The sequence below is a fragment of the Lycorma delicatula genome, chromosome 5 (assembly GCF_047948215.1).
Source record: "Lycorma delicatula isolate Av1 chromosome 5, ASM4794821v1, whole genome shotgun sequence".
NCBI lineage: Eukaryota > Metazoa > Arthropoda > Insecta > Hemiptera > Fulgoridae > Lycorma > Lycorma delicatula.
This window is the reverse complement of record NC_134459.1, coordinates 82,413,566-82,672,174: the sequence shown is the minus strand read 5'-3', so window position 1 is coordinate 82,672,174 and position 258,609 is coordinate 82,413,566. Positions and strand designations below refer to the sequence as shown.

The following is a 258,609-nucleotide window of genomic DNA, read 5'->3' as shown; positions in this document are numbered from 1 at the left end:
AATCTTTAGCGTCAAAATACATTGTTATTGAAGGTGTGTGGGGGGGGGGTGCGATTACAATTACGATTGAAAATTGGATTGCAAATACTGAAACGTTGAGAAGTGCTGATATACTCGTACATAGTTAAAACCAGTACCTCAATTATAAATAAATAATTACATACAAATCAACATATATCATATGTTTTTTTTTTGTTTTTTTTTTATAATTGATAAGCTATCTTTTATTTTTACTTCCTTGTATTATCGCGAAAAATTTCGGTTTTCAGATTTCAATGGAAATATCCATTTTGATCATCCCTGAATCCATTTTTACTAATTTCCGCGTGACGTCTATACGTACGTATGTATCTCGCACAACTCAAAAACGATTAGCCGTAGAATGTTGAAATTATAGATTTAGAGCTTTTGCAACATCTAGTTCTGCACCTCCCCTATTGCAATCGACTGAAGCAAAAGTGTTCAAAAAACCCAAAAATCCCCCAAAAATGTGGGTTTTGGACTTTTTCTTAACTGCAGTAATAAGCCCTCATTGAGATTTTTTCAACATATACCATAAGTGGTACTTATTTTCATTGATTTCAGAGTTATAGCCAAATAACATTTTAATTAATGAAATATTTGGATGTTACAAGGGGAAGGACATAGGTTCAAATCAGACTTATTTCCTTTTTTTTTAATTTAAATATACTGATTTATTAATAATTATTAATCTCTGATTTTAAAAAAAATTTACAATAAATAATAATTCAAATAAAAAAATATGAAAAAAATTTCAGTTATTAAAATTATTTCAGTTAAATAAAATTTTGTGTACTTTTAAAAATATGTATATGTAATTAAATAGGTGTAAAAGGAAGTTATGTGGGATCCACATCAGATTTTTTATTACTATCTGAATGGAAGCTCATTAAATTTATTTATTTAATGGATTTGGCATTGTGGAAAATGATTTTATTTAATACTTGCTCCTTCACTATCATTAAGTGCTTAATGATTATACTGCTTAGCAGGAACTGAGTATTTTTTAGGTACCTGGCCTGTGTACATATAATGAAAGTAGTGATATTAGTGCAAAAATATTTGAAGTTCTGAATTTGTATGCACACCCTTAAATTTTACAGAACAGAAACTGTATAAGTGAATTGTAGATGATTAGAAAGGCTGAAATTTTTGTGTGCAATAAAAGGGTACACAAGCCAACAAAATGATTTCCATCAAGAGTTGAGGATTTTCCCTTACCAAGTAAAATTAAAGAAACTAAGGCTAACTGGCGAGAAAATTTTGTTAGAATGCAAGATCTTCTATCACAATTTAATCCTAATTATAATTTGTTCATGAAAGCATGCAGTAAACAAAAACATAACAGTATGATGATTCTAATTTAATTTAGCACAATCCATCTGAGAAAAAACACTTCTCTTTACTTTTAACTTAAAAATGAAGTAAAAATAACTTGTAATATAAAAATTAGAAAATTGTGATAAAATCATATATTTATCCTAAAAATAAAAATTTTAAAAAGTATGTAACCGTTAAATTAAAATATCTGTTCAAGTAAAACAGAAAAAAATATTTGTTACCTCAATGAATATCCTCAGTATCCAATAAGTTGCTGCCTGTTGAACTATTATCATTGTTTCCCAAATTTATCACAATATCTTCAGGAATATTTTCACACAAACTATCCACTTCCCATGCTTTTTCTTCCTCTTTAATTACATGCTGAATACAATTTTTCCAACTATTTGCATCTACTCTATTAACACCGTCTATTAATCAATTTTTTTTACATCACTTAACTTAAATGTTCTGTTACTACTCCAAATTTAGCCTTCGACTTGTACCCATATCAGTTCTATCAGGTTAAAATTGCAATAGTATGCAGGAAGACACAAAATGACATAATTGTTTGATTTTGCAATATCATCTACTTTATAATGAATATATTCTTAACTGATTTAATTAATCTTATAATTTCTCCTTTAACATGTATTTGGTGTATGCAATTTTAATCATTCAGCAATTTCTGATTTTGGATCAAAGCGTTTGGACATTTTTCAGTTTTCAGGCAATTGTACAGTGCATTATTCATTACTGTGGCGGAACCTTCCACAACAATTTCTACAATTTTTTTCAACCACTGCATAAAATTTTCACCATTCATTTCATTTATGAAATGAATGGTGAAAATTCCATTTCAATGGTGAATGGGAAGATCTGGATTCCCATCATTCTTGGGAAGATCTGGATTCAAATACCCCTAAATCCATGTTCAAAAAACCATTTTCACTTCCTATGTACGTTATTGTTAATCGTTTATCTTTGCCAGCCAAGGTTTTCACTCCAGTTGAAAAATCTTTCAAAAAAGCATCTTTTGCACTCATTATTTCTTTATCCAGCTATACCTTTTCCCATATATGTCCCGCATTAACCAAAGTTTCACCTAGATAATAAATTGTCTTACCCTCTTCACTAATTCTTCTTTAAATTATTATAAACAATAATTTTTCTTAAATATTCAATATACCATGAAATAATACTTTCACCTTCAATCAATTCAGAATTACTTTTTCTGGACATGAAAGAAAATTCATTGATTTTAAAAGTCATAATGTACTTCCAAAAAAATTCAGCAGTTCAGAATCATATTCATGGCATTTAATATTTTATTCAAGTTAGGAAGCTCGTTATTAAAATAAAAAGATATAGCTTTTTTTCAGATAGCGGTATTAGTAAAATCATCCAACTTTCAATCATTTTCACATGCTTTCGAGTCTTTTAGGGCTGATATTTTACCATCAGTTTTGTGTTTTTTTATTATATTAAAAACAATTATTTTTTACTATATAAACAAGAAGTGCAAATTAGCGAAATAATAGTGGATTAAAGAAAAGTGATCAGAAGTGGAAAGAGAAATGATTATTGATAAAATAGAAGCATACAGGAAAGTTAAGGAGAATTTCGTAGTACATAAATTAAAATCTAATAATATGTTAAACAAAGAAGGTACACTGATTTATAATACAAAAGAAAAGGTCAATAGGTGGGTGGAATATATTGAAGAGTTATACGAAGGAAATGAATTAGAAACTGGTGTTATAGAGGAAGAAGAGGATGTCAAAGAGGATAAAAAGGGAAATACAACACTGAGATCTGAATTTAAGAGAGCATTAAAAGATTTGAATGTCAGAAAGGCTTCTGGGATAGAAAGAATATCTGCAGAATTACTGCGCAGTGCAGCTGAGGAAGCGTCAGTCTTCAAAATGAGTGTTATTGTCTTCATACCTAGAAAAGCAGGAGCAGATAAATGTGAAGAATACAGAACAATTAGCTTAAATACTCGTGCGTCAAAAATCTTAACTAGAATTCTGTACAGAAGAATTGAGAGGAGAATGGAAGAAGTGTTAGGAGAAGACTAATTTGGTTTCAGGAAAAGTATAGGGACAAGGGAAGAAATTTTAGCACTCAGATTAATAGTAGAAGGAAGAATAAAGAAAAAATCTCTTTCGGCATGCCAGAAGGCAGAGATAGATTTCACCAATGCTAAGTAGGGGATAAAAAAGGTATCCATCTTAAAGTTAAGAAAAACTTCAAATTTACTCAATATGACAATGGTAGAATGTGAAAAAAGTTTCACATGTTTAGCATATGAAAAGAACAATTTGAAAGCGTTTGGCACAAAATTATGACAGTTATCATTTCCACAAGAAAGTGAAATATATATATAAATGTATATATAAACTTTTGAGCTGACGGTGGTTTTGGGGTCTAGGGGATGTGAAATGCGAAAATATGTTGACATTTTCTGGAAATCGAATCATGGTACCCAATATAATAGGTAGCTTTCTTATGAAATCTACCTAACAAACTGACATACTTGGCATTTATAGACTTAGAAAAGGCATTTGTTAACGTAGACGAATAAAATGTTCAGCATTTTAAAAAAAATTAGGGTTCAAGTATAGAGGTAGAAGAAAAACTGCTAACAGTTACAGAAACCAAACTGCAACAGTAATAATCAAAGAACGTAAGAAAGAAGCCCTAATAAAAAAGGGAGTCTGACAGTGATGTTCCCTATCTCGGTTACTTTTTAATCTTTACATAGAAAGGAGTAAATGATGTCAAAGAACAATTTAGATCCAGAGTAACAGTACAAGGTGAAAATATAAAGATGTTACGATTTCCCAATGTTATAGTAATTTTTGCTGAGAGTAAAAAAGATTTAGAAGAAACAGTGAACGGCATGGATGAAGTCCAACACAAGAACTACCGCATGAAAATAAACAAGAACAAAACGAAAGTAATGAAATGTAGTAGAAATAATGTAGATGGGCCACTGAATATAAAAATAGGAAGAGAAACGTTTGCAGAGGTAAAAGAATTTTTGTTATTTGGGAAGTAGAATTACTAAAAAAGAATGAAGCAGGAGCGATACAAAATGCCGAATAGCACAGGTGAAATGAGCTTTCAGTCAAAAATACAATTTGCTTACATCAAAAATTAATTTAAACATCAGGAAAACATTTTTGAAAGTATATGTTTGGAGTGTAGCTTTATACGGAAGTGAAACGGACGATCGAAGTACCTGAGAAGAAAAGATTAGAAACTTTTGAAATGTGGTACTATAGGAGAATGTTAAAAATTAGATGGGTGGATAAAGTGACAAATGAAGAGGTATTACGGGAAATTGATGAAGAGAGATGCATTTGGAAAAATATAGTTTAAAGAAGAGACAGACTTATAAGCCATATATTAAGGCATCCTGGAATAGTCGCTTAAATATAGCAGGGGCATGTAGATGGGAAAAATTGTGCAGGTAGGCAACGTTTGGAAACCCACCGTCTGGTTAGTCTGTGGTGAACGCGTCTTCCCAAATCAGCTGATTTGGAAGTCGAGAGTTCCAGCGTTCAAGTCCTAGTAAAGCCAGTTATTTTTACATGGATTTGAATACTAGATTTTGGATACCGGTGTTCTTTGGTGGTTGGGTTTCAATTAACCACTTATCTCAGGAATGATAAGTGGTTAATTCTACAAGAGGCTCAGTACAGCCTCTTGTACTGAGGCTGTACAAGACTTATTTTTTATTTACTTTTATTTACTTATCATTTACACTGATACATTTCATCCTCATTCATCCTCTAAAGTATTATCTGAAAGGTAATTACCGGAGGCCAAACAGAAAAAGAAAGAAAGGCAAAATTTGGAATATGTAAAATAAATTGTTAGGGATGTAGGATGTAAGGGTATACCGAAATGAAATGACTGGCACTAGATAGGGAATTTTGAAGAGCTGCATCAAACCGGACAAGTGACTGAAGACAAAAAAAAATTATATTAAAAATTGTGTTCTTTCGCTAATACGCGTTACGTTATTTACTTTCCGAGCAATGTCTCTGACAGAAGTTTCAGGGTTATCTTGTTTTACCATTATATATACGTTGCTGATTTTTTTTTGGAGCTACTTAAGGTGTTTCCCGGTTTATGTTCCACTACAGAATCGCTCATTGTTAAAACGCTATTGGCACAAAAACACAGTAAATTAAAATTAAAGAAATTAACACTTATAAAGATGATTAACACTGTTATAAAGATGAACTATAAAACTGTATCGTACCGTGTGGAGTAACACGACCAAAGTGAAATACTTTCTTTTATTGAACTAAATAATGCAGTAAAGCATAAAAAATGATGTTATCGTTATTAAAATCAATAACAAAATTTTTAATTGTTTATCATCGGCATGCCACGTCCCAAGACAAATTATAGCTTACAGTACAGTGTTATATACATAAAACAATAATTGTACTTGCACGTGGGAGTGACAGAAGTCTAAACTTTAGCCTAAATTATTGTGATGTACTCGAAACTTATACATACTGAATTCATATTTACATCTGCTGCACAGTTTTGTTACACAAGGATTAGTTAGTTAATGCTGGCAATTTTTATCGACAAGGAAAAAGTTATTTTTATCATCAGAAAAAGTTATGATCGGAACAGTTAGATACTTTGTCTTTGAGACAAAATTGGAAGTGATAATCATTTTTCGTTATTCAAGTTTGATTTGCTCTTTTTTCCCTTGCTCATCCAAGGTCAGGCAAACTAAGTAACTACTTCTGAGGGTAACCCGCAGCAGTATCTCTTCGATTCATCCTAACATCTTATGCTGTAAATTAACATTGCATACATGATATAATATACCTTTAGGAAGATTTGGCGTATTTAACATAAAATGTCAGAAATCTATTCAGGACGAATGGAAGGAACCCTTTAGTTTCGTTCATTCTACTTGACGGTGCATTTGAACTTTCCGTTTAGTGCGTGAGCTCTTTTAACAATTGATCAACAACCAACCGGTGATCGAGCACAAGCCGTGCGCAAAACTTGGTTGGGATTTGTTATTCCAACTAGATGTTATGTACAAACATAATGGTTGTGACATTTCGTTTTTTGAAAATAAATAGTAATATTTTAAGTTATTTCCTCGGGTTCCATCTTATCATTTAGTTATCTGTAAACGGTATTGCTGCTATTTTTTTATTAATATGCAATCTTATCCTTTCATTGCAAAAATTCTTATCCTGAATCTGTAGACAGGCAAGTTATATAATGCTACCCCGGCTTATTTGTTTACTTTTTCATTAGAACTTGGATTTGTGTATTTTTTGTGACTATATTAATTCAACTTCCAGAGATACCGCATTTCCAATTAAAATATATAGAATCTAAAGTAAAATTGAGGTTTGATTGTTTTTAAGTAGAAATGTTTTGTATACTGTATTTAAATTTTTATTGACGTTCTCGGTTTTATTAACCTGTCTGATATTTAGTTTTCAAGTGTTTTAGATTTCTTGTTTCAGTCGAGACATGACGGAACATGAACGTAATTCAGCTTGTAGTGAAGACAATAGTTCTGTTTGTGAGGATGAAAGAATACGTAAATTATTTCAGGCCTGTGGTGGTGATGGAGATGGTAACATAGACAGGTATCAGTAATTTTAATTGGCCTTAAAAATGATGCCACTGTACTTGATTACATTAACAAAACACTGACTGCTTAACAAACCATAGTTTTGTGGTCTTGGTATATTATTATTTGAATTGTACAACTTCCACCACCTTAATTTTATAATTTCATTGTAAAAGTTGTATGTAGCCCCTTTCCCTTTTAGTAATTTAGCTCTATTCCTTCTTTTATATCTTACAACCTTTGTTTCGTTACCTTGAAGAATATGGCCATTTTACTTTTTTTCTATCATTGTACATTACTATAACTGTTGAAATCTTAATAATTATTAATAATCTTTATAAATTCACTTTCAGATAATCTCAGTGTAATTAATATTTTCTTCTCTCTCAAAAATAAATAATAAATTATGTTTTTACTTTCCCCACTCCCATACTATTTCTTCATGTAATGTTGAACATCCTTAATAGCTGCCCTCTGTAATCTGCCTTAATAGTTTAATTACATTTCAGATATGAATGATGCATTATTCAGACACTCATTTATGATATATGTACGTTGATGTATATATAAAAATATCTTCACCAGTCTCTCAGTACTGGATTTCTCAAGCCAGATAATAGATTTTAATTTTTTTTAATGGATCATACCTCTTTCTCTTTTTAAAACTGTCATCAAATATGACCTTTCACTTTCGACTTTCTAATATCAACCATACTTAATATTAACTTGTTTTTTAATTTATAATGTATATTATGCTAAGTGCAAAATTAATGATCTGTGTTTTTCCTTCAACCTTTTTTGATTCTGTTCTAGCTTTCTTTTATCACATTTTTCTTCATATATTAAACATTCTGTAGATCCAAAATAAATTGTTTATGGTCTTTTTATCTGATTGTTTATTGATTTATGATATTTGGTATCATCTGTAAAAATTACTCAAAGTGGTTAATTCTATCAATAAATTTTTATTTTTGTAATGATGATTACTTCCTGATTCCTTCTCAGTACATTTCTGTTACTTATATTCATTAACCAAAGGTACATATAAATTCCAGTTTAACTGATTTTTAATCGGAATATCTATTCTTTTGCCATTACTACTCAACTAATTTATGTTAGTGTATCTACATGAAATTTCTTTTCTTTTATACAATTTTTGCTTTATTGTGAGTGTGTCAATGTGCTTCATTTCTATAATATTGATCACTACTTTACATGTAAACTCTTTACTTTACTTTACATGTAAATTCTTTACATGTAAAGAATTAATTTTCCTATTTTGAGTAACTCAACTGAGTACATCCTAATATTTTAACTGGTAATTCAATTAGTTTTGAATGAGAAATAGTTTAATGAGGAATGTACATGCTATGATGGAGTAGATTTTTAACCCTTAATTAAATAATATATTTTCCCACCAAAGAGTAACTCTAGGTTTTGATAGTAAGTTAACGGTTGTTTTTTGTGAATGTACAAAACATTACATGATTTAGGTACTAAATTCTATTTACTTCTGTCTAGATTAAATGTTATCTCTTTAAAAAGATAAATATAACAAAAAAATAAAATGTATAAATTTATCTTTTTATACTACATAAATATATCTGTAATAATTTTTTTTAGTACAATTGAGTGATTAATTGTTAACTAAAACAGTTTTTTTTTTTTAATAATTTTGTGATCTTTTTGTGGTATTGAATTTTTCTTTCATTTCTAATGACATGTATAATTATTTAAAGTAATAAATTAATCATTACATACTCTCTGTATTTATGGAAATATGCTACCCGAAGATCTGTTTAAGACTTTATTGTTGAAACTCTGGAGAGATTACACGTATATCTTAATGAAACAGCTGAAAAGGTAGAAGAAAGTATGACAAATCTATAATATGAATCTAACTTAGAATCAGTTGATTTAGAACCCAGCATTTTAAACACTGTTTCAACTTGTCATCCAGAGTAATCCAATCTTCTCTTTTTATTACTGCACCAATTCTTTCCTCAGTAGTATATGTATAATTAGAAAAACTCATTAGAATTTTATACCCTTCAAATTGATATGTATTTGAAAATTCATCATAAATAAGGTCACTGACAAACATATGTATTGTTATGAATGATGTCACTAATATTAGTGACATTGTTTAATAATATTACTCTACTGTTAACAATATATACTGGCTGGTATTTATGTGTTTATTCCAAAATGAATAATTATGTTAAAAAACTGCAGCTACTACTTGACAAGCTAACACAATTATTGATCTCAACAGCAGAATATGTAGCATAGTGTATGTTATTGAGGTAACAAAGAAATGTGAGTGGTATTACTGAGTAAGTGAATGGACTACTTAAAATATTATAATATAATATTCTATTGTCTATATTATAATAAAATTAAAAAATATTATTTGTTATGATTATTAATAAGCATTTTCTACAATTATTTGGGTTGTTTTGTTATAGTCAAGATTTGATATCAATATGTCGTGAATTGAATTTAGAAGGATCTGTGGAAGAATTATTGCATGAACTTTGTGGTGATTCTGATGGGCGTGTACCATTTAATGAATTTTTACGTCGACGTGCCATATTAAGACATGATATTGATACTTTGAACAGTTCACAGTCAAGAGACTATCCAACTAGTAGTAATAATAGTCAGGGTAATTAGATTTTTTATATATTTTATTTTGCCATTTCATCTTCTGCAGGTTTTTGTTGCCTTATAAACCATTTTTAAAAAAGATTGAAAATTTCTAATTACATAATACAATAAATTAAACAGATAATAATTTTAAATGTAAATAATTTTTCAGTGACATCTGTCTAAATTGTAATTTTCAACTATCTTGAAAATTTGTGTAACTTTATGTAGACTTTTTGAAAATGTGGATGATGACTTTTTTATTACTTTTTTATCATATTTGATTGTGTGAATTACTGTTGAATACATTCTCTTTCAGATCGGTACCGTTTTTTGAGAATCTATTGGGAAAATTTGGGTACTGTAGAAGGCCAAAGACCATGAGAAATTATGTAGTTATTAAAACATTTATTCAACTGCTTTGTTGAATCAGCAGAGCACATATTGCTCCATTTTTTAGCCAGATTCCTTGGTTCTTCTAAAAAAAAAAGTAATGAGGACTTTTGGAACTAGAGGTGCTGAAACTGGAAAGATGATTGAAAACATTGTATACAACTTGAACAAACATCCAAATAATCTATATTACTGAAGGTGTCTGTTAATGTTAGGTTGTGATGAATTTGTGAACTCAATATTAATGTGGGCTAGGTTTGTAAATAGCTGAGAAATAATGCCCCATTCCTGAATATTTTTTGCTAAAAATGTAACAGTAACAGTATTTGTAAAGTATAATTATTTAAAACTAGTAGACCAGCATAATTTGTCAGTTTCATAACTTGTGTTAAATGAATTTCTGATATTAAATGCAAATTAGTAGCAGATTTACATAATCAGGGATAACTGCCATAACTTCTAAGTCATTGGCTATTGTTTATAAATAAGACAATGTTTTTGTAAATATGACTTACTTTTCTAGTACTAAAAGCAGTCAACTAATTCAAAGGAATGATGCTTCACATGATCTCTGTGGTTTAAGAGATTTTTGTGTTTCTAACTCACAGAAATATTAAAATATATTCCCCTTGATAAAATTCCTGAAATAAAGTAACTGAAATCCAATTTTAATTTAATCTCAGGTTACGACTACTCAACATAATAAAGCTAGTTAAGATTCAGCTTATGTGCTGTTTGATTTGTTTTAGCTAATTTTAAGCTTGTTCTAAACTTTCTCAGCATTTCAGTTGGTCAGAAATTCAGAAAATGCTCAGTATTAAAAATTTTCAGTTTCATATAAAAACAGTTATATCTGTTTTCAAATTGTCTAAAATTGTCTAAATTGTCTTTTTTTTATTATTAGGTGCACCTTCTGGAAGTAAAAATGAGAGGTGGGAATTTGATAGTGGTGCAAGAGATCTTAGTCCAGAACCTCATACTTTGCAGAAGCTGATGGAGGTTGCAGCAGTTAATACCTCTTCAAATACTGCTAATCTTTTACATCTTGCAAATAAGGTAGCTAACTTCTACAGATTTTAATTGACTGCATGTCCATAGATTGTTATAAAACTTTTGCTTCATCACATATATCCATGTCACATCTAATATTTATTTATAAAAATTGATTTAATCTAAAGTTTTAATAATGTAAACTGTGACCTTAGTTCAAGTTTTTCTATTTTATTTTTGTTGTAGAGGTAATTTCAGTGAATTATTTAATAATTTAGACTTTAATACAAAGTAATAATAAATTTTTTCCTAATGTTTTTAAATAACATATTTAAGTTTAGATAATGAGAACAGCTGACAACTAGTAAATTGACAGCTACATGATGTGTTTTAGGCAAAGGAGAGAGACTCATATATGAAGGTGACTCATTCTGTAATGGAATGATGCTATGATTGGAAGTGGTTTAATGGGAAGGAATAGCCAGTCACATTTATTCTTTTGTAACATACAGTATGTATGTTGTGATATGGCTAAATAAGTCTGTAAGTTGCTATGATTATACTTTACTGATCACTTACTAAATTGCTTAAAACTTCATAAATGTACATTATATTACATGTAGAACAATTTCCCTAAAAGTCTAAGGTTACTTGTCATCAGTGATGAAAGTAAAAAAAAAATCTCTCAAACAATCTGATGATCTTAACTCCACCACCTTACTTTTCTTTCATTCTTTCCTATTGGTTTATAAATGTTATATACTTCTTAGTCAATTTTAACGTTATTTACATCGTTTTTGCTTTTAGAAACTGGAAACTGAATCTCAGAACAGATTTCTCAATTGATGGGATTGTTTTTTTATATTCACTGACACTGGAAAGCAAGTAACAGTAGTCTGCTGAAAAATTGGCCGATAGTTACTTGATGCACTGATTGAAGCTATAACACATGCTTCATCTGTTTTACTATTCTCAATTACTTTTTATCAGTAACAAGGCCTTACTTTTAATAAATATATATATATATATATATATATATATATATCATATAGATTTTACAAATAACTTCTACAAAAATAATATTATTATAATAATATCTTATGTATTTTGTTCAGCTTCATTTGGCAGCACTTGCTTCATTACGTGGAGAGATTTTAGATCTGTCTTCAAGGTTGCAGGCTGTTACAGAAGAAAGAGATTTACTTGAAAAATCTTTAGCACAAGCTCAGGTAATAATATTATCTTTTTGCTTATCATATATATTTATATAGGTTATTACATACATTATACTTTTTACATGTATTGTAAGCAGAATTTTATTAATTTACTTGTTTATAATAAACAAATTGGATTTCCCTCATAATTTAAATATAATACTTTTTTACATTTTCTGATTTGTTTGTATTAGGTCTGATTTTTTTTTATATTTACAACATTTCAGTATCCTGTGTATATATATATATATATATATATATATATATATATATGCTGTTTGTATTAATTTTCTTATAGTGGAAACAGAACGACAGAGTACTGACTGTTGTAAAAGTTACCCAGAGATTTTTTCTTTAGTTACAAAAATACTGGTGTACATTCTATAGTATTACAATATTGGGGTGACCAATAAATAATTAACATCTCATTATTGTTTAATAGTTGTCTGGTAGATTTGTTTAATCGAATGTTATGTTTTGGCATTTTGTCCTTTCCCCAGTTCATTTTTTCTTCCTAAGATTTTTCAGATGTAGTATCCATCAATTTAAGGAGATTTAGTTTCCTGCTGTGCTCAGGACTTGTGTTAAAAAAAATTAATTCTAATATAGACCATGTTTATTGCTTTAAAATGTTTATAAATGTGTGTACCATCGTAAAGTATATAAACCAGTTTAATATAAATTAATAAATGTTTACAGTCAACAATTGAATCATCTGTTGCTCAACAATATGAGGATAGACTAACAAAACTTCAGTGTATTGTTCATGATCTTAGTTGTAAACTTGATGATCAACCGAGAACTCTAGTCATGCCTGAAGAGGAACACAATATTGAGGATGTTGATGATGATGATGATGAAGATGCACCCTCAGGTTAGTTAATATTTTTTTTATTGTCATCTATAATGCATTTTCTGACATAATATATGTAAAGGCAGTTATTATTGTCTGAACAGAGCAAAGAATATGTCATAAAAAACCTCTATTTCAATAATAAATAGTAAACTACTAATCTATTTGATACCAAATTGGGATCAATTGTTATAACTGTCTGAACAATTAATTAATTGTCTGAACTGTAATAATTTTATAGATCGATTTTAGAAACTATGATTAAAAATTTAGAGAATAGGAAATTTTATATCAAAAATCTATTTGGTTGTGCTGTCAGTGAGCATGTATATTGTCCACCAGAAATCACCTTTATTCTGTGATTATTCTACACAAAGATGAGGAAAATTAGTATTGATGAAAGGAAGACTTCTTTAGATAGTAGTTTAGAAAACTATCTGTTGTAAATTTTTTTATACTTGCCGTGGGTTCACATATTTCATGTAGGAGTTACCTCGAAGTCAGATAAAATGAGCAATGTACTCCTTAGTAGTTGTTTGTCATCTATCCTTAGAAATTTCATTGTAGATTTTTTGCTTAGTTCACCAGTTACTAGAGAAGGCTGAACTGTTAACACATATATTTACCTTTCCTTAACTAAAATGATACAGTATTTTCTCATGCTTGATTTTCACTACCATTCCCTTTCCTTATTATCCATAAAATGTATATAAAATAAACTTTTGCAATTAAAAAGTTTTAAGATATTACATTTGGTATGTTTTTCTATTTACTGATTTTTTTTATTAATTTAAACTGCAAGGATAACAGTAATAATGTATTTATTGCCATTAAATTTGACATGGAGTGAGCTAGGACAACAAGAAGTTATACCTAAAAACTTTGTAAGAAATCCTTGTACATATTAGTCATTTATAAGATATTCCTGTGCTTATTCCTGCAACTACTACATTTCTTCTATTCACTCAACGGAAATTTTGCATCACTTGCACTCATTCAAACTATAGATTCCTTATTGAGGGGTACTGCATATCATTATTTCAAAGATAAAATTTACAGATTGTTAAACAGTTCACTGGAATCATCATTTGCAATATATAGAGTAATAAAATTGATCAGAACACTATTAAAAATATAAATAAATACTCTGTAACAAGAGGCAAGCAGTGTGTTAATATTTACATCAACAGAGTTCTAAAATCTGTTTTTCTAAACATTAATTGTGATATGTGTATTGATCAAAACTTTCTCATAAGAAATGAGACCCAAAAACAAGTATAGCCTATTGAGAAATTCATTCTATTGAGAAATGCATTTGACTTATTTTTATTGAGAAAGTATAAATAATATTAATTACTTCTAAATATTAAGCTTGTTTAATTCCTCTGAAAATCAGTAGGTTTTTATTTCATGAGAAATGTATAATTGGAATAAAATATACTTATTTTATCAACTGAAAATAGATATTTTCAAGTCTGTTTTCTGTAAAAGATGTAATTAATTATGACATGGTATGCAGTCTTAACAATACAACTCCTTAATCATAAAAACCCAAAATACTGCAACTAGTAATCCATTTATGTACTCGTTCACAATATGGCATGATAATATGGTTCATTCATGTATGACATGAGTAAACTATTATATATCTGAACTACAAAGAAAAAAATTAATAAACATGTAAAAGGCATTAATTCATTCAAAATAAAAATTACTCCTGGATCTGTTTTATTTTTATGCTATATGCATTTGGTTGGAATAATTTTCTTTATTTATTAAGCGAAAAATGTTTATCTTTTTATTATTCTGATGACAAATGATATGTAGACATTTGTTGAGAAATGTTATAACTTTTAATTGAGTGAAAAGAGTTCATTTGATTTGTGTATTATTTTATTTATTTCTTCTAAAAATGTTTATTTTCTTCCTTAATTGGTGTTTTAAAACCTGCAGCACGGTCCTCTAATCCATGGTATGACATTAATACAGGAAGAAAGGGGCAAGACAGAAATTTTAGTTATAAAAGATAATAACTGAAAAAGTAAAGACTAATATTAATCAAAGTTTGCATTTATTTATTGTAATACTTTGTTACTCAATCCAGATGAATGGTAATGTGATAAAATGTTAAATGATCTTATCCATTATTTTTCTACACATGACATAATCTCTATATGATATTAATCTAGAGTACAGCATCACATTGTTATCAAAATACAGCTTCAACACAGAAAATCTTTGCAGGATACTCTCTATAACTGATTACATCATTAGATCACCTGTTCAATTGTTGTGTGCAAAAATGCTTTTCTTTCTGGATTTCCCTCATAATTAAAATATAATACTTTTTTACATTTTCTGATTTGTTTGTATTAGGTCTGATTTTTTTTTTTATTTACAACATTTCAGTATCCTGTATATATATATATATTTATATGCTGTTTGTATTAATTTTCTTATAGTGGAAACAGAACGACAGAGTACTGACTGTTGTAAAAGTTACCCAGAGATTCAAGCTGATGAACTACCAGAAAGTAATTCCAATGATGCTGCATGCAGTACAACTTGTAATACTCTCTTATCATGTAAAAGTGAGGTAATGCAAGTTATGATCGTTTGTGTAGTTTTTAAATTTCTAAACTATTTGAAGTAGAAAAAATCTTCTATTAATGGATGTTGGAAGAACATCAGCCATTACATAAATGTGAGTAATGAGATTTAACTGCAGCTTATAATACAGAGTGAGCAACATAAAACCAAACCCATAATGTAACCGCTGCAGATTCAGATTCATGCATAATGTAACCGCTGCATCTCTCCTTTAAGTAGCCTCAAAAGAAAAAATCGCAAGTAGACAACTCTGGGGAACATTGATGCCACTGTCCTCTTCTGACAGCTCTTCCATTTGTGAAAGCTGCATGAATGCGATTCAGTGAAACGATTGATATGTGACACATTTCTCCATCTTGTTGGAAGAAACTGTATTTTTTCATTATCAGTTAATTACAATAGAATTCTCTGATAATTGTGAGGTAAACTTGTGTATTGACAGTCCAGTCAAAAAATATTGGTCCTCCTATATGATTACCAGAAATGGCACACTAAACACCCAATTTTCTTGTCATGAAGTGGATGCTCGAATATGTCATGAGGATTCCTTGCCATCCAATACCTGGTGTTCTGCAAATTAACATGGCTGAATAAATGAAACCATGCCTCATCTGACATGAAATGCGACATTGATTCTTTCTGTCCACCAACAATGTTTTCGAGAAGCCAGTTGCAATTATGAAGTTGTTTTGGTTTGTCTGTCTCCTTCAGTTCTTGCACAGTTGTAATGCGGTATGGTTTTAATTTTAATTCATGAAGAATTTTAAGACAAGATGTGCATTTAACACCAGATTGTTGGGATAACTTGCATAGTGATTTTTTTGGACTGGCAGTAATTCTCCTTTCAATATTGGCAATGGCCTATGGAGTCCTAATGGAAGATTGCCTATTTCATTTTGCATTTGAAACCAAACCTGCTGTACGCCATTTTTTAACTAAATGTGTATGCTACTCTTTGCTGGGATACAGGTATTCAGAAATTTTTCTACGATTACTTGACGTGATTCTTCAAACAATCCAGAACGAATATAGGCCTAAACTACAGCTATCCTCTCCTGGATTGAATAAGGCATTTTATACAAATCACAACTGAACTTACTATACTGAACTGCAACAAAACATATACTACACTGCAACAAAACATATACTGCACTGACACGCAACCACCTGACAAATGGCAGCAGCAATCAGTAGTAACATATACATCCATTATTCACGCTATTTGTGTGAGAGTCTTTCGTAAATAGTGTTGGGTAGCGGTTTGCATTATTCTGTTGCTCACCCTGTTTAATTCAGAGTTTAAGCTGCTGATCAATATGAGGCTTTCATTAAACCATGTGGTTGCTCTGTCACCTGAGCTGCTAAACCAACTAATTTAATTGCTTAATTCTCATTGTGTGGAGTCGCAGTATTTTGTTTGTAAAAATTTGTCAATATAAATGATATAGTAAAACTGCATATTTATTTATACTTTTATTTATTTATTTTAGGAATTAAAGAAGTTAAGCAATGCTAATTACTGTGATCATAAGTTAGAAGAGCTAAAACAAAATGTTATAGATCTCCAGACAGAAAATTCTAAGCTTCAAGTGAAATTAAATTCTAAAGATATTGAGATAAAGAAGTTACGTACATATTTAAATTCAAATTTTAAGGAAAAACATTGTAAGGTCAGTTTCACTTTTCTTTAAAATTGTAATGTAAATTGTTTATTATATATTAATTAGTTGCAGTTGATATCGCATATTACAATAATTTATACTGATATCAAATTGACTTCATCTTTATTACTTATATATTGTTGAAGGTAAAGGAAAATCACTATCGTAAAGGAGAAAAGGAAGGTGTCACAGTGACACCTTCGCATCAAAATCCACCAGTGCCAAAAGTAGCAGAAAGAGTACGTCTTCGACGGACAGAAAGACATATTACTGGATCTGATATTACATCACTTGGTGTAAGTATTTGTTGTATCTTAATAAAATCTCTGATATAGTATTTCCGTAGGTTATATTAATGGTTTATTGAAATCTTTTGTGGATGTATATTGTAAAATTCTTTTAAATTTATGTAGCATTCATATGCAGCATGGTGTTCAATATTTGTGTTCTTTTTGCCTTTTTATTCCAGTTCATTAAAATACATTATAATGTACACATGTTTGCTAAAGTTTTATCATATATATTATTTACACATATAATTTGTAACTTTGGAATGTAACTAAAATATATAAGCAATCCATGTTTATATCCAGTAAGTAAGGTAACATAGTTTTATCTCATGTGAGATAAATCTGTGATATAAATCTACTAATAGTAATTATCATATACAATAGTATAATTAATGAAGGTCCTAAATTGGTCAATATATATAAAATAATTTACTCATGTTTGTTCTTGAGCCTTGTTGTCTAACGAAGTGGGGAAAGTGCTTATACACTTAGTAATGGTTTAGCTATCTCATATTTTCTGAAAACATTAGTCATCAGCAATATAACAGTGTATACTATTTGTGGTGATGCATTGATTCAAGTGTTAATTTTCCATGTTATTACTTTATTCCATTAAATCATTACTTTATATTATTCATTTTAGATGAATATATATTTTTTTAAATTTAAATTGCTTGTTAGTATATTAATTTTTATTTCATTCTGTGTAGTATATAATTTTGTTTTAAACTTTACTTAATTTTTATTTTAATTTTAATGTAAAATCTCTTCTTATACAGAAGAAATAATTCACATCTGAAGGATGTGACATTATTGTTTTTGGTATTAAAAAGTGTGTTGAAAAATCCAGAAAAATAGCATATTTTATATCCGTCAAAATAGCTACAGAAATGGTATAACATTCTAGCATTTTTGTATTGACTGTTAGGAGGATTCTTATAGAAAATAAAAATATAACAAAAATTGAATTACAATAAAAAATAGTTTTAGAAGTAAACAATTTTTACTTCACAGTAATCTGAAATACTGTAAGAAATAAATGAAATACATTAAGACAATATACATTATTTTTATTAGAAATAATATGATTACATTTAATACCAAACATTTTTTTTTAAAGAAATAGTATAACTGGCGTGTTTTGATCTCCCATAGAAATGCATGATTTATGGTTCCTCACAGGACTGAAGAACTGGCATGGGGATAAGTTTTGTTTTTTTATAAGCATGTTGATTTTTTGAGAATTTGGATAAAATGTTTTTATCAGAATTTACTTTTAATTTTATATTTTAAAGGTATCACATACAGAGGTTGCTGAACATCTAGTCTCTAGTGTATTAGAACAATGTGATTTATTAGAATTAGGAAATGATCAGCGTAAATTTGAGATTGAAACAGAACGACTTATTAGTAAATTAGAACATACTCGTGCCTTTAATACTTTATTGCAGAGTTCACTAGAAGAAATGAAATCACATTCTGAAAGGCAAGTTATCTTTTTTTAATGTATGAAATAACTAGCAGTTCATAATTTAATGACAATATTTTATTTTGTTGTATATGTCCAAAATTATTTTAAATAGAGGTTATTATTATAGTTGTACTCATCCTCAATTTACTCATAAGAATATAAATTTGGATTTCAATAATTACCTAGCTGATTTACTGAAGACATGCATTTACTCAGACAAAGGAGTCAAGACAAATAAAATTGAAAAGATATGACATATCTGTTCATAGAAATATAAAAAGAGAGGCTTTCTAAGAAAGTATTTTGGTCATGTTCTCTAGGGTGAGGTAGAATAATTAGAGAATGTATTTTTATCTGTTATATAATTTTAGAGAAAGCAAATTTCAGTAATATAAAAATTGGATAAAATATAGTTTTGCAACAAGGAGACCCAAGTATTATAATTTTTATTCAGTCTGTCAATAGTATTATAATTATATAATACTATAGTATAATATATACTATAGTATAATTATAATGTTATTCTGCATTTAATTTAATAATTAATAGTATTTATAATTAATTTAATAATTAATTGCATTTAATAGTATTATAATTATATAATACTATAGTATAATATATACTATAGTATAATTATAATGTTATTCTGCATTTAATTATAAATGAAATTAAACTGGAAGTTGTAGCTGGAGGTATTCTATCTCTTTTTAATGATCAGACTAGAAGGGATATAGTTTTGTCTTTGTTGAATAGTTTATACCAGTTGAACAATTACACTATTTGCAGTGAGTAAGCAATGATACACCCACAATTCCTTTTCCTGTTACATTAGACCCAAGTCACCAAAACATTGCATTGTTATTATGGATCATTATTCTAGGCTTACTTGAGAAAAGAGAAGTTAAGTAGTTTTTGACTACATTTTTCATTGAGATGAGTATACTCTTCCATATCAACATGCTAAGTCTACGTAAATGCAGGTTCTATTCATTTCTGTAATTGATAACACACTTCACTCTATTTATTGCAAAGACTTTGTATAATGAGCATTATTATTCTTCTTAGAAAAGCCAATTCTGAATGATACTTCTTGTACCTCTGATGCTTTAGAGTGTTTAGAATGTAATGTAAAGCAATATCTTCCCTATGTCAAGAAAAAGTGCAAAATGTTTATATATATACATATATATGTATTTAATTTTGTATATTTTCCTTAAATCATCATTTTTATTATTATTACTCCTTAAATATTTTATAATATGTTTATTTGATTTGTAGCTTTTTTCACATTTATTATTATCATAAATATTAGTAATTTTTTATATTATTTTATTTGTATAATTCTATTCTAAGAAAAAATTATTAATAATCTCTGTGTTACTTACTTTCTTGTTGCAACTTTGTAAAACTATAATGGTACTTTTTCTGCTTTTTATGTAACTTTTCTATAATTTCATTATTGAAACCATTAAATACTACTATTTGTTTTACTACATCTATTTCTTTCTTGAGTTTGTTTTCATTGTTCCTTGTATAATGTATGGTTCTAAAAATCAGGTTTTTATATATACCAATACTTTGTGTCCGTGAGTGATTAAAATTTACATGTATTGTAATACACTGTATTGTATTCATTGTGGGTTTTCCATAAACTGATGTTTCTATAGCATTGTGTTTATTTCAGTCTCAATATCTAAAAAATGTATTTTCTTATCTAAACAAAAAGGATTTAGATTTTTCTCTTACTGTATTTGGTAGTTAAGTTGTTTTTTGAGTTTAATGCGTAATTTAATACATAATTTTTTTTTTTTTTAGTTTACTTAATTTACTGTATTTCCATTTCTAATTTGTCATCAATAGTATATGTTTCTTAAGGTGTATGTGAAATGGATATAATCTGCATTTTGAAAAAAAAAAAAAAGTATAATAATTATTCATATTATAAAAGTTTTTTGTATTAATAATAAATATATTTTTACAGGTTAACACTTCTTGTTGGGAAATATGAAAATAATGCTATTGCATTACAATTAGCTCTTAGTTGTTGTGATCGTATAATAAGAGTTTATGAAGAATTGATAACAATACTTTTTAGGGAGCATAATGAAAAGTAAGATTTTTTAATTTTGTGGTTTCTATGTTACATTTATAATAATATTAAGGTAGGTATTTATAATTTATATGATTCCCTCTTTATTATTGGCTTATAAATGATTTATCAGTTTTGCAAATGACTGATGAATTGTTGATTACTATAAGAATTCTAAAAATTCATCTTTCTAAACTGAAACTCATAAAATTTTATTTAAGTCAAATTTAAATGATAATCTTTGATGGTTCTACCCGTGAATGACCCATAAAAATAATACTATTGAAACTGGTATTTTAATAGCATATACAGTCTTAATTAGTACATTTTTTAAACAAAATTATTTACAAAAAAATATAAATAGTTAGGTTCATTGAAGTCTAAAAAATGACAATCGCCGAATGATTGTAACAGTTGAATTAAATGAGTTTACAATTCTACTCCGTAAGCTTCTTTGAAGCTCGCGCAATTGGTTGTTTTAATTTAAGAGCAGAGAAAAATTTTCTTTCTTTAACTTCATACTAAGGCTGTTTAAAAATTTAGGTCTTAATCAATAAAAAATATAAATTATAATTCAGTGTGAACTGTTTTAAATGTGTATTTAAAGGGTATTTTTTTAATGTGTATTTGTAAGGGTATTTAAGATAATTTTGGAAAAAGTGTAGCAAAATTAGTTTCATTAGTCGTCATGTTGAACAAGTTTCATTGTGTTATGTATGAAATTAATTCTCTTCTTTTTATATAAACAATATGACATTAACTCTCAATAATAACTGGCGTCTTTAATCTTTTCAAGTATAACATGAAAGAGTAGATGGATTTAAGTATTTTCTCTATAAATCACTGATTTGCATTAAATGGTGTTATCGATTGAGAACTAAGGAATTTATAGAAGTCATTGTTATATGATGGAAAAAACTAAGAAAGATACTAAAATTCTCAATTATACTAAGAGTATAGTAATATATTATGTTCAGACTATTCTATCTGTTGTTGAAATTTTATAAAAAATTTACAAATTTATATTGTTTTTATTGAATGGTTTATGAATATTATTGAATGCTAATGGTTTTATATAGTTTTTATGTTATGTAGTTTTAAAGCAGAGGAGAAACATTTGCTTCACTTGATAGATGATCTCAAACAAGAACGCACAACTATAGAAGGCACTGTGGTTCAGTTAGAAAGTTATGTAGAATCTCCTGCACCTCAACCACAAATACCAACTCTTGCTAGAAAATTAGATTTAGAAACAGCTGTTTTAATTCAGGTAGATATTAATTTTTTTTTATGTTCTCAGAGTTAACACGTCCGCTGCTTCTCGCAATCACTAGTGTGAACTAAACAACTGGTTATACGTAATTATTTCCAGAATTCAATTCGAATCTTTCTTTTGATAAATTAGTGGTTCTTGGTGAATTAAAAAAATAAGTTGAAAGTTAAAATATTTTATTATAATTTGCGTATATTTTTTTTATAATTTGTATTTACATAAAATTAATTTCAAACATCTTACAACTAAAATTCATTTATAATGCTCTAAAAGATAATTACATTTGTACATACATAAAAAAAAAATCGTAAACTACTTATACTTATGGTATAACCTAAAACATGGGTCCAAACAAAGACCAGGAAAACCAGGGCATGACGGGCAACCGAAAACTGTCTCTTTTCTTATTTTCAACGTTGCACTGCACTCCTTGCAACGTTTTCTCATCGTCTCATTGTTCGCATTTTTAGGGAGGTTTTGTGGGAGGTGTATATGGTCTTTTGGTAATGCCGCCGGCGGCTTATTTGTTGGATTCGGGAGCAATTTTGTAACAACCTCGAGGTGAAAATCATGTAAGTCATATTTTTTTTCTTCGCTGTACATGTTGTATAAGAAGTACGCGTTATTCAACATTAAATGAAAAATATGTATACCGAGTTTTTTTATACCACCTCAACGTTTTATGAGTTAGTGGGTAATACGACAACATTTGGTCTTGCCGATCCACACCTTTCATATTCTTATTGTATTCAACAATTAACTTCGGCTTATTCTTTTCTTGACCACGTTTGTTTGTTGTTGTTACCAAATTCCCACCAAATTCGCTTGAAATGGAAAGAACTTCCCTTTTATCTTTCCATTTGCAGCAGCACACTCCTTCTTTCGTATACATACAAAAAGATTCTCCCTTGGCGATTTTTTTTGAAAGAACTTCTTTGGGATTACCTCTTCTTTTTGACTGTAATGTTCCCGTAGTGTACATTTTATTAGCAAGAAGCTCTTCGGTAAGGGGCACGGAATTATAGAAATTGTCCATATAGAGAGCGTGTCCTTCCTCTTCTACTAAATCCTCCATCAACTTCCTCACAACTTTCGCGGCATGTCCCACTCCACTTACATCTAGATCCCGGGTGCCTCCATAAATATGGATTTTATGGACCAGCCCATTTGGTTGCGATAAAACATACAGTTTGAAACCAAATTTATGGCGTTTCCCCTGAACATACTGTCGCCAAAGGAGCTTCCCCCTCCACAATACCATGCTCTCGTCAGTTGAGAGCTCCCTTGATGGAATGCATAGTTCTTTCATTTTGTTATTGAAATAATCCATCAAGGGTCTAATTTTGAAGATGGGATCGCTCCCAGTCCTTTCACTTTGAAAATGGAGGCAGCGCAAAATTACTAAAAATCTGTCCCGGCCCATAAATTGGGAAAACGGTAGATTGAATAGATAATGCCTCTTCCAACAATCGTTCATCCTATTCACCCGAATCAATCCCATGAGCATTAGTTCACCGACGAATGTTCTTATTTCGTCAGTTGTAACGTTTTTCCAATTGGAAATTCTTGCTCGAGCCGCATCACTATCGAATAAAACAATTATCGCGTAATTGTTTATCTCTTTAGCCAGATAAGAACAAAAATCCTCATTGAAAAACAGGTTGAAATAACCGAACGGGGATTGATCGTTGGGCTTTCCCCTCATACCTGGTCTACCTGTAAAATTTATTTTTGTCACATCTGGGGGATTAGGAAGCCACTTGTCCGTTGTGTTGCTAGGGCCAGGTAAAGAAATAGGATGTTGAACCGCAATATCGGAGTCAGAAGCTTCACCTTCCTCGACAACGTCGGGAATTTCCTCGCAGATTGATGCAGGTGATTGTGGTTGTTCTGGAGCAACTAGCTCTTCTTCCGGATCAGAAAAATCTGATTCCTCCAGATCGTCGATTAATTCCAAATCATCATCAGAATCCTCCAAATCCTCGATAATTTTCTGAATTTCTTCTTCTGTGTACACCCTTTTCGGTTCAGCCGATCGGCGTTTTTTTGGTTCAGGACCCCTAGAAGTTGATGGTTCATTATCAGCCATGTCTGAAAGGAAAGTAAAAGTAAAAAAAAATAAGCAAAAATCTGGCTGTGCAATTTATTATTATAACTATACTGTGTTGCAAATACGTAAAAAAATGCCAGCCTGAAATTTCAAGATTTTTGAAAGTTAAGACTAGACGATCTAAGTATTTTTTGGGTCCCAAATAGTTTTTTTCATCTTCCTTTTCATTTTTACAGTATTTATAAATTATGGGTAAATTAGTGTATATACATAATGTAAAACTATTTTTGTAATGTGCTTGATAAATATATTATTAAATAGTATTCTTTGCACCTGTCAATATTATTTTATATAAATTCTATTTGAGCTAATATAAAAATGAAAAATTTATGCTGTTATAAAAATGTTCTCTAATGCACAGTTTTGAATTTATTTATATTTTTGTGTGTAAATAAATATTCTATTCTACTCTAGTTTGTTTCTTCTTCTGAAGTGATAACGAAACAAAAAATGATTTTGAACAGTAAAACATTGAAAAAAGAACTTGCATATTACAGAAAAAAGTCTGAACCTTATCGTCAAGAATGTTTCCTAAAAATGGAATTTTATTTGCGATAGGTTCAGTTTATTGCGATTTATTTTTAAATAAAAATAAATTGTTTTTCACCCATTCTCCGTATTTGTATTGTTCGGAATAAATATCTCATTTGTAATCACTTGAGAAAAAGAAACAAACTATTTTGAAAAGAAAAAAAAATATGTAGTTCATCTTGTGCTAAAATTAAAAATCTTGACGTGTGAAAGGATGCTATTTTTTTTTTTGCCACATAGTGTATTTTTATGATAAAAACTACAATTAGATAAGTGTTATGAGAAGAAATTACCTTTATGTTGTTGAAGAAAGAAGAGCTGGAGCAGAAAACACAAAGCCAACTTTGATCACAAAAAAAATGCAAAAAAATTAACACAAACTCGCTACGACTTTCACAGTGCAAAGGTAGGACACTAACTAAGTGCGTCGTAAGGTTGGGATGTTATACCTGCAGCCGGCAAGGGAGGGGAGACCAAGGAATGGAATAGTCCCTCTCACGCGGGAGCCGTGTGGCCCGGCTGCAGGGGACAACCACACTCACGCGGGAGCCGCGTGATACGCAGCGGACGTGTTAACTGCATATTACTTGCTAGCCTTTTATTAATAATTTTAAGTCAAGCTGTAATTAAAAAGATCTTTGATGGTTCTACCAGTGAATGACCCATAAAAATAATACTATTGAAACTGGTATTTTTATAGAATATACAGTCTTAATGAATACATTTTTTAAACAGAATTATTTACAAAAAAACTGTTGTACATTATGGTATATTTAAATTTATTTTCTTTCTTTACATCTATCTTACAACTTTTTTAATTAATTTGTATGATATTCCTTGGAGTTATCCACACTAGTTTTGTTGATTTGATACTTGTAGGAAGATAGGAAGTTATACTTATATAATGAGTGTACCTGTGGCTTCGTATATCCATGTTTTGCCAGGCCAGGATGTTCTACAAGATTCCTCAGGCCACAATTTTTTTATTTATCATTACAAACACTGTTATATTTAGATAAGAACTTGCATAAAGGAATGAAAATTGATTTTACTGTTAATCACTAAATTGTTTTCAGTACAAAAGCAGTTGTTTCCTCTTTATTTATTATTTGTTTTTATTTCAATCCAAATAATTAGAAAAATTGATATATTTTAGAAATATTTCAAATTGTCAAAAGTAAACCATTTATGTTTTTATCAGAAATTCATGATAATTATAACAAGTACGACGCTTCATTAATACTTTTGGTATTTGTGTTTATTCAGTTATTAACATTTATCATCAAATTATCAATTATTTTTTATCATTTAATATTTCATTTAAGATATTGATTTAAATTTTTCATTACAGGAAGTGATGTCAATGAGAGAAGAGAAGGCTGATTTAAATGCTACTATTTATCGTTTAGAAAAGGAAAAAGAAAGTTTGGAACTTAAGTTAGCTACAATGGAAACACAGCAACAAACCCAGTTAGCAACAGTTCAACATTTAAAAATGTTAAATGAATCTATTCCAGAGGTAAATTTTCTGCTTTTAATAATTTAATATTTATTTTTAATCATTACATTATTCTTTTATTCTTTAAGACCGATACATTTTAAATGACAAAAAATTTAAGGTATCGTATTGTCCTTTTAAATTTTTTTTTTACTTTTGTAAAATGTTTTAAAATTCAAGGACAGTTTGGAAACTTTGTGGCCTAAGAAAGAAAAATTTCTTACCAAATTTTTTTTTTATTTTTCAACATAGATCTTTTAAAGTAATACACTTAGTCCATTGCTTTTCCAGTGTATTTATTACTTCAGTAAAGTATGATTTCTCAAGCTCTGTAAAATAGGTGTCTGTCTCAGCTATGACTGTCATTTGAGACAAGTCTTTGCCCACCAAGCCATTTCTTCAAATTCGAGAATAGGAAATAATCACTCAAAAGCTCAATCTGGTAAATATAGTGTATGTGGAAACAATTCGAAGCACAGTTCGTGAATTTTAGCAGCAACAACAGAAGACGTGTGTTCCAGTGCATTGTTATGGTAAAGCACTTCTTTGTTATCCAAATGTGTTTGTTTGGTCTTAATGATCTCCTTCAATTGCTCCAACAAGCTGTGTAATGTTCTCTGGGGATTGTTTTTCCTTTTTCCTGATAGTCTATGAGCATTACACCATGAGCATCCCAAAAAACAGTGGCCACAACTTTTTCTGCTGATTGAAACTTTTTACCTTCTTTGGAGCACTTCCACTGCTTTTGACCCACTGTTTGGACTGTTGCTTAATTTCAGGGCTGTAATAATGAACCCTTGCAGCAGTAATGAAATTTTGCAGAAATTCTATTGAATTACTGTTGAACATGTCCAAGCACTACTGAAAAATGTTCATTCGACTATGTTTCTGGTCAACCGTTAACAAATGCAGCACCCATCGCGCTAATAGCTTTCTCATACCGAAATGCTCATGTAAGATGTTTTGAATACAATCTAATGATATATTTTCTAGCTCGTGTATTTTCAATCATTGATCTTTTAAATACCACATATTGAATTTTTGCGATATTTTCATCAGTTGTGGCAGTTGCAGGGTATCATAAACGCTACTATTTTAATATATTTAATGATTTAGTACATAATAAAGATGATTTATCTAATAACCAAAAATTACATTATTTACATTCATCTCTGAAGGATGAAGTCTTAGCAATCATTAAAAATTTACCAATAACTAATGAAAATTATATTATTGCTCTAGAATTATTAAAAACACGATTTGATAACAAATTATAATTACATTTCATAATGCTGAACACATTTTAAGGTCAGATTCTGTAAAAAGAGAATCAGTAGATAGTTTATCAAAATTTATTAATGAGGTTTCCTCATATGTGATTTCACTTGAAGCAATGCAACTTCCTGTAAACAAGTATGAATTTATTGTCATCCAATTTCTAACATCAAAATTGGATTACAATACTTCAAGATTATGGAAGGAAAAGTTGTCAAATGAAAGATTTCCCACCTTCAAAGATTTTATTGAATTTCTTAATCCAAGATGTCAACTTCTCAAAAATATTAATGCATTCACTTTTAAAATGTAAGTGAAAACAGAAAATGAAACCAAAGGATAGTCTTAAAACAATCCAGCCAAATTTTTTAACAAATGCTTTACCTTAAATTCTAATAAAAAATATAAAGGAAATAATGTTAGTTATTATTCAAAAGCTAATTCTAATCAGTGTTTGTCGTGTAAGTCAAACCATCATTTTACAACAATGTAAAATTCTTAAATTTGTCCATCAGTGAACGCAGAGACTTTTTGGGGCATAATAATTGTTGTTTTTTTTGTTTAAATAAAGGCCGTTCTATTAATGAATCTTACTCAAAAAAGTTATATACTATTTGTACTAAAAAATATAATACACTCGTTCACATGGACAAAATTAATCATTCTAAATTAGATAGCAATAAGCCTGAAAATAATACCTATTTATTTATATAATAGTTTCCATTTACCAACAATCCTTAATAGTATGTTTTTGCGTTTTTGGATTAATAATCCATCCTCAGGAGCATTTATGTGTTATAATTATAATTATTTACTTCACATATCATTAATTACACTAACTTGAATTTTAAAATCAAAAATTATAAATATAACAATTGATCATCAAAAGGTAAAATAATGTCAACATTAAAATAATGTCGGTATGAAGGTCTCAATTGTTATCCCCTAATAATATCTATTTTTCATTTAATCAGTCAAACCAAAAGTATACTTTTATCAACAGTCACAATCTTGTTAGATCCTGGTAGCAAGCAAATTTTTGCACATATAAATTTGCCTGTTAGGACTTAAACTCATTAAAAATGATCTCCCCATTTCAGGCATAAAGAACTCATCTCAATCTAAATACAGTGTTAACACTTACAACACTCTCGATTTAAGAACTTTTCAAACTGCAATGTACTGTCTTATCTGATATTTCAGACAGCCTTCCATCAGCCACATTTGACATTTCTAATCTTAAACTTCCTCATAATATATTTCTAGCAGATCCCAAGTTCAACATAGCAAATAACATTGGCATTCTGATTGGAGCTCAGTTCTATTTAAGTCTTATTTTATCTGGGAAATTCATTCAAAATTCCAAATTTCCTATATTAATCAGAAACTAAATTAGGATATATATATATACTTATATATATATATACACCTTCCTAATAACATTGCAATACTGTTACAGCTTTTCTTGCTTGTAACACTCATGAAAATCTCCCAACTATACTCGAGAATTTCTGAAAAATTGAAATTAATACTGATGCTTCAGTTAATGAAACCTCTACATGTCAAAAACATTTTCAATTCAACACTACTCTAAATAATCAAGGTAAATTTGTCGTGTTGTTACCATGCAAAGATAATAACATTCAACTAGGTGATTCTTTTGTTAATGCAAAAAAAGATTCTTATCTTCAGAAAGAAAACTAATCAACAATGCCAACCTTAAAAGGGACTAAATCTGCTTTCATTCTTGAATATTTAGAATTAGGTCACATGTCTTTACTCAATTCCAATGATTTGTTAACAAATCGAATGTGTGCTATTTACCCCACCATCCAGTATTTAAGTCTAACTACTAGAATTCAAGTTGTCTTTGACGGTTCAGCTAAAACCACTAATGGCCTATCCCTTAATGATACTTTATTAATAGGACCTCTAATCCAACAAGATTTTCCATATTACTTACAAGAGGTTATCTTTAAAGCCAAGACAGATTCATTGTAGAAAAATTTATTCTGACAAATTTATAAATATTTTTTATTTCTCTTAAACTACATACCTTATACTACTTCTCTATATAATCGCCACATGATTTAAGACATTTATTGTAGGTATACACCAGCTTCAATATACCCTCGTCATATTCTTCTGCCGCCAGTCCATTTAGCCACTGATTAACAGCATTTTTAAGTTCATCATCACCTGTGAATTGCTTACCACTCAAAAATTCTTTCAATTTCCCAAACAAATGGTAATCAGAAGGAGCTAACTTCGGACTATATGGTGGGTGATCGTAAATTTCCCATCCAAGCATTCCCAGTAAATCACAAATCTGACCAATATATGCATGTCCATAATCATGCAGCAGGACGACACCATCGATCAGCCACCCAAGTCACCGATTTTAAATAGCGTGCTGTAACTTAGAGTTTGTAGAGTTTTGCAGTAGGCTTCTGCATTTATAGTTGTTCCACGTGGCGTGAAATTAATCAGCAGTATGCCAAACTGATTCCAAAAGATTGTGGCCATCAGTTTGCATCCAAATGGCTGTAGCTTGACCTTTAGTCTGGTTGGTTATTGAGGATGACATCATTCATTTGACTGCCATTTTCTTTCTGGTGTGTAGTATGAAATCCATGTTTCATCGCCAGTAACAATTGAATTAAGGAACTCATTCATACCTTTTTCTGTGTAGCGCATCAAAAATTTTTAATGCAGATCCCATTAGAATTTTTTGTGACATTCTGTTAAGACGTGCATCACCCATCGTGCACAAACCTTTCTGAAGCCTAAATGTTCATGAACAACGTGACCAATAACAGCTATTGAAACATCAGGAAAAAGAATTGCCAGGTCGGAAATCATTGAGCGATGATCTTTTCAGATTTCTTCATCGACAAGTCTTGATAATTAGTTTCAACAAGTCCTTGGTAATTATCAAAGCCCCTGAATGTTCTTCATCATTGCACATTAATTCTATTATTTTTACACCTTTCACACCATTTTTGGATGTTTCTTTCACTAATTACATTATCACCAACTGCCTATAAATTTCCTACTGTCTATAGGCAGTAACTAGCTGCCTATGAATTAAGTTTTGATGGTCTAAAAAACATATGACTCCACGTATTTCACAGTCAACAGAATATCATTTTCCTAATTATTTTATAATGTAATAACTCACACGTAATCAAAGATACTACAACAACATGATAACTTACAGACAACTATGCAGTGTGTACATTACTAGCGTAGCCATGAACAACAGGTTTGCCAACCATAAGGAGAGAAATTTTGCAGTGGTCTTTACTTTAGAAATATTCCTCGTAATGTTCTTCTTACACATCCTTATCATTCAGCTAAATCATTTTAACTAAGTTTTATTAGTTTGTAGTTGGGTGATCGCGAAATATTCATTATATATTTTTTTCAATTTTTGGGATCAAGAAGCTAAAAAGGTTAGAATCATTGAATTAGATTATAAAACTATGCACAAATACATGTAGATCAATTCTGTTAATATTAAAAAATAGCATCTTCATATAAACACTAAGAAATAATTTTTATATTGATAGATAGTAAAAAAAACATTCATTTTTCTATAAATTTTGCTTTTCTGCTGTTGCTTTTCTATAAATTTTAAATCTTTCATTATCTTGCTTAGATCTAAATTTTTCTTAAGATTAAATATCTAGTTAGAACTGTAGTCTGGATTAGTTATGGATTCAAGAGCTGTCGGCAACTTTGGATTGTTATTTAAAACTGGTTATCAGGTGAGAGATCCATTAGTATTTTTTGCTGGAGCAAGCAAAACAAGCAACTCATACATTAAAAGCAAACTTATATACGTAAGATTATTAAAGTTAATTAATATGTTGTTTAATTTATCAAAATATAAATATTGATGTCAGGACAACTTAATTAGATATCTGATTTTCATTATAAAATTAATAATCATTTGACATGCATTGTATACAAAAATGTTATAGAATATCTTCATTTTATTTAGACAAACAATTAAAAAAGTGAATTTGGAAGTTTTTAAGTTTCAATTCCTGTTACTTGCAAATTATTGTATTCGATATTACTGATATTTTTTGATACTAGTGTTCAATTTATAATTTTGTTTACTTTAGAATCAAGAACAATTTAGTGAAGGACAAAAGGAAAAAATTCTTCGAGATCAGTTACGAGAAATGGCAGCAACGTTGGAGCGTGTAAGCCGAAATGCAGAAGTGCGACAGAAGCAGCATGCTGAGATGATGGTTGAGCTTCGAACTACTAACTGGTTTGTTAATTATGAAAATCTCTTTCTTGAAATTAGAGAATGCTATAATTTATTTTAAACGTTCATCCAAAAATATTTTAATCTTTTATGATAAAGTCCTTTAAATGACAATTTCTTATACTGGGATAAATATTCTGCATTTATTTGGTACTAGCTGACCTGGCAATGCTTTGCTATTGCTAGCTTTGAGTGTATATATATATATATATATATATATATATATGTAGATTAAATGAACACAAGTGAAAATTTGATAAAACACTAAAAACTGAACATTATGGAACATCACAAAATTTAACCTTTCCTTTTTCCCCCTCCCAATCTTCACCATTGCCACTCTACCCTTCTTTCCCTTTTTTTTGAAAAATATTTATTTTCATATAATATATTATAAATATGAGCCAAATTGAACCATAAATACAATTTTTTGATACATCTCGATCCCAGCGCCACATAGCAAGTCCATTTTTTGCAAGTATTTTTTTCTTGTAAATAGTATATAAATATATATTTATAAATTTATAAATATTTTTTATTTCTCTTAAACTGCATACATATACTACTCTATATAATCACCACACGAATTAAAACATTTATCATAGTAATATACCAGCTTCAATATACCCTTGTCATATTCTTCTGCTGTCAGTCCATTTTGCCACCGATAACAACATTTTTAAGTTCATTGTCACCGTGAATTGGTTACTACACAAAAATTCTTACAATTTCCCAAACAAATTGTTATCAGAAAGAGCTAAATCCAGACTATATAGTGGGTGATCATAAATTTCCCATCCAAATTTCTCAGTAAATCACATGTTGGACCCACAATATGTGTACATGCATTATCGTGCAGCAGGACAACGCCATCAGTCAGCTGCCCAAGTCGCCAATTTTAAATGGCATACCGTAACTTACATAGAGTTTTGCAGTAAGCTTCTGCATCTATAGTCATTCCATGTGGCATGAAATCAATCAGCAGTATGCCAAACTGATCCAAAAAGACTGTGACCATCAGTTTGCATCCAAATGGCAGTGGTTTGACCTTTGTTAGTCTGGTTGGTGATTGAGGATGACATCATTCACTTGACTGGTGTGTAATACGAAATTCGTGTTTCCTCGCCAGTAACAATTGAATTAAGGAACTCATAACTTTTTTCTGTATAGTGCTTCAAAAACTCCAAAGCAGATCCCATTCAGATTTTTTTGCGATGTTCCGTTAAGACATGCATCACCCAACATGCACAAACTTTCTGAAGCCTAAATGTTCATGAACAACATGACAGTTATTGAAACATCAGGAAAAAGAATTGCCAGGTCAGAAATCGTTGAGCGATGATCCTTTCAGATTTCATCATCGACTCGTTTCAACAAGTCCTCGATAATTATCGAGGGCCTCCCTGAATCTTCTTCATCATTCACATTAATTCTATTATTTCTAAACCTTTCACATCATTTTTGGATGTGTTTTCATTCATTACATTATCACCATACACTAACCAACTGCCTATGTATTTCAGCCGGCTTAAGTTTTGGTGGTTTAAAAAACATATGATTCCATGTATTTCACAGTCGGCAGCAACATAAATTTTCCTATTTACTTTATAACATAATCAAAGATTTACAACGCAACAACTTACAGACAACAATGTAGTGTGTACATTACTAGCGTGGCCATGAACAACACAGGTTCGCCAACATTAAGGAGAAAGATTTTCCAGGGGCCTTTACTTTAGAGATATCCCTGGTATATTCTGAATATGCCTCAAGTCGGACCATAAATACAATTTTTCTAAATATCTCAACTTCAGCCTCCATCTTGTTGCTCTACTTTTTGCAAAAATATTTCTTTTCATGTAACTAATATATATATTCTGAATTTGAGCCAAATCAGATAATAAATACAATTTTTCTAAATATCTCAACCCCCAGCGCCAACTAGCAGGTCCAAACTAATTCAGAAACTCACAAAAGTTTCATTGCCGTTGGATGAATGGTATAAGAACACATACAGCACAAACAAACAAACATTAATTTTTCTAGATAATCTAGTCATTAATATTTATTGAAGAGTAAAGGATTTCAAAGAATTTAATCTTAAATTCATACATAAAATTAATTTATTGTAATTAGTTGAAAATGACTTTGTCTGACTGCTGAAATGAAATTTTCAGATCTGTAATATAATGTTCATAAATTTCTTACAATAATCTAGTCAGAACAATGTACTTGCAGTATCAGACTAAAGAGGCTGTTTTATCCTGACAATCGGCTACAGTTATATAAGAGAAATTTAATGTAAAATAGAGCGGGTTTGTTTTAATTTTAAATTATTACTGTGATAATTTGTGTAAGTAGACTGGCTAAATTAATTATCATTCATACTGTACTTGATTCTTAGAATCTGTATAATACAAAAGAATTATTGATTTAATTAAAAATTACTTGTAGACATTGTATAGATTATGTTTCATTGTTCTATTTTTGTTTAATTTCAGCACCCTTTTGAAAAACTTAGAGAAAAATAAACATAAATATGAAGCAAGATTGCACAAATTAGAAGCTCAGATGTTAACTATGGTTAGTCGCCATGCAGGACAGGTAATTAAGTTATTTTATACTAAAATTGTATGAAAATTGTAGGCAGTATTTATAATGATTGAAATAATAGAATTTCATCAGTGGACTGAGATTATAACATTTTTGAGTAAAATACTAACTTTTTGTAATACTTTCACAATTAATTTATTGTGACTAAAAATTACATTATATGTTCCAGTGTTCTTTATGGTAACCATAGTTGGCCTTTTGTTTTCTCCTACTCCAGAAGTTTTACTTTTTAATAAATATGTTCTTAAATGTAATATTATATTACATATAATATATTTGTTATTAAAAAGTGAAAATCCACATTATCAGCAAATTAAATGTGACTCTAGATCTTTCAGTCTTAAACCATTGTCAGGAGACTAAAATAATATAAAATAAAGTCAAAAAATTAAAATGATTAAGCAGTCATGACTGCTAGTTATAAGTATACATGATATATAGTATACTGATAACTAGCAAACAGTTATGACTGCTTGATAATTTTAATTTTTTGACTTTATTTTATAATATTTTAGTCTCCTGATGATGGTCTAAGGGCTGAAAGATCTAGACAGTCACATTTAATTTGCTGGTAAGGTGGATTTTCACTTTAATAATTTATTAATATATCAGCAGTAACCATGTTTATGCAATATATTTGTTCTTTAATATTTATAAATTGTAATTATAGTTTATATTTACATAAATTCTGACTACCAGCCAGCATGGTGATACATTTTCTTCTATAGTGTAAAAAAGTATAAAAAGCTTGCATCCCATAAGTAAAGTATATACATGTCATGTTATCTTTTAAAGAAATATCTGAAAACAAAAGGTTGCTGTATTTTTAATAAGAGTATATTTGAATTGTTGCAATTATGCTTAAAAACAACTTAAACTTTTCACCCACAGAATTTTATAAAATTATATATATTTCCTTAAAGTAATAGAAAAAATTTAAAATACAAAACTGTGGTTAAACCAGTAATTACTTACACAAGCGAGACTTTATTTAGATTAAATCAGAAAAATAGGACTGAACCTTTGCTTAAAGTTGAACGTAGGATTCTTAGAACCTGCATAAACAAAAAATATAAACACGAAAATCAATACAGATTATTGCCTAATAAATTTCTGTATGAAAACTTGGAATCCTTAATTGATACTATGAAAAAGAAGCGAATTTCTTTCTATGCACACTTGTTAAGATTACCGCAGGATAGGATTACTAAGAGAATTATCGATCAGCTTTGGTCTTTAAAAAATCCGCCATTATGGATCAAAGAAATTAAAGTATACATGCAAGAATTAAATTTGACTTAGGAAGATTTACTTAATAAATCCGAAAAATTAAAATTTGTTATTAAAGATCCGAATACCAACTTTAAAGTAAGAACTTTTAATTATACAAAAAGGGTTTATTCAGAAGAGGATCGATCATAAAGCAAGATCATTAAGAATGACTAAATATTGGGAGAAAGTAAAAGCTAAGAAATTAAAGGGCAGCAAAAAATGAAAACCAATAAATTGGGGTAAAAATCTTGGATGTACAATAACTTTGTTAAATGGGTAATAAGCACATAAAAGTTTTTAACAAAACTGGTGGAGAATTTAATTCTGAACAAAATGTTGTTTTAAGTAAATAAGTTGATTAAAACAAAGACTTATATGTACTCTTGTCATATTGGCCAAAGGAATCTTATCTGATCCAGTCCACTTTCTGAACTACCCATCTGCGTGGCTGACTGAGACAAATCACTATTATCAACTGAGATAATAGTCGGGCTATGATTGCTTAATGGTTTCAGGTTGGATTAAACGTAAACAAAAAAATAAATAGTATAGTTCCAAAATATTTATCTGAAAAACAACAAAACTATCCAAATATAAAAACTGATGAGGATTTTTTTTGTGATTTATGCTATGACGGGGAAACTAGACTTCCATGATCTGGCATTCTTATTTAATTGAAAGGTAAACTGCTTGCAGAAATTTTAGGTAATAAATGTAAATCTACAGCCAGTTAAGGGAAATAGTGGATGATGAAAATGCAGTTAAACTTTTCAAAATTGAGTTTAAAGAAATTATAAACATAAAAGAGCAATTTTTATCACCGATGAAAGGGCTAAATTTTAAAATGCTAAGCAAAATATCACTGGAGGTGAAAAATCCTTTAACAGGTCATAAAATAAGTGAGGACAAAATAGTGGTATTAGCATAAAATTCTGAATGCTTTGGGAATATTTTGTTTTCCATTAATGTATGTTGGTAAATCCAATACTTTTTGAGCATAAAAAAATATTGAAAATAATGAATTACCATAAATCTAGTGCATAGATATTTCATTATCACTAGTGGTCCAGAATTTTTTTCTGTTTTAAATGGCATTGATTGAGTTTTTCCTGCCAGGGTCAGTTGAAACAGAAGTTTGCTATATAATCATTTCAAGATATATAGATATAGCACTGCATAGTTCCTTCTTGCTTGTAAATATAAACGTGTTGCAATAAACATGTTATTGCGTGTTGCAATAAACATGTTAATATCAATGAGAATTTATTTATCAGTAAAAGCTCTAAACCATTCGTTTTCAAAGTAGGTGATAATGCCTCCTTGTGGGTGCTAGAGGTCTTAAGGAGAGGGGGGAGCAATAGAAGGTCCACAAAAAATTGGAGGCATTCAGGTGGTCTAGCAAGGCAATGATCAATTAAAAAAAAGGGGGAAAATTATGTTTTGCTGATATTTCAAAGTAAAATGTAAATTTCAACTCAGAAACAGGATATGCCATGTTTAAAAACAAATTGCAATTGCTGTTTTTAAGAGTGCATCTTAAACAGCAATTGCAATTATTATTCTTAACAGATGGTAAGATTAAAAATTTTGGGGGGCGCTAGAAAATTTTTGATTCTCAATGTGGATGGTGGGCAAAAAGGTTTGAGAACCAATGCTCTAAACTTTAGAATTGTGATCCAACTTTCTAGCATTGCAACATGTGAATGCATTTGTACATGCTGTTAATAAAGCTATGGTTGTGGCAGTGTTTGAGATTGGAGACTTGTACATAAAATGTATTTCCATCAAAACATGTATCACAATTTACATAATTAAAGTTGCATACATAATTTTAAAAGTTTTATTTAATACATGTAGTGTAAGCATCTTTTAGCTAAAGTTAAGTAGTACTAAAACACATTGTTTATATTTTGTGTTGTCAGCCATTGTATTTTTTTTAACATTTTTTCATAGAAATTAAGTTATAAACATGATTTACTTTTTCTTTAAATTAGCATGATTTAAAGAATCTTTTTTTGATCAGCATGATGAAATGTAATATAATTAATATATTTCAAAATTATTACGCAGTACCCTTATTAAAGGTGTTGCAGTTAGTGCTCATCTTGAAATAGTGTAACTAAGTTGCTATCTGCAAAATCACTGATAAACTACATCGCAGGTTTACAAAAATCTTCAGTAATTCCAAGTGTTTAGAAAGCGAGTATTTTAATTTGTTTTTGTTTACCTCATTTTGTTATTTTTTTAGTATTTTTGTATACAGCAGTGGTGCACAACAGTAGACCTTCCTACAGATGTGAATTTTCCAGCATTTCTCAGATGAAAGGTCATTGTCAGGCAACAACCACTTGCGGTAGTACAACTTTTGGTTATTTCATTTTTACTTTGTGTGATTATGGAATATGTATTGCTGCTTCATGCTTTCTGGATAATTCTTGTTCTCAACACTCGCCCATCACCAGTCTCAAAGTTAGGATCACTTTTGCGTTAAATTAAGAGTTCTTTTGTTCACAAAACTCTGAAATCAACTCTGTATAGACTTTATAGTCAATCTCTTCATCATCTTTACAATCACATGTGCAGAACCCAGTGCCTGGTCTATTAGAATTGCTAATCTAAATGTCATTTGCAGTCTTGGACAGTCTTATCGAGATCAAATGGTACATCTTTTTAATATCTGGATTTCATCTTGGTGTACCAACACATTGATCTTTACTAAAATGTTTTCCCATCTTATTATGGTTAATGCCACTATCTAAAATAACAGTTTCCACCTTAAATTAAATCCAGGAATTTTAATAAAATTTACATGGCTTTGATACAACTCTTCAATCAATTTAAAGTTTAATCTACCTCTTTGTCTTCATTGGAAGGTCGATTATCTATGAAACTAAATTTTCATTCATGTAATATTTAAAATCACCCCTATTAGTTTGTTGTACATAATCAGTTGTTTCACTTAGATAGCCATCAAACCTTTTAGCAAAATGTGTTGTTATATCCTTTTTTCCCCAAGATGTGAGTAATTTCATATTCACACAAAATAAAAATACGGTAAGAATATTTCACACAGCCGCATTGCTGCCAGGCAGCAACTGATGTGTGTAATGTAGACATGAAAAATAACGTTTATGGTACAAGTTCCATTAATAAACAATTCTGAGACTTGCCTCTTGGCTTCAAATGAATTTTGAACAAAAAGCTTGGTCGAATGACTTCTTAACAGTTTTTCTAGCAAGTTGTGTGCTTTAATTTCAAGTCTGCAAAGATTGTAAATTACATGTTTTTCTTGTTATTTCTATCTTAATAAGCACACATTTTCAGTAGATTGATGTGCATAGAGTTTGCCAACATTTTGAAACTTTTTAATATAACAAACAGTTACAAATGTACTCAACTTATCTCTTCCTACTGACTATGTCGAAAAAATAGTGTTGATTGATCATTAATTGAACGGTACTGTTAATGTTGATAAATGTACTTCTTTCATAAAATATGTAATCACAGGCCAAGTTCCTGATATCAATAACATACATTTTATTTTAAAACCTATAATTCTAATATCTTCAGCAATGCTTAATTTAAAAAAGATTATTGGTGCAATAAATAGAAAGGGGAAAATAATTATTTAAAAATTTGTCAACACAAGGATATTATTTTGTGCAACATTATTATTTTATATTTATCATATATACCCAGTTTTATTGGTGTACCAGTATGTTGTACAAGGAGTGGTTCAGAAGTAAGGAATAGGAAGTAAGGATAGGTTACAAAGTAAGAACAATTGAAAAAATGAATAATTTATAAAGTGTTACAAATACTTACATATTTATTTTTTTACATAATCACAATTTCATTCAAAACAATTTTGTATCACAAAATAAGCTTCTTCAAATCCACTGCATAAAATAATGCTGCCTGGGATTGTAGCCACTTTTGGACTTAGATTTTTAGCTCTTAATGTAACTTGAATTGTTGAAATACAGCTAGTTTTTGAGATGTAGGAAAAGGTGCTAGGGCACCTTTTAGGTGCCCTAATAGATATCAGGGCTGTATAAGAGGATGATCAAAAATCTCCCATCGGAAGTTTTAAATTGTAAGAGATGATAGTCACTAGGCACAAGATCAGTTTAGAAAGTGTTTCACAGTAGATATGATGTTCCAAGTTCCATGAAATCAATCAAAAGCACACTCTTTTGGTCCCAGAATACAGTTGCCTTGATTTTCCTTCGAGATTGGGCTTGTTTGAATTTTTTCGGTTTAGGTGAACTGGAATGACACCACTGCATGGATTGTTGTTCATCTCGTCGAGTTTGATGTACAAAATCGATGTTTTATCACCAGTGACAATATGGGAAAAAAAAATGTCTCCCATAGTTAAAGCAATTGAGAAAAGCATGTGTGCAGATGTCATTCTATGATCTTTGTAAGCACTTTTCAACATTTTTGGCACCCATCATGCACAGAGTTTCCGATAGCCTAGTGTCAGTCAAGATTCTCAACAATTTTGTCTTTGAAACTTTTGGAAATCCTAGAGAAAGATTATTGATCATAAAGTGAGGATTTTCTGTCACTTTTACATCTACATGTACAAGATCTGGACACTCGGCCTGCCACTTCTCTGTTCGTTGTGAACATCTGAACAGCTTTTCTTAAATTCATGACACCATTGCGTCACTTTTCTTTCATTCAGTAGACCCATATGTTTCACACAGTTGACGGTGGATTTCAGCAGCATTATGTCCTCTTGAATTTAGAAATCTAATCACTGATGATGCAATTGGTGCAATTTTTTATTACCAAACTGTCTCACAAAGGTAAACAACAATGAACTGACAGCAATCTGGCAATTAAATCCCAAAAGACCACTTAAAGCTACTGCACATGCACAAATCAATCAGTATTGCCACTCACTATTTATAACTCATTGGCCCTTACTCAGGAACCACACCTTGTATTTTATTAAGAACATAATAAGCCATGTCTAGCTAAATTTCTGAATTATATTTTGATTGTTGCCAGGTACAAACATTAAAACAAAGGATATTGCAGCTTTTGGATAACAAGAATAATGATCAACAGTGGTAGTCAGATAACAGTTTCTTTTCAATATTACATTAGGCAAAATATTATGGTGCCTTTCTGACAATCTTTACCATGCTAATCAGAAAGAAAAAGAATAAAAGAAACATAATATAAATGTTTACTTTTACATTATGAGTTTTATGTAACTTCATACATCTTCTAAACCATTAAGACCACATAATATATCCCTACATAAATGTACTTAATTTCATGTTATATACTTAGTAAACTTCTTATAAAATAATTCTAAAGATAATTCTGTCCTAAGGAGGATAAAAATTACATTTTAACATATTTTATTAAACAGTTAAAAATCAAAATATAACAAATTTATTCTAGTTAAAAAATTGTAAAACCCAAAAACTTTTGAGAGCATAAGTGTGAGATTGTAGAAATGAATTGAGTACATTCTAACCAAAAACAGTAATGAAAAGTAAAAATTATTTTCCAACGGTGACAAGATGAAAAGAGACTTAAACAAAGAAAATTGCACAACCAAATGAACTAAATGAATTACTGTGAATTAAGAGTTGAATAAATTTAAATTACTTTTGAAATAAGGAAAAATGAAATCAACCATTTAAGAAGAGTTAAATAATTCTTTTTCAATGAAACTTTCCCTAGCAATGTAAAAAAAGTCTGAAGTATAATTAAAAAAAAAGAGAGAGAAGCAGTTAAAAGTAAAAACAGACTTAAACAGACTTTGATTTATTGAATAATTTATTTATAAATTAAATACTGAAAATAATCAGTTTATTGAAACAAATTTTTGTCTATTGGCTTGTGAAATTTCTAAATATTTTATATAAATAATATAAATAATATATATATATATATATAATATATATATATATATAATATATATATGTGTGTGTGTGTGTGTGTGTGTGTGTGTGTGTGTGTGTGTGTGTGTGTGTGTGTGTGTGTGTGTGTGTTTATAATAATATTGGTAATTTCTAATATTTAATTGTCAATTAGTGTGGCTTAAATTAAAATACATGTTAATTATAAAGCAGGTAAACAATATATATATTTTTAGTAAGTTTTTTGAATATAACTTATGTATGATTATTATTTTTATCCTTTTAATTATACATGGTAGGGCAGTGGGTTTAGTTATATTTGTTCTTTTCACCATCTGGGAAAGGAGAAATAGTCAATATATGTTGATGAGAAAGGTACATATACTACAGTATGCTTACACGGCTGTTAGTGCATTGTTTGCAATTGTACCTTACAGCCATTCCAAGTCAGCATTTTGTGTGATTTCACCACCAGTTTTATAAAACCAAGTAGTAAAATTCCTTGATACAACAGTTTTCAAAAAACAGTTTTGTCAAGTTTCAACACTATCTTGAAATACTACAAAATTTTGCCCCAGGCAAACTATAATGACTATGCAGGTGATTTGTGCATAATGAAGACAAAACTAAAAAAATTAATTAAAAAAGATTACTATTAATTCCAAATATTAATCAAAATAAATAAAAAAATTAATGTAACCTGTAATAACCATGAAGAATATTTCTGTTGAGTTACTTTATTTATAAATTAAATATACTGAAAATAACCATTCTATTGAAAAAAAGGTTGTCTATTGGTTTGTGAAATAAACCAAGCATTATATATATATATTTTTTATTTTTTGTCTTCAGTCATTTGACTGGTTTGATGCAGCTCTCCAAGATTCCCTATCTAGTGCTAGTCGTTTCATTTCAGTATACCCTCTACATCCTACATCCCTAACAATTTGTTTTACATATTCCAAACGTAGCCTGCCTACACAATTTTTTCCTTCTACCTGTCCTTCCAATATTAAAGCGACTATTCCAGGATGCCTTAGTATGTGGCCTATAAGTCTGTCTCTTCTTTTAACTATATTTTTCCAAATGCTTCTTTCTTCATCTATTTGCCGCAATACCTCTTCATTTGTCACTTTATCCACCCATCTGATTTTTAACATTCTCCTATAGCACCACATTTCAAAAGCTTCTAATCTTTTCTTCTCAGATACTCCGATTGTCCAAGTTTCACTTCCATATAAAGCGACACTCCAAACATACACTTTCAAAAATCTTTTCCTGACATTTAAATTAATTTTTGATGTAAACAAATTATATTTCTTACTGAAGGCTCGTTTAGCTTGTGCTATTCGGCATTTTATATCGCTCCTGCTTCGTCCATCTTTAGTAATTCTACTTCCCAAATAACAAAATTTTTCTACCTCCATAATCTTTTCTCCTCCTATTTTCACATTCAGTGGTCCATCTTTGTTATTTCTACTACATTTCATTACTTTTGTTTTGTTCTTGTTTATTTTCATGCGATAGTTCTTGCGTAGGACTTCATCTATGCCGTTCATTGTTTCTTCTAAATTCTTTTTACTCTCGGCTAGAATTACTATATCATCAGCAAATCGTAGCATCTTTATCTTTTCACCTTGTACTGTTACTCCGAATCTAAATTGTTCTTTAACATCATTAACTGCTAGTTCCATGTAAAGATTATAAAGTAACGGAGATAGGGAACATCCTTGTCGGACTCCCTTTCTTATTACGGCTTCTTTCTTATGTTCTTCAATTGTTACTGTTTGGTTCCTGTACATGTTAGCAATTGTTCTTCTATCTCTGTATTTGAACCCTAATTTTTTTAAAATGCTGAACATTTTATTCCAGTCTACGTCATCGAATGCCTTTTCTAGGTCTATAAACGCCAAGTATGTTGGTTTGTTTTTCTTTAATCTTCCTTCTACTATTGATCTGAGGCCTAAAATTGCTTCCCTTGTCCCTATACTTATCCTGATACCAAATTTGTCCTTCCTAACACTTCTTCCACTCTCCTCTCAATTCTTCTGTATAGAATTCTAGTTAAGATTTTTGATGCATGACTAGTTAAACTAATTGTTCTGTATTCTTCACATTTATCTGCCCCTGCTTTCTTGGGTATCATGACTATAACACTTTTTTTGAAGTCTAATGGAAATTCCCCTTTTTCATAAATATTACACACCAGTTTGTATAATCTATCAATCGCTTCCTCACCTGCACTGCGCAGTAATTCTACAGGTATTCCGTCTATTCCAGGAGCCTTTCTGCCATTGAAATCTTTTAATGCTCTCTTAAATTCAGATCTCAGTATTGTTCCTCCCATTTCATCCTCCTCAACTTCCTCTTCTTCCTCTATAACACCATTTTCTAATTCATTTCCTCCGTATAACTCTTCAATATATTCCACCCATCTATCGACTTTACCTTTCGTATTATATATTGGTGTACCATCTTTGTTTAACACATTATTAGATTTTAATTTTATGTACCCCAAAATTTTCCTTAACTTTCCTGTATGCTCCGTCTATTTTACCAATGTTCATTTCTCTTTCCACTTCTGAACACTTTTCTTTAATCCACTCTTCTTTCGTCAGTTTGCACTTCCTGTTTATAGCATTTCTTAATTGCCGATAGTTCCTTTTACTTTCTTCATCACTAGCATTCTTATATTTTCTACGTTCATCCATCAGCTGCAATATATCGTCTGAAACCCAAGGTTTTCTACCAGTTCTCTTTATTCCGCCTAAGTTTACTTCTGCTGATTTAAGAATTTCCTTTTTAACATTCTCCCATTCTTCTTCTACATTTTCTACCTTATCTTTTTTACTCAGACCTCTTGCGATGTCCTCCTCAAAAATCTTCTTTACCTCCTCTTCCTCAAGCTTCTCTAAATTCCTCCGATTCATCCGACACCTTTTCTTCAGGTTTTTAAACCCCAATCTACATTTCATTATCACCAAATTATGGTCGCTATCAATGTCTGCTCCAGGGTAAGTTTTGCAGTCAACGAATTGATTTCTAAATCTTTGCTTAACCATGATATAATCTATCTCATACCTTGCAGTATCGCCTGGCTTTTTCCAAGTGTATATTCTTCTATTATGATTTTTAAATTGGGTGTTGGCAATTACTAAATTATACTTCGTGCAAAACTCTATAAGTCGGTCCCCTCTTTCATTCCTTTTGCCCAGCCCGTATTCACCCACTATATTTCCTTCCTTGCCTTTTCCAATGCTTGCATTCCAATCTCCAACTACTATTAAATTTTCATCTCCTTTTACGTGTTTAATTGCTTCATCAATCTCTTCATATACACACTCTACCTCATCATCATCATGGGCGCTTGTAGGCATATAGACGTTAACAATCATCGGTTTAGGTTTTGATTTTATCCTTATTACAATGATTCCATCGCTATGAGTCTTGAAATAGTCCACTCTCCTCCCTATCGTCTTGTTCATCACGAAACCTACTCCTGCCTGCCCATTATTTGACGCTGAATTAATTACTCTAAAATCACCTGACCAAAAGTCGCCTTCCTCTTCCCACCGAACCTCACTAATTCCTACTATATCCACATTCCTCCCATCCATTTCCCTTTTTAAATTTTCTAGCCTACCACCTTTTTTAAGCTTCTAACATTCCACGCTCAGACTCTCAGAATGTTATTTTTCAATCTTCTGGTGACCCCTTCCTTAGTAGTCCCCACCCGGAGATCCGAACGGGGGATTAGTTTACCTCCGGAATATTTTACCAAGGAAGGCGCCTCCATTATTGCTATGTGAAAATGCAGAGAGCCACATTTTCTTGGAAAAAAACAGCTGTAGTTTTCCATTGCTTTCAGCTGCGCAGTACTCAGAGGACTGAGCGATGTTGATATGGCCGTTTAAGTCATTGTGACTCACGCCCCTAACAACTACTGAAAGAGCTGCTGCCCTCTTTCAGGAAGCATTCCTTAGTCTGGCTGTCAACAAATACCTCTCCGATATGGTTGCACCTTCGGTTCAGCTACTCTGTATCCCTGAGCACTCAGCCCCCTCACCAACGGCAAGGTCTCATGATTCATAGAGGATTATTATATATACATGTGTGTATGTGTATGTGTCTATTATAATAATATTAGTAATTTCTAATATCTAATTGTAAATTAGTGTGGTGAGAGATGAGATGTGTGGTATGAATGAGAGAGATAAGACGTTTGATTCCAGCAAGATGGTGCTATGAACTGTACTACAAGGATTCCAAACAAATTATGAAAAATATACCCATCTGTATCACCTCAAAGTATGGGTCATTGATTGATCCCTATTGAGTAATATTAATTTGTTTATTTACATCCTTGTTCTGAAAGAACAAGTACTACTCAAAATGTCTATTGAAAAAGTTGGTAATTTTTTTGTTAAAGAAGAGAAGAAAAGCAAACCATGATTTTTTAATGGTGGGATTCTCTTACCCAGAAATGTTTGTTATAGGTGGTTGCAAACATTAAATATTGCATAGTTTGCAGAAAAGTTTTCATGAAACCATTTAAAATCTCTTCCTTTTTTTGATTAATGATCAATTCCCCATATAATTTTTAACCTTGTGAGTGGGAGTATGGAACAGAAATTTTGTAACATATGAAAAATGTCAAGCTTAACCAGAATTCAATCTCAGGATTTTCCAGATGAAAGGCAAAGATGTTACCATTCTTATCACAGAGAGTAGCATTTTAATTTTCCTATATTTTAATTTTATTAAATGCTATTAAAATTTATTTTTATTGTATTTTTATAACTATAAAACTTTTTTTAATAATTAATATTTCAGTTCAGAATATTATTTAAGTTTATTAAAAAATACATTAAGTATTTTCAACAAACAGTTCATTACTGAATTTAATATGTTATGAACACTTTTTGTCTTTGATTTTGGATTCGAGTTAAGTATTGTTAGACAATTATAAAAATACACAGATGGCTACAATCAACACTGTTGAGTTCATCTTTAAATGGTCACCCCCAAAATTAAAATTTTGTAATCATTGTGCAGTAATGGTGTAAGCTATTAAGTTAGTTCAAATGCATTCATAAAAGGTTTGCTAAAATGCCTAAAATATATAAATATAAATTTTATAATTAAAGTGTAACATCCTAAAATGGTAGAAAAACTATTTAATAATTGAAAAAGTAAAATATGCCATAAAATCACTAAAATACAAGATAAAGAAATTATATTAACTTAGCATATCTAGCTAAGTAGAAGTTAGAGATAATAACTTTGTTAGAAATGAATTAATAATTGAGAGAACTCAAAATAATAAGAAGACTGTTTATTCAAGAAAGTCCTAGACTTTTCATTGATAACTGGTTTTAAAAGAATATCCTACTTTTTGTGAATTGTTCTGATTACCATTTCATTAAAAATGATGTAGATATTTTTTAAGTTGCAGGGACATTCTTTTCTCATTTCTTTATCAAAATTTTTGTGTTTTCCTTAAAGGACAAAATGTTTATTGCATTTAATACTAACTGTTCTTTATCTTTGCTTTTATCTATTTAAATGGCTCATTATTTATTTTAGTTGATCTTATATCAGCCTAATGTTATATCAATCATTATTTAGGACTTCATGATATCTGTACTGGAGAAAGTATAATAATTTAAAATAAACCATTATTTTAATTATTTATATATTCACTTGTTCTATATACAAAGTCCAAATATAGAGGTTTTTTTTTCAATGATGATGGGAATAAAATGATAAAAAATATCCAGACCATTGCTGGGAATCAAACCTAAGGTCACTTGAACAAGAACTACAATCACTGTAATCATACACTACAATCCCCTGACAAATGCTTCTGAGATACATATTAATTGACCACATTTTATTCATAACTCAAGACATTATAATAGTTTACCAGAACTTCTCAGCTCTGTAACAACAAACAGCTGATGGTAGCACTAAGAAGGTGGTTTTCAAGCCAAAAATTTACACCTGTGTAATTTATTCTTATTATAAATTATACATTTTACACACATAATACACAATTAGTAAAAATGTGTATTACAATTATTTCAGAGGTTAAGATAATATTTTAATTAGCTTTTATGTGCCATAATTTATAATAAGTGCCACATGTTACTATTCTAAATAATATATAAGTCGTAAGTATACTATTATATTTATTTGAAATTAAATGGATGTATCTTATTCTGATAAAATATCATTTCAATAATAATTAGATAATATCTGTAATATGTTACAAGTTGGCAAGGTGAAGTTCATATTTGTGGATGGCAGCAGCACTGTTGTTTTGTTTGCTATAGACAGAGAGAAGATATAATGTAGCAGTACAATCTGGGCTTAGTCCTACTAAACAAAGTGATATGCTTGTCAATCTATTCTAAACAAGAAATGTTTCGATTTAAAATAGGTTAATGTATTTTTTGGAACCTGTAATTTCTTTCCGATTATGGTAATAACACAGTTAAAAATATTAATTTACATTACTGTATTCATAATTTAAGTAAATTTAACTTGCAATTAATTAACAATAATTTGATTAAGTAAACATTTTCATTAAAATGGTATCATAGATCATAGCATTATATTCAAAGCTGATAATAGTAATTTGGACATATGGAATTGCAACAAGTTGGATATAGGCGCGGAATAAAAAATAAAATAACATTTTTATATTAATTTACTAAATAATTAAACCATCAATACTTCCTTAATACAGTACTTAACCAATTTTGTTTGCATTTTCCATAGAACTATCTTTTGTGATAGGCCAACAACTCTCAATACAATTTGTTGGTAGTCCTCCGGCATTTGAATTAAAAAACCACTAGTCTGTCATATCCAATTTTCCTAATGCCAATTATTGTAGACCAGCTTAAATTTAGCATTCTGCAGACAAGTTCCATCACTTTCACAAGAGGCACCAATAATACACTTTTTTCCTTGTCTATGAACTTAATAACATTAAACGTGAGATGACACACTTGACTGCGAAGAGGTTTTCCATGTTCACTTGACATATAAATACAACTAATTATTAACAACTGTTGCAATTTCTAGTGCAAAGAACAGAGAATATTTGTTTTTATTAATAATAACAAGACTACAAATTATGTAATGCTTATAAGTACATGCCTATTTTAAGCTTTTAACCCATAATTCTTGACTCTGTTCATCATAATATCCTTACTTAAACCAAAATAATTGATATAAGAAATTTATACTATATACTTTTTTTAGTGCAATATATTTTCGTCATGCTTGTTTTTTAATGTACATTTATGAAGAAATTACTTTTTTATGAAATAACAGGGCAAAAGATAGAATTCATTATTTGTACAAAAATAGCCTATTAAGGAGAAGAAAAACTGATGTTTTATTATAAAACATTAAAATTAAAATGATGTCAATTAATTCATTAATATGAAGTTAATATAAATAAAGCATATTATATTATTTATTACGCTTATTTATATGTTACGTAGCATTATCATGATATGCGTCTGCATCCATTAATGTTTAAAACAGCAATCTATTCTCACAGCAGAAGTCACAATTACTTTACTAGTACTGCTGGGACAAGACCATATACAGCAGTAGTTTGTAAACTCTCCAAATATGCATCTCGCCTTGTCTACTAGTATATGTACGTAGTTGGTAAATAACTAGAATTTAAGAATTCCTTATAAGTGAGATGCACAAGATATTTACATTTATTGTGCAAAATACCAGTCAGCTGCACTGTTTCAGATACTTATAAGATTTAGTTCATGTATATATATATATATATATATATATATATATATATACACACATCTGATTAAACCCTTTAATCTATCTAACTGCTAAGTGAAAATAAAATAAATAGAAATTATAATTTAAAAAATTTTGAACACATGAAAGCATTACATCTGGTAGGTTCTGCTTAATTGATTTGCTTAAAAACTTAATTAGAAGTTGAATCACCTTCAAAAATCATAACTGATTAAGAAAAATAGAAACTAGTTATTTATTTTTAAATTGAGGTATTCAGTGATTTTTATTCTACAACTAAGGTCATTTAAAACTAGGTACCCAACTATCATATTATTATTTTTTATGACTTCGTTTCTTAATGTACACCGTACCATATTTTTAAGTTTATTATCATTCTTGCTATGTACTTATTTCTTTTATTATTCAGTTATGTGCATGGTTTATATTGTATTATATTAATTATTATTTGTATTGTTTATAATGTGAAATTGCTATAAATTTAGTGCAATATACATTTAATGCTCTATTTAATTTACTGTTGTTTTATTTATACTTTTGAAGTATTAAACATTTGACTATATTAGTCAGAACCATAGACAATTTTAAGAACTAAATTTTCTTCTATTTAGATTTTAATGCAGAATGTTTGGAATTCTGTTTTGCTTATTAAAGTTAACAACTTATTTATGTTCTTAAATCTTTGCTATTTTTTACACCAGTTTAAGGGAATTGGAAGCAAATGTATATTAATGCTATCTCCATATAACACAATTGAGCTACAATCAGCACAATCAATTTTTGTTTTTTCTCGTAGCTCCTAAGCAATGATTTTTATTTTTTTTTATTATGGCACACAATCTTTAAAGAAACCTCTACAAGTAACAAGTTATGAGTGAACAGGCAATTCAGTGGTTTAATTGTCTAATTAAGAACTTTTTTTTTTTTTGAAGTCACCATAAACTTTTTATAACTTTATTAAATGAATAACATTCAATTTTAAAATAATAAAATAACTAATTATTTTCAGTGTGTATGTTTTGAAACGTTATGTACTTAAATTATGAGTATATAAATATAGATAATTGAAAATAAAACCATTAAAATAACAGGGACTATCAGAGAAACCTTTCAGTTTTATCATATGCTAACCTAAGCCTTTATAAGTTTAATTAACATTTTTATTAATCTGTAAACTTTACACACAAATTCTATTCAATTAAATTTTTATAGAATAACAAACATGTATCTAAACTCTGTTTAATTGTGGGTGATGTAAAATGATATAATTAATGATAATTTGATATGCTTCTAAAAGTAAATCATTTTATAAATTACTTTTTTAGGATTGTAAAATTCCTTGTTTAAGATTTTTGTTACTTTGCAAATCTACCTGCTAAATTAACTCCTAATCTTCCCCTAGTTTTAAATACAAGGTAACCTGTATAATCTAAAGACAATAAAATAACACTTCATCATCTTTAAGGACAACCTGAATGTCACTTATCAATATCACTATTATAATACTGAGTAAAACAAATCAGCCAATTTCGATGGAATAGTCATAAAGAATTTAATTGGTTCGAAAAAACTATTAGAATTGGGCTTTAGACACAAAGATTATTATTGCAACTACAAATAATAGTCGATTGAAAGGACTACAATTTACAATAACTCCCCATCAGATCGACATTAGAAATCTTACTTTAAATGATATGCATTTTTTATAAGGTACTGGAATTATTGCAAGGAAACAATAAAAAAAGAATCCAAGAAAAAGTTAAAACTGCAAAAGAGCAACAGCAATAAACAAAAATCAGGGGTTAGCAACCTTTTAAAGGTATCAAGTTAATGATTGAAACAGAAAATCTATATTGTGAGCTGGTCTAAATATTAAATTCGGAAAGCTCAAACTTTCATAAGTGAAAGGTAGTTTTATTTTTCTTAAGTGCATTGGTAAGGTATTTCCTAAACTGTAAATATACTTTTCTATTAATAATTTTGTAAGATACAATAAGAAACAAATTAAAAAGTTATGTTTAAAATACACAAAATAGTATCCATCAATTAAAAAAAAAAAAATCAGCTTATGTTTATATTTCTCAATTTTTTTGTGAAGATTTATGTACAATTTAACTTTGCAAACTTAACAGACAATATTTTATAAATAACAAAAATTTCTACATTAATGGACACAAAAATTAGAGGGAGGAAAAGATACAACAGGCATTGAACTTTATTAGACTATTGTTTGTTCATTACTTATTTCTATAAATAAGTAATCAATTCTCAGCAGGAAAAAATGAATTCCTAGCTACTGAAATAAATTTAGCATAAAATCAATATGATAAAGCAAACACAGATATGAAATATTTAAAAAATAGAAAAGAGAGCTTCTTTCACTTCCTTTAAAAAAATTGCATCCAGTTTACAAAATAATAGGTCCAGTTTCTTGTGAGTAAACTTTACAATTTATATAATTTATTTAATTATCGTTGTGTATTAATGGTAAATGGGATTTGTGTATATGCAGCTGATAAACTACCCAACAACTAGGTTAAAATAGACTCTAAAATCGTACATAACAAAATATCTTTTTATCATTTAAGTTTTAATGCATTTTTAACATTTTTATCACAATTTCATATAAAGCGTTTTGATGTTTTATGTATAGAGCGAAACAAAAGTACGGAAACTCAACAACTTTAAAACCATCCAGATATATTACCGTAAATTTCAGGATAAGGTATCGGTCCACTACTTATCATTTGACTAGTAACAGATTTTCAACCCTGCCTTGAAGGTTGTCCCAGGGATTGTAACTCAAATATTTTAAACGGTAACACCCTGTGTGATAAATCATTTTAAAGATTTCCTTAAGATAAGAAAAATGGTATAAAGAACAAGTTGATACGATGTTTGTACCCAATATGCAAAACCAGAAACATCCGGTCCAAAATTCCGTTATTATTGCACAAGATATCACGGATGTTTCTAGGTAGATTAAACTGACGATGCAAAGCCGCATAACATATGCAGTCCACGAAAATGTGGTGCACAGTCATGCAGCAGTTGCATCGTGTGCATAGGCTTCTATGTCAGGCTTCTCCTGACGTTAGGTATTCGTGTGTGATCCTTATGTCGTAACCGGCAGAGGACTACTTCCTCACAACAAGATTTTCTGCAAGAGGAGCCCCATGGCAATACTGAATCTTTAATCCGTCGGAGTTTATTATCGACAGTAGTTGCCCAGTCACTTTGCCACCTTGTTCTCAGTGATTGTTTTATACGATTGATAAAATCAAAGTTAAAACTTGGGTGGTGAAAGGAGGTTAAATACATGCTTCTTTGGCAGCATAATCTGCTCTTTAGTAAAGACATGTTATGAATTTGTGAGAGGAGTCAAACTCTGTGGTAGGGGCAAGAATAATGTTCTGCTTTTTGTAGAACTTTCTCTAGAATCCCTTCTACAACTGTTTTTATTCCTTCAGTGATATACATGTGGTTTACACAATTACTTTATTTTTTCATGATTCTTCAAAATATAAAATTGATTTGACAATTTTTTAAACATCAGCTAAACAATGTTTAAAAAATCCCAACTTTCCCACCTTAACTCTGAGAATAAAAACCAATCAAAATATTTTATTGAATAAAACTAAGAATTCTCTCGAAATTTTTGAAATAGCTTAGTGAATTTCACCTATGCAATTAATTAGTGTTCTTACCTTTTATATTGATATTTTTTATCAACATTAATTATTTAAATCCTTGACATACCCGAGCATTATTTTAATCTTTGTTGGTCCAAAATTTCTGTTTTTAGTAGAGAAGTACGGTGCAAAATAGTGTTTCATTATTCACAAAAACCAATCAGTAGACCTATCAAATTATTTCTCTTAGTAACCAATCAAGTAAGATTATTTGGTTTACGGTACCATTGGAAAGGACGCTGACAGTGCACAACCTGGCCATCTTTAACTGTTGTCAGGCATAATGAATGGATCTCTGTTAGGTAATTAACTCCATTGTGTGGAGTATTATTATAGGTTGCTGCCTGCCAAACAGCTAACCACATGATACAGCCAACAGCAAATCACATGATAGACTCAGCTCTTTTTCTAACAACATTTTTGCATGTACAGCTGCTCAGTAAGCCATCAGAAGAGAGGTACATAGTTTGTTGTCCTGGTCGTGCTGATAACACTGAGATGACCTTTCGAAGGTGTTCCTCTGTGGTTTGACATAGCATTCTACTATGTCATCTGACAGCGGATGAAGTGACAGTTATTGGTTTTATACAACATAAACCTCTATAGCAACAAAACCTATAGCACTTAACTGGAATTTTAATTATAATTAAAGATTAGATTTTAAAAAAATAAATAAATAAAAAACCAGGAGGTAAATTAGTAGTATGAAAATTTTACATTCAAACGGCATGTTGACCTTTGACCACCTGACAAAAATTTGACACTTGATGTGTGGTCATGTTTTCTAGTATGAACATGTGTTTCCAGTTAAATTTCCACAGTTAAAGAGTGGATTTATTGCAAAATACATAGTAAAAGACAAGTTGAGATACCTCCAAAATTACCATAAAGAACCAACAATCAAAATGACCTTTGAATGTAAGGGGCTCTTTTCACGGCCTTATTCAAATACATTAAGCAAACATTTTTATATGTAACATGTGTAACTGAAAACACAAAAAAAAAATTATTCATCAGAAAAAATATCTTGATTATATTAATGAAACAATAGTTATATTATCTAATAATAATCATAAAAAAATTATTATTACCCGTTAGAAAATATGGTGATGATAGTGAATAATTATCACAAACATTTTCTTGAATTTCAGGATCTGCATTAGAATCAGGATGTACTTTGGAAGAGCTGATCGTATATTTGTATCCTAGCAACATTCTTTTTACAAACGCTCACTTTTCTAGGAACTTCAACTAAACACACACACAACATGCGCGATACATATGTAAAAACCAAACAATGCTACAACTCACTCTACTAAAGCTAACCGAACAACAAAACAAAGCCAATACAGTAAGATAAACATTTATTAATGAATAGAGTTCTACAAACACTTAAAAATAGCAATAATGATATTACAAAAATATCAGAATTAAAGAAAATCCTCCAACAAATTATTTAATTCTAGAAGTAAATTGTATGATCCGGAATTGGCTATTTTTCTGTAAACATGCATGACAAATTTTTTTTCCACTTCTTTTCAAGATATAGTCATGTTTTACATACCTTTTTTACAGCTAATCCTACAATATATTAATCAATAAAAAATTAAAATCCAGTTTCTAATAACTTTTACCTAAGTGTACTGGGTGTGATATGAACACGACTTAAAACTAAAACATACCCGAATGAATTAAATGCATACAAAACCTGAAAAAACACACTTGTATAAAAATATATAAATAAAAAATAAACACAACCTACAGAGGGACTTACCTGGGCGAATGCGATATTTTTCTTAAAATACCATGCATATATAATTATTATTCGAATATTCACATATTTATAAAACAAATATAAACAAGTTTGTTGATGAAACAGTAAAACAATTAGTTTAACATACTGGAAAAAGGACCACCTGCTACAAAATAAATATTCCTCCTTCCAGTCGTTAGTATTACATTAACAGAGTTTAATATTTAAGTAAAGTTTACTCTGTTCAAATAATCCACAGTCTTTAACCTCTGAAGTAAATTATCTGTATTGTACCTGTAACAAAAGAATTATGTTTAAAAAAATATTTTTGTAATTTTTTTAATAGTTTAATAGAAACAACACATCTGCAGCACCATTTAAACATAATGGTATAATCAATCACTACAAATCTTAATGATGAGAAAAAATACAAAAACCTATTTATTAATCAAATTATAAAAAATTATTATTTATCAAAAATAAAAATTTCATAACTATTAAATATATAAGCAACAATTACACCGTATTGTTCAAAATCTACAAATGCAGAATTCAATTAAAAATATACTACCTAATATAACTGCAGATTTATATCGTGCACTGATAAAATGAGCTACTTATGACAGTATTTATACCACCATAAGGGTAGTATTTACTATAGGTTTTTTTTTTGTTATTTAATTGGTTTGACGCTATTCTACATTCCTTTATGTGTTTTCAATTTTTTTCAAATTAATTTAACATAGGTCACTATTATCCAATAAAATCTATCTAGTAATCATGCAACTATAAACTGTTAGAATACCAGTCGATGGTGAAAAAACTGTACGTTACGTCTATGTAATTAATAATATACATATGATACATTACCGAGAGTCCAGACATTTTGAAAGCGAGATACATATATACAAAAGTAAGCAGTATAAATGATAACTCATACAAATTTTTAATTGTCTAAAACAAAAATTAATAAATTACATCAATTAAACAATATGGGTATCATCCAATAGAATCTAATAATCGTATAATAAGTATAATATATTAGAACATATAATGATCCTGAAAAACCTGTACGTTACCACGTTGTAATCCCTACTGTACATGATTCACCAAGTGCATCAAAAAATGAGTTACACCTTTGCCGTCTTTGAAACTGAACGGAATACATTAATGTGTTCTGATGCAGCACTGGCTTTGATTTTGTTTTCACCGTCCCCCAGCAGCAGTTCTGTACATCATTCAGTATATATGCATTATCGTGTTCAACACGCAGTTTCCTCTAGAGGGTTCGTCGATTACAGAACTGCGTTCGGTAGTCCGATTTTTGTAAGCAAATAATTACACTTTTCGTAAAATTCCTCAGCAGATTGTTGAGATATACGATGAGAATGAATATCATACCCCACGATCATAAAAACCTGTGTTTGACCAAATGTTTGGAAACGGGAGAACAAATGTGAGTGACGAGCTGTGGTTGATAGGTGTACATAAATTATTTTTTAATGATGGCTTCCTCTCACCCCTCATAGCCATTCCCAACCTCCATGAATATTTTTAGCATTCACAAGGAGAGTGTTCTTCATGTTTTAGGATAACACTATCACCTTGAAGTGCTATGAATAAAGTCTTTGCCCACCCTTTCTTGCTCCTATCTAAGGAGCTTATCCGTCCGGATCCCTCCCGCTACATTGAAACACACCAACCTCCTTTTCCACATTACTGGCATGTTATACTCTTGAAGGGTTAACCTTCCCGGGGACAGCCTATCAGATCCAGACTCGCTTAGCACATGTCCTTCCCGCAACCCTCACAGGTTCATCATATGTCAAGGGTCACCATTGCCACAATCAGTAAGCTCTGATTCCCCACTGATGCGTGCGAGTGGAGAGAACAAAACAGCCATAGGGTGAACCCCCACGACTTACACGGTGCCAACTTTCATCCCAAGCTCACTTTTTTTGGGATCACTTAACTGAAAACACGATGGGTTAATCGGAACCGTGAATGAAATGATAATGAGTAACCGGCGCAGTAAAATTGGAGAAATTGCAAGTGAAGATAACAACTGTGAAAGTATTGTGTATGCGATTTCATTCACGATCAGCTTGGTTACCCCAACATGTGTGCACAAAATGTGCATCTGTTGACCGACAACCACAAACATCAACTTTTTGCATCACCTCTTTTATTTAAATCAACATTATTCCATGACTGGTCCAAATGTTTTGAAAGAAATCCGCATAGGGGATGAGAGCTGGGTGCTACATTACACTATTTAAACTGAATGAGAAACACATAAATGGAGACACAAAAATACAGGCAGTCAAAAAATATATATATAAACATGTAGGTTTGTCTTATAAATATATGGTTGTTTCATAGACCGGGTGTAACTTACTTTCTGATCGTCCCTCGTATTTTACTCACTGTCAAGCAGTCCTGAAAGCATCCATATTTAATATGTGTAGGGTGTTAAATGATAACAATTACATCTGAAACGACAAAAAAAATTATAATTTTAAAACTATTTTAATAGTCTTAAACAAAAATTTATGATTTCATTATTAATCTATGTGCCTATTATCCAATAAAATCTAATAATCGTATAATAAGTAAAAACGGTTAGTTAATATGACAATGCTAACAAAACTCTACATAACCGCTATTTAAATTATACTTAACAGATATATTTATCAGGTAGAAAGTCTTGAAAGCGGCATAATTTTAAAATAAGTACAGTACATAAATGACAACTCATCCATTTGAAACACAAATAAACATAGTTTTTAAATCTCAAACAATAATCAATTATAATATTTTTTAACTACATGGATGATTTCCAATAAAATCAACATGTATAAACCAACAAACAATATAGCACCAAGTTACTAAGAAAAATGTTTATTACCATTATGGAATTAATACTGATCATCATGTATTAGTGACGCCCAAAAGCTCTTTGAAATAGGATGATTTTTATATTAAGCAAACATTTTTATATGTAACATGTGTACCTGAAAACACAAAAAAAAAATTATTCATCAGAAAAAATATATTGATGATATAAATGAAACAATATTTATATTATCTAATAATAATCATAAAAAAATTATTACCTGTTAGAATATATGGTGACGATAGTGAATAATTATCACAAACATTTCTTGAATATTAGGATCTGCATTAGAATCAGGGTGTACTTTTGAAGAGCTGTTCGTATATTTGTATCCTAGCAACATTCTTTTTACAAACGCTTACTTTTCTAGGCACTTCAACTAAACACACACAGAACATGCGCAATACATATGTAAAAACCAAACAATGCTACAACTCACTCTACTAAAGCTAACCGAACAAAAAAACAAACGCGATACAGTAAGATAAACATTTAAAAAATGAATAGAGTTCTACAAACACTTAAAAATAGCCAACATGATATTACAAAAATATCAGAATTAAAGAAAATCCTTCAACAAATTATTTAATTCGAGATGTAAATTGTATGATCCAGAATTGGAATTTTTCAAAAAAACATGCATGACAAATTTTTTTTTCCACTTCTTTTCAAGATATGGTCATATTTTACATACCTTTTGTACAGCTAATCCTACAATAAAAAAATAAAAATCCAGTTTCTAATAAATTTTACCTAAGTGTACTGGGTGTGATACGAACACGACTTAAAACTAAAACATACCCGAATGAATTAAATGCATACAAAACCTGAAAAAACACACTTGTATAAAAATATATTTTAAAAAAATAAACACAACCTACAGAGGGACTTACCTGGGCGAATGCGATATTTTTCTTAAAATACCATGCATATATAATTATTATTCGAATATTCACATATTTATAAAACAAATATAAACAAGTTTGTTGATGAAACAGTAAAACAATTAGTTTAACATACTGGAAAAAGGACCACCTGCTACAAAATAAATATTCCTCCTTCCAGTCGTTAGTATTACATTAACAGAGTTTAATATTTAAGTAAAGTTTACTCTGTTCAAATAATCCACAGTCTTTAACCTCTGAAGTAAATTATCTGTATTGTACCTGTAACAAAAGAATTATGTTTAAAAAAATATTTTTGTAATTTTTTTAATAGTTTAATAGAAACAACACATCTGCAGCACCATTTAAACATAATGGTATAATCAATCACTACAAATCTTAATGATGAGAAAAAATACGAAAACCTATTTATTAATCAAATTATAAAAAATTATTATTTATCAAAAATAAAAATTTCATAACTATTAAATATATAAGCAACAATTACACCGTATTGTTCAAAATCTACAAATGCAGAATTCAATTAACTACCTAATATAACTGCAGATTTATGTCGTGCACTGATAAAATGAGCTACTTATGACAGTATTTATACCACCATAAGGGTAGTATTTACTATAGGTTTTTTTTTGTTATTTAATTGGTTTGACGCTATTCTACATTCCTTTATGTGTTTTCAATTTTTTTCAAATTAATTTAACATAGGTCACTATTATCCAATAAAATCTATCTAGTAATCATGCAACTATAAACTGTTAGAATACCAGACGATGGTGAAAAAACTGTACGTTACGATTATGTAATTAATAATATACATGATACATTACCGAGAGTCCAGACATTTTCAAAGCGAGATATATATATATACAAAAGTAAGCAGTATAAATGATAACTCATACATCTGAAAAAAAAAATTTTTAATTGTCTAAAACAAAAATTAATAAATTACATCAATTAAACAATGTGGGTATCATCCAATAGAATCTAATAATCGTATAATAAGTATAATATATTAGAACATATAATGATCCTGAAAAACCTGTACGTTACCACGTTGTAATCCCTACTGTACATGATTCACCAAGTGCATCAAAAAATGAGTTACACCTTTGCCGTCTTTGAAACTGAACGGAATACATTAATGTGTTCTGATGCAGCACTGGCTTTGATTTTGTTTTCACCGTCCCCCAGCAGCAGTTCTGTACATCATTCAGTATATATGCATTATCGTGTTCAACACGCAGTTTCCTCTAGAGGGTTCGTCGATTACAGAACTGCGTTCGGTAGTTCGATTTTTGTAAGCAAATAATTACACTTTTCGTAAAACTCCTCAGCAGATTGTTGAGATATACGATGAGAATGAATATCATACCCCACGATCATAAAAACCTGTGTTTGACCAAATGTTTGGAAACGGGAGAACAAATGTGAGTGACGAGCTGTGGTTGATAGGTGTACATAAATTATTTTTTAATGATGGCTTCCTCTCACCCCTCATAGCCATTCCCAACCTCCATGAATATTTTTAGCATTCACAAGGAGAGTGTTCTTCATGTTTTAGGATAACACTATCACCTTGAAGTGCTATGAATAAAGTCTTTGCCCACCCTTTCTTGCTCCTATCTAAGGAGCTTATCCGTCCGGATCCCTCCCGCTACATTGAAACACACCAACCTCCTTTTCCACATTACTGGCATGTTATACTCTTGAAGGGTTAACCTTCCCGGGGACAGCCTATCAGATCCAGACTCGCTTAGCACATGTCCTTCCCGCAACCCTCACAGGTTCATCATATGTCAAGGGTCACCATTGCCACCATCAGTAAGCCCTGATTCCCCACTGATGCGTGCGAGTGGAGAGAACAAAACAGCCATAGGGTGAACCTCCACGACTTACATGGTGCCAACTTTCATCCCAAGCTCACTTTTTTTGGGATCACTTAACTGAAAACACGATGGGTTAATCGGAACCGTGAATGAAATGATAATGAGTAACCGGCGCAGTAAAATTGGAGAAATTGCAAGTGAAGATAACAACTGTGAAAGTATTGTGTATGCGATTTCATTCACGATCAGCTTGGTTACCCCAACATGTGTGCACAAAATGTGCCACATCTGTTGACCGACAACCACAAACATCAACTTTTTGCATCACCTCTTTTATTTAAATCAACATTATTCCATGACTGGTCCAAATGTTTTGAAAGAAATCCGCATAGGGGATGAGAGCTGGGTGCTACATTACACTATTTAAACTGAATGAGAAACACATAAATGGAGACACAAAAATACAGGCAGTCAAAAAATATATATATAAACATGTAGGTTTGTCTTATAAATATATGGTTGTTTCATAGACCGGGTGTAACTTACTTTCTGATCGTCCCTCGTATTTTACTCACTGTCAAGCAGTCCTGAAAGCATCCATATTTAATATGTGTAGGGTGTTAAATGATAACAATTACATCTGAAACGACAAAAAAAATTATAATTTTAAAACTATTTTAATAGTCTTAAACAAAAATTTATGATTTCATTATTAATCTATGTGCCTATTATCCAATAAAATCTAATAATCGTATAATAAGTAAAAACGGTTAGTTAATATGACAATGCTAACAAAACTCTACATAACCGCTATTTAAATTATACTTAACAGATATATTTATCAGGTAGAAAGTCTTGAAAGCGGCATAATTTTAAAATAAGTACAGTACATAAATGACAACTCATCCATTTGAAACACAAATAAACATAGTTTTTAAATCTCAAACAATAATCAATTATAATATTTTTTAACTACATGGATGATTTCCAATAAAATCAACATGTATAAACCAACAAACAATATAGCACCAAGTTACTAAGAAAAATGTTTATTACCATTATGGAATTAATACTGATCATCATGTATTAGTGACGCCCAAAAGCTCTTTGAAATAGGATGATTTTTATATTAAGCAAACATTTTTATATGTAACATGTGTACCTGAAAACACAAAAAAAAAATTATTCATCAGAAAAAATATATTGATGATATAAATGAAACAATATTTATATTATCTAATAATAATCATAAAAAAATTATTACCTGTTAGAATATATGGTGACGATAGTGAATAATTATCACAAACATTTCTTGAATATTAGGATCTGCATTAGAATCAGGGTGTACTTTTGAAGAGCTGTTCGTATATTTGTATCCTAGCAACATTCTTTTTACAAACGCTTACTTTTCTAGGCACTTCAACTAAACACACACAGAACATGCGCAATACATATGTAAAAACCAAACAATGCTACAACTCACTCTACTAAAGCTAACCGAACAAAAAAACAAACGCGATACAGTAAGATAAACATTTAAAAAATGAATAGAGTTCTACAAACACTTAAAAATAGCCAACATGATATTACAAAAATATCAGAATTAAAGAAAATCCTTCAACAAATTATTTAATTCGAGATGTAAATTGTATGATCCAGAATTGGAATTTTTCAAAAAAACATGCATGACAAATTTTTTTTTCCACTTCTTTTCAAGATATGGTCATATTTTACATACCTTTTGTACAGCTAATCCTACAATAAAAAAATAAAAATCCAGTTTCTAATAAATTTTACCTAAGTGTACTGGGTGTGATACGAACACGACTTAAAACTAAAACATACCCGAATGAATTAAATGCATACAAAACCTGAAAAAACACACTTGTATAAAAATATATTTTAAAAAAATAAACACAACCTACAGAGGGACTTACCTGGGCGAATGCGATATTTTTCTTAAAATACCATGCATATATAATTATTATTCGAATATTCACATATTTATAAAACAAATATAAACAAGTTTGTTGATGAAACAGTAAAACAATTAGTTTAACATACTGGAAAAAGGACCACCTGCTACAAAATAAATATTCCTCCTTCCAGTCGTTAGTATTACATTAACAGAGTTTAATATTTAAGTAAAGTTTACTCTGTTCAAATAATCCACAGTCTTTAACCTCTGAAGTAAATTATCTGTATTGTACCTGTAACAAAAGAATTATGTTTAAAAAAATATTTTTGTAATTTTTTTAATAGTTTAATAGAAACAACACATCTGCAGCACCATTTAAACATAATGGTATAATCAATCACTACAAATCTTAATGATGAGAAAAAATACGAAAACCTATTTATTAATCAAATTATAAAAAATTATTATTTATCAAAAATAAAAATTTCATAACTATTAAATATATAAGCAACAATTACACCGTATTGTTCAAAATCTACAAATGCAGAATTCAATTAACTACCTAATATAACTGCAGATTTATGTCGTGCACTGATAAAATGAGCTACTTATGACAGTATTTATACCACCATAAGGGTAGTATTTACTATAGGTTTTTTTTTGTTATTTAATTGGTTTGACGCTATTCTACATTCCTTTATGTGTTTTCAATTTTTTTCAAATTAATTTAACATAGGTCACTATTATCCAATAAAATCTATCTAGTAATCATGCAACTATAAACTGTTAGAATACCAGACGATGGTGAAAAAACTGTACGTTACGATTATGTAATTAATAATATACATGATACATTACCGAGAGTCCAGACATTTTCAAAGCGAGATATATATATATACAAAAGTAAGCAGTATAAATGATAACTCATACATCTGAAAAAAAAAATTTTTAATTGTCTAAAACAAAAATTAATAAATTACATCAATTAAACAATGTGGGTATCATCCAATAGAATCTAATAATCGTATAATAAGTATAATATATTAGAACATATAATGATCCTGAAAAACCTGTACGTTACCACGTTGTAATCCCTACTGTACATGATTCACCAAGTGCATCAAAAAATGAGTTACACCTTTGCCGTCTTTGAAACTGAACGGAATACATTAATGTGTTCTGATGCAACACTGGCTTTGATTTTGTTTTCACCGTCCCCCAGCAGCAGTTCTGTACATCATTCAGTATATATGCATTATCGTGTTCAACACGCAGTTTCCTCTAGAGGGTTCGTCGATTACAGAACTGCGTTCGGTAGTTCGATTTTTGTAAGCAAATAATTACACTTTTCGTAAAATTCCTCAGCAGATTGTTGAGATATACGATGAGAATGAATATCATACCCCACGATCATAAAAACCTGTGTTTGACCAAATGTTTGGAAACGGGAGAACAAATGTGAGTGACGAGCTGTGGTTGATAGGTGTACATAAATTATTTTTTAATGATGGCTTCCTCTCACCCCTCATAGCCATTCCCAACCTCCATGAATATTTTTAGCATTCACAAGGAGAGTGTTCTTCATGTTTTAGGATAACACTATCACCTTGAAGTGCTATGAATAAAGTCTTTGCCCACCCTTTCTTGCTCCTATCTAAGGAGCTTATCCGTCCGGATCCCTCCCGCTACATTGAAACACACCGACCTCCTTTTCCACATTACTGGCATGTTATACTCTTGAAGGGTTAACCTTCCCGGGGACAGCCTATCAGATCCAGACTCGCTTAGCACATGTCCTTCCCGCAACCCTCACAGGTTCATCATATGTCAAGGGTCACCATTGCCACCATCAGTAAGCCCTGATTCCCCACTGATGCGTGCGAGTGGAGAGAACAAAACAGCCATAGGGTGAACCCCCACGACTTACATGGTGCCAACTTTCATCCCAAGCTCACTTTTTTTGGGATCACTTAACTGAAAACACGATGGGTTAATCGGAACCGTGAATGAAATGATAATGAGTAACCGGCGCAGTAAAATTGGAGAAATTGCAAGTGAAGATAACAACTGTGAAAGTATTGTGTATGCGATTTCATTCACGATCAGCTTGGTTACCCCAACATGTGTGCACAAAATGTGCCACATCTGTTGACCGACAACCACAAACATCAACTTTTTGCATCACCTCTTTTATTTAAATCAACATTATTCCATGACTGGTCCAAATGTTTTGAAAGAAATCCGCATAGGGGATGAGAGCTGGGTGCTACATTACACTATTTAAACTGAATGAGAAACACATAAATGGAGACACAAAAATACAGGCAGTCAAAAAATATATATATAAACATGTAGGTTTGTCTTATAAATATATGGTTGTTTCATAGACCGGGTGTAACTTACTTTCTGATCGTCCCTCGTATTTTACTCACTGTCAAGCAGTCCTGAAAGCATCCATATTTAATATGTGTAGGGTGTTAAATGATAACAATTACATCTGAAACGACAAAAAAAATTATAATTTTAAAACTATTTTAATAGTCTTAAACAAAAATTTATGATTTCATTATTAATCTATGTGCCTATTATCCAATAAAATCTAATAATCGTATAATAAGTAAAAACGGTTAGTTAATATGACAATGCTAACAAAACTCTACATAACCGCTATTTAAATTATACTTAACAGATATATTTATCAGGTAGAAAGTCTTGAAAGCGGCATAATTTTAAAATAAGTACAGTACATAAATGACAACTCATCCATTTGAAACACAAATAAACATAGTTTTTAAATCTCAAACAATAATCAATTATAATATTTTTTAACTACATGGATGATTTCCAATAAAATCAACATGTATAAACCAACAAACAATATAGCACCAAGTTACTAAGAAAAATGTTTATTACCATTATGGAATTAATACTGATCATCATGTATTAGTGACGCCCAAAAGCTCTTTGAAATAGGATGATTTTTATATTAAGCAAACATTTTTATATGTAACATGTGTACCTGAAAACACAAAAAAAAAATTATTCATCAGAAAAAATATATTGATGATATAAATGAAACAATATTTATATTATCTAATAATAATCATAAAAAAATTATTACCTGTTAGAATATATGGTGACGATAGTGAATAATTATCACAAACATTTCTTGAATATTAGGATCTGCATTAGAATCAGGGTGTACTTTTGAAGAGCTGTTCGTATATTTGTATCCTAGCAACATTCTTTTTACAAACGCTTACTTTTCTAGGCACTTCAACTAAACACACACAGAACATGCGCAATACATATGTAAAAACCAAACAATGCTACAACTCACTCTACTAAAGCTAACCGAACAAAAAAACAAACGCGATACAGTAAGATAAACATTTAAAAAATGAATAGAGTTCTACAAACACTTAAAAATAGCCAACATGATATTACAAAAATATCAGAATTAAAGAAAATCCTTCAACAAATTATTTAATTCGAGATGTAAATTGTATGATCCAGAATTGGAATTTTTCAAAAAAACATGCATGACAAATTTTTTTTTCCACTTCTTTTCAAGATATGGTCATATTTTACATACCTTTTGTACAGCTAATCCTACAATAAAAAAATAAAAATCCAGTTTCTAATAAATTTTACCTAAGTGTACTGGGTGTGATACGAACACGACTTAAAACTAAAACATACCCGAATGAATTAAATGCATACAAAACCTGAAAAAACACACTTGTATAAAAATATATTTTAAAAAAATAAACACAACCTACAGAGGGACTTACCTGGGCGAATGCGATATTTTTCTTAAAATACCATGCATATATAATTATTATTCGAATATTCACATATTTATAAAACAAATATAAACAAGTTTGTTGATGAAACAGTAAAACAATTAGTTTAACATACTGGAAAAAGGACCACCTGCTACAAAATAAATATTCCTCCTTCCAGTCGTTAGTATTACATTAACAGAGTTTAATATTTAAGTAAAGTTTACTCTGTTCAAATAATCCACAGTCTTTAACCTCTGAAGTAAATTACCTGTATTGTACCTGTAACAAAAGAACAAAAGAATTATGTTTAAAAAAATATTTTTGTAATTTTTTTAATAGTTTAATAGAAACAACACATCTGCAGCACCATTTAAACATAATGGTATAATCAATCACTACAAATCTTAATGATGAGAAAAAATACGAAAACCTATTTATTAATCAAATTATAAAAAATTATTATTTATCAAAAATAAAAATTTCATAACTATTAAATATATAAGCAACAATTACACCGTATTGTTCAAAATCTACAAATGCAGAATTCAATTAACTACCTAATATAACTGCAGATTTATGTCGTGCACTGATAAAATGAGCTACTTATGACAGTATTTATACCACCATAAGGGTAGTATTTACTATAGGTTTTTTTTTGTTATTTAATTGGTTTGACGCTATTCTACATTCCTTTATGTGTTTTCAATTTTTTTCAAATTAATTTAACATAGGTCACTATTATCCAATAAAATCTATCTAGTAATCATGCAACTATAAACTGTTAGAATACCAGACGATGGTGAAAAAACTGTACGTTACGATTATGTAATTAATAATATACATGATACATTACCGAGAGTCCAGACATTTTCAAAGCGAGATATATATATATACAAAAGTAACCAGTATAAATGATAACTCATACATCTGAAAAAAAAAATTTTTAATTGTCTAAAACAAAAATTAATAAATTACATCAATTAAACAATGTGGGTATCATCCAATAGAATCTAATAATCGTATAATAAGTATAATATATTAGAACATATAATGATCCTGATAAAACTGTACGATACCACGTTGTAATCGCTACTGTACATGATTCAACAAGTGCATCCAAAAATGAGTTACACCTTTGCCGTCTTTGAAACTGAACGGAATACATTAATGTGTTTTGATGCAGCACTAGCTTTGATTTTGTTTTCACCGTCCCCCAGCAGCAGTTCTGTACATCATTCAGTATATATGCATTATCGTGTTCAACATGCCGTTTCCTCTAGAGGGTTCGTCGATTACAGAACTGCGTTCGGTAGTCCGATTTTTGTAAGCAAATAATTACACTTTTCGTAAAATTCCTCAGCAGATTGTTGAGATATACGATGAGAATGAATATCATACCCCACGATCATAAAAACCTGTGTTTGACCAAATGTTTGGAAACGGGAGAACAAATGTGAGTGACGAGCTGTGGTTGATAGGTGTACATAAATTATTTTTTAATGATGGCTTCCTCTCACCCCTCATAGCCATTCCCAACCTCCATGAATATTTTTAGCATTCACAAGGAGAGTGTTCTTCATGTTTTAGGATAACACTATCACCTTGAAGTGCTATGAATAAAGTCTTTGCCCACCCTTTCTTGCTCCTATCTAAGGAGCTTATCCGTCCGGATCCCTCCCGCTACATTGAAACACACCGACCTCCTTTTCCACATTACTGGCATGTTATACTCTTGAAGGGTTAACCTTCCCGGGGACAGCCTATCAGATCCAGACTCGCTTAGCACATGTCCTTCCCGCAACCCTCACAGGTTCATCATATGTCAAGGGTCACCATTGCCACCATCAGTAAGCTCTGATTCCCCACTGATGCGTGCGAGTGGAGAGAACAAAACAGCCATAGGGTGAACCCCCACGACTTACATGGTGCCAACTTTCATCCCAAGCTCACTTTTTTTGGGATCACTTAACTGAAAACACGATGGGTTAATCGGAACCGTGAATGAAATGATAATGAGTAACCGGCGCAGTAAAATTGGAGAAATTGCAAGTGAAGATAACAACTGTGAAAGTATTGTGTATGCGATTTCATTCACGATCAGCTTGGTTACCCCAACATGTGTGCACAAAATGTGCCACATCTGTTGACCGACAACCACAAACATCAACTTTTTGCATCACCTCTTTTATTTAAATCAACATTATTCCATGACTGGTCCAAATGTTTTGAAAGAAATCCGCATAGGGGATGAGAGCTGGGTGCTACATTACACTATTTAAACTGAATGAGAAACACATAAATGGAGACACAAAAATACAGGCAGTCAAAAAATATATATATAAACATGTAGGTTTGTCTTATAAATATATGGTTGTTTCATAGACCGGGTGTAACTTACTTTCTGATCGTCCCTCGTATTTTACTCACTGTCAAGCAGTCCTGAAAGCATCCATATTTAATATGTGTAGGGTGTTAAATGATAACAATTACATCTGAAACGACAAAAAAAATTATAATTTTAAAACTATTTTAATAGTCTTAAACAAAAATTTATGATTTCATTATTAATCTATGTGCCTATTATCCAATAAAATCTAATAATCGTATAATAAGTAAAAACGGTTAGTTAATATGACAATGCTAACAAAACTCTACATAACCGCTATTTAAATTATACTTAACAGATATATTTATCAGGTAGAAAGTCTTGAAAGCGGCATAATTTTAAAATAAGTACAGTACATAAATGACAACTCATCCATTTGAAACACAAATAAACATAGTTTTTAAATCTCAAACAATAATCAATTATAATATTTTTTAACTACATGGATGATTTCCAATAAAATCAACATGTATAAACCAACAAACAATATAGCACCAAGTTACTAAGAAAAATGTTTATTACCATTATGGAATTAATACTGATCATCATGTATTAGTGACGCCCAAAAGCTCTTTGAAATAGGATGATTTTTATATTAAGCAAACATTTTTATATGTAACATGTGTACCTGAAAACACAAAAAAAAAATTATTCATCAGAAAAAATATATTGATGATATAAATGAAACAATATTTATATTATCTAATAATAATCATAAAAAAATTATTACCTGTTAGAATATATGGTGACGATAGTGAATAATTATCACAAACATTTCTTGAATATTAGGATCTGCATTAGAATCAGGGTGTACTTTTGAAGAGCTGTTCGTATATTTGTATCCTAGCAACATTCTTTTTACAAACGCTTACTTTTCTAGGCACTTCAACTAAACACACACAGAACATGCGCAATACATATGTAAAAACCAAACAATGCTACAACTCACTCTACTAAAGCTAACCGAACAAAAAAACAAACGCGATACAGTAAGATAAACATTTAAAAAATGAATAGAGTTCTACAAACACTTAAAAATAGCCAACATGATATTACAAAAATATCAGAATTAAAGAAAATCCTTCAACAAATTATTTAATTCGAGATGTAAATTGTATGATCCAGAATTGGAATTTTTCAAAAAAACATGCATGACAAATTTTTTTTTCCACTTCTTTTCAAGATATGGTCATATTTTACATACCTTTTGTACAGCTAATCCTACAATAAAAAAATAAAAATCCAGTTTCTAATAAATTTTACCTAAGTGTACTGGGTGTGATACGAACACGACTTAAAACTAAAACATACCCGAATGAATTAAATGCATACAAAACCTGAAAAAACACACTTGTATAAAAATATATTTAAAAAAAATAAACACAACCTACAGAGGGACTTACCTGGGCGAATGCGATATTTTTCTTAAAATACCATGCATATATAATTATTATTCGAATATTCACATATTTATAAAACAAATATAAACAAGTTTGTTGATGAAACAGTAAAACAATTAGTTTAACATACTGGAAAAAGGACCACCTGCTACAAAATAAATATTCCTCCTTCCAGTCGTTAGTATTACATTAACAGAGTTTAATATTTAAGTAAAGTTTACTCTGTTCAAATAATCCACAGTCTTTAACCTCTGAAGTAAATTATCTGTATTGTACCTGTAACAAAAGAACAAAAGAATTATGTTTAAAAAAATATTTTTGTAATTTTTTTAATAGTTTAATAGAAACAACACATCTGCAGCACCATTTAAACATAATGGTATAATCAATCACTACAAATCTTAATGATGAGAAAAAATACGAAAACCTATTTATTAATCAAATTATAAAAAATTATTATTTATCAAAAATAAAAATTTCATAACTATTAAATATATAAGCAACAATTACACCGTATTGTTCAAAATCTACAAATGCAGAATTCAATTAACTACCTAATATAACTGCAGATTTATGTCGTGCACTGATAAAATGAGCTACTTATGACAGTATTTATACCACCATAAGGGTAGTATTTACTATAGGTTTTTTTTTGTTATTTAATTGGTTTGACGCTATTCTACATTCCTTTATGTGTTTTCAATTTTTTTCAAATTAATTTAACATAGGTCACTATTATCCAATAAAATCTATCTAGTAATCATGCAACTATAAACTGTTAGAATACCAGACGATGGTGAAAAAACTGTACGTTACGATTATGTAATTAATAATATACATGATACATTACCGAGAGTCCAGACATTTTCAAAGCGAGATATATATATATACAAAAGTAAGCAGTATAAATGATAACTCATACATCTGAAAAAAAAAATTTTTAATTGTCTAAAACAAAAATTAATAAATTACATCAATTAAACAATGTGGGTATCATCCAATAGAATCTAATAATCGTATAATAAGTATAATATATTAGAACATATAATGATCCTGAAAAACCTGTACGTTACCACGTTGTAATCCCTACTGTACATGATTCACCAAGTGCATCAAAAAATGAGTTACACCTTTGCCGTCTTTGAAACTGAACGGAATACATTAATGTGTTCTGATGCAGCACTGGCTTTGATTTTGTTTTCACCGTCCCCCAGCAGCAGTTCTGTACATCATTCAGTATATATGCATTATCGTGTTCAACACGCAGTTTCCTCTAGAGGGTTCGTCGATTACAGAACTGCGTTCGGTAGTTCGATTTTTGTAAGCAAATAATTACACTTTTCGTAAAATTCCTCAGCAGATTGTTGAGATATACGATGAGAATGAATATCATACCCCACGATCATAAAAACCTGTGTTTGACCAAATGTTTGGAAACGGGAGAACAAATGTGAGTGACGAGCTGTGGTTGATAGGTGTACATAAATTATTTTTTAATGATGGCTTCCTCTCACCCCTCATAGCCATTCCCAACCTCCATGAATATTTTTAGCATTCACAAGGAGAGTGTTCTTCATGTTTTAGGATAACACTATCACCTTGAAGTGCTATGAATAAAGTCTTTGCCCACCCTTTCTTGCTCCTATCTAAGGAGCTTATCCGTCCGGATCCCTCCCGCTACATTGAAACACACCAACCTCCTTTTCCACATTACTGGCATGTTATACTCTTGAAGGGTTAACCTTCCCGGGGACAGCCTATCAGATCCAGACTCGCTTAGCACATGTCCTTCCCGCAACCCTCACAGGTTCATCATATGTCAAGGGTCACCATTGCCACCATCAGTAAGCCCTGATTCCCCACTGATGCGTGCGAGTGGAGAGAACAAAACAGCCATAGGGTGAACCCCCACGACTTACATGGTGCCAACTTTCATCCCAAGCTCACTTTTTTTGGGATCACTTAACTGAAAACACGATGGGTTAATCGGAACCGTGAATGAAATGATAATGAGTAACCGGCGCAGTAAAATTGGAGAAATTGCAAGTGAAGATAACAACTGTGAAAGTATTGTGTATGCGATTTCATTCACGATCAGCTTGGTTACCCCAACATGTGTGCACAAAATGTGCCACATCTGTTGACCGACAACCACAAACATCAACTTTTTGCATCACCTCTTTTATTTAAATCAACATTATTCCATGACTGGTCCAAATGTTTTGAAAGAAATCCGCATAGGGGATGAGAGCTGGGTGCTACATTACACTATTTAAACTGAATGAGAAACACATAAATGGAGACACAAAAATACAGGCAGTCAAAAAATATATATATAAACATGTAGGTTTGTCTTATAAATATATGGTTGTTTCATAGACCGGGTGTAACTTACTTTCTGATCGTCCCTCGTATTTTACTCACTGTCAAGCAGTCCTGAAAGCATCCATATTTAATATGTGTAGGGTGTTAAATGATAACAATTACATCTGAAACGACAAAAAAAATTATAATTTTAAAACTATTTTAATAGTCTTAAACAAAAATTTATGATTTCATTATTAATCTATGTGCCTATTATCCAATAAAATCTAATAATCGTATAATAAGTAAAAACGGTTAGTTAATATGACAATGCTAACAAAACTCTACATAACCGCTATTTAAATTATACTTAACAGATATATTTATCAGGTAGAAAGTCTTGAAAGCGGCATAATTTTAAAATAAGTACAGTACATAAATGACAACTCATCCATTTGAAACACAAATAAACATAGTTTTTAAATCTCAAACAATAATCAATTATAATATTTTTTAACTACATGGATGATTTCCAATAAAATCAACATGTATAAACCAACAAACAATATAGCACCAAGTTACTAAGAAAAATGTTTATTACCATTATGGAATTAATACTGATCATCATGTATTAGTGACGCCCAAAAGCTCTTTGAAATAGGATGATTTTTATATTAAGCAAACATTTTTATATGTAACATGTGTACCTGAAAACACAAAAAAAAAATTATTCATCAGAAAAAATATATTGATGATATAAATGAAACAATATTTATATTATCTAATAATAATCATAAAAAAATTATTACCTGTTAGAATATATGGTGACGATAGTGAATAATTATCACAAACATTTCTTGAATATTAGGATCTGCATTAGAATCAGGGTGTACTTTTGAAGAGCTGTTCGTATATTTGTATCCTAGCAACATTCTTTTTACAAACGCTTACTTTTCTAGGCACTTCAACTAAACACACACAGAACATGCGCAATACATATGTAAAAACCAAACAATGCTACAACTCACTCTACTAAAGCTAACCGAACAAAAAAACAAACGCGATACAGTAAGATAAACATTTAAAAAATGAATAGAGTTCTACAAACACTTAAAAATAGCCAACATGATATTACAAAAATATCAGAATTAAAGAAAATCCTTCAACAAATTATTTAATTCGAGATGTAAATTGTATGATCCAGAATTGGAATTTTTCAAAAAAACATGCATGACAAATTTTTTTTTCCACTTCTTTTCAAGATATGGTCATATTTTACATACCTTTTGTACAGCTAATCCTACAATAAAAAAATAAAAATCCAGTTTCTAATAAATTTTACCTAAGTGTACTGGGTGTGATACGAACACGACTTAAAACTAAAACATACCCGAATGAATTAAATGCATACAAAACCTGAAAAAACACACTTGTATAAAAATATATTTTAAAAAAATAAACACAACCTACAGAGGGACTTACCTGGGCGAATGCGATATTTTTCTTAAAATACCATGCATATATAATTATTATTCGAATATTCACATATTTATAAAACAAATATAAACAAGTTTGTTGATGAAACAGTAAAACAATTAGTTTAACATACTGGAAAAAGGACCACCTGCTACAAAATAAATATTCCTCCTTCCAGTCGTTAGTATTACATTAACAGAGTTTAATATTTAAGTAAAGTTTACTCTGTTCAAATAATCCACAGTCTTTAACCTCTGAAGTAAATTACCTGTATTGTACCTGTAACAAAAGAACAAAAGAATTATGTTTAAAAAAATATTTTTGTAATTTTTTTAATAGTTTAATAGAAACAACACATCTGCAGCACCATTTAAACATAATGGTATAATCAATCACTACAAATCTTAATGATGAGAAAAAATACGAAAACCTATTTATTAATCAAATTATAAAAAATTATTATTTATCAAAAATAAAAATTTCATAACTATTAAATATATAAGCAACAATTACACCGTATTGTTCAAAATCTACAAATGCAGAATTCAATTAACTACCTAATATAACTGCAGATTTATGTCGTGCACTGATAAAATGAGCTACTTATGACAGTATTTATACCACCATAAGGGTAGTATTTACTATAGGTTTTTTTTTGTTATTTAATTGGTTTGACGCTATTCTACATTCCTTTATGTGTTTTCAATTTTTTTCAAATTAATTTAACATAGGTCACTATTATCCAATAAAATCTATCTAGTAATCATGCAACTATAAACTGTTAGAATACCAGACGATGGTGAAAAAACTGTACGTTACGATTATGTAATTAATAATATACATGATACATTACCGAGAGTCCAGACATTTTCAAAGCGAGATATATATATATACAAAAGTAACCAGTATAAATGATAACTCATACATCTGAAAAAAAAAATTTTTAATTGTCTAAAACAAAAATTAATAAATTACATCAATTAAACAATGTGGGTATCATCCAATAGAATCTAATAATCGTATAATAAGTATAATATATTAGAACATATAATGATCCTGATAAAACTGTACGATACCACGTTGTAATCGCTACTGTACATGATTCAACAAGTGCATCCAAAAATGAGTTACACCTTTGCCGTCTTTGAAACTGAACGGAATACATTAATGTGTTTTGATGCAGCACTAGCTTTGATTTTGTTTTCACCGTCCCCCAGCAGCAGTTCTGTACATCATTCAGTATATATGCATTATCGTGTTCAACATGCCGTTTCCTCTAGAGGGTTCGTCGATTACAGAACTGCGTTCGGTAGTCCGATTTTTGTAAGCAAATAATTACACTTTTCGTAAAATTCCTCAGCAGATTGTTGAGATATACGATGAGAATGAATATCATACCCCACGATCATAAAAACCTGTGTTTGACCAAATGTTTGGAAACGGGAGAACAAATGTGAGTGACGAGCTGTGGTTGATAGGTGTACATAAATTATTTTTTAATGATGGCTTCCTCTCACCCCTCATAGCCATTCCCAACCTCCATGAATATTTTTAGCATTCACAAGGAGAGTGTTCTTCATGTTTTAGGATAACACTATCACCTTGAAGTGCTATGAATAAAGTCTTTGCCCACCCTTTCTTGCTCCTATCTAAGGAGCTTATCCGTCCGGATCCCTCCCGCTACATTGAAACACACCGACCTCCTTTTCCACATTACTGGCATGTTATACTCTTGAAGGGTTAACCTTCCCGGGGACAGCCTATCAGATCCAGACTCGCTTAGCACATGTCCTTCCCGCAACCCTCACAGGTTCATCATATGTCAAGGGTCACCATTGCCACCATCAGTAAGCTCTGATTCCCCACTGATGCGTGCGAGTGGAGAGAACAAAACAGCCATAGGGTGAACCCCCACGACTTACATGGTGCCAACTTTCATCCCAAGCTCACTTTTTTTGGGATCACTTAACTGAAAACACGATGGGTTAATCGGAACCGTGAATGAAATGATAATGAGTAACCGGCGCAGTAAAATTGGAGAAATTGCAAGTGAAGATAACAACTGTGAAAGTATTGTGTATGCGATTTCATTCACGATCAGCTTGGTTACCCCAACATGTGTGCACAAAATGTGCCACATCTGTTGACCGACAACCACAAACATCAACTTTTTGCATCACCTCTTTTATTTAAATCAACATTATTCCATGACTGGTCCAAATGTTTTGAAAGAAATCCGCATAGGGGATGAGAGCTGGGTGCTACATTACACTATTTAAACTGAATGAGAAACACATAAATGGAGACACAAAAATACAGGCAGTCAAAAAATATATATATAAACATGTAGGTTTGTCTTATAAATATATGGTTGTTTCATAGACCGGGTGTAACTTACTTTCTGATCGTCCCTCGTATTTTACTCACTGTCAAGCAGTCCTGAAAGCATCCATATTTAATATGTGTAGGGTGTTAAATGATAACAATTACATCTGAAACGACAAAAAAAATTATAATTTTAAAACTATTTTAATAGTCTTAAACAAAAATTTATGATTTCATTATTAATCTATGTGCCTATTATCCAATAAAATCTAATAATCGTATAATAAGTAAAAACGGTTAGTTAATATGACAATGCTAACAAAACTCTACATAACCGCTATTTAAATTATACTTAACAGATATATTTATCAGGTAGAAAGTCTTGAAAGCGGCATAATTTTAAAATAAGTACAGTACATAAATGACAACTCATCCATTTGAAACACAAATAAACATAGTTTTTAAATCTCAAACAATAATCAATTATAATATTTTTTAACTACATGGATGATTTCCAATAAAATCAACATGTATAAACCAACAAACAATATAGCACCAAGTTACTAAGAAAAATGTTTATTACCATTATGGAATTAATACTGATCATCATGTATTAGTGACGCCCAAAAGCTCTTTGAAATAGGATGATTTTTATATTAAGCAAACATTTTTATATGTAACATGTGTACCTGAAAACACAAAAAAAAAATTATTCATCAGAAAAAATATATTGATGATATAAATGAAACAATATTTATATTATCTAATAATAATCATAAAAAAATTATTACCTGTTAGAATATATGGTGACGATAGTGAATAATTATCACAAACATTTCTTGAATATTAGGATCTGCATTAGAATCAGGGTGTACTTTTGAAGAGCTGTTCGTATATTTGTATCCTAGCAACATTCTTTTTACAAACGCTTACTTTTCTAGGCACTTCAACTAAACACACACAGAACATGCGCAATACATATGTAAAAACCAAACAATGCTACAACTCACTCTACTAAAGCTAACCGAACAAAAAAACAAACGCGATACAGTAAGATAAACATTTAAAAAATGAATAGAGTTCTACAAACACTTAAAAATAGCCAACATGATATTACAAAAATATCAGAATTAAAGAAAATCCTTCAACAAATTATTTAATTCGAGATGTAAATTGTATGATCCAGAATTGGAATTTTTCAAAAAAACATGCATGACAAATTTTTTTTTCCACTTCTTTTCAAGATATGGTCATATTTTACATACCTTTTGTACAGCTAATCCTACAATAAAAAAATAAAAATCCAGTTTCTAATAAATTTTACCTAAGTGTACTGGGTGTGATACGAACACGACTTAAAACTAAAACATACCCGAATGAATTAAATGCATACAAAACCTGAAAAAACACACTTGTATAAAAATATATTTAAAAAAAATAAACACAACCTACAGAGGGACTTACCTGGGCGAATGCGATATTTTTCTTAAAATACCATGCATATATAATTATTATTCGAATATTCACATATTTATAAAACAAATATAAACAAGTTTGTTGATGAAACAGTAAAACAATTAGTTTAACATACTGGAAAAAGGACCACCTGCTACAAAATAAATATTCCTCCTTCCAGTCGTTAGTATTACATTAACAGAGTTTAATATTTAAGTAAAGTTTACTCTGTTCAAATAATCCACAGTCTTTAACCTCTGAAGTAAATTATCTGTATTGTACCTGTAACAAAAGAATTATGTTTAAAAAAATATTTTTGTAATTTTTTTAATAGTTTAATAGAAACAACACATCTGCAGCACCATTTAAACATAATGGTATAATCAATCACTACAAATCTTAATGATGAGAAAAAATACGAAAACCTATTTATTAATCAAATTATAAAAAATTATTATTTATCAAAAATAAAAATTTCATAACTATTAAATATATAAGCAACAATTACACCGTATTGTTCAAAATCTACAAATGCAGAATTCAATTAACTACCTAATATAACTGCAGATTTATGTCGTGCACTGATAAAATGAGCTACTTATGACAGTATTTATACCACCATAAGGGTAGTATTTACTATAGGTTTTTTTTTGTTATTTAATTGGTTTGACGCTATTCTACATTCCTTTATGTGTTTTCAATTTTTTTCAAATTAATTTAACATAGGTCACTATTATCCAATAAAATCTATCTAGTAATCATGCAACTATAAACTGTTAGAATACCAGACGATGGTGAAAAAACTGTACGTTACGATTATGTAATTAATAATATACATGATACATTACCGAGAGTCCAGACATTTTCAAAGCGAGATATATATATATATACAAAAGTAAGCAGTATAAATGATAACTCATACATCTGAAAAAAAAAATTTTTAATTGTCTAAAACAAAAATTAATAAATTACATCAATTAAACAATGTGGGTATCATCCAATAGAATCTAATAATCGTATAATAAGTATAATATATTAGAACATATAATGATCCTGAAAAACCTGTACGTTACCACGTTGTAATCCCTACTGTACATGATTCACCAAGTGCATCAAAAAATGAGTTACACCTTTGCCGTCTTTGAAACTGAACGGAATACATTAATGTGTTCTGATGCAGCACTGGCTTTGATTTTGTTTTCACCGTCCCCCAGCAGCAGTTCTGTACATCATTCAGTATATATGCATTATCGTGTTCAACACGCAGTTTCCTCTAGAGGGTTCGTCGATTACAGAACTGCGTTCGGTAGTCCGATTTTTGTAAGCAAATAATTACACTTTTCGTAAAATTCCTCAGCAGATTGTTGAGATATACGATGAGAATGAATATCATACCCCACGATCATAAAAACCTGTGTTTGACCAAATGTTTGGAAACGGGAGAACAAATGTGAGTGACGAGCTGTGGTTGATAGGTGTACATAAATTATTTTTTAATGATGGCTTCCTCTCACCCCTCATAGCCATTCCCAACCTCCATGAATATTTTTAGCATTCACAAGGAGAGTGTTCTTCATGTTTTAGGATAACACTATCACCTTGAAGTGCTATGAATAAAGTCTTTGCCCACCCTTTCTTGCTCCTATCTAAGGAGCTTATCCGTCCGGATCCCTCCCGCTACATTGAAACACACCAACCTCCTTTTCCACATTACTGGCATGTTATACTCTTGAAGGGTTAACCTTCCCGGGGACAGCCTATCAGATCCAGACTCGCTTAGCACATGTCCTTCCCGCAACCCTCACAGGTTCATCATATGTCAAGGGTCACCATTGCCACCATCAGTAAGCCCTGATTCCCCACTGATGCGTGCGAGTGGAGAGAACAAAACAGCCATAGGGTGAACCCCCACGACTTACATGGTGCCAACTTTCATCCCAAGCTCACTTTTTTTGGGATCACTTAACTGAAAACACGATGGGTTAATCGGAACCGTGAATGAAATGATAATGAGTAACCGGCGCAGTAAAATTGGAGAAATTGCAAGTGAAGATAACAACTGTGAAAGTATTGTGTATGCGATTTCATTCACGATCAGCTTGGTTACCCCAACATGTGTGCACAAAATGTGCCACATCTGTTGACCGACAACCACAAACATCAACTTTTTGCATCACCTCTTTTATTTAAATCAACATTATTCCATGACTGGTCCAAATGTTTTGAAAGAAATCCGCATAGGGGATGAGAGCTGGGTGCTACATTACACTATTTAAACTGAATGAGAAACACATAAATGGAGACACAAAAATACAGGCAGTCAAAAAATATATATATAAACATGTAGGTTTGTCTTATAAATATATGGTTGTTTCATAGACCGGGTGTAACTTACTTTCTGATCGTCCCTCGTATTTTACTCACTGTCAAGCAGTCCTGAAAGCATCCATATTTAATATGTGTAGGGTGTTAAATGATAACAATTACATCTGAAACGACAAAAAAAATTATAATTTTAAAACTATTTTAATAGTCTTAAACAAAAATTTATGATTTCATTATTAATCTATGTGCCTATTATCCAATAAAATCTAATAATCGTATAATAAGTAAAAACGGTTAGTTAATATGACAATGCTAACAAAACTCTACATAACCGCTATTTAAATTATACTTAACAGATATATTTATCAGGTAGAAAGTCTTGAAAGCGGCATAATTTTAAAATAAGTACAGTACATAAATGACAACTCATCCATTTGAAACACAAATAAACATAGTTTTTAAATCTCAAACAATAATCAATTATAATATTTTTTAACTACATGGATGATTTCCAATAAAATCAACATGTATAAACCAACAAACAATATAGCACCAAGTTACTAAGAAAAATGTTTATTACCATTATGGAATTAATACTGATCATCATGTATTAGTGACGCCCAAAAGCTCTTTGAAATAGGATGATTTTTATATTAAGCAAACATTTTTATATGTAACATGTGTACCTGAAAACACAAAAAAAAAAATTATTCATCAGAAAAAATATATTGATGATATAAATGAAACAATATTTATATTATCTAATAATAATCATAAAAAAATTATTACCTGTTAGAATATATGGTGACGATAGTGAATAATTATCACAAACATTTCTTGAATATTAGGATCTGCATTAGAATCAGGGTGTACTTTTGAAGAGCTGTTCGTATATTTGTATCCTAGCAACATTCTTTTTACAAACGCTTACTTTTCTAGGCACTTCAACTAAACACACACAGAACATGCGCAATACATATGTAAAAACCAAACAATGCTACAACTCACTCTACTAAAGCTAACCGAACAAAAAAACAAACGCGATACAGTAAGATAAACATTTAAAAAATGAATAGAGTTCTACAAACACTTAAAAATAGCCAACATGATATTACAAAAATATCAGAATTAAAGAAAATCCTTCAACAAATTATTTAATTCGAGATGTAAATTGTATGATCCAGAATTGGAATTTTTCAAAAAAACATGCATGACAAATTTTTTTTTCCACTTCTTTTCAAGATATGGTCATATTTTACATACCTTTTGTACAGCTAATCCTACAATAAAAAAATAAAAATCCAGTTTCTAATAAATTTTACCTAAGTGTACTGGGTGTGATACGAACACGACTTAAAACTAAAACATACCCGAATGAATTAAATGCATACAAAACCTGAAAAAACACACTTGTATAAAAATATATTTTAAAAAAATAAACACAACCTACAGAGGGACTTACCTGGGCGAATGCGATATTTTTCTTAAAATACCATGCATATATAATTATTATTCGAATATTCACATATTTATAAAACAAATATAAACAAGTTTGTTGATGAAACAGTAAAACAATTAGTTTAACATACTGGAAAAAGGACCACCTGCTACAAAATAAATATTCCTCCTTCCAGTCGTTAGTATTACATTAACAGAGTTTAATATTTAAGTAAAGTTTACTCTGTTCAAATAATCCACAGTCTTTAACCTCTGAAGTAAATTACCTGTATTGTACCTGTAACAAAAGAACAAAAGAATTATGTTTAAAAAAATATTTTTGTAATTTTTTTAATAGTTTAATAGAAACAACACATCTGCAGCACCATTTAAACATAATGGTATAATCAATCACTACAAATCTTAATGATGAGAAAAAATACGAAAACCTATTTATTAATCAAATTATAAAAAATTATTATTTATCAAAAATAAAAATTTCATAACTATTAAATATATAAGCAACAATTACACCGTATTGTTCAAAATCTACAAATGCAGAATTCAATTAACTACCTAATATAACTGCAGATTTATGTCGTGCACTGATAAAATGAGCTACTTATGACAGTATTTATACCACCATAAGGGTAGTATTTACTATAGGTTTTTTTTTGTTATTTAATTGGTTTGACGCTATTCTACATTCCTTTATGTGTTTTCAATTTTTTTCAAATTAATTTAACATAGGTCACTATTATCCAATAAAATCTATCTAGTAATCATGCAACTATAAACTGTTAGAATACCAGACGATGGTGAAAAAACTGTACGTTACGATTATGTAATTAATAATATACATGATACATTACCGAGAGTCCAGACATTTTCAAAGCGAGATATATATATATACAAAAGTAACCAGTATAAATGATAACTCATACATCTGAAAAAAAAAATTTTTAATTGTCTAAAACAAAAATTAATAAATTACATCAATTAAACAATGTGGGTATCATCCAATAGAATCTAATAATCGTATAATAAGTATAATATATTAGAACATATAATGATCCTGATAAAACTGTACGATACCACGTTGTAATCGCTACTGTACATGATTCAACAAGTGCATCCAAAAATGAGTTACACCTTTGCCGTCTTTGAAACTGAACGGAATACATTAATGTGTTTTGATGCAGCACTAGCTTTGATTTTGTTTTCACCGTCCCCCAGCAGCAGTTCTGTACATCATTCAGTATATATGCATTATCGTGTTCAACATGCCGTTTCCTCTAGAGGGTTCGTCGATTACAGAACTGCGTTCGGTAGTCCGATTTTTGTAAGCAAATAATTACACTTTTCGTAAAATTCCTCAGCAGATTGTTGAGATATACGATGAGAATGAATATCATACCCCACGATCATAAAAACCTGTGTTTGACCAAATGTTTGGAAACGGGAGAACAAATGTGAGTGACGAGCTGTGGTTGATAGGTGTACATAAATTATTTTTTAATGATGGCTTCCTCTCACCCCTCATAGCCATTCCCAACCTCCATGAATATTTTTAGCATTCACAAGGAGAGTGTTCTTCATGTTTTAGGATAACACTATCACCTTGAAGTGCTATGAATAAAGTCTTTGCCCACCCTTTCTTGCTCCTATCTAAGGAGCTTATCCGTCCGGATCCCTCCCGCTACATTGAAACACACCGACCTCCTTTTCCACATTACTGGCATGTTATACTCTTGAAGGGTTAACCTTCCCGGGGACAGCCTATCAGATCCAGACTCGCTTAGCACATGTCCTTCCCGCAACCCTCACAGGTTCATCATATGTCAAGGGTCACCATTGCCACCATCAGTAAGCTCTGATTCCCCACTGATGCGTGCGAGTGGAGAGAACAAAACAGCCATAGGGTGAACCCCCACGACTTACATGGTGCCAACTTTCATCCCAAGCTCACTTTTTTTGGGATCACTTAACTGAAAACACGATGGGTTAATCGGAACCGTGAATGAAATGATAATGAGTAACCGGCGCAGTAAAATTGGAGAAATTGCAAGTGAAGATAACAACTGTGAAAGTATTGTGTATGCGATTTCATTCACGATCAGCTTGGTTACCCCAACATGTGTGCACAAAATGTGCCACATCTGTTGACCGACAACCACAAACATCAACTTTTTGCATCACCTCTTTTATTTAAATCAACATTATTCCATGACTGGTCCAAAAGTTTTGAAAGAAATCCGCATAGGGGATGAGAGCTGGGTGCTACATTACACTATTTAAACTGAATGAGAAACACATAAATGGAGACACAAAAATACAGGCAGTCAAAAAATATATATATAAACATGTAGGTTTGTCTTATAAATATATGGTTGTTTCATAGACCGGGTGTAACTTACTTTCTGATCGTCCCTCGTATTTTACTCACTGTCAAGCAGTCCTGAAAGCATCCATATTTAATATGTGTAGGGTGTTAAATGATAACAATTACATCTGAAACGACAAAAAAAATTATAATTTTAAAACTATTTTAATAGTCTTAAACAAAAATTTATGATTTCATTATTAATCTATGTGCCTATTATCCAATAAAATCTAATAATCGTATAATAAGTAAAAACGGTTAGTTAATATGACAATGCTAACAAAACTCTACATAACCGCTATTTAAATTATACTTAACAGATATATTTATCAGGTAGAAAGTCTTGAAAGCGGCATAATTTTAAAATAAGTACAGTACATAAATGACAACTCATCCATTTGAAACACAAATAAACATAGTTTTTAAATCTCAAACAATAATCAATTATAATATTTTTTAACTACATGGATGATTTCCAATAAAATCAACATGTATAAACCAACAAACAATATAGCACCAAGTTACTAAGAAAAATGTTTATTACCATTATGGAATTAATACTGATCATCATGTATTAGTGACGCCCAAAAGCTCTTTGAAATAGGATGATTTTTATATTAAGCAAACATTTTTATATGTAACATGTGTACCTGAAAACACAAAAAAAAAATTATTCATCAGAAAAAATATATTGATGATATAAATGAAACAATATTTATATTATCTAATAATAATCATAAAAAAATTATTACCTGTTAGAATATATGGTGACGATAGTGAATAATTATCACAAACATTTCTTGAATATTAGGATCTGCATTAGAATCAGGGTGTACTTTTGAAGAGCTGTTCGTATATTTGTATCCTAGCAACATTCTTTTTACAAACGCTTACTTTTCTAGGCACTTCAACTAAACACACACAGAACATGCGCAATACATATGTAAAAACCAAACAATGCTACAACTCACTCTACTAAAGCTAACCGAACAAAAAAACAAACGCGATACAGTAAGATAAACATTTAAAAAATGAATAGAGTTCTACAAACACTTAAAAATAGCCAACATGATATTACAAAAATATCAGAATTAAAGAAAATCCTTCAACAAATTATTTAATTCGAGATGTAAATTGTATGATCCAGAATTGGAATTTTTCAAAAAAACATGCATGACAAATTTTTTTTTCCACTTCTTTTCAAGATATGGTCATATTTTACATACCTTTTGTACAGCTAATCCTACAATAAAAAAATAAAAATCCAGTTTCTAATAAATTTTACCTAAGTGTACTGGGTGTGATACGAACACGACTTAAAACTAAAACATACCCGAATGAATTAAATGCATACAAAACCTGAAAAAACACACTTGTATAAAAATATATTTTAAAAAAATAAACACAACCTACAGAGGGACTTACCTGGGCGAATGCGATATTTTTCTTAAAATACCATGCATATATAATTATTATTCGAATATTCACATATTTATAAAACAAATATAAACAAGTTTGTTGATGAAACAGTAAAACAATTAGTTTAACATACTGGAAAAAGGACCACCTGCTACAAAATAAATATTCCTCCTTCCAGTCGTTAGTATTACATTAACAGAGTTTAATATTTAAGTAAAGTTTACTCTGTTCAAATAATCCACAGTCTTTAACCTCTGAAGTAAATTACCTGTATTGTACCTGTAACAAAAGAACAAAAGAATTATGTTTAAAAAAATATTTTTGTAATTTTTTTAATAGTTTAATAGAAACAACACATCTGCAGCACCATTTAAACATAATGGTATAATCAATCACTACAAATCTTAATGATGAGAAAAAATACGAAAACCTATTTATTAATCAAATTATAAAAAATTATTATTTATCAAAAATAAAAATTTCATAACTATTAAATATATAAGCAACAATTACACCGTATTGTTCAAAATCTACAAATGCAGAATTCAATTAACTACCTAATATAACTGCAGATTTATGTCGTGCACTGATAAAATGAGCTACTTATGACAGTATTTATACCACCATAAGGGTAGTATTTACTATAGGTTTTTTTTTGTTATTTAATTGGTTTGACGCTATTCTACATTCCTTTATGTGTTTTCAATTTTTTTCAAATTAATTTAACATAGGTCACTATTATCCAATAAAATCTATCTAGTAATCATGCAACTATAAATTGTTAGAATACCAGACGATGGTGAAAAAACTGTACGTTACGATTATGTAATTAATAATATACATGATACATTACCGAGAGTCCAGACATTTTCAAAGCGAGATATATATATATACAAAAGTAAGCAGTATAAATGATAACTCATACATCTGAAAAAAAAAATTTTTAATTGTCTAAAACAAAAATTAATAAATTACATCAATTAAACAATGTGGGTATCATCCAATAGAATCTAATAATCGTATAATAAGTATAATATATTAGAACATATAATGATCCTGAAAAACCTGTACGTTACCACGTTGTAATCCCTACTGTACATGATTCACCAAGTGCATCAAAAAATGAGTTACACCTTTGCCGTCTTTGAAACTGAACGGAATACATTAATGTGTTCTGATGCAGCACTGGCTTTGATTTTGTTTTCACCGTCCCCCAGCAGCAGTTCTGTACATCATTCAGTATATATGCATTATCGTGTTCAACACGCAGTTTCCTCTAGAGGGTTCGTCGATTACAGAACTGCGTTCGGTAGTTCGATTTTTGTAAGCAAATAATTACACTTTTCGTAAAATTCCTCAGCAGATTGTTGAGATATACGATGAGAATGAATATCATACCCCACGATCATAAAAACCTGTGTTTGACCAAATGTTTGGAAACGGGAGAACAAATGTGAGTGACGAGCTGTGGTTGATAGGTGTACATAAATTATTTTTTAATGATGGCTTCCTCTCACCCCTCATAGCCATTCCCAACCTCCATGAATATTTTTAGCATTCACAAGGAGAGTGTTCTTCATGTTTTAGGATAACACTATCACCTTGAAGTGCTATGAATAAAGTCTTTGCCCACCCTTTCTTGCTCCTATCTAAGGAGCTTATCCGTCCGGATCCCTCCCGCTACATTGAAACACACCAACCTCCTTTTCCACATTACTGGCATGTTATACTCTTGAAGGGTTAACCTTCCCGGGGACAGCCTATCAGATCCAGACTCGCTTAGCACATGTCCTTCCCGCAACCCTCACAGGTTCATCATATGTCAAGGGTCACCATTGCCACCATCAGTAAGCCCTGATTCCCCACTGATGCGTGCGAGTGGAGAGAACAAAACAGCCATAGGGTGAACCCCCACGACTTACATGGTGCCAACTTTCATCCCAAGCTCACTTTTTTTGGGATCACTTAACTGAAAACACGATGGGTTAATCGGAACCGTGAATGAAATGATAATGAGTAACCGGCGCAGTAAAATTGGAGAAATTGCAAGTGAAGATAACAACTGTGAAAGTATTGTGTATGCGATTTCATTCACGATCAGCTTGGTTACCCCAACATGTGTGCACAAAATGTGCCACATCTGTTGACCGACAACCACAAACATCAACTTTTTGCATCACCTCTTTTATTTAAATCAACATTATTCCATGACTGGTCCAAATGTTTTGAAAGAAATCCGCATAGGGGATGAGAGCTGGGTGCTACATTACACTATTTAAACTGAATGAGAAACACATAAATGGAGACACAAAAATACAGGCAGTCAAAAAATATATATATAAACATGTAGGTTTGTCTTATAAATATATGGTTGTTTCATAGACCGGGTGTAACTTACTTTCTGATCGTCCCTCGTATTTTACTCACTGTCAAGCAGTCCTGAAAGCATCCATATTTAATATGTGTAGGGTGTTAAATGATAACAATTACATCTGAAACGACAAAAAAAATTATAATTTTAAAACTATTTTAATAGTCTTAAACAAAAATTTATGATTTCATTATTAATCTATGTGCCTATTATCCAATAAAATCTAATAATCGTATAATAAGTAAAAACGGTTAGTTAATATGACAATGCTAACAAAACTCTACATAACCGCTATTTAAATTATACTTAACAGATATATTTATCAGGTAGAAAGTCTTGAAAGCGGCATAATTTTAAAATAAGTACAGTACATAAATGACAACTCATCCATTTGAAACACAAATAAACATAGTTTTTAAATCTCAAACAATAATCAATTATAATATTTTTTAACTACATGGATGATTTCCAATAAAATCAACATGTATAAACCAACAAACAATATAGCACCAAGTTACTAAGAAAAATGTTTATTACCATTATGGAATTAATACTGATCATCATGTATTAGTGACGCCCAAAAGCTCTTTGAAATAGGATGATTTTTATATTAAGCAAACATTTTTATATGTAACATGTGTACCTGAAAACACAAAAAAAAAATTATTCATCAGAAAAAATATATTGATGATATAAATGAAACAATATTTATATTATCTAATAATAATCATAAAAAAATTATTACCTGTTAGAATATATGGTGACGATAGTGAATAATTATCACAAACATTTCTTGAATATTAGGATCTGCATTAGAATCAGGGTGTACTTTTGAAGAGCTGTTCGTATATTTGTATCCTAGCAACATTCTTTTTACAAACGCTTACTTTTCTAGGCACTTCAACTAAACACACACAGAACATGCGCAATACATATGTAAAAACCAAACAATGCTACAACTCACTCTACTAAAGCTAACCGAACAAAAAAACAAACGCGATACAGTAAGATAAACATTTAAAAAATGAATAGAGTTCTACAAACACTTAAAAATAGCCAACATGATATTACAAAAATATCAGAATTAAAGAAAATCCTTCAACAAATTATTTAATTCGAGATGTAAATTGTATGATCCAGAATTGGAATTTTTCAAAAAAACATGCATGACAAATTTTTTTTTCCACTTCTTTTCAAGATATGGTCATATTTTACATACCTTTTGTACAGCTAATCCTACAATAAAAAAATAAAAATCCAGTTTCTAATAAATTTTACCTAAGTGTACTGGGTGTGATACGAACACGACTTAAAACTAAAACATACCCGAATGAATTAAATGCATACAAAACCTGAAAAAACACACTTGTATAAAAATATATTTTAAAAAAATAAACACAACCTACAGAGGGACTTACCTGGGCGAATGCGATATTTTTCTTAAAATACCATGCATATATAATTATTATTCGAATATTCACATATTTATAAAACAAATATAAACAAGTTTGTTGATGAAACAGTAAAACAATTAGTTTAACATACTGGAAAAAGGACCACCTGCTACAAAATAAATATTCCTCCTTCCAGTCGTTAGTATTACATTAACAGAGTTTAATATTTAAGTAAAGTTTACTCTGTTCAAATAATCCACAGTCTTTAACCTCTGAAGTAAATTACCTGTATTGTACCTGTAACAAAAGAACAAAAGAATTATGTTTAAAAAAATATTTTTGTAATTTTTTTAATAGTTTAATAGAAACAACACATCTGCAGCACCATTTAAACATAATGGTATAATCAATCACTACAAATCTTAATGATGAGAAAAAATACAAAAACCTATTTATTAATCAAATTATAAAAAATTATTATTTATCAAAAATAAAAATTTCATAACTATTAAATATATAAGCAACAATTACACCGTATTGTTCAAAATCTACAAATGCAGAATTCAATTAACTACCTAATATAACTGCAGATTTATGTCGTGCACTGATTAAAATGAGCTACTTATGACAGTATTTATACCACCATAAGGGTAGTATTTACTATAGGTTTTTTTTTGTTATTTAATTGGTTTGACGCTATTCTACATTCCTTTATGTGTTTTCAATTTTTTTCAAATTAATTTAACATAGGTCACTATTATCCAATAAAATCTATCTAGTAATCATGCAACTATAAACTGTTAGAATACCAGACGATGGTGAAAAAACTGTACGTTACGATTATGTAATTAATAATATACATGATACATTACCGAGAGTCCAGACATTTTCAAAGCGAGATATATATATATACAAAAGTAACCAGTATAAATGATAACTCATACATCTGAAAAAAAAAATTTTTAATTGTCTAAAACAAAAATTAATAAATTACATCAATTAAACAATGTGGGTATCATCCAATAGAATCTAATAATCGTATAATAAGTATAATATATTAGAACATATAATGATCCTGATAAAACTGTACGATACCACGTTGTAATCGCTACTGTACATGATTCAACAAGTGCATCCAAAAATGAGTTACACCTTTGCCGTCTTTGAAACTGAACGGAATACATTAATGTGTTTTGATGCAGCACTAGCTTTGATTTTGTTTTCACCGTCCCCCAGCAGCAGTTCTGTACATCATTCAGTATATATGCATTATCGTGTTCAACATGCCGTTTCCTCTAGAGGGTTCGTCGATTACAGAACTGCGTTCGGTAGTCCGATTTTTGTAAGCAAATAATTACACTTTTCGTAAAATTCCTCAGCAGATTGTTGAGATATACGATGAGAATGAATATCATACCCCACGATCATAAAAACCTGTGTTTGACCAAATGTTTGGAAACGGGAGAACAAATGTGAGTGACGAGCTGTGGTTGATAGGTGTACATAAATTATTTTTTAATGATGGCTTCCTCTCACCCCTCATAGCCATTCCCAACCTCCATGAATATTTTTAGCATTCACAAGGAGAGTGTTCTTCATGTTTTAGGATAACACTATCACCTTGAAGTGCTATGAATAAAGTCTTTGCCCACCCTTTCTTGCTCCTATCTAAGGAGCTTATCCGTCCGGATCCCTCCCGCTACATTGAAACACACCGACCTCCTTTTCCACATTACTGGCATGTTATACTCTTGAAGGGTTAACCTTCCCGGGGACAGCCTATCAGATCCAGACTCGCTTAGCACATGTCCTTCCCGCAACCCTCACAGGTTCATCATATGTCAAGGGTCACCATTGCCACCATCAGTAAGCTCTGATTCCCCACTGATGCGTGCGAGTGGAGAGAACAAAACAGCCATAGGGTGAACCCCCACGACTTACATGGTGCCAACTTTCATCCCAAGCTCACTTTTTTTGGGATCACTTAACTGAAAACACGATGGGTTAATCGGAACCGTGAATGAAATGATAATGAGTAACCGGCGCAGTAAAATTGGAGAAATTGCAAGTGAAGATAACAACTGTGAAAGTATTGTGTATGCGATTTCATTCACGATCAGCTTGGTTACCCCAACATGTGTGCACAAAATGTGCCACATCTGTTGACCGACAACCACAAACATCAACTTTTTGCATCACCTCTTTTATTTAAATCAACATTATTCCATGACTGGTCCAAATGTTTTGAAAGAAATCCGCATAGGGGATGAGAGCTGGGTGCTACATTACACTATTTAAACTGAATGAGAAACACATAAATGGAGACACAAAAATACAGGCAGTCAAAAAATATATATATAAACATGTAGGTTTGTCTTATAAATATATGGTTGTTTCATAGACCGGGTGTAACTTACTTTCTGATCGTCCCTCGTATTTTACTCACTGTCAAGCAGTCCTGAAAGCATCCATATTTAATATGTGTAGGGTGTTAAATGATAACAATTACATCTGAAACGACAAAAAAAATTATAATTTTAAAACTATTTTAATAGTCTTAAACAAAAATTTATGATTTCATTATTAATCTATGTGCCTATTATCCAATAAAATCTAATAATCGTATAATAAGTAAAAACGGTTAGTTAATATGACAATGCTAACAAAACTCTACATAACCGCTATTTAAATTATACTTAACAGATATATTTATCAGGTAGAAAGTCTTGAAAGCGGCATAATTTTAAAATAAGTACAGTACATAAATGACAACTCATCCATTTCAAACACAAATAAACATAGTTTTTAAATCTCAAACAATAATCAATTATAATATTTTTTAACTACATGGATGATTTCCAATAAAATCTTATAATTAAAATCAACATGTATAAACCAACAAACAATATAGCACCAAGTTACTAAGAAAAATGTTTATTACCATTATGGAATTAATACTGATCATCATGTATTAGTGACGCCCAAAAGCTCTTTGAAATAGGATGATTTTTATATTAAGCAAACATTTTTATATGTAACATGTGTACCTGAAAACACAAAAAAAAAATTATTCATCAGAAAAAATATATTGATGATATAAATGAATCAATATTTATATTATCTAATAATAATCATAAAAAAATTATTATTACCTGTTAGAATATATGGTGACGATAGTGAATAATTATCACAAACATTTCTTGAATATTAGGATCTGCATTAGAATCAGGGTGTACTTTTGAAGAGCTGTTCGTATATTTGTATCCTAGCAACATTCTTTTTACAAACGCTTACTTTTCTAGGCACTTCAACTAAACACACACAGAACATGCGCAATACATATGTAAAAACCAAACAATGCTACAACTCACTCTACTAAAGCTAACCGAACAAAAAAACAAACGCGATACAGTAAGATAAACATTTTAAAAATTAATAGAGTTCTACAAACACTTAAAAATAGCCAACATGATATTACAAAAATATCAGAATTAAAGAAAATCCTTCAACAAATTATCTAATTCGAGATGTAAATTGTATGATCCAGAATTGGAATTTTTCAAAAAAACATGCATGACAAATTTTTTTTTCCACTTCTTTTCAAGATATGGTCATATTTTACATACCTTTTGTACAGCTAATCATACAATAAAAAAATAAAAATCCAGTTTCTAATAAATTTTACCTAAGTGTACTGGGTGTGATACGAACACGACTTAAAACTAAAACATACCCGAATGAATTAAATGCATACAAAACCTGAAAAAACACACTTGTATAAAAATATATTTAAAAAAATAAACACAACCTACAGAGGGACTTACCTGGGCGAATGGGATATTTTTCTTAAAATACCATGCATATATAATTATTATTCGAATATTCACATATTTATAATACAAATATAAACAAGTTTGTTGATGAAACAGTAAAATAATTAGTTTAACATACTGGAAAAAGGACCACCTGCTACAAAATAAATATTCCTCCTTCCAGTTGTTAGTATTACATTAACAGAGTTTAATATTTAAGTAAAGTTTACTCTGTTCAAATAATCCACAGTCTTTAACCTCTGAAGTAAATTACCTGTATTGTACCTGTAAGTAAAGAACAAAAGAATTATGTTTAAAAAATTTTTTTTTGTAACTTTTTTAATAGTTTAATAGAAACAACACATCTGCAGCACCATTTAAACATAATGGTATAATCAATCACTACAAATCTTAATGATGAGAAAAAATACGAAAACCTATTTATTAATCAAATTATAAAAAATTATTATTTATGAAAAATAAAAATTTCATAACTATTAAATATATAAGCAACAATTACACCTTATTGTTCAAAATCTACAAATGCAGAATTCAATTAAAAATATACTACCTAATATAACTGCAGATTTATATCGTGCACTGATAAAATGAGCTACTTATGACAGTATTTCTATCGCCATAAGGGTAGTATTTACTATAGGTTTTTTTTTTGTTATTTAATTGGTTTGACGCTATTCTACATTCCTTTATGTGTTTTCAATTTTTTTCAAATTAATTTAACATAGGTCACTATTATCCAATAAAATCTATCTAGTAATCATGCAACTATAAACTGTTAGAATACCAGACGATGGTGAAAAAACTGTACGTTACGACTATGTAATTAATAATATACATGATACATTACCGAGAGTCCAGACATTTTCAAAGCGAGATATATATATATACAACAGTAAGCAGTATAAATGATAACTCATACATCTGAAAAAAAAAAATTTTTAATTGTCTAAAACAAAAATTAATAAATTACATCAATTAAACAATATGGGTATCATCCAATAGAATCTAATAATCGTATAATAAGTATAATATATTAGAACATATAATGATCCTGATAAAACTGTACGATACCACGTTGTAATCGCTACTGTACATGATTCAACAAGTGCATCCAAAAATGAGTTACACCTTTGCCGTCTTTGAAACTGAACGGAATACATTAATGTGTTTTGATGCAGCACTAGCTTTGATTTTGTTTTCACCGTCCCCCAGCAGCAGTTCTGTACATCATTCAGTATATATGCATTATCGTGTTCAACATGCCGTTTCCTCTAGAGGGTTCGTCGATTACAGAACTGCGTTCGGTAGTCCGATTTTTGTAAGCAAATAATTACACTTTTCGTAAAATTCCTCAGCAGATTGTTGAGATATACGATGAGATTGAATATCATACCCCACGATCATAAAAACCTGTGTTTGACCAAATGTTTGGAAACGGGAGAACAAATGTGAGTGACGAGCTGTGGTTGATAGGTGTACATAAATAATTTTTAATGATGGCCTCCTCTCACCCCTCATAGGCATTCCCAACCTCCATGAATATTTTTAGCATCCACAAGGAGAGTGTTCTTCATGTTTTAGGATAACACTATCACCTTGAAGTGCTATGAATAAAGTCTTTGCCCACCCTTTCTTGCTCCTATCTAAGGAGCTTATCCGTCCGGATCCCTCCCGCTACATTGAAACACACCGACCTCCTTTTCCACATTACTGGCGTGTTAATCTCTTGAAGGGTTAACCTTCCCGGGGGCAGCCTATCAGATCCAGACTCGCTTAGCACATGTCCTTCCCGCAACCCTCACAGGTTCATCATATGTCAAGGGTCACCATTGCCACCATCAGTAAGCCCTGATTCCCCACTGATGCGTGTGAGTGGAGAGAACAAAACAGCCATAGGGTGAACCCCCACGACTTACATGGTGCCAACTTTCATCCCAAGCTCACTTTTTTTGGGATCACTTAACTGAAAACACGATGGGTTAATCGGAACCGTGAATGAAATGATAATGAGTAACCGGCGCAGTAAAATTGGAGAAATTGCAAGTGAAGATAACAACTGTGAAAGTATTGTGTATGCGATTTCATTCACGATCAGCTTGGTTACCCCAACATATGTGCACAAAATGTGCCACATCTGTTGACCGACAACCACAAACATCAACTTTTTGCATCACCTCTTTTATTTAAATCAACATTATTCCATGACTGGTCCAAATGTTTTGAAAGAAATCCGCATAGGGGATGAGAGCTGGATGCTACATTACACTATTTAAACTGAATGAGAAACACATAAATGGAGACACAAAAATACAGGCAGTCAAAAAATATATATATAAACATGTAGGTTTGTCTTATAAATATATGGTTGTTTCATAGACCGGGTGTAACTTACTTTCTGATCATCCCTCGTATTTTACTCACTGTCAAGCAGTCCTGAAAGCATCCATATTTAATATGTGTAGGGTGTTAAATGATAACAATTACATCTGAAACGACAAAAAAAATTATAATTTTAAAACTATTTTAATAGTCTTAAACAAAAATTTATGATTTCATTATTAATCTATGTGCCTATTATCCAATAAAATCTAATAATCGTATAATAAGTAAAAACGGTTAGTTAATATGACAATGCTAACAAAACTCTACATAACCGCTATTTAAATTATACTGAACAGATATATTTATCAGGTCGAAAGTCTTGAAAGCGGCATAATTTTAAAATAAGTACAGTACATAAATGACAACTCATCCATTTGAAACACAAATAAACATAGTTTTTAAATCTCAAACAATAATCAATTATAATATTTTTTAACTACATGGATGATTTCCAATAAAATCTTATAATTAAAATCAACATGTATAAACCAACAAACAATAAAGCACCAAGTTACTAAGAAAAATGTTTACTACCATTATGGAATTATTACTGATCATCATGTATTAGTGACGCCCAAAAGCTCTTTGAAATAGGATGATTTTTATATTAAGCAAACATTTTTATATGTAACATGTGTACCTGAAAACACAAAAAAAAATTATTCATCAGAAAAAATATCTTGATGATATAAATGAATCAATATTTATATTATCTAATAATAATCATAAAAAAATTATTATTACCTGTTAGAATATATGGTGACGATAGTGAATAATTATCACAAACATTTCTTGAACTTTAGGATCTGCATTAGAATCAGGGTGTACTTTTGAAGAGCTGTTCGTATATTTGTATCCTAGCAACATTCTTTTTACAAACGCTTACTTTTCTAGGCACTTCAACTAAACACACACAGAACATGCGCAATACATATGTAAAAACCAAACAATGCTACAACTCACTCTACTAAAGCTAACCGAACAAAAAAACAAACGCGATACAGTAAGATAAACATTTATAAATGAATAGAGTTCTACAAACACTTAAAAATAGCCAACATGATATTACAAAAATATCAGAATTAAAGAAAATCCTCCAACAAATTATTTAATTCGAGATGTAAATTGTATGATCCAGAATTGGAATTTTTCAAAAAACATGCATGACAAATTTTTTTTTCCACTTCTTTTCAAGATATGGTCATATTTTACATACCTTTTGTACAGCTAATCCTACAATAAAAAAATAAAAATCCAGTTTCTAATAAATTTTACCTAAGTGTACTGGGTGTGATACGAACACGACTTAAAACTAAAACATACCCGAATGAATTAAATGCATACAAAACCTGAAAAAACACAAATGTATAAAAATATATTTAAAAAAAATGAACACAACCTACAGAGGGACTTACCTGGGCGAATGCGATATTTTTCTTAAAATACCATGCATATATAATTATTATTCGAATATTCACATATTTATAAAACAAATATAAACAAGTTTGTTGATGAAACAGTAAAATAATTAGTTTAACATACTGGAAAAAGGACCTTGAAAAGATGATTGAAAATTTGTGTTGCCGAGAAAAAATGAAGAATATCAATCAATAAATAGGATAGATTCTTATAAGCTACAAAAATGATGATGATAGTCAAAGAATCTGAGACTGGAAAAATAAAGGAAAATTTAAGAAAGATTTTAGGATATAAATATAAAAATAAATAAAATATCTTAAGATCTTATGAAGAAGTTAGGTACATTTATAGAAACAAAAAAAAAGAATGGAAAACAACCAATTAAAAAAATAATAATAATTAGCTTTCTAAAATTGAAAAGTGAAAATAGCTGGTTTCAAGAAAATAAGAAAGATCTAAAGGAATTAAATATTAAAGAAGAAAAATTTTATACTGATATACTTTTAGAAATAAAAGAAATTCAAGAGTTTCAGGAAAACAAAGAGGAAAATGGGGAAGAAAAATTTCCTACATAGAAAAAGATGTAGTTGTCCAAGAATGAAAGAATAAAGGCTGAAAAAGAAAAAAATTCAGAGTAATTTTTTTTTTAATGCGATCCACAGATGTTCCAAACGGAAAACAAACAAAGGAGTGCTTACTGAAATGTTAACTTTTTACCATGAATTTTCTTTTACATGAATTTTATCTTATATTATTTATTAAATAAAGGTCTATCTATCTAATTAAAATTATTTATTTTCCAGTGTAATTTCAAATTGCTAATAAAATATAGTAAAAGAAAATCGGACAAAGATAAACGTCATGCAATATATTTTTGTAATAGATTTTTTTAACAAAATAATTTTTAAGAATGAAAAGAAAAGAAAATCTTTTAAGAAAAGATTATGGAGGTAGAAGAATTTTGTTATTTGGGAAGTAGAATTACTAACGATGAACGTAGCAAGAGCGATATAAAATGCCAAATAGCACAGGCGAAACGAGCCTTCAGTTAGAAATATAATTTGTTTGCATCAAAAATTAATTTAAATGTCAGGAAAAGATTTTTGAAAGTATATGTTTGGAGCGTCGTTTTATATGGAAGTGAAACTTGGACGATCGGAGTATCTGAAAAGAAAAGATTAGAAGCCTTTAAAATGTAGTGCTATAGGAGAATGTTAAAAATCAGATGGGTGGATAAAGTGACAAATGAAGAGGTGTTGCGGCAAATAGATGAAGAAAGAAGCATTTGGAAAAATATAGCTAAAAGAAGAGACAGACTTATAGGCCACAATTAAGGCATCCTGGAATAGTCGCTTTAATATTGGAGGGACAGGTAGAAGGAAAAAATTGTCAGGCAAGCCATTGGAATATGTAAAACAAATTGTTAGCGATGTAGGATGTAGGGGATATAGCGAAATGAAAAGACTAGCACTAGATAGGGAATCTTGGAGAGCTGCATCAAACCAGTCAAATGGTTGAAGACAAAAAAAAGTTACGAATTATGTTATATTTAAGTATATAATTTCTATAAGTTTTCGAAAAAGTACATATAGATTAATGAACAATTTGTTTTTATTTAAAATGAGGAAACGGTTACATCTTTTCATTTTTATCTTTGTCTAAAATTACATCTGTCTGTTTAATATAGAATTTTATTAACTCTTACATTATATTTGATAAAACCTTCTATAAATGATGATCTGTTCTGAAATTTACATAGTAATCAGGTTTCCATTAATTAAAAGTTATAGAAATTTTGAAAAAAAAATTAGATAGACGATAGAAAACTTGTAAATAACATTATTATTGTGTTTATAAAGGTTTTTTTTAATTATTAAAAAAGTACTCATGAAATAAAATTAATAATTACTCATATTAAACAGAAAACAATGGTTTATGTTATGCCCAAATAAAAAACACTGAAATAACAATAAATAATATTAATCTATTTTGTTTATTTAAGAATGACAAGTGATCATGTAATCTCAAATAAAGAGATTCATATTATTGCTTTAAAACAGCATAAATTCTACCAGTCTTTCTCAATAATTGGTAAAATAAGTCTTGATACAAGTAGTAATTTCATACTGCTGTTACTAGTTTAACAATTCAACTGTAAATATAACAAAATGAAACATTCAGTTTCATAACAAATAAGATTGTAGAGAAAATTTCAACTGCCCACAATGAATAATCTTAGATTATTTAAGGTAACACCCAATTTCATTCTGTTTCAACAACTTTAACATTTCTACTGTAAATATGATATGAAACATTCAGTTTCGCATCAAATAAAAATTACAGGAAAAATTTCAACAGCTTACAATGAATAATCTTACATTATGTAAGGCCATTTAATTTCATCATCTTTTTTAAAAATTCAATCAAAATATAGAAAAAAATTTTATAGAAATAAATAGTAAATATAGCGAAAAAACTGAAAATGTTGATACATAAAAATGTTTAATTACATTACTGTAATAGAAAAAAGAAAGAATGTGTCATCATGAAAGCATGGAACATTCTAGACAGAAACTATTTTTTATCAAACATATCGTATTAATTTAAAATATAATACAAAATATATCATCGTATAATTCAATCGATGCATATTTATATTAAAAATAGATAAAATATTAAATGAATTATTATACTTCATTTCATTTTATAATTTTGAACAAAGGCATGTGCCAGGTTGTCTACTAAATAGCAGTAAACATTTACGTTAAAGTTTTAATTAAATAATTCAATTTAAGATACTTAAAACTATAAAATAACATTATTCCTAGCATTAATTTGTTGTATTCAATAAGCTTACCCTAATTTTAACTTAAAATCCTGGTCAGTTTTACACTTTATTTTAAAGTAACGACGGATTTGAAGTTAACTGCTCCGTAACTACGACGACGAAGAGATACGTTAACCGACTAACGTCGAAAACAAGATCGTTGTTATCTTCCCTTAATTTACTTCTTTTTCTTATTTGAAATTATAACCTTTAATTTTAATGAGTAAATAATTTTTATTTATTTATGAATTTTTATTTTAATTATAAGTGAATTGAATTTTTATTTATAATACTATTTTATTATAATTTATAAAAATAATGTAATCTTTATTTTTAATAAAAATAGTCATCAATAAAAACAACTGTGATCAATGCAGCCGTATGTATATATGTAGTAGATTTGTTTTAATCATATGTTCGGGCAAAGATAGGTTAGATGAGTAAAGATAGGTTAGGCAAAGATAGGTTAGCAGTCGTAGTGAGTAAAAAAATTGAGAGAACGTTTAAAAAACAATGGTTGTAGCAATATTTTAAGAAAATCTTGTTTAATGGTTTTTTGGTTACTAATAATTAAATACGTCTATTATAATTTAACCAAATTATTATTGAATTTTGAGATTGAAAGGTTAGCCTACGTTCACGTTCGTTTTTAACAGTTTTATTTTCAGTTTTGCTGTGTGTTGTTTTAATAGAAATAGATAATATAAAAACAGTAATGAGATGTAAGTAGTAGATTGTACTAAATGTTAACAAAAAATATATATTAGAATTTCTACCCGGCTTCGCACGGGCTCTGTTCATTAACTTTGTTATCTTTCTTTTACAGGAAAAATATTATTCTCTTGATGAATTTTTGGTAATACTAATCAAAAATATGAGTTTTCTGCATCTCGTTCAACGTGTACGTAAATATGTGCTCAAAACAATTTCCAATGTATATATATATATATATATATAATTTCTTTTTATATTTGTTACTTTTACTGACGTGATCTATATAATGTACTATATTTCAATCAAAATAAAGTTTTATTTTTCGTTTACATATACAAGTCTTTATGTATTGATAAATTTTACTAAATATTCATAAAAAAGAATTTTTACTCGGCTTCGCACGGTTAGTTAATAAATAGAATTAGATATCTTGTTTCAATAGACAAATTTTTTTTTTAATCGTCAGCATTATATTATTGACTACGTTGAAGTCTATTTATATAAAATTTTCTTTAAAACCTAGCCGGGAATCAAACCAAAGACCTTTCGGTTTAACAGCCGAGCATGCTTCTATCGAGTCTGTCTTTTAACATTTGTGTTTTTATAAAACAAATTATATGAAATCGATTAATTATAAAATTTAAAATTTTTACTCATTTAAGAAATTAAAAAATCGCTGCAACAGTCACATTCGTATAAAAGTAACGTTTCCATAAAATATACTGTTAATTCTATGGGGACTATTATAATCTTAACAAAATACGGCAATCTTGAAATAACTTTTCAACAGTTAAACATAGAAAAGTTAAATTCAGCAATAGGATTATGACACATAATTTTAAAGAGGATTGAAAAACAAAAATGTTGACGTAAAGCAATCAGGCTACGTGAAGTCTAATTAAAATGGCGGTCATTAAATGCTTTTTAGAGATAATTAAAGAAATAATCAACAGTACTTCTTTCATAACTGTTCCAACAATCAAAACTAAAAAATAAATATGTAAAATAAAATTTAGCATATGCTCCAACCTCAAAACGATTTATATTTCGGTATTAGATTACCAAACACCCATGCTCTAAAAAAAAAACAAGAATTTTGGGGTAAAACATTTCGGACTATGACAACCCTGTCAAAATGGTGGCCATTAAATATTTTCACAATTAGTTATAATACATCTACAGTAAATCTCAAATAGCGTTCTCAAAAAATAAAAAAAATATTTTAAAAAAATTTTAAATACGCTTTTGTTTAAAGACGCATGAAAAAAATAAAAATAATTTTACTTTCATAAATCAAGAATAAATATTTATAATAAACTCTTTGAGTAAATTCAAATAACGTTTTATATTGATAATGATGATCTTTAAATGTTTTAAATGTGTTTTCTACTGACGGTAGTGATTGTACTTTTATGTGAACATTTATTTATAATAATACATATTGAAGGAATTTATTAACAAAATTTCGGGTCTCGTGAGTTATACGACCACCACTATAAATATCCAATAAATATCTGTCCATAAATATTTGTCCAAGTTCGGTTATGAGATAACCAAATATATATATATATATATATATAATAAAACCCACCAAACTTAGCTTACGCTTGCTTCTCTCGCTAACCATGACTATCGAGCGAAGCGAGCGTAGGTAAGTTTGGTTAGATTATATTTATACTTTTAAATTTATTTATTATATATATATATATTTGGTTATCTCATAACCGAACATGGACCGATAACCCATGGACGGTCGTATAACCTATGAGATCCAAAATTTCTTTTCCATTTATATCACGAATAATAAAAGGGCGCATGGGGCGCCCTTTATTGTATTACATTATATTTTATAATCATTTCATTCATAATTTTCAACAATGAAGGGCGCTCCATGCTTTTAATATTCGTGATAAAAACGTAATTTCTGAGAAAAATTTAAATAAAAATTCAAATTTAAATTTTAAAAAAAATCTGGTTGGTGGGTTATGCAGTTGTGATCTTGAATTTTAGTTAAATTGGTTGCAAAAGAAGTGGTTGAGATGAAAATTGCAATGACAAGCATAATAATACTGGAAAAGAATTACTATCGTTCTAAAAGTAACTCGTTTAGACACATTTATTTTTCTGACTCAACAGAATATCGATTCCGGGAAAATCCCTTACATAAGTGTGTATGTTGGAATTTACTAGCTTAATGGGTGAAGTGAATAAAAAAAAATATTTACTTTTTCTCGTCCGTTTTTTAGAAAAAAAATTCGCTTCTTGTGAAAAAAAAATTAAAATTTTTTGGTGTTTACAACGTTCGGAGTATTTATCGGCCTGAAGAGTATTTTCTGTAAAATATACATAAATATTTTTTAGTATCTGTAAATACGTAAATGAAGTGAATAAAAAGCTTCTTTTTTCTTCTACTAATTACTATAGAAATCTTAATGCTACCTCAGATCAACCTGAAAAGTAGAATCAAGTATTGCGCGTTGTAAAATGGCTGAGTTAATGAATATGCGTAATCACAAAAATTATGTAGAGCATAGGTCTATCAGCGCTACGTATAAAAAACTTAATTTTTTCAACAAAATCATTTAAATATTTATGTAATCGGTTTTCTGCCTGATGTAAATAAAGAAAAGGGTGAAGGATTAAATTCTTATCAGAAGATGAAAATATTTCTTTGACCCGGGGTTTCAGACCTGCATCAGCAAAAATTGTAGCAGTAGTATAATATGTCCACATACGGCATCAATTCGACCTTGACCCCCTCATCAGAAAGCTGGAAAATTAAAGGGAGACCACCCCTCCACAATTACTTCCTGTTTTTCGTTAAATTTTTACGCTGAAAGAGTGCATTCACTGTAAAATACAAAGTAAAACACGGGTTTGAAATAACCCCAAAAATTACAACAAAGAACAATAAATTTTGTCAAGGGATCAAAGGTCAAAGTGATGCCGTATGCGGACGTATTTTTTCAGGGATTTTCGATATATTAAATAATAATTTCTCATCAAAAAAATCAGCAGTGTTTTACTATTATATTTTCATTGAATCCACTCTTTCGTCGTGAAATTTAACTGCAAACGCAAAAAAAATATGTTAAAATTATCTAACAGCTACTCTGGTTACAGCCTATGACTCTTCGTTTGTCTTGTATTTTACTACTTTTTCACTGTTAATGGTGAGTAAGAAACTATATTTTCATAAATTAATAAACAATACGCTATTGTATTAGGTGTAAAGTTCTCTTTCTGTCTCAGTTTAAATTTTCAAATCAATAACACTTATTTTAACCGATTCATCTTGTCTCGAACAATCAATCACGTACAACGGATATTTGTTTTTATAATCTGAAAACGTGCACGGCGAATCGATCTTTTTATAATATGATTTTTGAAAGTCTATAAACATCTTATACATCATCGTTCGATTCCCTTCTAAATCCTCGTACGGATAATGATTTGAATTTATAAATACTTTAATGTTTTTCACATTACACGAATCAAATTCTGACGCATCCCTTATAGCTTTATTTATCCTATCGGTTTGGAAACCCACAGTAACGTATCGCGGTTTGTCTAATTGTGATGATGTTTTCACGTTCCACGCCACAGATTTTGTTTGAGGAATTGTTGGATTTTCGAGAACGTTCCCAAATTCTAAACGGCATACGCAACTCTTCATTTTTCTTTCTCGAGCAATTCCAATAGATATTGAGACCTCGCCTTTAAACGTTATATGTATACCCCCGCCTTTATATGTATACGTTATATATATATATATATATATATATAAGTATGAAAAAAATTGAACATGGTTACCAAACACTATACAATTACCGTTTTAAAATTTGTCCCAATTAAAGGCCTACAACCAACAAGATTCAATGATTGTTTTTATATAAGCAATAAGTGCTTATCTACGTATAAAATAAAATAACAAGTATAATAAAATGATGTATTATTGAATTTATAAACTATGCGTGAAAACGAAAAAAAAATTATAATGTAAATATATTGTCTAAATTTTTATTTTAGTGAACTGAATTGAATTAAAATGTAACAGAAGATTTTAATTCAAATAAATAAACTTTTAAACCGTTAGGCACGGTTAGATTTTATCAGTGACAGCACATTGTTGTTATTTACTGGAGTTTCAGCTGAAGTTATAGCAATACAATTTTTATCCAGTACTTTTTTGTTTTACGCAGTAAAAATAAGGGAAACCAATGACGACACTCTTTAGATTTTAGAACTGTGATTTATGGATCTTCAGACATTACCCTACTTGAAAAATTAATAGATAGATACATTAAATAACAATAAACAAAGTTCAGAAGAAAAAACACTTTTGAAGTCAAAAAAATTAGGATAAATAATTAAAAAAAGTTAAAATTCATTCGTGCATTAATAAAAAAGGTCCTTAACAATAAAATTACTCAACTTTAGAAAGTTTGTAAGTTAAAAGATGAAGAATTAAAAATGGTCTAAAATAACAGTGACTTAATAACTAGAAGTAGTTTGGATAAATGACATCAGCTGTATTATTTGAAGTATTAACCCGGATGTTTCTTTTTCTGCGTAGAAGAGGGTTAACCCAAAAAATTTAATATTGTCGGGTATATTTTTTATTCTAGAAAAGTTTTTAATAGGTTTGATTTTGTTATCCGGGTAGGGAGCCTTTTACACTTCCTATCCGAATCTGTTAAATTTTATTTTTTATGTAGTTTTTTTAATTTATTATTTTAGCTTTTATGTTTTAATGACTCTGTCTGTGATATTAGTTTTAAGTTTTATTTAATTTCTTTATTTTAGTTTTAACCTAGTTTAAGGTTTTATGTTTGTGTTTTATTTTTTTTAGCTTTTATGTATCATTTTTGTGCTTTTGTTATCCGAGAATGGGTCTTTTACACCCATCTCAAACTTTGTTTAATTGTTTTGCTTTTATTTTTATTATTTTAAGGTTTAGTTTTACGTACTAGTTTTTTAATTACTTTTATTTATTTATTTAATAAAAATAAAAAATTAAAGAAATCCGGGCGACGATAACGTACAGACGTTTTTCGCCCTCCAAAAAAAAAAAGACCGAAATACCTAGGCGTGACACTTGATAGAACGCTTTCATTTAAGGAGCACCTAATGAAAACTACAGGGAAATTGAGAGCGAGCAACAACATCATACTCTGTGGAACGACGTGGGGAGCATCGGCTTCCACTTTGCGCACATCGGCTCTGAGCTTGGTCTTCTCGACTGCTGAATATTGTGCGCCAGTGTGGCTTAACAGCCCTTATTTTCATAGAATTGATACTCAACTTATGACACTATGAGTATGATTGCCGGGGTTATCAGGTCTACTCCCGTGGAATGGCTCCCGGTATTGAGCCACATACCACCCCCGAACCTGCGTACTATGAACGCTCTTGTAAGAGAGTACAAGAAGATTATGGACAATCAACACCTGCCAATGCGTGAAGACATTGAGGATGCCAATCGTGGTCGCCTTCGGTCTAGAAAGCCACCTATCAAAACAGCAATTGCCGCCAAAGAGGACGGATTTGACCTAACTGACGCCTGGCGTCGAGAATGGACCACAAAGCAGAATAACCAAATCCCATGTATTACTCAAGGGCCGCCGGATTTTGACTTGCCACGTAAGTCATGGTCAACGCTAAACAGAATATGGACTCAGCATGGTAGGTGCGCCTATTTCCTGCATAAATGGGGTAAAACACCGACGCCCTTTGTGAGTGTGGTGAAAATCAAGCTATCAGACACATCACAGAAGTTTTCCCTAGGACAGCTTATGAAGGGAATCCTGAAGATTTCCTGATGGTGACTCCTGAATTGATAGCATATTATTAGTTTTCGTTAAATCTTTGTTTACAATTTTGACTGTAATTGGTGTTATGTTTTAGTGCCATACGCTAAATAAATAATAATAAACATAAAAAATGCCGTGTAAATATATGCCACGTTTACATTTATGTTATTTATTCATTAGAATGAGGAAAACAGCCGGAAATGGAATTTCTGATGGAAAGAATTGAGATATAGAACTACGTTGATAGAATGAGAGAAAATATATTACAAGAAAGTTCTACATTTAACGAAAAAGGAGGGTCAAAAATTCAAAATAAATGAGCGGTTGAGAAAGGAATCGGAAGAAAAATATAATGGAAGAATTGTGGGTGTGAGGAGACAATGAAAAAAAAATGTAGGGGCCCTACTCGAAAAAAAAAATTTGGAAGAGAAAACTTGAAGATTATTTTTTCATATCAATAAATATTCAAAAATTTTAAATATAATTTCCTAGTTAAATGTTTTTAAACATGCAGTATGTCTGCATTTTTTAAATTCTATTATCACATTTATAAACAACTACTTATACATTTATAACTACTTAAGTTATCTTACAGGCAGTGTAATAAGAAGCTAAAAAATAATACTTTTTATCGCATAAAGAACATTAAAAATATCATTTAATCTAAGAAAAACATAAGATTACTATCGAGGTTTTTTTTAACCCCCGGGTCTACCGTTAGGCATTGCTTCAGAGGATGAGATGCATGATTTGTAGCGTGTGTGAAAATGCCATACCTGACCGGGATCTCCAAATGAAAGGCCGAACCGCTACCACTTGTGCCACGGATGCCGGCAACTATTGAGGTTCATCAAAAAATTACTAACTTCTCATTTTATTTCAAATAAATCGTTACCTTGATTACGATGCCTTTACATTAATCTACCAAAAATAGGAATCTACTATCAACGCAGAAACAACATATATTCAAGTTTGAAGCTTTATAAAATAAAAACTACCAGTCTGATTTAAAAAAAACACACACTCCTTCATATACGTCATACGTATTGTATGACTTTCCCGGCTACGCCAATCAAGTCATACAATAAGTTGGCACTTTTCACTGCAAAATCTGCAAAAAGTTACAATTAAGGTTTTGACTTTTATTTAAAAAATTAATAATTTCAAAAAGGATTGTTTAAAAATATTGAAAAAAGTATAACTTTTATGAAAGTAATGAAAAAAATTGTTTCTCATTTTGGATCGGGAATATAATATGGGTCCAAAAGCTGATTTAAATATTAGTAGCCCTTTAAGTGACAAAAATTAAAAAAAAAAAACTGGTTAAAAGTTAAGACCTTCGCCAAAAAAAAGAGTATATATTTATTTCTTTATGGTGGGGAATGAATTTAAAAAAAATGTTTTCTAAAAATATTCATTCATAGGTTAATGAAAAATTTGCTAAAGTTTTCTCTAAAACTTCACCCCTTCTATAAAAACTAAATTAAGAAAAGAAAATTTTCAAAAAAATCGTTTTTGCATTTTATGTTCGGAATATATAGAAAGATTGTGACATTTCTTCATAGCTCTATAAGTATATAGACTTTCAAAAAATGTTTGAAAAACAACCAAAGGGAGATAGAATTTAAAAAAATAAATATAAATTACAATTTTTTGGGGGTGATATATGCATTGTAAGTAAAAAATTGGTTTTAATAACATTTTCTCTAAAATGGCTTTGAAGAAAAATCAAAATCGATATTTTCACGATATCTCCCACTCCCTTAACGAATTGTGAAAAAAGATGTAATTAATGTCCTATGTAGAGAAATATTTGAGCCAGAATTGAAAAATCAATTCCTGAGATAGGATAAATCCGGTCAATCCTGAGATAGGATAAAAGCAGAGCGACACATATACGTCCATACGTACGCAAGTACGCAAATACTTAGGTATGTAAATATGTTAAAGAAGTGAAAACTTCTTTAGGCGCGTTGTGTCAGAATTTTTTGTACATACGAATTACAAGGGAACAAAGGAAAAAAATCGCTGACTTAATAAAAATCTGTAACACATGCAAGACACTAGGCATTATATATAGATATATGAAAAAATTTTCCAATCGAATTAATATTTAACGATAAAAATCGAGAGTTACACTTACAAAGTAATAAGTGCAATATTACATCACGGATTTTTGATTCGTAAAGGTCATTATACTAGTTTTATTAAAAATATGGTATGAAGTGAATGATATGACTATCAACAAAAACCAATTCAATTTGAAATACAATTACAAGACTCTTACTGGGCCTATTTCATTTATTTGTAATACATATCACATTTACAGAAATAATGCAATTCTTATGATTATTCGTTGTTTACTAAATGAAGTTAGACCGGTAAGATTTTTGTAACAAATTAAAATTGCATATTATATGGAACGCTTAAACATCGTTTATCTATTATTGTATATCTATTATCTATTACATATATTTAATACATATTTTGAAGTGAAAACTTGTTTAGGCGCGTTGTGTTAATTTTTTGTACGTACGAATTACATGGGGAAAAAAAATCGCTGACTCGTAATCAAAATCTGTAACGTAACACAAGACGCTAACATATATATATATATATATATGAAAAAGGCATAGAGCGAGAATATATATATATATATATATATATATATATATATATATACACGCGTGTATAGTGTAATATGTAGCAGCAGAGGATGGGAGATGAAAGAAAAAACTGCCGGTGATTCACAATAATTCTCCCTCTCTATCGCTCATAATAATAAAAAAAAATAATAATTGTTTAAATTCAGTATAAGAGTAATATATAATATTTATTGAGGTGGATAACATATGCGAAGATTTTCAACACCTAATTTATATGCATTAAAAAGTTATTAACCTTGAAAATATTGTCGGTAAAGATTTCTGTTTATTGTTAAAAAATTACTTTTAAATATTTTGGTCCTGCAATTCTGTGGGGGAGAATTTCGCTCGCGCTAGTATCTCGAGAATGGTGGCATCTAGACGCATTGGACTAGGACCTATCGTTCCGGGTGATCGCAAAGTTAAGCCTTTTGAAATCGCGTTAAAAATCCCCAAGGACGCACCGTTTTCGAGATACCATTTTTTTATTTAACGAAAAATATGTCTGAGAAATCCCGTTTCTTATGTAAATAATGAATAAAATAACATCGGCTGTCAATAATTAGCTATCACAACTATAAAAAATTTAAAATCCACAACACCCGCTTTCGCTGAAAGTAATGATGACTTATTGATGCAGAAAATTATAAATTTACAACGTTAACTGAGTAGCTGTTAGATTATAAAAACCAACAATAATTTTGAAGTTTGAATCGTAGATAATGATCATTGCATATATTAAATAATGATCAATAATATACACATATATCGCTGAAAGTAATGATTACCTACGTCATCATCATAAATTTTAAATTAATCATGCTGTTTGCAGTTAAAAATTTTTTACTATGAATTTGACCTGTTTTACTTAAATTCTTCGGATCAAAACCACATAAAATTATCAAATTTAAGTTCCAAGAATTTCAGTATGGATTTATTTTACCCTTGGAACAAAAATTAAGGAAAATTTTTTGCAAGTTGTAACTCAATAAAAGAACGATTCCGGATCAGTTTTTATATACAATGATTTTTTTGATTTTTTTATTTTCTCTTGTAGAATATGTATTGAAATATTTTCAATTTCTTCGTAAAATACTTTGTACTTACTTTTTTTATTGTTGAACTAGAATTTTTTTCCTTTATTATCCGTTAACAAAAGTTTAGAAGTAGAATATTGAGACACAAAACTTTCCATTATAACATAGAACAAACTACTGAAAATAATTTCAGTTATTTCACTAAAACATTCAATAACAACAATTCACTTTGTGTGTAAATACACACTCAGTTACACCTATTACTTTCATTTTAATTGAATAATGTTATATAAAACATAAATTTAGTTAATCCACCGAAATTACGTTTTCTTTCATTAGCAAATAACACTTAAAGAAAACAACCACCACCATGAGTTATGCTGTTACTTTTATGAAGCCTTGTAATAAATTAATGCAGTTGTAATTTGTCTCACTAGATAGCTCTGGTGTACATGTACACAAAAAAAAAAACAATTTATGACAATGACCATTTCTTGCTAATATGCACCACTCCTACCTTCCTAACATATACGAATATCAGTTATAGACTTACACTAGGGTTGTTAAATGTTTATTTTAATCTTTATAACTTGTCCTTGAAAACTAAAGAAAAAAATTATAACCGTTCCTTCTCTTGTTTCGAATTGTCACCATACTATTTTTTTTCTATAAACACTGGTGAGGACAAATTGTGTCAGTCGGTACAACGTCACATTACAGCACTAACACAATCGCACACGCTGCAGTAAATTCTTCCTTTACTTCGTACAAGGATACAAAACTCGAGATTTATAAATAACAGTTAATTATTTTAATTGATCCCAAATTATTTTTATTAGTAACTGGTCCCTTGTTATTGAATTCACTACTGTAACAATTCGATTTCGCAGATCTTGAAGAGTAGCAGGCTTAATTGGTACACTCCCCCCCGGATTAGTTTAGTGGTTAACTCGTCATCGCAAATCAGCTGATTTCGAAGTAGAGAGTTCTAGGGCTCAAATCCTAGCAAAGGCACCTTTTGACGGATTTGAATACTAGATAGTGGATACCAGTGTTCTTTGGTGGTTGGGATTCAATTAACCACACATCTCAGGAATGATCGACCTGAGACTGTACAAGATTACACTTCATTTACATTCATACATATCATCCTCATTCGTCTACTGAAGTAATACCTTACGGTAGTTCCGGAGGCTAAACAGAAAAAAGTTATTAACCCTGAAGTAAAAGGTTTTATATCTTTATATATATATTTCTTGTGTGCATGTGTATGAAAGTGAACTCCTCCTAAACGGCTGGACTGATTTTGATGAAATTTTGTGTGTGTGTTCAAGGGGATTCGAGAATGATTTAGATTCACAATTTGGTCCACTGGAAAATGTTTTTTTAATTAATTTTTTATTTATAAGTAGTTGTTGATTTTGGAATGTTTTACATTGGATCCGGCAGACTGCACTACCATCGCAGTATCGAATATTCAATAATATTCTATTTTAATTTTAGTTTGTCCCGACAGTTGGTGCTGCGATCAAATTGAGAAAAATATTTCGTAATTTTGTGTTATTGTGTTACAAAAAATCGCGAGAAAACAGTTTTTTTTAATAAATAAGAGACTAATAAATCAGATGGAAATGTAAACAAAGGAAAACCAATCAGATCAATTCAAGGTGGCCGCTGTCAAACACAACCTAAGCCTACAAAAGCAACATAAATATTTATATATTTGATTTAAACATTGTTTGCTTTAGATTGCAACCTTCCATCCAGTTAGAAATATTGACCCGAGTATTAAAATAAATTTGATCTTTGCGCGAACAACAGTACCATCTACAGTACAATTTAACTGGCTACAATGAAATTAAAGCCAATTATGTCCCTCTTTTCATTACTCAGTTTACTTTCGATAAAATCTCTGTATAAATTAAAATTCTTCCAACTTTTCTTTATTCCTTCATTAATAAAAAAAAAAAAAAAAAAAAAAAAAACTGAAGTTTTTGTACTATTTCGTTAAGTGGCTCGAGAACTGAAATAACTTTCTTTTCTTTTTTTTTTAATTTCTATATCCCTTATAATAAGAAAGATATTCTTTAAATTATAACTTATATGTACATATATATATATATATATATATATATATATATACAGAGTGTATCTCGAAGTTCCCCGGGGACTTTCATAACCTATTCTAATCGTGGGAATAATGGAAAAAGTACATGTAAACATATTCATATAATGCTCCGTTAGCGAGTTATGGCTTCAACAAACTTCGCATTTATAGATATCCTCCCTATATTATAATATGGTAATAAAATGCTGAAAACACGAAAATTGCAAACACTTGTGACCTAACTTATATACTAAGACGGACAGTGGCTTAAAACACTCGGAGAATCAAGTCACACCTATTGATGACATGTCAAGATATAAGAGAACATTGGTTCTCCTATATTACAATATGGTAAAAAAAATATTGAAATACCACCCGCGAAGCGGCCAGAGGGCGCAGCCCTAATATACATGAGATTATTTGTCCAGAAGGTAAATAATTTTTATCGTAAAGCATATTAATTACATAATATCAAAGTCAACTTACGTGAAAAATTTAGTAAAAATCTTCTATTTTTTACTTTTTTTTATATATATACACATTTTTTCCTATACTTCATTTAAACTATTTCATTTGAAAGTGAGATAAGATTCTCCAATCTTTAAAAATGTGGACAGCTACACAATTGCTAAAATATTACTTATTAACATCAAATATTTATGCAATTAATTCAACACTCTTTCCTGAAATATTAGGACAGTGTAAAAGTCCCTTTATTACTACTTAAATAAATTTGTCTTATATCTATATAATACCATATTTCTTAAAATTATTATGAAGTAATGATCAACAAAATGAAAACAAAAAGAATGTTTGTCTGTCTGTAAGTCTCTGCCTTCCTAAACCGTTCATCCGATAGCGATGCAACTTTGGGTAATGGTTGAACGCATGCCAGGAAAGGTTTCTGAATTGGTTTGGACCCGCTAGGTGGCGCTGGCGTCGAGATATTTCGAAAAATTGTATTTATGGTCCGATTTGCCTCATATTCAGATTACATGTTACTTACATGGAAAGATTTATCTCTGCAAAACATGAACCCGCTAAATGGCGCTGGGGTTGAGATATTAGAAAAATTATATTTATGGACCGATTTGGTTCATATTAGAACATGAATATTAGTTACGTGAAAAGAAATATTTTTGCAAAAACTATACCCGTTAGGTGGGGCCGGTGTCGAGATATTTGCGAAACAAACAAACAAATATACAAACAGACTTTTTTATACTATATATATATATATATATATATATATATATATATATATATAAAAGGCATGTACGTATGTGTGTCCGCTAAAGACCAAAAAAATATGCACCGATTTACGCGCGGCCATCAGGGAAAAAGGGGTAAATGGAAAACGGGGAAAGGGGGAAGATGAAAGAGAAAAGGGGAAAACGGGAAAGGGGAAAAAGGAAACTGAGAGAGGGGGGAGGAGATGGGAAGAGCGGCGGTGGAAAAGGGGAAGGAGAATAAGTGAAAGGTAAAATTTGTGAAGTTCAGTTTTTTTATTTTTTTATCAAATTTTCAATTGTGTTCATTTAAACTCTCTCTCTCTCTCTCTCTCTCTCATATATATATATATATATATATATATATATATATATATATATAGATATTACAATTTTAAGTTCGTTTGTGTAAAGCTTCAAAACCTCAAAATGTTCTGCACCGATTGAGCTCAAATTTTAGCACGATATATAACCCGCATCAAAGATTGTTTTCATCTATTTTTAATAAATCTAACTATCTATTTTTAATTTGAAAATGTAAACAAAGGAAAACCAATCAGATCAACGCAAGATGGCCGCTGTCAAACACAACGACCAAATTTCTTTGAATTATATTTAACAGCTTAAACATCTGTATTTTATTAAAAAAAAATACGATAAAAAGATTTTAGCACGATATATAACCCGCATCAAAGATTGTTTTCATCTATTTTTAGTAAATCTATCTATCTATTTTTAATTTGTACAGTTATTTAATAAATAAGAGGCTAATAGATCAGATGGAAATGTAAACAAAGGAAAACCAGTCAGATCAATGCAAGATGGCCGCTGTCAAACACAACGACCAATCACAAAGAGCCCGTATGGCCGTTGCCAGTGTAAACAAAATCACAACTGATTAAGTAACAAATTTCTTTGAATTTAAATACAGCTAAAACATCTGTATTTTATTAAAAAAAAAAAAAAACCACCAAAACAAAAACAAAAGCCACCGAGAAGGACAACCGCAGTTGGTGATGGATATGAATGATTTATAGCGTATGAAAATGCCATGCCTGACCGGGATTCCAACTCGGAACCACCGGATTCGGTAAAGTCCGAGACGTTACCACTCGCGCCACGGAGGCCGACAAACATATTCGTTAGGAGCCGAATAAAAACACGACTTACGAATATGGCGTGTGTGTCAAACCAATTTTATACGGACTAAAATTACTTTTAATACGCGAAACCCTTTGCAATGATTGAACATTAACTTAAACCTCTTCAAAAATTATTCCTTTTGAACTAAGCCACATTTTGATATCATTGTTTTTCTATAACACGGCTGGAATTCTTTTCGTTTAATGATAAGAAGCGTTGTCGAAGACAATAACCGAATTCTCTTCCAAAGAACATAATACACCGCTAAACTATTTCTAAATAATTCAAATTCGTGTAATTTTTTACGAATCGCGTTTTTATCAAAATCTCACCTTTTTCTCAATTGACCTGCGGGGTTTTGTTTTTTTTTAAAACAAAGCCTACTAATTCATTAGTAGGTTCATACTCAAGAATCACGTTATACACTGACGTAGCACAACTTCTACTTACGTTAGCAGTTTATTAACATCTGAAATCAACGCCGTTTGATTATTATGTAATTTGTAAGCATTACTCTGTTTTTGTAAGCATTTAAAATGATGTGTTTTTCGCACGACTTATTTGTGGGCTTTTTTTCGCAGCCCACAAATCTTTATATATAAAAATGTTAAGTTCGTTTGTATACGCTTCAAAAACTCATAATGTTCTGCACCGATTGAGCTCAAATTTTAGCACGATATATAACTCGCATCAAAGATTGTTTTTATCTATTTTTCGCATCAGTCACATACCCGCGACCGCGAGAAAACAGTTTTTTTAACGGTCAGTTGTGTACCAGTGACCGCGCCATCTGCCGGAAGCGAGGGGAATACTCGCCATACTAGCTAACGACAACCGCATTCACATGTGAAACAATACCTGTTCCCAATTACATTGTTTATTAACGAAAAAAAACGTATCCACTTGCATCTGATTCAGATTATTATACAATCTGAATTAAATATTCACTTTAATCGAGGTACTTTTGTGTGATTGTGTCGTGATTGAGCTGCGCCTTTCACCAAGCTCTGAATTTATTAGAAAACGACCAACAGTGGGATATATATGTATTAATGACGCGTGCAACACTGCACATCCAAACCAAATTCGCGCATTATTCGCAATTATATTGACCGCTTGCTTCCCTTCATCTCCCATAGAGTTATGAGAATGATATCGATCGCATATGGCTGAGGATATTTTGCATAGAGTACGCCTAGAAAATACCAATATGACCATGGAATTTACAACGAAGCATTGATAAATATTGAAGATATTTATCAAGTGCTTAGCTATTGCAAATAAAGTTCTTAGTCAATTGGGAATGCCAGCACCCACCCGAGCTGCGATTGCTTCATTTGATGTGGATTTACGCCGTGAACAGAGTTACAACATTGGTGATCTTCAGTCATATGTCCAATCAGACATTCCCAAATTAACGCGTGAACAGAAAGGCATTTATGATCGCATAATGCAAATGATAAATGACGGAGTTGGGGGGACCTTCTTCTTGGATGCGCCAGGAGGAACTGGGAAAACATTCCTCATTAGATTGATTCTAGCAACGGTTCGATCAAAAAATGACAATTATCCTGATGCGGAATATTAATCAGCCAAAACTCTGCAACGGCACGCGACTTGCAATTAAGAAATTAATGAATAACGTAGTGGAAGCAACGATTTTAACGGGGCCTTTCAAAGGTGAAAATGTCCTCATTCCTCGAATACCCATAATCCCGACCGATACATCATTTTAATTTAAAAGATTGCAATTCCCAATTCGATTGGCATTTGCAATCACAATCAATAAAGCTCAAGGTCAATCTTTAGAATTGTGTGGTTTAGATTTAGATGCGGATTGCTTCTCACATGGGCAACTGTATGTTGCGTGTTCCCGAGTCGGCAAACCAGATAGCCTTTATATCTACGCAGACAGTGGAAAAACAAAAAATATTGTATATCCACAAGTATTGCAAAATTAAACTTCTATGAAACATATGCTTTGTTTTGTTTCTCATTTCTCATCCATGCAACCACAATGTGCCACAGCGAAGCGTGGCGGGTAGAGCTAGTATTAAATAAATTTCTTGTACAAATAACATGCATTAAAAATTTACAGTTTGGTATTGAACACAAGTTTTATTTTTGATTATGTTAATTTAATCATTAACTGTGTGCTATACTATATTATTCTTACTTATATAATGATGAACATTAACTGATTGGAATCCTTGTTTATTTGTTATTCCTACTTTTTATTGTGTAATATTAATATGTTTGTTTACATCCTTGTTCTAAAAGAACAAGTACTATTCAAAATGTCTATTGAAAAAGTTGGTAAATTTTTTGTTAAAGAAGAGAAGAAAAGCAAACCATGATTTTTTTATGGTGGGATAATCTTAGCTAGAAATGGTTGTTATAGGTGGTTGCAAACATTAAATATTGCATATTTTGCAGAAACGATTTCATGGAACCATTTAAAATCTCTTCCTTTTTTTTGATTGATGATGATTAATTCTCCATATAATTTTTAACCTTGTGGGTGGGAGTATGGAACAGAAATTTTGTAACATATGAAAAATGTCAAGCTTAATCAGAATTCAACCTCAGGATTTTCCAGTTGAAAGGCACAGATGTTATCACTCTTATCACGGAGAGTGGCATTTTCAATTTCCTATATATTAATTTATTAAATGGTTTTAAAATTTATTTTCATCTATTTGTATAACTATAAAACTTAAGTATTTTCAACAAACAGTTCATTACTGAATTTAATGTTATAAACAATTTTTGTCTTGGATTTTGGATTCGAATTAAGTTTTGTTAGACAATTATAAAAATACACGGATGGCTACAATCAACACTGTTGGGTTAATCTTTAAATGGTCACCCCAAAATTAAAATTTTATAATCATTGTGGAATAATGGTGTAAGCTATTAAGTTGGTTCAAATGCAATCATAAAAGGTTTGCTAAAATCCTTAAATATATAAATATCAATTTTATAATTAAAATGTAACATCCTAGAATGGTAGAAAAACCAATTTTTTAATAATTGAAAAAATAAAATATGCCATAAAATCACTAAAATACAAGATAAAGAAAATATATTAATTTAGCATAAATAGCTAAGTAGAAGTTAGAAATAATAACTTTGTTAGAAATGAATTAATAATTGAGAGAACAATAAGAAGACTGTTTATTCAGGAATAATTTTTTTTTTAATCTGTAAACTTTGCACACAAATTCTGTTCAATTAAATTTTTATAGAATAGCAAACATGTATCTAAACTCTGTTTAATCGTGGGTGATGTAAAATGATATAATGAATGATAATTTGATATGCTTTTAATAAAGTAAGTCATTTTATAAATTATTTTTTTAGGATTGTAAAATTCCTTGTTTAAGATTTTTGTTACTTTGTAAATCTACCTGCTAAATTAACTCATAATCTTTCCCTAGTTTTAAATACAAGGTAACCTGTATAATCTAAAGACAATAAAATAACACTTCATCTCTTAAAGGACAACCTGAATGTCACTTATCAATATCACTATTATAATACTGAGTAAAACAAAACTGCCAATTTCGATGGAATAATCATAATGAATTTAATTGGTTCTAAAAAGCTGTATTAGAATTGGGTTTTAGACACAAAGATTATTATTGCAACTACAAATAATAGTCGATTGAAAGGACTACAATTTACAGTAACTCCCCATCAGATCGACATTAGAAATCTTACTTTAAATGATATGCATTTTTTATAAGGTACTGGAATTATTGCAAGGAAACAATAAAAAAAGAACCCAAGAAAAAGTTAAAACTGCAAAAGAGCAACAACAATAAACAAAAATCAGAGGTTATCAACCTTTTAAAGGTATCAAGTTAATGATTGAAACAGAAAATCTATCTTGTGTGCTGGTCTAAATATTAAATCCAGAAAGCTCAAACGTTTGTAAGTGAAAGGTGGTTTTTTTTCTTAAGTACATTGGTAAGGTATTTCCTAAACTGTAAATATCCTTTTATATTAATAATTTTGCAAGATACAATAAGAAACAAATTAAAAAGTTATGTTTAAAATACACAAAATAGTATCCATCAATTGAAAAAAAAAAATCAGCTTATGTTTATATTTCTCAATTTTTTTTTAAAGATTTATGTACAATTTAACTTTGCAAACTTAACAAATAATATTTTAGAAATAAGAAAAATTTCTACATTAATGGACACAAAAATTAGAGGGAGGAAGAGATACAACAGGCACTGTACTTCCCCCGGACTATTGTTCATTACTCATCTCTATAAATAAGTAATCAAATCAGCAGGAAAAAAATGTATTCCTAGCTACTGAAATAAATTTAGCATCAAAACAATATGATAAAGCAAACACAGATATCAAATATTTAAAAAATAGAAAAGAGCTTCTTTCTTCATTTGCTTTTAAAAAATTACATCCAGTTTACAAAATAATAGGTCCAGTTTCTTGTGAGTAAACTTTACAATTTTTATATAATTTATTTAATTATCGTTGTGTATTAATGGTAAATGGGATTTGTGTATATGCAGCTGATAAAGTACCCAACAACTAGGTTAAAATAGACTCTAAAAGTGTACATAACAAAATTTCTGTTTATCATTTAAGTTTTAATGCATTTTTTAAATTTTTAACACCAACAATATTAAATAAAACGTTTTGATGTTTTATGTACAGAGCAAGGCAAAAGTACAGAAACTCAACAACTTTAAACCATCCAGATATATAACCGTAAATTTCAGGATAAGGTATCGGTCCACTACTTTACCATTTGACTAGCAACAGATTTTCAACCCTTTCTTGAAGGTTGTCCCAGGAATTGTAACTCAAATATTTTAAATGGTAACATCCTTTGTGTGATAAATCATTTTAAAGATTTCTTTAAGATAAGAAAAATGGTATAAAGAACAAGTTGGTATGATGTTTGTACCCAAATGGTGGCAGGATAAAGTAAAATAAAAGAAAAATAACTTTTTTTTACATGTGAAAATAATTGAACAATCAATTTAAAAAAAACTTTTGTTTGTTAGAGTCAAAATCAAACCGTTAGATGAAAGTTGTCATTTGATACAAATCATTCCAAAAGTTAGGAGTAAAGTAGTTGGTTTATTGTTATTTTCTTTAATAAGCTAAGTACACTGATGCATTTTGCAAGCCTATAAAATGCAGATTATGTCAGCAGTACAAGTAATAACTTCATTCAGTTTCACAGAGACTGACAGTGTTACTTTCTTGAAAGAAACTCTCATTAGTGCTCAGATGCTTTATACATCATAGCAATAATAAATACTGCGTGTAAAAAGTAACAAATTATGTATCCCCCTCTTCTCAAGATGTAAGAATGGGGTATCTGCAGAACTACACACGCACCTAAAAGAAATAAAACTACAGTAATAAATTCTGCCCATCATTCCCAAGCTCAGTAAGGAAATTTTTATTATCATTAATCAGTTTGTTAGATGTCATAAGTACAAATAATTGAATTTGTTAATAGCACTGATATGACTCAAGACCAAAAAGCAAACTTTCCCAAAAATACAGAGAGTAGTAAGTGATAAATAAATAAAAAAGTATAGAGCAAAATCATTTCCATTTATCTTCTTTATTGAATCAAATATTCTGTGGCACACCAGCACACTAGGCCTACTAAAATGCAACTAACATTCAGCTTAGTAACTGACAGCTTACTCTAGAAACCAAAGGGTTGAATATCATTACACTCAGAGAGAGCAACATTTCACTAATGAAGATTTTTTATATTCATCACAATCATACAAAAGACTAACAGACAATTTAGTGGAGCAACAAATTAATGTAATAATTCTGATTCAAATCAATGCATTATATTTACTCAAAAGGGAAAAAATTTGATATAAAACCAAACTTATTAAATACTTCTCCATAATAAATTTAAAAGATAATTTATCTTTCTGTTTCTCATCCCTTGCACCAAACCATGTTTGACGCATTTACTTTATTAGATGTTAAACAAAGGAGGTATGGAAAGGTCAAATCTAAACTAATATGATAACATAAAAATGGTATAACATTACTCACATTAATTTTTACAGATAGTTTATTTTAAACTAACTAAAGTATTTTAAAAATTCAACTGCCTAAGAATGAAAGAATTCTTTCACTGAATAGTATTTATATATAAAATAAGGTAAATAATGATTTTATTGACTTGGGTACGAGGTTGAGGAGAGGCAAAAACACCAGTTATTTGGGCAGATGCTGATGAACTACTAGAATGTATCATAACAAAGAGGAATTTCATCAGCAATGTTCATATTAAAGTGATGGCAGATAGTGGTCAAGGGTTTTTCAAAATAAGCACATCTGTGTTTCAAGAGTGTTACTCAGCAAAAAAATATTGTAAAAACCTCAAAAGTGTTGTAAATAGAAAAAATGTGAATTCTGAAGGAGGAACGACAAGCAAAAAATATGTTTTAACTAGCATAGTAGATTGGTTATGATATGCATAGGGTCTGGAATAAAGGAGACACACAAAAATCTACCTGATTTAGAGTTGTGTAATCTGGATAATATTCCGTTCAGTATGGTTTGGATTTTAAAATCCTTCTCATTGTGAATGATCAACAAACAGCAATATCATCTTTTCCCTGCCCTTATTGCTTCATATAACTGGGGAATTAACAAATCACCAGGATGATAGTAACAAGAATAGCATTTCAGTAAGCAGCGTAAATGAGGCTTGTCTTGTTGACCACATTGATTGAAAACCTAAGGGATTTGAGACAAGGTTTTGTAAGGTGATATTTTTGAGAATAACGCTTGCAGGAAGTAATTAACACAAGCTGACTTTTGAAGCTCAATTTTGAAATCTTGGACCTCTTGGATTGATGCAATTTATTTCTGCTTTCAAAGCTATGGACAAGGTTGTGAGTTGTTACATCATGACAAAAAAAATTGCGATGAATTGGAGCAGCATATTGATGACAAACTACATAAATGTTTCAAAGTTACAGAAGTATCTAAAAAAAAATTGAAAGTTCCAGTTGTTTTGGAGCATGTGGTACATTGTTTGCAGTTTTTGGATGGTGATGGATTAGGCCTTTGGTCCAAACAAGCCGGAGGTCAGTTCACAGAAATTTTTTTAAATATAGGGAAAACTAAAAAATAAATCAAAGTGAAGATCATACTAACAGGTTGAAAAAGGCTGTGACTTTGATTATAATAAAAAATGTGCAATATGAATTATAATTGTAATAATTAAAACATATAATAATGCATTTCAGAACGTTATATAACATGAAAATTGATTCATCTTGTATCTATACAATGTAAAATATTTTTAGTACATGTTGAACATGAAGTTATTAAAATACACTTAAGATAATATATTTGTAAGCATTAATAAAATATTTTAATTATATTGTAGATACTGTACCTAGTATATGGTTTAAAAATTGTTTTCATTATTATAGTTACACCTGATTGCCCTTATGAAAATGAATTTAATTGCTATCACCCAATGTCACCATTATTTATACTATTTTATTCATAAAACATTTAAATTCAAGTTTTAATAAAAAAGTCATGTTTTCTGCTTGACCAAAAATGATAAAAATAAAAAATGTAAATAATGATTTCTCAAAAAAATTATTGATAGGGTTTCATTTAAAGTGGATTTTGGTACCAAATGAAATCCTGTTCACCATTTTTTGATTCAATATTGTTATACCTATCGCTGGTTCTAGAGCACTATGTTAAAGGGTTGAACTGATTCAATGAATGACTAATGATAAATTTTCCATTTCCATCTGAAAATTAGAAAAATTCAAAATTTGTGCATTTTTATTTATTAAGAATTCTAGCTGAAAAAAATGTTTAATGAAGGGATATTAGGGGTTTTATAAGGTGTTTAACTTCTCAAAATGAAGTGACCACATTTCTAACTTTTTGAATCAATATAGTACTAAAATTCAGCACAGTTATTACCAAAAGATTTTAGATTAGTAACACACACACATCTTTTTTATAACATCTAAGGATTGAAATCATCATTCAGACATAGTATACATTTACTTATAGGTTATTATTAACATTAAAATAATAAATGAACCTCCTAATAACAAAACAATAAAAACAACCAATCATTTTTGAAAAGTTTTTTTGCCTTAGACCTCCTTCACCCTTGATTTAAAAAAAAAATAATGAATTAAAAGATTCAAAATTTTACCTGATCATAGACTTACTTTCCTAGCAAATACAGCTAGAATAGCTATATTAAAGGGGAAAGCACCTTGCTTTCCCCTTGATCATATCCCCTTGGTGATCATATCAAAAATGGGATATGAAGTTTTTTTGAAAATCTTTTGTTTTTAGAGTCCAACTAATTCATATATGCTTTTGGCCTCATATCTCAGTACTGGCTGAAACAATTTAGCTCAAATATTTCTATATTTGGGGCAATTCATATTAATTTTTTTTTTAATTTGGTACGGGGATGGATGAATGGCAAAAAAAAACTACTTTTGATTGTCCTCAAAGGCAAAAAACTTCATTAAAGTTAATTTACCTACATTGCATACATAGATAATCTAATTTTTTTTTTAATCAACCACCACCTCTTAAAATTGAAGTATGTATTTTGTTCTTTTGCTCTACCTCCATTCAGTTTAAAAATTTTTCAATCATTTTTTGAAAGTTTGTACTTCTTATATAGTTATCAAGCAATATTTACAAATTTAAAACAAAAATAGACCCCAGATTTAAAATGCAGAAAAGTTTTTTTGAAAATTTAATTTTTTTTATTTTGGCTATTAAAGGGAATGTTAAGATTTACAAATTTTTTAAACCTATATATGTACATTTTTAGAAAACATTTTCTAAAAATTTGTTCCTAACCTCTAAACAAATATATATTCTGTTTTTTTGTTCCAATTCTTAATTTTTATTATTGGCAAGAAAGTCTTTTATACTTTGCCAGCTATTTTTGTAAAATTATCATAAAAAACTTTTTTAATAAATATTGTAATTACATTTAGAAAGATAATAAATTAAGAATGAAGATGAGCTAAGTACCAAAGACTGTCAATTGCTGAATTATGTTTTATAACTCCATTATAGATTATAACTCCAAGTACAAATTCGTGAATCAATGAGCTGTGAGTATGAAAATTAATACTACCTCCATACTCATATTATACCTCCACACAAAGGAAATATTTCAAATTAAATATGTTACAGAAAACCCACATAATAATCAAACGGCATTAGAAGGAAATGAGTAAAATCTTGTTTCAACAACAGTTGAAGTTCATTGAAGGAGCATTCAAGTTTAAGATTTAATTTTAATTAAGTGATATCTTTTCATAAACTGTATAAAAAATAAATATTACTTTAGTATATTTTCTTAATAATTTACATAATTTATATATCAATACTATATAATTTTTAATTTTATTTACAATAATCAATTGTTAAAAGGAATTTTTTTCTATTTGAATAAATTCATTTTGATAACATTCTGTTGTCAGTTCATTTGTTTTTACTTAAAAAAACATAACATAGGTACAATAAAAGGAAATAAATGCAAGATCATTGCCTGGCAAAACTACTTACTCATAGACATACTAGTGTCTTGGTAAAGCAAGATAAAAAAAAGAATATGGGGTTAAACAAAATTGTTCTTAAAATTTTAAAATTTACTTTTAGGGGCATTTTCACTGTTAATCAAAAATTTATGTGACAAGAGTTTTAGTTGTAAAAAAGTACCAAAATCAATCATTATGAAGGAAATTACATCTAATTTAAGAAAAAAAAAATAGTTCTTTACCAATGACATTACATAGCACTTTAATGGGTTAGAGGCCAAGTTACTTTCTTTGGTAAATAGAGTTATAAGATATATGCAGAAATGAGAGACTAAGATCTACTGGCAAATAAGAAAACCACTACACTAAAGATGGTTAGTTCAATTTATATGCTTGTAATCACTTACTAATTTTAAGCTGTTTCTTTAGTATTTACTATTGCTTATGATAAAGCTTAGATTTTAATAAGTAATTAAGTTGTTATTTATTGTTTACTAGTTATTCTGACTTGATTAGAACTTTAGACACCACATAAACATAACCATCTCAGACTCATGGAATGCTTTCCTTACTATTTGAAGCTGTATAGAGGTTGTGTTTCTTTTTTTATTAATTCACCAAATAAGCTTCAAAGCTGATGCATGGGAGTATGAAATGGAAATTTTGTAGCATATGAAAAATGCCATGTCTTACCTGGATTTGAACCCAGGACCTCTGGATGGAAGGCATAGATGTTGCTACCACTCCCCTATGGAGATCAGCACATAAAGCTTGTTTTTTGACATAAGTTACACATTCTTACTTTTTCATTATTTTCTCATTTTCTGCAGGCTACGTCTAACAGTGGTTTATGATTTTTACAGAAATATTGATGAAGATGTAACCTACAGACCTAGCACAGATGACATTTCCAGTGAATATTCCTCACACGAAGGTAAACCTAAACATAACATTTGCTAACAATAAAGGCATTTTTTACTACTATACAATGTATTTTCTTTTAAATCCCTGACATTTCTTCCAAAATAGTGTTGAAGTTGTTTTATTTAGCAACAGCATTTTCCTATTTAATAAAAATGTTATTTACAAAAATGTTCTGTTATGTTTGGAATTGAGGAACAAAATGTTGCAGAGGGGCTACCTTCAAAGAGACCTAAATATCCAAGGAGAAAAAATCATAAGAATGCATCTTTGGAAAAAAATATTGCATCAAATGTATGAAGGGCTGGCAAAGCACACACAGATTGTAAAGGTAAGGCACATGAGGCTAGAAAACTTAAAACTTTTAATCACAACTGCCGTTTCTAGTATAATAGGTAGATAAACGAGGAAGAATATAAAATACTTTTGATGATTATTGAGGTCTCAGCAACTGGGAATTACAATTGTCAAATTTAAATCCTGTAGTTGTTTTGGATCACCCAGAGAAGAAAAAGGAAAACACAATTCATGATAAATCTGTTAGCTGCAAGTATTACCTAGCAGAAACAAGGGTATGTAAAGAATTTTTTTTTAAGAATGTTATAATTAAGAAAAAAAATCAGAAACTGGTGTTTCATCTTGAGACAATCAAGGCCACAAAGCTCCTGCAAATAAAACTGCCAGGAAAAGTTGGATTTCATTAAGAAACATATTTCACCGTTACCACGTTATAGTAGCCACTATTTTAGGCTGCAAGCCCCAAACAGAAAATACCTGAATACTGAATTAAATCTTAAAAAACTTTATGATTTGTATCAGGAATTTTGCCAAGAAATAGGCAAACAGCCTGTGATTATATCTTTCTACAGACATGCTTTTTTAACACATGCTACAATCTCAGTTTTCACAAACCTCACAGTGACACATGTAATGCATGTGACAAATTACACAACATTATTGAACATGGAACAACATGCAAAAAAGGCAGCTATTAAGGAAAAAAGAGCTCCATCTGCGTAAAGCAGAGGCTAATCTGCTATGGCACAGGCTAAAGAACAATGTAAAACCAATTTTACCCATATTGCAATACCTTTTTGATTTTCAAAAAATGTTGTCACACATCATGCTCCTGAAGTATACTATTCTGGGCAGATCTGGACATATAACTTTTGTGTATACAATAGACAATCTTGCTAGAGAAAATGCATGTACGGTTTTATGGAATGAGGGTCAAGCAGCAAGAGGCTGTGAGGAAATCATGTATTATTTGTTATAATATATTAATTCATTACCCTCTACAGTTTCTATCCTAATAGTTTTTACTGATAATTATGGGACCCAATTTATAGTCAAATTTTGGATGTATGTTGTTAACAAGATTAATCTAGAGATTGTTGACCACAAATTCCTCCTACCAGAGCATTCTTATAATGATTGTGATCTTGATTTCAGTAATATTGAAAATGCAAGAAAGATTAAATAAGAGGTGTGTTCATTCCAGAACAATGGGCACAGATTATTGCCAAAAGTAACAGAAAATCTCTGGTGACACGAATGAAAGAGGAAGATTTCATTACTCTTGATGAGATGCAACACCTTTATGCTGAATATTGAGCAACCACCATTTCAGCACGTTTTATCAAAACCGAGCGCGACATTGCAAACCCGCAAAAATACGGTCTTGTTTTTACAGTATCACAGAAACCCAACGAACCCTGACCTCAAATAAAAGGTCATTTTATGAAGTAAGTATCCCAAACAATTCACTGGGCTACACACATTTACACTTATACAATGGTTTGTTAACAATTTTATATATATATATATATATATATATATACCAAAATTACTAAGCGTACAAGGTGTCCCCCTCCACAGTTTAGGGAAGTTATTTCCTTTTCCTTTCCTTTTCTTGATTATTTTTTTTATGTGTATTTCTGTTTCTCACTGTTTTAGATTTCACAGTCAGCACAACACAGGCAATTAACAGTGGCCACATCGTCCCCCCACCCCTTTCCCGGACCCACTTGTGTCTGGATGATTTCATCCACTTCTTACAACCCAAAAACTTCAAGGCGATTGCCGCTCCCAACCCGTGACTGAGAAATTAACTGATATTGTAAGTTCCACACTTCCTTTCACCTCATCAAGAAAGAAGAGCAAGCAGAGGGAACGAGCCAAGCAACCAAGCAACCACCACCAGCCAAAGACTGAAGAAATCGACACTTTTCCCCGTTCTGCCCTTTTAGGGCTATGAGACATTTTAAGGTTATTGGTGTGTAATTTGATTACTGCTGGTTCACGGAAAGTGTAGACCAACAGAAGAAGACTACAAAAGAAGAAAAAGAAAAACAAAGAACCACAACACAACTCACCATCACAGACTGGAATCCGGTAGAAGAGCCGAGCAGAGAAGCAGCATGAAGGGCAGCCATAAAAGAAGAAGAAGTTCTAAAATTCTCCTTACCAACTACCCACTTTCCTCTAAAAACTTACATTTTACTTTAGCCAGCATATGTGACTCCCTCCAGAGAAGGGGGCGCATTGCTTCCTCCAAAAACTAGGGCCCCAGTAAGCATATTCCTGCTAGCCCAAAAGACACTAACACGAAAAGGACTTGAGCGGACGGACTGAAGGGGAATTACACTGGGAGTATGAGGCTTAAAAAGTTTAGTCTCCCATGATAGTCCCGGTAAATCATTTCACGATGGTCTATAGGATATGGAACACAATCACCAAATCTGTCCATAAATAAAACATGCAAATTTATTACTACCACTAATATATATATATATATATATAACCAATAACCCGCCCGATAAAACAAAGACACAGCAGCAAGGGACTCTGTCCAGGTTCTGCAATCAGTAGGGAGAAATAATAAACTCCCTCCACCCGTGCATTCCGTTCTGGCTGCAGTACAAAAAGAATAAACAATGGATGCTTTTCTACAAAAGAACATGCTATTCTTACAGTGCAACATGAATCCAACACAGTAGGAAAATTTCCTAATAAACTGCCTGCTCTGACCCCTAAAAAGAATGAGAAAAAATCAAAGGTGCGAAGTACAAGGATCATGACTTTTAGAAGTCACTTTCTGCAGATGATATTGTACAAGTTGTAGTTCAAACTAGACAGCAAACCTCACAAAGAAGAACTGAACAACAGAAGACTGCTGAGACTGATATTTTAACAGAAGTGGAGGAAGAACCTGAAGTTAATATTTATGACAATGACTCAGACTAAATCATAAGAATAAAAGAGACCAACGATGTTTGCATTCTGTCTTAATTTACTTGTTTATAATAAAAATACAATAAATATACTTGATTTTACTTGCAACCTATTAGCTTTATTGTCGTTCCTTTTTAATTTACAGGAAAAGGAACAAGTGTGACTTCTTATTACATGGCTGATAAAAGGCAATATATGAGTTATATAGAAACACGTATCTATAACCTAATTTTAAAAACCTTTATATGCATACATTACACATCACTTTCACTCTTCCTGCTGTTACCTGGAATTAAGTTTTTCCATTAAAACTTTACACTTGATTTTCTCAAAACGGGTTTAGGCATTTGTATCTCTTTTCCTCTAGGCTCTTAATTTGTTCCTTAAAAGGATATTGAATACCAAACATATAAAAGTTTCTACTGAAAAAAAAAAACAGTACATCATTTACTCGTGGAGTATAAGAAACTTCACTTTTTTTTTTTTTAGTAAATAATTATCCATCAGTAATTCATGAAAAATAACATTTTCAAAACAACAATAATCATTGGAGTAAATATATTTTACTACTATATGTAGGCTAATCGATTTATAATGAAATGAATAGAATGTTAATTAAACTATTATCATAATTTAAATAGATACTGCAGTTAAAAGGTAAGAGTTCATAATTTAATACTTTGATAATGAGTTTATTGTTCAGTAAGTACTTCTCAAACAACTAGAATACATTAAGGTTCTCAAAATTAGAAAAATAACAGGAATGCATCCCAAAATTCTATACCTATGTACAGTACTATCAAATGTACTTATACTACAAATAATACAATCTAAAGATTAATTATTTAGATAAAGATAAAAAGAAACAAAACATGAAACAGCTATTATTGTAAATTATAATTGACAACAGTTTCATACAGACATCATATTAATCCAGCTTAACAGAATGAAATTATTTCTAAAACTGAATAAATAATAGTTAAAAATGTTTTTTACAAAATACAAAAATGTTTTCTTAAATGCCATTTTCAGTTTTAACACTTAAATAAAATAAAAACTATACTGATGATAAAAATAAACTTAAAAAATGAATTCACGTTTCAAAAACTGCAATAAAAACTAACTGCCAATAATTTATTACTCTTAATTTGAAATTTGAAAGAAGTTGGGAAAATTATTTCTTAGCCAAAAGTGTAGTTTTTTAAATTAAAGTTTAACAGTATTGTCTTTTTAAATTATTATTTTTTAAACAGTATATTTTATTTAAATTCTTTTAGGCTTACAAAAACCACTACTGATATGAAAAAGGTTGCTTGTAAAAAAGAATGCAAGTACAAAAATGCTAATATTTATAAAAGTAAAAAAAGAAATTTAAAGTAATATAATAAGATTTCTTCAGAGCGCAAGGTATTCTATGAAATTCGGTAATAAGCATTAATTTTTACCTTAAGCTCTTTGACAAATTTTCTTGAAATTTTGTAAAAAATTACTTTAAAAATAAAAGTGATATTAGATTACTCTGTTAAAACTATTAAAATATGTATGCTAAATACTTAATAAAAGAAAAATGAAGGAAGCTAGAAAGTAAATTATTAAGAAACACTTTAGTTTTTTGGAATATAAAATTTTATAAAGACCATTCTATTGCCAAGGCATTCTACTCTTCTTATCTATCAAGTCTTCTTCATCCTCATAAAGGAATTCACAGAAACAAAAAGATATTGCGGGCTATTACAAAAGAATTAAGGCCACATATATAATCTTGATTTTTCATGACTATGTCATGCAGCTGCTGCATTGTTATATAGTTTAACTGAGGTGATATCACAGCCTGGTTGGAATGGATGAAACATGAAAAAAGTGAAATAAATACAATTGTTTATTTTTTTGACAAAATAAACAAGTTGCACATTCAATGCGAATACAAACATAAAAATTTAATTCAAGAGTTACGTACAAATGTAAAACAAGTACAAAAGTTATGGTTTTGTACCATGTACAAATAAAATATGAAATGCCTGAATTGAAATGAGCAGTTGCAAAACATTATCACTAACTGAGGCAGCTTACAGAATCCTCATCCATATTAAATCTAAACATATTAAAATTTAATTTATAATAAAGAAAAACAAAATTGTTATTTCATACCATAACTTATTAATTTTAATCCAACATTTCTAATAATTTAATTTTCTTTTCTTTGAATTCTTAAATGGTCACCATTCATAAATTAATATTACTTCACATAACTTAGACTATACAGTATATAACACACTTAAAAAGAATTATTTTTTTGGGAACAAGACAATAACACTACTTAATAAACCTATTTTCTTTATTAAAACATATATATATATACACACTAGCACTATAAGTATTCATTAAATTAAAATAATCATGTAAATAAAATACTTAAATTACAAAAATGCAATCATGAAATGCTAAAATAAACATTAAAAAATGGTGATATTTCAATTATGATGAGTTTTCTTAATCAACATAACTAATTAAATAAGACAGGAATAAAGTTTTAAAGTAATAATTACAAATTAACATTTACCTAACTTTCTCTGACATGTTAATAAAATTATTTATCAGAAATGATAATTAATAAACAACCAGTAAACAAAGTTGAAAAATAAAATTAAAATTGAAGTTCTATGACTTATTAAAAATTGTAAATGGAGGTAATCATCACAGGTTAGTTACAAGTAAATTACTATATTATATATACACATATCAAAATATGTTCAACATTATTCAAAGATCCCAACTAAAAAGATGATGTTTCACCAACATGTCACGAACACCATCTTTGAGAGGCTGTGATGGTTGTTTTTTAGGTGGAAGTTCCCAATCAGGATTTAAATTAAATGCAAATTGGGAAAGCATTCTTAACTCACATTTTATTTGAACCCATCCTGGACTACAAACAAAACTCCAAGGATGATACCTGAAACAAAATAAACATCTTTTTATTAAATCAATCGACATGGCCTCCTAAAATCTTTTGTATGTATGTTAAGTGTGATAACCGTAACAGTTGTAGGTGACCTGAATCAAGTCACAAGTCAGACCAAAAACAGAAATAACCATCGCTAAGAATAACAGACTTCCATTGTCAGTTATTAGGGAAAATAAGTGAAGTGGTTTCCTGTTACTTTTTTCACTAAGCCAAGTATATAGCTGCATATATCAGTATGTCAAAATGTAATGTTATTTGGTCCTAAAAGGTGACCACCCTCTGTTACCATAGAAAATGGCTGTATAGTGAAGTACCATTATTCACAGAGAGCAGCTTTGATTGATGCCTCTTATACTTAAAGATGTTTTTGTGTATCACAGCCCTAAGAAATACTGGGACAGATAGTATAAACATCAATCTTTCTGCACTGCTTCAACTCAGTGGTAAATAAGCATTAGGTGTACACATAATATAAAACAACTGGCAACAATTATCAGAAAATAAAATTATAATGGGCATCAAAAGTCTGGATTTCTTTCAGTTAGAGTTCTGCTCCATTTATGTCATTCACTGAGCATCAAAATGTCCAGATTTTTTTTCAGTCAGAATTTCTGCTCCATTTATGTCATTTAATGTTAACACTCCTTTCTGACCGACTAATAACAACTAGAGAGCACCTTACTTATGTCTAGCCTTTAACAGTAATGTTGTTCTCATCTGAATTAGTGATATATTTGCTGATGGAGTTATTCTAGCTCACTGTTTTGTTAAGATGGCAGATGCAACTCATATGATGTGAATAAAAGCTATTCTTTAAATAGTAGCAACTTTCAAAGTATTTCTTAAAGGGGAACTGAAAAATAACCTTCAAGTAACAAAAAGAGAATGTTTGTGAAAAATGAATTGTAAAATGTATTATAAAATATTTTTATTTGTTAAGTGTAATCTATTCTTAATATACAATTTAATTGAAATGTAAAGGAAGAATATATCAAAATGGAACCAAGAAAACATTTTAAGGATTGCTCAAAAAATAAATAACAAATTAAGAAAGATAGTGAGAATTCAATAATAAAGTAAATAATAATGAACTGGATTATCAGTAGAGGGGATCTCATCACTTCTCGCAAAGCGACATAGGAACTTGAGTCCCATGTGTATGACACATATATAGTTTTACTCTAGTGTTACTATTGGAAAAGGAATGGCAATCAGAATAAATAGAACACTTTTAAATCTTAGCACTTATTATCTGTGTAACAGTAATTAATATAAGATTCCTAAAATAAATAGCAATTTTTTTAACCTGGAGAAAAAATCTCCAGGTTAAGAACAGCTGTTAAGTAAAATTAAGATAAATTAAAAAGTGAATAATAAAATAAATAAAATACCATTTATGTACAACTTCAACAGAAGAACATAAAACTTCAAGCCAAAGGTGTAGCACTTGTTCATTTAGTCCAAGACAAACAAGACTGCGAAGTTTAACATCCATCTGAGCATGTGCATTATCATGACTCAGATTAACAGCTTGAACACATCGATATAATAGCTAAAAAAAAAATGTTAAATCATTAAATGAAATAATTAAATTAAACATGATTCAAACTGTTTTTTATCATGTTAAATTAGAAAAAATTATAATATGCATAAATTTAACAATGAGTCTTTTCAATACTTATATTGGTTTTTAAGAAAAACATTAATATTAAAAATGTCAGAAAAATTATATAGAGTTTTTTAACTATTTAAAAAAAATGATATGCCTAAAACTGATTATTCCAAATAAGTTTTTACTGCTTTAATGCGCACGATCTTACACTTCGTTCTAGATAAGATGATAAACTGCATTCCTCACAACCTTACCCAATGGTTACACAACATCTAGAATATCTCGGGGAGTAGCATCCTAGAAACTTAAGTTATGAAATAAGGGTAAAATCCAAGGGTAAAAATGTCTCAAAAAAGCAATTCCAATAGACCACACCCAAGTTTAAAGAACGTTACAAGCAGTTTTAATACATGTTATTACCCATTTCTGTTTAGTGGCTATAATCATAGCCATTAATATCATTTAAAATAAAATAATAATAATAATAATAATGATAATGATAAAAATAAAAGCGAAAAGTTGAAACAGGTTTACATGTACATACACAAACACAACAATTTTTTTTATTTTATGTTAAAGATGACTGCTACCTAAATTTCAATGAAATAAAAAACTAATATTAATAAAAACAATTTTTTTTTTTTAGAAGTTACGTTGTTGCAATGAAATTTAATGAATCGTTTTAAAAACCGTTCATAAAGTTATTACTCTCATTAAATAAATTCTCCCTTAACAATCCCACATTGTCATCTAATAAATTTCTATATAAATAAATCTGCTTAATTAAACACTAAATAATGCTTATTGATAAAATTATAAAGAAACTTAGGTGTCAGATAAAGTTTATGTTAAAACTAAATAAATAGTCCAACTATAAAGTTGTATTGTGCTTTTAAACGGTAAATAAGCAAAACTATTTGTAAAAAAATTAAAATAGCCCAATGAGTGTCTTTTGTCTAAGTCAAAAAAAACTTTTAATCTTCAACACCAGCAGCAATTTCTATTGTATAAACTACAATATTTATGAAATAAAAAATACCTCCTCAACATTTACTAATGAAGGAAGACAGCAACCCAAAGAATGCAATTCTATGGCCAAAGTGAGATGAAATGCACTCCTTATTCAAAGTCCCCTCTCTATTTCTTCCACTTATGACCTCTATCAAGTCCATCCTCTTATCTCTGATACTATCAAGTCCAACTGAAATAAAAATTCCTTTTTTCCCACCCCTCCAGAACTCTACTCTAAACAACTAAGATTGTTTGGAAAGTTCCTAGTCTGACAAGAGATGGTACAAGTATAATCGAATGACTACGATATTTGTCAGATATGATTCTTTAGATGGTGTGCTCTAAATTTTCAAACACATGAGTTCAGTTGCTTGTTTGTGGTACTCAAGGCAAACAAGATTTGACATTTTCTGAAAAAATGAATAAAATTGAAGTTCATGCTGGTACAAAATAGTTTGTTTTAAAAGGTATAACCCTGATGAAGATAAAAAAAATTAGATTTCATTTCACAGGATTCTTCCCCTTTGTTTTTGGCAGTAAAAAAATGGGCAATTGAACTTAAATTTGATTGTGCATCCATTCGAGATGATGATGCTCAGGACACTCATAAACTGCTACGACTAATGAAATCTTCACAAAAATTCACAATGTTGTATTAAATGATCACAAACTAAAGATACGTGAGCTTGCTAATATTGCAAATATTACAATAGATTGTGTTTATACAATTTATATAATATATAATAGACCGTGTTTAATACATTTTTCACAATGTTTTTGGTATGTTAAAGCTTTCCACTTGATGGGTGCTTACTTTGTTAACAGTTGATCAAAAATCCATTTGACTGACCATTTATTTCTTAGAGGTGGTTAGACTTAGTTAAACATAATTTCAATGAGTTTTAAATCTTCAGTGTGCTTCCACATGCACAGCATTTTCCATATTTGGCTCCCAATGAATAGGTCCTCTTCCAAAATCTTAAGAAATGATTCACTGGACAGAGATTCACTTCAAATTATGTCAAAGCTGTGACAGTACTTATTTTACAGTTGAACAAATCAAATTATACTGAGGGTATTAAAAAGTTGGTGTTAAATGTCTAAATATATAGAACTGACTAGGTTGAAAAAGAATAAAATAAATTTCTGAAAAATCTTGCCCTTTCTTTGTCAGGCCAAGAACATTCTGAATGGCCCTTGTACTTCTGAATCATTCTTCTCATATAATGCTGCTTCAGTACTAAGCAGCAGTAACTGTTTCTTAATTCAAAAGATTATTACAAAGTATATCTGTGCTTTGTCTTTCTATCACACTTTCTTGTTCTTTAAAAGCCCGAAGCTATTACGGACTTCAGAGGAGTAAAACATAATTACTTTGTTTTCAGACATGTAAAAAACTATTAAGATGAACAGATTAATCTGTTCATCTTAATAGTTTTTTACAACTAGGAAACATCACAGATTAAGAATAGGGACATTGATTATGAATACGTAAACAATTGAAGTTAAAGAAGCAATTGATATAACAAAAAAGGAATAAACAGAAATTCTGGGGCAGAGCGAGTGAGTGGGAGGAAGTAAATAGGCTAGAGAGAAAATAAACTATTCTAAAAAGAGAATGGAATGAAAGAAAGGTGTGACATAGTTGAGAAGGAAAAGAAGGAAGGTAGATAATATATCAAAACTGAGAATAGATGAAAAGGTAATTATGTTGATGGTCAAAAAAGCATATGGAAAAACAACACGAAAGAGAAGAGAAAAGTTAAGTTGTGGAAAGAAAGAACTACTAACATAGCAATAGAAAAGAAATGAGCATGGAAAAAGTGGTTCAAGAGTGCAGATATTGAAAACAGGGATTTTAAACCAACAGGATAGAAGAAGAGAAGGATAAGAAATAATGAAAAAATTTTATATGGAAACTTGGAAGTGTGAAAGATAATATGTTTTATAATATAAAGAAAATGAAGAAAAGGCCAATATACAGCTTAGCATAAAGATATGTTACCGCCATGGATAATAGTAAAGAAGAAAAGAATGGTAGGCAAATTTATTTCACGAACTAGTTAAGTAAGAACTTTTAAATGAATTACATAAAAATAAGGATGTGTTACTATGTAGCTGGGAAAGCAAATGAACAAGATCAGACAATACTGGAAATTATGGAAGCAGCTAGTTTGCTAGAATTGGTGTGCATTGGTTTATACATCTTTATCCAAATTATATAAGTTATCTTGAACTTTTATTATAAATATTCATAACTACCCAGCTTTTCTAATCAAAAAATAAAGGAGCAATTAAACAGAAACTAAAAAAAATTCATATATTCAACTTACACACCTCTTCAGGAGTAAGAACTTTACCATCTTCATCTAGCCTGTAAGTTTTGCACAAAACCAAACGGCTGTAAACAGAACTAAAATCACGTTCAACTTCTCTCATAGCAGCTTCTTCAATAAATAACCATGGGTGACATGGACCACCTGAAAAATTAATATTTTTGTTCCTTTTACTTTTTCTCCAAGAAAAAAGATAGAATAAAATTTTAACTAATCAATAATTAAATAATTTCAAATACTGTATTAAAATTACATAGACATATTTAATAAATCATCATAAAATTTAATTTTACAATTTGAACAATTTCCAGAGTACTTACAAAATATGGTAGTAAAATTTGTTAAGATGATCTGTCTCATCATTAGACAATTTACAATTTCGCTACACTTTCATATAAATAAAATAAATTTCTCAAGTAATTTACAAAAAAGTTATGATTTTCTTTTTTCAAGTAACAATCTTATGAAAATACTCTTTATCAGAGAGTAAACAAATACAAAACTAATATTCTAATCACTGCAGTGACACATAATAAAAAAAATCTTTCCTTTAAATATTATTATATATTATAAGAATTTTTGTAAATGAATATTTAACCCCCCCCCCCCCCCCCAATAAGTGCACAAGAAAATCGCTACCTTTTGTAAATATCTTATTTTCAAATAAGCTTGTTTACAGTCAATAATTAAGAAACAAAATCCCACACAGGCCTGCAGGTAAAGCCACTGCAATTAGATAACTGAAAAGCCAATGATGCAAACAACATGAATCCAACAAGAAACTTAACTAGATTCACAATGAACACAATTTTAACTGAAGAAAATATATCAAACATAAGGAAAAGGAGAGAAATGTAAACTACCCATGAAATAATCACAGTATACATAAAACCATACCCAAAAGGAGTACAGTATCTTGTTCTCAACTACAAGGTGGAACGGGACAACATCTTTTAAAATGGGAGTAGCATATTATAAATCAACATTTTTTTTTTTTTAAATACAATAACAACTCATACAGTTCTGGGCAAAACAGCAACCTACTCTTATCAGACACAATCTCTCTGTGGATTGACATTTTTCTACCTTCTACTTTACTTATCCTTTAGTCCTTATTCCTTGGATAAGTGCCCTGGAGTAAGAATCAGTCACCCAGATTCCAACTCTGGCACAATGTTCACTGTTATCTGGTAGCTACCACAGCAGCTACTTCTTTACAGAACTTAGTGTAATTGTGGGTTATAATTGTAACTTAGTAATTGTGTGTTTTTGAAATTATCCAAGGAGTTGTTTCCTATCTATGGTTGGCAAAATGTCAAAGTAAAGGCTGAAGATCCTACAGGGTAAAGCCAAGATTCTTATCCTAATCAACAACAGATCATAATTAAGCTGTAATAAGTCATCTTGTTTTTCTTCTAATAACATAATGCAACAACATTTTAAAAATCTTGGAAAGATGGTCTTAAAAGTATTTTTCATGCTGATTTCAAATCTGATTTTGGTTTTTATGTATCACATAAGGTTTTTATCCAAATCATTTTTGAAGTTTTTAAATAAAAATTGCATTTTTTAAACAGGGAAAATTATTATTATTTTAGTTCAATTTAAAGTTTGTGTGTTTTGTAACCCTGTATAAGATTACAATCCACTACATTAGAGTAGACAATGATATATATACTCACTTAAAAAATGCTAATATGACAAATGAATACCTCTTCTTCACTGATTTCACCGCTTCAATTTCTTTCTGATGTGGGTTGAAACTTCTCTTCCTTGATTGTCTCCCTTCACCAGTGCCGTCTCTTTTTAGCATAAAACAGTAGTCAGCCATCATGTTTGCATTCCACCTTCCCTGGTATCTTTTTTTTTCTATGTCCTTGATATCCTGGTGGAAATGTTCTCCTTGTTCTTTACTGATATCACCAAGGTTCGCAGGGAAAAAGTCAATATGTGAATGTAAGAAATGAAGCTTCACATTCATGTTACATCCTAATTTCATGAAACTCTGCAACATTGTTTTAGACATGGTTTTGTAGTTTGGATATTTATTGTTGCCTAAAGTGTTGGCCACAACTTCTTTAAATGAAACCCAAGCCCTTTTTTCCATTGGATTCATCATACTATCGTAATTTCAAACAAATTGTCTCTCATTAAATGTCTGATCTGCGGCCCCACAAAGAACCCTTCTTTAAGTTTCTTATAAGATACTTTTGGAAATTTTGTTGCCAAGTACTGGAAGCAGTCACCATCTTTAGAAAGGGCTTTAGTAAAGTGTTTCATTAATCCAAGCCTGATGTGCACAGGAGGTAATAGTACCTTGCTTGGTTGAACAAGTGGTACATTTGTTATGTTCTGTGAACAGAGTTGGAGGGTTTTCTTTTGGACCAGTCTATCTTCCAATGCATGTCTCTGGTTCGGCTGTCCCACTCACAAATGAAACACAGCATTTTTGTGCAGCCAGATTGTTGACTAAGTAACATATCTACTATTTTTAAATTCCCACAAATTGTCAAAGAATGTTTTTCATAGTTCACGAATTTCAGCAGATCTTTTAGATTTTCATATGTCTCCTTGAGATGTACTGAATGTGCAATGCGTTTTGAGCCAAACAAATTTCCATTATGTAAATTTACACCTTTGAGAATAGGTGTTGATGAGTCTATAAATAGCTTCCACTTGCTTGACTTATAAGTGACATTAAAGAAATTCAATAAATCCTCAGTATCACAACAAAAAACCAGTCTTCTTCTTTAAAGAATTTTATTAATTCCTTCTTACTGGTCCTATACCAACAGAATTAAACTCCAGGAAGTAGAAGATTATTTTCCTTTCAGTCTTGACCCAAGCAATTGGGCGGCATCTTTCATCAGATTCAAGTCATGAGTTAAATCATTAAGTTCATTTTGGTGCAGTATTTTTTTCCAGCTTGTAATCATCAACATTATCGCCTTCATTTTCTAAGCTGCTCTCTGTGGCACATATTCAAGAATGGGAGGTGGAACTGGGATAGGGAGAGATTCACTGTGTGTAACTGGTTGTAAGGCCGAAGGAATGTTCGGATATTGTATATCCTTCTTACTTTTAGGTTATGACCTTGAATATTAACCATACAAAAATAACAATCATTAACATGATTTCGTGGCTCCCTCTACACCAATGAGATTGCTAAAGCACTGATTTTTTTGCACCAATTTTCCATAGTCTCAGTTCCTCAACACATGTACAGCAAACCTTGAGCGGTGCCCACCTTTTGTCTTCATCACCAAGCCTTATGCGAAAGTATGCATAACAGACATTTCTCACGAAACTATTAATGTCTTGTCTTTGCTTACCAATTATGTAGCTACTACAAATATAACAGATTAGGGTTATTCAAACACTTGCAGGAACTCATTTCTAAAGGAACTACATAAACAACCACATACGTTAGCACAAATATAACCTCACAGCACTATAGCATATCAACAATGAACTACGTTTCCCCCTAACAGTCAGCTGGGCGTAACAAGTGTAATCCCTCCTACCAAAATAAAATTTCTCTTCCTCCCAATTAAAGTTCCCTTTGTGGAATTTACGTTTAAATAAAAAATGAATTCTTGATTTGCAAAAAACTATATGTGATAGAAAAAACTAATTAAAGAAACATAGAAAATCATGTTGCATAGTGTAATTGTTCCTAAGGAATCCTCTTGTTCATATTCAAAAATTATTTGGCAGACAGAAATAGTGGCAGCAATTACTAACCATTAAGCCAGTGTACTACTGGTCTATCTCTATATACTTAGAAAAAATTCTAAATTTTAAGGTTTCCTTTTTAAAGGATTTATTATCAATTTTTTTTTTTAGTAAATTATCATAAGCTTCTAATACTGTTATCTCAAGCAGTCCAAAAAATAGGTTACAAATTTTTCAGCTTGATTATTAATTTTAAGAACAAAAGTGGTTCTATTCTGATGGATTTCTTTTTTTTTTGCTACATACCTAAAAATGATGGACGTCGCATGCCATGTTCAAGTACTTGCTTAATTGCTGGACATAATGTGCCTCGAACAAGATCAGTAACAGTTTCTGACACACTATCATCACCAGCACAAGAGTATTGCTTACTACGTTCATCAAGAACTTCAACAAATTTTGCAGGAAACCAACCTGAAATTAAAACACTGTATAAATTATAAATTACAATAAAAATAAAATAGTTAATCATTGTTAATAAAATAAAATTTAATAAGTTTAAGTAATTATTTAATAATGAATTATGTTGCAACTTCCTTTAAGTATACATCTAAAAGATACGCTAAAACACATTAGGCAATGTATCTGTCACATCCAAAAATCCACAAATCTGATAATTCTGCAACATGATAGTGCTCAGTAGCAACCATCATATGCAACCACCAAGCTCTTGTGAAGTTAACATTTGAACCTTTTCCATATGCGTCATACTCACCAGATTTAGCAAACTGTAATTTTCACTTCTTTTTGCAATCAAAGAGGGATGCTTGGGTACTCATTTTGCTGTGGAATGAACTGACTAAAGGAAGTCATGGATCAAGGAAAGACAACCAGCATACTTCATTGATGGAATGAAAAACTGGATCACTTTGGAAGAAAAATGTAGCTGTAAATGGTGACTATGTGGAAAAATATTAGTAAATTTTTGTAGCAAATAAAATGAATTTTATGTAATATTTGTTTATTTGACTATCTCTTTTCATTTGCAAGTTATGAGTGACTGTGCATTATATTTCAGCCATCTGTTGTACAAAGGATATATTTAATATAGAGATACACTGACCTTCATTAACCAAAATAATATTTCCCTATTCCATATTCATAGTCCTTATGCAATTTTATCCTTAACAAACTATACTTCCTTGTAATTCTTCACTTCATGAAATTTAAAATAACATATTGACAACTTCAAACATTTTTACCATACAGAATACGATTCTTGCATTCATTGAGGTCAATTACTTTTCCACATTATTTATTATCATAACTCATAAGCAAATTCAATAAACTGACCTTATAGATATAAACTGAACCAAAATCTAAGTTTTCCAAATTATATGTAATGGACCTAAAAGTATAATGAATGTCACCGGCATTTATCAGGTTAATAAAAAATAATTACAATAAAATACTTAAATTAACAAAAATACAGAAAGAATAAGGTCAAACCTCTAAGTCCATTGAGTTCTCCGACCCAACAATGTTCATCTTTTTGACTGATAATTGTAATAATATCATTTTTCCGAAATCCCAACTCATCATCATCATGCCTTTCAAAATCTGAAATTAAAAATGCTTTTCAATTTAAAGGAATACACACAACCACATATACAAATGCGCACAAGCACACAAAAAAACCAAAAATGCAGAACAGAATAATAGAAGCAAAATCATTTATGGAATAAAGAATTAAAATTCAATATTATAAACAAACAATGAAAATACAAAATTTTAATAAAGTATCAATACAGATGCAACCCTTTAGGAGAATTAAACATTTAGAAAGGGTAAGAAAAATAATGTAGAAATTTTAAGGTCATAACACTTCTGTTATGTTCAAAAATTATTAAAGAGGAGCGTCAATAATAGAGCTAGTATGAAAACAGAGAGGTAACAGCAATAAGAGGTGAGTAATGGTATGGTTTCGGAACAGGTAGAAGCAGAGCAAATCTTATTTTTACTAACTGCCAGCTGATGGAAAAAAAGTTTGAAATAAAATGCAAAGTCGATTATTATACATAAATATTAAGATAGAATTGACGTTAAATATTATGACGGAATATATGTGAGTAGGAAGTTGAGAAAAGAGATTAGGAAAGGGAATATTGAAGCGTAAAATATAAATATAATTAATGAAGAGTACTGAACTCACATATGTACAGTTAGATCTTCAATCACCAATAATAACTAGTTCAGTATGCAGAATGGGCTAAAGCAAGCAAGTATTCTACTTGGTACTAGGATCCCAAACAATCACATGTAACAAGTTCATACATGTAGCAAGTATTCTACTAGGATACTAAGCACACATGTATTATCTAAGTTAGTATATGCTAAGCATACTTATAAATTGTACTTAGAAAATGAGATCTGTGAGGAAGGAATAATGAAAAATGAAACTTCAAAGACAATAAAAAGGAAGGAATCTCCATCAAACCTCTAATCACTTATTATGAGAATTACAAAAAGATGTGAGAAATTCAGATAAAGGAAATGATCTAAAGCAGGAGAGTGAAATGGAGAAAGTTGGGGGAATGAGATTGCAATAGAGTATGCATGTCAAAAGAATAAATAGAGATGGTTATCCAGAATCAACAAAGATTACCCAGAGACATCCAAAAGCAACATGAAAAGAGGGTGTTAAAGAAAGCAATGAGAGAAGATCATCTACCAAAAAAAGAAACAAAAGAAATGGTGGGATGAAAGGAAAAAATGAAGAGGCCTAGAGTATAACTAGTCTACCAGTAGCTGGAATTTGTTTGTACATAAACATTTTATATCGATATAATAAAACTTAGTATCAAATTAAGAGTATTTAAAAAAAAATTTTTTTTTTGCTTTTGTGTTTGATGTTTCCAGTTCAGGTTGGTTCAAACTAATTAAAGTAAAAGGGGAAGCAAACATTTAGGTTTATGAAGATAATCAATGAATCAAAAATTGACTCAACAAATTACATGATCATTTTTTACTTAAAATATGGTTATGCATTTTTGTTTAAAAAGCTCTTAAATTAAAAAGCTTGGTACAGAATCAACAGAGAAATGTTTTTTACAAAATAAAAAATAAACATACATTTGAAAAGACAAAAAAATAAGATACAAGTCAAATTTAGAACCTTATTTTTTGTCTTCAGTCATCTGACTGGTTTGATGCAGATCTTCAAGATTCCATACCAAGTGCCAGTTATTTCATTTTGGTATACCCTTACATACTACATCCCTAACAATTTGTTTTACATATGCCAAACATTGCCTGTCTGCACAATTTTTCCCATCTATCCATCCCTCTAATATCAAAACGACTATTCCAGGATGCCTTAATATGTGGTCTATAAGTCTGTCTTTTTTTAACTATACTTTTCCAAATACTTCTTCTTCATCAATTTTCCACAACACCTCTTCAATTGTCAATTTATACACTTATCTAATTTTTAACATTCTCCTACACCATTACATTTCAAAAGGTTCTGATCTTTTCTTCTCAGGTACTCCAATTGTCCAAGTTTCACTTTCATAAAAAGCTACACTCCAAACATATACTTTCAAAAATGTTTTCCTAATGTTTAAATTAATTTTTGATGTAAGCAAATTATATTTCTGGCTGAATGCTTGTTTCACCTGTGCTATTTGGCATTTTATATCTGTCCTATTTTGTCCATCTTTAGTAATTCTACTTTCCAAATAACAAAATTCTTCTACCTCCATAATCTTTTCTCTTCCTGTTTTTATGTTCAGTGGTTGATCTATATTGTTTCTAGTACATTTCATTACTTTTGTTTTGTTCTTGTTTATTTTCATTCAATAGTTCTTGCGTAGGACTTCATCCATGTCTTTCATTGTCTCTTCTAAATAATTTTTACTCTTAGCAATAATTACTATATCATCGGCAAATCGTAACATCTTTATCTTTTCACCTTGCACTGTTACTCTGGATCTAAATTGTTCTTTAACATCATTAACTTCTAGTTCTATGTAAAGATTAAAAAGTAATGGGGGATATGGAACATCCTTGTCGGACTCACTTTTTTATTATAGCTTCTTTCTTACGTTCTTCGATTATTACTGTTGTAGTTTGGTTCATGTAAATGTTAGCAATTGTTCGTCTATCTCTATATTTCAACCCTAATTTTTTTTAAATGCTGAACATTTTATTAGAATCTACCTTATCAAATGCCTTTTCTATGTCTGTAAATGGCAAGTATGTTGGTTTGTTTTTCTTTAATCTTCTTTTTACTATTAATCTGAGTGCTAAAATTGCTTCCCTTGTCCCTATACTTTTCCTGAAACCAAATTAGTCTTCTCCTAACACTTCTTACACTCTCCTCTCAATTCTTCTGTACAGAATTTTAGTTAAGATTTTTGATGCGCGAGTAGTTAAGCTAATTGTTCTGTATTTTTCACATTTATCTGCTCCTACTTTCTTTGGTATGATGACAATAACACTCTTTTTGAAGTATGACATAACATTCCCTTTTTCATAAATATTATACACCAGTTCGTATAATCTATCTATTGCATCTTCACCTGTACTGCACAGTAATTCTGCAGGTATTTTGTCTGCCCCAAGAGCCTTTCTGCCATTCAAATCTCTCTTAAATTCAGATCTCAATATTGTATCTCCCTTTTCATCCTTTTCGACCTCCTTCAATGAGCTCCAATATATTCTTTGATATCCAAGGTTTTCTAACAGTTCTCTTTGTTTTGCCTGTTTGCTTATATTTAAGAATTTCCTGTTTAACATTCTCCCATTTTTCTTCTATATTTTCTACCTTACCTTTTTTACTCAGACCTCTTGCGATGTCCCCTTCAAAAATCTTTTTTACCTCCTCTTCCTCAAGCTTCTCTAAATTCCACCGATTCATCTGCCACCTTTTTTTCAGGTTTTTAAACACCAATCTATATTTCATTATCATTAAATTATTGTTACTATCAATGTCTGCTTCAGGATAAGCTTTGCAGTTGACAAGTTGAATTCTAAATCTTTGTTTAATCATGATATAATGTATCTGATACGTTGCACTATCGCCCATCTTCTGTATATTCTTCTATTCTGATTTTTAAACTGGGTGTTTGCAATTACTAAATTATACTTTGTGCAAAACTCAATAAGTCAGTCACCTCTTTCATTCCTTTTGCCCAGCCAGTATTCATCCACAATATTTCCTTCCTTGCCTTTTCCAATGTTACATTCCAATCTCCAACTATTATTAAATTTTCATCATCTTTTATGTGTTTAATTGCTTGTCAATTTCTTTGTATACACACTCTATCTCATCATCATCATCATCATCATAGGCATTTGTAAGCATATAGACTTTAACAATCGTTGTTGGCTTAGGGTTTGATTTCATCCTTATTACAATGATTCTATCGCTCTGCATTTTGAAGTATTCTATTCTCTTCCCTATCTTCTTGTTCATCACAAAACCTACTCCTGCCTGTCCTTTATTTGAAGCTGAGTTAATTATTATAAAATTACCTGACCAAAAGTCATTTTCCTCTTCCCACCGAACCTCGCTAATTCTTGCTACATCTACATTTACTCAATCCATTTTCCTCTTTCAGTTTTTTAACCAACCAACCCTTTTTAGACTTCTAAAATTCCATGCTCCGACTCCAAGAATATTATTTTTTTAATTTTCTGGTGACCCCTTCCTTAATAGTTCCTGCCCGGAGATCCAAACAGGGGACTAGTTTATCTCTGGAATATTTTACCAAGGCAGGCACCTCCACCTTTGTTACTATAGAAAGTTACATTTTCTTGGAAAGAAAGCAGCTGTAGTTTTCCATTGCTTTCAGCTGCTCAGTACTCAGAAAAGTGAGTGATGTTGATATAGCTGTTTAAGACCTCCGACCTACGCCCTTAACAACCACTGAAAGAGCTGCTGCCCTCTTTCAGCAGATGCCTCTCCGATATGGTTGCACCTTCGGTTCAGCTACACTGTAACACTGAGCACTGAAGCCCCCTCACCATCGGCAAGGTCTCATAATTCATAGAGAGAGGTCTTGTAGAAATAAGTAATAATCGCTTTAGAACTAAAAATTAGCTTTTTTTTAATTCTATAAATAATAGAACCAACAATACAGGCACTTATATTATAAGAGGAGATGTCTACTTATGATACCTATTATTATAGTTCAAACCCTGTTCAGGTTGATGTTTTTCACATAATATAAAATTCCTTATTCATTTAAACAAAATAGTGGCTAGAAAGCTGTACTTGGGTATAAGTCCGCATTTACCAGAATTAAAAATATATTTTATTATTATAATATTTTACCAAAGAATTTTTTACAACCATTTTTTTTTTCTAAAAAATTTAAAAATCTGGTGGTTTTTGTGAAGTTTTCAAATCTGTAATTTTATTCTAACATAAAATAAAATTAGCAATGCATCCATAATATTTATTATTATTATATAATCATTAAAAAATATAATAACTGAAATTACTTTACCTAATAATGCTTTTGCCCTGCGTTTACGAGTGCGTGATACATCAAGATACTGATCATGATCTCTGGCATGACTTTCAATACTATAATCAGGAACAAGCACAATATCTTTGCTAAGTTTAGGATCGGTTGATAAAAAGTGTCTGGCTACTTGTAGTATTGCTTCACGTAGGTCTACCAAGATTTCTTGATTCAAATCAAAAAATAAAGCAACAAAATTAAAATCTTAATAAATAATATATAATACTATACACTGAATGTAATTAAACAATAGAAATACTGACAAGAAACAAATAGTCATAACAGATTAGTGAACTAGAAAAGTCGTCTTCATCCAATGTACGTGATCAATTCTTTTACACAAAGAATATAAGTAAAATTATTCATATTATTATAATTAAATAATAAGGCATAATATGGAAGTAAATAAGGTGTAATATGAGTAATTGTACAATGTCAGATTTACGATTTTTGCTTGCTCATATTTTAAATTTAACATTATTTGCATTATTATACATGCTTGTTTGAAGTCTCTACAGTTTGCTGTAAAAAAATTAAGATTTAAAAAATATATATAATTTGAATGGAGACAAGTGGCAAAAAACTGTCTTCAAATACAAAATATATGCTCATAATAAAATTTCTGTTCAAAACCAACCTATTCACGTGACAAAACTTTTCACTTGTACATCTAATTTGAATATTAAGTTTAGTGAAGTACATATTACAATAAAATGTTAATCTGAATGAAAATGTTAAAATGGTAATAATATAATAAAAATAAAACAAAAAAAACACCTGCACACAAAGTAATCTCAAAAATTTTTAATAAATTCTTTTTTTTAAATTTCTCTTTTCTTGAGCTTCTATTTAATATATTCTTTGGATATTCTTTCAGATTACCTATATTCTTTAATTAACATGCAGAGAGGAAAATAAAACATGAAACTGCTACATGGATTTTCCAGACTAGTCCGACTATGAAAATCCAATTTTATTTGGGTCTCTTTTAATATACATAATATGAAAAAACATAAATGAAATATTATTTCTCATGTATGCATCATACACTTCAATAGTAAAGTAAATAACCACATAATTCTTTATTTAAAAAAGTAAATGAATTATTGTTAATTCCTTTACTATAATACTGTACACTTTTGTTTTAATAATTATTAAAACTTTACTAAAATGAATTTCATGTGTGTAAAATAAATCTTTGAATTAATTTTTTAAATTTAATAATTAATCATAAATTAATAATTGTTTCTACTCATTTTCCCCAAGTATTGAAGGCATTTTCTGAAAAATAAATAATCTTCAAATAAAAAAGAAATCTCATTTTTCAATAGAAAAACAAGGATTTATTGTTAATATCTTTATGCCTGTTACAAACTGAATTAATGAAATGTAGAAAAATGCTATTTTCTTCCAGCAATAGTAATCTTAACAAATTCAATACCATATACTATCTTGTACTATAACTAATTTTGTTTTATTTTTTATTTTTATTGAAGTCATAAATTGGGTAAGAAAATTAATCACCATAAATTTCATATAAACTATCAATATAAATTAAATTTATACTAACTTTGTGTCATCACTCGTTATTGAAAATATTAACCAATAAATTTTGTGAGAATACCTTTCTCAAAACATGCAGAGAAAAATGACTATGTAAATAAATTGCCTCAAACAGTAAATAAAGCAAAAGGAAAAACGTTTTGGGCTGGTAACAATAAACTATTGAAATTACAAACTGCTAATATATTTATTAATAGTTTAGCTGAGTTGCATTATAAAAAAAACATAGTCCCCTGCTTTATAATTTTATTACATATATTTTATAAATTTTATTTATATGGTAATAATAAATCAAACAATGATAAACTCTAAGTATAAATTCACTAACCATGTTATTAACAACTTGTAATTTTTGTACAAGCAAAATTAACTTATCTGTTAAAAAGCGTACACATAAATAAACTACAATCACAAAAATGAGAATAAAGAAAGGAAAAGGAAAAATTAAATTACTGTTTGTAATACCTTACATAATCTAAATAAGAGAGATCAGGCAGTAACACAATTGTTACAGAGCTTTGTAAACTTGGATAATTATATTTGATAACCTCACATCTAAGTTGAAATTAAGGCCTACCTCCATTAACTATCACATTTGGTATTTAGTTTAGACATTAACTGAAGCCCTAATCATCTACAGAAATAAGTTTTCTATTTCTTAACTGTTGATTCAACTTTAACCGTTACTTTACAGATTCACTTTTATGTTCTTTCCTCATTTTTATGTTCCAAAATTTGGTCGACCTACCCACTTTTTATGTAAAATTTACTTAACAAATATTAAATTCACTTATTATTTCACATAATGCACATTATACAAGATTTGATCAAAAAATACATGGAATTTTTAATTTGCTTTACAAGTCCAATTATCACAATTTTTTTTTCTGTATTTGTACACTTGTCCTAAATGTATGTACATTGGTAGCCACATTGAATACTTAGTTTATTGTTGGCTTTCAAAAAGACTACTAGTGTATGGTCGGCGATTTTTAACTTGTGGAAAAAATGGAAAATTCTGAATTTGCATTAAGTTTCGCTTTAAGAATGTAATAAAGTGCAGCACCGCATTGGAAATATTGAATGTTGCTTTTGACAACATTCAGTATGAACAAAACAAGTGTTTACAATTGCTACAAATGTTTTCAAGAGGGCGGTGAAGACATTCAAGATGATGAGTGCCCTGGACACCCCAGCACATCAACAACTGACAACAATATTGAAAAAATAACAAAATGATTATGGACAATTGCTGAATTAGTATCAGAGAATCAACAAGGATTACTATCTGGAAGTTCTACGCTGTTTGTGTGAAGAAAACACCCGATTTGTAGCGACAATTCATGGAATCGCACCACAATAATGCACTGCTCACACTTCACTACTTATTCTAAGTATTGAATTTTTGACCAAAAACAACACCATTATGATGCCTCAGTCTCTGTATTCACCAGACATCTTCCCTGTGACTTCTTCCTATTCCCCAAGCTGAAAAGAACCATGAAAGACACTTTACCAACATTGAAGAAATAAAGGCAGAATCACTGAAGGAGCTGAACACCATATCAGAAATTGTGTTCCAGAGCCTGCTTTGAAGATTGGAGAAAGCACTGGCGTAAATGTATTGTATTTGAAAAGGAGTGTACTTTGAAGGTGAATCAATATTGATGAATAAATAAACATTTTTTTGAGAAAAACTAAAATTTCACATATTTTTTGATCAAACATTATTGTACATCACACAATTATTCGTATATGCATAATTTTTTATAAAAATGTGATAAGAATATAGTGATAAATATGGATAAAAAAGTGTTAATGAAGTGCATTCTTATTTCATACATTTTATTTTCAAAATACTATTCCCTGTTCCTATTAGACTGATAATTCGATGTTTTGGGAAAATTGGCATAAAAGAAAACGTAGTTTACCATCACCTGCCTGGGATTCTTCTATTTTTTTTATGTATGTATCTTTTCAATTTATTACAAGAACTATGAAAGAAAAGTTTGCTTAAGAATTACTTACAAAAAATAAAATTTAAAAATAGATGCACATTTTGACTGTTAAATAGTCATCAGCAAATATAGAAGAACAAGTAAAAGTAAATAGCAGTCCATGTAAAGAGTCTAAGTAAATATTGGACTATGTTTGGATGCCTTTATATTTGTATTTTTTCACATACTTTTATTATACAGGGCAAAAATTTCTTATTATATATACAGAGGAAGAAATTTAGTAATTTCTAAATCAAAAAAAGAAGGTGACAAATTACACATATAAGAAGATAATGTATACTTTGAAGGTGATGTACGAGGTTTGATAAAAAAATATGCCGAATTTTAGTTTTTTCAAAAAATCTTTACTTATACATCAATATTGACTTTGTCACCTTCAGAGTACTCCTTTTCAGATACAATACATTTGTGCCAACGCTTGCTTATTCCAATCTTTGAAGCACCTCTGGAATGCAATTTCCAGTATGGTATTTAGCTCCTTCAGCGATTCTGTCTTTACCACTCCAGTCTTCCTCTTCTGTAGTAATAGATGAAAAAAAAATAATGACAAGATTATATATACAGGATGTTTTTAAAATGGTGGGCTGGCTATACTTTATTGGATAACACTTGTAAAATTAAACAAAAGATATCCTTAGGAAAAATGGCAATTTTTTTTTTGTTCTCCCCTTGTCCGCCATTTTGTTATTTTTATATAAAAATTTACATCTCAAGTTAGGTTAGAGGAATCAAATTAATATTTGCTATGCGTCCTGGTAATAAAGTTTTAAAATGACCAATAAATCAGGAACATACCTTCGCAAATTATAAAATAGCAGTCATGTTTATTTTTCAATCCGTTATATACCTGTAAATATTAGTTTTATTAAAATTTATGTTATTTACTAAAATATTAAGCCTTTTATTTTCAACAAAATGACATTTTATTTTTTTAAATTAGTTAACAAATAGCCAATTTATGGCAGAAAATTGATGTTGTAATTTTGCATGTTTTCATGTCCTTCACTTTATGTTCAATTCGATTAAATATTGTTTTTATTTCTTGTTAATTCTAATATTGTAAATTAGTATCAAATTAATTAATAATTTTTTCACAATAATAGACCTAATAATTTAAAAAATAAACCAGCTACCTGCGATAATGTTACATTAATTATTGTAGAAAATTAGGTGTACTTAAACAGTTAAAAATTGTTAGAAGTTATCAGAGATGTTCAAGTGTCCACCATTAGAAATTATAAAAGTCTCCAGTCTTTTTCTGAGAGGTTGTCTTTAACCATTTCAAAATTCCAGGAGTATTCCTAATTTCTTGAAATTCATTTTAGATCCTTTTTGTTGAAGATCCTCAATGTTGAGTTGAATAAACCATAAAATGTTTCAAATGACCTCACAGGTAGCAGTCAAGAGGGTTTAAGTCAGGTGATCGGGCTCTCCACAGCCTATCAATTTTTCATGGAAAGTTTCATGCAGGAAATCTATAGCAACTGACTGAATGTACTGGAACTCCATCGTGGTGATGGAGCTCCAGCACATTATCACATATTTCCTCTTAATTATAGGGATAGGTCTTCCAAAAAATGTGGAAGATTTTCAGTTAAATGAGCAAGATAATTTTTTCCATTTAAATGATTTGGTAGAACAGGATCCAAAAAAATAGTCTAAAAATACCTGCCCATATGTTCAGGGAAAATCTTTGTTGATGGCTACTTTGGAAGGTATCACGAGGTTTCTTGACACTCCAGATATGCTAATTGTGATAGTTTTGAACACCATTCCTATTGAAAGAAGCTTCATTTTTACATAGTTAACATGATCAACAGTAACAGTCGCTCTGTAAAGTTATTCAAAAGTGAAAAATTAATATCAATTATTTTATTATTATTTAATATTAAATCTTATTGTGAGAAAATTATTACTTAATTTGATACTAATTTACAATACTAGAATTAACAAGAAATAAAAACAACTAATATTTAATCGAACTGAACATAAAGTTCTATGAAGTTTTATAAAGGATATGAAAACACACACAAAATTACATCAATTTTCTGCCATAACTCAGCTATTTGTTAACCAATTTAAAAAAATAAAATGTCATTTTGTTCTAAATAAGAGGCTTAATATTTTGGCAAATAACATAAATTTTGATAAAACTAATATTTACAGAGATATAACGAATTTAAAAATAAACATGGTCGCCATTTTGTAATTTGCAAAAGTATTTAATTCCTGATTTTTTTTCTTATTTTAAAACTTTATTACAAAGACGCTTACCAAATATTAATGTGATTCCTCTCTCCAAACTTCAGATTTATATAAATTTTTATATAAAAATAACAAAATGGCAGACACGGGGAGAACGAAGCAGAAATCACAATTTTTCCTAAGGATATCTTTTGTTTAGTTTTACAAGTAGAATCTGAAAAAGTATAGGCAACCCACCACCATTTTAGAAACACTCTGTACAAAAAAACTAAAAAATTAATTAAAATCACCTGTTTGGCGAACATTTTTTGATTTAATATCTTCTTCAGTTACTTCATCACCAAATAGTAATAACTGTATAACAGATTTAGATTTCTTCACCTGCCTCCTGTAATATATAAAAATAAATTTAATTAATAAAAAAAAAAATAATAAGTATTTCAAGTATACTTATTTTGAAAATATTTACAAATTCAATGAAATTAAAGAGAAAAAAATAACTAAGAAATAAATAAAACTTTTATCATTCTTGATATAACAGCCAGTGCTAGGCAAACAAATTAATCTTTTTCAAGTTTATTTAAACTTTAATACAAAATTTTATTCATCTATTATGTACTATTACATTTTATAAAAAATACTTAAAACACTACTATCAGAGAAATTTCCAAAACTAAAAACAAAAAATAAATTACAACTTTGAAAACTTTAATTTTAAATAACAATAAATAAGAATACTTAATTATTACGAATAAAACCACAGTTCACACATCACATTATGCAATGGTTAAAACCAAGTACATAAACAACACTTATAACATTATTAAGCATATTAATATACTACGGCTTTAATAATATTACAGCACTATAATCAGCTATTGTTAAACAAATCATAATTCTAGAGGCAAAAAACAAAGTAACATTATTTTTTTTTATTTATTTAAAATATTAATAAAAATTACTAACAATTAAAAAACAAGTAGAATATCACCTTTGGGATGCTATATCAAGCAGTTTTATGTTAAAAAAAAAGATTATTAAGTACTGTTAGTAATTTAGGTTTTTGAGAACCATGAAAAAATATTTTTATAGAAAATAAAATTCTTACAATTTTTTATGTATTTTTCAAGTAACAGCTTTTGTTAAATAAAAATACTCATAATATCTGTTTGAACAGCAATATTCACAGCTATAACATAGTTGAATAGTTAGTGATAACTTTTATTAGAATTAAGTACATATCTTAAGGTTCATTAGACATTTTTATTTTAAATCAAAAAATATACTTTTATTATTTTTCAAAGTTTAGAAAGCATAAACATATAGATTCGCAGTAATCCTACCTGGGAGGGGAGAGAGTCTGAAATGGTGTTCTGATACTGCTAATAATGTAATGAAGGACATAATGTTCTGCAACAAAATGTTGTAGATAGCAAAAAGCCAGCAATTCATCCCCACCTGCACATCAACTGAACTTTCTAAACTTTGACAAGAAATACAATAAACTGCTAGCTGGCTTAAGAGTATTGAGAAGAAACTAAATCATAACAGGGTTGTTTTACAATTACGATAGTGTTCTTATTATTCATGTATACCTAGAAATAGGTCTAGGTAAGTGTAGTGTAACTCACACAACACTAGTTATCACAGTGGAAAACATATTTTTATATTCAATAAATACTTTATTAAAATAAAACCTTGCAAACAAAGTAATATGATAACTATAAACTAAAGACTATCTTACATCAATGACTGCATTTTTATTTTTTTTCAATTAAAAACTTTGATGTATACATTAGTGCTTCTTCTGTAATTACAAAATTAATCGATCAATGTTTCTGCCTTCTGGCAGGTCCTTATACAACATGTATATATGTATGGTATGATTTCACTTTACAGTCCTCAATGCTTCGTGTTTCTGTACCAATTTCTAAATGTTTTCATATCTTTTTCCAATCTTAATTGAATCTATCATCTGATACTTCCTTCTTCATCTTTTGTTCCCTTAACTCACTTTTCCCTCAATTACAATCTTCAGCAGACATTCTCCTCTCAACTAGTGCCGCAACCAACTCACCTTATCTTTCTTCTCACCTTATCTTAGCTTTTGCCTTTTTCCACCCAATATTTCATTTCACAGTACTTCATTTCTTATTTTATCTTCCACCTTACATTTTTCTCCATATTCACATTTCAAATGCTTCTAATCTTCTACCATCCTTCTTCCTTAGTGCTCATGTTTCAGTACCATACAATGCTACATTCCATACTTAGCACTTTGTTAGCATCTTCCTTAATTTCTTGTTTAATTCTTTTTTCTGTGTAGTAATCTCCTCCTGTTAAAGTGTTCCTTTGCCATTGCTACTCTAATTCTTACCTGTGTTATACAACAGATATCTTTCATTATTCTGGATCCTAAATAGTTGAATCATTCTACTTACAAAATAAATTTAAAAAATAGTAAATGAACATTATATTAGATTAAAATCATATAGTTATGCTGCTGCTTTCTGTCAGGTCCAGTTTAAAACCGATTACTACTTATATTACTCTGTTGCTAGTACAATAATTTATTTTATCTATTTATTTATTTATTACAAAATTGCTATTTTAAGTAATGAGAACTGTGCATCAGGTGTATAAATTCCTTAATCCAATTATTATAATCAAAATTTAACTGTTCATTTTAAAACAAATTACTAATTATTATTTTCAACTTATTAATTTATTATAACAACTTTTCAAGTTTGTAAAGTAAGAATTTATTTTTATTACTTTTTTTTCTATTTCAAACAAAGTGTTTATTATTTTTTTTTTAATATGATCTCTTCTTTTTTTAATATGATTCCCATTTTGTTTATCACATTCAAAGCCTGCATGTGAAATTGAAATTGTTTTTTATATCTTTGGCAGTCATGTATATATAAATTGTGTAATTTTTTTGGGTATAAAAAGAATACCCAAACAGATGTGTGAAATCATGAAAAAATAAATTAATCTCTCTCTCTGGTACAAAATATACCCAACATTTGAAAAAGTTTTATGTTTGTTAGTGAGATTTGAGATATAAACAGCATCAAATACTGAATTCATTAACCATTAATTAAAGTCAACACCATGTGATGAATCAGCACCTAATCGTGTTTAACTTCAATGATCTATACGAGGAGGGATATCTCATAGGAACCAGAATTAAACATAGTTTTTGGCATTTTACCTTATTTCATATCGTTCACCTTCCAGCAAAACCTGAGATGTTCCATGTGTTGCAGAATCATAAGTTATAAGGGAATAATAAGCAATCTTTACAAGAACTTACAGAAATAACATAAAATGCCTAGAAAAGGTATTAGAACCCCTGTTTGGCCACCAACAATAAAAGTAATAACTTTAATTTTAAATAAACCAGTGTAACTTATAAAAAGGCTGTCAAATTTTGTTTAACTGTTATTTAAGTAAAATACTTATGCAATTTATTTGAGTAATCACTCGCTCTTCATTAATGACATTTAAATAAACTTTTCATGAGTTTATTTAAAAGTTTACAGTTTATATGTAAAATATAATTTATGTTCTAGTATTATTATGATAGAATAAATAAATATATGAATTCTTATTTATTCCTGAAACAAAAACACCTAAGAAGATAAATTTTAGCAAGGACTAATTTTATTTTTTTTTAATAACTACTGTTTTATTAACTACAATTTTTTTACTTTCTATTAAACATAAATAGACTGATGATGTCTCTCTTGTCACAGGAAAACATTCTCCATCAAAGTAAGTCAGAGCCATTGCTGGTTTTAAGTCTTCTTTTAATATATATTAATATGTTTTATTGCTAAAAAACTGTCTTCAAAAATGAATTATTTTGTGAAGCCAAGTCTGAACTTAATACAGTCAGTACAGTAATTGATGCAAAGATTATAAGAACAATCAACTACATAGTTTTATTAAGTGGCCATTTGATATTTCAACTTCAACTTACAATTAAACAATTCAATTCAAAAATTAAATTGTCAGTACAGTTGCAATAAATCTTCTCTATTTAATTCTTAATTAGTGAAAAAGAGCAGCTAAGATTTATCAATTCACTCATTCACACACATTCACAATTCATTCATTCACTCGCAAAACAAGATAAAAGTAAGAAGTGTATAATATAAAGTAATCTGATGAATGCTTACAAACTAATCTACTCAAATAAGTAAAATTCAACTGTGACATCTAATATTAAATAAATGCTTTGTGAATATATGAGTTGATAGTGAGTTACCGCTTAGTCTTGTAAGTGAAAATAATACAACTTGTGCACACTGAAAAAAATGTCTAATTTTATGTTTTAAATATCCGCCAAGTTCCAGAAAACGACTATTTTTTCTTTTCTAAAAACCTGGCAATCTGCCCTTTTCATTTTGTTTGATTAATAAATAGAATAACCACCAAAATACAAGGGAATTGCCTATGAAAGCTACCATTAGTTACCAGTGGCCCTGGCTTGAGTACAATAGTTTCAGATGACTATAATTAAGAGTGTGAAAGATTTAAAACTGTTTTCATAATACAAAAGGTTTAATCTTTTGAATGGTTTAAGCATTTTCAAGATGGCCAAGAAAATGTTGAAGATGATGTTCACCTGGATCGCTCTTCCACATCAAAAATGAATAAAAATTGGTAATCTGATCCTGTCTGACTGTCGGTTAACTACACTTGTCTTTATTCAAGGTCCTTGACCAATTCCGTGAAAAAATAAGAAAAAAATGACCCAAATTGTGGAAGAACAAGTCATGGGTTCTTCATCAGAAGAACAATGCACCGGCTCTCACTGCAATCTCTGTCAATATGCCAAGTATAACATCCCAGTGTTAGACCATCCACTTATTCACCTGACCTAACATATGACTTTTGGCTTTTCCCCAAAGTCAAATCTGCATTAAAAGGAACAAGATTTCAGACCATTGAGGCTGTAAAAAAAAAAAAGCGGCATGCATCATGAAAGAGCTTACAGAAGACCTCCAGCACTGTTTCGAACAATGGGAAATTTGCATGGAGCGTTGTAGGGATAGAGGAGGGGTGTATACTGAAGAGGATAATAATTAAATACATATAAATTTAAAATAAAATATTTTACAGCATTAGTTTCATTATTTAGTAGCCACACCTTGTATAATCTTAAAATAAATAAGTAAAAAATCATTCATCATAAGACAGCATAGTAACTTTTCAGAAAAGTAACAATGCCATTATAAAGTAAAAAAAAACTGTTGTTACTGTATGAATAAACAAAATACAAAATTGATTTTAATTTTAAAAAATCAATCATTACCAAGCAGAAAAATTCAAATTAATGACTTAACCATCAAAACAAATCCGTTTCTCAATTTTCTTGCAGCACCATGAAAAAAGGAAGATTACCAGTAATCTATTCTGATCAGCACTATTCTGATCAGTAATCTATTCTGCTTCTTCATTAATTAAAAAGAAGGAATTAACTGAATTAGTCTCAAAGTCAAACATTTTAAACTGCAAATAAAATATTTAGAAATTTATATTACAAAATCTAAGCAATTTTTTGAAACAAAATCCAGGCAGTCCTTGACTTTCCAACAATCTATTTGAACCAAACTTTCCCACACTATTCTTTACTAACTATCTTCTATTGAGCAAGCAATTCATAAATCTGAGCAGTTTGAAAATGCTTCACATAAAGTACACACATTGTCTATCCCTTCTGACATCAATCATCAATATGTGTACTGCACTATATGTATATTTATAGAGTTCCCTGAAAAACATTCATTAATGTTAAAATATTTACAAACACACAATATGAAAATATATTATTCCACAAGTTCTGAATATACCTTAATCTAACATTCAGTCATAGAAAAATTAATAGAAATTCAAACCAGAAACCAGCTCATAAATAAAAGCACAGTAATAACAGATAAAAAAATAAAAGCATAATAAGTTAACCAGTTAAAGTGCCGATCAAAATATTGTTGCTTAGAAAGATTAAATAAATTAATATAAATAAGTTTGTCAGCTACTGAAAGGAATATTGCATGCTATCATGTATTTTACACTGAAAAAAGAAGAGAGGAAAACAACCTTCATGAACAATTTCTCAAAATCAAAGAATTAATATATAATTTTCTTGATTAGAATTATCAACATCAAAATGAACTACTATCCAAAAATAAATAAATGTATCAAGTTTTATTAAAATATTTAATATCTGAAGGAGCTACTTCGTTTTTTCTTTTCATCTTATAGTTTTAAAGAACTTATAACAACATGTGTTAAAGATTTTTAGGTTCCAAAAATATTTTTTTATTAAACAGAAAAGCTTTTCTTGGTTTTATATTCTTAGACTATTGTCAATTCTTAGTTGTTAAGTTAAGTCTTTTATTAAGTAAATTTAAGAATTCAGATTTTCTTTTTAAAAAATTATTTGTTAACCCACTTTCATTTTACAATTTTTTTAGTGATTTGTAGTTAATATTTATAAAAGCAGGAATTACATCTGCTAAAAACAATACAAATATAATTATTTAAATATAAATTCATTCAAAATGGAGCCTATGTTCCATTTTGTATGAATGTGTTCAATTTCAATGTGAGAATATAATGCTCACCTTTCAAGAGCAAGAATTTGAGAAAGATATGTTTTAAAAGTTGAGAACCACCTGTACAGCAATATCTCTCAGGAAAAGTTAAATCAAAGTTTAGAAGTTGAGTAATGGTTAAATCAAGAATTATTATTTAAATTTAATTATTAAATAAGCAACAAAGAATTTAATTAAATAATTATTCTATATTTATTAAATAACTAATCTAAAATATAAAATTTAAATTAAATAAATGTTTAATTAAAGATAAGCAAGGTTTTCTAAAAAATAAAAAAAAATAGTAAAAAATAAATAATAAATTATTTAATGAAAATAAATTTTATTTAACAAATGATAAGTCTAATAATGGATATTGTAGATAACAAAATAATAAAATAACAAAGGTAAAAAACAGAATTAAAATTTTTAAAAACATAAAATATAAAAGAAATTAAAAATTTAATACAATTTTTTTAATAGTAATACTGTCCAAAAAAGATTTAACAAATTAATAGCAAAGAAATAAAAATGCTAATAAGAGAAATATATAAATACTAAACAATCATTTTCAGTCTTGGCAATGATTACATTAAGTCAAATATTAAGCACTGATTAAATATATATTCTTGATTATACATCTCAACAAATCACATAAAAAAGAGGAAAAAACTGAGAATTTCTATTTTTAGCTAATAAATATTTACTAATTAATTTTAAATGACTTGTCCAAAAATATCCATCTATTTAGCTGTTATGTAAGAAATGCTTTAACGTTGCTTTTCCGCCTTCTTATCATCTTGATTACAGAATTTTTGCTAAAAACTTCACAACACACATTTCTGACACCACAACATAGCATGTGCTGAAGACATGCAGTGACAAGAACATGAAATTGATATGAAAATTAAACAAAAAATTTAAGTTTCTGCCAAGCCATTTAAAGAAAAAAAAATGAATAAATTTAAGGCAATTCATGACAAAAATCATAAAAAAGATTTTAATTATGTTTTGAAAATAGTAATTAATAACACAATGCAAATAATAGGGTGAAGCTGTACATTGTTATTTTTAAAAATAAACATAAAGAGACTAATAACTAACTTCTAACTACTTTAAACAAATACTATTACAGAGTGAATCCCATGAAGATGTTTATATTTTTGACCAACTGTAGATATTTATTTACTGACTGATTTGGCTGAAATTTAGTTTGGATACCAAAGTCATAAAAAAAAATTCAGCGTTTTTGCAGCAAATGGCAACCTTAGAATAAAACTCGTTTTTAACAATTCAGGAATTAACATATTAGTCTACAGAGTATAAAATAACTACTGACACCAACCAGCAATTATAAATATTTATTTATATGATGAAATTTTCCAATAATCATAAAAAGGAGGTGGCAATTCAAAGTGAGATACACTTACAGCCACAAATTATCAACATGCTTCATAAAATTACATTTAAAAACAACTTAGAAATATTTCTAAGAAATAGAAGAATTTCTTCAACCTCCCTCTTTAAGTTGCTGTCAGCATTTTGATCATGAGTAAAAATTTTCCTTCACTAAGCACCATAAAAAAACCATTAATCTGAAGATTTTTTATTCAATCCTAAAGTTCTTCATCCCACCCAATTCAATGATCCAAGTAGTTTCATCATTTAAAATAGTTTTACAGTAATTTCATGATGAGCTGAAGCAGTATCTTTTTTGGAAAATAGCAACAAAGGATTAACCATATGACTATAGCCTAGATCAAAGATCTCATCAGAATAAAAAATCATTTTAGTTAAGGGCTTGAAAACTTTTATTTTGAAAGGTTATCTTTTTTGTATTTAAAAAAAGTTCATATATTTATTTTTATTTTATTTTAACTGCATAAAATTTCAGTCAGATTAATCAGTTCATAAAATAGCTACAGAACAAAAAAAAAATAAAATATTTGTGAGAAACAGTGCACATATAACATAATAATAAATTACATAGGCAGTTTCAAATATTTAATTACATTCTGGATATTTAATTCTCTGGAAATGAAAAATATTAAAGCAATTAAAATACAAACTAAAATGTTACCAACACGGAACTGAAAATTTAATAACACAAGTACAATCAATTAGGGAGGAATAATACATTCTCATGGCTGAAAAATTATAACTGAGATGAATAAATACAAAAGGATAAATAATCACCAATAGGAGAGAGAAATATAAATAAGATAAATATGAATTATTATAAGTGAAATTCATACTTTCCATTTATTGACACCACTTCAAATTAAAAATACACATTGAAACAGTGATCTTTGTACAAAAAAAAAAAAAAAAACAGTTCATGAAAAACAAATTCAAATCTCCTGATTAGTTCCACTATGGACTGATGGTCTCCCTTCTTCAACTCACTGCTTTATTTATACTTGATTCCTTCTACTTGAAAAAGCAATATTTCTTTCTACTTTTTTAATTATATAACTGAAATATTTTTATAATAACAAAATCAGGTATTACTAATGTTGGCAAAGTAGTAAATCACCAACAAATATAAAGAAATAGTCAACATGTAAAATAAAATTTTAATTAATTTATTAATACAAGTACTGTGACAAAAATGTTCTGCCATCTTTGTAGACTTAAAAAAGCTTATTATTTTTGTTTTATCACGAAGTCCAGTTTTTTTAAATGTATCAGAATAATATAGGACACATTGAAATTGTACAGGTCACTTTTACCAGCAAGGTAATCATAGTTGAAAGTTGAAAATTGTTTCAGTTAACTAAAGAATGATGACAGAAGGTGTTTCTCAGGATCCGCATTACCAGATAGTTTTTTAAAATATTTAGTAACTATTATGTGGAAAAACAGCCTTCCAAGAATGTAACAATTTCTGCCAGTCTGATCCACAACTAGCATGGTTTCAGAAGTTCTAAACTAACCTTAGGAAACAGACTTAAGAATAGAACTCCTACACATCTCTTAGCCTCTCTGAAACAACTACACAGTCTAGGAAGTGCTTTTAAGGTCTGAGATTTGGTGAAGGAAAAATCAAGATATTCACCTCATCATGGTTGAGAACAACAATTATATAAATATTAACTGCTAGTATATACATGTGGCTAAGGAATGAAAGGACTGAGTTACTTTCGGAATAAGGAGTTCCAACCATTACAACTGCCAATGTCCTCTTTAGAGGACAAATGAGAAGTGGTGGATATAGGGAACCTTACTGCGGAAAAGCTTCTTCAGCAAGTCAATAGTATTAGAACACAGAAGACAATGGAAAACCACTTTATTAAAGATCCTAGTGATAATTCCTTGCACTGTATTATGATGCTGACTTCTTCTGTTAAATGTTCTGGAGTTCTCTTCAGATCTCTGGGCGAAGCAACAAAAGGAAGTTAAAGGATGATTGCTTATAGGAACTTGGAATGTCAAATATGTTGCAATTATTAATAAGTATCAAAAATAAACAAAGAAAATGAAGAATGAAGCTCTGATTTAAAAAGAACTGTGATAAGGCTGCAGCCAGTCTCTTTTGCATTTCCATGTGCATTTAGAAGAAAGAATACAGAAATTGAAGGGCAAGTTTAAATGGAATAACAATCCAAGTAGAAAAATTAAAGATAATATAATTGCTATTATGTTATTCTTTTGACAAATAAAAAAAATGAATTAGAATGTATTACTGCTGGACAAGAAATTCAATTTAAAAATAAAGAAAACAAAGGGAAAAGGAAATACTATCTAAGGTAAATAATATAATAAGTAATAAAAACTTTGTTACCATTAGAATAAATAAAGGTAAGCAAAGTTTTGCAAAAGTCTTATTTATATTACCTTAAGAACTGACATATAATTCTAACCAATCATTCCATTAAATGTGTACAATTATAGATGCAAAATTTGTATGGAACATATTACAAGGAATTTATATAGTTTTAGTTATTCATTAAAGTTTTATTAAAACAACTTTAGTACATTTTAACTCTTGTAACCAGATACTTTCTGATTTTGTTAAATATAAATTTCAATCTTTAATAACTTTGAATTACAAAATGTAAAAAGTATAGTTTTATTATTTAAAATTGCTTTAAAAATCAAAGTAGTCATTCCCATCATTCCCAGTCCTTGTTTTAGTCACACATTTTTTCAGCTTAAAATTGTAACTTGTATTTTATTTAGTTAGCTGTTTGATAAAGGTTTTAACTGAAAAAAAAGTTATCTGTTGTTTTGGAAAACCATCTTTTATCATATACTGCTATGTACTATTTTTTTTTTAAACTTCGTCAATTGAAGATGTAGAGAGTTTTTTTAATTGATTAGGCTGTGATTCTGGGTGGAATCAATGACTCTAAAAGTTTCATATTTTTATTATCTTTATTTTTGTTATCATTATTCTTCTTTCAATTTTATCTACGATTAATTTCATTTTCAATTTTATCACTGTATTCTTGTATTGTATTTATGATTCAGAGTTATTTAATCTGTATGTATGTATATATAATTCTGTCACTAGCTGAAATTTAGACTGCAAGACTTGTAATATGTAATTAATTTTGAAATCCAACTTGGAAATCCATACTTGACAATTATTCAACAAATCATAAGTTTATTATTTTACTCACTGAAAAATAATGGATGGTAACCTCCAACACAAATATTAGTATAGGGGGTACCTAGTTCTACAAGATTATGTAATAAATGGTTTGCTTTTATTATTTTACTTTTATTTTATATTGTTTGGTTGTATATCTACTAAAACTTATGTATTAAGAATTTATAACTGTAAATAATTTTATTTTCATTTGTAATCTGTTTATTTTGTGGAATAAAGATGATTATTATTATTATTATTGTTGTTGAAACTTAATATGTTCAAATTAAATAATTTAATAACTGAAATGGAATTGTTTTCACAGAATATATGATTGTAACAGGTCACTGAAAGAGAAAAACTTCCATATTATAGCTGAGGTCTTCTAAAGTGATTACAAGATGACAAAAGCCTAAACAAAACTTAATGAAAAGAATTCAGATCAGGAATCAGAATGATTCACCTACAAATAACAAAAACAATTTATACTGGCAAATAAAAAATATCTAAGTTTTCATTCTTTTTTGAAATTAGTAAATACTAGTACTCCAAAAGCTAACAAAATGGATAGTAATAGAAAAAAGAAATGAGTATCCAAATCTGACTGTTTTTTTTAACATTGAACTAGCTTCAATAAAGATTAGAGAGATATAGATCATTTGTAAAGATATAGATTACTAGAATAGTAATTTATTAAAAAAAGGACTGACAAACAAAACAAGTCAAATCTCATCCAGGAGGAATTTTGTTTAATTAATGAAAAATTACATTCCAGTGGAGCGTTGGGACTACTAGACATGGTAGAGCAGATAAAGAAGTATATTGTAGAATAAGAAAGGTCAACAATTAATTTGTTTAGTTATATAAAGTCTGGAAAGAAGGTAAAGCGACTTGCAAGGGAAAATAAGCTAATTTTTTGTTCCATTGTCATAAATGTTCAATATAGTTGCAAGATATGAAGTAACCAAAGAAAAAATTCTAGAAACCTAAAAATTTTTATTAATAATTATTTAAGTTTAATATTAAAACAGTGGCGTAATTAAATGAGGACATTCTTGAAATGGCAAAAGGAAAAACTGAAGTGCACATTAAGTGTTGACAGTGGAGTTGGGTTGATACAATATTTAAAACGAATCTACAATTGATAAGAAGACTATAGAGTAGAATATTTTGTGGGTAATAGAAATAGTCAGCACTAAAAACAGGAGCCAACAAGATACATAACTAAAACAGATTCTACAAAACAGTAATGTCTTGTAGTATCTGCTACAAGACTACCAGTAGAAACAGTAAGTTTTTTCTGAGAATAAATACATCTCATATAAATTATCATCCAATAATGAACAAATAGTATATCAAACTATTAATATAGTAATGTCAAAATTACTGTGTACATACACTGTGGAAATACAGAATGAATATTGAAAAATAATGTTTATAAAACAGGGAAATGAACGCAAAATTAATAACTTCTACGTACAACATCCTGTTGAATTACACTATCCTTCCTTTATACTATTAACAGTAACTACATTACTTCAGAGAGCCAAAACAGAACTACTGCATGTCTAAAGGTTTACAATTTCTAAACTTTGAAGAGTAATAACTCTCTATTAAGTGGTTATCATATAATTACACATTAAGAAGTTACCCTTTTACATCTTTAAGGGTATCTTACTTACTCTGCATATTTATCACAAAATAAACATTTGAAAATGCTGATTATATTTTGAATAGAGTGGTAATAGTACAAGACTATACTAACAATACTATATACTTTGCCCAGTGCAAGGTGCAGGGAATAAAATGCGATGTTTTACAACAGAAAGGGATACATTAATTTATTGCACTACATGATCTGTCACACGATTTGTCTGTATTATTGTTGTGGGTAAGAAATCATATGAAATATGAAGTACAAGAGATACTAATAAAATGATAAAGGTATCACTTGATTTCAATAACACCAGTACTTCAATTGATTTGGCTAGATGATAAGGAGTACATCTGGATGGATAATGAGTCAACAAAAAACAATTTTATTCCTCACTTTTTCCGATAAACTTGGTATGGAATTTGTTATTCTTGAAAACTGTGAAGAAAATTTTCTTTACAAAGAAAAAAGCTAACAACAATGTTGTAATACTTTCCTGACATTGATTATTTATTCTTATACAGTGGAAAAATAATTATACATGAAAAAGTTGCCTAAGATTTATTTTTTTTGGGTAGGCGTAATTTATGATGAAGTTTTATTGTAAAATTATCATTATATTTTTAAATAAACCAAAAAAAGTTTTAAAAATCCAAAAACTTTTTTTTCTCCCCCACCTCAAAAATGGAAAAGAAAATCTTTTGATTTTTCTAAATTTACTAGGTTAAATGGAAGAAACTAAAAAAAAAATGTTCAACCAATAAAAAGTTACCAGAATTCTTTTTTAGGGATGGGGACGATTTATGATGAGTACTTTTGTAATATTATTAATAAAAGTTTAAATAAACCAAAAAAAGATTTGAGAAATTCAAAAATCACTATTTTTATCTTTGATTGGCCCCTACTTCAATATTGCCCACAAAGTAATTTTTTTAGGTCGCTTGCACTACTACTATACCTAGGAAGACATAAAAAAAATTTGTTAAAAAATATGCAATAAATAAAGACAGCTTTTCAATTTCTGAGGAAGAGGGAATTTTTAGGCAATATATTTTTAAAAATGGTAAGTTAAGTATGCATGCACGTGCTGAGCTTATAAAAAGGGGTGATGTTTGGAAAATTTTATCAACAAATTGCCCCACATACACTAGTCTCTGTACAGATTTCATCAAAGTCAGTTTATACAGTCAAAAGTTATTAAGCTTCAAACATGTCAACATATGAACAATATCTTCCTTTTTTTATTTTTTTTTGTGGGGGGGGGGTTCCTGGGTCATTAAACATTGAGAAATGAAAAAACCCAAATCCCATTTTTTTATTGATACTTTCCTTCTTGCAGCATAGCTCTACAGCTATGATATCAGGAAAGTAAAAATTCAGTGTGTACTTTACTGAGCTCACAAAATTCATTTTGTATAGGAAATCATAAAATCATTAAAGTAGAAATACAGTTAACACAACTGGTTGACCAAATATCACTACTAATTTTTGGAATTTAGAGAAAAATAATGAGCCCAAATAGTTTACTTCCACAAAGCATCAGTGCTAACAAAAAAGGAATGATTGTGATCATGATTGGATGCTGTAAGCTGATACCTCAAACCATTAAAAGTACAAAGAGCTACCCAGACTGGATTTTGGGCTATTCAATGATTTTTGCAACATGGAATGTATATGATTTAAATGTGAAAAAACATAAATTAGCTGATAAACTGAAACAGGCTACAGTAAAGTTATTAGGATTGAGAGTAAAATGGATGGAAGGAGACCAACAGCATGACCATGGGCAGTTGGGAGGATGGCATTCATGAATCATCGAGGAGAGGCTGAAAAAGTTAAACCCAGTTAAACAACACAGAAAATAAACAGAAGTGAAGAATTCTTTGGTTCTTCAATACCAAATGGGTAAAAAAGAATTCAAGTCAAGATCTGAAGTAAAAATGTTTTTTTTTTTGTAGCAGGTAACTGGGGATGAACTAAGAAATTTTAAGGAAACTGTGTTAATACAATAGTTAAAAATTTTACACAGACATAAAAAATACATTTAATAGACTAGACTAAATATATGTAGTACTGTCCAAAGCAACAATATGGGATCTATAAAATCCATAGTTGTGTTGACAATATTTTTATTCTGCTTATCCTTATTTATGGAAATCTACCGTAAAAAAAATTATTTTTTGTATTTGTTGAGTTTGATTCGATGTTCAACTCTTTTATGTTCCAAATTTCGTTCAGCTTAGTTATGGTATATCAGGTGTTAATAGTAAAGTGATAAGGCTATTTAAGTGTTTGTTTAATGAAGTAAAGATTATTTTGTAGAAAATAATGGTAGATGCACAACTACATATAAAGAGGATTTGCATCACATATTTGGAATATTAATATAATATAATTTTAGGGAGAGCAATTATAGGAAAATGCAAATCCAAAAAAGAGCGTACTTCATACATCATCACAAATACATCTTTGAGCAAGGAAATTTCCACTTTTTCAATCTAAAACTTATGTAATGAAAACATATTTATAAAAAATGAGTCATCCATTTGCTCTTGATGATTTAAATTGCTTATAATATTACAATTCATTTCCAAAGAAATAAATACCAGAAATTACAATTTTTTTTACTAAGCAATATAAGATTAAATAAAATAATGCATTACTCTGAAGGTATTTTTTAACAGATAATTTAACTTCTAGCACTAATATTTTTTTAATAAAAGTTCATTCTTTAGATATAGGTACAGAAAATAGAAAACAAAACAAAAAATAAGTAAATGACAAAATAATAGTAACTTATCTTTTGGACATTAACACAATATTTGTCACCAGAATAATTAGAGCTTGCCTACTGACTGGTAATCAGTAAATGAATCAGAGAAACAATGCACTTTATCCCTCACCCTTTTTGTACAGTCAATTTACTTTAATTCAAATCGCACCATCAAATTGAATGTTCAGAATTTACTTACACTACTCAACTGTGAAATGCAGTTTTATTTTCATGTTAGGTATAACGTTATTCAACATTATTATTTATTTTATCTACTTTATTTTCATTATTAATTTATTATAAAGACATATTTTATAATCATGGTAAATGATTATTTAGGCCTACACTAAGTGATATACAAAATATTATCAGCCATGTTGATTGGACTGCATATAATAAATCTCTTTTCATTCATCAGAACTTGTCTGACAATAGTTTGAGAACACTGTTGACAGAAAGTGTCTCTTCTAAACCTTTCATCATTTTTTTTTTGTTTTTGAATTTTTTGTTTTAAATATGGAAGTGACTTTATGTCAAGTGTTTATTAAACTTTTCAACTTATTTCAAGTGAATAAATTAACATGTAAATTAAGCAGGTTAAAAGTTTTAACTGCATTGTTAACTCCCTTTTTAATTAATTAAAATAATTAAATAAACTAACATAATGTCTAAACTAGACAAAAGTAAGCCACTCAGTTTTCAAAGTAAAGAAATTATAAAAAAAGTTACTGATAATATGGCTGAGGAAGCGCATAACAGGAAAGTCCTAAATGAACCCAAAAAAATTCTTAAATTTATATCCAACATAACTAAGGTATCCATAAGAACATTTAAAAGAATAAAACCCAAAAGAAAAAACAAAGGGAATATGTTTTTGCTTCACCATGAAAAAGATAAAAAATTACTGACCCTGATTTGATAAGGCACTTCAGACAGATAGTACAGAATTTTTAAATAACAAAATGTTATTTAACAACTTTAAGAAAACTTAAAACCAAAGTTAATAGCGAGGGATTTTTATGCAGGTAAGGGCAGCTCAAGAAAATCTTACTATTGGTTGATGACGTGGCAAAAAAAAATCTAATCATTCTGTACCAGTAGAGAAACATGATATACAATATAAAAGATTCAGTTTCTTGTACAAAACAAACAAATTTAAGGAAGAGTGTCACCCACCCAATAGTGCACACAAATGAAACTTTCATTCAATCAAATCACATTCATAGGAAAGACTGGAATTAAACAAAATAAAATTACAAAGACTGAATGATACCTAACAAAAAGATACTTTCATTCATTCAAATCACATTCGTAGCAAAGACGAGTTAAAATAAGATTACAAAGACTTAAAGTTCCCTAGTAAAAAGATACTAACAGCAACAATAGTGCATACCAGTAGTAAAATTGAGTTCATTCCTGGCTGTCTAGCAGCAATGTGGTAATCACTTCAACAACTGACAATTACCATATGGATATAAATTTCAAAAATTACTCAAAATTGATCCAGGAGAAGTTAATGCTAAATTTGCCAAAAAAAAGTATTTTAGTGTGGCTCGTAACACAATGTTTTTGTAGACAATGTTATTGGCTCCAACATCATCTGTTAAAAGAGAACACATGCAGAACTGACTGACATATCATATTCCATTTATACTCAATATCTTCAAAACTGAATAACTTGAAATTACCTGATGAAACAAAGACTACATTCACTATGAAGCTGAAGACATTTTTGTTAAAAAGAAAAACACCTTTCTACGAATTCCACCTTATTACACAAAACTAAATTCAATAAAACTGATTTGGGCAGATTTAAAAACCTGGATAGCATCACACAATACTACTTTGATTTATGGTTTAACGGAACTGTGTTAAAAGAAATTTTCTGAAATCTGATTGGCAGAATGGCAAAGGAAATGTTCACGTATGAAAAAAGTTGAGGAAAATTATCAAACTCTCCAGCGAGTATAAAAACATGGTAATCATTTGTAATAAATGTGGATAGAAAATTTGTCCAGTGAAAATGGTAACAGAAATGAAAAGAGGAAGATGACAATGGCAATGATCTACCCGAATTTGAATCCATGGAAGAAACTACACAGTAATAATTTGTTATAGTTAACACTGACTATTTTATTAAATTAATGAATTACAAAATTAAAAAAGGAAAAACAAAATAATAATAAATGATGTTTTGTTACTATTTCATATTTATACTATTCTAATTTGAATTAAGAGATAAATATTTGTTAATCTTTTAATAATTAAATTTTTATACTATCATTGATATACCCTACATAAAATATTTACAAAATTAAAAAAAAAAAAATATGTAATATAAATTAATAATCTCCATTATTATTTCATAAACATTGAATTTCATTATAATTATGTGCTTGATAAGCATATTTTATTAGGTTATTGCACGTGTTATAATTAATATTACTAAAATTATTTTAATATTGTTATACTTCATAAAAGCAGTGTTATGAAATGTTAGCAATTTTAAACAATACTGCATACATTACTAGAAGTCTAGTTTGTAGCTGAACAGACTGATCTTCATTTGGTGTAAAGGGACCACCAGCCGGCAGACAAACTCTAACAAATAGATATAGAACAAAAAAATTACATAAATTAAGAGAAGAAATAAAAAAATATATAATAAAAATGTCCAAATATGTAAACAGATTTATTTTGAATTAAAAAAATTTAAATACTGGAATCTGTAATTTCAAAATAATAATAAAAATGAATCAAGGATAAAATGGAAGCATTTTAAAACCTCACAAATGACTAGTGATTTTTTATTAAAACTAATACTGGCACAAATTTTATGAATCAAAATAAATTAATTTGGTACTAACTTCAAATAAAACAGACATGCTCCAAAAAACAATTTACATTGTTATTTATTTTCCTTATATCATAATTAGTTTTAGGTAGACTTCACAATCATACACATGAGTTATCCGAGTCAATTAAAAATATCAACAGCAAACAAAGGATTTCTGTTAACATAGATCTATTTGTACTATTTTTTTTAAAATATCAATTTGATTACAAATGTTTCACTTAAATATCAAATTAGTAAATTACATGGATCTAATCTTGCAATCAGCAATTCACACACATAGTAAGTACATTCTATTCCAACTTTCAGTCAGGTTCTAAGACAGAATATTCAAACAAAATCTTTTACCAAATATTTTAAAAGTATCTAAAATAATAAAATTTAGGTTTTCATTTTTTTTTTCATTAAAATAAAAAAAACCAGTTGTCATGATAGCAACCCAAGATGATTTTGTTAATATCATAATTAGGAGTTTAACTTCTAACAACTGGGTACTGCAAAAATTGTTTAGATATAGTTTTATAATATATTAAAGGGTAAAAAAAAGTAATCCATTCCTTCTTATCAAATTACATTTTACAATTACTTAGAAAACCAATGACTGACCGATAACACAATTTAACATCAACATTATTTTATCTAAAATAAGCCACAAGTTAGACTTTTAAGGAATAAACGTCTACAGTAAAAAAACAAATGTTAAATTCTTAAAATTTTACATGAAAAAATTGGGTTATTTATTAAAAAAAAGTGTTATTAAAGTGGTTAAAAATTACCTGCCGAGATTTGCTTCAATAATGGTAAGTCATCTTGTAATTTTGTTGGAGGCAGGTTAACGTTCATGAAATTAAAGGAACTTTATTAAAAATTAAAGAGAATACCACTTTTTTGTAAACTCTTCTAAAATGTAACTAATTTATAACAGTAAATTTAATTTATTCAATGATTATGAAGAATATAATTTTATTTTCTTAAATTAGTCCAACTTATAATCAAGAAATTGACATAATTTAATTTTCCTGAGACCAAATTAAGTGACACTAAGTACAAAAAACTATTCAAACAAAGATACATTTGTAGAATTAACAGACAATACATTAATACTGCTATATCTTATTAGTGAAACAAACATGATTTGCCACATGAAAGACAAGTTAATTTTTAAATCTAACTTACAATCAATCTCTCGTAATGTACATATAGCAAATATGTAGTAGGACATTTTATTTGTATTTAGAAACACCAGTTACTGCAATTTCCATTGAAATAATTACATTAGACATAAATAGAAAACAATTCACTGGTAATTAATATCATTACTCCTATAAGACTTCTACTTTAATTTTGAGCTCTTTTTAACATTTCATACGAGAAAAATGTGCAAGATATCTAAGTCGTATGAAATTTAATGAAGCTTTATCAGAGTTAAAAAATCATTTTAGTGTAAATAATGAGTAATGATTCCTATAAAACCAAAATGTGAACTTTATTTAACTGTGCAGTTAACAAAATGGTTAGTATCCTGGCCTCTAGATTAGCTAGTCTCTCTCAATCCACCGGGGTGGTCTAGTGGAGAACTCGTCATCACAAATCAGATGATTTCGAAGACAAGAGTTCTAAGGTTCAAATCCTAGTAAAGGTAGTTATTTTTATATGGATTTGAAAATTAAATCATGAATACCGGTGTTCTTTGGTGGTTGGGTTTCAATTAACCACACATTTCAGGCATGGTCAACCTGAGACTGTACAAGACTACACTTCATTTACATTCATACATATCATCCTCATTCATCCTTTGAAGTAATACTTTACGGTGATTCCTGAGGCTAAACAGAAAAAAGAAAGATTAGCTAATCTCAGGTTTGATTTTTGGCAAGGGCCTAAAACTTTTTATCTCTCTTTTCTTTGATGAAATATATGAAGAAACACATCCGAGGTCATAATAAAATAAAACATAAGATAAAAGCTTTCAGTGTCCAAACAATTGTTCATTTCTTATTTTTTAACAAACCACATGAAAAAATAAATTTTATAAAATAAATATTTTAAAGAAATGGAAATTTAAATGTATATATAAAACTTCAGTATTCCCCCAACAAAAGTTAATTACCTCCATAAAAAAATCTTTGCTTTAAGCAATTCTTGGTAATTTTTAACACACTTTCTCAAATATCAATGCTACTATAACATTATAAATATTACAAGTATTTGTAATATTTATGTTAAAGTTATAAGATAATGTTTAAATTCAGATAAACCACAACTGGCAGGGTACACAGTCTACTTGCATACATGCATGTTATGTCAACAACTAATGGAATACATGCATATTTGACAGAACTTTTACTAATTAATCAAAATATATAAATTATTTTATTATAAAAGAATAAATTAGCATTAAAAGAAATCTCTTTTGATGAATTACCTCCACACCCATCATACCAAATATAACACATGCAAAAATTCCACCCAAATACATATTAAACAAAATTATAATTTAAGCATGATAAATACAATTATAGAAATTACTATGCATTCAAAATTATAAAATTTCAAACTGCCTGCATTAAAACATGGGTTATCAAACATCAGGTGATAGCTATTTTTCCCCCATTAGTATTATGCAGCCTAAATTTGTAACGATAGTAAGTGGAAAAAACTGACAAACCTAAAATAAAAATAGAGCTGCAAATGTTTTAAATATAATATTTTAAAATAAAAACTGAAAAAGTATAATGGGTAGCAGCTGAAAATACTTAACAAACAATTAGAAAAAATATTTCAAAGACAAAAGAAACCCTAAAAATAAAAATTATTAAGATTGCAGCAACTTAACATATAATTGTTATTACCAATTATCCTAAATATCATATTCAGTTGTATCCATTATGTATGTCCAAGTAGTTGAATACAACACAAAATTAATAAAACAATTTTCAAACAAAAACAACTACTTACTTTTTTAAAAGAGTATCAATAAAAAATTAATTTTCTCTAATTTAACAGTTATATTTTAAAAATAAATATATAAAAGTTAAAAAATGACAACTCTAGAATAAATTTTAATTATCTCAGGTAAGATTAAAGAATTAAGTTTGTTAATTTAATAGTTTTTCAACCCGTTATTAAATAAGAAACCCATTAATAAATGATTAAAGAGGGTTTTGAATTGTACAGAGTGGAGCAGAGGAAACACATATTTTTTAAATCACTAGTAATCAGTGGCGAGTGGAGATATTGACCTTCGGCGAACTCTGCAGACAGCTCAGACTATGCATTTTCAGTCATTATGGAACGCTGGAGTGTAGAACGTCATGTGTTTGCTGTCATGCAGTTTTTTAGAAACAATGATTGTGTGGTCATGGTTCAACGTCTTTTGTGTCGAAATTTTAATGTCAACATTGAAATGGAGTTCCAGATCAAAACACCATATTTCGAGTTGTGTATGTTGAAGCATTTAGTGATTGGATCTGTGATAAAGAAAAAACCACCTGGCCCTCCCCGTTCAGTCTGAACTCTGGAAAACATAGACAGAGTTAGAAGGGCAATTCTTGCTAGTCTGAAATGATCCACTAGGCGACAGGCTATAGCGTTGGGTATGTCATGTTGTTCACTTCATCGCATCATACACAGTGATCTCAAATTCCACCCTTACAGAATAATTATCATCCAGCAGCTAACTGAAAGGGATTTTGTGCAACGCAAAGAATTTTGTGGCATAATGAACAACATTCTTACAGAAGATACAAATGCCCTTACAATGATGAATGATGAAGCCCATTTGGATGGTACATAGCCATCTGGATGGTAATATAAATGTACAGAACTGTCGGTACTTTGTGTCAGAGAACCTATGTACTATACCAAAAACCTCTCCACAGCTCTAAGATAACAGTGTGATGCGGTGTCTCTAAGATATGGATTGCTGGTCCTTACTTTTTTGAAGAGGGGGAAACCACCGTTACACTAATGTCGATGCAGCTAACTACACTGACATGTTAAACAACTTTCTGTGTCCAGAACTGTTACAGCATCTGGTGAACATGAGAGAAATGTGGTTCCAACAGGATGTTACCACAGCTCACACAGCGAAAGCATTGATTGAAGTGGTTCAACAAATGTTTCCTGACATGTCATTTCACGATTTGGCAATGTTTCTTGGCCCCCACATTCTACCGAACTATCGATTTGTGACTTCTTTTTGTAGGGCTACCTAAAATAAAGTGTGTACGTGAACAAGTCACACATAACCAAAGACCTGAAAATTTCCATTTGTCAAGAAATTGAAGCTCTGTTGAATGAAATGTTGGAGAAAGCCTTGGAGAGCTTTGAGAAGAGGCTCCGAATTTGCATCCGTCAAGGACGTCATCTTACTGACATTATTTTCTGAACCTAACTAAGGTATGTTGATTTCAAAAATCTCATGTGAACACCATATGACTTCCTTATATGCCTATTAAATCATATATATACATTTTTTGTTGCACTTCATTTAAACTTATTTCATTTAAAATCCTTTAATAAAGTGGACAGTTACACAATTGCTGAAATATTAGTTTTTATTAACATAAAATATTTACACAATTATTAATTTAACAACATGAAGCCCTGAGGTAGATATTCCCCACGTCCGGAACACAACATCTACGTTCCACGTCCAGGGCGGCAGCTGTACTCAAGTACATTACATATAGCTGGCTAACGGGGTTCCGAGTGTTGTTTCTCGGATATGCTTTTTTCGGTCGATTTACATCTATAGGCCGAATTACAGGACTGGACTTTACGGCCACCTGCAGATACGACATTCTTAACGATTACGGAAATGGATTAATACCGCCTTTAGAGCTGGCGATGTGGCGGCCACGGTCAAAGTTATTTGCAGGTGTAACAGAGACCTTTCGTCGTCCACATGCCCCCCGCGATGGCAAGCATGTAGTTAAGGTGCCCATGTTCGGAGCATGGGAGCCCTGAAAGCTTCGGTGTCTAGGGGCCTGGAGTCAGTGCAGAGACTGCGCATCCGCTCTCTGCCAGGACATATGCTGGTTCCACCGGAGTACCGGAACAGACCTCCAGGGTTGGTAGCCCTGGAGTGGGGGTGTACCCCGGCGGCTAGCCTTACTACAGAAGGGATTATTTGTTCATGGAAACTGAACAATTAAATGTGGCAGAGGGTTCACGCAAACACCCTTGTTTAGAACCGACTGTTTCGCCTGAGGCGAAACGCCGAAAGAGTACGGAGATTAAGAGGATTGAGATTGAGGCTAGGAAAAGCTTGCAGAAAGCTTTTTTCAAGAGCTGCATCCCAAAACCTAAGTATTTGGTTATTACGAAGGAAGAAGGTAATTTCTCGAGGGTGAGTCCTTTCCTCATCGCTCGAGAAATAAACAAATGTGCTGGAGGCCCTGTTAAAGAAATAAGAAAAACTTTCACGGGACTTCATGTAGAGACTGTTAATGATATACAGTCTCAGAAGATTCTAGGAATGAAGAAAATTGGAGAATTAGCTGTACGTGTTGATCCCCACGGCACGCTCAACACCTCAAGGGGTGTTGTGGTCTGTCGGGATCTTCTTAACTGTACGGAGCAGGAAATTGTAGAAGAATTAGCGCCGCTTGGAGTATTGGAATGTCGGAGGTTGAACATGAGAAAGAATGGCGAAGTCCTTCCTTCTGCATCCCATATTCTTACATTTAACCGGCCTACTTTACCGGAGAAGATAAGAGCGGGCATACATCGGTTGGATGTGCGGGCATTTGTCCCGCAACCAATGCAATGTTTTAAATGCCAACGCTTTGGACACACCGCTGTTAGGTGTGAGAGGCCGCAAATATGCGTGTGCGGTGATGCAGTTCATGAAGGAGAGCCATGTAAGGAGCCTCCTACCTGTATAAACTGCAGAGGACAGCATTCCTGTAGATCCAGGAACTGTCCTGTTTAAAAAGACGAAGTAGCTGTGCAGGAAGTAAAAACCCTGCAAAACGTCAGCTACTTTGAAGCAAAAAAGATCGTAAACGCCCGCAAACCTAGAGCAACAACAACATATGCTCAGGCTGCGGCTGCTGTTCCTGCTCCTGCTCCAGTTGCTGTTGATGAGAGTGTAATCATCAACAAACTCGCACCTACCTTGGCTGGCTTAATTGAGAGGATAATCGAAAACAAAATGAAGCCTCTCAGCACTAAAGAACTTGTTAAGCCAAGAATAATTGTACAGCCTCCTGAAGACATATCTGCAAAACAAAAAGTCGCTCCAACACAGAAGAAAACGGACACTAAACCTGATATCCAAGTCCGTCTTAGCGAGATTTTAGTTGAAGATAAGAAAGTGACAGCTACAGAGTCTGTTATGGTGGCTCCCAAGCCTCCTGTAACTGAAGTGGCCTCTAAGCCTCAGAGGCCACAAAAAATTTCACAGGGGGGACGAGTGTCCCCCCTTCCACTGGCGGTGACCGGTGCGCCCCCCCGTGTCGGGGAGCGGCCAGGTTGCCGCCTCTCAATCGGCGCCTGAAACCGGCGCCGATCCATGCCCGTCGTCGTCGGCGGCTTCGGTGGTCTCCGATTCGGAGACCGGAAGCTACACCGGCGACGATGTTCTCCGCGAAAATGATGCCGTTCACAATATGGAGAAGAAGAGAAAAAAAGGATGGCCGAAAGGAAAACCAAGGTCATAATTTAATTAAAAATTAGCGAGTCGATTGTACAATGGAACATCAATGGATGTTTTTCAAACATCCATGAGCTCCAACGCTTGGTACATGACGTAGACCCGATTTGTATATGTCTGCAAGAAACGCATTTCCGCCGAAATGAAAATTTTAAATTAAAAGGATTCGATATATTTCGGCGAGATCAACCGCCAAATGTAAGAGTTAGAGGCGGAGTAGCTATATTAACATCGACTAGAGCTACCACCGAAGCGGTTGTTCTAAACACAAACCTACAAGCGGTCGCCGTTAGAATGAAGCGTCCGCTCATGTACTGTCTGCAGCATATACTTGCCGTATTTTGATTGGAATAAGGATGACATAGCAAGACTAATTTCCGAGCTTCCCCCACCTGTTTTACTGGTGGGTGACTTTAATGCTCATAATTCTCTTTGGGGATCAGATCGAGTAGATCCCCGTGGAAGAGAACTGGAAGGGTTCCTGATGAATTCAGAACTTATTATTTTAAACGACGGATCAGGAACCTTTTTCAATGCCAGAGATGGATCGACGTCCTGTATAGATCTTGCACTTATAAGCGGATCGATAGCACCGAGGTACAGCTTCCATGTCATAGACGATCTGCATGGAAGCGATCATTTCCCGGTGCAAATTGCAACTGATGTTACAAGAACAATATATCCCATCCCTAAAAGATGGTTATTTGAAAAGGCAGACTGGACGAGCTTCACAGCTAGAACGATACTCCCGGAAACAACTGGAGTTATCGGAGACGATGTCGATGCCATAACAAATGCAATAATTGAGTCGGCATCGAGATATATTCCCAAAACATCTGGGAAACTTACGAAAAAACCCGTTCCATGGTGGAACGATGAAATAAGTGAAGCTATAAAAAGAAAGAAAAGGGCGTATAACGCCTTTAAGAAGCGTCCTAGCATAGAAAATCTTGTTGCCTTTAAGAAATACAGGGCGTATGCAAAACGTCTTATGATAGACTCGAAAAAACGATCCTGGCAGCAATGCGTGTCATCCATCGACAAAACTACTACTGCATCAGATGTTTGGAGGAAAGTGAAGGCGATTTGTGGGCGTAATGATTTTGCTCCCATAACTAGCCTTCAAGATGAAGATGAAATAAAAGACACTCCATATGAAATTGCAGAGCTGTTATCCAATCACTTCGAAAAGGCCAGCAGAACGGCCAACTACGAGGAAGGTTTTCGAACCAAAAAAGAAAAACTCGAAGGTCTACTAAGTTTTAGAACTGAGTATAATTACTCATATAATGTACCATTTAAAATGGAAGAATTCGCGAAAGCGTTGGAAAAAGCAGGTAACACAGCTGCTGGTCCGGATGAAATCCATTATAATATGATCAGGCAGCTGAATACCACTGCAAAACGCAGATTATTAGAACTTTATAATAAAATATGGCGGGATGGAACGTACCCGCAGCAGTGGAAAAAAGCTCATGTTGTTCCAGTACCAAAGAAAAATAAAAATTGAACAGACCCCCAATAGCTATCGTCCTATTTCTTTGACGTGTGCCATGGGAAAAATACTGGAAAAAATGATTAATAATCGACTCGTCTGGGTTTTGGAAAAAGAAAACCTGATATCACTGTATCAAGCAGGTTTTCGGCAATACCATTCTACCACTGATCAAATGATCAGCTTAGAGGACATTATATATAACAGCTTTATTAAAAGGAAACATTGTGTCGGAGTCTTCTTCGATCTTCAGAAGGCTTTTGATATGACCTGGCGTCATGGTATAATGCTCCAGATACATGAATGGGGCATTCGTGGCAATCTGCCTATACTGCTCAGCAACTACATGAATGACCGTACCTTCCAAGTACGCGTCAACAATGAATGTTCATGTGAAAGTATCTTGGAAAATGGCATACCGCAGGGTTCGCCGTTGAGCGGTACCTTGTTTACCATTGCCATTAATAAATTGATACTAGCCATTCCAGTAGAAATCAGCAAAAGCGTCTATGTTGATGATCTGGCAATTGTGTATGTCAGCAACAAGACTGCTATGGTGAGGTACAAATTGCAATGAGCGATCAATGCTCTAAATGAAGTTGCAAGGAATAACGGATTCCAATTCTCACCAGAGAAAACGTGCTGTGTACACTTTTGTAGGAAGAGAATTCCTCATCAAAGTCCTGCGTTGACAATTGATGATAATCCAATACAATATAAAGACAGCGTAAGGTATTTAGGACTAGTATTGGATAAATCCCTTACATGGGGATTACATATACAGGACTTGAGTGATAGATGCAAAAGAGCCCTAAACATTATAAAATGCTTATCGAATTTAAATTGAAGCTCAGACAAAGAGACATTATTGAGATTGTATAAAGCATTGGTTCAATCTAAACTAGACTACGGATGTATCGTATATTCATCCGCTAGAAAGTCGCACTTAAGAAAGTTAGACGTAGTTCATAATAGCGGAATAAGATACGCAACAGGTGCTTTCCGCACAAGTCCGGTGGCTAGTCTGATGTCTGAAGCCGGAATAATGCCACTACATTATAGAAGAGAGATCCTCTTGTTAAGATATGCAGCAAATATATGGTCTTTCCCTGCTCATATAAATAATAAATTGTTTACGAATCATCCCATGGCTGCATTATACGAACGTCGTGCTACCTATTCCAGACCAGCCGGAATTAGGTACCACGAATTAAGAAGAAAATATGAAATTTCTATACCAGAGACTCTAGCAATTTCTACTAAAGAAATACCGCCATGGCTCTTGCCAGCGGTAAATACAAGTTTGGATCTCTCTCAAGGAGAAATAAAAAAGAAACCAGCAGTGATCATCCAGCAGGAATTTTTGGCAACCGTCAGTAATTACGAAGAACATATTAGAATTTATACTGACGGTTCTAAAACCGAACATGGTGTTGGATGCTCGATATATGTAAATGAAGAAGCCCATTTTTGGAGACTGCCAGATGTGGCCAGTGTCTACACGGCAGAACTCACTGCAATTCAGCAAGCTCTTCGCTACACTGAACACTATTGCGAAGAGAGAGTGCTAATATGTTCCGATTAATTGCGTGCACTCGTCGCAATTCGGAACAAGAACATTAAGGATGTCCTAATTGCAAACATCCTGTCCATTTTATACGTACTAAAACGAGGACAGCGATGCGTATTTGTATGGACTCCGGGGCATGCTGGTATTACAGGTAATGAAATCGCAGATGAAGCTGCCAGAAAGGCAACAGTCTGCGATGATTTGGATGCATTTCCTGTAAGAGTGGCAGATGTTAAAAACCGTCTAACAAACATAGTAAAAAACAAATGGAATGCTGAATGGAGGAGATTAAATACAAAATTAAACACAGTAAAATCTTCTCCTTATAAATGGAAAAGCGACTATAAGTTGACTCGCCGTGAACAAGTAGCGGTGACCAGATTTAGAATCGGTCATACGCGATTAACAAATTTATATTTGTTAACCGGCGAAGTGAGACCAATGTGCGGTGTTTGTAATAAAACACTGACAATCAAGCATCTTATAGAAGAGTGTACCATATATGAGGACCTCAGAAAGAGGTTCTGTTTTAGAAATAATATTACTGCTGATCTGGATAATGGAAATGAAGAAAATATAGTTGCATTTTTACACGCCAGTGGACTTCTAAAAAGTCTATAAAAATGAAAGTTTAAAGCTGTGACAAAAGAAACTCTAAGCGGTAGTTTATATATATATAAAGAAAAAATGGTATTGATAAGTTTAATTTTAATTTTAAATGTATGCATATATACATAAGGGAGTCTTGAAACGTGGCACGTATAGTGACGGGAGGTAGCCCTCTTGCCTAGGCCATTTTGGCTCACCTGCATTCAAGAGCAGTGAGTCGGGGTGTGTCCGATGATGGCATGGGGGACCCTCAAGGGTGGATGAAGGCGCGAGGCTGTGGGCGTACGCTGTGCATGCCTATAGCCTGTTTATAAGAAGGATTCAACTGCCACGGCACCCTGGCGCGACTGATATACTGCTCAACGGCGGTTCTGGTCGCCCCGAGGGTGCTTAAACAAACTATAAATGAGACTCGTAGAAGAAAGATATGGTAGGATAAGTTTTAATTTTTAATTTTAATTTAATGGTCTTTTGGGAACCTATCTCAAATTTTAATATTGGGGCCCTTTACACCCCATAAGTGTTTGTGATTGTCCTTGTCTTTATGTCTTAAATGTTTTGTGTAGTTTGTGCTTTTAAATAAAATGTAAGGGCCCTTTACACCTTTACATATGACGATCCAGATGGTGATAGTAGTTTCTTTTAAAGATTGTGACGAGGGCTAATGACCTTAGCAGTCGATGCCCATAAAAATTCAGAAAAAAAAAAAAAAAACAACATGAAATATTAAGATAGAATAAAAGTCCCTTTACTAATCGTATTACTAGATCAGTATTATTCATATCTTCATGAGTTGCTGATTAAAAAAAGTTTCAGATTTCTGTTGTCGTGTATATAAAAGTTAATAACAATTAAACTATTCCATTTAGTGAACTCCTGTATACTGGTTACAAATGTTAATTTCGACCTTACGGTGTAAAATATTCAGTTTTTATTATTGGATTATTTGTTTAAAAATCAAAAATGAAGAAGAAACAATCATACAGGAAAAAGAAAGATAACATGAAGAAATATATCTAAAAAAAAGACAAGATGATAAATATAAAAAGGAAGAAAATGTTAAAACCAAAGAAATAATAAAAAGATTAAGAGAAGATGATAAATATAAAGGGGAAGAAAGTGTTAAAACCAAATAAAGAATAAAAAGGAAGAAAATGTTGCAAACCAGAAAAAAATAAACAGGAAGAAAATGTTGCAAACAAAGAAAGAATACAAACATTAAGAGAAGATGACGTGATAAATATAAGGAGGAAGAAAACATTAAGACCTAGGAAAGAATAAAAAGATTAAGAGAGGATGATGAATACAGAGAGAAAATTTGAAAACTAGAGAATGTGTACACAAATTAAGATCAGAAGAATTACATCAAACCAAAGAGCGATTAAATGATTGGCAACAAAAAGCAAATAAACGAAATGATGATCAACTCCAGCTTTGGAAGAATATTGTCCGACAATATCAGAAGAGTAATGAACTAAAAGATTAGAATTTTTTATTATTTATAAAAGATCGGGTATGTATGCCTCAGTGTTTTATGTTGTTCTTGAAGGTCTATTTTCAGTCACTCTGTAGTTAACTTTAATGTATATAAAATTAAACAGAAATTAAATTAGAAAATCCAAAAATAATACGATTCTAATTATAATTTTCAATTAATATTAAATAAGCAGATTTTTCACCAAATCTATTACATACACACATATGTAATAATGCCTATTAAATTATACATACTCATTTTTAAAAGTACATAAAATTTTATTTCACTAATAACTTCTGATTTTTTATTTTTGAATAATTATTTAATGTAAATTTTTTTTACAATCACGGGTTAACAATTATTAATAAATCAATATATTTAAATTAAAAAAAAGAGATGAAGTCCGATTCGAACCGATGTGCCTCCCTTGTAAGATCCAAATATTTCATTAGTTAAAATTTTATTTGGCTCTAACTCTAGAACCAATAAAAATAAATAACACTTATAATATATTGTTGAAAAGCTCTCAATGAGAGCTTATTACTGCAGTTAAGAGAAAGTTCAAAATCCAGATTTTTTGGGATTCTGGGCTTTTTGGATACTTTTGATTCAGTTGACTGCAATCAAAAGGGAAGGTGCACAACTAGATGTTACAACAATCCTAAATCCAAAATTTAAACAACCTATGGCTAATAGTTTTTGAGTTATACAAGATAGGTACATACATACAAACATCATGCCAAAACTAGTCAAAATGGATTCAGGTATGGTCAAAATTGATATTTCTGTTGAAATGTGAAAACCGAAACGTTTCGTAATCACAATACTTTCTTTACTTCATACAAGGAAGTAAAAATGCAATAAAAATATTATTATTTAAAGTAAAATTATTTTTTCTATAATTAAAATAACCGAAGTTATGCAGTAGTGACAAATATGCATTTCCCCTGTTCCACCCTTTATATATGTCAACAATTCTCTCTACTTTAAACATAATGGTAATGACATAATCATGATGGATGAAAATCAAGAGTCCAACATGAGACAACACAGTAGGGATGCATGAAACAGGATGCAAAGTGTTTTCAAGATACAACATTTCACTGAGATTCACAATGTTATAAAAGTCTGATTCAGCTGATGTAATTTCTTCCTAATATAGAAGCTTTTGGGACATTACTAGTCGAGGTGAAATAATTATGTAAGGAAAAATAGTACTTCTCTTTGCAGTTTATAAAACTCAATTCCAGAACTAACTTCTTTCATTGCTTGGGCTAAGAAAAATCTTAAGAAGCCTGACCTGGTTAGTAATATTAGGAGTTACAATAGCTGTGAGGCTGTAGTACCCAGATTCAAATGCAATCAGTAGTATAGTTATTTTAACTGGATTTGAATACCTGTTTTATCAGTAAACTTTGATTATTGCGTAATAGCACATATTAACAGCACTATTTCAGAAAGGAAACAGGAATCTATTAATAGGTGTGAGATTGGAACACCAATTTTCAAAATATAATTGAGCAGTTTGATGGTAACTGATTTACATTCTGTGAGTAGGAAATAACATTTTTATAATGTATAAAATAAACATAAATGGAACTTTGAACAACATACTAAAAAAAACAGCAATGTTCTTTATAATGAAAATTTCATTTCACTTTTGTTTTCATAAATGTAAACTTTTAAAATTGCAGTGCAATGAAATAAATAAAAATTTAATTCATACGCACATATAATATAAAGTTTTCAATTAATACTTTTAATATTAAATACAAGAATGTACATGTATGTAAATGACCTGAACTTTCAAATAAATCCTGAAATGCCAATAGGAAGATTTAAAATTTATCTACAACATAATTTGTAATATAACAATCTACTGAAATATCTGGCTGCATTTAGTAACTGTTCAACACTAAGAAATATAGGTAAATGTGTTAGATCAAATGGAATGATAACCTAATTGGTGGCACTTATAAAAATTGTTCCATCACTGAAGCAGAAAAAATTGACAGCCTGAATTTTTTTTTGAACATAGCATATATATAACATAGCATATATATATATATATATATAACACGCTTGATTAATCCTCATTACTTCATGAAAAATATGAAATAAATAAAATTCTCAAATAAAGTCTACAATTTATTTTGAATGGCTCTTCTACCTGTAACAACAGTAAAACTGACATTATTAATCAACACAATATTTCTAAAAAAAATGAATTAGGACACAGCAGCAGGAAAATTTTCAGGGAAACAATGATATCCTATTAAAAACTACAATAACCTACTTTACAAAAAAAATTAATTAATAAATTAACTAGCTAATAGTGTTCACTCCAAATATTATAATTCTACACTAAACGTGCATAAAAAAAAATTCTCAACACTTTCACCAATTCAATCATATACACATGACACTGATTCACAACCAAACAAAGCAGTTCAAACAACTAAATAGAAAAAGAAGTAAATTCATTCAAATTTTTGGTCTATGTAATAGAAAGCAAAAGATGGTAAAGTATGCTAAAAAAAATATCTTGCAACACACAGGAATATTAACGAAAAAACAAAACAACTAAAATTCCAATTTTTAAGCATTTTTTCATAAACCAATTCAATTTGTAAGCAATCTATCACACAGACATAAATCATCATCAGTTAGGTAATTTAATATTTAGTATATAAAATTAAAATATTTATATATGAAACACCATTACTAATTAATGTAAAAGACTCTTTATGCAAATAATAGAGGGATTATGATTTCATGAGAAGAATTATTAAAACAGACTGAACTGAATTATTAACATGAATAATTCTTAAAACTGAGAATTATTAATACTCTTCAATACTATGAAACATGCATATTATATTTATAAACGATCATATTTACATAAACTAGAATGAATATGGATTTATGTAACTGGCTACCAGTCAGATATATATACTTTACTAATATGTATGGATATAAACAAAAGTAACAGGTGTCCAGCAATAAAAATTAAAAAATATTCATGAAAGATAAAATAATTTGTTACAATTTAACATCATCAAGCCAGGCATAAACTTATGTCAACATGAAAAATCTGATGCATAATAACAAGCAAGATATAATAAATGCTATTTTTGCATTTAATAACATTTTAATTCTCAACTTGTTTGTGGCAATCTACACAGAATTTTTCCAACTTCAGAAGCTTGTTATTGAATTGTGTTGTAAACAAACTTAACACTACACTAGGCATATAAAAAATAACATGTACGGTAAATAATTATTTATTACAGCATGCCATCTGATAAAGCTAACTCACAATGTTTCACATAAATAATAAAATAAATTGATTATACAATTATCAATTTTATAAATGATGTTTTAAATTCAATTTTATCAATTATGCCTACTTCATAACTCAAGAAACACAAGTTATGAAACTGGAGAACTAGAGATTCTAAAACAGATCACTACAAATACAAAGAGAACTAAAATTAAAAGAAATATGAAAATTAACAGTATTCCTGCAGTAAATTCAATTTGGAAGTTTAAGAAGTAGCACAATATCATAAATTTGATTTCTCTATTAACAAATATTTTTAAGAAATAAAAATACTGCTTCAACAGTTAAATAAGTCATATTACAATAAGTAAAGCTTTACAAGGAAAAGAAGATTTTTTTCTCTAAAGATATTTTTCCAAAATAAATGTGAATGGTTAAATCATATAATGTGACGCACACGTTAAACTAACATAAATCATATTAGGTTTATTTTTTTAAATTACTCAGAAAAAATAAGATTTTGCCACATTAAACACTCCCAATTTAAAGCACGAGCACAATTAGGTGCTCACATCAATAATGACAGTATTAAAAAAAAATATTGCATTAAAGGACAGCATCCAGCCAATCTAAGAACTAACTTTGCTATTGCCAACAGGAATAATACTGAGACTAAGAAACAGTCTTTTTCACGTATTACAATGTAACTAAAACACCAGTAAATGATTTTTTTTAACTGCTTTTAAAAGTAATAAAAATAATGAAAAAATTATCTTCTTAAAAATGACAGGAAAGTAAACATACAAGTGTTATATTACAGTTTTTTTCTTTTTTATAATTAATCTATAATACTCCCTCTATAAATCGAGGGACCTTCGTGATGGTGAGCGGGCTTGAGTGCTCAGTGATACAGAGTAGCTGGACCAAAAGTGCAACCATACCAGAGAGGTATCTGTTGAGAGCCAGACTAAGGAATGATTCCTGAAAGAGGGCAGCAGCTCTTTCAGTAGTTGTAGGTCATGAAGACATAAACAGCCATATCAACATCACTGAATTTTCTGAGTACTGCGCAGCGGAAAGCAATGAAAAACTACGGCTGTTTTTTTTTTCTAAGAAAATGTAGCTCTCTGCACCTTCCTTGGTAAAATATTCCGGAGGTTAACTAGTCCCCCATTCGAATCTCCAGGTGGGGATTACTAAGGAAGGGGTCATCAAAAAAATTAAAAAATGATATTCTACGAGTCGGAGTGTGGAATGTTAGAAGTCTAAAAAAGGAAGGAAGTTAAAAAATTTAAAAAGGGAAATGGATAGTTTATTTGTATATGTAGTTTGAATTAGCAGCGGGAAGAGGAAAACGACTTTTGGTCAGGTGATTTTAGAGTAATTTACTCAGCTTCAAATAATGGTTAGACAGGAGTACGTTTCATAATGAACAAGAAGATAAGGAAGGGAGTAGAGTATTTCAAAATGTATAGCAATAGAATCATTGTAATAAGGATAAAATCAAAACCTAAACCAACTATTGTTAACATGTATATGCCTACAAGCACCCATTATGATGATGATGATGATGTAGTGTGTGTATACGAAGAAATTGACGAAACAATTAAACACGTAAGAGTGGATGAAAATTTAATAATAATTGGAGATTGGAATGCAAGCACTAGCATTACAAAAGGCAAGAAAGGAAATACTGCAGGTGAATACAGGCTGGGCAAAAGGAATGAAAGAAGGGACCGATTTATTGAGTATTGGGTGCAACACCCAGTTTAAAAATCATAATAGAAGAATATACAGAAGCCGGGCAATAGTGCAAGGTATCAGATAGATTATATCATGGTTAAACAAAAATTTAGAAATCAACTTGTTGACTACAAAGCTTACCCTGAAGCAGACATTGATAGCGATGATAATTTAATGATAATGAAATATAGATTGGTGTTTAAAAGCCTGAAAAAAGTGTCAGATGAATCCGTGGAATTTAGAGAAGCTTGAGGAAGAGGAGGTAAAACAGATTTTTTAGGAGGGCATCCAAGAGGTCTGGGTAAAAAAGGTAAGGTAGAAAATATAGAAGTATGGGAGAATGTTTAAAAGGAAATTCTTAAATCAGCAGAAGTAAACTTAGGTGGAACAAAGATAACAGTTAGAAAACCTTGGATATCAAAGGATATATTGGAGCTGATGGATGAACATAGAACATATAAGAATGCTAGTGATGAAGAAGCTAAAAGGAACTATCGAAAATTAGGAAATACTAAAAACAGGAAGTACAAATTAGTAAAAGAAGAGTGGATTAAAGAAACGTGTTGCGAATTGGAAAGAGAAATGATCATTGGTAAAATAGACATACACAAGAAAGTTAAGCAGAATTTTGTGGTACATAAATTAAAATCTAATAACTTGTTAAACAAAGATGGTACACCAATTTATAGTTGAAAGAAAAGGTCAACAGGAGGATGGAATATATTGAAGAGTTATACGGAAGAAATGAATTAGAAACTGAGGTTATATTGGAAAAAGAGGAGATTGAAAAGGATAAAAAGGGAGATATAATGAGATCTGAATTTAAGAGAATATTAAAAGATTTGAATGGCAGAAAGGCCCCTCGGAATAACAGGATACATGCAGAATTACTGCACAGTGCAGGTGAGGAAGCAATAGATAGATTATACAAACTGGTGTGTAATATTTACGAAAAAGGGGAAGTTCCATCAGATTTCAAATTCAGTGTTATTGGCATGATACCAAAGAAAGCAGGAGCTGATAAATGTGAAGAATACAGAACAATTAACTTAACTACTCATGCATCAAAAATCTTAACTAGAATTCTGTGTAGAAGAATTGAGAGGAGAGTGGAAGAAGTGTTAGGGGAAGAACAATTTGGTTTCAGGAAAAGTATAGGAAAAGGGAAGCAATTTTAGCACTCAGATTAATAGTAGAAGGAAGATTAAAGAAAAACAAACTGACATAGTCAGCATTTACATATTTAGAAAAGGCATTTGATAACGTAGATTGGAATAAAATGTTTAGCATTTAAAAAAATGTAGGGTTCAAGTATAAAGATAGAAGAAAAATTGCTAACATTTACTGGAACCAAACAGTAATAACCGAAGAACATAAGAAAGAAGCCGTAATAAGAAAGGGAGTCCAACAAGGATGTTCCATATCCCCGTTACTTTTTAATCTTCACACAGAACTAGCAGTTAATGATGTTAAAAAACTATTTAGATCCAGAGTAACAGTGCAAGGTGAAAAGATAAAGATTTACGGTTTGCTGATGATATAGTAGTTCCTGCTGTGAGTAAAAAACATTTAGAAGAAACAATGAATGGCATGGATGAAGTCCTATGCAACTACTGAATGAAAATAAACAAGAACAAAAGAAAAGTAATGAAAGTATTTGAAAGTATTTCAAAAGTAGAAATAATATAGATGGACCACTGAATATAAAAAATAGGAAGAGAATTGATTATAGAGGTAATTTTGTTATTTGGAACGTAGAATTATTAAAGATGGACAAAGCAGGAGCAATATAAAATGCTGAATAGCACAGGCAAAACAAGCTTGCATTAAACCAGTCAAAAAAATCTGATGAAAAAAATCTATAATAGTAACAAATTATTTTTATTAATAACTTTAATAATTTTTATTTTGTTAATAGCATTTTCATACATATTCTCACTTAAAATCTACAGTATAAAAAAACTTGAGACTCTCCAGAAAAACAATTAATTTGGCACAAACAAGCAGTTAAACAAATGAACATCATCATTAACATAACAGCAAAAAAAATTTGTTCATAAATTCTTAGGATGTTAAATTTTTACTATTCTTTGGTGAAAAAGGTCATCTGAAAAGTATCTAAAATTATATTTAAAGAAATCGACACTTGAAAAAGAGACCGTTATGATTAATCATAACCAGTAATGGTCAATTAAGCCAATGAAACCAGGTCTGAAGTTAATTAGAAATTTACAAAAACAAAATCCTCAGGTTTTAACCTATCATTATTTCTAATAGATAATTGTTTTAACCTTTCTTCAGCAAAAAAACACAAAATCCTTTTAAAAATATTGGGAAGATATTATTTACTGCATGGAGCATTTCCTTTTTAACATCATGTTACTGCTTTAAAATTATACAGTATTATCTATTGTCTATTTTCAGTTACAGTAATGCGACATGAAACTACACTAATGACCATTGCATAACATATTCACCAACACAACTACACTACCCATGTTTTCATTCTATCATAAAACTAATGAAAAAATTTTATTATTTTAATTATTAAAAAAATAAATAACTATACTCATTATCATTAATATCAGCAGGTTGCGTGTGCAGCACACAGGTTCCACCATAGGATATCAGTTCATACAGACATGTACTCTCTCACACATAAGTTGTTTAAAACAGTAAGCAATGATTAGCTCACTGTGTAATTTCTTTATAATTCATAGCATACACATACACTGCACAGCAAAAGCAGAGCGCTGTTTTCATAGTAACTTGTACACGGTCATACAGAATAAGGGAATTGGGTCATAGTGGGGATAACAAAGCAAGTAAATGCTAATGACAGGTGGGGGGAAAAACAGCCAATATAAATGGTAATGGGTATAGTTAACAACAACTGGAGTTACCAAAAACTCATTATTTTTAGAAAATTGTTTGTTATGTATATCATATAAAACTGACACAATTATTTACTTTTAAGATTTATTAAATTGTTTACAAAATGTAATTTAAAAAAAATATATATATATGTACACAATATATATATACACAAGGGTGAATCAAATATAAATGGTAATTTTTTTTTATAAAATTATTGATTAATAATATACACAATTCATACCTTCATTATTTCTCTATATAGTTTCCTGCATGATTAAGTTTGCCAAAAATTGGAAGCTTGAATATTCCTTGCTTATAAAACATTTGAGTGCGAATCTTCAACTAATTGTGCATCCACTCCTTGACGTTTTTGAACTGTTCCCCTCCAAACAATTCTTTCAAGGGCGCAAATAAAGAATAGTCAAAGTGGGATAAAACTGGAATGTAGGGAGGTTCGAGGGTTTCCCAGTACATTATTTCCAATTAATCCTTTGTCAAAATTGCAACATGCGACCTGGTGTCATGGAGAAGGATGACACCTCTGATGGGCATACCCTGTCTTTTGTTTCAGTAGGCGGCTTTTGTTGATTAACAGTTGGCAACAGTAAGCTGCATTCACTAATCATTGATTGTGGAGAAAATCAATGAGTATAACTCCCGTTGTCAAAAAAAAGAATCGTTCAAGAACTTTTCTGGCTTACAAGACAGGTTTGACCTTCATTGGGCAGTCCTCATTGTTCCTTCACCACTCCTTACGTGCCATTTTTGACTCAAGAAGTGTAATGATAGGCCCATGTCTAACACATGTAACGATGCGCCTCAAAAAATCATCCCCCTTCTTGCCAAAATTGATTCAAAAGTCTCTCACAGATCTCCAACCTGACCTATTTTTAATTTTTGGTCAACAACCTCATAACCCATTGAGCACTAATTTCTAAAGCCATGATGATCAGTGATAATGGATTGAGCACTCCAATACCTCATACCCACTTCTGACACAATTTCTACAACGGCGAACTGGCAGTCACCTTCGTTAAGCTCTCAAACAGCATGGATGTTGTCAGCTGTGAGACTTGAACTTGGGTATCGATCATGACTTTCATATTCTACACTTTCTCGTCTGCCTTTAAATTGTCTGACCCATGTGTATGTACTTGATTCTGGGATAGTGTAGCATTCCCAAACTATATCTTTAAATGAGTTAAAATTTTGGCAGGTTTAATGACTTCATTAGTTAACAACTTTATAATTATGTGTTGTGCAACAGACGACAGAACCTCTTGCTTGCTCATGGCTATACTGACAACAGACCAGAGCGTAGGAGCTAACAAAGATAGTCCTCCCTCTCTAACACAATAAACATTAATCTCTGACTCCGCTATCCAGCTTGGAACTGCTTGCTGTGTAGAATAGCAAAATTACCGTTTAAATTTTATTCACCCTCATGAATAAACCCCCCCCCCCTTTCTGCCACCAAGTATACATATGTATACCTGGTGGCAGAAAAGTAACTTACATCCCCCTCTAACTTTTTTATTATAATTGAGAGATAACTGGATATGGTTTACAGCATTTCTCCTTGTGCCGAAGGGCTACTTCAATGAACATACATTCACTCTTTTGATTTTTAGGTGGCAGGGACCAACTCAAAAATTTCAAATGGGACCAATGGTCGTTTGATATCATTTTAGAGTTTGTTGAAACAAGAAAAATGAGATAATTAAAACTAAATTCTGATTGTCAAATTCAAAATTGTGGCCAACAACGAGTTTGTTTCAGAAATGCGGTCGAATGCTTCCCTTTAATTTTTTTGTTATTTGAGGTATCCAGATTCTCTCTTTGGGAATCTTCTCTTATAAGACAGGCTAACTCAAGAGTATTTGGCCTTCAGAGTGGGCAGGGGGCAGGGCAACTCAAAACATTTAAATGTGACATACCAGTCCCATATATGGGACATACCACATTGATGGGGACATATATGATGGGGATATATATATACATATATATATATTGTGTCCCATATATGGGAATGGGACATACCAGACATGTGATACCTTGTTTTAAAGATTTTTAGCAAGATAAGAAAAACTGTATTAAAAAAAATTAAATTCTTACTATTTATGGTAATGGCACCTATAGATGACATACCACCTAAAGATGACAGTGTCTCATAACCTTTCAAAAAACAAGAGTTTTAAAAAAGTAGCGGGAATTTTATTTATTGCATTGACAACACTGATTCTTCTCCCTGGAGACAACATAACAAAACAATCAAACGCCATTTTGGTTTCCATAATACGGTCTTGTTTATGTTTGTGGTTGTATCATTTGCTGTTTTTCGCTTCAATTCTAGTGATTTGGTTAAGGTAAGTGTATTTACTATTTAAGTTTTTTAATCTCGATATTTATCGCAAAGATATACCTAAATAAGTTTTTGTCATTGTTAGACTTAATTTCACAACAAAGCGCTTTGCACAGTCATTTTGGTTATGGGTTGGGGTTGCAAAGGCGGTGTCATGTTTAGGTTCCTTAAAAGGCGCAGTTTCCTAAAGATGATCGTATTGTCATCTTAAAGTTTTTTAGCCCCGATTGATGCTTCAGTGCTATAGAAGTTAAAAAATAAAAAGAATATGTGGGATTTTTATTTCGGTGCAATAGTTGTCCAGGAACCTTAAGCTGACAGCTATGTCATCCTTAGGTTCTTAGCGTGTCATCTTTAGGTTATGCATACGATCCCTAATTAACTTTTTATTTTTTTAGGTGAATGAAGACGATGCCTCCCACAAAAATTCTGCAGTATGATGAGGAAGTTATGACAAAAGCCCTGGATGACGTGATGCGTGGGGTACCTGTGTACGCGGCTGCTAAGAAGTACAAAATACCCCGCTCTACACTTCGGAGCAAGGTCAAAGGGATCAACCCAATATCAAGAAAAATGGGAGCCCGTACGGCTTTTACGGCCGATGAGGAACTGAAAATTGAGGAATTGGTCCTTGAATTAGCGAGAAAAGGATTTCCCGTTTCGAAAGAAACCTTTTTAATAAGCATGCAAAGATTAGCCGCTCAATTAGGGAAGGACATTTTCCGTGATAAGGTTCCATCCAAAAAGTGGTATGGCAGTTTTATGAGTAGACACCCTCGGATTTCTAATCGCGTTGCCCAAAATTTAACAAAGAGCAGGAGCTCAATAACAAACGAGCAATTAGACGGCTGGAAGAATGACGTTTATACGTATTTAGAGGGAAACGGATTGGCGAGCGTCTTGGATGACCCCCAAACGCGTATTTAACGCTGATGAGACAACATTTTTCTTGCAACCAAAAGCCGGAAAAGTTATGGCTGAACGCGGTTGTAAAAATATTTATCAAGTGGTTGGTAATGACGAGAAAGAGTGCATTACAGTTCTCTTTACGGGCAATGCTAATGGAGATCTTGCACCACCCTTGGTAGTCTTCCGTTATACGCGTATTCCGCTCCATATCACCGTAAATGTGCCCACATCATGGGCTATAGGAAAAAGTGAGCAGGGATGGATGACCTGCGCAATTTTTTATGAGTACATTGGAAACCAGTTCATTCCATGGCTGGAAAAAGAAAAGATAGTGCGGCCAGTACTATTTTTTGTCGATGGCCACGTCTCCCATCTATCTATGGAGGTTAGTCAGCTTTGCAGCCAAAATGACATCGTTTTAGTGGCGTTATACCCCAACGCCACCCATTTGCTGCAACCGATGGACGTCTCCGTATTTCATACGCTGAAAGCTTCGTGGAAGGAGAAAGCTTTACAACATCAATTAAGCGGTGGTGAAGTGTCAAAAAGTAATTTTTGCGCCTTACTTAATCAACTTTTATTGGATGTGTATCGATCAGAAATTTTGACAAATGGGTTCAAAAAATGTGGGTTAGTGCCCTGGAACCCTTTGGAAGTCACTGTTAGGCCTGGTGCGCCACCGAAGGCAACTGAACCCAATACAGAAACTAATTTGTGCTGTCCTAATTGTATTCCGTGGCTCAAGACAGTAATCGGGGCAGAAAAAATTGCTTCTTTTAGTGGGGATAAAGATTCCATCCCTGTTACCGACCATTCCCTGTACGAGCTATGGAAGAAGGTGACAACAGGATTAGAAAAAAATACTGTGACTATTTTGGAAGCCCCTTTAGCAAATGCTGTTGAAGACGGAATGGAAATTTCTGCTCCTTTGGAAGTTTCTGCTCCTTTAGATCCTGTTGAAGACGGAATGGAAATTTCTGCTCCTTTGGAAGTTTCTGCTCCTTTAGATTCTGTTGAAGACGGAATGGAAATTCCTGTCCCTTTGGAAGTTTCTGCTCCTTTAGAGGCTTCGGGTTCTTTAGAAGTTTCTGTTCCTTTAGAAGCTTCTTCTCCTGTAGAAACTCCTATTCCTTCTACATCATCTTATATCCCGTCGCCTTTTAAAAGATGCCTTTTCTGGCCAAAGGAAAGTACGGTACCGAAAAAGAGAAGGTCGAAGGAAAAAATCCTTTCGGTGATTTCATCCTCTCAGTGGCAGGAGTATCACCAGAAAAAGTTAGATCTGAAGAAACAGAAAGATGAGGAGAAACAAAAACGATTGGCGGCTAGGCTTACAAAGAGGCAAGAAAAAGAGGACGAGAAGTGCAAAAAAGCCGCGAGGCGCCTCTTGACCCATTCTAGAAAAACTAAAGAAAGTGAAGATTCAGATGCTTTATCAAATGACGAAGCTGGGAGTTTGAAATCGTCGTCTGGAGGTGAATGGGATGTAAAAAGCTCAGGATCCTCCGATAATGAGCTGCAAGCCCCAAGGAAGGAGGTTGGGGAGTATGTTGCCGTAAGATACGAAAATAATATTTTTCCTGGTAGGATAATCGTTGTCAAAGAAGATGGAGTCGTCGTGACTGCCATGGTGCGTCATGGGCGACTGTGGAAATGGCCTCAAAGGGAGGATCGGTTATTTTATGCTTGGGACGATGTTGTGGGCAAAATAAAAACGCCCACCAAATTTAGTTCAACTAGGGAGATTTATGATGTGCCCCAAGTTGCAAATCTTTAATTTCTTTATTACAATTAAAATAAATGTGTTATTATTTTTGCTAATTTGGCTTTTTAATTTACACAGAAACCTATGTCATCTTTAGGCGCTGTCATTGTCATCTCTATGAACCGAACGAATTTTGAATGTCATCTATAGGGGCCAATTGAGTGATTAAAAAAAAATTAGTTCCATTACATCTATGTAAACGTAGGGCGCTGAAAACTTTCTAGCTGATAGACAAATACTCAAAGCCTGTTTGAGCACTAACAGTCATGAAAAATTCTGTAATTTGTGGTTTCCACGGTGCAAGATGTAGAAAAAAATCCTTAATGTGTCATCTATAGGTGCCATTACCTTAAACCAAAATGCAACCACAAATGTCATTGTCAATTAAAAATTGAAAAAATGAATTATTAAGATTGTTCAAATACTTTTTTTAATTATACTTACAGCCTTCAATTTAAGGATAGAAGGTTATTATTATTTTATTCATTTTTTAACATTAAAATTGTATTTCATAGAAACTCTTAAGAGAGTAATTTTTATTTCATAAGTTGGTAATGTCAACAGCTGATCAACAATTGAACAAAGGTAAATTACATTTTTCAAAATTTATATTAATTGATGATTTTGTGATAAATAACTAACAGATATTGATACAGATATAAGTGCAACTGCATTAATTTTATTTTTGGATGAAGGTTTGTGTTTCGTTATTAGTACGCTTAAAAATGTCTAAATTACAAAGGTCTAAAAATAAAAACAGTAAAAAAGATTAAAGAAATTAAAATTAAAAAAAAAGTTAATTTAGATTAAAAATGTTTAACCTGATCTAAAAAATTGGTTTTGTTTTTTTAACTAAATTAAAAAAAAACCATAATCTACGATAAACCTTTGGTAAGAAACAATATATTTTTTCAATTCAAGAAAGTGTAGAAACATATTTTTATTTGGGGAAACATATAAAGGAACAACTAATGCATTTAATGCAGGCATCCTAATCACACAATTTTCAGGATCGTAGTCACAAATTTAAAAGAAAAGTTTTAACATACAGGTAGTGTTTTAGATGAAAAAGCCTGGCCAACACAGTACAGAAAAGTTATTAAAAAAGGATGTTAGCAGAAATTTCTGTTAATGATCAAAAATCAGCAAAAGCGATTGCAAGAAATAATAATTTATGTATGTGATCAGTGCAAAAAGTATTAAACAAACATAAAAACCATCCACATAAGATTCAATTATTACTTATTGAATTTAAGAACTTATTGACTGAATTGATTTTAAGAACTTATTGAACATGATTTTGATTGTAGGGTGGTTGAATTCAGTGCAATTTTGACACAGAATTTGACAAGAGGATAACTATTGCTTGCTTCAAAATATTGTTCACTAATGAAGCCTCATTTACTTTATACAGGGCTGTTAACAAACATAACAGTAAGTACTGGTCCCAAGAAAATTCTCACTAGTATTGTGAAAGCCATCGCCAGCATCCAGAGCGGTTAATTGTGTGGAGTGGTACAACAGGTAATAACTCCTTGGACAATTTGTCATTAATAGTAACTTGGATGGTGAAATGTTCTATACTTTGCAGAATGAGCATATAATTTCAGGTCTCAAAAACTTGATTGAGATAGCTCATGGTTCAAACAGACAACCTTTATTCATGAGAGAAGATGTGCTTTTTCAGTTAGATGGTGCTCCTCTGCTCCACACTCACATGAGAAATGCATTGAACCAGCAGTTTCCAAATCATTAGATAAGTTAACGTGAGAGTACTGAATGACCAGCCAGGTCACCTGACTTGAATATCCATGATTTCTTTCTGTGAGAGCATTTAAAATCAACAGTTTATAGCTCACAACCAATTTCTCTCAAATAATTAAGAGAATGCATTAGATGAAGTAAATGTTCACAATGAGACAGGTGTTACTGCATGGAGAAACAGGGAGGGCATTTTGAACACTTAATATGAGGTGAGAAACAATAAGATTTTTTAACTGAAATAATTTTATTAGGCAATATTTTTAATTCACGAGATTATAGGACTTTTTTTAAAAAATAAAACAGAATTAGCTACACATGAAAAAGTAATTCAATTGCAAACTGTTATTTACTTAAAATAGAATTCTTCAAGATTGTAAGTTTAATTAAAACAAGTATTTGAATAATTTCAATAATTAATTTTTTCAATTTTTAATTAACGTAACAATATTTGTGGTCGCCATTTTGGTTTAAATAGACAGAATTAAATTTTTTTAATATAGTTTTTCTCATCTCACAAAGATCTTTAAAATAATTTATCACATGACTGTACATCCCATTTAAAATATTTGAGTCGTCCTTGCCCCACCACCCACCCTAAAGGCCAATACTCTAAATTGGGGCTTACTGAGTTAGCCTTTCTTATCAGAAAAGGCTTCCAAAGTGAGAATCTGGATATCTCAAATAACAAAAAAATTGTAAGAGAGCATACAACCATAGTTCTAGCTATCTGAAACAAGCACATTGTTGGCCACCATTTTGGATTGGGCAATCAAAATTTAGTTTTAATTGTCTCACTTTTCTCATCTCACTGAACTCTTTAAAATGATATCAAAGGACCACTGGTCCCATTTGAAATTTTTTGGTTGCCCCCCCCCCCCAGTGTCCAAAAATCAAAAAAGTGGAATATACGTTCACTGAAATAGCCCTTCAGTACAAGTGCAAATGCCGCAAATCACATCCAGTTATCTCAATCATAAAAAAAGTTACGAGGAGATGTAAATTACTTTTCATCCGGCTGGCGTATTTATATAAAGCCTACCAAATTACTTCAAAATAATATGATATATGAAAATTTTCAGATCCTCAAATAAAATTTGCACGGCTTGTTTCTTTTTTTTAAAACAAAGTAAGGTAATGCATTTTAGGATGGAGCAAGAATTGAAAAAGATAAATTAAAAGAAATATTCTTATTACAAAACATCGAGATATGTAGATTACAATTAAGGTAAACTAATTTATATTCACCAGAAAATAAATTAAAATCACTGTCATTTGTTATAAAAATACTATCTATAGTGATTATTTTCAGAATCTTAAGTAGTGCATAATGCATTTTAGTCATACTAAATTAATTTTAATATTTAAATAAAAGAACTTAGGATTAAATTTTTTTAATTGAATATTTTAAAGAAAAAGCTTCTATGATAAATATCCTACATTACAAAATGTAACTTTCTTTCATTTATAAACTGAAGATGGAAATCTGAAAATTACTATAGCCATAACTGTCCACTGTATTCTGAATAATTAACACAGTAAATGATTAACATCAGTAAAGAGTAACAGTATGGAATACATAAATAAAAATTAATTCAACGCAACAAAAAATGTTGACATGAAAAAAAAATTAAATAAAAACTTGTTTAGTGATTTTATTTTATTTTTTTTTGGTACATCACTTGTTTAGTGATGTACAATTTTTATCATATGAATGAAAAATTTTTAAGCTGGACACCTTGTACAACAAAAAGCTACATGCCATAAAAAACTTATTGAATTAACACTACTGATTTTTTCTACACTTTTTCATCTTCTTCCTTTGCATATGATCAATATTATTAAAATGAGATATTGGAACAAAACATCCAAGAGTCATTTTGTACAAGCCATGCACAAAAGTAGAAGCAAAGCGTTGAACCAAAGTTCCTAACCTTGTTAAATGTTGTTTTGGAAGGTTGGGAGCCGCCTCTGGGTTTCCAACTAAGCAACCCTCATCAGCCATTAAATATGCTAGATGTCTACGGCGATGTGTTTCTAATACTATATCGGTCAGCCTTGATGATACTTGAAAAGAAACCTAGAAAGAAAAAACCAATTAAACAATATGTTTGTTATGGTATGTATTAAAAGGAAATGCATGATGAAAAAAATAATAAGTTCTTAGATGTCATGAAAGGATACTATGAGTTTGAAAAAAAAGACATACTGTTAAGTATTATTAAAAAATAGTTTTAGCCTGCAGAGAGAAATCCAATGATATAATAAACATAATTTTTTGTGTCAAGTGGATATTTATATTAATTTATTAAGCATTCTTCAACTTTCATCATTTTAGTTTTATTCATGTTACTCATATACTTTTATTAAAAAGAATAAAATATAGGAATAAAAAGCATGGCATATTTAAGAACTTATAATCAATTCAACCATCGTATTCTAGTTCTTAAAATTTCCCTAAGATAATTTATAAGATTTATCATGTTCCTGTCAAATAAGTTTTCAAAAAATATTTTTCTTCTTTGTTTGATTTTAGACCAATTTCAACGTAAAAATAAACAGAAGGTTTAATGAACTAAACAATCATTTAAGGATGCGCATGAAACCCCCTCCTGTGACCAATCTTAGCAAACAGAAAGTTTTCTCTTGATATTAAAATGGGCTACACTCTCTAATACTGGATAATCTCAATTACAATCATGGTCACAATATTTTTTTTGTTTTACCAAATGGAGATAGAAAAAGTCTTCTATTACATAAAAAACATGTTTTCATAATTAATAATAATAACAATACAAAAGTTATTTCAATACTTTTATTTGAAAATAAAAATGTGACAAAGAAGAGAAGAGTAACTTAAAGATTATCACTGCTACTATGCAGAGCCACTGACTGCTGTGTATCAGGGACCAGAATACCAAATGATGGTACATACAAATTTGGCATGGGGCCAGTAATTTTTTACAGAACAATAAAATTACAGCTGTTATGTATAATTTCAGTTGTAGTGTTTGTGTTATTTTTCTAATTGACAATAATTACATGATGTAAAATTAATGCTGAGGTTGTTAAGTTTTTTAAATTAATCATGACCCAACACTCACAATATCATGAAAAAAGTATGCCATTTTTACTTAAAATATAATGCTAGAATTAATGTTTAAAAAAAGTAAATAGAAAAGGCATTTTATACACAACATTAAAATATAAAACATTATCAGTTTTAGGAATTTCTTCATGTAAGTTGGAAATTTTTGCAAGTCTTAGATAATGTTTTTCATCATTAGAATTTAAAAAGTAAGTAAATATTTTGTCAGAAGCTGAAACATTTTATGTTTTTATTTAAAAATCATTAATCATTTTATAATTATTATTGACATATACCAATAATTAATATACAAAAATTTCTGAATTATTCCTTAAGAAGTAATAACAAAAACATAAAATTATAACCCAGAAATCATCTTAGAAAACTAGATTAAATTTTTAGGCAGTTATACATAAACATATTATTTTTATTAAATATTCTATTTAATAAAATTATGCAATTCAATGAATCCCACTTAAGAAATAAAATATAATTTATATATTATTATCACATTTGAAAGATAAATAATTTTTTTCAATGAGTAATGTTTTTAGAGGTATCTACCTCTTTCTTAAGTTCTTTTATACAATTGGACAAAATTTGTAATTACATGTATATCAAGTAAATAAAAATTAAATTTTTAATTTAATAATATTCTTTGCCATATTTTTTCACAAAAATTGCAATATCATTCTTAAGTTTCACTGTTTTTGGTGGATTTGGTGATTTGATTACATATACAATGTATTCATTAAAAATCAAAATCAAGTATCCAGAAAATTCCTTTTTGCACATTACAAAATAGTAACTAACATGAATAATATAAAACTAAACTTAAATTACACGACTATAGAACATCAATTGACAAAATTAACTGAAATTAACATATTACTAGATGGATAATTTAAAATGTAGAGATGAAGCACAACACAGTCCCCAGTTCTTACATTCAAGGTGTTGGCAATTTAGTATCAAAAAGAAAGTGTTTCTGGATTTAAACAAAGAAAAATTCATGACTTTTTTCTAAAATGATTTTTAATTTTCACTCAAATAGTAAAGTAAAATTATTTGTTACTTTTCTAGTATATAATTGGTGTAAGAAAATCAAATTTCTATTTGTGAGTTCCAAATGGTCTTTATTGTTTTGATGTCCTGTAATAATTGATGGCCTTAAGTTTTTCATTTTAGGAGGAATAGAAGCCCTGGCTTTACCTGATAGACACTTAATCATTATGCTTCCTGTACAGCCATATAAAAGGGAAACAGAGTCCCAGTCCATTGTCAGCTTCTTCTCAGATTGCACTGAGAATATATTGGCTCTACAGATCCAGTGTCATCGCATGGGCCTAATAGGATCTGACATAGTCAAATTAATGAATGTCAACAAAACATTAAGACACGGAAAATGGGAATGAGAGATGAGAAAAAGATTATCTACCCCAAGAGAACAAAGTGTAAGACAAACAATCCACCCAAGGAAAACTTATGACACCTCTAGATAAGAGGTGCCAGTACAATATCAAAAAGTCAAGAGAGACAAGCCAAAATGTCTGCTGGATATTATTGATCAATGATTCTGCATTGACCACCATATATATATATATATATATATATATATATATTTAAAAGCTGCAACAAAGATTACAGTCATCTAAAACAGATACAGTGAATGTTTCATTCACTCATTTCTGATAAATGATAACTCATTTCTGGAATCATATGGCATATGGAATTATTCAAATGAACTACAAACCACAGATGGAATTAAAAGTCAAACATATACTGCTTCAATGACTCTTTTGACAGCAAGGTGGGTGAATTATTTTGGTACAGCTTTACCACTACTGATAAAGAGCATTGAGCTATGAGCCAACAATATGAGATATCACTCTTAATTTGATTCCAGCTGGCATTCGAGCACACCCACTGGTGAAATATGCAGCAATGAAACTGTTAAAAATATTCAAACAAATACAGATATTTAAAATATTCAAAATTATTAAAATTAATACTTACTTCAAATAAATTTTTAATATTGTCCATATCACCAGGAATATCTGACAGTGCATTAAATATCTGAGCTGAATTTTCTAGTTCTCTCAACAATGGTTCTAAAATTAAACACAAAATTTTATGACCATTCACTCAATATAACCAATTACAGCTGCTCAATTTAAAATAAAGGACATCTTAACAAAAACAACCAAATTTGGGATAATCTCCACACTACAGATAATTTGTATAAAATTACATTAAAATGCAACTCATTGATTCACAGTCATACATGCATGGATATGTGTACACTTGCAGACAAATAAAGATATTTAGATTTCTATAGAATAATAAAATATCTATAATGGAAGACAACAAGAAAAAATCAAATAATTTCTGTATCAGAATTACTTAAATTGTTTAAATCCTTGGGCTTCATAGATATTAAATAATAGCTCAGAGAATTTTACACCACAAGAGCGAATTTTCCTTTTTTATTATGATTATTCCTTTAATATCCTAGTTTATTAGTTAAGGGCCATTCATAAAGCTAGAGGTGTGCAGACATTTTGCTGTTATCAGTATTATTTTCAAACAATTCACATATAGATATGAAGAGAACATTTCACTGAATAATTAGAAGTTTGAAGCAATTTAAATAAAATTTCGGTAAATACGAGTTGAATATAATAAATTTAATTCAATAAAAAAAAATAACTTATGTGAATTTTTACTAAGATGGCATATATCTAGAATTACAACATATTAATAATATCATTAATGTTAAAAGAAAAACATATAACAAGAATTAAAAATTATTTTATAATAATTACTAATTTGTTTCAATAAGATATGTAAAAAAGCAGTTAGTTCACTTTTTTTTAATTTATCTTTTTATGCAGTTTTGTTATTAATCACACTAAGAAATATTAATTTAGTATTATAGAAATTGTTATTTCAGAGAAATTCATGATAATAAAAGTATTTATGCTATGTATATATATGCTACGTATATAAATATATACATGTAAAAGAGTCAAATATTTACCAGTAAAATTACTATAACCAGAACAATTATTTATAAAGAAAAATAATTTTTCACTTACTGTTAGTTTTTCTTCTATAAAAATGGAATTTGATTTTACATAAAAATATTCAACACTCTTTAGAAATAGAAATAAAACAGAACATTCCACTTTTTATATATTAGCATAGAAAAGGATAGAAATAACTGGGTATGCATAATAAAATAATATTATTAAATAATATTAGTAACAACACTTAATAGCAAATATCACACCCACACCAGCAAAAATTAGCAATGTACTGTAGTGTGATTAGAGTCCTAATGTGTATAGAAGATAACACTGAATTAAATGAATAATCTGATTTAATAACACGCACTCACAACTGAAAGTGGTTATAATGTAAACGACAAATAAAAGTCAATTTAAACATAATAATAAAATAAATAAATTTACAACAGAAAAAATACTTAATAAAATTATTTTAACATTCTTTTAAAGTTTTTTAATAAAAAAACAATGAAAAAAAGGCAGGTGTAAAATAAATCAGGGAAAACAGAATTCTAAAAAGGAACACTGCGCAAACAAAAATTTTAATAAACTCTTTCAGGAATATTTACAAACATAAAATATGATGTGCGATAGAAAAAATGACCCATTTTAAATCAAGTACTATTGTTGGTCATAGCTTCCTGGAGTGCTAATGTTTATACCATTGTGTAATGCATTTCAAACCATTTTCTGTCAACCATATTACCTGACCATGGCAGTCAGTATGAAGTGTTGAAACTTTTTTCAAGTATGCAGATAGTGTTGTAATAATGAAGCATTTAATTCGAAATTGACCAGAATGACGATTTCACAAATTCCACTCCAGAAGACGATTACAAGGTGGGTCAGGCAATTCAGAACAACAGCATCTGTTTCAAACAAAAAGCCACCTGGTAGGCCATGCATAGTTCGCATCCTGGTTACACTGCAAAAGTAAGAGCTGCTTTATAGCAAAGTCCAATGCGATCAGTTTATCAGCATTTGCAAGCCCTTAACATTGGACAAGTGTGTGATGGATGTTGCATCCAGATATTAAGTTCCATCCATTTTAGATGTAAATGGTGCAAGAATTATTGCACAGAGACTTAGGAGCACATCCAAATTTCTATATACAGCTTCTGGAGATTATAAACATAACGCCATTATTGTGGACTTCACTACCAAGAACATGGTGTTCTTTGGTGGAACACAGTTACCACCAACGAATATTGTTAATGGTGTTCTTTGGTGGTTGGGATTCAATTAACCACATGTCTCAGGAATGGTTGGACTGAGTTTGTTCTTCAAGACTATACAATTCCCAGTAAATTGACAATTACACTCCAGTCACTCACTAATGACTAATTATTGATGCAACTATAAATAAAAGGATGTTATTGTTTACAACCCGATTTTCTCAATAATTTGATGACGTCTGACAAGGCCCATTTTCATTTATCTGTCTTTGTAAACAAACAAAACTTTAGGTACTGGGCATTTCAAAATCCTTATCAGCTCCATAAACGATTATTTCATAGCATAAAAGCTACTGTGTGGCGTGGAGTGTCCTCTAAGAGTATTATTGGTCCCTATTTTTTTTTTTTAGAATGACACAGCTGACACTGGCATAGCAGCTAATTATGATGTTATGTGGCAACAGTTAATAACACTGCAAATACACCTTAAAAATATCAATAAGCAGCCATTGTGGTTCCAACAGGATCCAACTGCTCACACAGCAAGAATGTTCATGACACCCTTACAAGAATGTTTCCAGAGCACCTGGTTTCCCAGCTTGGTCATGTCATTTGAGCATCCTGTTTGCCTAATTTATTAACACATGAATTTTTCTGTGGAGATTTCTGAAATCCAAAGTTTATGTTGCTGTACAAAATCTGAAGTGTAAAGCTGTTGGCCAGCAAATATTCAGGAATTGAAAAATAAAGTTTGCACTGAAACTAGAGACACTGTGTAAAGTTATGACAAATGTGTGTGCTTGTATAAAAAATTACACAGCAAAAAATGGTGGTCACCTGAAGAACAAAATTTACAAACAGGGACACATATAGGAATGGTACAAAATGTTCTTTCAAACAGTGTACACTAATAATATGTAGTTCTAAATATTCATGTTTAAATATAATGTTTAAAATGTTGATCACACTGATGAAAAAAAAAACATATTTTCAAAAACAGAAAACATTTAAAAATAAAAAATAAATAGCAACAATTTTAAATCCATTACTCAAGAGAAAATATGTTTACAAAACAGCAATCAAAATATTATTAATGAACATGTAAAATTTGGAAATGATGATTGGATTAGAGAAAAGTACATTTTATTAACATTATTCAACACACATTTAAAATATATATTTAAATTACGGTACCAAAAACAATAGTTTTATTATCTGCAACAGACTGTAATAGCAGCAGAATAATTAATTATCATTAGTGACTATATTATCAGTGACTGAGATAGTAACACACTCACTGAATTTTTAATATCTTAAATTATACACTTAATTTTATTATACATAAAAAATTCTAATGATGCAAGATCTCTGCAAAAATATATAACACGAAAGAAGAAAAAAGAAGTAAGTGGAAAAATTACTTTTTATAATTATATTCTGCTGCTATGGTAGTATTTGTTAGACTATTTATTAACAAATCAGTTAAGTATTGTAAAAGGAAAAGTTCTACTATTTATCAAAATAATAAACAATCAAACCTTAATATTTATCAAAATATTAACAAATAATATTTTATAACCTCATGAAAAATATAAATTTAATTAGATTTAGTTAATTAAATTAATTTAATTTAATTGTAAAGCACTTCAATCGAAGAACAGTGCATTTGAATTTTGTTTCTGTAAACAACTGCTAGAATTGTTTGAATTTTGCTTCTGTAAACATAATGCACTCCGCACAAATATTTTCATAATTGTCTTAGATATTTCTAATTCTTATACCTAAATTTGATACTAAGAGATTTATTATTTTCAGACTAAAATTCTTTTCTATCAATAGCTCATTGCCATTTAAGCAAGATGTGGTTATTTTTTTTCTAGCAAAAAAAAATGCCATTGAATCCAGGGTAAGAATGTAAACTGAATCCCTCATAACTTGATGATTTTGCGATACTTGATGATATTTTCAGGTATATCCGGGAAATTTAAAAGTATGAAGTAAGATAAAACATCAACAGCCAAAGCCATTTTCAATTAACCAGTTCTCATATATCAGTGAAACAGTACTGGATCAAACCTCTACTGGGCCACAGCAGACAACTTAAAAAAAAAACCTGAAAGGTAGTCTGGAAATCCCCTTTTCAGTATCAGGAAAAAAACAAACAAACCAGATCTTCTCATATTTTTATTTGATTTTAAAATTAAAATCTATTCTTTTTCTATCTTTTTTTTTTTTTAATTTTTAAGATATTACTTAATTTTTATATTTTCTAAAATACATCATTTCAGTAGGCCATGGGGCAATGGCCCCCTCTTGGATCTGTGAGTAGCTCTAATCCAATTTTATCACTTTTTCAATTATTTGATAACATTTAGTTGTATTATTTAAAAATACAACTAATACATAATATTCTACATTTTAAAAGATAGAATTAAAAAATATTTTTAAAATTTACTTTAATTTTTTCCAGATATTTGTCTATTGGTTAATCTGGCCTGCAATGAACACTGGGTGCAGTTTACTGCATGTTGTTGACATTTAATTTAACTTAAGATGTTAATTTAATAAAAATTCAATGTTGTAAGTTGTTGGCATATAACTGCTAAACATATAGCAATTGGTACCATTAGGAAAAAAGTAAAAAAAAATAGTTTTAAAGAAAGAACATCAAATAATTTGGATATCTTTATTTCTTCTTCTTGGAGAGTTGCTCTACTCTCAATTTTTTCCTTTAATTCCTGAATTGGTTCTTTTGTTCATTCAAATTGAAAAAAATAACAAGGAAAGATTACCTCTTTACTTCATTTCTTTTTGAATTAAAGTTTGCCTTCCTTCATCTTCTACACCAATTTTTTTTATAATTGCTACCAGATTCTTGACAGATTGTAAATATATCTTCTTTCAAAAAATTTCAGTGTGATTATCCTTAAAATTTAAAAAAATGATTTCATTCTACATTAGATTCATGCCTTTCAGATCCCAAATTCTATGTAAATGGCTTTACTCATTTTTAGCCTGCCTCCTTAGTACCCCCAGACCTAATGTTAGTTTGATGACCTCCTTTGTACCCAGACTCTTTCCAGACCTAATGCCAAGCAATGATAAAACAAAAGGTGTTTTTCACCCAAAAAAAAAGAGAAAAATCCAAACCAAACTGGTCTAAATCTACTACAACTTCTACCATTTGCCTTATTTGCCTGTAAAATAACCTGATGAGTAGTTCTTATGCGTAAGACATTGTGTTAGTTCCCATGTTCATATGTTCCTAGTTTCTTTGATAACACACTTTTTTCTTAAAATCTCATGTTACTTCACCAATCTCATAAATTTCATATATAAACGTAAACAGCCTATTCAATCCTATTAGGGATTTTGTATTTAAACGTGATAATTCTGATGGTACATGGTCTACCCATATTGCCTTATTTCAATTAAATTTTTTAGAACTCAATAAAATACAAATTCAAAATAGTCACCTCTGAAATTATTATAAATTTTACTTTTTCCACTTCTATAACTTTAGCCTTAGACCTTTTTCCCCTTTTCCCCTCTATTAATAACATCTTTATATAATTTCACAACCTATCAGCTCTTTTTTCTCTCCCTAATAACAGTTGCTATCAACATCTCTACCATTTTGCCAATAACTTCCACACAATTTTCTTTTAGTTTTCTGTACACTAACTTTTCTTCATCTTTCTAGTAATCATGTTATTTTTTACTTAACTATATCTCTCCAACTAATTTTCCCTCTCCAAATCATTTTCCAATGATTTGCATTTTCTATTGTCTGTAGAAAATACAAAAGAATCTATATACTTACCTTCTTTTATTATCTTTCACATTATTATACTCTTTTAATTTACCCATCTACTCCAATATAATCTTTACCCATAGTTTTTACCAAGTGCTACTTTCCTACCTATATTCTACTCTTCTGCCTTAATTTGTTTCTTGTTTAAATTTATACATCCTTTCCAACTGAAATATTTTTGTAGTAACTTTTAGACTAATATCAATGATCTCTTCAAATTTTAACTTTATATCATTCTATTTATTTTATCTAAATCCCACCACTGTTTCTTAGTTCTTCTTTATTTATATGAAAAATAAAACTATTAATAGATTTAAGCTAATTCCATACCAGATGCATTAAAATGCATCTGAAAGACCAAAATCAAATACAAAGAAATATATACTACATACAAAATAAATTAATAAATGAAAAAATACTTCATAAACTATACCTTTCAATTTAAGCATTCCAAGAGTGACTTGAAACAACACAATTGAACCATCAAAGAAAAATATATCCCAAATACGAAGTAACAATTTCATATGTACAACAGAAGCGTATAATGTTAAAAACCAGTGAAGCGATATCAAACTTAATTCAATATCATGCTGACGTAATATCTCATCCACTTCTGGTAAATATGAATCAATTAATGCCCTTAACACTCTCTGATCTGCTTGAATACCTAAAATTTAAGCACAGGAAAAATTATTTTAGAATAAAATAGTTTTATTATTGATATTTATATTTTTTTTCTGCTAAGAAATCATCATAATTTTTGTATTGAGTACATCTACCTTTCTTAGCTTCATAGCTAAGTTTTGAAAACTAACACTGTACTCACAGAGTAAAGTGAATTTTGAAAATGGAGTATATCTGAAATGCATCAACATATGATCTAATTATGACGAAGCAAAGAAAGGTAAATAATTGTACTTATATAAAAATTAATCATATTTATTAAAAATACTTGTATGTTAATGAATTTTAAAAAAAATATATATATTTAATAGGTGTAAACTGTAAGTAGACAATAATCGCACATAATAAGTATACAGGATTCAATTAATAGGTATAATTCCACAAAATCTACCACATTAGAATACCATATAGTAGATTCAATATAGCTTCTAAAACAATTTCCAGAAATAAATGCACATCAATTTTAATCCTTCATTTCCGATAAATTCAATTGCTAATAATCTGCTTTGCAGCTAATACACATAATATTTTTTTTTCAATATTTTGTTACACGATTAAGAAATAAAACATTAATGATACTGTGTGCCACTGCTAAAAGAAAATTTCCTCTTTCAGGAGGAAGTAAAGTTAATAGTCTTTAATATAAAGGCAGTGTCAGGCAAGAACATGATAATTATTTACAGATTAATAATTAATGCTACTGGTAACGACAATAGATTAATACTAGGAAAGCTGAGAAAAATCAAAATTAAAAATTTTGAGATGTGCAATCTAAATCTAACATTGCACAGTAAACACACTTTTATCATAGATTGAAAGTTTTGATACAGTCTATCGGTAAACATTTTTAGTTTACGACTTAATTACAAGATGTGTCCATAACTTGCTATAGTCTAGCATGAAAACAGAAGCAACCTAGTGTATATCTTTTTGCATTGACTCCAATAAGGGCTAGTAAGTTTTGTATCCTTTTTTGTTACAAAATTGAAAACTGAACTATATATGTTAGAATACAATAAAGTTTATTTCTAAATTTTCATATTTTTGTTATTTTAGTAAATAAATATTTCTTGTTAAATTAACTTTTTTTTACTTTTACTATATAATAAATTCTGGTAATAAAATGGTAATGAGGGAATGGCTCAAAAAATGCTGCCCCCAAAAGTAAAAATAAGCCGAAAAATCAAACCAAACTGTCATGGTTTCACCGACAACTTGGCATTGCTAGCAAACATCAATGAAACTACAGAGTGCTGCATGAAGTGATCCAACATTTGCTTTTGTTAAAATATATTTATTTGAAACGCAATACAGAAAAGTAAAATACAATGTACTTCCTATATACCTGGAGATTATTTTCTGCTTTTCACATGTTCAATATGACTACCATCATGTCTAGCAACTTCTTCAACATGAACTCCTATGCTGTTAATAACTCGATGACACATATTCTTGATTATCACATTGCACGCCTCAATGATCAGCACTCACAGTTCCACCACTGCACAAGGATATTTAGGAAAATCTTTTCCTTTAGAAATCCCCAAAGAAAATAATCACACAGATTAAGATCAGGGCTGTCAGGGGCCAGTTCTGTCCACATGCAAAACAATTAGGAAATCAGTTTGAAATGACATTTGCGTTAAAAGTTTCATGCAGGAAATCTAGAACAACATTAGCTGTCTGTAGTATGGCTCCATCCAGTATGAACCATTCATTTTCTAATTGAAACTCTTTTGCAAGAAGCTGAGGAACAAAACTGTTATGCAAAGAGAGTATGTAAGAGAATTTTGTATCATGTGTGTATAAATGTGTATTGTCACCTGTGGAAGCTTCCTTTTTTCCTGTTTAGCCTCTGGCAATTGCCATTCAGGTATTACTTCAGAGGATGAATGAGGGTGATATATATGAGTGTAAATGAAGCGTAGTTTTGTACAGTCTCAGTTCAACCATTCCTGAGATGTGTAGTTAATTGAGACCCACCCACCAAAGAACACCAGTATCCACGATCTAGTATTCAAATCTGTATATAAGTAGCTCCCTTTACAAGGACTTGAACACTGGAACTCTTGACTTCGAAATCAGCTGATTTGGGAAGATGCGTTCACCACTAGACCAACCCGTGGGTTCAACTGAGGAATCTTAGAGAATTCTAAGTGAAAGGTAGTATATTTAATTTATAAGTTTGTATAGTTAATTGGTTAACCCAAGAGATTAATAAAGGTAATATTTTTAAGTAAAATATGTCTCGCTATTATATTTAATTCTATCCAATCAAGGGGAAAATAAACTTAAATAAATTACATTTAAGTTAATATTTATATATATAAAAAATAAATGGGATTTTATCAACATTTTTAATCTTAAAAAATTATGCTAAATGATCTGAAAATCCTGTGATATTATCAGTTTGTACGTAAGGCAGAAGAATTAATTTCAAGCTATTGAATATAGGATTTTCTTCAATGCATCTGATAATTCCTACAAACCTAACTTGCAAGCAGCACAGTTTTATAGTATGCATGCTACCTTAGTAGAAATGCTAAGCCCCATCATCTAGAGAAGAAAGAAAAGGGTCTGACCTCTTCTATCAGCAGCAGCAAAACACCTTGGAGTGGTTTTCTATCAACTCTACTTTAGAATGTTAACCAATGATTACCCTCTCTCAAAATGAGTCGGCAAGGGCGGTACAAAAATTTACAGATGATATAATTTTCACATTTGGGAAAAATTTCTGAACACAGTACCAAACATCATGAGTGGTGAACTGAAGTTTTTCTTTATCTATGTAGAATGAATGTTTCTTTAATTCTGAGAATACCCTTCATACTCCAAAATAAAACCAAATATTAATAGTAACTCTAGCACCAAATAGAATATTGTCAGGATGCTATGATGAAAAGCTTAGTTAGGACTCTTATCAGAAAAAGTTATCTGTAAGCTGTCACTAGCGGCATGTAAGCATCTTGTTGGAAAAATATTAAGGTTTTAGCTGCCAATGAATCTGTGAACAAATGAAGCAGTAGTAAAGTTATACTTTATGTATGATCTAGTTGTACAGTAGCAAAAAGCTCAGCAGATTGGAGTTAAAGAAAAGTACACCAAGCCAAATATCAATCCAGATCTGTCTCTGATGACAAATTCTGTACTGGAAATTTGAGAATGATCACTTGAAGAAGGTCACCCTTTGTGATCCCAAATTCACAGCTGAATTTGGGATTTGTAATAAACCATTAAAGAATAACCCTAGTATCAACATAGATCAGTGTTTCTGAACCTCGGTGTTGTGCTGGTATGAAAGGAGAGGTCGCAAAATGAGCCAACAACTTTACACATAAACAACAATGAAATAATTTTATGAGAAAAAAATTATTTATTATAAATATTTTACTTGCATTTATAAGTACACATGTAAAGAAAATACATTAATGAAATGGTTGTGTTTGTTCTTCATTTAAAAGTTTCTCCATACATGGATCTATGTAAGAAATACATAAAATCAAATTGTTTCAAGTGATAAAAGATAATTCCTATTTTTAGTTTTTCAGTGTAACTATATAAACAAAAAGTCCTTTTCACAGAAGTAAGACGTGGCGAAAGGGATTAATATTTTCAATGCTTCTACAGCTAAATTTCCATATTCACTTTCGACGAGCAAGCCAAAAGGACCTAAATCTTCAGATGTGAATTGTAGATGCAACGTTTTATCGGCAGACATTTCATTGAACTGGTCATGAATCTCAATTGGTAACTTAGCAGCTGCAATAATGTTTTCACTAAATGGATTCAGTACTCATTTCTTTGAGAGATTATTTTTATTTTCCAGGAAATACTTCGCCAGCTAAATTTTTAGCTCACGCAAATGCAGCTCTACATGCTAGCCAAACTGTGGTGAATAACAGTGTCTTCTTCATCCAAATTTTTCTCAATATAATCAAAAGTGAGTTAAAATATACCAGGGTTTTTGCTTTGAAGGTGAATAATCCAGATATCAAGCTTCTTAATGAAAGCATGAATTTTGTCTGTCATTAATAAAATGTTTTTATCACATCCTTGTAAATGCCATTCATGTCATTTAAATATGAAAATACATCAGCTAAGTAAGCCAACACCATATATTCATTATTCTGTAAAAACATTGAGAATGAAGTTTGTTTATCCTGGAAAAATATTATTAATTGATCTTATAATTTCAATAACCAAGTCAACATCACTTGACCTCACTTATTGAATTATCTGATTGTGAATATTGGCAGCCATTTTATCGATTTGCCTTGATACTATGTCATTAGAAAGCATAATTGTTTTCAATTTTTTTGCTTCTTCCATACCAATTAAAACACTGACCATATCAAATGCAACAAACAATATGAGGTTTTTTGTGATTGTATGGGGTTTTAGCTACTCTTAATATTACAAAGAAAGATAATTCATCTCTACTTTTATCAGTATGACTAGATTTACAAATAGAAGCTTGTTGAGTTCTCAAAGTATGTAATTTTCTTTCAAAAAAATTCCAAGGGTTTGTTTTTATGATCTGGATATTTAATTTCCAAGCATCAAATTAATTTTGATGGCTTCATGCTTTCATCAGAGAGAACTTGAAAGCGAATAACACACTGTGGCTTTCCATTTCAGTGAGATAAAACCATAATTTAAATAATCGGTGGGAGGTTGTAGGCATTAACCTCACTCTCAAAAGCAGACCAGAGCAGAGAGAGACAGAGTATGTTTTCATTAGAGGCTTATTAAATTTGTGAATCTGTTTCTTGATTTTTAAGTAAATGAAGAGGACTTTCAGTAAATTGAATTACAGTACAAAATTGTCATTGTTGTGATCAACACTTATTTTGTTTGTACGAAGATAGTATTTTTGGTGTTTAAAGACTTAATCAAGTAATGATCTGCGTGCATAGTCAAATTGAAGTTAAATATAGGAAGAGTTTTGTTGAAACGTGCAGTGTTAGAGGAAGGTGCAGGGATCACACTTGTGTGAATCGGTTAATTTCATAGTTGAGGGTTATCACAAGTTATGGCAGTGGTCATGGTTGGAAGAGGCCATTCGAAGGTGATAGTAAGTTGTGTAAATACACTGATGGAAACGTCTGCAAGGCATTTGCATCGGTGGCATCATTTGCTGACAGAGGCCAAACTGACGATGTGTTGTGTTATCAAAGACGACCTCTGGTAAAGCCCATCAGGGTTGGGAACAGACGGTGTGGTCACAAGGGATCATCACAAGGCTTGTTTTCCCCTAAGAGGGCCAGGATATAATTGTACAATCTTATCTTTTTATCAATTGATTCACTGGATGTCCATGGCTCACTTCTTTTCACAAATTTATCCAAAAAAACAAATTTATTTTGCATAAAAATTTAATTGAAAAAAAAAAACAGTTACCCCAATGATCGCACACTAAAAATCCAAAACCTCAATTATTATTATTTTCAATAGAACTACACTTTTAGAAACTTAAATAAAGCCACCAGATGCATGCTTTACATTTGATACTAAACTGACATTCTGCAATCCCTTACGCCTCTTTTATACTGCCAACAGCACAGTGTGTTCAAATGTATCATATGCATGTTCAAACATGACTCTCACAGCAAATATTAAGGAAGCAGACTAAATTACAAGGAACACATACACAGCAAATTGGAATCTGTAAATTGCTCATGTTTGTATACTTTAAACATACATATCCATTGATATCAATACAGTTAATTAATTTTAACTAGGCTTTATGGGGTTGGGAGTTGCAAAGTATTCATTATATATATATTTTTTTTTTAAGTTGTGGAGATAAAAAGGTTGAGAATCACTGGTCTAGAGAAATACATAGTGGTCTGCAATTCGTAAGGAAGGTGATAAGTTCACTAACTGAACATGACACATTGAAAATAAAAAAAATAAAAATCGAGTTTAAAAACTCAGAGTTTTAATAAATTGAGTTAATAAATAAAAATTAGTTTTTTTTGAAAAATAATAAAGAAAAAATAAATAAGAATATAAATAAAAATAATAAAGATAGATTAAGTAGAGAATCTAATGTAAAAGCTAAGTACTTACTCCTGAAATTATAAATACTTTGAAACCTTACTTTGAAACCAAAATATGTTATTTGAGGATTCTTAAAAATATGGATTTAAGGATTGAACTAAAAGAATAGTTTAGAAAAAGCATTTTACGCTGACGTGCTTACTAATTTGTCTTCTCTTATATAAGATAATAAGGGAGAAGACATCATTACAATAATAAATATATACCTAATAATGTTGGAGAATAATAAGATGCAGGTAATATATCTTCAACTATTGAACACATTAACCAAAATGCATCCTCTTCTTCTAAAAATAACAATAAACTAGCTGCAATCATACCAGTTCCTTGACAATACCTGCAATTAAAGAATAGGTTTAAAATATTAATAATATAAGACTATATTAAAAGCCACATGTCTGGTTATTAATTAAAAGAATTTAAAAAATTAATTAAATCTTGAAATCCACTTTTTATACTTTTGAGGCTGTATGAAACTATTGTATAGTTTCCTTCATGGAAACAGCTTGAATGCTGCTGGTCTGCTTTAATTTAGCTTGAATGCTGCTGGTCTGCTTTAATTTTTAATAAGGTATGAAACTATTGTATAGTTTCCTTTACAGAAACAGCTTGAATGTTGCTAGTCTGATTCTATCATATGGTGTAGTCAGTCAGTACAATTCATAACTGTTAATTAATAATTATTAAGTTAAATCAACAAATTTTTATCACAAACCTAGAGGACTTAGAAGTATAGAATAAAAAAAATCTTAAGCCTATAGCTCAAATATAATATTAAACCTAACTCTACACTGAAAGGAATAAAACTAAAAATTTGTTTGATTAAAAAAGCTAACTTGGACAAGTTCAATACAACTTTATGAAAGAGTCGTAAAAGAAAATCTCTATGCCAACAATAGATATTACTAATTATATACAAATATCTTTACAAGCAATACTCATCAACCGCATATTACACACAACATAGGAAATTCATAGAAATACTCACTCATCCCCTTCTACAAAATGAAAATAGAAATTCCCTTCCTAGTTGTTTGCTGAGGTTATGAGATATCATGAAATAATGTTAGTCATATGTTAATTCTGTTAACTAAACCATGGGTTTAACAATTATCCCAAAATCCAACAAAATCAGAACCTGAGGTTTAATTTTACTCTATAAAGTTTTTGTCAATACTTAGGTTCACTTTTTATTTGCTAAATAGTGAGGAAATAGTTGAACAGAAAAGTTGAAGTATGATTACTTTTATTCACAATTAAAAGTACTTTACAGTCAATTACCAGTATTGTTCATTATTGTTAGTATACAAAACATTGCAGCTACTAACTTGCACTACTACATCATTGATATGGGAATTTATCGACTAATAAATATACCCTAATGATTATTCTGATAATAATAATGAATATTCTGGACAAAAATAAACATCCATCCCGCTGCAGTAGAAGCAGATATTAAATTTTGTTCAATCTCAGAAAATGAACAAGAATATGAGGTAATAAAACCAACTGTTTATAGTGATGTATCTAAAAATATAATAAAAAATTTATTACTAAGTAAAAATATCAATTAATCAATTAGGTTTCAAGAAATGTCAACTAACTCAATTTTCTGTAAACTTAGCAAGACTTTCTATAAAATAAAGTGGAACAAACAGAGGTTTACAAAAATTAACCTTTCTTTTTTCTGTTTAGCCTCGGTATCACCATAAGGTATTACTTCAGAAGATGAATGAGGATGATATGAATGAATGTAAATGAAATGCAGTCTTGTAAAGTCCCAGATCAACCATTCCTATCATATACAGTTAATTGAAACTCAACCACCACAGAACACTAATTTCCACAATCTAATATTCAAATCCATATAAAACTTATTGCCTTTACTAGGATTTGCACCTTACAATTCTCAACTTCGAAATCAGCTGATTTGCAATGAGTTTATAAATTATAGAAATGCAGATGCATAATACTTCCCAAGTAATACAACCTTAAAAATGTATTTTTATTTTTGGAGATAAGTTCATCGCTACACCAACCCAGTGGGTTACAAAAATTAACCTGGAAAGAATTAACTTAAGATAATTTCTCCATTAACAGATTTTTAGGTAGAAATCAAAAGAAATATGTATATAAAATATATTTGTAATCATGAAAGTATCAAACACAAAGGTTTTTATAACTCCTGCCTTAAATTTTGTTTAATAATTTACAGGTCCTTTCAACAGATAAATAAAAATCCATACAAACAGCGTAACAACTAAAAGAAATTTGTTGTTTTATTGAAAGTAGTAATTTCATATTAATATCCAGTTATTAATCTATGACTCTATAATCTTAATCTATTAAATAATAGAACTATGTTTTGAACATAGTTCACACAATCAGCAAGCAATTCATAATTTAGAATTGGATTGAAAATCCATATAATTAATCAAGTTTTAGATTAAATTCAATGAGTATGGCCTATTTTTTAAATAAAAAATAACTAGTATGAAGGTGAAGGATATCCTATTAACACAGAGAATACAACTAAATATAACACTTCATAAAATCAAACCAACTAAAAATAGAATGAATTGCTTTACAATCTTTAAACATTTTTTGAACTGATTTTATTAAGTAGAATATTTTATGCTGATAAACTTTTATAGAGTTCAAACAAGAAACAACTTCAATGTATACAGTATATCATATTAATGAATCCAAGTCATAATAGACAAATACATATTATCAAATCTAAAACATTTCTTAAAGTTATTTTTACATACCCAATATCAGGATATAACCAGGCCAGTGCTCTAAGTACTCTACGTAATCTAGGTACACCAGTACTGTTCTTATCATTAAAACATGCATTTCCAGGAAATGTACGTAAGAGATCTTTTTCAATTTGCTTTGATGTTACCAATAAGTCACTACTTGACGATTTAACAATGTCCTTGTATGTCATTTCATTGCTATTTTTCTTAGCCAATGCACCTTTAAAAAAGATTACATAAAAAATTATTGATATTTTAGGATACAAAAAATCATACTTAAAAAAAATTCTGTCATAGATTAAAAGTATTTTTTTCAAATTAAAATACCTATATTATTTGAATTTCTTCCTTGTAACTTAGTTGTTAAATTCGCATACCTCAAGTAGACTACCTATGAACAGTTCACAAATAAGTATTATATATTGTTACCACATATATGCCTAATTTAATATCGGTGAACGAACACAGTAACAACTCAGATGTGAGCCTGGCATACAGTATAAGTACGCGCTGATACAAGCATCACTACCACTGCGCCGATGGCAATACAGTTCTCCCACTATAGCAGCCCCACTACTCTCAGGCTCCAATAAAAGAGCATGCACAAAAATGAATTTTCAATTCATCGTCGACCACCACCTGGAGAAGACCAAGAAGAAGATGGAAGAAGACAGAAGAAATTCCCTGGCAGCCTCAACATGGGACCTGCTGACAGATGCGAACATCCCCGCCGGAGCAGCAGGCCTGGCCAGCCCACTGAGGGAGCTGCTGGAATGGACGCTACCTTCCCGCTCCAGCTCGTCAGGCTTCAATCGCCCTGGCCGGCGGACTCAGCAGCAGTAACCAGCCCAGCGTGGGATCGCTCGGGGAGAACCACCTTGGCCACATCGACAAAGGATACTTGACCCCGACCTGACACTGCGAGGCTCTGGGAGCCACCATTGCCATGCTGTAGTGGGGACCCAACTGCCACTGAGGGAAAGTCCGGTCTGGCTTCAATGGACAAGCTGCAACTCCCTGACTTCACTGGAGACCAACTTCTGGACCCAACAGCTCTTCTCAGAAATATCGCAAAAAATTGCCCTTTTCAGGGCCACCACAAGGTTATGAATTACACGCCGTTGAAACCATTTGATGACAATAGCCCTTCTCAGGGCTACAATAAGGTTAGTAAGTGTAGTGAACTAATGCAACTAACATAAAAAAAATTAAATGGAAAAGGTTCACCAGTTTCTTCAAAAGTTGATGAAACAGGTGATTGTTGCATCTGTTTTTCAGTCATTCTAGCACCTGTTTCTTCAATTAGGTTCAGATTCAAAAAAGAAACATGCAGGTAACATGTGATACAAGTTATATAGATAACACTGATGCCACTGCTGCAGCCGTTTTCATCAGAAGCCCACAATATTCAATCATTGTCATGCAGAGTTTTTACATTAGCATCACCTTAATCTTAAAAAAAAATTATCATAGAATTTGAACTGACATTGATAGAAGTTACAGATAATGCAAGCACTCAAACCAAACAATTAATATAAGAAAAAAATTCTGTGAATGAATGATGGCATAAATAAACAACCAATTTTTATGCCAACTAATGACTAATTTTTATGTCTGTGTAAGTCAAATCAAGTCATTTTTATATAGTGGTTTTGTTAAGGAAATCATTTTGCAATTACACTACAAAAACGTTTTATTAGTATTCGTTGCATAGAATTAAGGCAGCAGTAAAGTGTATATGTCACTGAATATAATTATAGACGTACATTTGTTAGAATAATGAAGGTATTGTGGGTACTGTCAGATCTAATTTTTATGTCACCAAACTTAAATTTTGTTTCAGGTTAATTTGAGTAATTCCTAGAAGTGAATGAAAATACTTTGTTTCAACAATCAAAAGAAAAATATCAAAGGTAAAGGTAACAAAGATATTTGATAGATGAATATTTTCCAAGAACAATGAGATTTCAAAACCAACAAGCTCCACCTAACCTGATATCATGTGATTTACTTTTGTGGAGATCCTAAAATGTAAAATGCACTTTTATTAGCTAATTGTTATCAAGGAACTGAAAACCAAGATTCAACAGGAATCACAAAATTTTTGAAATAATAAATAGGCAAATAATAAATAATACACAAAATAGGCATAAAAGAAAGCAGGTATGTCTGCAAAGAGATGAGGTCACCCACAAGATATCAATTTATGTCTAACCCAAATGTATGTCTACAAAAAATAAATTTGAGATTTGTATAGTTAATTACATCCTTTTTGCTAATATGTTATAATAAACTTTTCAAAAACCGTTTTCTAAGATGTAATTTAAAATTACCTGTTTCACTGAGATAGCAAGGTAATTAAAAGGATTTTTTTTAGATTATCACAAGTAGAAATATACACAGTACAGGATTTTCATAAAATAATGGTGGAGTTTCTGTAATTCAGATCAAGGCAGTAAGGAAATTTTGAGAAGTTATGTTGGTCTCCAACCCAAACATTTACGTAACAGCAGTTCAAACCACCACATCCAGTTTTTGTATTGCTGCTGAGGTGTCTTTAGTTCATTAATATGTTCACTGTTCAAAAAAAGCAAATTGTGTTATGTGGCAGGCTGAATTAAAGCATGTAATTTTAGTTCAATGCGCATTTTGATGTGAATATGGAAAAGCGCCACCACATGAAAATAATACATGACGTTGGTTCAAAGAGTTCAAAGAAATTGAATCTGTTCTCAAGGAAAAATCAACTGGCAGACCATGAATATCAGATGAAACTGTTGAACGAATTAGACAATCTGCAATCAGAAGTCCTAACAAATTCATCTCTCACTGAAGCCTCGAGTTAGAATTCTGAAAACAATAATTCACAAGGTTTTACACAAAAGATTGAAATGACACTCATATAAAATCCAGCTACTGCAAAAATTGAAACCTGATGTTGGAGAAAAACATTTCACTTTCTGTGTTGAAATTTTCCACAAAATTAATAAAAACAAATAATTTTTAGACAATATAATTTTTAAGCTACATTCCATATGAATGGGTGTGTTAACAGACAATTCACAAATATGGGGATCTGAAAAACCCACATGTAATTTTTGAGAAACGACGTAACACACCTAAAGTTAGTGTTTAGTGCAGTGTGAAAATATTTGTAATCAGGACTTTTTTTCTTCACTGAAAAAACTATTAATGGAAATGTTTAACTCGATATGTTAAACAATTACTGCTTTCCTCAACTGAATGAACTCAAAAACATACAACGAATTCATCTCCAACAAGATGGCGTACCCCCACACTTTAATGCATTTGTCAGCAAGGTTTTGAATGGAAAATTTGGACATCGATAGATAGGCCAGCAAGATCTTATGCCCTGGTCTCCAAGGAGTCCAGACCTGACACCTTGCAATTTTTTCTTGTGACGATATATAAAAACCATTGTTCGCAAAAAAAAATACACAACGTACGTCACTCAAAAGAAAGGATTAATGAAGCAACTGTAACCATAACAGAAGAAATGTTAATTTGGGTGCAGGCAGAAACCGAATATCAATAGGACATTTGCTGAGTGACTAAAGGTATACAGATTGAAATTTATTAGATATGTAAAAAAAACTATTTCAGGTGACAAATTTGATAAATAAACATTAACTGTAAGCATTTTTGTTTTCATTTAAATCTATGTTTAAAACCCCACAATTTTTTTATGAAGACCCTGTATTTAAACCTAAAAAATTATATAGTGTAAAATAAACAAAATTAAATAAATCTTTTATACTGATCAGTACATAATAATACATTATAATTGTGTCAATTAGATAAACTGTAAATATAATAACATAAATTATATGATAAAAAACAGACATGATTAAAGTCCATATTAATTATTTAAAGTAAAAAACATAAAATAATGTTATGATAAATAAATTAATACATGATGATATTAAATATAAAAAAATTAAAAAATAACTTCAAAGTAATTCATATCTTGTAGAAGTAATTGAGAATTATTCTGAGAACACATATTTATGTGTACATAGATATATATGCATATTTTGAAAGCAGGATGAAGAAAAATCAGTTTTCAGATTTTTTTAAATTATTTTTTTTTTTTTTTAATTCAGAGTAATTGCTTCTGTAAAAGAAACTGTTTTAATTGTATTTTAAATAAATAAATTGTGGGAAGTCTTTTTAAAGGATTCAATAACTGATTAAAAAAAAAGCAACAGAAGCAAAAGGCCCTTTCTCATAAGCTGAAGTATTGTGTTGAGTTACGTGAAAATAATCCTGTTGTCTGGCTTGGAAGAGGTTATATTATAATTTTATTTTAAAGATTAAATGACTACTTTTTTAGCAAAGATTGTGTATTCATAAATATATACCCAAGAATAAGTTAACATACTTAATTTTTTAAATATAGGTCTGCATGATTCATTCTCACGAGAGCCAAACATTGATCTGACAACCATTTTTGTATCTTAAAAACTCTTTCTGACTTTTGCTGAGAACCCCAAGAAATGAAATTTCATTTCAATTTCAAGAAATGAAATGAGTGTAATTTCAAGAAATGAAATTACACTCTAGTGGGAAATATAAGTAAGCATAATAAATAGTTATCAATGATGACAAGTTTATTGTAAGGAGGGAGAAAGTCACAAAGAAAGTTTTTTCTTTAATAGCTACATCTTTCATTTAAAGTGCACAATTTAAGCAATAAAATATATGAAAAATGATATAAATATATTTTAAAAATTCACAGTGTAATCCTTAATATAAGGGTGGGGATGAAATGCAGCTACCAGCTAGGAAGCTAAAACCCCTTTTTTGTTAATTGTCTCAGAGTAATGATTTTTTTAAATATGTAGAAAATTAAGGTCTAGTATCTGGAATATTAAAAAATGTTATTTTATTAAAAAATGTATACCAAACATTAGAAGAGTTACTCATTATTTCAGGTTTCAACTAAAAAATAAAATTTTCTGTTAGGTTTAATTGCTTGCCATACATCAGATAATAGACCTTGAAATTATGAACGTTTAAAAAAAAAGGCTCTAGCTGTAATAGAACTCAAGATATAACCTTCCTAGTAAAAAAAAAAAAACAATTTTCAGAAATTGCATATTAAAAATGAACAGTTACACAACTTTCCAGTATGTTCTCAGTTGATATAAAAATTCTTCTGGTCCCATATGTACAATCTTCTTTCTCTTTATTCAATTCTTCTTTCCTATTACTAATTAATTTCAATAACCTTTTTCTTTTTATAAGCTTTTATCTAACTGTCTTTAGTTATAATCAAATCTTGCAACTGCTATATCTTTTGATCTATGGTATGAAAATCAATGAAATTTCGTACACGTATGTAGCTTCAATGACAATAAAATACTAGTGTTAGAATTTGAATATGACCCACCCCCACCCCCACCACGCGCTACCCCTACGCTAAATTCATGCATGTTGCTTAAAATTTTTATTTCTCATCAACTATCATATGAAAATAATTGAAATTTAATAAACAAACAAAACTTTTATTTAACTCGCTTTAGGAATAATCAAATCTTGCAACTGCTATATCTTTTGATCTATCGTATGAAAATAAATGAAATTTGGTACATGTATGTAACTTTGATGACAATACAGCACTACGGTGTCGGAATTTGATATGATCCACCCTCACGCACTACCCCAACGCTAAATTCATGCATTTAGTTGAAAATTTTCACTTCTCTTGAACTATAGTATGAAAATGATTGAAATTTGGTACACGTATGTAACTTCGATGTGTAAAAATAAATAGTTTTACTGTTTAGTCTTAATAAACAAAAAAACTTGAACAAACAATAATATTAATATATAAATATTATTAAGAATATTTTTTTTGGATCTAAAAAGTTTATTGTTCATTAAGACTAAAAAGTAAAAAATACAAAAAAAAAACAAAAAAAAATTATTTTTTAAAAAAGCTTTTATTTGACTAATATTAATAAAAAAAGGAAACAAATTAGAAAAACCCTCTAAAAAGTAAAAAAATAAGAATTAAATCAAATTGAGAATTTTAAACAAAAAAATATAATATATTAACAAATATAAAAATGCACTGAAAAGTAAAAAATAAATTATAAAAATATCTAATAAATAACCAATAAATAAAAAATAAGTAAATGCAATAATTATTAAATTTTAAAATTAAAAGTAATGAAAATATTTAGTTAAATAAAAGCACGGTGCAGATTTTATAATTTATTTAAAACAACACAACATTTATTTTTACAACAATTAATCTTCATTTTCATTTTCAATGACGCGAGGAGGCAGAAAGGTCTGCTGGAACCTCTCCAGTTGAGACTGACTCATTGGCTTCTGCCAATGAGAAACCACTGCATTACAGTTCCTTAAGGATATCCTTAGTCAATCATAGCATGGGATGGACCTTTTTGTAAAAGACTCTTTTGTAAAAGACCTTTTTGTAAAAGGGAGCCAAATGGTGTGAATGATCATTGGTTAAATATTAAAAACAGTATAAAAGAAGCAGCTGAGGAAGTGATAGGAATTAAAAACAGAGAAAGAATACGGAAGGAGTGCATCAGAGAAGAAATGATAGAAAAAATTAATGAAAGGAAAAAATTGAAAACTGTTTGGAGAGAAGCAGGTAAAACGAACTATCGAGAGCTTAATAATGAATTAAAGAGAAAAGACTGAGATAGCAAGAGAAGAGTGGTTACAAGAAAAGTGTCGTGCAATAGAAAAACAAGAACAAGAAGGGAGATACGATCTAATATAAAAAAAACAGCACAAATGATATTCAAGAAAATTGGGAAAAGTTGTACAGTGTATCAGATCGAGTCAAAGAACATAGTAACTGAGAAGAATGAAGTGAAAAAGAAATGGGAAGAGTACATCATGGATTTATATGCACCGAATGATAGGCCAAGGGGAATAGATCTGGAAATAGAAGAAAACAAAGTTCATGAAGATCACAAGGTTATAATAAACTAAAATGTGAAGTAAGTATGGCCATCAAAGCAATGGCTAATGGAAAAGCTAGAGGATGAGATGAATTGCCGATTCAGTTGTTTAAAGCTCTTTAAGAGAATGGAGAAATTCTATTGTTGGTTCTGTGCAATAAAATATATGAGGGAAGATGGCTTGAAGACTTTCTGGATACAATAGTGGTACCATTACCAAAGAAATTTAATGCTAGAAAGTGTAAAGAATACCAGACTAGTAGTCTAATTTCACATGCAGCAAAAGTGTTACTAAGAATTCTGAACAGGAGGTTGTACAATAAATTGGATGAAAATATTACAGAAGACACAATATGGCTTTACAGGGGGAGTTGGAACTAGGGATGCCATAGAACTGCTTTGAATTATTGGTGAAAGATATGAATAAAATAAAAGAAGAGTATGTGTTGTATTTGTAGACCTTGAGAAAGCTTTTGATAGAGCAAGATGGGATAAATTAATGATAATTTTAAATAAGAAAGGAATTGATTGGAAAGCTAGGACGAGTCTTATGAAGGAGTTGTATATGAACCAGAAAATAAAATTAAGAATAGGAAGTGAGACAACGCAAAAAATAGAAATAGGAAGGGGAGTGCGACAAGGATGCTGTATGTCACCTACAATATTCAATATTTATCTAGAAGAAATCATCAACAATGGTTTAAGGCTAATAGAGGGGTGGCAATAGGTGGTAGAAGAATAGAATGTATATGATTTGCTGATGACTTGGTGATGCTGGCAGAAAGTGTAACATCCCCGACGGGGAGTCTTATTCTTTAAGACTTTGGGGGTTGGCGTCCCCAGAGGCCTAGCCTCTGTGGTTTTTCTCCCACGACACACTGAGCTGCAGAATACTTTACAACATACACATACTCTACGAAGTGCAACCGTAACCAAAGGTGGGAACTATCGTGCTAATGGGCTTTACGTAGTGAGTTTTGAAAGATGTCCTCTGGGCACGTGGGCGAACCCAATTGTATTTAACTCTAGCTCCAGTACGCTTGTTCTCTGCTGGAGTAGTCCGTTAATCTTTTGGAGTAGTCCGTTTCTGCTATATTTTCCGGCTGCACATAGAAAATACAGGAAAACACTTAATTCACGAAACCTGATTAAACCAGATGTATCTTTTACCACTGCTGCATCAAAACAAGCTCCCATGAATTTAGGTATTCAGCAGTGCGAATCCTGCAATGAGTGAAAAAACCCCAGGGCATCACCGGTATTCACGGGACCAAAATTATAAGCCTACAAGGAACTTCTATGATGGTTGGTGGTCCATCTGAAAAAAACCACTAAATCCAGTCTTGTGAAAATCACTCGGTCAGCTTTGTCTGACGAGGATAGTGGAGTAAACAATGCGAATTGTGAAGCTGACCATCCACATGTTAAAAGCATTAGATATGTTGTGCAAAGTATTCAGGAAGGTGGCTCCCTTCTCAAAGTCTCGCCCTTCCTGAACAACCAGGTTGGGACAGGATTGTTTGGCTCACCAAAGAACATCAAAAAATTAAGAGATGGATCGATATTAATTTAAACCCATAACGATCTTTCGTACGTATTACTAAAATGGGCGGTATACACATAAGTACAATGTGCCACACAACTTTGAAGTAATTTTTTGTAGAGATTTTCTGGAGCTGGACATCACAGAAATAGCTGATGAACTTCAACCCCAAGAAGTAATAGGTGTGAATCATATCATGAAATGGCAGAGCGGATTAGAAGAACCAACACCATCTCTTATAGTTACATTTAATCTTCCTGTACCACCAGAGCAGGTTAAAATGGGCTACCTGTCGATTCAGGTACAACCATTTATACCCAACCTGCATCGATGTTTCAAATGCCAAGGTTATGGTTACATATCAACATCTTGCTCAAAGACGGAGATTTGTGCTCTATGTGCTCAGGAAGGCCACATTGACACTGACTGCCAGGTGGATGAAAAATGTGCAAACTGTAATGGTTCACACACAGCCCACTCTCGAGATTGCCCAACTTTTCAAGAAAAAAGGGCGATTCTCAGAATCTCTACCAAGCAGAAGCTATATTTTCCGGCTGCACATAGAAAATACAGGAAAACACTTAATTCATGATACCTGATTAAACCAGATGTATCTTTTACCACTGCTGCATCAAAACAAGCTCCCATGAATTTAGGTATTCAGCAGTGCGGATCCTGCAATGAGTGAAAAAACCCCAGGGCATCGGAGTTCCTTTCTGTGAAAACTACGAAAAAGAAAAATTGGATCACTTACAACTAATTTTCATATATTTTCCTGAAATTCTGTATCTGTAATTACCTTTACTTATGAACATTATTCAGTGGAATGCTGAAAGTCTTTGGTCCCACATTGAGGATATTAAGGTATTGGCGCATGCATATGAACCACTAATCATGTGCCTCCAAGAAACGCATCTTCTATAACACAATGCAATAACGCTTAAAGGCTGTTTCTGTGAGAAATATGACTGTCTAATGGACAGTAGAGTGGTGGAGTTGCTATTTTTATGCAGACTGAAGTGTTGGTTACAAGGATACCACTAGCTACCCTTATTCATGCGATTGCTGTGAAGGTCTCTATCCCCTTCAAATTACACAACTGCAATTTGTATCTCTCACCAAACTCTCAGTTCAGTGCTCTAGAATTGTCAAATCTCCTCATACAAATCCCATCACCATCATTAATACTATCAGACTTCAATGCCCACCATGTTTCCTGGGGCTCAACTTTCTGCTCCTCTTGCGGAAATATGGAAAACAGAGTGAGACAAGACTTAGACTTTTGTCTACTGAATGATGGATCACACACGTTCATGTCCTTATCATCTGGTACATTGTCCATCATTAACCTCTCCATATGTTCACCAAGTTTACTCCCTCGAATTAATTGGTCTGTTTGTGATGAATTTCATGGCAATGATCACAGGCCAATTATTATTGCTTTTGATGTCGACTGTGAGGTGAGAACAAGGCCGTGGAGATGGATTGTTGAAAAGACAGATTGGAATGGTTACCATAAAGCCATCCCATCACAGTATGTCAGTGGTGCGGACATCCTTGATCAACTTTCCTCTTTTACGTCAATGATACTCCCACAAACATATATCTATCTTTTAATAGATATATCCCACAAACATCGGAAAAGCCTACACCTCCTTCTGTTCCTTGGTGGAATGACGATTGCTGGAATGCTATTAGCAAATGACAGAAGCACTGTTTAAATTTAACCGCAGGCCTACAGATGAACATCTAAATTTGTACCATCAGGCTGGCTAGAGCAGTATGTCATCAGGTATTCTTGGACGCTAGAAGGAGGGTTGTGGAGTAGTAGACACCATCTCACGCACTACTCCCACGACTACTGTGTGAAAAAAGATCCATGCGATTTGTGGGTCACCAATACAGTCTATTTTCAGGTTTCTTCATGAAGGGAAACTCCTTTCATCATCTTCTGCAGTGGCAACTATATTAGCGAATACTTTCCACTCAGTGTCTTTCACTTCATCATATGGTAACGAATTTCAGAGGTATAAGATACACATGGAAAGATTACCATTGAACATTGGTGATTCAGTCGGTAAATTAAATGCTCCATTCACATTCAAGGAATTATTACACACACTTAAAAACTTGCATGATACGTCCCCTGGACCTGACAAAGTTTGTTAAGGTATGCTGTAGCACCTTCCTCATATGGTATTACAATATCTATTGGACAATTATAATGATCTATTCTCTGCACAAATCTTCCACCCATCTGCTCAGAAGCCGTAGTCATACCAATACTTAAGCCTAACAACAAACCGAGATCCTCAAGCTACCACCCTATCTCCTTGACAAGCGTCCTATGCAAGGTAACAGAGGGGATGGTGAACTGCAGACTTATGTGGTACTTGGAGAGGCATGATCTTTTATCTCCAGAACAGTTTGGTTTCCTCCATTGACCATTTAGTGTCAATGAAAACAGCTATTCAAAACGGTTTCCTACTATGCCAGTATGTCGCTTTTTTCTTTGATATCAGGAAGGCATTTGACACGGCCTGGCGACATGGTATTCTAAACACCCTCAAAGAATGGGGAGTCAGCGGCAATATGCTTGCATTTATTAGTTTGCCTGAACTTTCCGTGTTCATGTTGGAGATTCTCTTTCGATTAGCACCGACTTGGAAAATGGAGTTCCTCAAGGAAGTGCTACTTTATTTTCTATAGCCATCAATGGTATAACTAAATGTGTGCAGATTTCTGTTTCATGTTCCTTATTTGTAGATGATTTTGCTGTATATATTGCGTCCCGTTCAACAACCACAGCTAAGAAGCTACCATAGAACACTATATCTCGCCTTGAAGCTTGGTCTAAACTTACTGGCTTCACATTTTCACCTGAGGAAACAAAATGTGTAGTCTTTTCTCACCTGCGGGTCACCTTTGTTCTCCAAGTCTTTCTCAGTGGAGAGCTAATTGCTCTCTCCTTCTGTCAGAATTTTAGATTTATTTTTCGATAGCCACCTTACATGAGGGTCAAACACATTAAAGAATTGAAAACAAGGTGTTTCAAACTTTTAGATGTGCTGCAAGTCCTTAGCAATACCAACTGGGGAGCCAATCGGTCATGTATGTTGCGATTCTACTACTCCTTGGTTCATCCCCGTTAGGATTATGGTTGTGTTACATACTCTACAGCATATTAAACCATGCTTAAAATGCTAGATGGTGTACGTCACGCTTTCCTTTTACGCCACGACAGGCTTTTAGATCAAGCCCTGTCGTCAGCATCCTTGTTGACTGTGGTGAGTCGTCACTTTGGGATAGGCAGAACCACATATTGGCTTCTTATTTTTCCCGCCTTAAGGGACAGCCAAATCACCCAGCTTTTGATGCAGTTCTTGGTAATACTTATTTTCGAAGATATGAGGACCGTCCACATTATACTGCAGCTGTAGGTGTTCATACCCAACATTTACTGCACCTTATGAATGTTGACAACATACCTTCTATTTTTCCTATTTATCCATTTTCATATCCTCCATAGATAATCAACCTTGTAAATTTTATGTTTGACCTCGCAAAATACAATAAAAAATCAACACCACCTGTTCTCTTTAAGCAAACATTTACCATATTCTCTCCAAGGCAAACCCAGACGCAGTGGTATGTATACACAGATGGATTGAAACAGAATGATAGTGTTGGCTGCGCGTTTGTTGTTAATGGCCAAACCTACACGTTTGGTCTACCCAGTCTTTCGTGTGTGTTTACTGCTGAACTATACGCTACACATAAGACTTTGAATATCATTAACCCTAAGTATTGTCATATCCTTATTTGTAGCGACTCGTGTTGTGCTCTCAAAGCATTAGAAAATTTTTATTCCAGGCATCCTATTGTCACCAAAATTTACAATGCAGTGGCGGAGTTGAACTATCACAACACACAAGTGAGTTTCTGCTGGATCCCTAGCCAGATAGGGATTCCGGGTAATGAACATGCAGATTCCGCTGTAAAAGTCGCATGTAGTCAGCAATCCTTCACTACCCCTATTATTATATCCGACTTTATTAACAATGTCCAACATGCACTTCATGCGAGGTGGCAAGATGATTGGATTGCCACGGTAGATAACAAACTTTGACATTTCAAAGATATGTGTTGCCATGGGATTCCTCCCACACCAAATTTCACTGAGAGACAGTGGTTCTCTGCTGACTGCAGATAGGACATACAAGAGCTACTCATGGGTATCTGATGTCACCAGAAAATGCATCGATATGCATACAATAAAAGTGCCGGTTGACTGTGTGCCACATCCTTGTGGACTACATACATTATACGGCCTTGCGTTGTAAATTTAAATTGCCCAGGAATTTTTGTCAAATCCTGAGCATTAATAAAGAGGTTTTGGACAGGGAATTTTTATTTCTTCACGCTATCAGTATTTTGCACACCTTTTAATAGTGTTCTTAAATTTTTTTTGTATGTTAGTTTTACATTTTTGTTTTTAACATTTTAATTTAAGTTTTTTATTTTGTCTTTGCTTTTAGTATTTTAGTTTGAGTTTTAATTTTGTATTTAAATTTCTACTTTACGTTTTTATTTTATTTTAATTACATTGTTATCTTAATAGATTTTATATTTTATTTTAATATTCCATATTTTTATTCCGGGTGATAGTAACAAGAAAATATTTTTCGCCCAAAAAATTAACATTTAGACTACGATTTTTGTTTTGTCTTTGTTTTTAATATTTTTATTTGTTTTGATTTTTTTTAATATATATATATATATCATGTTTGGGCAATGATAACAGCAGAACATTTTTCGCCCAGCCAAAGAAAAAAATAAAATAAAAGAAAAAACTTTACAAAATTTCTGCATGACATGCAGTACTGTTAAATTTAATTAAATATATTTAAAAACCCCTTAGCACAGAAATAAATACACCATTTTTTTTGTCCAGAATATATTCGACTGTACACAGTACAGCCCCACTATAATGCAGCTTGATATACTGCAGATACAGATATAACGCAGATTATAACCTTTCCCCAAAAAAAATTAGAATATCTGAAAAAATAAAATAGGATGAAGAAATGCTAGTCACCCTACCACTGTATTCAATATCGGTGTAAAACCCACCATAAATCCTTTGAAATTCTCAACAATACTCTTCTAATATAACATCTTCAATTAGTCACAACCCAGTTTAAATTCTTGGAATTCCCAAAAACATGATTCAATAAAACTAAACTATGATTCTAATACAGTAATCGAAGAAATTTGCACAGAGTAATACAGAAGACATTGAAATAGGAAATGCTCAAATTTCTACTGAAGAACATGCACTGGAATTGTCAAATTCAACCAAGCAACAAATTTCTGTAAGTGATCTCAATGAGTGGGTTTAAGAAGACAATCAAACACCTGTTGCCCATTACACGACCAACAAAGAAACTGTAAACTCCGTTCTACAATCTAACAATAATTTGTCAGAGGAAGAAGGGGAAGGTGTTGCAGAGGTCGCTGTTAGGAAGAGGTCCACACCCTCAATAAGAGACGTTCTGGAAAATATAAATAATGTAATTACATGGATGGAACAACAAAGTGATAGTGATGATTGTTATTTATTGTATTTACATAGTGTAAAGTTATATATTTTAAAGAAGAAACATACAACCATGAAACAAAAAACAATAACTTCTAATTTTAAAAAATAATTTACATTCAAATAAAAAAAAATCATATCTTCCGCACTTAACTTGTTTCTATGTACGTACAGACTATACGTATTGGCTTTTTCTAATAAACCATTATTGCTTGATTTTTTCCCTATTTTTTTAATTGATCCTCTTTGCGATTTAAAATTTACTTCTAGAAATAAAGTGATTAGCCTATAATGCGGGTGTCATGTAAGTCCCCTGATAACTACGTTATAGCAGAGTTACACTGTATTAAGCAAAAAAAAAAAATTGTGAGGAGATTTTTTTTTGTGTAAAATTGAGGTAGATTCCTCCCCCCCCCCCCCCCCACTTAAGCTGCTTCAAAGCAAAACAGTACAATTTTATTTTGTTGTAAATTAAATCAATTTGATCATCCCAAGAGAACTTGTCATCTAATAAAACACCCAGAAATTTCACTCTATGTGCCACAGAAATGCTGTCATTATCATTAATGGGAATTCTATCCACATGATCAGCAATGTTACACCTACCTGAGAAGCACAACGCAATGGTTTATCCCTATTTAAAGTCAGACAATAACAGTCCATTCAGTGAATAATTTTTTTGAATATCATAGAATTTTCAATTCCTAAACAATTATCTTCAGATACTGATACAGTTGTATTATCCATGAAGAGGGTAACAATGAAAATTCAAGATTTTGAGGCAGGCCATTAACACACAATAATAGAAGCAAGGGGTCGAGGATACTTTACTGAGGCACTCCATATCTTAAAATTGGAAATGAGGACCTACATTTTGTGTATTCTTATCAAAAAATGAAATTTCAACTATCTGTTTACAGTTGGTAAGGAATGACTTTAACCAATTATAAGTAATCCCTCTGATATCATAATTATTATAGTCTTTTTATCAGTAAAAAATGTGAAACTAAATTGAATGCTAACTGAGATCTCAATAAACTTAAAACGGGATCTTTTTGTTATCTAAACAATTTAAAATGTTTTCCAAAAACTGGGAAATGGTTGCTTCAATAGAAAATTTTTTCCCTAAAGCCAGGCTGTAAGTTTATTATTATATTACGCTTTTCAAGAAATGATGAGAATATTTTTCAAATACTACAGAAATAAAGAAATTGGCCTATAATTTTGTAAATAAGGCTAAACCTTTCTTAAACTGGTGAATATTAACAGAAATCTTAAGGCAACTGGAAAATACTCATTTTTAAAATTTTTCATTAATTAAATTTTTAAGAGCAATAATACCAACTACAATTTATTTTAAAATAGTGGCAGGAATTTCATCAATACCCATTGAATGTTTACTCTTTATACCTAAAGTACAAGTTTTAACTTCCTGGTATATGGAACTTTATAACATCTATAATGCAAAAGCTTAATTACATATACATATATGCATGCAAAACACATCCATGCATAAACACTCACCAATACATTCAAATAATCATAAAAATTAGCCACACCTGACATTCTCATCCATATTTGTGGTCTTAAGGAATGTGGAATACCATCATAAACCATCTCCCGTAGTTTATCAGTCTTTGGCAATTGAATATCTACACTATCCCATGATAAATCTGTTGTCTCTCTGTTGTGGCTAAACTCCAGATGAGCCAGCCACTTCAAACTAAATTTAAAAAAATAAAAAATTAATGTAAGATTAAAAAAGATAACAAAATACTTCACCAAATAAACTAAACATTAAAATGCCCCACAGCAGAATAAAAAAAAATCATTGCAGAAATATAGACATAAAAAAATATTATTATTATCTACTGTCTGGGCAGAAATTACATGCACTAAAGTTTGAAACATTATAAAACCAAAATATTTTCCTGGTTTCAAAATATGTTACAAAAATATTTACATAATTTTATCCTGAACTTTGTAATGCAGAACTTTTAACTTTTTACAATACATTTTTGCTGAGAGAACTGAAAATAAGCACCACTCTTTTTTTCTCTTCTGTCACATAGCTGACTTTGACCATTTGCCTTTAATAACTACTGTACTAATCCCACTCAAATCTTTACACAAGGTAGTCTAAAGATTTAAAATGACTTACTGTTATTAAAAATCACTTTGCCAACAGCATGTTGTCCTACAATTTCATAATCCTAGCTAACTTACTTCTGCTGCCCATTCAGTTTCAAAGTAGCTATGGAGAACAACAAAGCACAGAACTGACACAAATAATATTTATATTGGACACAAGAAACTATGTACAAGATCTGTACACCATGGATCTTGGGTAAGATAGCAATCTGATCTTCATTTTAGATCAATACCCAAAATTCTTAAACTGGATAAATTAATGTTAAAACAAAATTAATAACAATCACTTATAGCACAACAATATTGTGATATAATCACTTAAGAGTACTACTAAACAAAATTCCTCAAAAGAAGTGCCAATTTATTCCAAATCAAATGAGAAAATAATAAGAACCAAGAGAGCATGGTTGGATAGTAAATGAATTTTCATATAACTAGCAATAAATGTTTATTGAAGACCTGTTTCTTTGAAGTTTTGAAAAAATTATTAGCACTTATGTTAGGTTAAGTGACTAACAGCTGTTTAATAACCATAATATCGAGATAAAATTAAAGAAAATTAAACCATTAAACATTCTTTAATTTAAATGAATAAAGAACATTTAAAAGAAAGATGACTGATAGTCATACTATAACAGCCCAATAAGGTCTGTAGACTCTTTTTGGAAGCCCCAGAAACGTAATCAAGTCATAGGTAATATTCCAAGAATTCTTCTAAGAAGCTTGTAGCTCAGAAACCTTAAGTCCCAATGCACCTACACAAGAAAAGATAAAGAAAAAAAAGGTTAATGAGAACTATGAGCCCTCTCAAGAGATCATTTGATATCCTGTTATTAAATGATTATCTAGAGCTTTAGAGCAGACTAGACATCCAAGACAAGCTCACAAATACTTTTTTTAATGCTAGCTCCTAAATAAACTGTTTTTTTAAGTTCACAAATAACAACTTAAGTAATAACTTTAAAATATTTAACCCAGAGCTAGGACTTCAACCTGGACCTAAGTAAATCTACTTCAAGTTGTTATATCAGCTATAACATAAAGAGACTAAACCTGATCTACATAAAAAATGATGAAGTAGATGAATAAAAAATTCTTAAAAATCATTGTTATAATATAATTAATCCTCAGTAACCAAAATCCTTCAATAATTATTTTACTGTAATGAACAATCAAACCAGCAATAATTTTTTAGTTTGGTTAACTGATAATTGACTTGATCAGGACTTCAAGTCATAAATTTATTAACTAAACTTCAGAATATAGTATTAACTTCATAAAAAGAATTTTTATAATATAAATATCAACTCCAGAAACTCACCGATGTTGAGGATCCTCAACAAAGGGTATATCTATCAATCGATTATTTGCATCATCATCTTCATCCAAACGAAACCCAAATTCATCGTAACTGAAATAATATTAAAACATTAAATTCATTTAATTAAACACAAATTGCTGGAGTATTGACGATTTCATAAATCAATAATTATTGTCAACAATAAAAATAGCAATTTCAAGAAAAACAAGAAGCAATTTTTGTTATTGCTAAACTTTAGGTTAAAGCTTTGTAAAGTACGTAACTAAAAAATACTAACTTAATTTTCACTTGGCGAAACATAATGGTTTTCAATAAATAAAACACTTACAGAAAGTAAAAAATATATTAAGTACAAAAATACACATAACAAAGATAAGAGAAAATGCAAATGCAAATAAATGGACATGTATACATCTGAAAACTATATGTTTTCTTTTGGTAATGAAACGTAAATTTTGTAGCATGAAATCTAATGGAGGAAATGTTTACAGTGTCATTACAGAAATATAGTTAGCAAACACCAAAGCCTAGCAATTTGTTGAGTTAAATAATTCTAAGTCCAGTATAATAACTTGGTTTCTTCTCACTGCTGCTCCTATTTAGATTTAATGACAAATTTAAAATTTCTGAAATATCTATAATTAATTTTTTTATCATGATCAAATCAAGATTTCAATTGTGTACAGATCTGTAATCTTCATATTTTGGATGCTTTTGCCAGCATTTTCAGTAGCCAACGAACAGACTTTTTGACAAATTCTAAGTCATCACAGATAATCTTGTGCACTGTACCAACACTAGCACTACATTTCTATAATCTTTCTTCCACACTAACTCAATGATCACTGAAAAACTTTCTTAAACATTTCTTTTTTCAAATTTTCTGTTGGTGCAGCCTTCCCAAATGTGCTTCATCAACAAATCTTATAATCCATTTAAATCTGTTTATCTTGTTTAAATTTGTTTATACATAAAAACTTGCCTTATTTATGCAATTCACACTGTACTGAGCATTAATTTGGCAAAAGATATCAGCAAGTTTTATGCCATCGGATAACAAAAATTTAGTAACTGCACGTTGCTCCTCTAAGGTGCAATCTGACAATGGCACGTCCCATACACACAGGTATTAAAAATTAGCAAAACATACATGGATTGCAGTCAACTACTCACTGACTTATACTTACAGCTCAGGTTTACACTAATGTTGCTGACCTTCACGCAATCAACTAGGCAAACTATTCCTCCACCACATGCAATTGTCTATTCACTTACTGAATGATCCTCATAGTTATTAATCATTATTTTATCACTATTCTTTTTTCACTTTTTATTATGCCATCTAGTATTTTTTATATTTACAATTGTTCCACAGTGTCTACTTATGATGACAGTTAACAACTGTCATAACAACCAACTGTTAACTTTTTAAATATTTTATATAAACAGTTTTTGAAAATTTTTGTAAAAATATTTCAATAACTACTTGGTACAGTTTGTTCCCTTTGTATTTTCTATAGATCTGATAATGTGGATGATATTTAGAAAAAAGTACTATCCCTTTCAAAACTAGTAATGATCCAGAAATATAGAAACAGTAATATTAATTATTAACTAACTTAACCAGATATAAATGTAAATTACCATTGCTGAATAATTTCAAGAGAAATTATATTTATACATATACATAATGAATGTTATCTTTTTATATCTTGAATAGAATAATATAAATCATTAAAAAAATTTTTTTTTTCACGGTGTTACATAATTAAATTGAAAATAAATACAGCAGTTCAAACTCAGAAAATTACCATAATATTGTAAACAATTGTCATTATAAAAAATTTCCCTATTTTAAGCCATTTTTTATCAATTATTTTCAATCATTTAATTTTCTTACATAAAAGATATATCTATTTTACCCAAGGTCATAAGAATAAATTTTAAATTTTCAAAATTATCAATAAATCTGTTACTGTCTGAAGTAATAATTTTTTTTTTTCTAATTTTGATCAATTAACACTTAAATTTTATTATTTTATCTAAGAAAGCATGTCAACAGCAGAACTTACAAATTATTTATTTAATAGAAATGATTGATGAGCAATGAAATCCGAAACAAATTATTTATAATGTTATTAAAAATTCTATATAACACATGTCCAAAGAATGTATAATTCATTTTCAGAAAATTGCAAAGGATAAAATTTGTAAAGATAAAAGATGTAGACACTTTTATTACAATATAACTGATCATATAGTGCTTGAAAAATAATTATATAAGTAATCTGTAGATTTTTGTATTTTCTATATTTATGAAACAGTTCTATATGTAATTGTCATTTTAATTTCTTAATAACTCTTTAATCAATTAACAGAACAAAACATGAAACTAAATATAAAATTTAGTTACATAACAGGACTCACCAAAAATTTAGATCACTTCTGCCTATAATATTTTAACTAGGACCCCAAAAAAAATTCTGTAGCACTTGGCAATGTACCTAGTGAAGATTTAAGTCGAATATCTGCACCAAACAGAACAAGTTGAAATGGATCAACCAAGTGCTACACTGCAATAGAAGAAAGTGCAATACAATAGAGCAGAGGTAAGTATCTTTGATACATAATGGTACATTGTAAAACTTTATGTTCAGCTCTACCTTCGTCATACTCTTACATCCTGCTTCAGTTTATTTTTTTAACATGCATGCTACCTCATCAAATGTTAAAAATTTGAGATCTTTGTATTTATATATCATCTATGTTGAACCATTTTTTTAATGTTTAGATTATATATTTTAGTGCTAAATGTAATTTTTAGAGAAAGCATGTTTAAGCATATTATATAAAAAGGTTAATGTAATTTTTAGGGGTATCAAAAAGTACCAAAATGATCTAAGAAAGCAGAACCCTATTGTAGTGGTTAATCTAAAATTAAAAAGAATGAAATTATAAAAAATTACTTATCAATTATCTAATTATTTAAAGAAACTAACATAAGTGAAAAGTAATTCCCGTTCTGATGTTAATCATCTAAATAATTAATTAAACTATTTAATTATTATTAGCACAAACAATACATTTTTTTATATAGTGACTGAAAACAATTTTAATCTTCAGTGAATGTTGTAAATAGCAAATTGATATAAAACCAGTTGAAACTGGATACAAAATACAAAAAATGTACAACACAAAAGTAGAGAAGTTAGTTACAATAATCTAGCTGAACATTCAGATAAATAGTGTTTATAATCCTGCATTACGGCATAAAAATTTCTGAACATTTCTGAACAAAACTATGTATGACAAATGCAAGCAAACCATTTTTTTTTTTTTTTTAATTAAAAATTATCTATAGTCACTCAACAAAATAAAATAAAATGACTAATAAAGTAAAAAATATAACTCCCTGAAGAAGAAGTAAACCAAAGAATAATTTTCATATTTAAAAGAGCAAATATTACAATAATAATCGACCTACACTACCATAAAAGATAATAGTAATTTTTTATTGCATATGATAAGCAACTAAAAACAATGTTGACAGCATAAACAATATTTACATAAAGAACAATAAGAACTATTTATAAAATTAAATAAACCATCAGTAAGTTCTACCAACAAACTTTAATATAAACTTCTATAATCATCAACAATTTCATTGCCTTATAAGTAAATACAAATGGTAATTTTATCTTTATAAATTTATTTTCTTCAAAACAAACTACTTTTATCAGTGTATATCATAGACATTCTAGAGTTGTTAAGTAAAATGCAAGTGTGAGTTTATTTTACACTAATAAAGCAGCAGTTTTAAAACTATTCTTTGCTCATGACAAATCAAGGTCACCAATTTAACTATAATGTTTACATTAAAAAAAAGTCAAATAAATTTTATACAGCTTTTATAAATCATTCTATTAATACATTATTAACATATTTCCATATAAACCTTTGACCATTAACACCTTTCTGTTTCATGTCTGAAAAGTGCTATTTTTCTATATGCTACTTTAAATTCTCTAAGACTTTCTTTACACCAAAGAATACTTTACTCTTACTAATTAATAATTTTAGTTTCTTTCTTGCTATTTTTAATCTTTAGCACTTTTAAGTCTCCAACAATCTTTCTTCGTAAAGTCTCTTCACACACTTTAAAAATTTCCTTCTTTAAATTGTTTTATTCATTTTTGATAGAACCTGCTTTTTTAGCAAAATTCTAAAACCAAACTTTAAAATCAAAAAAACATTTTTTTTTTAATTTTAGAAATGCAATTTGACTTTTAAACAGTTCTGGTTAACTATTCCTCTATCATGTCCTATATTCTAAATTATATCCAAAAATTAGTTTCTGCAAACTTACTGTGTCTTTTTCAATAGTCGATCTTTAAAAGAAAGAGTGATTTCTAAGCAGTATTTCCAAAACATGAGTAATGATTTTTAATAAAAAAAATAAGATTAAAAACTAACAAAAATGAGAAAGATATTTGAAAAGGCCAAACCCATAGAATTAAACAAGAATTTTTATGTATCTGCATTTATATATTTACTATAAATTTAACACTATTTTATAAAATTTATTTTCTTTCAGAAGTGAAAAAAAAAGAAAAAAAGTTACTTAAAGACTGAACAATATGTGCTTACTGGAAATCCAGTTGACATGTTGGATCTTCTGCAATCATCCGCAACTTATTAAGGATTTCTTGTGGCCACATTGATGGGGTGAGTGCAGAGAAAGGCCCACCTGGTGTCGGTGTAAATATATCAGCGGCCAACCCAATTCCTTCCACTGCATCATTGGCATTGAATACAGAATCGCTTTCTTCATCAGACACAGCAGTTTCAACTCTATCCTAAAATCAAGATTACAAAACTATAACTTAATTGCAAACTGCATTAAACAATTTTTCTAGTAAAAAAATATAAAAAAAAATAGGAAAAACTGAGCATAAAATGAATTTTGCAATTAAAAGATCCGCAAGAAAGACAAGCAACTGAAAGAGTAATTAGGATGTATTGATATTGTCATCCAGTTTAACCACAGTAAAACTAAACCAAAATGCATATCCAAACATATAATTTAATTTTTATTAAACAAATTAGTAACATCAGTTATAGCGCAACATCAATCAGATTATCATATATCAATTTATATGTTCACATAGCCTGGATAATAAAAACAGCAAAAAAGCCTGTCTAAAAATTGAAACAACATACATGTTCTGCCCCTAATATCTTTAAGCCAGTGATTTATGCAGCTGGTTATATTTTAATTAATAGTACATGCCTATTTAAATCAGTGTATAACATATACTCTAACAAATTTTTATTACATCTCAAAAAATTTTCTTGAAAAAGGAAACATAACTCTACAATATTTAATGATCAGTTTGTTTAGGTAGCACCTGAAACATGCATATACATATACACACATAAAAAGAGAATAAACAACAAGAAATATAAACATAACGAAGTACAGAGTGTGTTTTAGTCACACATTTTCACTTAAATAAATATAGAAAAAAAGATGAATATAACATAGAAATATGTAAATGCATTCTCAACAACTGAAAGATAGTTTCATATCTGATACATGCACAATTGTCTATGTTCATTAACAATAATAAAGTTACAGATTTCTTTTCTTCAGTATTCCTACGTAGCTATTCAAGACCTCCCAATTACTGTAGACAATTAACATATATGCAAGTCATAAACAAAATGGTAAACTGCATCTCTTACAAACCAATTTTTGGTACTTACATATTAACGCCACCGTAGCTACAGCTTTATTTAAAAACAAAGTAGTCAATCGGATTTCGGTGGAAAATGGGTCGATATAGAGTTTAACATAGATTCAAAACAGTCTCTTTATTAATTTTAATAAATGGTTATATAAATTATTTATTTTATAAATATAATTTAACCAAACTTAACCTACGCTCGCTAACCTTGCCTAAATTAACAGGAGTGTTTTGATTATTTAAATAATAAATAATTGCAATAATTACTGAATTTATTAAATAAATTTTCAAAAAATTATGATGTTAATTAGTCAAGGTTAGCGAGTGAAACGAGCGTAGGTTAAGTTTGGTTAAATTATATTTACAAAATAAATAAATATAAATAACCATTTATTAAAATTAATAAAGAGACTGTTCATTTTCCACCAAAATCCGATTGACTACTTTGTTTTTAAATAAAGCTGTAGCTGCGGTGGCGTTAATACGTAAGTATCCAATTTTTTTTCACAACATTCCTTGTAGTAACATCACAGAAAACTGTCAAGTAAGGATGAAATGCTAACTATGTACAAATGTGTAAAATTATGTGCCAAATGTGTTTAACAAACCAATTCTCATAAAAATGCAGTTTTTTTAACCATATATAAGAGGTAAATTATAAATATTTATTAGCAGGTTTACTAGTTTTTACATCATTATAAAAAAACTTGTTAGAAGTTAATATTTTAATATACTAGTAGATTAAACAGCTTTTATCCATAGTATATGCTGATGTAACTCCTCAATACTAAGATCCTGTTCTTTAACACATACTTAAGGCAAACAAGCAGCTGCTGAAAAGTTTTGTTTTTACAAAGTTTGAACATTTTTATAATAAACAACTATCTACACGTAAAATAACTAAATTCTGCTAATTAGCAAGTTCTTTTCATGAACAATTTTCTTTTCTAGTTTTTTTAGTAATTTGTAGATGTTTATTATTCTATATACAGACAAGCACTTAGTCTCTTTTTTTAAGGGGAACATGATAAATGGTAATCAAACAAAGGATCCTGAAAACATTACTAGTTAGCAATTTTGTAACTACCAGTGAACCACCTTTTACATAAAAATGTAGTAAAGTAATTTTATTTGTTTAAGATAAGAAAACATTTCTCAAATATATTTCATTTTTAATCAACTACAAAATATTTTGAATCATCATGTCTGTTAACTTCAATAAATCCATATTTTGACCATGGCTTGTCAATTATATGCTACACTTATTATATACTACAATTTTCTATTAAAGGTAATATGCAATGAAGGACTATAGATTAACAGGTGAAGACCTTACGTATGAGGATAAATTGGTAAAATCAAAATGGAAAAGCAAAGACATTTAAGTGTAAAATTAAGGAGTAAAAGCGTTTAAATACCTAGGCTCATGATGGTCATAAATGATATTTAATATCAACACTAAGGATGTCGCAAAGAAGGCTGAGAACATTTTGAAGTTAAGTGTTTTAAAAGTATTTAATCATAAAATTTGATTAGGTTTATTCTAAAAAAAATTAAATTAACCTAAATGCTCATATCAACAATCACAGAGGTCTAGATTGAGAGATAACTCACGGAATACTGACAGAATGCAAAAGCTGAAAGCATACAAAGATGTAGCAGTTGTGTCATGTCATAAAAAGATATTTACGTGGGTGAAGGGAAGTGAATAAGTGAGAAATCAAACAAGTACATTATACAGAAAAACCAATTAAATAAAATGAATGTAATGGCAGAGATGAGGATGGTTTGGCTGACAAAATTAGAAAGGATTATCTAACAGTATGTATAAATGGATAAGGGTAATACTTTTACTAGTTCAAAAAATCCTTTTCGGCACACCAGAAGGTGGAGGTAGATTTCACCAGTGCTAAGTAGGGTATAAAAAAAATTTCCATCTTAAAGTTAAGAAAAATTTTTAATTTACTCAATACTACAATGGTTGCATGTGAAAAAAGTTTCAAATTTTTACCATATGACAAGCCCCATCTTACAATTCCGGCAACATTTTGGTCATCCCTTGCCATAAGGGTTGGTCATAACAAAAATTGTTTCAGACCAAAGTTTTAGGTAATGTTTAGAAGACTAACGACCACCTTAAACAGATTCAATACTGTGCCTATTAAGTTAGGTATGGTTTTTTTTGTCTTCAAAAACCCCATTTTTTCACCCCCTAGGTCAATGGTTGGTGATATCAAAAAACTTTACTTGGATAAAAGCCACCCCATTTCCACTCGATTTTGAGCCTTAACGAACTCGACCAAGATTTTGGGTCGAGTTATTTTTAGGGAACAATTTGAAAGTGGTTGGCGCAAAATTTCAGCAGTTATCGTGTCCACAAGAAAGTGAAATATATAAATGTATATATAGACTTATGAGCTGATGGTGGTTTTGGGATCTGGGATATGTAAAACGCGAAAATATGTTGAAATTTTCCAGAAGTCAAATCATGGTACCCATTACAATAGATAGCTTTCTTATAAAATCTACCTAAAAAGTAGGATGCAATGGTAGTCAACCTATGAAGAATGATGGTAGTCAACCTGGTATAAGTAACATTATAGATAAAAATTAACATAAATTAAGGAAAGCCTCACAAGTTGAAAAAAGGAGATTAAAGGCTTTTATGGAGGATAATACACAGGAAGATGGCTTTTTGGAGAAGAGCTAATCAGTTTAAGGATTGGAGATGTCTTGTAAGTAGAAAATAGCATCCCAAATAAATACTGGGAAAACTGCTAAAGAAGTTTTCATTTCTTCTCACATTGGAAATTTCTTTTATTGTAATTTACAGGAAGTTTTGAAATTATCTTCTAAAATAATCCCTCATCATAATTAAATTAATTAATAATTAGACAATTATTAAACAATAAATTTAATTAATGTATATTCATTTAATTAATTTTCTTTACGTAATCAGACAGCATACTTCCTCTAAACAAACTTATTCAATTAGAATAAAAAAGATATATTAGTGTAGGAACACAAATTACACAAATTGTAATTGATTATTGTTCCATATAAAAACATTTCATAACTGATAAACAACTACGTATATTCTGGATGTTTTTTAGTTATTTGATACTAAAAGTTCTATTTAATATACATTATGCTATTTACTTTCTGTTTACAGAATTTTTTTTATACTAATAATATATCATCAACAGACATCAAGTATGATAGAAAAATGTTCATAGAACACAATCTCACATTTTGTAACTCAAAATGTAACACTTATCCAAAAAATAAGTGTTACATTAAGTGTTTAAGTGTTAAATAAATGTTTCTTATGTAACACTTAATATAACTTACTAACATCCAACATGATACATTACACAATTCATTGATGATTTGACATCATGAATTCCAACATTTTGTTCAAACAGATAATAATTAATGAAAACAATTTTTTTATAAGTATAAAAAAATGCAGAATACTAAATAATGTATACTTATTTTATAAACAGAAAGCCAAACTCAGATCCTTCAGTAACTCAATAGATAGAAAAATAGAAAATATTAAATGTAAATTACCTTGGAAAATAGTAACTAAAGTAGAATCTTTATTCAATAACTCAATAACACAATTTCAACAAACATGTTTAAGCAGAGATTAATAGATGGGTGAATTACTTAATCAGCAAAATTAAATGACCTCATTTAGTAAAACCTGGCCAGTAATGTTCTAATTACCTATCTCACTAATTAATAAACAATTACTGCCTTATTTCTGACATAAAATAAACAAGAACACTTGAAAAATAAACTATATTCTACTCAACCAATTTCAAAATAAATTGCACATGAAAAATAAAAAGGTAAAAATTGTGTATGTATGTATGTATGTATATACATACATACACAATTTATATATATATATATAATGTGTGTGTGTGTGTGTGTGTGTGTGTGTGATAATAGAAAACATAAACATATAGCTTATAAAGTATGATCGTAAACATTTGAAAGGAAAAAAGAAGAATCAATCATTATTTTTCAGAATATAGTAGTAGTATAATAGAAATGGCTGAACAGGGCAACTGTTCTAGGCCCAAAATCTTGAAGAGCTAAATTTATGTGGAAAAGCAATCTAACCCACAGTTGATTTTTTTTCATAAATTTTGGTTCTGTGGAAATTTTACAAATAAATCAAAGACTTCTTGGTAAAAAAAGAAACGTAATAACAAATGGTCACCCATTTTAATATAATTTGCATAAAAAGGCAAGTCTTAATGATTTTTAGCAAATCTCAAATAAGTTGCCCGAGAAACCAAAAATGAAGACAAAAGGTAAGACCTTGTTAAAGAAGTAGAGTTTAAGAATTTATTTACAGTCGATTCAATAGCAGAATAAAGCTTTTCCAATTCATTAAATTTACATTTTAACTTTTTGAATAAGTACCAAATTAATAACAACTTATCAACTCTTTATTCAATGCCAATGTCAAAAAAGGAATTTTAAAAAACTTTCCAATGGCATTATTTTCCAATTTTTTGTGTGTATTGGGACCAACATAACACAATAATGTAAAATACATGTGCAAAATATGTACAATAAACACTAGTTGAAAAAAGAGCTTCTTTTTCAACCAGCGTTTTTAAATAGCTCTATAAGGCAAGGAATGCACAACTTAATAAAAATAAGAAAAGGAATGTTAAAAATAATGTAAAGAGTTGGCTTCCCGACATGGCAAGCTCTCTGGACAGCAGGGATTGATTTTTTTTTATACTTTAAATTTTCTAATTTTCTTGAATTTTATATAAATACACTTCAAATAAATTAGACCAGGCTAAAAATCATTACTACAAAGCAATCCAACATTAAGTAATGGTATTTTTCTCTTGTGTACATAGGTACACAATGCAATTCAATAATAGTTTTGAGAACCTCCACATTTTTTTTGAAGTAGTTAAAAAAAGGAGTTGTCAACTCCACTCAGATTTTTTTAAATTTATTTTTGTTTTACTCAAAGATCAAATGCACAAATTTTAATCATTCTTCCTTCTTTATTTTGAAGAGTTCATCTCATGGACTGTTTTCACAGTAACTTTCTTTTAGATAAATCAATGTCTTAACAAAAAAAAATTATTCGGTGGTTATAATTACTCAGAAGCTGGATAACATATGAGTAACACCAAAATAAATAAATAGCTTAGTCATTATGATAAAGTATTTTTTTTGTTTTTTTACAAAGTACCACCTTCAAAATTTAAAAAAGAAATGAAAAACTTTTTTAGTGCATTTTTTGAAGTCAATTGAAAGATCAATTACCTCATGAGTCTGATAATTTATTTTTAATTACTTATTAATTTAAAAACAAATATTTAAAACAGCCACTCTGCTTTAATCAATATTTGCTTAAAAGACAAGTAATTAAAAATAAAAAGAGTTTCTCAATGTTACACATAAATTACATTCAGTATGTAAATTTTTTTAAATCTATCTAAAAATGTAATATATGCTCAAGGTTAATATAACTCACAAAAAAGTTTTAAATAAGAATTTACTAACTGAATAACCTTGTTTGAATCTTGATATAATTCCAAAAGGTCTTTTATATATAATATAAATGGGAAATTACCTTTTCCCTTATGTCAAAACAGCATTGTTAATTACACTGGTCAACATAAAATTTGGAACTGAAAAGGGAATAGGTGTTCTATATAGTATTTTACATGCTAAATCTGAATATGTATTCTGAAAAAACCCATCATGTAACGTTATAAAGTTTTCTTTTTTGTCTTCAGTCATTTGACTGGTTTGATGCAGCTCTCCAAGATTCCCTACCTAGTCCTAGTCGTTTCATTTTGGTATACCCCCTACATAAAGTTACAACCCCTTAAATTTATTTCTTCCATCATTCACGGAACAAACAACACAAATAAATTAGTACATGTGCATGTTTGCTAATTCACATCTGAGTTATACTGTGATGCATACTGTAGACCTATATTTCAGTCAAATGATGTCATTTCACGTCAAGCCAGACATGTCAGTGAGTTAAGTAATGATTAATTCAACATGATGAAATTTTCTTCAGTTTTCGTTCAGTCTTGGTATGACTTGCTCTGTTCTTTAATTGTGGTAGTGGTTTTATCATACACATATTATAAAGATTGTTTCATAAGGGATACCATAAATTTAGTGAAAGATTTTTGTGACAGAAAAACATTTGGTATTATTTTATTAAACATCAAGATTTCTCAAGTTGTACTATGTGTGTATGAATGCGTGCATGTGTCTGTGTGTGTGTGTTTCATGCTGTGTTTTATTGCACTCCATGGTTAAACAATTTTATGAAGTATTTTAAGTAATTAGGTATTTATAAATTAAAACTTAATTATTTTTATGATTAAGTATTTCTGTAATATTTCAGTTAACTTTCATTCATTAAAACATTTTGAATTTTACAATGAATAAAAATCAGGCTTGTAGAAATTCTCTAAATACTCTGTTATGTTTGCTGAGAATTCACCACAAAAAGTCAATGAAAACCAGCATAGAATCTGCAGAAAACTGCTTACAAACATTATTTTGACTGTTCCTTGGGAGACCAAGATAATTCCTGGGCTCCACACATTGCATGCATCAAATGCTATGTTAACTAACCCAGTAACTAAAAGGAAAAAAAGAGCATTTGCCTTTTGGCATACCTATGATTTGGCGAGAGCCTACTAATCATTATGATGACTGCTAATTTTGCTTAACAAATGTTATTGGTTTCAATTCAAACATAAAAGCAGTATTGCGTACCCAAATTTTAGTTCAGCTATGAGACCAGTACTTCATGGTGTTGATTTACAGATTCAGATTGTTACAACTTCTTGGAAAGAAATCTCTGAAAATCTTGGAAAAACAAGGCTCAACCGATGAATCCTAAACTTCAATAAATATTAATTACATTCCAGAAGAATCAAATACTGAACCTCACCTCATCACACAAACAGAACTGAGCAACCTAATTCGTGACTTGCATTTGTCAAAACCACATGCAGAACTCATAGGTTCATGTCTTAAAGAATGGAATTTATTAAACAAGGATACTAAAATTTCAATATATAGAAATAAAAACAAAAATTTACTGAAATACTTTAGAAGAGATGGTTTAATTTGTTCCTGCCATGATGTTGGGGGGGCTAATGTCTGAACTGGACACTGAATATGTTATTCATGATTGGCGTTTATTTATAAACTAATCAAAAAGAAACTTAAAGGCAGTGTTGTTGCATAAATCAAATAAGTGTTCTTCTATATCGGTAACACAAGCTGCAGGAATGAAAGAAACAAGTCAAAAATTAAAAAAAACTATTAAGTATGATGAACACTCATGGTGAATCATTGCTGACCTGAAAGCGATAGGGCTTCTTCTTGGTCTTCAGAGTGGTTTTACAAAATATATGTGTTTCTTGTGTCTGTGGGATAGTCAGGTTACAGATAAACATTACGCAGTTAAAGACTGGCCAAAAAGAATCAGTTTACTTCAGGAAAGGAAAATGTTGTCAATACACCCCTTGTTGAAGCAGATTGTATTATTTTACCACATCTCCACATAAAATTAGGCCTGATGAAGAATTTTGTAAAAGTATTAAATAAAGATGGAGACGGCTTTAAATATTTAGCTAAGACTTTTTCACAATTAAGAGAAGCCAAATTATAAGAGGGAATATTCATCAGGCCACAAATAAGAAAATTAATTTGTGAAAATATATGACAGCAAACTGAATCCTTAAGAACTAGCAGCATGGAAGTCATTCAAAGATGTTGTCACTAGTTTTCTCGGAAACAAAAAAGCTGCAAACCATGATCAGCTTATAAATGAAGTCTTAGTAATCACAAAAATTTAGGCTGCAGAACGCCATTGAAAATTCATGTTTTACATTTTCATTTGGACTTTTTCCCTTTAAACTTAGATGATCAGTGACCAACAAGGAGAAAGGTTCCATCAAGATATATTGCAAATGGAACAATGTTACCAAGGCAGATGGGATAAATCTATGATGAGTGACTACTGCTGGATGATAAAAAGAGAAGACTTCACTGAACACAAAAGGAAAATAAGAAAAAAAAAAATAGGATAAATGTAAATGTTTGCAAAATAAAGGTAGGAATTTTAATTGTAACTATTATTATTTTTGTATTCTACTATTTAAGAAGTTTCTCAATTTTTTAAATGATCATAACTAAAAATCTGAGGTGGTGAAGAAAAATTGATTTCTTTTTAAGATTCCGCATAAAAAATACAATCTAATTCACCTACATTTATCTCAGTTCCAAATTATTTATTTTTATTATTTTTTTTTTGTTGACCTGTGTTCGTTCATTATGTAATAAGTTAATTTTTTTTTAATTACTTTTGTTGTACTGTTGTTTTAAATTTTTAAACCAATTTGTGTAGTAGATTCAATTTTCATTAGGCCATAATTCACTTAGCTCTTTCCAAAAGAGAAATTTAATCAAACTCTCCCAATATTAAACTCCAAAATATAATTTGTATCACTTACAAGTTCAGCAATATAAGCAACCTGGGATTACTACTCTTTCAAACTGTGTACCACAATATTCATTTGCAATATTTGGTAAAATGATCCCAGAAAATAATACATTTTTACACAGAAAGCAAAATTTCAATATACACAAAGGGTGGAAGATTTAAAATAATTATTAGATTAAACTTATATAACTTAAGTTTTTCAAAATATAAAACTAATAATGTAAAAGTTGAGAAATTTAACTTGGCAATAAAAAATTTTAATAGCCTAGTTGACAGATAAAAGACTGGCCAACTAGAAAGAACCTTATTACCCTTTAGTTTTTATTCTCAATAGATTCTCTGATGATGTAAAAGACTTTCTGACCAATTTGTTTAAAAATTTCCTTTTACAAAAGTAATGCTTCTCTGCTGATAAGTTTTACAATAATATTAAATAAATAAACCTGATGTTTCTGCATATTCATTTAATGTTTGAATCAGTTCATTAATGCTATATAGAACAGTACATCTAATGTTCCTCCTGTTTTTTACACAAAAACATCAACAAAAGTGTTGAAAATGGTTAATTCTTATTCTATAACAAACATAATTTGAGTCTATTTTATAATAATTATTTTCTGATTTACATAATTACTACACTTACTTAACAGAGAGGATCCTAAATAGACTTAACATATAGAATTATTTCACTTATATTCATAAAAATAAATATAATACTTATGATTCAAGCAGTAGCAGCCTCAACCAGTATTATAATGTCTATAAATTGTTTTTCAATAGATTTACTTTCACCAAAGCTCCTAATAATGCTTATCTAAGAGATAAGAAATTTCAATATAATAATAATTTAAAATGAAAGAAAATTATATCAATAATAATCCTACTATTCAATATTATTAGCAGACTACATGAGCATTCCAACCTTACAACTGTAAAAACTTGCACTGCTTTCCAAATTGACAACCCTAATATTTATATTGTTTCAGGAAGTAGCATCTCAGAAACTGAAGACTGTCTACGAATAAACCATGATCCACAGAACAATAACATTAAATATTGAATTTCAGTATGATTGTATGTTATTGTCATTTATTGATGGTAAATGACTACAGCAGTTGATACCAATTAAGTTTTATTTTTTTAACAAATTTTTTGAGAAAAATACAGTATTACTTTTGGTTGCATGGTGGGGGAGAGAGGATAAAAATGGATTTTCTTTGTGTTGAGGTATAAGGAGTTCAAAAATACCATTCACTTAAATTAGGATTTTCTTATATTTCTATAAACATATTTAGAGGACTATGTATAAAATTTTGTAGTTCAAAAATTTCAAAAACTACTGGATCAATTTCATTTCATTTTGGATATGGTGTATTAGTGTATCTGAAGTTGTGCACATGAAAATTTTATGAAGATTGATTAAGTTATTCTTGAATTGCACTCAATTTAAGATCTAAAAAATTTGAAAGAGGCAAATTAGAAGTCCAGTTTGTTATAATGCTGCAAGTTGGAACAGTGATCATTCTTTATCTGCAGTAACTATTGTTAGTAATATTAAACCAAATTAAAAAAATATTAAAACCAAATTAAATTAACGAAAAGTCTATGAGAGCTTACTTTTTTAAGAATAAAAAAAAGTTTTTTTTAGAAGGAAAATGGATACATAAACGCTAAACTTCAACTTCATTAGTCAGGGAAGTTAAAATGAATGGGCATTAATTGTGATATTAATTTGCAGTAAAAGTACATTATTAAAAATGAGTTTTAATGAATTTTACCATTTGACCAACTAAAAATTCAAATATTCATAATTTTATTTTGAAAAGTTGAAAACCCTTTCAAATCCTACAAAATATTGTCTGTAATATAGCAAAATTCAACAAAATATTAGGGAATATAAATTAATATAAATAATTTCTGCTTTTTGTTTATAAAATGGGACACATAACATCTCTTAAGTCAAATCAAAATCTTTTTTATTAACACTCAAGGAATTTTTAAAATAAACTGTTACATGTATCTCCAACACCCTTTAATTCTAAGTTCCTTGTAAAATTTCAACATTCTAGGGCCACAGGTTCAGGAAATACTGTGTGATGTATATGTAAAATATTCACTGCAGAATACTAATATTTTGGATTTATAGTTGAATAACTTTGCTGCTGAAACTCTCTTTATATCAATATTAAAAGTTTTGATGATGTCATTTATCTCAATACTTCCTGAGTAACAGTGCTGATTTTTTATTGTTTAACAAAACTCAATTTTTTTCTAAAGGATTGAAGATATTATTATTCTACAGAATTCATTACTAAAAATAATGCCAGCTGAATATCAAGTAAAATAAACTGAACTACTTCTTCTTTCTGCATGAAACAGTCAAATTTGAATTATTAATTTACAAAAAGTAAAAGTTTTTAAATAGATTAACACCATGATTACTAAATAATCATCAGAAGAAAAATATGTAATTAATTAAAAACAAACATAAATAAAAGATTTAATACATAAATAAACAAATAAAACCATCTTATTCTAACACAAAAAAATGTTTACCTTTGGCAATTATATTTATAAAAAAATATATAAATTTGTAAATTTTTTACCATCTTATTTGTTTTCACGTTCTTGAATTACTTTAAATCAATTCCTTCAAAACTACTGATAAAAATTACATAACAATCAAAATGGATATCAAGAATAATTTTAAATTTTTTAAGAATTTCTTAATATTTCATTTTATTTCGACTATATCCCTCCCAACCCTTTCCGGATACAAGTGTGTCTGGAGATTAATATTATGTTGCGTAGGAAATATGCTATTTACTTCTTCTACAAAAGGCGATTGCCACCCTTAAACCGTGATCGCGAATAGGTATCACCAAAAATTGTAAGTTCCCTATTTCCTTCCTTTCAAGAAAGAAGAAGAGGGAACGAGCCCAGCAGCCATCAGCCCAGCAGCCACTGACAGCATGGGAGAAAGAAGACAGAAGAAACCTGCACTTTCCCCCGTTCAGCTCTTCGGAGCCACGGGAATACCAAGCTTAATGGCATGTAATTCCGATTACTGCCAATTCTTGGAAAGTGCAGGCCAAAGAAGAAAGAAAAGATCATCTGTAAGACGAAGAAGAAGATGAAGAAGAAAGAAGACCCTCTACTTGGCCCGTCACGGACAGGAGTCCGGAAGAGAGCCCAGCAGAGATGAACCGTGAAGGGCAGAATCAAAGAAGTGGATGAACAGCTTCTCCTAACTATCCTGTAATACTTACAATCAACTTAAATCAATCAGCAATTGCGACTCCCTCCAGAGAAGGGAGCGAATTGCTCCCTCCATACAGTTAGTGCCCCGTTGTGCCGTATTCCTACTAGCCTATGAAACATTAGCACCGAAAGGACTTCAGTGGACGGTCTGAAGGGGAATTACATCGGGAGGACAGGTTTCAAAAGCCTAGCCTACCGCAGTCGGACCATAAAATGGGTTCAAGAGTGCTGGTAAAAACGGATTGGAATGGTATTAAATCCGTCCTTAAAAATTAAAAATAACACAAAACTTGAAAAATTTAGACCAGTCATTAAAAAATAAACCCTTAAAAACACGCCCGATAGAATCATCCAGCAACAAGGGACACTGTCCAGGTTCTGCAATTGTAGGGAGAATTTGTAAAACTCCTGCCAACTTTGCATTCCATTCCTATTGCGACTATCTCAGGCATGCTTCTACACATTTTAATGAGGAAGATGTGATTATAAAAGAATGCCAATCCTTGCCAGGAACTGAATGAAGAGCTAGCTACTAACTAGACGCAAGCATGCTAATCAGCACAAACTATTACTAAAAAAGTAAAAGTTTTTAAACAGATTAACTCCTTGATTACCAAATAATCATCATCAGAAGAAAAATATATAATTATTTAATAACAAACATAAATAAAAGATTTAATACATAAATAAACAAATAAAACCATTTGATTCTAACACATAAAAAAATGTTTTTACCTTTGGCAATTATATTTATAAAAAAAATATATAAATTTGTAAATTTTTTACCATCTTATTTGTTTTCACGTTCTTGATTTAATTTAAATCAATTCCTTCAAAACTACTGATGAAAATTATATAACAACCAACTTTCTAAACATTTGACCAAAGTTCTGCTAGTGAATACTGTATACTTACATTGCATTCAATTACTCCTGGTTCAATGTGTTTTTAGAAACAGAATCCAGCTATTACAATTTTTTTTAGATTTTATTATAAAATAAAATCAGTCAGGAAACTACATTACACTACACTTTTTATTTATCTTTTATATAACTATTTCTGTTAGATTTATTGTCTTCCTCATTTACAGTCCAACTTTGCACACACCATATTTGTTTTTAATTTTAATCAATGATGTTACTACAAATAAACATTCCAAATCTATTTTCAGTACTTCATTCAATCTTAACCAAGATCATCATTTCATTACTGAACCAACCATAGATATGATACCAAATGATGTAAGTAATCATCATAAAAAACACAGAGATAAAGTAATTAAGCTTTCTTATCAAAAGGAGCATAAAAAACTGAAAACTGTTCAGTCAAACAACATAATCATTAGCAATTGGTGAGCAGTTGATGAATTTATAGATTACTAACCCACATGTTTACCCATTATCACAATAATTTTAGGGTATTCCCAGCTATAGTAATAGGTAAGAGGTATTACTACTGTAAGAAGTATATTAGAGTTATTGATACAGACCATGAAGTTTCACATTAGATTTTGAGCACCATTTGTTAAATATAAGTTGCCACTGGCACAAAAAATAATTCAAATTTTAAATATTCAAGTTGTTTATCAAAGTGTATAAATGTACTTAGTGCTGATAAAAAATTTTAAATTATCTTTATAATTTTATGTTGCATTATTTTGAAGTTACACTTCCACATAAAAAACCAAAAGCACCACCAACTTACCAACTAATTTAATTAAGAACTTAAGTAACCTCATATTGTGGCAAAATTACCTAATGATACTCATTTGTGGTTTATTTTTCATTCATTATATTTACCTCATTTTGCAATAACTATATAATATTAATAAAGTAACAGTTATAACTAGCTGATTTTCCCTAAACATTTATCAATCCCTTGTGTCGTTATTTGATAAATTTTGTACTATAATTGTATTACAGTACAAAGAACGTTTTTTTTACATTTAACTCTAGAAAAAAGAAAATTTTAAAAATTAAATTTTACTATTTATTACTTATCATAATTCCTTCAAAACAAAAATGTTGGCTAATGTTTTTGTGTTAATATATAACACTACATAATCTGGTTAAAAAAAAACAAACAAATATTCCTTTTAGTTCCAAAACCCAATAACTAATTATCGCACAATATTATATTATAATCCCAATTAAAAAAAGACACAATATATTCAAAAAACAAGTGTCTCAAAATATTAATTCTTTTTTATCCAAACTTTTTATGGCTTTTTAAATTTGCAGTAGATTTATGTGCTTCAATTAAATAACTGGATCATTTTAATTAAATATCAATTTTCTGAGTGATCAGAAGATCATAAAATACAGAATTATTAATCAACTTAATTTAGAAATAATAAATACAGAATACATTAATTATTAATCAATCAACTGATTTTTTATTATTTACCATTAAATAATAATTCAACAGCTTACCTACAAAAAAAATGTTATTATAAATAAAACAAATTTAAGTGGTATTAAAAAATTTATTTAAATGATCAACTAGGTAATATTTAATAAAGTGGCCTGCCACAAACTACATTCACACTGCTTACAACATGCAAATATGCATCACATAAAACTGCCCAACTAAACAAGTTGATTTTCCATAGATTTCATATTTTTATCGCACCTTGAATTTCCAATGAAATACCTGCAGACATCAGACAACTAAAAATGGTTACACAATTTAAATCAGCATTAAAAGAATGGCTCCTCGACGAAAATTATAACAGAAATTTCTTTTCAGAAACAAGCTTATCTATCAAATAATTATACGAACTATAATATTATAAACATGATCCATTTTGAATATAAATAAGATAATTAAGTATAAGTAAGATAAGTTACATTAGAATGAATAAAACAGCATACATTAATAGATTATGCATGAACATACATTAGTTCATTAGAATGAATAAAGTAACTAAATATATATTCGGAATTTCTAGTCATACTCCACTATTATTTATACTTTTTTAAAGTTGCATATTAATATAATAGCACCCAGTGTAAACAATTCAATTATTTAATAATTCCAGGGTAATTCTGAGCAATCATTCCCCCAACCTCAATTTTCCCCATATTGCAATATGATATATTAGAGGTCAACATGAAAAGAAAAGAGACGCAGGAACATTCACAGATAATGTGAATGAGCAGTTGAAAACTGTTCATGTGAATGAACAAAAAGGGCAATTGCTCAGAATTACCTTCTAAACTACCTATTCTATTAAAAATCTTCTGTAATTCTGAGCAATTAATCAGTAGTGAAGGAAACCTAACCTAAACTACCACAACTAACTTTTATCTTCTATCTGTTTCAGTCGGGTTTTCCTACTCGATTGTAACATCGAAAGCCACCTTTATTTTTGTCCAGACTCATAGAGTGACCACAATCTGGACAAGTTTTAGAACACGGCAAAACACTTGTGATCAAAAAAAACTTTTCCAATTTCTCTTGGTCTTCGGACAAAATAATGAAACCAGATATACCATGCTCACAACCAGCACAAAGAAAAGGATTCACATCAGAACATGACTCCATCACTACACAGACAGATTACAGAGTCTCTCATTATCTCGTAACCGAACATGAACATTGCCCTTTTCGTTACTGCTCATTCACAATATCTACGAACGTTCTGGCAAATTTTTTCTCTTGTTTTCTCTTCATGTTCACCTCTAATATAACATATTGCAACATAGGTAAAATTGAGATTGGGGTAATAATTGCTCAGAATTACTAATTCCAGTTTTCACATTTTTAATTATAAAATTGGTAACTCCCATATGGGATTTCCTTTGTAGTATTCTTTTACAAACTAAAAATCATCATATATTAAGAATATGTTAGGTAATTTGCTTTCATTGTTATTATAGCTGTACTATACATATTATTATACATATATACTTCCATACAGCTGTGTATATTTAATTTATGTTTATATGTTTTTCCATTTTTTTTAAGTTTGCAAGAATTGCTATTAAGTTACAATATAATTTTGCAGGAAATATGTACTTTGTAAAAGATGAGAATAAAATTGTTATTACATGGAATAGCAATGATGGAATTAATATCAGTGAAGGAGATTACAACCTTATTTTATTACAGGCTCCTGCAAAATAAAAAAACTGCCACATTAGTGGTTTCTATTTAACACAATTAAAATCACATCTTGGGAAACACAATCACAATTAAAACACAATCTAAATCTTGGAATATACACATATATAGATCATGGTAAATAAAATCATCAAAATGACTTCAAACCTACATCATACACCACATTATTCATTACCTTTCAACACACTTGAAGAGTTTGTATTTTGTAACGGTAAACCAATTCTGGGAAAACTCCACAAATTACAACACAAAAACTATTCCCTAAATAAAAAACAACCTAACTAATGGGGTCGCTTCACCAAATATTATGAATTAAGAACTCTTTTAAGTACGCAAAGTAAGCAATTCTAATATTATATCTGAACAAAGTAATTTGAATTTCCTTACAATGAGTAACCACCTACTCAAATACTTCACAGAGTGGTTGGATGAACCACTTACAAAAATTTCCATTAAAATCAAATTTATTTTATTTGATTAAATTCTACATATTTTAATTGTTGGTATGCTAAAGAATAATGTTAAAACTTAAACTAAGGTAAAAAAAAAACAATTAAATTTCTAATAAAAAAATTAATTTGAATTTTAGAACAACATAATCCAAATAACCTGGCAATCTGTTTCATTCTTAAATCAGCGGAAAAAAAACAAGATAAACAAATTCACTAACGCTAGCAAACTGTGTGTAGGTGTTCGAGATCAATGAAAACTTAGATCACTTATTTTATGAAAGATAACAAACATAAATAAAATAACTTACATTGTAATCTTCTCTTCCAGCGTACCCTTCATGCGGTCTTGAACCAAATAACGATTTAGCAACATCCATTTGGTATACACCATTAAAAAACACAAAAATAATACTAGATCACAGTACCGTTCTATTAACTTTCGATACGAACACAATACGGAATTCATAAAAAATTATAACTAAGCTATACATGTAACAGAAATGAACTGTTATTCATCGGCTATGCAGGTGACATTCAACTACAGACACACAGTAAACACGCCAATCCATAACGATCACATATACGCCTACAACATATCCTACTTCACTAACAGCTGATCTTGTTGGCGATAGTGTTCAAAGTTGCCAATTACACTTTTTGAAATAAAAAATGTACCTATAGAAATATCAACAAATTTAAAATCTCTACAAAATTAATATTGAGCGATTTCAATAACATATTTAAGATTACATAAATTTTAAGGATTTTTATAATTTGTTAAAGTTGAAATCCTTTCTTTCTTTCTTTTTCCTGTTTAGCCTCCGGTAACTACCGTTTTAGATAATACTTCAGAGGATGATATGTATGAGTGTGAATGAAGTGTAGTCTTGTACATTCTCAGTTCGACCATACCTGAGATGTGTGGTTAATTGAAACCCAACCACCAAAGAACACCGGTATCCACGATCTAGTATTCAAGTCCGTGTAAAAATAGCTGGCTTTACTAGGACTTGAACGCTGGAACTCTCGACTACCAAATCAGCTGATTTGGGAAGACGCGTTCACCACTAGACCAACCCGGTGGGTTAAAGTTGAAATCCTAGAGTAATTAAATGCTGAGCCTATGTTTAACACACGGACCGGTTTCGATTAACTCACACCTCTTTCCATGGAGTTGTATTATTTTTTCATGCACTTTTTAGAAAGTACATGTCCAAAGAATGGCCAGCTAAAACATTGTGAAATACAGAATGATTGAAAAGTTACTCCACA

At 30.2% G+C, this 258,609-nt stretch overlaps 2 protein-coding genes and 1 long non-coding RNA gene across 7 annotated transcripts; 2 read left to right on the top strand and 1 right to left on the bottom strand.

Moving 5' to 3' along the window:
- The first annotated feature begins 6,440 nt into the window (after positions 1-6,440).
- LOC142324463 (colorectal mutant cancer protein-like) lies at positions 6,441-41,906 on the top strand. The gene is made up of 15 exons (XM_075365290.1): positions 6,441-6,989; positions 9,442-9,641; positions 10,920-11,071; positions 12,121-12,234; positions 12,919-13,093; positions 15,535-15,668; positions 17,173-17,352; positions 17,490-17,639; positions 18,929-19,119; positions 21,086-21,214; positions 22,289-22,463; positions 26,459-26,626; positions 32,014-32,165; positions 34,664-34,766; positions 41,070-41,906. The coding sequence occupies exons 1-15, from the start codon at positions 6,871-6,873 to the stop codon at positions 41,133-41,135; spliced, it is 2,208 nt and encodes a 735-aa protein (XP_075221405.1). The 5' UTR covers positions 6,441-6,870; the 3' UTR covers positions 41,136-41,906.
- A 58,199-nt stretch (positions 41,907-100,105) lies between these two features.
- On the top strand, positions 100,106-128,014 carry LOC142324462 (uncharacterized). The gene is made up of 3 exons (XR_012756298.1): positions 100,106-100,377; positions 124,785-124,855; positions 126,799-128,014. It is a non-coding gene; the product is annotated as an uncharacterized LOC142324462 (long non-coding RNA).
- Positions 128,015-129,987: 1,973 nt separating this feature from the next.
- LOC142325137 (small G protein signaling modulator 3 homolog) lies at positions 129,988-257,931 on the bottom strand. 5 transcript variants are annotated; one of them, XM_075366510.1, is made up of 17 exons: positions 257,646-257,931; positions 239,870-240,078; positions 235,223-235,312; positions 233,310-233,473; positions 217,653-217,863; positions 215,088-215,218; positions 208,568-208,801; positions 202,094-202,188; positions 198,924-199,069; positions 170,147-170,224; positions 152,285-152,382; positions 146,191-146,373; positions 141,185-141,295; positions 139,982-140,149; positions 136,002-136,144; positions 132,433-132,593; positions 129,988-131,029 (listed from the first exon to the last, which is right to left on the bottom strand). In XM_075366510.1, exons 1-17 carry the CDS (start codon positions 257,712-257,714, stop codon positions 130,837-130,839), a joined length of 2,484 nt encoding a protein of 827 aa, XP_075222625.1. In that variant the 5' UTR covers positions 257,715-257,931; the 3' UTR covers positions 129,988-130,836. The 5 variants fall into 5 exon arrangements, with proteins under 5 accessions (XP_075222625.1, XP_075222626.1, XP_075222627.1 ...); XM_075366511.1 differs by lacking the exon at positions 170,147-170,224; XM_075366512.1 differs by lacking the exon at positions 239,870-240,078.
- Positions 257,932-258,609: the final 678 nt, after the last annotated feature.

Coding starts and splice junctions, on each gene's coding strand:
- LOC142324463 (XM_075365290.1), top strand. CDS start 6,871: ATGACGGAACATGAACGTAATTCAGCTTGTAGTGAAGACAATAGTTCT. Junction 17,353..17,489: donor TTAAGGAAAAACATTGTAAG/GTCAGTTTCACT, acceptor ATATTGTTGAAG/GTAAAGGAAAATCACTATCG. Junction 26,627..32,013: donor TAAATGAATCTATTCCAGAG/GTAAATTTTCTG, acceptor TGTTTACTTTAG/AATCAAGAACAATTTAGTGA.
- LOC142325137 (XM_075366510.1), bottom strand. CDS start 257,714: ATGGATGTTGCTAAATCGTTATTTGGTTCAAGACCGCATGAAGGGTAC. Junction 235,313..239,869: donor ACATGTCAACTGGATTTCCA/GTAAGCACATAT, acceptor ATATTATTTCAG/TTACGATGAATTTGGGTTTC. Junction 136,145..139,981: donor GCGACGTCCATCATTTTTAG/GTATGTAGCAAA, acceptor TTAATTTTTCAG/GTGGTCCATGTCACCCATGG.